This window comes from Marmota flaviventris, chromosome 11 (genome assembly GCF_047511675.1).
Source record: "Marmota flaviventris isolate mMarFla1 chromosome 11, mMarFla1.hap1, whole genome shotgun sequence".
Classification (NCBI taxonomy): Eukaryota; Metazoa; Chordata; class Mammalia; order Rodentia; family Sciuridae; genus Marmota; species Marmota flaviventris.
In genome coordinates, this window is record NC_092508.1 from 2,883,020 (window position 1) to 3,168,955 (window position 285,936).

General features: G+C 49.5%; 4 protein-coding genes across 34 annotated transcripts; 1 reads left to right on the forward strand and 3 right to left on the reverse strand.

The window, feature by feature from the left end:
- Positions 1–9,755: 9,755 nt before the first annotated feature.
- Positions 9,756–49,854, reverse strand: Ramp1 (receptor activity modifying protein 1). 2 transcript variants are annotated; one of them, XM_027951736.3, is made up of 4 exons: positions 49,727–49,854; positions 41,367–41,417; positions 36,832–36,970; positions 9,756–10,419 (listed from the first exon to the last, which is right to left on the reverse strand). In XM_027951736.3, exons 1-4 carry the CDS (start codon positions 49,776–49,778, stop codon positions 10,164–10,166), a joined length of 498 nt encoding a protein of 165 aa, XP_027807537.1. In that variant the 5' UTR covers positions 49,779–49,854; the 3' UTR covers positions 9,756–10,163. The 2 variants fall into 2 exon arrangements, with proteins under 2 accessions (XP_027807537.1, XP_027807538.1); XM_027951737.3 differs by lacking the exon at positions 41,367–41,417.
- A 7,845-nt stretch (positions 49,855–57,699) lies between these two features.
- Positions 57,700–89,000, reverse strand: Rbm44 (RNA binding motif protein 44). Of its 4 annotated transcripts, XM_071619328.1 has the most exons (15): positions 88,939–89,000; positions 77,208–78,802; positions 76,861–76,919; positions 75,579–75,755; positions 74,685–74,868; positions 74,568–74,590; positions 74,353–74,437; positions 73,022–73,136; positions 72,282–72,410; positions 69,589–69,668; positions 69,407–69,480; positions 68,202–68,487; positions 66,452–66,597; positions 66,180–66,325; positions 57,700–58,481 (listed from the first exon to the last, which is right to left on the reverse strand). In XM_071619328.1, exons 1-14 carry the CDS (start codon positions 88,991–88,993, stop codon positions 66,202–66,204), a joined length of 3,132 nt encoding a protein of 1,043 aa, XP_071475429.1. In that variant the 5' UTR covers positions 88,994–89,000; the 3' UTR covers positions 57,700–58,481; positions 66,180–66,201. The 4 variants fall into 4 exon arrangements, with proteins under 4 accessions (XP_071475429.1, XP_071475431.1, XP_071475430.1 ...); XM_071619330.1 differs by lacking the exon at positions 75,579–75,755; XM_071619329.1 differs by lacking the exon at positions 72,282–72,410.
- A 13,539-nt stretch (positions 89,001–102,539) lies between these two features.
- Lrrfip1 (LRR binding FLII interacting protein 1) lies at positions 102,540–230,257 on the reverse strand. Of its 27 annotated transcripts, none has more exons than XM_071619512.1 (20): positions 230,142–230,257; positions 159,828–159,914; positions 155,124–155,141; positions 151,883–151,930; positions 150,428–150,472; positions 149,826–149,876; positions 134,270–134,347; positions 126,938–126,973; positions 126,407–126,532; positions 124,755–124,826; positions 122,959–123,129; positions 121,109–121,201; positions 119,787–119,879; positions 118,660–118,752; positions 117,321–117,462; positions 108,323–108,372; positions 106,599–106,716; positions 105,906–105,985; positions 104,837–104,941; positions 102,540–103,367 (listed from the first exon to the last, which is right to left on the reverse strand). In XM_071619512.1, the coding sequence occupies exons 1-20, from the start codon at positions 230,235–230,237 to the stop codon at positions 103,257–103,259; spliced, it is 1,713 nt and encodes a 570-aa protein (XP_071475613.1). In that variant the 5' UTR covers positions 230,238–230,257; the 3' UTR covers positions 102,540–103,256. The 27 variants fall into 27 exon arrangements, 8 of the variants coding, with proteins under 8 accessions (XP_071475613.1, XP_071475610.1, XP_071475614.1 ...); XM_071619509.1 differs by lacking the exons at positions 119,787–119,879; positions 134,270–134,347 and adding exons at positions 144,551–144,610; positions 147,391–147,429; XR_011709204.1 differs by lacking the exons at positions 102,540–103,367; positions 104,837–104,941; positions 105,906–105,985; ... (1 more) ...; positions 119,787–119,879; positions 134,270–134,347 and adding exons at positions 108,496–115,209; positions 144,551–144,610; positions 147,391–147,429 and having other exon boundaries at positions 108,291–108,372.
- Positions 230,258–266,893: 36,636 nt separating this feature from the next.
- On the forward strand, positions 266,894–279,417 carry Rab17 (RAB17, member RAS oncogene family). The gene is made up of 5 exons (XM_027951701.3): positions 266,894–267,050; positions 274,053–274,204; positions 275,067–275,192; positions 278,962–279,055; positions 279,308–279,417. The coding sequence occupies exons 1-5, from the start codon at positions 266,894–266,896 to the stop codon at positions 279,415–279,417; spliced, it is 639 nt and encodes a 212-aa protein (XP_027807502.2).
- Positions 279,418–285,936: the final 6,519 nt, after the last annotated feature.

A 285,936-nucleotide genomic window follows, 5' to 3' on the forward strand; every position in this document is an offset into this window, starting at 1 on the left:
CCACATCCCTGCCAACACTTGCCATTTTCTGTTTTTATTTTTATTATAGCCAGTTTAAGGAATATGAAGTGGCATTTTTTTGTGATTTCTATTTGCATTTCCTTAATAACCAATGATGTTGAGCATCTTTCTTCTTTTATTGGCTGTTTATATACCTTTTTAAAAAAATTTTTTCATGGCTGGGGATGAAGTCCAGGGCTTTGCACCTGCTAGACAAGTTCTCCACCACTGAGATACAACTCCAGACCCCTAGATATCTTATTTATTTTATTTGTTATTTTCTTGTCTATTTATTTATTTACTGGTACCAGGGATTGAACCCAGGGGCACTTAACAACTGAGCCACATCCCCAGTCCTTTGTATTTTTTATTTTGAGACAGGGTCTTGCTAAGTTGCTTAGGTCCTTGCTTAGTTGCTAAGGCTGTTCGCAAATTTGTGATCCTCCTGCTTTGGCCTCCTTAGTCGCTGGATTTCAGGTGTGCCTCACGATGCCCAGCCTATGTATCTTTTTTAAAGATGTGCTTACTCAAATCCTTTGTTCGTTGGAGCATTGGGTTTTTGTTGTTGAGTTGTAAGAATTCTTTATATATTCTACATACAAATCCCTTATTAGATACATAATTTGCAAATATTTTCTCCTAAGCTATGCATTGCCTTTTGATGGCAAAGCTTTAAACCTTGATCAGGTCAAATTTATCTATTTTTTTCCCTTTCTTTTTTTGGGTGGAGGTACTGGGAATTAAGCCACTGGGTTACATCCCCAGCCTTTTTATTTTGAGACATGGACTGGCCAGGTTCCCAAGCTTGGGATCCTCCTGCTTCAGATTCTGAGTTACTGGGATTATAGGTAGTGCCACTGCACCTGGCTCCTTTTTATTTAATATATTTTTTTGTAGTTGGACACAATATCTTTATTTATTTTTATGTGGTGCTGAGGATCGAACCCAGGGCCTCACTCATAAGAGCAAGTGCTCTACCACTGAGCCACAACCCCAGCCCTCTTTTTCTTGCTTGTGAATTTGGTGTCATATTAAGAAACCATGGCCTGATCCAAGGTCATGACAATGTCAACCTATGTTTCCTTCCTGAAGTTTTGTTCAAGCCTCTGGTCCACCGTGAGTGACTTTTCCGGGTGGGGTGAGGTAGAGCCCCAGCTTCGTTCTCCGGCATGTGTAGCCAGTTGTCCAAGCAACATTGGTTGAAAGACTGTTATTTCCCCATGGAATGGTCTTGGCACCTTGGTTGAAATCAGCTGACTGTTGATCTTGGGGTCTATGTCTGGACTCTCAACTCTATTGATCCGTGTGTACCAGGGGCCCACATTATGCTTTGAAGGTAGCCCTTGCTGCTCTGTCACTGAACTGGTTTTTAAAATGGACGTGTTTCTTCCTCCTCTCTCCCCTTTCTTCCCTAATCTCTCTCCCTCCCAGATCTCAGGGGAAGCAGGATTACCCCATCCTAGGCACAGATTTATCTTGTCCTTGAGTACACGCCCCCCCTCCCCTATAGGAAGGAAGCATTCCAGACTTTGGGGGATGGCACCAAAGATCTCAGAAATGACATCTCCTAAGTTAACTCCAGAATCACAATGCAGAACATCACCTCTGTAAAAGCCCCCTCTTCCTGCTGATGCCCAGAGTCCCAGACTCTGGGGCAGGAGTCCCGTGTTTCTCCTCTGCCAGCAAAGCAATAAACCTTCTTTTTCCTTTTCCTCAAAACCATGTCCTCGTTATTGGATTGGCCCTGGGGATGAGGACCGAGCTTTCTGGCATTGGTGCACACACACCAGTTCCACACTGCCTTGGTCACTGTAGCTCTCTAGCTACATTTGAAATCAGGAAGTATGAGTCCTCCAGATTTGGTCTTCCTCTTTCAGGATCATTGTGGCTACTTGAGGTCCCTTCCATATACATTTTAGGGTCAATTTGACCATTTCTTTCTTTTTTGGCAGGGTCCTGGAGAGCAAACCCAGGGCCTCACCCATGCAAGGCAGGTTCTCCACTGAGCTCTGTTCCTAACCCTCAGCTTGTCCCGTTCTGGGGGAAAAAGGGGGCATTTGGAATTCTGATACTGATTACTTTGAATCAGAGTTCAATCTGGGAAGTATGGCCATCTTGACAATATTAAGTCTTCCCATCCATGGACATGAGCCGTCTTTCCATTTTTTCAGGTCTTTAATCTCTTTCAATAATTTTGTTTGTTTGTTTTTAGTGTACAAGTGTTAGAAATTTTGGTTACATGTTTCCTAAGTATTTAAAATATTTTTTTAGTTATAGGTGAACACAATATCTTTATTTTATTTTTATGTGGTGCTGAGGATCGAACCCAGTGCCTCACACACTCTAAGTGAGCGCTCTACCTCTGAGCCACAACCCCAGCCCCTATTCCTAAGTATTTTATTCTTTGGTAAGCTATTACAAATGGATTTTTAAAAATTTCATTTCTAAATTGTTCATAACTAATGTAGATAAAGTATAACTGATTTTATGTGTTGATCTTTGTCCTTCAACTTTTATGACCTCATTTATCCTAATAGCTTTGTGTCTATGTTCTTTAAAAGTTCCCATGTATGCAATCATGTCATCTCCAAATAGAGATGGTTTTACTTCTGCCTTTCCAGTGTGAACCCTTTATTTAATTGTTTTGTGTAACCACCCCAGCCAGGTCTTACAGTCCAAAGCGAGTGACAGTGGTGGGGAGAGATTCCACCTTCACCGCGGAGCGGGTGGAAGCCACGGGAGTTCTGCGCGTTCCCTTTATCAAGGGGAAGATGTTCCTCCCTCCCTGGCTTCCTTCTTGCAGTAGGGATGGAACCCAGGGCTCTGCACGTGCCAGGCAATGCTCTCTCACCAATCTACACCCACCCCCGAACTTTGTGTTTTGTGTTGACACAGGGTCTCACTAAATTGCTAGGCTGACCTCCAACGTATCATCCTCCTGACTCAGCCTTCTGAGTACTTGGGTTTACAGGTGTGGGGCAGGCATGTGCCACCACATCTGGCTTCCTTTCTATTTCTTTAGTGATAATTGATGTATAGATTTTTCTTCTCAAGTTTATTTCAGTAAATCACAATTTACACAAAACGAAATTAAGATGGAATGATTTTCCCTCAGAAAAAAGGTAGAGTATCAAAATAACCGAGGAAATGTAGAAAACTGAATATATCAATAAACATGAAGACTCAAAAAGGAATGCCATTTAAAACAGGTATTCTCCAACATGTTCATGAGTGTGACCCCCCAAGTTCCTAGAGTTACGTAATTTTATTCTATTACTTAAATTTTTGATGGAAAGAACACATTTTCACTATGAAGCCTCCATCAGTGAGGCCCCTGGTGCCGGCTGTGGACTGGGCGCTGCCTGTTTCTGCTCTCCGGTTTGACGTTGCTGTTTCTGTGTGTTCTTCTAGGCTGCTCCCATGTGCAAGCATGTCCGCGTGGACAGCCATCCCTGAGTAGCTAGGGGGACTAACATCCACAGAGGCTCAAGATCCTTATATAAAATGGTGTGTTTTGTTAAAACCTATGCCCATTCTTCTGTGTGCTTGAAATCAGCTCCACATTACTTACCTAACAGTGTAAATGCTATGTAAATGGGTGTTGGACTGAGCTTCCAGGGAATAACAACAAGAAAAATAATCTGAACATGTTCAGTACAGATGCAATTTTTCCCAGATATTTTGAATCGGAGTTGGTTGGATTCACAGGTACAGGGCCCGCAGAAATGCAGGACTGACTGCGTCCTTCTGCGTTGTCCTGCGGACACTGCCACTTCATGTGGACATCCTCCTACATGAGGGCGCACAGAAGGCCTCCTTATGTTTTCTTGGCAATATGCTCCCCTTATGCAGCTGTGAAGAACTGTTCTCTGTGAAGGTGGGTTATTTCCAGTTGTTCTCTATTCCGGTCCATGCTGCAATGAACATTACTAGAGTTTTTCCTCACAATGATTTATTTATGTAGGATAGAGTCCCAGAAGGGACAAGGCTGGGTGACAAGGAATGTGGATTGAAAGTCTCCCGGGTTCCACTCATTTGGCCTCCCATAGGCTGCTATTCTTTGCGTTTCCATTAATGTCAGTGGATTTCATCATCCCAAATTTTGCTAACATAATTTACAAGAATCAATATCTCATTATTGTTTTAATGTTCGATTTCCTGATCACCTGAGGCACAGCATCTTTTCAGGTATTGATCAAGAATTTCTATTTTCCTTCTCTGCATTTCTTATGTGCTATGAACCATTCCAGAGCATAAAATAAGACGGAAGCTTTTCAGTCCATTGTCTCAAAGGACACAAGCTTGAGAGCTCGCAAAATCCTTATAAAAAGAGAAATTTTGAAAAAACTACAGGCTCACTTATGACATCCATGGGAAAATACGAAAGAAAGCAGAAGCATTAGAGCGTGAATATGTGTGTGCAGTGGGTATGGCGTCAACTTGCAGGGCAGAACATTACTGTGTCCCTGCTTCTCTGCGGACACCTTCCCAGAGCTGAGAGCCGCATTATGTGATGGGCACAGCACTGAGGACTTCTTTTCCTTATGCAAATGTCAGCATTGTTTTCTCTTTTAAAGAGAAGAAATAACACTCAGTACCGGTTCTGGCAAAGGTGTGAATAAGAAGAAACTCTCCTTGATGCTGCTGGGTGGGGGGATGCAAATGTGTCATGGATCCTGGCAACTGATACAAAGCTTAAGGATCCCCTGACCCGGGTATTGTCTCTCTAAGCACTTAAGTAAGAAAAAAGGAACTGTACACCAGAGCCTTATTTATAAATAGAGATAGATAAAACAGACAACACCCTGCCATTAAAAACTTATAAAACCAGTGTAGTCATTAAAAAAAAAAAAAAGACTCACTGAGTTGCCCAGGCTGGCCTCAGACTGGCGTACTCTGGCCTCAGCCTCTCCAGTCACCGGGATCACAAGCATGTGCCATAGCACCTGACCTTCATTTTTTTTTTTTAAATAATATTTTTAGTGGAAAAATTCTTTAGAAGACAATATGAGGCCGTTTTTGTGTTTTAGGCCATCTCTATGTATGTATATATCTATTGATGTATCATTTATGTAGCTAAGTATAAAGTTTGGGAGATTTAAAAATTATCTGAGTGGTAGGAAGTAAAACCTTTTGTTTCATGTGCCTGTATTTTCTACAATTTATAGGATACTTCTATGATAAAAGAAATTGTTTTTATGCAGAATTTTGAAGGCAACAAGAAATTAAATGTCTGACAAGGGAGGATTCACTGACCAACTTGTGGGTCTCTGACTTATTAATTACAATTGATGAATCCAGTAAGTGCTTTTCTGAATCCATACGACGTGCTGAGCGCCGTTTTAAGCATGAGAAGTTCTTTGGCCATTCTGTGTTGTATCTAAATATGCCTTCAGTAAGGAAAAAGAAGAAGATCGAAGGGAAGAGAAAGGAAAGGGAGAAAGGAGGGCGGGGGTAAGCGAGCGCGGAGCGAGGGCGCCCTGGGGCAGCAGAGGGCAGGGCTGCAGCGCAGCTGATCCTCTGCTCCGCACGGTGGCGCCTCCGGCTCGCGTGCGCCCCTAGTGGAAGCCGAGTGCCCTGCGCGGCGTGTCTCCCCTGACCGCACCCACTGTCCTGCAGAGGGGGCTGCACCCCAGTTTTTGTTCTAGGCTCCTCTGAACTCCAGGCCGACGCCCCACCCAGGCCCAGGGAACTGTCTGGGCCAGCCTGGGTCTGATCTGCGTCCTGATCTGGAAAATCATGTCCAGCTGCATGTGACCGGAAAGGACTTGAGAGCTAGAAAGCAGGTCTCCCTAAAACCACGGCCCTTCCAACAGGAAGCCAAGCCCCGCGCCAGGAATTCGTGGTTCCATTTGTATCAGTTTTGAAAGTCTGCTTTAAATAAATAAATTGGAGGGTTGGGGAGATGGAAGGGGATGGAAGGGACGACTGGGTGGGCAGCCTTGGGTTAAGAGAGGGTCTGCAGGAGTGGAAGGCCAGGGGCCTGGGGGCTACTGCAGCCAGCATGGTGTTGGCCTGAGAGGATCCTAGCTGGGGACACCCACAGACCCCGCCCTAAGCTGCCTGTGCTTGTATTCCCCACGTTCAGTCACGAGTTGTCTTGTTGGCTGCAGGGTCATCAGCCCTCGGGGACTTCCAGCAAGGACAGGCAAGGCTTCTGCACAGGTGTGAGGCTGCACAGTGCTCCCTTCTCAGTGAGCTCTGCTGAGAGTGGGGGGAAAGCAGGAGACTGCCACATTCTTCAGCGCTTCCCCCAGGGGTGGGCACCCCTGGACACGGTGGCCCCTGGGCAGAGTGGGCACAGCTGCTGTACAGGCCAGCCTGCTTGGACTTACAGTTCCCAGAGTTGCAGACACTGAAGGCACACACAGCAGGAGGCGGCCGGCCTCCCTGCCCTTACTCCATGGTCCTATGCCAGGGAGGCAGCCAGGCTGGGAGAGAGAACTGGGACTCAGGGCTTCAGCTCTGTACTCGTGCCCAGGGACACCTGGAATGTGCTGGTGACTCTCTGTGCCTCAGTCTCCCTACCTGCAAAACAGACATGGCCTCCGCACCGAGGACAGCTAGGAGAGCAGCAGTGAAGAATGCCACCCTTGGTGGTGGCTCCCTGGTCCTGTGTAGCCTTCTCTTTGCCTAGCCTCTGCATGTGTCTGACCAAGGACAGCTCATGCCCTGGGAACAGGCCAGCTGCCGCCTGCCCTCCCGTTCTGCTGCCTGCAGCAGGCTGACCCCACGGGCCCCTCTCACATGCCTGAGCAGTCTTCCTCTCTCCCAGGGCTGCCCGGTTCACTCAAGAAAAATACTTTTCTTCCTCTTCCCTCAGCCCTCATCTCTTTGTTCCTTTCTAGGATGGAGGGGGGCACTATCCTGTCTGGAGCATGGCATCGGAGAGTTCTCCACTTCCTGGGATGAGCTGCAGAGCGCCTCTGGGCCCTCACCCCCACCCTGGCCCATCAGGCCTCCCACTTCCCAGCCAGAGCGCGGCTGGTGCACTTTGGGGAGAAGCAGGTTTTTACCCCACCGTGCGGTGTTTCTGGAGCACCTCTGGCCACAGTGCTGTTCTCCACGGCGAGTTGGGACACTCTAGTCCCACAACAGCTTCAGGTGGCTGCAGTTTCGAGCTGGACACCACCAAAGTAGCCTTGGTGGGTGGGGGAGGCGGGCTGTGTTATGGGCCAAGTCCTCTCTGAATTCATAGGTGAAATCCGAAGCTCTGGTACCGTAGAATTCTTTTTTTTGTTTTTTAAATAATTTTTTTTTTTTAGTTTTACGTGGGCACAATACCTTTATTTTATTTTTTTGAGGTGCTGAGGATTGAACCCAGGGCCTCGAAAGCTTGCAAGGCAAGCTCTCTACCAGTGAGCCCATGTCCCCAGCCCTTTTTAAATTTTTTTCTTAATTTTATTTATTTTTATGTGGTGCTAAGGATCAAATGCAGGTCTTCACATGTGCTAGGCGAGCACTCTACTGCTGAATCACAACCCCAGCCTCCTTTTTAAATTTTTTGAGACAGGGTCTCACTAAGTTGCTAAGGCTGGCCTCAAACTCTCAATCCTCCTGCCTCAGCCTTCCGAGTTGCTGGGATTACAGGTGTGTCCACTGTACCCAGTGGTTCATATTTCTTCTGCTCCTTTATGTTTCTGTCTGAAAGCCTTACCTTCCTATCCACCTCCTTGGGCTGCTGTTGGCTGTTTGGGGATCTTCTTGCCACCCTTGTGGCTGGACCTGGTACCTGCCGCTACTTCCTCAGACCATGTTTCTAATCCAGAAATGGAGTTCCTGGCCCTATCCCCTCCTCCTACCCCTTGAAGCGGCCCACGGATGACTCCTGCCAGTGTGTCTCTCAGGAGGGGCTCAGATGGGTGGGGGAGGGGCACCTGCCTGGCCGTCCCCAGGCCCAGCGAGAAGGATGACTTGCAGGCTGAACAGCAAACAGCTCCTTAGGCTGCTCCTTCCGCATTCCTCTGCCGGGCACATGTGTAACCAGAGCAAAGACCGGCCTCGCGGTGTCCCAGGAAGGAAAACCAAAGTCAGGTCCCAGGTCACCTCCCCGGACAGCCTTGGAAAATGCTGAATTGTACGTTTTCCTTACCTTTGTTCTAAGGGGAACCAAAGGGCAATTACGTCCCCCACACAGAGAACAGCACCTACAGCCTCACCTGCCGGGGCCCCCGGGCTCTGCTCCCCCACCCTCTCCCTACTCCCGCCCAAGCATGTGGCTCCTCTGGCGGTGGCCAGCTCTTGAAGGAGCTTAGACGCCGTCCCTGGGGTAGGGTGGACGACCTGGGTGAGGCCACCTCTCCCCATGCACAGGGAGCCAGAGTGATCAAGAGGTTGCTCAAAGTCACACAGCTGGGAAGGAGTCTTCAGTGTTCAGGGCCTGCTCTGCCACGGGCTTCCTGATGCCTCCAGGAGCCATCTGTCACCAGAAAGTGACATTCAGCAATCAGGATGGGGACTAGATCCAGACTCCCCCACCCACCAAGGCATGCTGTTACCATCTCTCGGGTCACGTCAGGCCATTCTCCCCCAGGGTGACGTGGCATGGGACTGTGTAACACACAACACGGAGACCATCTCACCTCCCTGTTTGGAAATGTCTTTTCCAGTGACCTCCGGACCACAGGAAAATTCCCCATGTGCTCCACTTCAGGAAACTGGTCATCTGGAGTTCATCTAAGCAGCTGTCCTCAGCGGGGGCCAAGGATGTCTCCCCACAGATCGGCCCCCCACCCCGTGTCCTTTGCACATCTCTGATTATGTCTTTGGGACACATTTCTAGAAGGGAAGTGACTGGGCAGAAGCACCGGGAGACTTTCGGGTCCGTATTTCTCTAACTTGTCCTTCAGGACAACGGTGCGGATTTTCTTTTTTCAAGACAAGAGGCAGATTTCACAGCTGGGCCCAGGGCTGCTCTGAGAGGAGGGAAGTGCTCTGGGTCCCAGCTCCTCTGCAGGCCCAGGCTGTTCCTGGCCCGCCTGGGGACATCTTTTCTTTGAAGATTATCTCAATCCAGAGCTGCTTCTGGCTTCCAGGAAAGCCTGAGCATTCCATCCCCGGAGCTTGTTAATGAGCAGCGCTGGGAGCCACAGCAGACGCCAGCTTCACGTCCCAGGCTGAGTCCCTGCTCCCGGGCTGGTCTGGGATCCTTAGACTTCCAGCCAACTTTCCCCCTAAGATTTCCATAATGAAGCTGGGGAGAAGGGGCCATTTATTCAGCTCAGGACACAGATAAAGCAAGTCAATCTTCTCCTTCAAATTAAAACTCTCATTGCACCGGGCACAGTGGCACACGCCTGTAATCCCAGTGGCTCGGGAGACCGAGGCAGGTGGATCACGTGTTCAAAGCCAGCCTCAGCAACAGTGAGGCACTAAGCAACTCAGTGAGACCCTGTCTCTAAATGAAATGCAAAATAGGGCTGGGGACAGGGCTTGGTGGTCGAGTGCCTCTGAGTTCCTGGGTACCAAAACCAACCAACCAACAAAAAAAAAAACCTCACAAAAACTCTCTTGCTCCTGGCTCACGCACACACTATTCTATTCCTGTTGTTGTGTTTATTATTTCCAATGCTAAAAGCAGGGGCTGTGGGGTGGTGTCCACATGGCACCGTCACCGCCACTGGAGCCTCAGACACCGTCTCCGTGACGAGCCCCTGAAGACCCCACCTGTCAGAGGAGACGCGTCTGCCCAGAGTGACTTCCTCATGCTCTCATCCCAGGGACAGGTCACTTCTGTCCAGAAATAAGGACACTCCTTCAGTTCAGAAGATCCTTTTAATCAGAAGCTACACATGTACACAAACACAGCTAAGGGGGGGACCTGGAATGCAGGCGGGGACATTGTGGGTTGCATGCATGCTAGAGACCCAAGCGTGGCACTTCCCAGGGACAAGTCAGCCCTGTCCCTTCTTCCCTCCCGGAGGCTCGAGGTCAATCACCAGCACGATTACTCTCAAGTCCTGTGGGCACCTCTTTTTTTATCTTTATTTTATTTATTTACTTTTATGAGGTGCTGAGGGTGGAACCCAGGACCTTGCACGTGCTAGGCGAGCGCTGTACCGCTGAGCCGCAGCCCAGCCCTGTGGGCTCCTCTTGTGCGAGGTGGTCACCTCGAGCTCCCCTCCCTCCCCAGCCTCCCACGCTTGGCAGGCAGCCCAGGCCGCCTACACGATGCCCTCGGTGCGCTTGCTCCTCCAGACCACCAGCGCCGTCATAAGCAGGGTCACCAAGATGGGGAGCACGATGAAGGGACAGAGGATGCCCCTGGCTGGGTCCTGCACGGACCTGCCGGAGATGGCGCAGAGCCTGAAGTAGTGGCGGTGGACCGCCACGAAGAACCTGTCCACCTCCGTGTTGGGCCAGAAGCAATCCAGGTTCGCAGCCACGGCCTTGGTGCACTCAGTGAGCTCCCCGTAGCTCCTGTGGAGGCAAAAGGAGGCCATCAGGGCACCCAGCTGGGCTCAGTCCCGAAGCCCAGGCTCTGAGGCAGTGGCCCTGGCTTTAGGAGGTGAGGGTCCTGCACCAGCAGACTGCTGGGCACACCACCAGAGGACACGAGCCGCCCGCCGCACCCGGGGCTGTGAGCTCTGTGCCGTGGTAGGACCCGTTCACACCCTGACGTGGCCGCCTGCCAGGTCCCTGCTGAGTCACTCACCCACCAGTGGCAGTGACGGTGGGTAACTGAGCCAGTTTCTTCCTGTCAGGATCTGGGTGCCCACAAGGATTTGAGGCCCGTGGTGCAGCGAAGTTAACCGCAGCAACAGAACCCCAAACCCAGCATGGCTCCAGGGGAGATGGACTCCAATCCCACACCACCAGCCCACCAGAAGGGGTGTGCCCATCTCCAGATGCCAGTGACATCTGCCTGTCCCCTCTGTTCCACAGGTGGCGCTCAGCATTCAAGTGGAAATTACTCAGGGTTTTGTTCAGGAGCAAAGAAAAACCAACGTGTTGCCAAGAGAAAAAATGATCAACAGAATCAGACTTGGAGATGACCCGGGGGGCAAGTGTCAGACAATGCTTGGTTTGGATATGATCTGTCCCCAGGGGCCACTGGCCTGGTCCCTAGTGCGGTGGTGTTGGAGACAGGCAGAGCCTGGCAGGAGGTCTTGAGGTCATGATGGGCTGTCCTCGGGAGTGAGTGATGTGGTCCTCGCCAGGTGGTGGCTACAGAAGCCCGCTCCGTTCTGGCCAGCCTCCAGCTTCCTGCCTGGGGATGGGATCTCTTGCACCTGGACATGCCCCTGTGGTTGCCATTTGTCATGAGGGCCTCATCAGAGGCCATGCCACGCTCTTTGGACTTTTAGCCTCCAAAATGTGGGCTAAATAAACCTGTTTTCTTCAGGAGTAGCTTGCTTCAGGTGTTTTGTTATAGTAACGACAACAGATTAATGTAGGCAGGAAATTTAAAATGATTAGTATGCTAAAGAGTCTAGCAGAAAGGTAGACAATTGCGTGAATGGGTGGGGAATTTCAGCAGAGATGGAAACTCTAAGACAAGTAAAAGAAAATCACTAGAAACAGAAAGCAGGATATCAGAGATGCTTCCTTCTTATGGGCTCATCAGCAGAAGGAGGCAGTGAAATTGAAGATAGATTGGTAGAAATTACCCAAACGGAAACACAGAGAAGAAGAAGGGCTGCAAACCAAAGCAGAGCATCCAAGAACCTTGGTAACGTCATACCACCACACATGATGCCAAGTCTGCTGCAGATCTGTCCCAGAGGGAGGAGCAATGGAGTACAAGAAATATCTGGTGAGACAACAGCTGAGACTATCCCCCAAATAAGGAAAAACATCACATCATACCCCCAAGAAGTTTAGGGAAGCACAAACAGGCCCGAAAAACAGCACAGCAACACCAGACATTATCAAAGTCACATGGCCTGTACCAGAGAAAGAAGTCTGGGAGTTGTTGGTGGGGGTCCTCCAAACGGGTCAGAGCCGACTTCTTCTCAGAGGCTGGGCAAGCCGGGAGACTTCCTTAAACAGAATCCTATACTCAGCAAAATACCTTCCAAATAGGAGGTTGAAATAAAGACTTTTTCAGAAGAAACTGAGTTTATTGATAGGAATGTTAAAGAAAACCCAGAACTCAGTCAAAAGAATGTACCAGAAAGTTTCAGATTCATTCAAAGAAGTGAAGGGCTCTGGAAGTGGCAAACATGGAAGGTAAGTCAAGTCACTTTTTTCTGATTTTTAACCTAGAAAAGTTTGTGACTGGAGCAAGGCCGTGCAGCAAATACGGGGAGGCCCCAGGGGAGCTTTAGGGGGCCATCTGAGGAAAGTGGGGGCCTCGCAGCATCCAAGCCCCTCTACCCCGCCCATCACGTAGCCTCTGAGCTGCGGGGCTTCTCTCTCACCCCAGTGGCCTCCTGGTGCAACTCCGGTGCACGGGCCTCCTGCAGCCCCTGAGTGGCCACGTGGAGGGAGGGACTAGCAGACAGTGGGGACTGGTCCCATCCCCTCTGCTCGCTGGCATTGGGGTGCCTGGTCTTTCCCAGAGAGCGAGGACTCATGCTTCAAGTAGAAAACAGAAGTGGAAGAAGCCACAGAAGTTGTGACAGGCTGGGTCTCGTGAGGAAGCAGTGACTCAGTGCGTGCCCAGTGCCTGGACACCACAAGCTCCAGAGTGTAGGTGCTGCTGCTGGAGTCCAGTCCACCCTGGGAGCTGGCCGTCAGACTGACGCACACACTGGTCTGAATGACTGTCCTCTGTCCCCACCTGGGATCCACAAACCCACAGGCAGTTTCTGGTGACATGACTGAGAACACTGAGCCCGTCCTCTGTGGCCTGAGGAGTGGAGCTGGGATACCTCCACAGGAGGGGGCGCCTCTGGGCTGGCCAACCTGAGCAGGAAGGAGCCCCGACTCTGGAAGCCACCTCACCATGCATGGCTCCACAGCTGAGCCTGTGGCAGGCTATTCCGGGACCAGGCGCTCTCTCCTGGATGGGTTGGTGTAGAGTGAAGCCATCTACCGCTAAAAATATCTCCAGTCTGCGGGTGGCTGCCCACTTCATCCTGTTTATTTATACTAAAGTGACAGCTGAGGCTTTCAATACTGTTGTGAGTTCTGTCAGTAAAGATGAGATGAAAGAATTCCACCCCCCCACCCCCAGGGCGGAAATTCTGCTCTAAAGCACACAGCCTGGACGAGACCCAAAATAGTCCTGAAAAGTCCTCTGGCTTTGACTCTGCATCTTCAGTTCTCGTGTCACTGAATAATTACCCTTTTTTGGCTAGGATTGTTATTCTGGGCCACAAAGCAAATTCAGCTTGGAATGTTCCTGAATTCTATGGTGGGAGTTTCCCAAGCCTCCAGGTCCCAGCGCAAGGCTCCAGAACCACGGTGCATGGCTGCGGACTTGTTGACAAGATGGTACCCACTCACGTCCACAGGTGCGCCACCTGCTCTGGGGAAACCCAAGGCTGCCGCTGTGCCCACAACCCCCCGCTGGCCCTCATATCGAGTGTGTGGGCCTGGGCCCTGCTGCCCACGGCCTAGGTTCAAGTCCCCGCTCCATCTCTCATCCTGAGGGACCCGGGGACCCATCTCACCTGTTCCCACCTTGGTCTGCTTACATTAAGAGACAGGCCTGGGACCCACTTCCAGGTGACCCACTTGAGGATGGCCGAGGAGCCTGTCAGAATGCCAACTAACAGGGGCATTTGGATGGGGAGGGCATGGAGGGAATTTGGGAAACAGAGTGAGGCCTGTGGGGTGTCTGGCTGGGTCTCTCTCTGGAAATAGAAATGGCTAATAATCATCTGAAAAAATATTTAGCTCCGTTAATAAGAAAAAAATTAAAAAGCAACCATTAGTATGATGCTTCTCTCAAAAACAAGAAGTAGGGCTCTTTCTGGGAATTATCCTAAGTGAAACATTTGAAATGTAGACAAAAGTAAAGAAAGAAGGTGCTCTCTGCAGGGGTATGTTATGCAAATCTGCAAACAAGGCAGTGGCCAAGCAGGCTGAGGCTCTCTTGGGTAGCTACCATAGGAGAAATTCCAGATGTGGGCAAATATTTATGTTATGATGCTGAACAAAGCAGCAACTGATTAGCCCAATTACACAAGCCCAGGTGGCCTTGTGGGAGGAGGGGACATGCCCTTCAGTATATCTCGAACCACCAGGATGACAGTGATATATAGGGCTGAGGTTCTCTTACGTACTTTTTTGGATTTTCCAAGTTCTCTATAGTAAGTGTACATCATTTTTTTCACATGTTTACTGGTGAATCATAGTTGTACATATTGAGGGGATTTGTGTCACCTACTCATATATGCATGCAATAAGACAGCATCATTTGGCCAATCTCACTCCCCCCACGTCCCCTCTCCTTCCCTCCTCCGGCCCTACTGATCTCCCTTTGATTCTTAGGAGATCCACCCCCACCTTTCTTTCCTTTTTTTCCTCTCTAGCTTTTGCCTAAGAGAGAAAACATATGACCCTTGACCTTCTGAGTTTGACTTATTTCACTGAACATGATGGTGTCTAGTTTCATCGGTTTTCCTGCAAACGCCATGATTTCATTTTTCTTACGGCTGAATAAAACTCTACGTGTATATATACCACATTTTCTTTATCCACTTATCTGCTGATGGACACTGGGGCTGAGTCCCCAGTTTGGCTCTTGGGAATCGAGCTGCTACAGACACGGTGTGCGTGTGTCGCTGCATTGTGATCACTGTAGTTCTTCAGGGTAAACACTGAGGAGTGGTCCAGCTGGGTCCCGGGTGGTTCCTTGCCTATTTTGAGGGATCTCCTTACTGATATCCATGGGGCTGTGTAAAGAGTATTCTTTTCCTCCACGCCCTCTCCAGCGTTTAGCATGATTCGTATCTTGATGGCTGCCATGCTGACTGGTGTGAGATGAAATCTCAGTGCAGTTTTGATTTGCATTTACTTAATTGCTAATGAGCACACATTATTTTTTAATATATAATTCTATAAAAGAGCTTATTTTAGGAAGAATGACTACAGAAAACTGAATGATGAGGTCACTGGTTTTGCAGCCACATGCTTCATTTCTGTGATAGCAGGAAGCAGTGGTGGCACACGGGCAGCCCCTCCCACTGGGAGGTGGCCGCCTCCTTTCCAGAGGTCCTTGAGGTCTCAGTTGCCTCCTGAAAGGAATGGGGTGCCCGCAGTGCCCTGGGCAGGATGCTGTGGGTGAGCTTACAACGGCAAGCCTGGTGCCCCCGCTGTGTCAGGGCCAGGCCACTAGGTGGCGTTACCTCCCTGGGGGCCTCCTCATTCTCCTCCCTGTCCCTCCCTCCTCCTGCTGCCCCAGCTCCCCTTCTCCCTAGGCTCTTGCTCCTGCAGATTCCTTCCCTCTTTGCCCTGGGCTGTGACACCCACCACCAGTGACCCTCACCCTCAGCTGGAGCCTTGGCCCAGCCACTGCAGACCCAGGGAAGCCCCACCCATCCCAACTGTCTCGGTGCCCTTTCCCCAGGGCCCCTCCCCTCCTGAGGGCCCCTCCCTGGGCCAGGTTGGGGGCTGTGCTGTGTTGGGGGTTAGTGTAACTCACTGCCACTTCATCTGCTCTGAGCGGGGAGCTGGCATCTCTGTGCCCTCTCCCCACAGCAGCAGCCGGTGGCCATGGAACATCAGCCTGTTTGCGGCCCACTCTGCTGTGCTCAGCCTGCTCACACTTTTCCACCTGCCTCTCACCGTCAGTGCTCCTGCTGCAGCCCACCTGCGAGGGACTGAAAACCTCCGTCGCAGGGGGCCTCCCTCTCTCTGGCCACATTCCACCACAGGGCCCTGGTCCTGTGCGGGGCCTCCGCACATGCCCTTAACCTTGTCTCCACCAGGCAGCCTCTGCTCATGCCTCCTACACGACACTCCTCAAAAAGGCTTTCCTGAAGTTCCATCATATTTGGCTTCCTCTGTAAGGTGGGGTTTTCCCTCCTAGCCGTGTCCTGCTCTGGGCCTGCACTTTATTCACATGCCTCCACTCACTGCTGGTCTCAGCAACCAGACAGTGTGTTCCTAGCAGCCACCTCAAAGGCATAGTGACACCAACGCCAGAGGGGCCCAGCTGACCGGCCTGACAGAGCCAGCGGGGGCAGGGACAGCTGTCCACCTCCCTAGTAGCTGCAAAAGGCAGTACAGGAAGCAGAACAGACACAGGGACACCACCTGAGAAGGTCTCACGACAGCTCTGACATGCAACAGCTGACAGCTGAGAGTCCCAGGACGGCGTAGAGTCCGGGCTCTGGGGGAGCTTGACATGCCCCCAACGCCAAGAGCAAGCGTCACATAAAATAAACACAGAATATAAAGTGAACAGACCTAGTTAATTCAATGGTGCAGTTCTATTCTGCCGAGAATAAACAATCACATATATATATAATTTTATTTATCAAATATACCTCCTTTAAAGCTGGGAGAAAAATAAAAAGTAAACGCATATACGTATAGAACACCTAAATCCCTTTTACTTAGAAATAAGTGGAAAAAAAATGGAGGAGAATCAACAATCTTTTCAAAAGTCTCCAGATCCATATTTGGCAGCAAAGAGAAAGCCACTATTCCCAAAGCAGAAGTCACAAGGCAATGTTCTTTATGATGATGTCAAAAAGTAAAAAATTAGTAAGAAAAGGATAAATTAAAAAAAAAAATAGAGCTGGGTGTGGAGATGCACACCTGTAATCCCAGTGGCTTGGGAGGCTGAGGCAGGAGGATCACAACCTTGCTCACCCGAGGCTCCCTCCTCCTGGCGGTGAGACTCTCTTGCACCTGGTGCAGGTATGCAAGGTGGTTCATAAAGAACAGGCACCCGGACAGACGTCCAGTCGCACCCGGAAAGTCCAAAGAGAGGCGTATTAGAAGCCTTCTGCATCTGTGCCAGCCAGGGGCACCTGGGCCTTCCCCCCACGTCTCCTTCCTGGGGAGCAGCCATGGTCCCCCCCCACCGCCTGGGCCTCCTGATCTGACAGCAGGATGGTGGGAGAGGCTGGAAGGAACATCCTTGCTCCTTTTCCTCTAGACCCTCCTGCCTGCTGCCCAGCAGGCTCCAGTGAGCAGAACCAGCCTGGGGCCTGGGGACACACTGCCTCCTTCACCTCAGTTCTTCAGGCCTGACTCTGCTCACTTTGGGGATATATCCACTGGCTCCGTCCTCTGGCCCTCTCAGTGACCCACCCTGTCCCTCTTCACATGAATGCAGCTGCTTTGGGCTGTCCATCTTACTCCGTGGGTGGTGCCCTTTGAGAAGTCAGGGCAGGTCAGGCTTCTGTGGTCCCTGCTAGACCACAGTCACCCCAATTCCTGCAAGCCTACAGTAAGGCTGGTGATGAGATTCACGTGCCTGAGACTCCAGTGCCCACTGAGGGCGCCTCTCGGGGCCTTGCTCCCCAAGCCTGGGGAGGGAGGGGTGGTGGTCTTGCACGAAGGAGCCCTGGGAACAGGTGGGGTTTCTGCCCGGACACAGGATGTGCAGTGAGGTAACCCAAGGCCCCCCACACATCTCTCAGAAGTACATCCCACGGCCTGTGCATTCGGGTCCCCCACCAGCCCCATCCAACTCTGTTCCTAGCATCCCAGAAGGAGGCACACTTTTGGGAAGAAGGAGGGGACACCAGAGGCAGAGCCCTCAACTTGGCAATGGGACCCACCGTGGCCAGCTGCCAGCCAGGCAAACTAGCCCCGTGGAGCGAGGAAGGGTACGTCTCCCCCCAGACGGGGTGTGTGGCCTGGCCAGCAGAGCAGAATCGGAATGCCAGCCTCTGCCTCAGCTGGGCCTGCACAGGACACTCCCTTCCTAGCCACTGTGTGCCCTGGGTCACAGCATATCCATCAGGGAAGATGGCAACGGGGCCAAGAGGAGACCAACCAGCCAACTGGCTGAGGTGATGGCTCCATCCACCCCCGTTACAGGAGGCACCCTCCCTAGGTGATTGCTACCAACTGAGGGGACACAAGTTTTTTCTTATCTTCTGGATATTGAAACATTGCTTGGTGGACAGTATAGGGCTCTGATACCACAAGGGCTGCTCCTGACCCAGCCTGGTTGCCCTAGGCTGAGCACCGGTTGGGCTCAGGGAGGGCCTGGCTCAAACACTGCTCCCCACCTGGGGGTGGTAAGTCCCCGACAGCACCCCAGACTTCCTCAGCTGGGCCAGCCAGCAGAGAAACCCCCTTGGTGTGGGAGATGTGAGAGGGGTTAAAAGAGTAGCCAGGGGCTTCAAGGTGGCAGAGATGTGGAATGAGGTAGGACCTCGGGCCGAGGAGGGAGGCTGAGGCCCAGACCGGCCAGTGAATGTATGCTGGGCTCTGGGGACAGGACAGGACTAGTCTTGGCCTCCTGACAGACTGACGGACACCCGATGATAACTAAGGGCATGTAAAATGGGGAGCTCATTCAGTCTGGGGTGGACGCTCCTCCTGCCCCTTTGCTGGCTTGTCCTCCGAGGACCACATTTGCCTCCCAAAGGGCAGGAGACACTGAGACCTGCTGACACTGGTCGGCCCTGTCGCCTACAGACAAGAGAGCCTGGAGAGGTGACCTGGGAGGACCCAGGGGTCAGTGCACAGCAGGACTGGCCCAGGTTTCAGTCCACCTCTAGGCAGGCCACACTTCCCTTGTTCCAGAGAACCCCCTCCCACTGAGGGCATCCTGGCACCTTGCTTTCCCTTCCCCCGACTCCAGGCCGGGCTTCTGTCACCTCCGTCCACCACTCCTGCTCGGACAGCTCCAAGCTGGGAAGGCGTCTGGGTGCCTCTGCCCAGGAGGGCGGAAGCAGGAGGTTTCTAAGTCCATCCCTGGCTCCACGTGCAGCTGGCTCTGGCACAGTCAGGCTCCAGAGCTGCCAAGGCAGGCTCCCTGCGGAGAGGCCCCTGGGAGGGCGGGCACGATGCCACCTCTGAGAACAGGCCCAGGCAGAACCTGGCTCCTGGGGCTACAAGATGAAGTGCAGTTTTAAAATTCAGGGGGCATCTGAGCAAAGTCACAGGCTGTCCAGTGCTGGCCCCGCATCCAGGCCCAGGCGGGGGGCTGCTCCGTACCCAGTGATCGTGGTCTGAGAACACAGGACTTGGTGGATGATCACTGAGCTGTCTATTGAAGGCCAGGTACATGTGACCCCTGTGCCCTCTGTAACCCCCAAGAGGTCTCCTGGGGCTCCAGTGGGGATTCCAGGTCTAGGGGTGCAGCCAACCCTGGGCCCAGCTGCAGGGCTGGGTGTGGGGCTGCGACTGTACTCAGGCCTGTCTGGGCCCGGCCTGGGCCCAGGGCTGCTACACTCCTGGGGGCTGACGTGTGCACAAGTCCCAGGATCAGGCCTGACAGCCGGGATGCTATATTTGGACACTATCACCCTGGCGACAATGTCCTTGTGAAGCAACACTGGCGGCTGGAAAGGGCTTTTCCCTCCTGTCTTCCCTCAGGCCCAGCATCCAGCTGGTCGTTCCAGAGCTTGGCTCTCTGCTCCCTGCCTCTCTGAAGCTGAGGGACTCACAGCGACCCTCTGCTGGGCTTCTGGAGGCCTTGAGTGACACACCCTGTTCTCTGCTAGTTGGGTCCTCTGCACTGGGCTGGCCCCACCACAGGTCTCATCAACTCGCTGCCCCATCTAGGTGGCCCCAGTGCCACCCCTGCCCCTCTGCTCCAATCCAACCTTGTTTGGAGCTGGGACAACACTGAGTGCTGGGGGAAGGGAAGGCCTTAGAACATTCTACACCACAGAACACCTGGTATCACGGGACTCTGAATCTCTGTGTTTTCATCTTAAATGGGCAGCTGTCTCTGGCTCACAGCCATGGTGTGAGGAGAACCCCGGGGCTACCTGCCTCCCCTCCTAGCATATCTTTGTTTTTTTTTTTAGTTGTAGATGAACACACAGTATCTTTATTTATTTCTATGTGGATCCAACCCAGTGCCTCACACATGCAAAGCAGGTGCTTTACCACTGAGCTACAGCCCCCGCCCCCTCTCCTAGCATATCTTGCTGTTGCTGGTCTTGCCACCGACTCTGGCGGCCTCTGCCTCTGGACGGAAGCCCACATGGCAGCCAATGCTCGGCCTCCCATTTCCCCCTCAGTGGACAGGCAGAGAGAGGCCATTAACATATGGGACTCAGCACAGGGCCTGGCCCCGAGTGAGCCGTCAAAGCGGCCCAGGATAGAAACGCTAGAAATGAGCAGGACGCCACACAGACGCGAGGGGCACACGAAGTGGCCTACCTGGCCCTGCTCCAAGGACAGAAACCCAGTCAGGGAGCTGGACTATCCCCCCAGGGACAGGGTGTGGGGCAGGAGCTGCCAAAGGCCTGAGGGGGCAACTGAAAAACTGAGGCCGGCACCCACGGGTGCCCACTGCCCTGCTTGCTGAGGACCCCCCCTGGGCTGAGGCCAGCTGAGGGATCAAGGGCAGAGGGAGAGCTGGGAGAGGCAGGAAGTGACTCAAGGTTAAAGCCACCAGAGGTGGGGGCAGTGGCTGTGGCTTCTTGGTGCCCTGATGGCTTCCTGTCCTGTCCTCACTCCAGGCAGGAGGCCACCCCAATAGGCAGGGCAGGCTGACACCAGTCACAGCTGGAGAGGCCGATCTCCACCTGCTGCTGGGGTGGGCCCCGAGGAGGTGAGGGGTTCTGCTACGGTATTCAGGAGAGCAGACAGTCCTGTTCTGCTGGGTCCTGGGGGGCCAGCACCACTGGCCATGTCTGCCAAGTTCCCAACAAGTAACTGCTGAGCTAGATCCTGGTTCTGAAGCCCCAGTGACCTCACTTAACTTGTCAAAGGAGAACCACAGTCATACAGGAGTGGGACAGGCCACCCCTGTTCCCAGGACTGGCAGCACTTTGTCTCACCTCCTGTGAACAAACGTCTATTGGTTCAGACTCTGAATGTGCTGACACAGCAAGGACCCCAACACCCTAGCAAGAGAGAAGCTTCTAGCCAACCTAGGGGCTTCTCCACCATTCAAAGGCCTCCTGGACACAGGCCTGGGCCACGGCAGCCCAGTGGACGAGGACACTTGGTCATAAATGTGGTGGCATCTACAGGGTTAGGGTTAGGAGGGTACAGGCACTGGTACTGCCCTCAACTATATTCCCCAGTGGCCCTGGGAGCTGCCTAAGGGCCTTGCACAGGTACTCCCCACCCCACGGGTGCTGGGCTCCATGCCCTGTCCTGCTATTGTCCCTTTTGGGTCCCTGTTTCTGGCCTGGATCTCCTGTGCCCTGGCTGAGGGCCTGCTTCTAGGCAGCAGCTCCCTGTCCTCTCTGGGTGGAGCCGGCTGCAGCGCTCCCTCCTCCCAGGCCTGCCAACCTGGCCCCCAGGCCACTCAGCCATCATACTCATGAAGATCCCTGCCCAAGCCCCCATCCCAACGCTGCCCCTGCCTCTCCCACCTTCTCCTGTGTAACCACCCTGGGTTTCAGGAGATTCGGCCTCTTGGGAAAGAGGTTAATATGTGCATTAGGCTTGGAGTAAAGGAAATGTAATTCACCATAGTATGATTAGTGCCAATGCCCATTGCAACACCCTAACCAGGAAGTGCTTTAGAAAGAGGAGAAGGTCAGGGGCAAAAATCCGATTATCCAGGGAGTTAAAATACAGACAATGTATCCAGGGAGAAGACGCTCCTTCCAGGTAACAGTGTGGGAAATGATAGCACTAAACAAGGTGTAGAGTCACCTCCCACACCTAGGTGGGGAGGGAGGAAGCTATGGAGGGACCAGAAGCAGTGTCCTGGGCTGGAGGCACGACGAGAATCTGTGGTCCCACTGAGGACCAAAGCTGGGAACTCCATGCATGCTAAGTCCCCCTGGGTTTACTGAAGCCACCGTGGAATGAGTCATGTGAACATTTTAAACAGAAAACCACACTGGCAAGCATGTCAGACAGAAAAGGAGGTCACATTTTTAAAAGATTTGTATTTCTATATAAAAACATATGCTCCTGGAATCATTGTGGCATGGTGGAGCACAGCTGTGGCCCCAGCTGTTTGGCCACTGAGGCAGGAAGATCACTTGAGCCCGAGTTTGAGATTAACCTGGGCAACAAAATGAGATATCTCCTCAAAAAGCAAAACCCAGAGACAAGGGAATGCAGGCGCTCCAGAGAACAGGGCTGCTCCCTGGAGGCCCATCACCCACCCAGCTGTCCCTCCATACCAAGGCAGCAGAGCTCATGAGAAATCTGAGCTCCGTGGAGGCGTTAATCATGCGGCTTATTTCTAGGACCTACTTCATATAATGGCCTGAATTTAAAAGATTCATGGAAAAGGGAGTGATGATGTTAAAAAGAAACGCGAACACACGGCTGAGCTCACGACCCATTTGTGAAGACGAGTGAACAAAAGCCCTTTCAGAGCCAGGTGGTCACTGTGAAAGTGTGCAAATAGTGTGACTTGGAGACACACACACAGCGTGAGACCAGACTGAAGCGAGGGCAGAGAGAAGGAGGCAGGCTCTAGAACATTACCCATAATTGTGAGGAGAGGGCAGTGGAGGGAGCCCAGACCCAGAGACTCCTTCTAGAGGGGCCAGTGCTTGTGGTTTGTCACGAGGGAGAGCCAGGCCTGAGAAACACCGCTTGTTCCCACTGCAGCTGGAGGGTGGAAACAGCTCGCCGATATTTCAATCTCGCTTAAAAGAAAAACCACCTCATCGTGTTTCAACAATGGGGAGGGAAAAAAATCAGCACAGAAAGAAAAATCAAGACAAAAAATGGAGTGGCTGAAGATAACAGAAAATGGACACGTATACTGGAATTTCACTGTGAAAAGGCTCGTCACTCTACAGACGGAAAAAAATCCAGCAAAAACTGCCCGCAAGAGAGATGATGAAAACAAATATCCAGGAACACGAAAAAGAGTCAGCCAACGCCAAGCATTGGAATGCCAGAATCTCAATGTTTGTTGACTCTAAATGCTATAAAAACAGGGCGAAATATGTATGTAAATACCTGCTAGGAAAATAAATGATTAAAAAATGGTTAGAATTGAAGACTATCAAATGCAGCCAAAACCTCAGACACATAAAGGAGTTAATACTGGTTGTTTTGGTGGGAATTAAATAGAACAGAGAATGGATTTCATTTTCAAGTATTCATTGTGTTCACAAAAGAGCATACTAGGTTATAAAGGATATGTCCACAAAAATACAAAAGCTGAAATGATCTGTTCTGCATTCTCTCCCTTGGTCAGGGGAATAGAATTCAGGCTGAACCTGTGAGAATAAAATATAGCTGCAAAGGGAGCAGATGATCCCCAGAAGAAAGACAAGAGCATGGAAAGAAGATTGTTCAGAGAAGTGTGAAAAAAGCTGACATATCAGAATCCACAGAAAATGATGAGGTCTTTAGAGAACGCATCACGGCTTTAAATGCTTTTATTACGTGTTCTAAAGAGCGAGGAAAAGCCAGGCGCAGTGGCACAAGCCTGTAATCCCAGTCTCTCGGGAGGCTGAGGCTGGAGGATCCAGAGTTCAAAGCCAGCCTCAGCGTTGGCAAGATGCTGAGCAACTCAGTGAGACCCTGTCTCTAATTAAAATACAAAATAGGGCTGGGGATGTGCTCAGTGGTTGAGTGCCCTGGAGTTTAATCCCTGGTACCAAAAAAAAAAAAAAAAAAAAAAAGTGAGGAAAAATAAACAAAGCATACCATTAAATCTTAGGAAAGAAGGGATTTTTTTTTTAAAGGGAAAAAGAGGGAAGTTCAAATGATAAAAGTAAAAATGAAACATTTTAAAAGACATGGCTATGGAAATCCTAGCCTATTCTCTAAAGTCTCTAAAAATGTGCATATTAGGTTAATGAAAGAGTCGGCCTCCTCATTTCCTTTTGATGAATGAGGTGGCATCTAAACAGAGAAAAAAAGGGAAAAAAGAAGAAAAACCTGGATAAGACAAAAACCGAAGCATAAACTTGCGTATACAGGATATTGAATATTTAAAGGAATACAATGTACCACTGTTTTAATAAACTAGAAATCTGAAGGCTACAGACCAAATAAACATAGATGAAGTACAAACATTAAAACAAGAAACAATCAAAACAAATAGCAGAGAAACAAATGGGAGAAGGAATCTTCAAACCACCTGGATCGGATGGTTGTAGTGATTAATTCATTCAAATGTCTAAGGAGTAAGTTCTGCCTACACCCCAAGTTGCTTCCCCTGCTGACTCGAGAGCCAAGGTCAGCTAGCATGCATGCTCCATCAGGCAGAAGTGATGCTCATCCTAGAACCTTGTTAAGGAATCACCCAGGAAGAAAATGCCGTGTACCTTTCCCTGGGAAGGGCAGAGGCCTCGAGAGCATAAGCAGTGACGGAGCCAGCAGGACTCACGCCCGGGGTCCCACGCGGAACTCCAGGCTTGGCCCACAGCAGTTTTCCTCTCAGTTGCTAAAGGCAGCATCTTAGGGTAATAATGGGTAACAGAAGAACTGTGAGATGCTTGAACTTTGATTACAAGGGTTAGAGAATGGAGGGCTGTAGAGATGGGGAGGTTCGTCAGCTCTGCCACCTGTGGGCTGAGAACAGACTTCACATTCTTGGTTTTCTTTTGGTACCGGGGATTGAACCCAGGGGCATTCAACCACTGACCCATATCCCCAGCCTTTTACAAATATATTTATTCAGAGACAGGGCCTTGCCCAGTTGCTTAGGACCTCGTTAAATTGCTGAGGCTGGCTTGGAACCTGTGATCCTCCTGCCTCAGCTTCCCAAGTGGCTGGGATTACAGGCGTGTGCTACTGCACCTGGCAAGACATCACACTCTTGAACCTTAATGCAAAGCCCACTAGCATCATTGGCTCCTCAGGTGGAGGCCACTGCACCCTGCCTGCAAGTCAAAAATCCAGAAGCAGCACTCACTCCTTAGGACCACCTTCCCATGCCCAAACTCTCTGCTTGCTCAACGCTGGCCCTCTTCCCTGCAGCTGACACAGGTTCCATGAGCAGCACTGCCTTCCTTCCCTGAAGGCTCCTTGGAACACGTGCTCGTTCTCAGCTGGTTTCCTGGTTGTCTTCAAGGCCACTCAGCCCTGCTACTGGTAGGTTCGGGAGCTCGTCCCAAGATAGTCTTTCCCTTCTGGTCAGCATCTGCACGGGCTCAATGAATTCCATCATTTAATTTTAATTTTTTTTTATTTTAGTTGTTGATGGATCTTTATTTTACTCATTTAGTTGTATGTGGTGCTGAGGATCGAACCCAGTGCCTCACACATGGCTAGGCGAGCGCTCTATTTTTCTGAGCCACAGCCCCAGACCAACTCCATCCTTTTAGAGATCTCAATCTCAAAAGTGTTGGGTGCACATAGCTGATCAATCAAACTAGGCCACGGCCAACTCTCAGGATAATTGGGGGCTCCCTCTGCTTGCAGGGAAAGTATTCTCAAAAATGTGGTGCTTCCCAAATCAACTGCCTGATGACTGGCCATCTCAATGACCTTTCGCAGAATTTGACAAAGCGGAGACATTTTTTAAAAAATCCTATTGTTGAACCAGTAACTTTTTAATTGTGCTGATGGGTCAGAGAAAGAAACGTTTTAAAAAACTTCACTCCAGTCACCCACAGTCAGCTCCGAAGCCTCTGCCATCCCGCCTCTCTGGCAAACTGGTTCTTAATTTCTTTTGGGAAAATAGGCAGAAACTATATCAAGGAAAGCAAAACACAATTCAAATATAATGAAAGTGGAACAGCTCAGAGAGGTCTTCTAATCTGTAGAAAATATTATAAAGTCATGGTGACTTAAGTGGTATGGTATGGCCCCAACCATAAGTAAAAATTAATTGAAATAGATTCTAATGTGCATAGGAAGGTAAAATGTGTTCAACGGAGCACAGCAGAACAATGGACGTGGGAAACACTGGGCATCAAATTACAAGACAATCAAGGGAGGAACAAAATAATATTGACTTCCTTCTCCAGGAACATGCAACAAGAAAACCAGTCAAAGAAATAAACAGAGTCAGGATCTGCAGTGGCATCTTCGTAACAGCAGCAGGAGCAGGCTAAGACAGCCAGGGGCATGTCAATTGGTCACCCTGCTGGGCTGTTGCCCAGTTCCCCAGTGCAGGCAAACTCCTTCCCTGACCACCCTAAAGGAGCACATTCTTAAGAATGTGGATGCTCCATTTTTTGCCAACACAAGAAGCTGGGAGAAGAGGGAGCTCAGAGAAAAGGCTGTCCCTGAGTGAGTCCCACCAGCACCGTACTGGAAAGACACTTGGGGAGAAAGGTGCCCCCAAACATGCACAGGAATCTAGCTGCTGTGTCGTGCTACCTGGTGACCCACTCAGGGTGGCCCTCTCACAGTGGACTTAGAACATCTCTGGCCCTGTGTGTGCCCGGACATGTCTACCAATTGAATGATGAGTGGATGGGTCCTGGGGATTCCCATAACCTGGTCGAGGAGAGCTGGGTGAAGGTCAGCATCAGGAAGGGACCCTGGCCACCCCCTACCCTGCCACACGACACTCACAGCACCCAGCTGATGCACTGAACAGCCTCTTTTCCTCATCTCTCCCACCATGCACCTGCCTCGTCCGCTGCCACGTGGATAGCCCCAGGAGGCTGCTTGGGGCAGGGCTATCTGGACTGGGCTTGGTGAAGCGCAGGGCGAACAAGTTTAGCCTGTCTCCAGGGACTGTCAAGTCCTGTCTGCACAGCCTGGATGGCTCTGGAACTTTCTGGGCCAAGAGGAGGGGGAGGGTGGTTGTCATAGCAGCACATCCAAGGGGGACGGAAGATGATCTTAAGCCCCCAGCACTGGACATGCTCCACCTGCTTGCCCTTCCGCTCCTGACCGGAATCTGCTTAGTGTCATCCCATGACTGACCTTTTATATCTGACACAGCCTAGTTTCATTCCCAACCTAAGAAAATTCCCAAACAGGGGATTCATCGCCTGATAGAAAAGACGTCATGGCGTGGGGGGCTCTGTGCCATCACTGGGGCTAAGGGCCGCTGTGGTCTGGAGTGCGTGGGATGAAGGGGAGCCGAGGGCGGTGCAGGGGCCCTGGGCATGGAGTAGAGGCCAGCAGTCCTCCTCCCAGTCTCTCCCACAAGGGCCCTCTGCTGATGGCCTCTACAGGTGCACTTCTCTGAGAGCTTTCTGAGAAAGAAGGTGGGATTCTTCTTCTCCTACCCCCAGAGCCCCCCAGTCCAGCAGTTGGGCATCCACAGAGCCTCTAGGGATCCCCATTAGAACCCATCTTGGAGCAGGCATCCAGTATTCAGTGAGGCAACTGTGACCGAAATGCCACTGTTGCCTGTGAGGGTCTCCCACTGCAAGACGTGCCGCCAGCTGGTGGCACACAGCAGGGGGAGGGGTGCCTGCTGGCGGGTGACAAGGCAGCTGGGGGGGGGACTGTGAGCCACACCCTGTCCGCCCAGTCTCCTACAGCCCCTCTTCTCCCCCACATGCCCCTGCAGGCCGCACCTGGCAAGTGGTGGGGAAGGTGGGTTCCAGGCCTTCCTCTGCAAGCCGGACCTGGGCACGGGAAGCTCCCACGGTACCTTCCTTCCTCCTCAGCACACCCTGCCCTCCAAGCTTGGTCCTGTGGCTCCAAGATCTGGATCTGGACCCTAGGTCAGCTGCAGTGGAGCTCGGAGGGGACGGTGTTTGGCAACCAGCTGTGCTGCCCTGGCTGAGGGACTGTCACTGTGGACAGGCTCAAGGCTGGTACAGGAGAGCTGTGGCAGTACCCATGGGCACTTTAGGGACACATTTTTGAGAGGGTGGGGAAAGGATCTTCTGCCCACCTTTCCACTGCCACAGAGTGGGATAAAGCCTGAAAGACAATGTGGCAGTGGGCCGGTGTGGTCTAGACCCAGGCGCTTGCCTTCAGATCCTGTGACACATGACCATGCTGGGCACCCTTCCATGGAATCTACACACGTGGATATCAGCCTCCCAACCCTTGCCATGAGGCTGAGCACAAATGCGACCCAAATGCCCATGGCACCTGGAAAGTTCCAGAGCAGATGCCTCCACGGACGGTCTCATTGGGGAAGTGAAGCAGCCCCAGCCCCTGCTTTGAAGACTCCAGGCAGGTGGAAGGGATGCAGGCCAATAGGCATCCTGTGCGAGACCTTTGGCAGATGGCTGCTTGCTAAGCACCCTGGGATAGGCACCCCGGGACACCTTGGGGAGGTAAGTGAGGCTGGGCAGGAGCACAGGGATTGTGGCATGCCCACCACCCCAGAGCTCTTGGTGATCTGCAAAGAAGCCTCCTCTCAGTTCCTGTTGGATTCAAAACAAAAGCAGCTGTTGCAACTTTGCTGCAGAGTTCTGAAGAATTTCCTGACTTGAATCTTTTAACTGGGACACACAAAGGAGGCTCTGTGTTCCAACATCAGAAAGGGGGATGTGGCAAGCCCAGGAGAAGCCCACAGTAGGTTAATGCACCCTGCCCAGGTTGGCAGTCATCTGGATGCTGGGCCTCCTACCTAAACTGACATCCCGAGAAACAGTCGCAGCAGGAACCTAAACCCTTGCCCTGCATCCTCCAGGGAACCTGCTGTGCAGCCAATTGCCTGCTGGGGCCCCGACACCCTTGCCCATAACTGGGCAGCTCTGGGGCCAGGCCAGAGGGCTCTTCATCACCCAGCGTGGGGTCAGTGCAGAGGGATCCTCCGGAGGCAGCCTCGAGTCCTCCACCTCTCAGACTCTGGCCAGGGCCACAGAGACCTGGGCCCCTGGATGTAATAAGACACAAACAGAGTGGTCAGTGTTCAGCCATGCAGAAGCTTTAGGGCAGAGGGAGCAGGTGCTTGGTCCTGCGAAGGTGAAGTTGGGCTCTCTGGGTCACAGCAGACAGTGGCCTGTCTCCCAGAGCTCCTGCCTTTGGCAGGACACCTTGAACCCTGAAGTTGTCCAGAAGGGGAGGAGCCGAGAGGCCCTTTCTGTCATGGCCAATCTAGCATTGCTTGTCTAGGTAGGAAACCTCAAGTGGGGTCATTTTAAAACCAACCACTTTTCTAGAAATTTGAAGACAGAAGTACCATATGGCCTAGAAATCCCATCTCTGATTTCACCAGAAATGCAATTGGTATGTCAAAGAGATGCCTGCACTCCAAGTTCACTGCAGCATAGTTCACAACAGCCAAGAACGGAAGCCACCGCAGCCCCCATCGACGCCTGAATGGGCAAAGGAAATGCGGTGCAGACGCATAACGGGGAGCAGTTCAGCCCTAAAGGGGGAGGAGATGCTGTCCTCTGCCCCAGCGTGGGTGGAAGAGCAGATCACATTAAGGGAGATGAGCCAGGCAGAGCCGACCACAGAAAGACAAGTAGAGTCTGCTCTCACTCACGTGTGGAATCTAAGGGTTGGTCTCCCAGAGCCTGGGAGAGTGGGAGGGGAAGATGGAGGGTGATGGGTGGGGACCAAGCTACAGAGAGGAGGAGCAAGAGGTGGCGGGTGTTGCACCGCAGCGTGGCTATAGATGAGGAGTCTGTTCTCACCGTGAATAAAATAGACGTCAGAGATGGAGGTCTGCCCTGATTGAAACACTGCATAATGTATACACACATCTCAAAACACCACATTGTGCCCCTCTGATATGTACGATTTTTATGTTGTTATGTACCAGTTGAAAATATCTTAAGTTAAAAAACAAAGAAGCCACCCACTTTCTAGTTGAGTCCTGGCATGTTCGAGATTCTTCTACATTGTTTTGCTTTCCCTTCCTTCCAACACTCACACCAAGGTCTCTGGAAATGAGAGTTCCTGATGACACATTTTCCCATGTTCTCCCCAATTAGATTATATTCCCAGCAAATACACTAAATGACATTACATTTCTCCTCGCAGACGAGGGGTGCGGTTTAATGAGATCCTCCTGCCATTCCCCGTCAAATGACAGCTGGCAAGGTGCACAGAGGGGGGCTTGGCCTGTGAGCTCACCAGCTTTGCAGAGACCTGTTTGGTACTGAACCATCTGTCCACGCTGGCATCAGTGGCCACAGGCCAAGCCTTAGTTGTTACATACCTGGAACAGGCAGAAGCAGAGCAGCCCACAGTTCCAGGAGGGCTGCCTGAGAAGGTCTGGTGCTGGAGGTGGCCCGAGTGTTCCTGTCAGTCCTGGGACTGCACTCAGGAGTTTCTCCCTCTGAGCAGTGGTGCACAGGGGGGATAAGGCCCCCTAGAACCCTCCAGTGCCTGTGAGGTGGGCCCATGAGGGTCCTCCTTTCTGTCTGCTTTGACACAGGAGGCGGCTGTTGGACTGGGCCTGGGCAGCTGGCTGGAGAGCTGTCCCCACGCTCCCTGTCTATTTGCATATATCCCACAGAAGGCCAGCTGCTCACACTCGGCCTCTCTGACGCACACCCAGAGTCTTCTCCCATCTCTGAGTCTGAAGTGTCCTTACATTTCCAGAGCCACCTGCAGGCCCAGCCCAGGCCCCCAGGACAACTAGGACCTCAGGCAGGTAGGGGTGCCTCTGTCCCCAGGGCTTTTGCCTTTAGAGTCCCCTGCCCTCAGTGTCAGCCCGGTCCCAGACACCCGAGCCCACAGCTGCCCTGCTCTGTTTGCCCCAGTGACAAGCCTCAGTTGCACTTGGCCCAGAAAGGCTCCTTTCCCTATGCCTAAGACCCCCACCCAATCACCTGCCTGGCTCAGCCACGGACCCTGCTCAGGACGGGAGAATCTGAGTGTCTGCTGATCGGGCCCTCATCTCAGAGCCCTACTTCCCCAGTGCCACTGCTGCCTGCCGACACCTGCTGACAGCCGGCCCTGGCTTCCTGCCTGCACGGTGTGGCTCCTCTCCTCTTCCTCTCTTCTGCTGCTGGATCCTTTAGACAAGCTTGTCTACCCTGGACCTCCTCTGCTAAGAAGACCCCAGAAAGGCTGCCTTTAGCCCAAGCACCATGCTTGGTCTCTCTCTCTCTTTTTAATACCTTTACTTTATTTATTTATTTTACGTGGTGCTGAGGGTCGAGCCCAGGGCCTCACACGTGCTAGGCGAGCGCTCTACTGCTGAGCCCCAGCCCCAGCCGCCAGCTTGGTCTCTTGATGCACATGGACTCCGCCAGGCCCGTTGGACGCTGGCAGGAGCTGAGATGGCTGCTGAAGCCCAGTCTTACTCCTCTGTGGTGGAAGGGCATCCCTGCACCTCCTCTGGGGACCAGGAGAGTGCCTTCTGTCACTGGCTGTGTGGCCCTGGGCATACAAAGTGGGGATACAAGGATCCTGTGTCTCGGCAGACCATTGCTTACTTGAATGAGGCCACATGTCGAGTGGCCAGCACAAAGCCTGACGCACAGAGGCGCTCACTGATGCTGGTTGCCATGGTAAGTTCCTGCTCACAACCCGCGAACAAAGGGATGATGGGGCACACTCAGCATGAGGCAGAGACGTTGGTTCTGGAGGACAGATTACCAGTATGGACTCAGGCAAATCCACATAAATACAGTTATTTCATACTAGATAAAGGTGCTGAAATCATACATTGGAGAAAAGATAGCCTTTTCAACAAATGGTGCTGGGAAAACTGGAAATTCATATGCAGCAAAATGAAATTAAACCCCTATCTCTCATCATGCACAAAACTCAACTCAAAGCGGATCAAGGACCTAGGAATTAGACCAGAGACCCTGTGCCTAACAGAAGAAAAAGTAGGCCCAAATCTTCATCATGTTGGATTAGGTCTTATGTTCTTAACAAGACTCCTAAAGCGCAGGAGATAAAATCGAGAATCAATAAATGGGATGGATTCAAACTAAAATGCTTCTTCTCAGCAAAAGGAACAATCAATTATGTGAAGAGAGAGCCTACAGAGCGGGAGAAGATCTTTTCCACATGCATACCAGATACAGCACTAATCTCCAGGATATATAAAGAACTCACAAATCTTAACACCAAGAAAACAAATTACCCAATCAATAAATGGGCTAAGGAACAGAACAGACACTTCTCAGAAGAAGATATACAATCGACCAATAAATATATGAAAAAATGTTCAACATCTTTAGTAATTAGAGAAATGCAAATCAAAACTGCTCTAAGATTTCATCTCACCCCAATCAGAATGGTAACCATCAAGAATATAAACAATAAATGTTGGTGAGGATGTGGGGGAAAAAGGCACACTCATACATTGCTGGTGGGTATGCAAATTGGTGCATCCACTCTGGAAAACAGTATGAAAATTCCTTAGAAAACTTGGAATGGAACCACCATTTCACCCAGCTATCCCACTCCTCAGTCTATACCCAAAGGACTAGAAATTTTAGCATACTACAGGGACACAGCCACCTCAATGTTTACAGGAGCTCAATTCACAATAGCTAAACTGTGGAACCAACCTAGATGCCCTTCAACAGATGAATGGATAAAGAGACTGTGGTATATATACACAATGGAATATTAGTCAGCTTTAAAAGAGAATAAAATTATGGCATTTGCAGGTAAATGGGCAGAGATGGAGAATATCATGCAAAGCAAAGTTAGCTAATCCTAAAAAACCAAAGGCCAAGTATTTTCTCTGATAGTGGATGCTGATCCAAATTGGGAAGTGAGGGTTATGGGAAGAATGGAGGAATTTTGGGTAGGGCAAAGGGGAGTATGGGGAGAGTAGGGGACAAGGGGGTAGGAAAGATGGTGGAATGAGATGCACATCATTACCCTAGGCACATGTACAATGGCACGAATGGTGTGATTCTACTTCATGTACAACCAGAGAAGAGAAAGCTATATCCATCTGTGTACAATGAATTGAAATTCATTCTACTGTCATGTATAACTAATTAGAACAAATTAAAAAAAAAAAAAAAAGAAGAGGGAGCTTATTTAAAGGGCTGGGCAAACTGTACTGGATACTCAAGTACATGACCAAAGTGGCATTTCAAGTCACTGGGCAAAGACGGACATTTTTCTTTTTTCTTTTTTTTAATGTGGTGCCAGGGATCAAACCCAGTGCCTCACACGTGCTAGGCAAGTGCTCTACCACTGAGCCACACCCTGACCCGTTTTGTGTGTGTGTGTGTGTGTGTGTGTGTGTGTGTGTGTGTGTGTGTGGTGCTGGGGATTGAACCCAGAGCCTTGTGCATGGGAGGCAAGCACTTTACCAACTGAGCTATGTCCCCAGCCCTGCAAAGATGGACTTTTTGATAAATGAGACAACTGGGTGGCCCATCCAGAAGACGAAATTTGGTTCATACTTCACACTGCATGCAAGAGTAAACTCCAGACAGACCACGGGTTTGGGAGTAGGCAGAGGAAAGCATGGTGAGCCCGGGAAGGCTCTCTGCCACACCCCCAGACATGTGAAGCAGACGCCTCTGACTATGGTGAACACCCTTCACAGCAATGAAAGCAAAGGAGAAAGGCCACAACCAGTTGGGAGACTCGGGGCTCTTTAAAAGGCCCAGAGGGCTGCGGTGCAGCTCAGCGATGGAGCTCTTGCCTGGCACGTGTAAGGCCTGAGCTCCACCCCCACATGGCAGAGAAATGAAACGAAATGAAATGAAAAGGACCAGAATATGATAAAAATGGGAAGAGACATGATCAAACCCATCACAAAAGGTACAAGGATGGGCCTCAAACATATGAGTGGTGTTGGACTCACTCATAATTAGAGAAGCGTAAAAGAACACACCTCTGAGACATCATTTCCCCCTTATCAGCCAGTGGCAGTCCTCACATGACAACGTGGTGTTGGCAGGCTGTGGGAAGCAGGCGGACCTGGGGCTGCTGGCGGGATGCAAACTGAGGGCAAACAGTAATCCCTAACAATGCTACAAATGCCCTCCCTTTGGACTCAGCAATTCTACTTCCAGGTGTCTGCCCTGAAGGTGCAGTTCCTACGATATGAAAACACACAGGCAGGGCCATCTGTGAGTCCTGTTTGAAGTTGGAAGACACTGAAACCAATTTCATAAGAAAATGGTAGAGAATCTGCTCTGTGGAGTACTATGCAACCGTGAAAATGAATAGTAAGCTCTCTGCCCTGATAAAGAGGAATTTCCAGGATAAAGTGAAAACAAAACAATTGCAAAGCAACCCAAGTACACCAAAGTACAAGGGGAGATGCTTAGTAGACGACCCTTGATGTAAGAAAGAGGATGTAAGAAAAAGTGCACACATTTGCTTAGATGTGCAAAAGAAATACAGGAAGGAAACACCAGGAACGAATGAGCTGCTTGCCCACAGGAAGTGGTAAGGATAGAGAAATGGGAGGGGTAGTAGTGGGGAGGAGGGACAGTTCTCTAAACACTCGCTTCAGTAGAGCTGACCTCAGCCACAATGTGAGGGTCAGTCTTATAAGTCAACTTGGCCAGGCTCTAGGACCCAGGCACTCAAACACTAGCCGAGGCACGGCAGTGGGGTCATTTTGAGATGTGGCGGACATCTGCAATCAGGGGACTCAGCCAAGGTTCATGCTCACCCGCCAGCTGAAGGGTCTAGGGCAGGTTTAGGGATTCTGCCTGGAGATGCGGTGTCGGCCTCCTCAGGAGTTCCCACCTGCGCATCTGCTCCATCTGTGGGCCTGCAGAGCCCGCGAACCGTGAGGGGGTCCGGGAGGCACCTTGTTCTGCCTAGCCACCTGCCACCCCAGGTGGAAGGGGGTCGCCCTGCTGCCTTCTGCACTTGTAAGTTCCACTGGTTCCACCCAAACTGGCCCCTAAATTCCATTCTCCAATAAAATCGCAGGCTCCTGGGAGGAGGGTGTGATTCCAGGGCTGAGGCAGGGAGAGGAAGAGGTCAGCCCAGGACATTTCCTGGTACCAGGAAGAGGAAGTGCTCAAAGGAGGCCTGGCTGAAAGGGCACAAAGTCAACATGAAGGTCCTGAAGTGGCCCAAGCTGGGACCCCTTAAGGGGCCTTTTGATTTCCATGGACCCACCTGGTAGTCCATGATCTGCCATGTCAGGGTCACCTGACCGACCAGCATCCTGGATTACACCCTGTGGTGTGTGACGCGACAGACTCACAGGTCCCAGCATCCGGAGGTGGACATCTCAGAGGAACATCATGATTTGCCACAGGCCCCGGGACTGACAGGGCAGAGCTGACTTGCTGAGGAGCAACTGTGGAGTGGATTTTTGCTGCTTGGTTCCTAAATTGTCTTTATTTTCTTTGCAAATAAAGTAAATTTTGCAATAGCTGTGCCCTCTTTTGTGCCCAGGTGTGCACTGCCAGGCTCCAGTGTGGGTGCGCTCTGCTGGCCTGAGTGCGGCTTTTCCCTCTGTGTCCAAGCACCGTCCGAGACCACCTGTGGCAGCCTCCGTGTGCAATGACCTAGCACTGCCACTTCTTACAGGATGATGCTGGCGTCCCCTGCCGTCTCCGCGAGGCTCCGGTTTGTAAGCCTGCACGGATCAATGACTGCTGCACAGAGCAGGCAGTGTGTGTCTCTCTGGGGCTCCTAGTGGGTCACCCCGGATAATGATAAATACCATCTTTAACTTAAATACAAAGTACTTGGCTGAGGCAGAAAGCCAACTGGCCAGGAGACAGGCTGTGCTGTCATTTTTAACCACCTCTCTCCTCTCAGCTTCCAACTCCTAATTCATTCCTCAGCTTAGAAAATGAAACCCAAAGTCTCCAAGGGGCCTGGAGAATGCAGTTTAAGGTGAGGTGAGGAGCCCGGCCGCTCTGGCCCCTCTGCGCTGGCGGCAGCACTCTCTACACCTGAGTTCCAGCAGAGGCCTGGAGCGTGCGTCTGCAGCTCTGAGGCCCACGCTGCTCTCCTGTGTCCACCTCGTGCATCCTGACTGCTTTCTTTCCTGCTTCTGAGGTCCAGACTCACTCCAACAGGTGAGAACTGAGTACAGACTCTGCTGGGCTCAGTGAAGGCCCCCAGGGGTGAAGGAGATGGCTCTGTCCTTGGACAGCTGGGAGAGGGAAAGACGGGGGCCATTCTGCCTGACTTCATAAGAGAAAGAGGCTGACGGGCTCCATGACAGGGAGAGGCCGGAATCTCAGCTCAGAGGAGCAACACAGCCCCCACCTCCTGGCCTCTGCGGACGGAAGACGCGCCCTGGGTGTTCACCCCCTGCTCACTCCAGCCTGTGCCCCCACCCCTGAGGAGTTGTCAGCTCGGGTGAAGGACTTCCAATCTCCTGGACTTGCCCAGTGCCCACCAGGAATCCCAGGGTGTCCTGGGTCCTTAGAAACCAACCACATGTGCTCCTTCTGGATGACACCGGCTCCACCTCCCTTCCACAAAGACTCTCCTAGGCCTCCGCTCTGAGCTTCTGGCCTCCATGGCGGGTCCCCAGCTTCCTGGTTTCTCTCATACCTCAGGGGCTGGCGGAAAGTGTCCATCATCTGAGAGGCCTTGGGAGGCAGCGAGCGAGCGTGTGAGGGCTGGACGAACAAGAGTCTTTTGGTAGGAGGGCCAGGCCACAAAGAGGAAGAGCTCAGCGAGAGCCGCCCTCTAGTGATGGTCTGACCCAGCCTTCAGGAAAGCTCTGAGCCTGAACAGGATGGTGTCCCAGGGGGCGGGCGGGAAGGACAGACTTGGGCTGATGACAGGGACCGAAGGAACCAGTGGAAGTCCCTGCAAGACTCGCTCCTACCACAAGACTCAGTCGCTCAGGGCCCAGGCCCTGAACTAGGCTCAGCTGTGCCTGGACCCCTGTACTCAGATGGCCACAAGCATCCCCAGCCTGATCTGAACACTGCATCTCCTACTGCCCCAGCACCCGCAGCCTCCCTAGCACCCACAGCCTCTTCCCACCCTCACTGTTCATGCCCACCCTCCCCCAGGGCCCTCCTTTGTCCTTAATGCCGTCATCCCATATGCTGGGGAGGAACCACTCACTTCTCCCCAGCCCCTGTGGCCTGTAGAGGAACCTCCCACCGGGTTCTGCAGCAAGAGGGTAGGTACCTGGCCCAGCCACAACTCCAGCACCCGCAGTGCAGGACTCACCGGACGGTCTTGTCCCAGTCGCACCACAGATCCTTCCCGAGGGCCTCCATGTCCTCCTGGAAGCGGGTCAGGCAGCGCTTCTGGATGAGGGCGCTAAAGTTGGCATCCTGGCAGGCGGAGACCAGGAGGACCTGGTGCACTGTAACACAGGGAGCCAGGATGTCACGGCCAGCCTCCCGCCTGCCCGCAACAGCCCCTCCCACCACATGCTCACCCCAGGCTACCCGAGCCCCGCCCACCAGTGTGCCCTTGGATGTGGAGTGATCATGCAGAGTGCTCCCTGGAGGGGGCTATGGCTTTCATTGGGTTCTCTCCTCAATTCCTTTGTGTCCCTGCAGAGGCCCTGCCTACTAACAGCATGGCCCCATGATGCCCTCAGTGGCACTTACTGCTGCTGGTGACAACTGCCACTTGTCCCAAGAAGGCCACAGTGCTGATGCCAGGCTATGGGTACTGATGTGTCACACTAGACAATTCCACCCTTAAACCCGTGGAAACTGAGGCAGTGAGAACTCACAGGGACTGGACCCAGGCCTGCTGGCTCATGTGCCACCGTGCGGATCTGCAATGCCACCAGGTAGCTCCCCAGGCAGAAGAGGAAGGAGCCAGTCCTGCTCCCTGGAGAGGCCATAGGAGAGCCGACCCTGTCCAGACTGGTGCCTGGGGTCGTGCTGAACTACCCAGCTGAGGCCCTGGGCATCCCGTGTCTGCTGTTTGCTGACCGCAGACCACGGGGGCAAGCTGAGTGAACTGTGCTTTACCCGCACCTTAGAACATGGCACCCATGCTCACCTGTCCAGAGATACACTGAATAAAATCAAAACTCACCCGCCTCCCAGAGCTCACCACTGGCTCTGGTGAGCAAGGGGTTTTTCTCTGTGGCCCCCATCTGCCCATCCACCGGGCTGGACATCCATTCTCTTGGCCTCTCTAAGGGGCAGCTGGGTGGGATCCCTGCATTCCCTGTCCGGCATCTGGCTGCTGGAAGGCCGCAGCTGCGAGCTAGAAGGGAGTGCTGATGGGATGGAGAAGCCTGGGCACAGCAGGGTTTGGGGCCAGCTCCCGAGGAGCAGGGCCGAGGGTCTGGAGAGGCCATGTGCCCCTGCCTGACAGAAGGGAAGGAGACAAGCTGGGGAGCTCAGGGCATCCATGTGGGCTGGAAGCCCGCTGGGCACAGTGGCCACGACAGGAAACTGGGAGTGCCATCCCTGAAGCCACCCTCACATGTGCTTTGCCTGGCTCCTCAGGGTCTCAGGAGAGGGGTCTGGCAGGGACCAGTGAGCCCGGCCAGTAACGTATCACAGTGGCTTTCATAGCAACAAAAAGGAAACCCTGTCTCTAATTAAAAATAAAAACCCAACACAAAATGCAAGCCCCACAAAACAGTATGTGGAGGTGGTGGGAAGCCTGGGGTGACCCCGGGTGTGGTCACGCCAGTCTCTGCTTCGCTGGGACGTCCTCATGGGCATCGATGTCCAACAGGCCTGGGTGGGGGCAGGACACCCTGGTTTCCCTTGGGGGCACTGTTTTAGGGAAGGATACACGGGAATATGCTTGGACAGTGGGCTGGACAGGTGGGGAGACTGGGTGCCTCAAGAGCAGAGGGCACCCTGGTCAGAAGGAGGGTTGGAGTCTGGAGACCAGGTTTCTAAGAGCCGGGAGACTCCAGGGACTTTGGAGAGCAGCTGTGGAGAACTGGTGGTAGGGACGTCCCAAGGAAAGGCTGGCTCGCACATCCGAGAAGCCCCTGGAGGAGCTCCAGGGGAAAGGCTCCAGTGTCCAGCCCTGGACACCAGGGAGACCTGCCTACTCTCAGCACAAGACCCCCCACTAGAAGGTGGGGTTATGGAAGAAGACTGCCGGGGGGGCCGCTAGCCCCTCACCCCAGGTGGCACCTGCCCTACAAAAGCTCAGAGGGCAGAGCAGCCTCTCCCCCAGCTTCTCTGAAAGCCTCTCTACCCACCTAAGCTCATGCCAGCAGGTATGTCCCCAGTGTCCGCACCAACACACTGAGCACACCTGGGGACTAGCTGGGCCAGCTGTGAACACACCTACTATCCTAGGGACTCATAATTATGCCCAGAGTCAGGGCAGACTTGGGGCAGGGGCCGCTTCCCACACCTGTCCCATCAGGACCCCCTGTGGGCTATAGAGAGGTGAGCACAGGGACATACAGAGGGCTCAAATAGGGCTCATTGAGGAATTCCATGTCTCCCATCCAATCTCATGCAAGGGTTGAGGCTCCTCCCCATTTGTCCCCACCCCTGCCTGTGCTGCCACCTGGAACACCTTTCCCTGGTAAACCTTGTGCCCCAATCTGACCTGTTCCTCCAGGGCTCCTCTAACTGCCCCCAGTTGCAGGAAGCCACCCTCCCTGTGCCCCAGCCACTTCCTGGGCACTCAGGTGGAACGTGCAGAGCAGTTTTTCCCTCTGAGAACCACTTTCACCGCCCTCGCCTCCCACTCCTTTCTGACTCACGCAGACGTCATCCTCCTGGCACCCAGCAGATTGTCAAATGAACCAACAAGTGCCCGAGACAGCCACACCCGGCTGTCAGCGGGGGTGCTTCGTGAGGCGAAGCCAGGGTGCCAAGTTCAAGGGACAGGCTGGGCATGGGAGGGTCACAGGTTGCTATGGTCTCCTCTCCTGTTCTGGAAGAGTGGCTGTTGGGACCAGGGAAGGTAAACGTGCATGGATGATGTGGCCCAGGCAGGGCTCTGGGTGACATGGCAGAAACCAGCATGGGCTGACACTAGCTGTGGAGGACCTGTTTTAGGAATCCCGGTGGTTGCACAAGTGTCCTGCAAAGCCAGTCCCCAGGGGGAGGCGGTGATGCCTCCTCTGTGGGGGAGGGGGGTCCCCAGCAGGTAAAGGGAAGGCACATGCTGGGGGACGGGACTGACACTGTCCTCTCAGCCTGGTTGGGATGCATTCTCAGGGGCGTGTCCTCCTTCTGCAATTCTCCCTGTCACAGTGTCCCTCTCTGTCATTTTCAGGTCGTCTCCACTGCTGTCCTCTGGGCTGCAGAGCATGGCCATCTGGCCCCACATCACCCTCTCCTGCAGCCTCCAGGGTGGCAGCTCCAGCTCCCACCATGTGTGCAAACCCCACCCTGGTCTGGCTGCAAGGTCAACCCTGCTTCTGCCCTGTCTCCAACCGGTTCTTTGCTTCTCAAGGGTGGGATCTGCAGGGCCCAGCTCCATCCATGCCCCTGCTCTTTGGGAATGGAGACCCCACCCCCACACACACTGCCCTTTCTTTCCTGTCCTGGGGGAGCCCAGAGCCTTCAACTGGAATGAGGCCTGGGCAGCTACGCAGGCAAATCTGGAAGCAGTTTCAGTTTTCAGGTACCAGGCAACAGCGCTTGGGTTTTTCTTAAAAGTTCCTTTCACTGGAGGGAGGGGCAACATTATGGTTTTAAAGGAGAACAATTTTAAATTAGCTGTTGGGGCTGAATGGGTTCTTTCCTCTTTCTGACTACAAATGTAACCTTCATGATTCACATCCAAAGTCCCTGGTGCTGAGGCTTCCCCAAAGGTGGCCTTCCTCCCCCACAGCACAAGACAGGAAAGTCCTTTAGGTGGTGCATGATTTAGGAAGTGGAGTCTGGCTCTGTCTCTCTGTAGCAGGAAAGGCTCCTTCAATGAGCACAAATAGCAGCCACACCAACAGGCTGGGGGGATCCCCAAGCCCAGCCCAGGAGTGGCAGAGCAGCTGCAATCCCCCACAACTGCCTCAGAACACACGGGAGACATGAGGTGGCAGCTTCAGCATCACAGATCCCCACAGTGGCTCTCAGTCTGTGGCGATCCATGTCTGTACAGGGCTGAGCCTGCAGGAGATGGGTGAAGCAAGGGTCACTGACACCCGGATACCTGGAAAGTCATCCTCAGGCTGAGTCATCCCAGGCTCAGAGCCACTGGACACCAGGGGAGTGGCCTGAGGGGGTGAGTAGGCGACTCCTGCCAAGGAGCCTTGCTTGAAGAACACAGGGCTGCACCCTCTCCGGCACCAGGCCCTCCAGGGAGCACCTTCTCTCCAGGTTGGTGCAGCCCCAGGTCCACATCTCCCACTGGAGGCCGCGGTACCCTAAGGCGTCCCTGCCCCTCTCCTAGAGGGCAGGTGTCTCTGCAGTGGGCTGGGCTGCCCGTCTTTTAGAGAAGCTTGTTTGTACACATTTTATAGGCCACAGTGCAGAGGACCAGGTGTGTAATTAATTTATAATAATCAACCTGCTGCCCCAGGAGGAGCAGGTCCAGAGATTTTGCTGGAGGTTGCAGGACCCACTGAGCCTGGGGATGACTCTTCCAGGATTAAAGTGCCTAGGGCCCAAAGGGGTTGGTGGAGGGCCCTAGAGCTCCCAGCCCATCTGAGCAGGAAAGTGCCCCCCCGCCAAGAGGCTCTTTGTGTGTGTGTATGTGTGCACATGCAATGTGGTGGGTGTGTCTGTGGCGTGTGCAGAGGGTTCCTTAGGCCCACGATCTTCCTCGGTGGCCTCAGGGTCTCTGCACCAGCCCACATCTTAATCACATACCCTGCTGTCCCTCCACCATGTGGCTGCTGGAGTACTCCGGGCCGACGAAACCTGGAATACGTGGGAAGTGCTCAGTCACCCTGGTGCTCCTTGCCAGGCTTCTGCTGTCATGCTTCTTCCACTTGGAATTTAACATCCTCTACAGCAACCCCCCCCAACCTCTGAGCTTCCCTCTCACTGTCTCAGTCTGGTCAAAGCCCTCCCTCTCCAAGAGCTCAGCTGGCCCCTGCCCCAGGTGTTCTCTTCCGGCAAGAATCTCCTGGGCTGAGACCCTCCACCCACCCACCCTCCAACACACTCTGAGCAGCCTGGGAGGGGCAATGCAGGGAGGAGGGAACAGGTCCTCCTGGGCCCAGGTCCTTTTCTTCCTGTTCTAGTAGCTGCTAGTCCTCAGGATGCCAAGCAGATTCATCTCCTGTCACTTTTTTTTTTTTTTTTAAATATTATTTTAGTTGTAGATGGACATAATACCTTTATTTTTAAAATTTTTTATTTGGTGTTGAGGATCAAACCCAGTGCTTCACACATGCGAGTCGAGCGTCTACTACTGAGCCCCAGCCCCAGCCCATCCTGTCACTGGTTTTGACCCTCTGGTTCCAGCCCATTGTCCCACTGCCACCCTTCCCCACTTAAGTGCCTGCTCTGTGCTGGATGTGGGGTTCCTGTGCACATTTGTTGGCTCTGTGTTATGTCCTTGACCCCCACCCGCTCCCGCTCCCGCTGGACTGCACTGGCCCTTCTAAATCCTGTTTGGATTAGTGTGGAGGCCTCTACTACTGGCAACCTGGTGACAGGCGCAGCCACACACACAAGCCCCGCCCCCCTCCTGCTGCCAGCCTTGGTCCTGCCCACAACCACCTCTCACTACATTCTACCCACTCAACAGCTGCTGTTCATCTCTGAATTTGACGAGACAAGAAATAGTCATGTTTAAGGCATAAAACACAAGTTTAAACAGACTGTCTACCACAAGGAACAAGAAAATATAGACCTCAGAAAAAAGATAGGAATCCCCCTGGAAGTATTTGAGAACAGAAAATAGAAAAGATGTCAGAATAAACTCCACCAATATTCCTCAAAGCCAGAAGGCCAGTGATCAACCACCAAGTGCCAGCTGTGTGCCAGACTCAGGAATCCCAGGACTAGGGGATGGCGACCTCAGGCCTCTTCATCCCACAGAGGAGCAGCAGCTGGGAGACAGGGAGTGGCCTGCCCAAGATCACCGGCCCTGAGGGCAGGCACAGGGATGCAGGCAAATGACTTTAAGTGTGCTCTGAATCCTCCAGAAAACCAGAGGTCAGACTAGGGCAAAGAGCCAGGTACTCAGCACAACATACAAAAGGCAGTCAGGGAGACGTCAGACAAACAGGAGACCAAGGACCCTAAGGCCCAATATTGTCCCTGACAAAGTTAAATCCCACTACAGAGCAGCTAATGGTACCTCACACTGGTCAGGATGGCTGCTGTGAAAAACAAAAACAAAAAGAAATCCAGAAAATAGCCACTGTTGGACAGGATATGGAGAAACTAGAAGCCTTGTGTGCTGCTGATGGGAATGTCAACAGCTGGCTGTGGTGGAAAACAATATGGTGGTCCCTCAAAAAATTAAACACAGAACTACCACAAGCCCAGCAGTCTCACTTCTGGATAAATACCAGGAAGAACTGAAAGCAGGACACTCCAGTGTTCACTGGCAGACAAACAGTTAAACAAAATGTGGTCTTCCCATACAACAGAATACCATTTGACCTTCAAAAAAGGAAATCCTGACACATGCTACAACATGGATGAATCAAGGACATTTTGCTAGTGTAATAAGCTAATCGCTGAAGGTCAAATACTATATGATTCTGCTTGATGAGGTACCAAGTAGCTGAAGGCACAGAGAAGAAAAGGAGAATGGTGGTTGCCAGGGATTGTGGGGGACAGGGAACTACTGTTTAATGGGAACAGTTCCACTTCTGCAAGATGAGAAGAGTTCTGGTGAAGGATGGGTGACTGTGCGACATCAGGAATGGATCTAATACCACTTCACTGTATACTCAAAAATGGCAAGTCTTTGGGATGTGTATACTGGTACAAGTAAATACAAAATGACATTTAAAAAACAATGAGTGGGACAGAGACAGCTACTTTGTAAGAAGTCCCATGCAGTTGTGACTGGCAGTGCTTAGTGCATGGGTTCCTCACGTGTCCCCTGCACACAGGGGCACAGCCAAAGGGAAACCAGATTCCAGAGGGAGGAGTCTCAGCATGACTCACAGATCTGGATGAGGAAAGTAAATAGGGTGCAGAGGACTGGAGTCCTCCAATTTAACACAAGGACTGGAACCAACATAGACAAATGCCATCTAGGCCAAAGGAACCCTCAGTACCTGCTGAGCAGTGGTCCTAATCCACGATCTGTTCCCTGACCACAGTACAATAAACCCAGCAATGATTGCTGGGGTATGGGGGGATCCCAAAAGCCTGAGCCAATGGGATTTCTAAAAACCCAATACCAAAAAGTCCAGAAACCGCAAACACAGAAATTCCAGAAAATATCCACAATTAGCACAAGACAGACAGACAGACTCAGGGGTTCAGCCAAAATGCCAAGCAAAGGACTGAGCACACTCCCTCCTAGACCAGAAAGCACAGGATGAGGGGAGCAGGGAAAAGCAGAGTAAGTAAACTTAAGAACTTGTTCCTTTGAGGGGAGGGATATTAATGATATTAACCACTGTTCATTCTGATCAAGAAATAACATCAAAATACCAATTTGCAGAATTGGATTGAAAAAACGCAGATAGCCACAAAGTAGAGGGAATTAGAAAATAAGGACGTCATCTTGAGAGGCTCCTCAACTTGCAATGGGGCCACATCCTGACGACCTCATCCAAGCTAAAATGACTCCAGGTGGAAAGACACACAACGCTCCTGCCCGTGGAATGGCCTGGCGAAGCCATAAGGCATACCTGATGGTGACAACTGTTCCCACTATTGATCATGAGCTGCCTGAGAGCTGTGCTTGCTGCTTCCGCCCAGCACTGCAGAAGCCGGGGCTGCTCATCTAGCCTGGGAAAGGCCCAAATGCAAAATTCGAAGTGTTGTCTAGGAAATGCAGATCACTTCTGCATCATTGTAAAATGGAAAAAGTTTAAACCATAAGTCAGGAACCGCTAGACAATGATATGTTCAATAAAATGGACAAGTTCATAGGCAAGCAAAACATAAAGCAACCTCAATGCATAAGAAGATACAGATATCCTAAGCAGACCTAAGGCCATGAAAGATGGCCATATTCTTTAAATCATCTCTAGATGACTCATTACCTAATGCAGAGTAGACGCTGTGTAAATAATTGTTACACCATACTGATTAGGGAATAATGATGAGAAAAAGCCTGCAAATGTTTGGTACAGATGCAATTAAAAACACCATGAGGTTAGTTGTGGCAGAGGCAGAGCGAGGATGCGGAGGGCTGTTTATGTGGCGCAGGTTTCACTGGGTGGGCACTGTGGACGTCTGATGCCAATCACCTTGTTGCAGAGTGCTGTCCTGTGCTCTGTAGGGCAGCCTCAATAGGTTGCTTAGCAGCACCCAGGGCTTCTAGCCTTCCCTGCCATGACACAGTGTAACTACCTGTGCAGTGTGACAGGTGGAAGGTACCAGAAGTTTGGCTCTTTTCCTGTCACTCCCTCCTCCAGCTGCCTAGCCGGCAGCCATTTTCATTCAGCAATGACTCATCATCTGGTACCAGTGAGACTCATGCCTCACACACCAACCTGGAGCCTTAGTCACCAAATTGCTGTTTAAGGGACTGTGCGTTCTGGGTCTCTTCCCCCACCACTGGGGGCTTTGCTCTGTGAAAACAAGAGCTGCTTTTAATCCTCACAGTACCACAGGCATGATTATGCAAATATGTATCTGGTTGGGTAAACTGCTGACCTCCCCTTCCCAGAATCTGGCTCAGGATAACCCTTCCAACAGTGTGTGTGTGTGTGTGCATGCGTGCGTGCGTGCGTGCGTGTGTAGGGGGGGGGTCTAGGTCAGCACTGCCCAGGTCAGCTGTACTCCAGTGTCTGAGGGAGGGAGGGAGGGAGGCAGGCAGCCCCAGGCCATGGCTAGTCTACTCTGCCTCCCTGCCCCAATGGTTTCACAAACTCTCCACTAACTTGCTGACCTGAGAGTCCAGGTGAAGGGGGTTCAAGCTGGCATACATTGGGGGGCAGTGCCCGTATGGCCTGATGAGGTCTTTGGCAGGTGTGCAGGGGTCAGAGAAGTGGGCTACCCTTTCTAGCAGTGGAGGGTAGGGAAGAGGGAGAGAGGTGCTGTTGGAGCAAAATGAGCAGCCCTGTGATTCCTAATGGGGACTGCACTGACAATGATGCTCAGGCTTGCAGGGTCCTGTGTGGTCCTTAATGTGTCTCCCTGGCTCCTGCTCTGGCAAAGTGGCTCAGAAGCTGTGACTTACATGATGGTAAAAGTGACATCTTTTGGATGTCTAAGAAACACTGAAATAAAATCACCGTTAAGAAAAAAACCCTAACCTCTGAAAAAGAAGTTCATTGTGTTAATAAGGTCTTGTTAGGGTCAGTAACCTGAATATGGTTGCTGTGTGGACATGACCTTCACCCAGGGGCAACAGTACCAGCCCCAGTGCATCCTGTCCTGGAGTAGGGAGGGCTGTGACCAGGGCGTCCCTCCAGAGGCTCTTTGTGTGTGTATGTGTGCACATGCAATGTGGCGTGTGTGCCTCTGGCATGTGCAGTGTGTGTTAGGACGAGGGCTGTATGTGTAGTGTGTGGTATATGAGATTGTGAGGTGTGTGATGTGTGCGGTATGTATGTGAGTGAGGTGGTGTGTGTGAGATGCATGTAGATGCGTGTATATGGTGTGGCTGTGTTGTGTGTATGGCATGAGGCATGTGTGTTTTGGCATGTGTGTGCTATGTGTGTTTGGAGGAGGTGGTGGAGAGAGTGAGCAGCCCGAAAGCTGCTCTGGATTATGTGCTGAAAACTAGGCAGAGCCCTGTCACCTTCATCCTCTTCACTTGCCACTAAGAGATTGAAGGGCAGGGCTGAGGCACAGCCGGAGTCAGTACAGTGGATGGTCTCCGACAGGTCTCCCCTCCCCCTCTTTCCCTTTGCTAGTCATCTTGGTTGGAATCTCCTTTTTTCAGGAGGTCAATCAGAGTCCCTGGTGGGGTAAGAAGCTCTGACAGGGTTCTTCCAGTTCCTCAGGAGTCCCCTGAGCCCTTCCATCCACAGGTGCCATCCCTACAAGGGGCAGACACCCAGTTCAAACATGATGGGTTCATGTGATTGCTAAGTATACCCCATGAGTTCCATTTAGGGGCTCAAAAGGTGTCAGGAGTGTGATGAAGGTGTTCTCCATGACCTGTAGGTTTGTCTCTGGAAGCCAAATATTTCCAGACAAGAGGAAAAGTTTCACTTTTCCTCATGTGCCAGCAGGAAAGTGACTGTCCATCCTGGGACAATTCTCGTGGCTAGGTCTAGGCCAGGGTTCACTGAGGGCACGGCTCAGAATGCTACATAGAGCCTCAAGAATAATTGTGCTCTGGGCTGGGTGTGGTGGCACATACCTGTAATCCCAGTAGCTTGGGAAGCTGAGGCAGGAGGATCTCTAGTTCAAAGCCAGCCTCAGCAACTTAGTAAGGCCTTAAGCAACTCAGTGAGGCCCTGTCTATAAACAAAATATAAAAAGGAGATGTGGTTCAGTGCTTAAAGCACCCCTGAGTTCAATCCCTGGCACCAAAAATAAATACTGTGCTTGGGGCCTCAGGGAGGAGGTGCTGGCACGCAAGCCCAGGGCTCCACTCCCAGACGCAGCATTTTCATTGAAATTGACATACATGTGGCACCCATGTCACACACTGCCAGATGCCAGTTTTAATTGATCAGAAGTTATGAAATTGGTTCATTATAGGGGGAGAAGGAATCAGAAGAGATTATCCAGTGAGCTCTTTGCCTGCAGTGAGGATTCCACTTGAAACATTTCCCTGTGACGCTGCGTCTTCACCATCCTGGCCTGGACTGACACTATGCATACTGAGTGGCATGCACCCATGGAAGGAAGACAAAACCCCAGGAATTTCTTCCTGCAGCTAACCACACAGTGCTGGTAAACAAACACTGAATTGATCAGCAAGTATGAACCCCGCAGATCTGGATTCTGGGATTAGAACCTTCCAGGTTTAAAGCAGCACCATACCTATTGCTATACATTTCCATGATGTCCCTGTATTTATGTGAAGTTCTATATTTCAACAAATATTCAGCTATTCAAAAGCTCCCCTGGAGTCCTTAGCATGACAGTGAGGAAGGCATGCTTGCTTCCCAGGATTGAGAACTGAGCAGCTTCACTGCGGCAGTGGTGGGCGGCAAACCTAAGTGAATTCTGCAAAAACAGAAGCTTGCAATGCAGTCATCAAAAGAATCATTTTAAAAAAAAAGTCATCAAAATAATGTCCTTTTTTTCTGATCAATGAATAGGTTTTTGGTGGTTATACAAGAAATTTAAAAAATGCATGCAGTGACATATCAGGTTCTTGTATAAAGACAATAGTAGATAGGATTCTCAGAGGAAAAACAACCTATAATGGGACTTCAGTAACTGCAAACAGCAAGTGATCAGGTTGAGTATCCTGCCTGATTGTACAGCTGTCACAGATAAATTCTTAAACCTGTGGACTAGCAGACTTAAAAAAAATTCCATATTGCCATTCTGCATAGCAGACTCAACATCAACATGGAGATCTGGCTGGCACTGAGGCTCAGGAAGAAAACATTGTGTGCTCGTCATTCTGCTCTTCACAGCTGGTCCCCAAGGACATCAATTTACTGATAACCTCATGAATTTGTGTTTGTTCTTCCAAAGATATAACATTAGCGAGACCACTCAGAAAATTGTTAGGATTACAGAACTTGGACTTCCCAGCAGAACATGAATCGTTTTCTTGGTAAACAAGGAAGGTCTTTATATGTGACCATGACATGGAGCTTTATTTACACAAGCTTTAGAGGGTGCAGGCTCTGGGCACCAGTAAAGAACATTTATTTATTTATTTATGTAAAATATATTACACAACCCAGCTCTCTGCCTTGCTAACAGAAAAATGTTAGTTTCTTAGGAAACTGAAACAGTAAATTCCATGTCAAATCAAATAGATTCTTAAAACAACAGGAGAGGAGATGATTATAAGATTTTGCTTTTCACATAAATTTGGTCAAGGCACGTTAAGTGGTAAGATTTATCTTCAGATTATATTACGTTGAAGCAGACTCAGATTTCTATACAGATCTGATGCTCCTTGGTAAGGTTTACAAATAGAAGCCAGGAATTACATAGCTCCTGGGAAGTCCTGGGTCCCCTCTCCTCATGGTGTCTGAGCAGTCTCCACAGACAGGCCCCATTTCCATAAGATGTTTTCCTGGCTATAAAAATGATGCCAATGATCACTCCTTCACCAGTACCAGAATGGAGTGAACCTCCTTGTAGCAGGCACTTCTGACCAACACCCAGTTTGAGGAGAGACCACAAGAATCAATAATAATAACTGCAGGAGGCTTCCCGGGGCACTTGATTCCTCAAACCAAATAATTTAATTTTCATTAAAAAAGGTGGGTACACCATATACATGAAACAAATCCAATAGCTATAATGGTTCATTTTATGGGAACATCACCAAGGAAGTTGAAATATATAATTTCTTACAGGATTTATTGCAAGTTGCTGTTGCCCCTGGGTTTCAGTTGTAATCTGAAAGACAAAAGCCCAGCAAGTTCTGCCATCACACCAATGGTCCCTGCCTCTCTTTGAATTTCTATTCGAGAGCCAAGATAACAAATGTCCTCAAGAAGGAAGAGAGTTGTCCTCATTTCTGCAAAAAAACATCATTTAGCAAAGAAGCACCAAGTGCTGTATGTGACAAGAATCAGATTTCCAGTTTCAGTTGATATCCGGATAAATGGGCTGTGGTTCCAATTCCCGAGTTCGGAACCGCAAGGTGCTTGCTTCTGGAGCTGGGCAACATATTTTGGCCTTGGGAAGCCTGCGCTGGCGCCAACCGGAGCTTGAAGCTCCAGATTGGAGGTGGGGGGCAGTGGACCCTGCATCCTAGGTAACCACCCATCCCCTAAAGGTAGGCAGACCCTTGGCATGTGGGGCAAAATTGCCGCGCCTCCGAATCCCTGGCTCCGCCACACCCAAAAGCCGCTCTTCCCCAGCGGACCTGTTTGCCGCATTGCGTCTGCAGCACTGGTACCCGGTGGGCGCGCCGCGTAGAACCCTGTGGCCACGGAGCCCATGCCGGAAAGACACGGCCCAGGTTGTGGGCCTCATCGTGCCCTACTCACCAAGGAACAGCCAGAGACAGCACCAAGGGAGGCCTCGCAAGCTGGGAGCCATGGTGCGCGGCAAACCAGCCGACCTGCGGATCCCGTTTGCTGCAGACTGCGCCAGCCTAAGAGGCGCGCCACCGCGGGCGGAGGCGGGGGGGCGGAGGCGGGGGCGGGAGGAGGCTGCGGCAGCGAAGCCCTGCCCACTGCAGCTCCTGGGCTGCTGGGCCAGCACCTGCCGCGCTGGGCCGCCAGGGGACCCTCAGGGTTAGCACGATCAGGCTCTCAGACGGACATCCCTAAATGCTAGCAGGACAAATGCAGTTCTTTCACTAGGGAGGGCCTCATAGACTCAAGCATCTTTCCCTCTTCCTTTGCCTGGCTCCTGGCCACTCCTGCTTCTGGGTCTGCGGTAAAAGGCCCGGATTTCATTTCCGCATCTACCTCTTCCCGAGATGCCCACACTGGGAAGCCCCTGGGAACAAAACCAGCCTGCCTTTGGGAGGACACAAGGATCATATAAAAAACTGAACAAATGCGGCTGTCTGCAGGATGTAAGAACGGCCCCAGGTCCTGGGACTGGACGGAACTGAGCTCTTTATATGGTCAGGTGGCCGCTCTGGTGGACTGGCTTCTAGGAGGCTAGGAGGGTATCCTGGCAGGAAGCTACAAGAGCCTCCAACAAAATTCTGACCCTGAACTTAGTGGGGAGGAGTTTCTAAACAGGTGATAGATCTGTATTGGGGCTGCTCACTTTGGCAACTGGAGAACTGGTTATGTTGGCACGTGTGTATATATGGGCATAAAGGGATGAGAGAAGGGCTCCTGGAGAGACAGAGCTGCTGTGAAACCCAGGGGATGAGCAGATTTCAGAAGGCACAGGCCTGTGCTGCAGGTAGAAACTGGAGTTATCAGCTCAGGGCAGCTGAGTTAGCCTGAGCTTGCAAGGTTTTCCTGGTGTCTGGATTTTACCTTGCAGTAACAGCCTGTTCCAAGAAGCCCTAGTAGTGGAGTAGATTTATGTTCATTTTGAGGAATGAACCACTGCCCTTGGAGGGGTACAAACCACTGGCCTGGTACAGTGCCACATCTGTTGTAGCAGAAGCTTCACTCATTGCTGTGCTCAGCATGAAATATCTCTGGATGGTTAATATTCCTCATATGAAGAGGGGATATAGGGGCTGGGGTTGTGGCTCAGCAGTACAGCACTTGCCTAGCATGTGCAAGGGGCTGGGTTCAGTCCTCACAGCAAAAAATAAATAAAATGAAGGTATTGTGTCCAACTACAACTAATATATATATGAAAATAAAAGGGAACACAGCCAGTGGCAAAGACACTGCTGCCACCTGCTGGCTATGAGCTCAGAAGTGTCAGTTGCCAGGAAGCTGTGGTCATCCATCTTTCTGAACACAGGCTGGTAGGACATGCAGAGCTTGCATGCCTTCAACATGGTAGCCTCAAGTGTTCTGTGAGGTGTATGGGTTAGATGATGGGGGAGGGCATTCATTCTCTTGACCTAGCACTTCTTTTTCAAACCCAGGAGGACACACCCTCAAGGGTGGCTTGGTTCCCCATTGATTCATTGAGTCTCCAATATGTGCAAGACAGTGTTAGGTAAACAGGTCCTGCCCTTCAGTTGGTGACTATAGTGGATGACTTAAAAAACCCTCAATGGTAACAGGAATTCTATGATGCAGGAACTACAAAAACAAGGGACAAATGCATCAGCTGCAGACTAAGTGCAAAGGAAGATCTTAGACAGCAGTGGGGTATACACATACTGGGGTGAGAGGAAGACACAGGCCTATCAACAATCCCCAAACAAAAGAATCATGAAGAAAAGCAAAGGAATATTACAACTTGCTTTTAAATCCAGTAATAAAGAGAAACCCTTAAAAGCAGCCAGAGGGGGAAACAAGACATTATATACTATATGAACACAGATCAGGGTGACAAGCATTCTCATGAAAAATGCAAACCAGAAAACAAGGGAACATCTTTAAGTGCAGAAAGGAACAAAGCTTCAACTGTTCGACAGTTTTCCATTAGTTGCTGATGCAGAGGAGAAGGCTGACCTGGTATCCTCACTCTCCATGGGCAACTAAGAGGCCAAACTCCAGCCACCATCAATTTGAATTAGTGATTCTCAAGATATCACATTTCTAAGCAGTAACACCTTATAGCCCTATAAGTTTACAATATAATATAGTTGTTAGAAAAGCATTAACAAACCAAGCATTATCTTGGAAACACTTAGCTTCATCAAGCATCAGATATTCAAATCTCCCAAGGGATTCTTCCTGTTAAAACCAGAATATTGGAGACTTGAAAGTAGCTGAGAAGATGTTATATGTCTTCCTATTTCCCCAAAAGATCTCCCCAAATGAGAAACAGTTTTCTAAGGAGTGAAAATAAGAAAATTGTGTGCTCAGCATCACATGGAGAATTTTGGCACTGCAAAATAGCTGAGTAAAAGAGGTTTAGTCACTACCACCAGAGTATAGTTGCACACTCATGCTCTACCCTCAGCCAGCCACACCTTAGTAGAGGGCAAGGGTGGACTGAGACAAAGTTTGGGAGACAGACAGGGACAAGGGTAGAGAGATTACATTATAACACACTAGAAATGAAAATAGTATTCTAGCACCATCAAGGTGAACAAGAGAAAGTCAACTTTATCTAAAATTACTGCTGAAAACCAGATGAAATTTTACACATATAAACCAGAAGACCCCTGCCCCCAGAGATGCTATCATAAATGTGTAACATAACCACACCAATGGGGACCAGGGATAAGAGACCCAACCTAAGTCAAGGTCAAAAATAACATTTGACTGCGTAATATAGGCTAAAACCAAAAAAGAACTGTTTACAAACGCTGTACTCCAGTTAGTAAATCAGTCTCTCATAGGGTTACGATTTAAAAGCTGTAATGTCCATATGTGTATACCAGGAATGCACAAATAAGTAAGTATATTGAGAATAACAGGATCCAGTTTAGTTTTGGTACTAGGGATTCAACCCAGGTCACTTTGCCACTGAGCTACATACCCAGTCCTTTTTATTGTATTTTTTTTTTTTTTTTTTTTGAGATGGGGGGTCTCACTAAATTGTTGCTGAGGCTGGACTTGAATCCTTCTGTCTCAGCCTCCCAAGTCACTTGGATTATAGGCATGTGCCACTGTACCTGGCAGTTTTCTCACTATTGGTGAAAGAAGGTAGAAATAAGGAAGGGAATAGAAATTTAAAGCATCAGTATGAACAAATATATATACCCAATGGACCAAATATAGAAACAAATATAGGTGTGTCTGTGCAAGGCTTAATTTTCTCTCTCTCTCTCTCTCACACACACACACACACACTTCTTACCTGTATCAATTGAGCCTGAGACCAACTCCGACAGCAATGAGCACACCTTACTGACAAGATCTTGGTTTCTAAATACCACTCTCCATAAAAGGACAGCTTGTTTAAGTCATTCATTCCCGTGCTGGAGCAGGGAATGTTCAAGATGGGACTAAAATAGTCTGCAGTGCCAGAAAATAAGTACTTGGAAAAGGACAGCATTTTCAAAAGAACACAGAACCCAACCTAAAAATAGCCCCTGTTAGAGCTGTAATGATCTGAGGAGCAAAGTAAGTAATGACAGTATTGTAACTCACAGTATTGTAATGTAACTCACAGAACAAAATAAACATCTATGAGTCCCAACTGCTATGAATAAATAAACAAACAAACAAATAAACAAACAAGGAGGAGGAGGAACAGCTTTTCCTTATAGGAACATTCCACATAATACATGTAGAATTAACAAGAAACCTGTGAAACCCCTTAACAAACATCACAAGGTAACTATTTCAGGCTAGATCTGTTGATGGATGCTGAAACCAGTGGGCAAAATTTTTTAGGAAATATATTTGTAAACCTTCAAAGAACTCCCTTAATTACAAAGGAAAGATGATAACTTTAAACACTGGAGAAACTGGCAGAAGCCTCTCTAACTTGTTGATCAAGGATAGTATATCCTGCAGAGGATATCCTTGAGTACTCCTATCAAAAATGCATAATCTCAATCTAATCAGGAGAAAACATCAGAAAGGCTCAAGCTAAAGAAGCATTCTGCAAAATAACCAATCAATACTCATCAAATGTCAAGGCCATGAAACTCAAGAAAATGCTGTGGAACTGTCATATGCTGGAGGGGATTAAAAAAAACCCACAATAATCAAATGAAATGTGGGCTACCGGATTGATCCTGGAATAGAAAGAGAAATTCAGAGAGAAAACAAGAAACTGAATATTGTCTGTGTTTAATAGTATTGTGTCAATGTTAATTTCCTGGTTTTTGATTATCTTATACTATATAAAATTGTGTTATTAAGTAAACATTAAAGTAAGCTGGGTGAAAGGCATACATAACCTATCTGCAGCATTTTGGCAACTGTTCTGTAAGCCTAAAATTATTGTCAAATTAAAAAACAGTTGTATACTCAACACTGAATTAACACTGCTCATGAGCCTATTTCTTAGCAGTTCTTTTAACCACTCCTAATTACTCAGGATGTTGCATGTGCATGTGTGTGAGGAAGAATCCTTTAACTCTGAAACTAATGATAGTTTGTTGAAAGCATTTTAGAGTCAAGCTAGTGACCTTACTGTGAATGTATTTCTAAGTTTTGGATATACATCATATGTTTATGAATACTAATGCAGTTACAGTCTGCAAAATCTTTGTATTATCAAATGAGGGGAAAATGTCCCCTAGTTATTTGTTTTTTTCCTAGGAAAATCACCTATCCTGTTTCCGGGCATCCTTTCATTTCAGACATTCACAGAGCATGTAATCTAAGTCTGCTTCATCATGTCTTTCCTGGGGCTTAAATAGTGAGAAAAGGACACTTTTCCCCTCAGGATTGTCATTTATTTAATTTTGGGTACTGAGGATTGTACTCAGGGGCACTTGACCACTGACCCACATCCCAGCCCTATTTTGTATTTTTTATTTAGAGACAGGGTCTCACTGAGTTGCTTAACACCTTGTTTTTGCTGAGGTTGGCTTTGAGCTTGTGATCCTTCTGATCTTCTCAATCTCCCAAACCTCTGAGATTACAGGCGTGTGCCACCGCGCCCGGCTTCAGGATTGTTATTTTTAAGAACAGAATGATTATACATATCTAGCTAGAACTGCTGCTGGTAATCTTTGCCCTCATGTATAGAGACTCTGATACCAATCCAGAAAAAAATCAAAATCCTCTAGACCCAGCTATACCTGAATTCATTTCTCAAGTTTTCAATTATGTAAGTTCATTTTCATTTTTTGTGCTTTGGCTAATGAGTTATGTTTCTACCATTTGTAATCAAGTTATCGCCTGACTTACACACTGATCTATGACCTTCCTTAATACTGAAGCAGGTTACAAACATTCCATAGAACAAAAGTAAAAATAAATTAAATAAAATGAAGTAATTTAAATCAAAGTGAAGGTATGACCCTAAAAGATGCATTACACACTGGCAGATGATAGCATTAGCAGCTACAGCACACCTTGACTGAATGCTTTTATGTTATAACAAACACTGTGGCTAATGCATTACTCTATCTCCCTAGGAAGACAGATACTTCTCTTATCTCTGTTTTACAGAGCAGGCAACTGAAGTACAGAGAGATTATGAACAAGGCAGGAGCAGAAATCTGAACTTAGAAAATGCTTCAGAGGCTGCATTCTTAAACAGTACACTATTAAAGATGAACCAGTTTGGCTCCCAGTTTTCTGGCAGTAAAAGCAAAAATAATTTATAACAGTCAATGTTCCTAATACATACGATAAAGATATTCTCTGATCTGTCAATCCCATCTGTCGTGTTATTAGGGCAGAAGTTCTACATCCATACTACTAGCTGGGAATTCATACAATATTCATAGATCAGGTATATCCCCCACCCTCAGACTAAAAATTCAGGCAAAGATACATAGAACCTGTAATATTCCTGATAGTTTTCTAGGAACAATTAAAACTATTAGCTTTATAAAGCTTATCTCACATATTACCATAAACTTGGTGGCATAGACAATGCAGATTTATTTTACTTCTGGAGGTCAGAAGTCTGACACTGGCCTCACTGGGCTAAACTCAAAGGCTACAATTCTTCTGGTGGCTGTAGGGGAACATCTGTTTCCTTGGTTTTTCCTGCTCCTGGCGGCCAACCACATTCCTTGGCTCCTGGACCCTTCAGTCTTCAAAGTCAGCAGGAATGGGTGAAGTTCTTGCAAATGCCATTTTCTCCAAGTCTCTTTTCTGCCTCTTCTACCACTTTTAAGGACTCATGTAATTAGATTAAGACTACCCAGATAATCTAGGGTAAGCTTCCCAACTCAAGGTGAACTACTGATTAGCAATATTAATTTTTGTCACATAAGACACATTCACAGGTTCTGGGAATGACAACAGGACACTTCAGAAGGCCATTCTTCTGCCCAAGTTAGTACTTAAAAGTTAATATAGATAGAATGCTGGCAAAAAACTATTTCTTTAATAAGAAATTACTTGTATACTAAGCTTTTTAATCACACATTATTTCCCTTGACCAGAATTCAGACTGGCATCAGACAGAGCCATTGTAGAATTTTTAGTCCCACTTTTTTGTATGATACTTATAACATTTCAGAGTTCTAGTTACCTCAAAACAATTATCTACCTATTCTAGTTGACACAGGTAAATGCTCTTTATTATTCTAATATTATAGTATATGTAAGAAACAATGAACAACAATATAAGTATACTAAAATTTGAAATTCTGCTTGTGAAGATACATGGAAACTTGGGACAATCTGACTGCCTTTTAAAATTCTAAATGAATTTATAAAATTATCTAATATCAAATTAGACTGTAGACCAAAAGATAAACACTGAGGCTCCAAAAGATTCATGAAGAATAATTTTGAGTTTCTGATTTAACTTGGGAAGTGTAGTAATAGTTATCAATTTACTGGTCATGCTGAAAGGCTACAGTTCTTCTGGTGGCTGTAGGGGAACATCTGTTTCCTTGATAATATAAATAACACTTAACAAAAGCTGTTTGATTCTTAACTTTGTTCTCAGAATTATAAATTTAAAAAACCTCAGAGTTATAATTAAAAATGACCTTTTCTATATCTTCCCCAAATCAAACATAGTCATTTTGTTTCTCTGTATTCTAAGAGAGAATTCCACTTCATCATTTCTTTCAGAAATAACTAACTAGAGGTATTTGTCTTATTCCTACTATGTTAAAAATAATGTCTATTCCATGTTGCAGAGTGGTCCTGTGCTAACTCTGAATGTAGCATTTTAATACAAACAACTATATCATTATTTAACATTTAGGAAAAAAATCCCTTAATTTTAGTGTTCTACTAATTTGATAAATGGAAAAAGCCTATTATCCTCAAGTTTCATTTAAGAGGGTCCTTTCAAAATCTTTTTTTTTTTTAAAAAAACATTTTGAAATTCAGTTCTTGGTAGACATATGGGGTAGATACAGTAATATCTGGAGATACAATGTAATTTATGAAATAAAACCTTATTCTTAAAACTCTCATAAAGGGCTGGGATTGTGGCTCAGTGGCACAACACTTGCCTTGCACGTGCGAGGCCCTGGGTTCGAGTCTCAGCACCACATAAAAATAAATAAATAAAATGAAGGTATTGTGTTCAACTACAACTGAAAAATAAATATTTAAAAAAAATCTCATAAAAGAGGAAAAATATGAAATCTAGCAGTTTAATATTTGGTCTTACCACCCTATGTAGTCCACATAACACTGGGAGGTTAATTCACACTTGGACAATCCCATTGCACTTCCAGAAAGTATTAGATTTACAGTGGAATTATAGATTAGCTGCCTTTATTAAATTTAAGTACATCAAATATAAATGTTAAGTGGGAAATTTGTAATCAAGTAACACCAACTATACACTGGATGCTCTAAACATTTAAACACTTATTATTATTAAACATGTAACTTTAAGAAGTACATATTTGGTACTTTAAAAAAGCAAGCAATTAAAGAAGTTTATATCCTATGTTCCTATCAGATAGGGAACCAAATTAGCCTTTGAAAAGTGTTCCACTTTATACACTAATACAAAAGAACTTATCACAGAACAGGTGCAAGCAATATGACAACCATTTAAATTTCAGTACTAGACCAAAACACACATGGGTCACCCTTCTCTGTGAAAACAGGAAAACTACAATTGAATGTTTCATACTGAAGTTGGAAATATGCATTAAGTATATCACAGCAGTGACTTACTTGTCTTTGAGCTTAAAAATAAATGTGACAATATTTTCTATTTCTATAAATTCAAACTATCTATTATCTTATGGTCCAATTTAAGGGTCTTTTAGACATTTAAAAACTGCAGCTAATATATGAACTTAAGGTAAATTACAGTTTTATGTATGGATATCAGTTAATGAACTATGAAATGATATCAATAAACCTTTTCTAGGTCAGTTTTTTTTTTTAAATTGACTTATCAAAGGTTTTTAAAAAATGGACATGACCTTTTTTCTGATCCAAAATATGCAGTTTTAAGTCTCTAAGTAACAAGTTTGAAATAAAGTTTAAAAAGATAAAATTATGGAGGGATATGAAGTAAAATATTTTAACAGCTAAGGCTAGTTACTGAGGTTATTTAATTGTATCTTGCTATTACCATAACTTTTTTCTAAGTGCTGCAGAACATTCTCTGAAGAAGGGCACTCTGATTTCCATGGAAATCCTATAGGGTTAAGAACAGAAGGGAAAAATCAACAATGAAATATATTGATTTTGCTAAACCTAATATTCTAGGAAAGCATATATTTAGTTATTAGTATACACTACTACTAAACTTATCAAGACTCACTTATACATGAATATCATATGTGTTAATTCACAATTAAATTCTATTACTTGATTTATTATATCAATAAGCTCTATTATTAGATTGAAGGATGCCAGATATTATACACAGAAAACTTTTCAGACATTGTTTACAGAAAAAAAGCAATTATTAACAGTGTTTTAACAGAAAATCCAATGCGGTCAGGTGTCATCTTCTATCACTGTAAAGCACCTAAGCTACCTTAGTAGACATACATCCTGTCCCTCATTATTTTGTAGCCCATGATTCTACTTTGTAGAATGTATCATTATTTGAAAATATATTTTTATTTCCTTTTCCTTTCTAGAATTCAGGTTCCTGGAAGGCAGGAAATTTTATTTCAGCTGACTTCTCAGCATCCAAAAGTCAAAAAAAGGTTAGTAGTAGTATACAGGGTAATAATTGAGAAGGGGCACATAGAAGCCTTCTGGGGTGCGGGAAACCTTATATATCGTGACCTGGTATATAGACTTTTGCACACATATGTGAAAATATGTACATTTTTGATTGCTTTAAATTTTACAATGATTTAATTAAGAGTGGAATGGGTCATAAAGAGTAACAAATGTAACAAAATGATTATCTGGGAATTTGGAAATGATCAAGACTAGACTTAACAGATTACTGGAGATAAAATAAAAGCAAGATGATAGTTAAGATAGAAAGTAAATATAAAGCACTATTTAAATGTGTGGCTGGAAAGATCAAAGACAAAAGTAGTAGGAAATGGTATTCAGAGAAACAATCTAGATGTTAGTTGTGCTCAATGTCGCTGGGTTCTCATTGGCTTCGGAGTGTTTTCAATAGATAAAACTACAATCAGGTAATTCTGAAATTCAGAATCATGACTTAATATTATTTTCAATTCAAGTTTAATAATACAGAAATTTAAATTTAGCTTTTGATTTTTATACCTTTCTTCTTGTATACCAAAGATATCAGTTTCTAACATAATTATGTTTTCTATATAAAGTTCCAAAGTGTTGGGGCTGGGGTGGTGGCTCAGCGGTAGAGTACTTGCCTAGCACACGCGAGGCCCTGGGTTCGATCCTCAGCACCACATAAAGATAAATAAATAAAGGTATTGTGTCCAACTACAACTAAAAAATAAATATATTTTTAAAAAGTTCCAAAGTGTTGTTACTATTATGATTTATGATTCTTTACAGCTCTAGTTGTACTTAGAATATGTGATATATCTAGAAGAATAGTTAAAATGTAATAAACATGTAAATGCAATAATTAGGGGCTGGGATTGTGGCTCAGCAGTAGAGCGCTCTCCTAACACGGGCGGGACCCGGGTTCGATCCTCAGCACCACATAAAAATAAAGGCATTGTGTTGTGTCCATCTACACCTAAAAAATAAATGCAATAATTATTTTCTTTTATATGGTTATACAAGTAGTTTCATTCATTTTAGTTTTGTTTTCATTTAAAATTATTTTCTCTTTCCTTTTATATTAGCAAATGGAAAACATTTAGGTTTCCAAAACCAAGAATGAATGTATATGAGACCTTTTGTTTCTATCACTATATCATCCTCTCCCTGCAATCATTTTATCAGGTTTTCCTTCCAGTTTCTTCTTACAAACAAAAGTAAATATGTGTACCTATACTCATATTTCTCCCTTTTAAAACGTAGATTGCATATATTTCTCTTGATTTAGTTACATAAACAACATTGACAGAAGTTTACTCCATTAGTGTTCAGACCTTTTCTTATTTTTGTCTAACAGTCAATATGTAGATGTTTCTAATCTTCTGCCAAAGAACCTTGTGCATGAGACATTATATCTGCCAATTTATTTCTGACAGAATGGTGAAGTGAGATTTTGAGGTCAAAAAGTAAATACATGTATGACTTTTAAAGGCACTAATGATTTTCCTTTCATTTGCACTGACTGTCCCAACAGCAGAATGTCTACCAATCTGATTGGTGAAAATTTCTTGTCAGATGGAGAAAATCATTTATTAAAAAGACTGTTCTATTCCCTATTATTCTGTGATGCCACCTTCATGCTAATCAAGTGATTACATATTTATGTCATTGTTTTAAAGTTCTCTTTTCTGTTCAGTTGATCTATTTGTCTTTCCTTGCACAAAAATAATATTATCATTTCATAACATCAACATATGATAAAACCAGTCCACTTTATTTTTCTCAAAAACCATTTGGCTATACTTGACCTTTTGTATTTTCATAATTTTGAGAATCTGCTTGCTACTTAGTTCCACAAAAATACATGATTAGGATTTTATCAGGATAGCACTAAATGCATTGGACAGGATGAAGAGAACAGGTATCTTTACACTATTGAGTCTTCTAATCCAGACAGAAGATACAACCCTCAATTTGTTTAGAATTTCTTTAATTTCTCTGTTTATAGTTTTCAAATAGAGGTCTTGAGTCTTTTGTTAAATACATTCCTGGTAGTTGATAGTTTTAATGGTACTATGATTATCTTTTTTAAAAATCCATTTTTCCGACATTATATGGTATGTGGAATTGCAACTGACTTTTTTGTGTACTGTCTTTGCATCCAGAAATCCTTTTTAATTCTGATAGTCTATGTGTAGAATTCATGGGATTTCCTATATATAGAATTAGCTGTACATACAGATGATGAGTTTAATTTCTTCCTTTCTTATACTTTTTCTTTTTTCTCCAAATTTTTGAATTGCACACTTTACTCATTAATTTTCAGTTATTTATTTTATGACATAGGCATTTAAAGCTATCCATTTCAGTTATAGCACAGCTCTGTGTCCCACAAACTTTGATATGGAGCATTTTCATCATCATTCACTAAAACATATAGTCCAGTTTTAATTATGAATTCCTTCATTTATTGGTTAGACATGTATTTCAAAACATGGGGTTTTCCTATTTTTATTCTCATTAATGATTTCTAGGTTATTTGTATTATGGTCAGAAATATACTTTTTTCATTCTTTTAGTATTTTTTGAGACTTATTTTATGGTCTAGTATATAGTCAAATTTTGTAAACATTTCAGGTGACTCGAAGACACTTTATTTATTTTTTCATTTTAGGGAATACTGTGTTCTAAATATGACCAGTTAAGTCCAGTGATTATTTTTTAGTAGTTCAGATGTTCTGTATCATCACTGATATATTTTTTGCTTGCTTTTTAAAAAATATTTCTTAGTTTTAGGTGGACACAATATCTTTTTTATTTTTATGTGGTGCTGAGGATTGAACCCAGTGCTTCATGCATGCTAGGCGAGCACTCCACCACTAAGCCACAATCCAGCCCATTTTGCTTGCTTCTATAAGAGAAATATGTTAAAAACTTCCTATTATTATCACAGACTTACAATCATTTTTCCTGGCAATTTTGGAAATATCTGTCTTATATATTTTGAAGGTATTTTAGATGTACACAAACTTAGAATTATTATTTATTCCTGGTAAATGGAACATCTCTCTTGATAATTTTATTGCTTTGTTTTTGTGTTAATATAGTTATTTCTTTTTCCAGACTCTTACCTTTTCATATCCTAATACTTCTAGGTGGTATCTAGAAATACTATGTATTTGTAGTTGACATTTTAAAATCTAACCTGTTGATCTATCAAGTCTTTTAGTTCATCTACAATTGTATTTACTGAAATAAATGCATTTTCATCATCTAAGTTCCTCCTATTTATCCTGACTGCTCTGTGTCTTTTTATTCTATTTTTTTAAAAAACTACTTTTGTACTATTTTTAATACTTCAAATTCCTCACCCGTATCATCATGGGAGTTATATATTTTTTCTTTTTGTAGAAAAATACACATAAAATTTACTACTTTCAAATGTACAGTTCAGCAGGTTCACACTCATGAAGTATGTTAACACTGCTGTATGGCCATTATCACCATCAATCTCCAGAGCTCTTTCCTCTTCCCGATCTGAAACTCTGTACTCATTTCTTCTATGAACAGTTTTAGTTTTTGATCCACTCTGAGTTAATATTTGGATATGGTATAGGTAAAAGACCCAACTCTATATTTGCATGTTTTTAAGATTTGTTCTTTTAAGTGTTACTCCAAAGATTACTGTTGCAGGGCCTAACCCTGGACCTACACGGAGGAATGCTTATCTTGCTCATTATACAGCAGGGAAGTCCTAACATAGAACGCTGTGTTTTGGGGCAAAGTGCTGTCAAAACACTGGCAAGTGCCATTTCTTTGCTCCCCTGACAAGAAGTTATTCCCGTGCTGTTGCAAGGCTGGCCTACATGGCCGTTTCTGGACTCTTGGTGTCTTGATTCCCTTAAGAGGTGTGTCACCTCTGGCCTATCATGACTGTTATATGTAAATTGAGACATACCCTCTGTAAAAGCTATTTCTGCTGTGCAATAAAGCAGACACTGTTCTCTGAAACTATCTCCAGAGGGGTTTCTCCACACCCTCAAGTTCCCCAGTCAATACTGGAAGGGCAGGCCCCTCAGCAGAATACAACATGCATTCGCTAGTTTATCAAAGTCTCATATCAAACAGCATGTGTAGAAAAGAGAGTTAACACAGCAAGAGAGACCCAAAAGTGCCGTCTTTAGAAAATTCTACTTACAAGGTAGGCCCTTGGCTAGTGTCTGGAAATCTGGATTTCAAGAGGTTCCTCCCCTTTCCAGAAGTTATGACTGCCTCACTGTGCTGAAACTGTTTATATAAACATCTGTTTATGCTAAACAGCTGCTTTCTTTCTGAGTGTAGACTATGGTATGTAGGCAGAGTACCTACATGACCAATCCCCAATAAAATCCTTGGGCCCTGAGTCATTAATGAGTTTCCCTAGTAGATGGAGAAATCAAACACACCCTGTGTGGCTCCCTAGAAGTTTGCATCTGGTTTCCTCCAGACTCACCACAGGTATCTTTTCCCTTTGTTGATTTTGCTCTGTATCATGTTATAATAAGTTACAGCTATGTGTACACCTATACACTGTTTCATGCTGAGTCCTTCTAGCCTGGGGGAATGGTTGGGAACCTAACATAGACATTTTATCCTCTCTTCCCCAACTGCAAGGTGCTTAAAACAGTAAGAATACTTATTTCCCTCTCAACTTGTATATACTAGTATTGTCATATATTTTAATCATATAGACTCTATAAAATACCACTATTCTTGTTTTATACAGTCAGTATGGACATAATTGTTCTTTTTTGACCTTCATTTCTCCTGCACTTCTGAACCTTCATTTAAAATCAAATTTCCTTCTTTCTTGAACACTCTTTAGTATTTTTATTTTTTAAGAGTGTCTCTCCTTCTAAAGCAACAAGTTATTTCAGATTTTTTTTTTTTTTTTTGCAGTACTGAGGATTAAACCCAGGATCTTGCACATGCTAGGCAAGTGCTCTGCCATTGAGCTACATCCCTACCCCTTTTTTATTTTTCTTTGAGACAGGGTCTCTATAAGTTCCCCAATCTGGCCTCCAACTTCTGCCTCAGCTTCCTGAGGAGCTGGGATTATAGGCATATGCCAACATGCCCACTATAGTTTTATTTTCATGAAAATATTTTACTGTTATTCTTGATGGTTCTTTTCCTGGATGTACAATCTTATGTTTGTAAAATTTTTTGATGGTGTCTCATGAGAATGAGCTGTTATTTATTTATTTATTTTGAGACAGGATGTTGCTAAGTTGCTGAGGCTGGCCTTGAGCATGAACCATCACTCTCAGCAAGCATGTGTTTTTGTTTTTGCAGTGCTGGGGATTGATCTCAGGGCCTCACACATGCTAGGCAAGTGATCTATCATACTAAGCTACATCCCTAGTCCCAGGCATTTTTTTTTTAAAGTGGTTCTGACAAATACCTAGAATCTCTCTGGTTTAGTTTCTATTATCTAGTACTTAAGGTAACTTTAAAAAAAAATTATTTGTTCTTTTTATAGTTATAAATGACGGTAGAAGGTATTGTGACAAACTATGCATACATAGTATGACTTCCCATTCTTGTGATTGTACATGATGTAGAGTGTTTCACTAGTCATGTATTCATATATGAACATAGGAAAGGTATCCATTCATTCTACTGTCTTTCCTATTCCCATCCCTTCTTCCTTCCCTTCATTCCCCTTTGTCTAATCCAATGAACTTTTATTCTTCCCTTCTCCCCCACCTTTATTGGGTGTTAGCATCTGCATATCAGAGAGAACATTCGGCCTTTGGTGTTTTGGGATTGGCTTATTTTACTTAGCATGATAGTCTCCAGATCCTTTCATTTACTGCAAATGCCATAATTTCATTCTTTTTTATGGCTGAATAATATTCTACTATGTATATATACCACATTTTAAAGTTATTTTTCATTCACATGAGCTTATTTCTTTATGATTATTTTTTATAGTACACTCTTATTCACAAAATAAACTATTACGTATCAAATTCTGGCAAAAATAATTTGAGAACTAAAATGGTATTACTTTATTACAAAGAATTCTTATTTTAATTTCTCTTAGTTATCTGGCAAAAGCAATAACTGTAGATCATTTCAATCCTACCTAGGGAATAAATTCTAAATCTGAGTTACAGCCCCTCTGAGAAACAAATTAGTTCTAGTTCAAATTTACTCCTAGAGCACAGCCCTTTGGAATCCCAACCCCCTACAAAGTCTACCAAGTCTCCATTCCTCTAGCTGTAACGTTACAAAAAGGGTCCCTTTAGCTGCTCCTTAGCAAATACCAGGGAGAAACTGGTTCCAAACATTGAGCATATTTCTCTGAGAATATCTTTTCTGTACATTAGCCACGTAATTGATCATTATATTGATAGCTCTTCAATGTCTTCAAACAAAAATTGTTTTAAAAAATATATATATTGAGCTTCTAGCTGTTCTCAGTAGAAAGTTGGCTTGAATTACCTGGATACCTTATGCTGGAAACAAAAGACCTGATCCACTAGTTTGCAAAAGAAATTCTACGTTAATCTGTAGAAATTCAGAAAATATACACAAACTCTTTGTTGCCTTTGTTCAAGAGGTGGAGCTTAATTCTCCTCCCCTTGAGTGTGGATTAGATTTAGTGATCCCCATTTAATAGTGTGGCAAAATGACAGACTGCAACTCCTAAGGGCAGTCCACAAAAGACAATGCTGCTTCCATTGTGCTCTCACTTTCCCAAGGGAAGCCAGCTGCCACATGTAAGGACATCCAACGAGTCTAATGGAAAGGCAGGTCCATGTGATGAGCAATTGAAGCCTCCCATGTGAATGGACCCTCTTAGAAGCTGAGCTTTCAATCTCAGCCAGCCTCCGGATTACCACAGTCAGATCAACATCTTGAATGCAACATGGTGAGACTCTGAGCTAAAACCACCCAGCTAAGAATCCCAATCTGCAAATTGTGAGATGATAAATGTTTAAGTTAATTAATTTTAAGGTAATTGGCTTTGAATTAATAGTTATTTAATGCAATACTGGTTTTTAAATTTAGTATTTTATGTTACTATTTTAATTTAAAATTATTCTTTTTATTTCTAAAGAAAATGAAATCAATAACTTAAAATGCTTTAGTAATACTTAAATATCAAAGAAAATGGTTACTTTACCTCTTTATTGCTTTGTTTATTCCTAACTGGAAGCAGAGTTTTTCAGAACAGATGAAGTCATTTCCACAATAGTACTAATAGATAAGCCATTCAGGAAACCTTTATGATTTACTCTTACTTCCTGAAGAGCATCTATAATATGGTCTCTATGCAAAAAGAAAACATTCATGGGCATTTTTTTCCCAAAGTAATGCATTCTGAATATGACTAAGTTATAGAACTTAACTATTTTTTACTTATATTGTCTGTTAAAATATAATTTTAGTTACTACCTGCTGACATCTGGATGCAGTTCAGCCAGTCTCTTCATGATCTTGGTAAAACTACGAAGGTTCAATGTATTTGGAGGTATAAATTGAATAGGTGTCTCAGGTAATAAATGAGCAGATTCAATCTGTTTACAATTCTTCTTAACACCCTAAATTAATGAATAGAATGAATAAATGTTGAAAATATGATAAAAAGCAAAAAGGGCCAAGAAACTGCTTAGAAAGATAAAGAAGAAAAAAAAACTTATTATAGTCTAACAAAGATGGTAAAAGGAACTTCACTATACACATACTCCTACCCACAGCCAACCCCATGGCCTAGCTCACTGGACCAAGACTGTAGTCTCTCCTGAACTAATGAACACCAAAATCACAGGCTGGGTCAGTGGAATTATCTGTCTAAAAAACATAAAACTGGAACATGAAACAAACAAATTAGTCAAATAATCACAGGTGCCTGAATGAAAATACTGCAGTTAAAATTAAGCAAAACAAAGCCAAGTGGGAAAAAAAAAGCAGTCATGAGCAGAGAAAACATCATGCACAGAGAAGGAGAAGGAGCCCAGATTCCCTGGAAAGATATGGACCAAAGGAGAGAGGAGGGCAAGAGTCACAGTCCCAATATAACCCAGGTTTACTTTCCTTCCTGCTATGGATTGAAACTATGTACCCCCAAATCCATCCTAACCAGGAGGTGTGAGATGAAAGGAAAGGTGTTTTAAAAAGTGATGACCAGAGGCCAAGTGCTCAAGAAGGCATATTAGGAAAGATCAGTAAAAAGGTTGTTGGTGACAATGGAAAGAACAGTTCAAGTAAAATTTCTGAGATTGAATTTAGAGTATTAGGATAAAGGAGATAGGCAATCAAATAAATGGAGGCAAAAAACTACTTCATTGAGAAGTCTAGCAATGAAAACTGCACAAATAAGGATGGTAAATTCAAAGAAATGCAAAGTCAAGTGAAAATCCTATCAGGATTAGGAATGGTTTTAGGTGACTACAAGTGGAAAGAAAAGGTTTCAGTGAAAATGAGAATCACTAATGGTATAGAGAAGGAATGGGAGAATTTTAAGAATCAGGAGAGGACAGAATAAAGGACACAGCTGAGCAAAGCAAACAAATCAGAAAATGAAAGAATTGTTTTTGAATGATGGGAATGTTTGTTATTTTTATTATGGTGGTGGATATTTATTGATATGCATTTGTCTAAAGTCATGGACAAGAAAAAGTAAATTTTACTGTAATTAGGGCACCAGGAATTTTGCTGGGCAGTGGAGAGATGAAAGCGAACAAGCAAACTTTGTCACTTTCCATGTGGTGTTTGAGACCTTGATGAAGTAAAAGTGAGGGCATATGATTATAAAATGACTACATTTTATGGTTTTAAGAATTGTGAGATAAGTCTAGCTGTGGAAAAAAAAGGATGATAAAAGTGTAATTAGTTACTTGTAAATTAGTACTATTTAGAAATAGGGAGATAAGATCTGCAAAGGACTGTCCAAGAGCCTAGTTAAAAAGAATGAGTTTTTTCTTTGGTTAGATCTATAAACCACTCCACTCCTGCTCCACCCCCACAGAGCAACTGGAGCTGTATAAAAACAGGTTAGGTGGAGTCAAGATTTAAAACAATTTAGTTTGATGATGCTCTCCTTCCAACAATTCCAGATTGTCAATACTGTAATTGTTTATTGTACAAAGGTATTTACAGCAATAAGGCATATATGAGACCATTTGTGGGCCAATTAATAACTAACCTTCTGGTCCGAAGGGGAAAACTCACTGTCTTGCTCAGATCCCAGCTGCCGTGGCCTAGTTCTGGGCAATTTAGAAATGCAGGAGGCATTCATTTCTTTGTTGGTGTTTTTCTCCAAATTATTCAAACCAACTTTATTCCCATTTTTGGAGGCAAGTGGTGATGTATATTCTCCAGGAGTTTTAACAAGCCTCACATTTACTGATTTTCCATTTATTTCCATTCCATTCATTTCTTTCACAGCCATCTTTGCATCACTGTTTTTTTTAAAAGCAAGAGACGCATATCTAAAATATAAAAGTAGAAGATGAAAAAGTTCTTTGTTAATGAATTTACCTCAAACTCAATTCTGTAACTACTGACTAAAATATCTGCTCTTAAAAGTAAAAAGGTCATATACTATACCTGGTACAAGAATATTTATTCAGAATAATTAAATATAAAACAAATTAAAAAGAAAAAATAAAAGTAAGGTTTTTATGACTTACCTATTTATTTTATATTAAAATTTAATGTTCTAAATATGCAAAGTTGACATATAAAAGAATTACAGATTCCTGGTTTAAAGGCAACTGAATAGCCACACTAAAAAAATTAAAATTAATTCTTACATATAGGCACAAACTCCAGATGGTTCAAAAGGTGCAAAGCACAATTTAAGGGGAGGAACTAGTGAATACAACTGATCAAATTATATTGTTGGATTTTGTGCACATACAAATAGACAACAACAAATCCCACTATTATGTATATTTATAATACACAGCAATGCTATGAAGGTACCATTATTCTCCCTTTACAAAGAGGCTAAAGTACAGCAAAGATAAGTAACTTGCCCAAATTCAAGCATGGAATTACTGATGGAGCTGGGAGATGAATCACAGTCATCTATTTCTAGAGCTCATTCTCTTCAATAATGCACTGTTTCCCCTGGTAAATGGTATGTTCAAGATAAACTACACAAAAATCAAGAACTATTCTGTATACCACAAATGACAAGTTGAAGAGTACACAGAAAGAGCTGATAAAGAATAGCACCATTTAATGACTGCAGCTATTTGTCTATGTATCTCCTTCCACTTCTCTGGGAATCTCCTGTGGGAGTAGCCCTTGATATTCTCAACAATGTGGTTCACATCTAGTTCAGAATCTCTGGTGCATAGTAGACAAATGGTAATGAAAACTCAGTGAATTTGGGAAACACACCTGTAATTAGTAGAAGAATCATAAATTGAAATTTCAAAAACTCGGTACTTCTGGAAATGAGACCTTAAATCAGCCTAAAATAAGAAAAATAAAAGTTGTTGAAAGGTAGAGAAACAAAATAATCATAATATGAGTAACCGATAAACTTAAAAATGAAGCCTCAAAGAGAAATCCTGGCATACCTCAGACACCGAAGGGCAGAGACCACCAACATGTATCAGAAAACATTTATCTCTTCGTAAGGGTTCAACATTCTTCATTTCTGCTTATATAAAGACATAATATGCAACAGAAATGACACTGACATTTTAAAATATTTCATGTTCCCCTCCCCAATCACAAAGCTTATTTTAAATTTAGGAGCAAATATCAGCACTCGCTTGAAGACAAGAGCCTTATGAAGTATAACTTTTAAGATTTCTGGGCCTTAATCACATCATCTTAGAGATTGGATTAACTGATTACGTCCTCTGGAACTCAAAAATATATCAGTTACATCACAACTAAGAAAAATATCATTTATCTCTTGGTTCACAAGTTACTTCTAGAATAGTCCTTTGCTGGAGGGATAGCACACCAAAAATACTTTTATATATCAGGTAAGTATCAACAGCAGATACTTGTGATAATGGCAAGGGCCCACAAGAAAAGAAAGAAAGAAATAACTTGAGCTACATAGCATGATTGTGGAAATAACAAAACTAGGGTTAAATTTCAGATGTTTTCTTGTTTGATAAAAATACTCCAAATTCTTAGACTATGGTCTCTTGTTAAGAGAATCTGGTTTGAAATAAAAAAGGCCTCCATGAATTCAGATTCAAGTGACTATCAACTCCCAAACCTGGCACACATCATTTCACGTAATTCTCACAATTACCTTGTGAGGTAGTTATTGCTATGTTAATTTTACAGATGAGGATACTGAGGTCTCAAGAGTACTGATCACAAATCTAATAAGTTGTGGTGTTGAATTCAGGCATAGTTCCTTCATCTCTGGGTAATAACCTTTTCTTTAACTTACTTCTTTTATTAATCTGAGTGTATAACAATGTATTCTAAAGAAAAACAGTGATAACATTTATTTTTATAATTTAGATTTTTGCAGTGGAGTGAGAAAAGTAAAAAGCTATGGCATAATAAAGAAAGTCTGAGCATGAGACTCAGAAGATGTACATTCTACCTACCACCTCACTTTCCACTAGTCCAATAAAAATATTTACTGAAGTTCCTGTGGGTTGAACACTGAATTTTACACTGGAGATAGGCAGTAAGCTAAACAAAAATTCCTGGTATTAGTGAGCTAATATATGAATACAGAAAGGCAGTTAATATGCCAAAGAACCAAAACATGCAGTATATGATAAATGATAATGGAGAAAAATAATGCAAAGACAAAAAATGGTTACAATAAAACTGAATAATATGATGCCCTTTATTTTAAGTTGTAGGTGTGTTAAATATATGTACAATAAGCACATTAAAAAATGGTCACTAAAATATTCAGAGTGGTTATTATAGATTTGAGAAACTCAAGTGAAAGTAATTATTTTGGTACTGGGGATTGAATCCAGAGGCATTCTACCACCAAGACTCTTTTTGAGATAGGTTCTCCCTAAGTTGTCAAAGCCAGCCTTGAACTTGAGATCCTATTGCCTTAGCCTCTCAATTGCTGGGATAAGAAGTGTGTGTACCACCATACCTGGTGAATTTTCTTACACTTTCATATTTTATTAAAAATCTTAGAGCTGGACTGTAGCTCAGTGGTGGAGCGCTTGCCTCCCAGGTGAGAGGCCCTGGGTTCGATACTCAGCACCACATAAAAATAAAGATTTTGTGTCCATCTACAACTAAAAAAAGAATATTAAAAAAATCTTAATAAGCATTATTTCTAAAAGTAGGGAAAAAAACCAATAAAACCATACTGTTATGGAAAAAAAAAAAACACCAAAGAAGTAGATAGGAAAAATAAAGGAAGGTAGCATAAACATCATCAGAATGACAGAAGGCAATAATCATGGATACTAAAGAAAAGCCAATTATAAGCAATTAAGGACTATATAAAGATGAAAACATCCCTTAAGTAGTTATTATTAAAGTAAGGAAAAGCAATGGTGTTCATCTCTAATTTGATAGACTGGTACTGGTTGACTGATGGAAACTGGGAAGCTGGTTTGATTCACCAGGTATCCTCCCCTGGAAGATACCTGCCAAAGGTTCAGAAGAAAAGGATGCCCTGAAGGAGTACTGATGGGTGGCCTTCAGTAGGAGGGAGAGAATGGCATAGTTCTACCTGCTAACTAAATTCTTGATTTAAACTTTAAGTAGTTCTCTGAAAAAGGAGTGCCCTTTTTTGTTTGGTACTGCAACTGAACCCTTGGGGGCTTCACCACTGAGCCACATTCCAAGCCCTTTCAAAAAAAATAGTTTTAGTTGTAGACAAACACAATACCTGTATTTTATTTATTTTTATGTGGTGCTGAGGATTAAACGCAGTGCCTCACACATGCTAGGCAAGCGCTCTACCACTGACCTACAGCCCCAGCCCTCCTAGCCCTTTTTATTTTGAGATAGAGTCTTGTGAAGTTGCTTAGGGCTTTACTAAGTTGCTGAGTCTGGCCTTGAAACAGATAACTCCTGCCTTACCTCCAGAATTGCAGGGATATAGGTGTAAACCATCATGCCTGGCAGAAAGGAACATTTAATACTGATTTAATCTTTTGAAAAAATGATCTCCAACTGGCTACTTTTCTTTTATATAAGAAAAGCCACCAAATGAAACAAAATATTATTTCAGTCTCCCAATAAAACAAAATAGGTAAGCACTATTTTCAAACAAACTAGTTTAGAATTTCTCAGTCAACTATTAAGAACAAACCTTGTGTAAACTTTGGATTCCATTTGTCGTGTTCAATTTGGTTTTCTTGTATTCCTGAGAAGTCAGCTCCTGTCAGGTTCTCTTTAGCATCAAACCAGTCTTCACTGATTTCACGGTAATTTCTGTACTCTTAAGATATTAAATATAATGAACTATGAATTATGAATAATGTTTAACCCTATGAAAAGTTATCTAAAAATATAAATCAGAATGTTGATGACTACCAGTTTTATGTATAAATCCAATGGTTAAAATTAGTAAAATAAGAGAACCAAGCACAAATATTTTGAGAAAGGCTTTCAGCAGTCCTGAATAACATTCTTCTTAATCTGATTTGCTTCCTAAATTTTCTTTAACACTGATACATAGCTTATTAAAAGCCTTACTTTTTTGAGTTGTCCTTTACTGAAGAAAAGATGATCTTATATAATAGAATGAAAGTAACATCAGGCTGGGGTTGTGGGTCAGTGTAGAGAGCTCACCTAGCACGTGTGAGGCCCTGGGTTCGATCCTCAGCACCACATACAATAAATAAAAGTATTGTGTCCAACTACAACTAAAAAATAAATATTTAAAAAAACATTTCTAAAGGAAGTAAGAATGCTGCAACTCTTTATTTCATTAAAATTAATGATCTTTTTGGAAGATCAAAATCTTTTAGAGGAAAAAAGTAATGAATAGTAAGAATATTTTAAACATTATTGTTTTCTGGCAACAAGACAATACATTATTATACTGACCTTTATCATCAAGTTTCAGTTGACTAAAGCCTACATTTATATCACCATTTTTAAAACTGTCTTTCTCAGGTGTTGGATCTTGTGTAGGATGACTACTTTCAGATAATAAAGACATCTGAGGATTAAGATAATAAAAATAATATGGATTAACAATTATTATTCTCTTAGTATACGATAGGCACTCTGCATAAGCATTATTTATCCCTCCCAATAATGAAGGTTACAAGAGAAAAAAATCATTATCAATCTGACTTACAGAAGAGAAAACTGAATCTAAGTTGTTGGTTTATGTCAGACATTTAACAAGAATTAGTATTTGAAGCCAGTCTATATACAGTGACTATGTGCCAATATGACTATTATTGGGCAATGATGGCATAGACACACAAGAAGCATTTGACATGATTTTTGAAAAAAATATATATAAATATTTATTATGTTAACTTTATATATTTAATTTAGAGTATGTGCTTATGTATACCTTCCATTTATGAGAAGTAAAATTTCTTTCCCATTATGTAATAGTGAAATTGTTTTTATACTTACTTAAAGAGAGAGTAATCAGAGTAACTAACATAGGTAAAATATGGCTATGGTAAATTGTGAAAATAGTACATTAGTAGTTAAAATTTGGAAACAATACACTACACCGGCTTTCACAAATAACCAGTTAAAATGGAATTCCAACTTAAAAGACATATTGCTTTAAAATCAAAACCACGATTATAAAAATAAGGTTACATTTTTTTTGCATATTGTACTTTTTTTGTGTGTGTGCCATGCTAGGGACTGCTGAATCCTAAAGGGATCATGTTTTTCCTGAGATAGTCTAGGTTTGTATCTATCATCACACTCAGTTATTAACATTATTTTCTTTTAACCCCAAAGGTTCCAGGTTTGAAGCCAGGTATAGTGGCATATGCCTGAAATTCAAGCTACTCAGGACGCAGTTAGATCAAAGTTCAAGACCAGCCCAGGCAATTATACTGTCTCAAAATAAAACAGAAAGGGCTAGGGATGTAGCTCAATGGTAGAGCACTTGTCTAGCAATTGCGAGGCCCTGGGTTCAATCCCCAGTATTGCCTTAAAAAATAAAACCCCAGGTTTGGTAATCACATGGTCACTCTACTCATCATGCTGACATCTTGATCAGGACTGGACCTAAATACAACATTATTTTCCTTCCAATTGGTTATATGACTCAAATGGTAATACACAAAGTAAGCCAGTTGAATAAAAAGTAGAATGTGAGGGTTTCTGAAAGTTACAATTTACTTAGGACATAAAATTAAAATATTTATCTTGATGAACTTTAAATAAAATAATCTCACTTGAGAGAGTGTCTTTTTTAGGGCTGGAGAAACATCAACATCAGGTGCACTTTGATTATCTAGTTCCGAATCTGCTCCTGAAAAGCTAAACAGATAGGCATCATTAAAGGATTTATCCATGTTCCAAAAGGGGACCAAAACAGAGAAGCCCAAGTTAACTGAATTAAGCAGTTGTAAGATCAAAGAAATTCTAAATTAGATGAATTATAACTTACTCATGTGATTCTTCTTTTACCAACTGGAAACAGAAAAAAGGAGAGAAAAAAACTTTTGTTTAAATGTATTCCGTCTAAATAAAGTATAATTTTTATTCTTAAAACATATATACATACCCTGGAAGCAAAAGTAGAGAAGGCAGACAATAATTTTGATTCTACTGACAGTGGGGGCAGCTCTTCCAGTAGTATGCCCTTGTGTATTTTTTCTTTCAAATTCATATATCTAACTTTTAAGTCTTCCAAAACAGATAGTAGTGCTGACCCTAATTCTTTCTTAGCAGAATTACTTGGCAAATTCCTGTTGAAAGGTAAGTTCACAAAAATAAATTGTTTAGGCCCAAATCATCCATTTAACACTAATATTATTCACTTAGTTCTAACTCTACTAGATTTTAAAATTTTAACTGTTGAGTAAAAAAAAAAAATGAACCACAATAGATGTGTTTTTTCTTTTTTCTACCAGGGATTAAACCCAGGGGCACTTAACCATGGAGCCACATCCCTAACCCTTTTTATTTTTTGAAAACAGGATGTTGTTAAGTTTCTTAGAGCCTTGCTAAGTTGCAGAGGCTGGCTCTGAACTTGTGATCCTCCTGCCTCAGCCTCCTGAGCTGCTGGGATTACAGGAGTGTACTACCATGCCTGGCTAGACCAGATGTGTTTTTTTTTCCCTAGGATCAGTACAAGCAACCCTTCCCTTAATAATCTAGAGAATGTGGTAGAATGTCACACAAAACCCTCTCAATGACTGCATCCTTACTTGGAGTTCATAAAGAAAAACTGAACCTATCTTTTCCCTGGATTCAGCATTCCAACAGTGCACTTGTTACCCATCCATAAAACTCATAAGTATTATTTTTAAATTCTTATTACCCCAAGATAGCTAATAAACCCAGTTACAATCTACCTCTTATTTTGCCCTTCAAAAATGAAAAATAAATTTTCTAAAATAAATTTAAAGCTAGTGATAAATTTCTAAGAAAATACAGACTTAAAATTAATAAACACCTATTTAATCCTTCTCTGTTTTCCATTATAAATTTGTAAATATCACAACAATGGTGATGACACATCTGATAGTGAACATTTAAAAGGTGCATCTCTGCTTTTATGGCTCTCTGCATTATATTCTGACAGCACTTTGATGGCAAATTCTTCTCCATCTCTTTAGAAAGTTGAAATTCCCTTTAAAATAAAAGACAGAATCAGATAAGATTCCATTTCTCTACAGTAATTATATGCCTCTAAAAAAAGATTTAAAATTTCTTACATTTCCTTGTCAAGTTTTAGATAATTCCTACTAAAGACAGAGAGGCTACAGGGACAAAAACAAGGACATCAAGAGTCAAAGCTAATCATATTCTAAGAGTCAAGGAAGTAAACAATTTGCAAATTTTTACTTTCTTTTACTAAAAAAAGATTCCAACCTAAGACCAGGACTTCACTTATCCAGAATCAATGGATTGCCTCCCCCCCCCCCAGCTTAAATCAAATTTTGGCCAAGATTTTTTAAAAGTTAATGAGCATTCTGGATTGAAATTGTTCTTAAATATATTACTTTAATAGAAAATAAACACAATGTATATTTTTCTTAGCAATTAAGGATCCTTAATATAAGCAAATTGTCTACTGTGATATCAAACCAAAAAGTTCCAAGTAACTAAACTACACTTTTTTTCAATGCTGACAGTTTTCAGACATTTTGTTACTAGTTGCCACTTCCAGCTGTCCTCGAAGCCAATTCTTGTATTTACTTTAGTTGAGATACCAAATTCAACTCATTAGAAGAATGAAAAATTAAATGACTTCAGAGCATAGTAATTAACTTGGCCTTTCTCTCTTTCCCATCCCACTTCCTGGTTCTCCACTGTGTTAAGTAGTAAGTGCAAAGTAATTATATGATGAATTAAGATTAAAATACTTTAGTGAGTGTAGCTATTAACTCCTTTAAATTTATGACATTTGATTCAAAAGGTGCTATTTTGTTTTGGTTTATAGGGGAATAATAAGAAAAACCAGAAAATTAAATCAATGTGGATTTAGTCTGAATAAGGAAACATAAATATGAGTTTTGGAAGGAACTATCAAGACTAAATTCTCATTAAGTAAAGAGTTTTAATATCTCATACTGTTTCAATATTATTCATTAGCAGACAAATGGCTAAGATAGGTAATTTATTAAAAGTTCCTTTTAGATATAATTCTATATGGCTAAGTATGATACACAGAAAGCAAATACTACTTTAGACTTTTTTCACGTTTAAGACTACAAGTTATACATCTGACCTACCTCTCAGGATGTTTCTTTAAGTCTATGATATCCAATGTTTTTCTTACTTCCATGGAATCCTAAAAACATAATTTAAAATTAAATTATAAAGATATGACAAACAAATCATGTTATATCTGGAGTTTCAAACTGATAAAATGTAAAACTAAACTTCAAAAGGTCTTTGTGGCAATAGCTACCCCCAAATAACAGGGCTGGAGGCAATTTACCTACTCATTCCCTTCACATTTTTTCACAAAGGCCTCAATATGACATAATGAATGAACCACCAACATTTATATTAGCATGTGCTTTATAAGGTAAAATTTATACAGTAAAATAAAATTTTATTATCATACTGATTTTACCTTATTTAGGAAATTTCCATCTGGCTTTAAACCATCAACTGAGAGAGATCTTCCTGATCCTTTTGTCAAAACCACCTGTGTGTCTACACAATCTTGACTGCATGACCAGTCTGTATTACAAGCCACACTTGTTTGTTTTCCACTCTGCCATCCGCCAGGCCATTGTTTATTCATCATTGTTATCTCTGTGTTGCTTGATGTAGATACTACAGGAGATCTTGCACTTGTTGCCCTGCTGGTTGTGAAACAAGCCCTAAAATCAGTGCTAACATCCACTGTCTGATTAACTGTGACTGTACAACTTGCTGCATCTGACACTGATTTAGGACATGTTCCTTTCCTATCAGGAGAGCATCTTTTATTTGTAGTACTGTTGCTAACAACTTTTAGGGAACTATCCTTTTCCACTGCCTGATTATCTTTGACTGCAATTCTTGGTAGTGTAACAGAGAAACCCAAGGCTGGGTCAAGGTTGCTTTGTAGGCTTTTATAATGTGAATACCCACAGGCAGAAATGACTGAGTCATCAAAAACAGAGGCCCAGGGAGTCTGGCAACCTTTACAGGATTGGAGTAAAGACTCCAAAGCTTTGTTCTGAGGTAACTTGGTAGGATTTTCAAGATGCTGTGATACTTTGTTTTCAACAATTGTATTTCCACAAAGATCTTTACTTTCAGGTATTTGAGATTTCATTTTCTCAGTATAAATCTTAGTTTTGAGTGTTTTTTGAGGATTCAAGAAACCACTCTTAGGTTGAGATTCTTGGTTTCCAAGAGAATTGTTTCTTTGTAAAAGATGATCAAATACCGTGTGGTACATTAAACTAGTCTCTTGTTCCTTCCACTTTTCATGCTTTGATTCATGATTTTCTTTTATCATGACAGAATTCTGAAATTGAGAGACATGAGGCGAATATTCTTGTGCAAAAACATTAAGTGAATCCAAAGAAATAATAGAACTACTTTCCAACTTAACATGATTATCTTCTATATTGCTAACACATTTAACTTCATAACCTGAATTTCTTAATTCAACAACTTCCAGATTAGATATACTTAATGTTTTGGCTCCATCAAAAGATAAATGGTTACTTATATATTCTTGTTCTTCTGCACTGTGATATTCCTGCTGTGAGTCTTCATCTATATCATACTTTTGCATATCTTCAGCGGTTTCTTTATAGTCATCATCTGAAATCTTGGAGATTTTTTCCAAGCCAACAGTCTTCTTACCTTGATGCTCCAAAATATCAAAAAATATCTCTTCTCTTTTTTGCTTTTCAGGATCTAATTCTGAATTTAAAAGAGCAAGATTTTCATTTAGCTTTGACTCTGAATAATGTATAGAGTATGTCTCATTCAAAAAAGCATAGTCAATACTGTCTTCAAACTCACTTGACTGGGAGTGAGTACTCCCTACATTGGTATCTTGACTCGCTGAAAAATATGACTCAAATAAATCTGTTTTTTCAATACTGTTGATTTCTTTGTTGGCTCCTTGCTTTAGCGTATTCCACTCATCAACAGGAAGAATAGATTTGACTTTATTACAACCGTTGGAATAAAATAATAAATTTTCTTTCTTAGAAGATATACCTGTCAAAAAAAGAACAAAATGTAAAAATTTTGAATTCAACATTACTGAATCTAAACACTAGAAAAAACCTTAGACATGATTTGGTCCAAGCTCTTCCCAAAGTAGGAATGTTTTATATTATCCATGACAAATAACCCTGTGGTAGTTGATACAAACTGAACTCCAATCCCCAATGTGGTGGTATTTTGAAGATGAGACCTTTGGAGGTAACGAGATTTAATCAGTACCCTCATGATAGGATTAATGCCCCTTTAAGAGACAGAGAGTCTACTTCCTCTTTCTTTCATGTGAGAAGACACATCATGTGAGGACACCATAGAATACTGTCTTCAAGCCAGGAAGAGATGCCTCATCAGACCCTGACCATGGTGATACCTTCATTTCAGATTTCTAGCACTCAGAACTATGAGAAAATACATTTCGGTCACACTTCTCAGATTAAAAATTTTTATGATGTTAGGACAATTCAAGCCAACAGAGAAACCACAATTCTCCTTGAATTCTTTAAGGGGCAAGGAGTTTTCTATTTATAGGGCAGCCACTGTTTGTTAAAAACTTTTTTCTCATAAATTTATTTAATACATTTTTGGGTACCTCCTGGTGCCAGTCCCGAGCACCTTATTGCTGCAGTCTGGCTGGGCGCAAATCACGAGCCATTCAAGCAGGAACAAACTTTATTTCCGAACTCCCGCAAATGCCATGCATGCAACCTTCTCCTGGGACACACCACACACCAACCGGAAAATCCCTCCTCCGGCACTTCCCCAACCAACACGAACTCCCCAGGAATCCCTGAGAGAACTCCAAAGTAGAGCGAGTCCAAAGTAGCCAGCACCTGAGGGGGACAGCAGGGGTCTAATATACAATTGAATACACAGCTTAACATAACCATCATCATCTCAATGGCTTGCTGGCGTCACCTCTCAACCATTCCATTCGGCTATGGCTCTCAGCATCTCCCCCCTTCTGTTTAATTAAACACCAAGCATGTGGTTAAGGGACCGTGCCTGTTTTAGGTTGTCCAATTCTACATATGGTCCTTACCCGTCATCGGATGAGCTGACCTCAAGGCATCAGCCTCCTGTCTTAGGTTGGTACCATTGCAATTGGATCATACCCGTCATTGACTATTGGTTCAGCATACAGCCATACTTGTGGATAGGCCTTTGCACCAGTGTGGGGGGGTGAGGTTCTTTGCCTCACCTCTGTTGGCCCCCAAATTTGGCCTTGGTGCCAGTGGTGGGGGGGTGAAGTTCTTTGTCTCGACTCTGTTGGCCCCCAAATTTTAGCTGAAACGACCATCACAAGCAGAAGGGAGGAGGATACAGAAATGCCACAACACCAAGCCAATTGACGGCTCCTCTGGAAAAATTGTACCACCGGTGACACCATCAGCAAAGATACTCCAGCACTACCACAATTTGCTGCACCAACAGATAGTTCACAATGCATACAAGTGATAGTCCAGGCAAGTTCTGCAAGCAGTTCAAAGCAGAGGAATCTATTAATATGTTCATTTCCTCCCAAAGTAAATCGACTCCTTGATTGAGCATCACTTGTTGAGTTACATTATTCATTGATGCATCAGTTTATACTGTTTGTTGTGATAGCTATCACAGAAGCTGTAGTTTGGTTTTATCTTTGTCTTCACCGGCACTGGGATGAAGATAGGAATTCTGGCAATGATGGCTAAAAAAAAAAATTATATAACATTCCAGAAGGCACTAAAAGAAAGCAATTTTCTAAACAATTTAGTATCCTGAATAGAATTAGATATAATGAAAAGGAAAGGTGAAAGTAAACAAACAGATCTGTTAACCTCCTTATTTGTTCACATATTAAAACAATCCTCAACAGCTGTTTACCCAATTTAAATTAAACCATTTAAATCACGTGAATAAAAAAAATATTTGGATCCATTTTTTCATGAGCGCTCCTCATATATGATATATGGACATACGCACATACAGACATACAACACAAAACACAAGTGTGCACACATAACATAAGCACATAAGGCAATAGTAAAGGCCTTGTAGCTTTTCACAGGTGAAATCTCCATTGCAATGTTTAAAAACTCCACAGTCAAAAAATAAAACTGATCAGAAGAACATTAACCTAGGTCTGTATGAGCTCAAAAAATAAAATAGAACTTTATGATGTGGGAAAGGGCAATAATAAAATAGATATTGAAAAAGACATCCTGGTTACCACCTGGGTTTGACTTTTTTTTGGATATCCCAAAACTTGCATAATGGGTCTGAAGGTATTCCCACAAGCAAGCCCCAAGGTTTTTTACATTTGAAATAGGCTTTAATGGTGTTCATTATCCATTAGCCTCCAGGTGTGGGAGAACCACTGTTGCAGATGTAAGAATAGACAAGCTGGAGCTCTGGATATCAGCTGTTATGGATTTGAGTCAAATTATCTTCTTTTTGGTCTGTAGAAATCACTTTGGTTAGTCTCTCTGGAATCCAAATCGGCTGCTGTTCTCCCTGTGGAAACAACACACAAACAGAACCCCGATTCCAGACAATCACTGGGTCAGGACCTTTCCATTGTCCTGTTAAAATATCCTTCCAAAGTACCTTAGGTTTATGTACATTTTTTGGATACATATGCCTTTCTGCAGCACTAAGCCCTGATGAATCCAAATTTAAAAAGTTTAGAGTAAAAAGGGTTATTTTAAGTTTATCTTTGGGGGATATATACCCCTTTCCAATTCCCTCTTTTTGCTTTAATAAGTACATGTTAAAAGTTTGATGAGTTCTTTCAATTATGCCTTGTCCTTGTGGATTGTATGGGATTCCTGTTATATGAGTAATGCTAAATGATGAGCAAAATTGTTTAAAAGAGGTAGAAGTATAACCAGGACCATTATCTGTTTTTAACTGTTTTGGAACGCCCACAGTGGCAAAATTTTGTAAGCAATGAGCTATAATATCTTTGGTTTTTTTATTTATTAGATATTTTTATAATATCTTTTAGTTTTTTCTCCGGCATGAAGGGAGCCCATCAAAAATCCGGAAGAAGTATCAACTGTAACATGCAAATATTTTAATTTTCCAAATTCTGGCAAGTGTGTGACATCCATCTGCCAAATATGGTTAGGTATCAGTCCTCTAGGATTGACTCCAAGATTAACTTGTGGTAAAAAGGTCACACAATTTTGACATTGTTTTTGTCTAGCTTGTTCCTTAGTTATTTTAAAATGCTTTTGTAAATTATTAGCATTGACAAGGAACCTTTTAGGAAAATTTGTAGCTTCTTCTAGTGTAGAGAAAATATGTATGTCATGTGTAGTTTTATCTGCTAAATCATTGTCCAAACTAAGGGCTCCAGGCAATCCTGTATGTGCCCTGATATGTCCTATAAAGAATGGATCTTTTCTGTCCCAGATTAGACTTTGTATAGTGGAAAACAAAGAGAAAACAGTAGAGGAAGGAGAAATCCTACCAGCATCTTCAAGGGATACTATAGCATTAACTATATACTGACTATCAGAAAATAAATTAAATACAGAATCTTTAAACATCACAAAGCTTGTAATACTGCATTAAGCTCTACCTTTTGAGCTGATTGTTTGGGTACTAAAAATGTAAAAGTTTGATCAGGGGTAACTACTGCTGCTGTACCATTATTTGACCCATCAGTGAATATATTTGGAGCATTCATGATAGGTGTTTTTCTTGTCATTTTTGGAAAAACTACAGGATGCGAAGACCAAAAAGACAACAAAGGGTTAGATGGTAAGTGGTTATCAAAGGAAACATTAGATTTACACATGATTATTGCCCAAGTATTTAACTCATTAGCTAACTCATCAATTTGATCCATAGTATATGGAGTAATAATTTTATTGGGAGAAATTCCAAACACTCCCTTTGCTGCTTTTATTCCTTTGAGTATTAATTGTCCTACAGCCTCAGGATACCTAGTAAGAATAGTGTTAGGAGAATAAGATAAATGTATCCACAATAATGGACCTTCTTGCCAAAATACTCCTGTAGGAATATTTTTTGTTGGTAGTACAATAAATAATAAAGGCAAACATATCAATTCTATCCAAATGCATATTTTCCATATATGGTTCAATAATTTTTAATGCCTTTCTTGCTTCAGGCGTTAACATTCGGGGTGAATTTGGATCTGATGGACCTTTTAGGATATCAAATAAAGGTCCCAACTCTCCTGTTGGTATGCCTAGATAAGGCCTTATCCAATTTATGTCTCCTAATAACTTTTGAAAGTCGTTAAGTGATTTGAGTTGATCTACTCGTATTTGAATTTTTGGTGGACGGACCATGGTTGAGGATAACAGAACTCCTAAATAATTAATTGGAAAATTTAATTGTACTTTATCTATTGCTATCTCTAGATTATAATTTTTTAATAAATTTGTAAGTGTGGCATAACATTCTAGCAATGTGTTTTTATCTTTATGTGCTAATAATACATCATCCATATAGTGAAATATTTGTATTTCAGGATTTTGATTTCTAAGTGGCTGGATTGCTTTGTTAACATAAATTTGACACATAGTTGGGATGTTAGCCATCCCTTGAGGGAGTACTTTCCATTCATAGCTCTGATCAGGAGCTTCATGATTCAGTGCAGGGATAGTAAATGCAAAATGTGGACTATCCTCAGGATGAATTGGAATTGAAAAAAAAAAACAATCTTTAATATCTATAGCTAAAACATACCAGGTTTTTGGCAAAGCAGACAATTGGGGAATCCCCGATTGAGCAGGTTCCATAATAACCATCTCATTATTAATGGCTCTTAAATCTTGCAATAATCTCCATTTACCAGATTTCTTTTTGATGACAAAAATGGGAGTATTATGGGGAGATATGGAAGGTTGTATATGTCCCTCTGCTAATTGTTGTTTGACCAGGTCATGGGCTACTTGTATCTTTTCTTTAGTCAGGGGCCACTGAGGAACCCATACTGGTCTTTCTGATTTCCAAGTTTTTTTTTATTGTCTCAGTGACCCCTTCTGAAAACCCAAATCCCTGTCTATTTATTCTTTGATCTATTTGAATTGGTGCTGCTATACCTTGTTCTTGTTCTCCTAATCTTTGTTCTTTCCTAAAACCTTGTCTAGCCCTAATAGTGGGTGCATTTGGATTGATGTTATTTGTTAACATCAAACCTAATTGATCTAGGACATCTCGTCCCCATAAATTTACAGGAAGATGATCCAATACATATGGCTGTATAGTTCCTTCACATCCTTCAGGATCCTTCCAATCTAATATCATAGAACTTCTATGTGGATTAGTCGCCACTCCTAGGCCTCGAAGCGTTTGAGTGGCTTGTTGTAATGGCCAATGTTTTGGCCATTCTTGATGAGATATGATGCTAAGGTCTGCACCTGTGTCCAGTAGCCCATTAAATTCATGTCCTTGAATATTTAATTTTAGCATTGGGTTAGAATCTAAATTTAAAGACAGCATAGCCCAATCTACACCTGTGGAGCCTAATCCCCTGGAACCTCTTTCTACAGTACGACTGGAAAATTTATCATGCAGGCTGGGTATTATTAACAACTGTGCTATTCTATCTCCTGGTGAAATTACTGATATACCTCTTGGAGAACTAGCGATAATTTTTATTTCATCTTCATAATCAGGATCAATTACCCCAGGACTTATCATAAGTACTTTTAGTGTAGAAGAACTGTGTCCCAACAATAAGCCTACTGTTCCTTGGGGAAGAGATCCTTTTACTCCTGTGGGAATGATTTGAACTCCCATCTCTGGAGTTAGTACTGCTCTGGCAGAGGCACAGATGTCCAACCTTGCGCTCCCTCTGGTTTGTCTGATGAGGGATCTAATGGATAATGTGTCCTGGGCACAACCCTGATGGTGTTGCTGGGTTCCTCCATTGCCCCGTATATTTGTGGTTGTGGGCCTTGGAGCATTGGGCCCCCCTGTCCGTTTTTTGGCAATAGAGCCCGATGCTTTTCTCCATGATATCATGGGTAAATACCTGGTCCTTGTCCATTTTTTGATAACGGAGTACCCTCTATGGTGGTTTGAGAATGGCATTCATTAGCCCAATGTCTACCTCTACGGCATCGTGGGCAAATACCCGGTATTCTACTCCTTTGATGCCTAGCTTTGTTAAACCCTCCTCCTAAGGGGCAACTCCTTTTAAAATATCCTGTTTGTTCACAATTGTAGCATGTTTTCGGCCTGGCATCTAAAGCCTGTTGTACTGCAGCTGCCAAGACTTGCCCTTGTTCATTAATGTCTCTACATAATTTAATATATGTGTTTAAATCTCCATGTTTCCATGGTCTAATGGCCTCCTTGCAACATCTGTTTGCTTGCTCAAAGGCTAGCTGTTTAATTAATGGCATTGCTTCCTCTGTATCCCCCAAAACTCTGGTAGCTGTTTGAATAAGCCTATCTACAAATTCAGCGTAAGTTTCATTAGCTCCTTGTATTACTTTAAATAATTGACCTTGTAAATCTCCATGTCCTTGTAAAGTCTTCCATGCCCTAACTACTTCTGTAGCAATTTGTGAGTATATAGCAGGATCATATGCAATTTTTTGCAGCGGACCCTCATAAGGTCCTTTTCCTAACAACATATCTAGATTTCTCTGAGGATAACCAGCTGCTACATTTCGCCTAGCCATCTCCATGCAAAATTCCTCATTGGCAACCTTCCATAACAGGTATTGTCCTCCATTTAGCACAGCCTTACACATACTAGTCCAATCTGCTGGCGTCATGTTCAAGTTGGTAATGGATTCGACCAAGCTTATAGTGAAGGGTGCTTGAGGACCATAGGTTGTTACAGCCTCTTTTAGCTGCTTCACTGTTTTGAAATCTAAAACATGGTGAATTCGCTGCCCTCCTGCCTGTTCAAATACAGGGTATGCTAATCTTTGAGGTCCTGTCTCAGGATCCCATCTATCAACTACGGGGGTTGAGGGCCCCATAGGCGGAACTGTTGGTTGGACACTTACACCCTCTGGTGATAGAAAGGTTTTAGTAGCAGCCTCCTGTTGTAACTCTTCCCCTGATGGCTTTTTCTGCTCTAAACTTTCTTCCCCTTTCTGACTATCTTGAGAGGCCTTCTCTTTTTCCTGATCTAATATGTCTTCTACCATAATCTGAACTGAAAGCTTTGGACTAGGCATACAAAATCGTATCACCACCCACAATGGCAATGTGCCAACTGGCAGAGTTCCTGGGTTTTTCTTTTCCCTGTCCCTTAAATCTTCACCATGATGGTCCCATTGTGATATATTCAACAACTCCTCCTTAAAAAGCCATGGGCTACTTTTGTATTGTATCAACGTATGCCCTGACTGTTTTTGGTTTTACTGGGGTTCCTCCTTCCCCTAACAATTTACTTAACATTCTTTTGGTTTGTTTTTTGCTAATTTCTGACCCCATATTTCTGCTACAAGGATAACGCAACTCAAACAGATAACTCAAAACAAAACCAAAGCAAAATGAAACAAAAACTGAACAAAAAATCATATCAATTTTCCTATTTTTTTGAAATGTATATTTGTGGTCTATCTCTATCTCTTCCTCAGGGCGAACAACTTCAACCCTTGAGCCAACCATTTTTCCCAGTTTGCCTGAGAAAGTTCTAGGGATAGGCAGCTTGAAACAAAAACAAAACAAATCAAAACAAGAACACATTGTTTTTTGAAATGGTCACCCATTCTCTTGCCTTCCCTCAGGGGCGAGCAATTTCACTTACCTCCGAGCTTCAGGCGTTCCCCGCACGGGCCACCAAAAGCCGCAGTCTGGTTGGGCACAAATCACGAGCCACTCAAGCAGGAACAAACTTTATTTCCAATCTCCCGTGAATGCCATGCACGCGGCCTTCTCCCGGGACACACCACACACCAACCGGAAAATCCCTCCTCCGGCACTTCCCCAACCAGCAAACTCCCCAGGAACCCCCGCGAGAACTCCAAAGTAGAGTGAGAACTCCAAAGTAGCTGGCACTTGAGGCGGACAGCAGGGGTCTAATATACAATTGAATACACAGCTTAACATAACCATCATCATCTTAATGGCTTACTGGCATCACCTCTCAACCACTCCATTCTGGCAAAAATGCCATGCTTCATTCCGACTAGGCTATGGCTCCCAGCACCTTATAAAAGGAAAAGCAGATAGAGGTGCTGCCCCCATATTAATGGCTTTCATAAGGGTCACAGATAAGCATATAAAAATACAAAAGTTAAAAGTACTGATAAGAGTTAACAGAGCAGGTACATTTGAGAAGAAAGGATTAGACTTAGGAGGAATCTTTACATTATAAAATTGTTTTGTGTAGGCTGTGGTGGGACATGGCTGTAATCCCAGTGACTCAGGAAGTTGAGAAAAGAAGATCCCAAGTTCAATACCAGCCTCAGCAATTTGGCAAGGCCTTAAATAACTTAATGAAACCCTGTCTCAAAATAAAAAATAAAAAGGCCAGGGATGTGGCTTGGTTCAATCCCTTGTACCAAAAACAAACAAACAAAAAGTTTTAAAATGATATAGACAAAATAATTTTAGGCATATCCAACAGTGAGTACAGTTTGCTGTGTAAAACAACACGGAATTTTCAAGAAATTGTAAGCCAACTGGCCTGGATAAAGGAACTCCATGAGAGTTATAGGAACTGTGAACTGAGAATCCTTTTATGCTGTGCTAAATGAATTTTTGGCTTTCGTTCTAAGGCAAAGGAAGACCACTGAAAGTATCTTAAAAGGGTAGTTATGTGACCAGAACAGAGTTGAAGACATCTGCAGCAACAGTCGGAATGAAGCTTAAGGGAGAAGAGGAAAGGCAGGTAGACCAAGGTGTAAAAGTCACTGGTGTAAAAGTCTCACAAGCAACTTGACTTGGTAGCTGATTAGAAGTGGTGGCAAGATGAAGAGAAAGATTAGTGATTTTCTATTTCTTTCTTTTTCACTAAGACAACTGGAAGCACATTTTATATCATGACCTAACACACACACACGCGCGTGCGCGCATGCACGCGTCACACAACAACAACTTTACAAAAAAAATAATTACTCTGTGTTTAATGCATTCTGGTATTTTCTATTTCCTTTCATTGAAAGGCTAATCACAATCAGATAAACTGATTTCATGATCACCAATCAATCCACAATGTGCTTCAACATTACTCTAAGATTTATTGCTATTTTTTTGGTACAACAGTTACAAACTGTTCTGTCTATTAAGAGTATCATAGATATATTTTTATATCTGTTAGATTGGATTTTCTTAACTTTTATTTTACAACAGTATCATACGATTTTAATTATTCTAGAATCTAGTAGGTTAAGTTTCTTGCTTTATTTATAATATTTCTTTTACATTCTCTTCTCAGATTAAAAATTTTTATGTTCATATTTTTGAAGAATATTTTAAACTGCATGAAATATCCTATTGTATTTATAAGGAAAGAAAGAGAACTGTTATCACATCTAATGACTAGCAGCCTTTCCCTAAGTTTCCAGCATTTAACATATGAATATAAAGGGTATGGTTTGTTCCACTAGCATTCTTGACAAATACTTTCATTTTATAATGTAACTATCACTTTAAAATGATTCCTTATTTGTTTCTTGTTCTTTTGTGTTTTAAATCTTTCTTTTCTAAGTGTGTATTATAAACAATGTAGGATGAGATTTTTGCTTTAATTTAGAGTATCACTTCTTGATTTATGTTATATATATTCACAATCACATAAAATTTGGTTATTTCACTTTTTATGCTCTTTCTATTTCTTATTTTCTTTTCTACCATTATATCAGAAAAAGAAATTGCAGGTTTGGTGGGAAGACAAAACATACACAACTTTTTGGGGAGCAGAAGTCAACTTACCCACTTTCTTTATATTACTCTCAACGACTTGCAATTTTGAAAGCCTGGATGGACAAAAACCTCTTCCCAGTCACTTTCTCTTCCATAAACCCTTCCATAAAAGGTGCTGCCTAGACTACCCATACCCACCAAAAATCGCATGAGAGAATTTTCCAAGTTAGAGACAGCTTATTGGAGGAAGGCTTAGAAAGCAGCCACACTGGAGGGGGCTATCTGGTACAATCACACTTAACACCCTTCCCACCCAAAAGACAACTGGCTTAGACCCTCACCTTTTTGAAGGCTTCCTCCACTAGTATGGTAGACTTTGCCAGAAGCTGTCTCCATCAGTGCAGTGGCCTGCATCATTCAATGATGTATATTCTAGAAGAAGTATAAATATTAAATTATTATAATACTCATTATAATTTTAAAAACTATTAGATATACTGGAAAAATTTAACAAAGTAGCAGATATAATCAAAGATTCTAATTCAGAGGGTTAACAATGAAACAGATTGACTAACTTCTTTTAAATGTGAATTAATAACCACATAAAAAATAGACAAGACAGTCTCATAAAATTTCCAAGAAACATAAAAAATAAAGTTATCCAAAATTCCTAATCAAAAAGTCTTAAAGACTATAATAACCATAATTTATGTTGAACCTAGATTAAAAATGCTTCCAAAATAAATTGTAAAAAGTTAATGACATGGTTTAGATATTAGGTAACCGCCCCCCCCCCCCAAACTCACATGTACAATGCAAGAAAGCTTAGAGGTGAAATGATTGGGTTATTAGTTTTAACCTAATTAGTGTCATTAATCCCGGGACAGGGATAAACTGGGTGTTAACTACAGGCAGGTGGGGTATGGCTAGAGGAACTGGGTTGATGGGAACATGCTTTTGGGGTTTATATTTTGTCCCTGGTAAGGGAGGTTCTCTCTGCTTCCTGGTCCCTTGTCCCCAGCTACTTTCTTCTGCCACATACTTCTGCTATGATGTTCTGCCTCACCTCAGGACCCAAGAAATGGAGTCGGACATATATGGACTGAGACATCTAAAACTGTGAGCTACCAGATAAACTTTCCTTCTCCAAAATTGTTCTTGTCAGGTCTTTTGGTCACAGCAGCAGAAAAGCTAACTAAAACAGTGGTACCTTCACACAACATAACATCTTCCGTCAATAAAAATGATCAAACTACCAATACATGCTACTTCATGTATTAATCTAAAAAATTAAGCTAAATGAGAGAAGCAGGCACAAGAGACCACATATTATATGATTTCATTTAAATAAATGTCCAGAAAAAGCAAATTTAGAGAGATAAAGATTAATGGCTTCCTTGAGTTGGAGGTGAGGTGGGGACTAACTATAAAAAGGCATAAATGATCTTACTGAAGCAATGAAAATATTCTAAAACTGATTTATGTTATGATTATACTACTCTGTTAAAGATACTAAAAATCACTGAAATGAGTGAGATATACCTCAATAAAGTTGTTTTTAAAAAAAGTTAATGACAATGACTCTATGAAGTCAGCTACAAATGAGGAAGCACAAACTGGTCTCTAGTAGAAAAACCAAGATACCCAAATGCACACAAATGATCCCAGAGGAGACCAGCAGAATAAATGGCTAGCCAAACCACAAAATCATTTTGAGCTCTGGCTCCCACTTACCTTCACTGTCCATACCCTGTGAAGTTTTTCAACAGAATCCAATAGATCTGGCAGGAAGAACTGATTTTGTTCTAATTAGGAACTATTTTTATGAACTATTTCAATCAATGATCCTGAAAAAAAATCATCTAAGTTCACTCTCTGTGTTCTGCAATAAGAATATAAAGCAGAAGATCTCATTCCATAGACAGCTGTCTAACTATGAACCTATGGCAGTTAATAAGCAGTATAGACTTTTATAGTTGAAGAAAACTGACAATAAGAGTATAGACACCAAAACCCAGAGGACATAATCAAGGTTATAAGCAAAAAAAGTCACAGCTTTAGATATTTATCATTAAATAAAACTGGAAATAAATGAATTAAGAAAAGAGGGGCTGGGGTTGTGGCTCAGTGGTAGGGTACAAACCTAGCACATGTGAGGCACTGGGTTTGATCTTCAGCACCACATTAAAATAAATAAATAAATAGATAAGGTATTGTGTTCATCTACAACTAAAAAATGTATTTTAAAAAAGAATTCAGAAAAGAACTAAAGATAAACCAAAAAAGTTGATAATAAAATTATTTAGGAGAAAAACAGAAGCAATCAATTAAACAATAGTCAAAATAAATCAAGCCCTATTCTCTGAAAAGATGAACAAAAATAGATAAATATCAGAAATCTAAGAACTGAAACAAAAATTATCAACTAAAAAAGGAGCACCTTGCCAGGAATGGTGGAACACACCTGTACTCCCAGTAATTAGGGAATCTGAGGCAGGAGGATCACTTGAGCCCAGGAAGTTGGGTCCACCCCGGCAACACAGTGACAATCCATTTATTTCTTTAAAAACAAACAAAAAAAAAATTTAAACCAAGAAAAGGAGTACCTTAACAAGAGATAAAGAGGTACTTTTTTAAAAAAATTGAGATTGCTGTATACACCTTTGATGGATCATTTTACAACAATAAAAACAGACACATTACTAAGAAAAGATTTTAAAAAGACTCATAGGTGAACAGAGACCCAACCACAGGAAAATTTTCAAAGGCTGAAGATATAGCCTGTATCAATTTTTTTCCAAACCATCTTGGACCACAGAGAAATGGTGACAGGCAAACTTCAAACCTAATAGAAGAAATAACAGCAGGGCATGGTGGTGCACACTGGTAATCCCAGAGGCCAGATAGGCTGAGATAGGAGGATTTTGAGTTGAAAGTCAGCCTCAGCAAGGGTGAGGTGCTAAGTAACTCAGTGAGACCCTGTCTCTAAATAAAATACAAAATAGGGTTGGGGATGTGGCTCAGTGGTTGAGAGCCCCTGAGTTCAATCCCCGGTACCCACCCCCACCCCCACCCCCAAGAAAAAAAAAAAGGAAAGAACATCATCACAGCAGGAACAACAATTTCTCTCAGCATCTCTGAATGCCTACCATGTACCAGGCTGAACTAGTAAATAGTGAAATAAATGTTGCCCTATGGCACTCATTCTTCAGGCAGGACACAAGAAATAAAGTAGTAAGTAAAATACACAGTAGGTTAGATGATGAAAATGCAATGGACAAAAGCAAAGTATACAAGGAATGAGGGAATACTGATTTACCTGGGTATACATTTCAAGTGAATGGAGGAGGGGTATGACTTGAAGTACGGTAGCCAAGGAACATTTTTCTGATAAGGTGAGACTTGCAAAAAAACAACTAAAGAAACAGAAGGAAGGAGCCATGCAGACACCTAGCAAGTCAGGAGGCTTCTCTAATAATCTAGGCAAGAGATGATGATGTCTGGGAGCACACTGACTGCAGCAGAGAAGGTTGATTAGATCCTGGATCTATTAGTTAGGACTGAGAAGATTTGTCTTACTGGAATGGATAGGAATGTGAGAAAACAGAATCAAGAATACCTCCTAAGAGTTTTACACATGCTAATTCTGAGATATTTATTAGACATTCAAATAGAGATAGAGGTCTGGAGATCAGTGAGATCATCTAGAGCTGTACTGACCAGTAGCCTTATATGGTTAATGAGTACTTGAAATGGGCAAATCTAAATTGAAATGTGCTATAAGTATAAAACATATACTAGATTTTGAAGACTTAATATGAAAAGAACAAAATCTCATTAACATATTTTACCTAAATACACGTTAAAACAATAATAATTTCATATACTTGGTTAAATGAAACACTAAAACTAATTCTACCTATATATTTTTTGTTTGTTAATGTGTACTAAAAAATTAAAAATCACACACATTGTTTGCATTATGTTTCTTCTGGATTAACACTGATTTAGTGATCAAAATAAATCTATGAGCCTGAATGTAATCATTATCTAATTGAAAAAGAAACAAAGAAGAGACCCAAGAATTAGGTGCCAAGGCATTCCAAAGTTAAAAAAAGCTGAAAAGAAGAACAAAGGACACTGAGAAAGACCAGTAAGTATAGTTATGGTATACTGGAAGACAAGTGAAAAGGCTATTTGAAGAAGGTGGAGATAATTAAAACAATGAGTTGAGGGCTCACTCTGAACTGAACCTGGCAACCTAGAAGTCATTTACAACCTACAAAACTGATTCGGTTAAATGATGGTGATGAATGCGTGTTTGGAGTAAGTAGATTCACAAGAAAAGAACTGGAGAAAATGATTATACATAATTGATCCAATTTTTTTTTTCTGTGAAGGAAAAGAAATAATTAAGAAGATGGGGGAGATAAGTAAAGAATTTAAAAATAATTAAAACCATGAACAAAATGAACTGATAAACCAAGGAAAGATAATTTTAAATATACTGCATAAAGTACTCATGCAAATTAAAATATATCCAGAGAAAAACATTCACAAACGGGGACTGAGCAATTATATGACTGTAAGAATCATAGTCATGTGCTGTAAAACAATATCTTGGTCAACAACAGACAACATAACATCATGGTAATTCCATAATATATCACCTACTTATGTGCAGATAGTACATACACACACATACACACTCAATGATGTTCGAATGATGAAGTTGTCTAATGACACATTTCTTAGGACATAGTCCTGTCACCAAGAAATGCGTGATGCAGTGGCACAGGCCTGTAATCTGAGATGCTCTAGAAACTGAGGCAGGAGGATTACAAGTCTGAGGTCACCCCAAGGAATTCAGTGAAATGTTGTCTCAAAAAATGTAAAGGGCTGGGGATGTAACTTGGTAGAATAGCGCTTATCTAGCATGTGCATGGGCCTGAGTTCAATCTCCAGTATAAAAATAAACTGAGGGGCTGGGGTTGTGGCTCAGCAGTAGAGTGCTCATCTAGCATGTGTGAGGGGCTGGGTGCAATCCTCAGCACCACATAAGAATTAATTAATTAATGGCATTGTGTCCAACTACAACTTAAAAAATATATAAAAAAAAAAACTGAAATGAATTTTTAAAAAATGGCTGGGGATGATGCTTAGCCATAGAGTACTTGTCCAGCATGCTCCTGGTCTTGGCTTGATCCCCATTACAGCACAAAACAAAAACAAAAAATGCACAACTACATATTAAAAGATGGATAAGCCGGGCGTGCCAGTGCACGCCTGTAATCCCAGCAGCTCAGGAGGCTTAGGCAAGAGGACTGCAAGTTCAAAGCCAGCCTCAGCAACTCTGCAAGACCCTATGTCTAAAAGGCTGGGGAGGTGGCTCAATGGTCCTGAGTTCAGTCTGGGGTACCAAGAAACAAACAAACAAAAACAACCACCTTAGCATTATCACAATGCAAATTGGAATGGGTGCACTTTTGTCTATCAGACTTGCAAAGGCTGATCAAGACCACTGAAATGGGCATTCTCACGCCGGGAGAATTCAGACTGCCCTGCCCTTCTGAAGGGTGCCTTTGCAGTGTCAAGATTTAAGCGCGCGTGTCCTCCGGCCTGGACGAAGCACATTCTAGCCATGTTCTGGTGGGAGAAGAGCGGGGCAGCCCAGACAGAAATTCCGCTCCCGGGCGCGCCCACCTCCGCGCCCCTGGGGCAACTCGCCCGGGAACCCCTGTGGCACCACCGGCCCGGGCTCCTCCGGTTCTGCCCGCGGGCGCCCAAGTCCTCCCACCCGGCACCCTTTCCACCTGGCGGTTTCCCCCCGGGCGGGCCGGCGTCCGCCTCTATCCTCTAAGGCGCCACCGGCTGAGCCCGGCCCGCCGCCCCGCACGGCGCGCACTCCCGAGGTCCCCCGGCTCGTCCCGCGCCCAGGCCTGTCGCACCTCCGGCGCGGCCGTCGCCGCCACCACGCGTGGGGACCCAGCTCTCGGCTGCTGCCTCAGAGCGATTGACTTCTGGGCGCCGCGGTGCCCGTTGGGTAACGGCCGCCTGCGGCCCGCCCACCGCTTGGCAAAGCGCCCTGCTATTGGTCGGCGCGAACAGGGCAGCGCCGTGATTGGCCCGGCATGCGGGCGCGAAAGAGCGGGAAGGAAACTGCCGACTTGGCTTCCAGCCTCGTGGGGGACCAGGAAGGTCTGGGCCTCCAGCTTTCCTGCCTCGCCGCTCAACACCCTCGTGGGACTGCACGCTCTGTGGGCAGAAGTCAAACTGCCCGGCGACCTCTCTCGCGGTGGCTACACGGCCACGCCTCCCGACCTGGGAGTCCCAGAGCTGGCTTCTAGAAGCCCCATGGGCAGGGTGCAGTCGAGGGCCAGGTGCGGGCCCTTGCCCTGGGTGCATAATTGAAGGGGGACACCCCAAACTCAGCCGTCAAAACAGATGACACTTCCCTGCAATCGTTTAAAAAAGTCAGAGGCAACGAAACTAAATCCGAGATGAGTAAAACCTCCAAATTGGTGATCACAATTCTTTCCTGGTCTCTACAATAGCTCCACAGAGCAGTTGCTGATGTTGTCTCTAAACTGGGGTGTTTTGTTCATCGTGGGGGAATATATTTTATTTTTTTGGTACAGGGTATTAAACCCAGGGGCACCCAACCACTGAATCACACCCCCAGCCCTATTTTGCATTTTATTTAGAGACAGGGTCTCACTGAGTTGCTTAGCACCTCCTGGTTGCTGAGGCTGGCTTTGAACTCACAACCTCCTGCCTCAGCCTCCCAAGCCGCTGGGATTACAGGCGGGCGCCACTGTGCTTTGACCCGTGGGTGGATTTCTTTGTGCATTACTTTGTTCATTGTGGATTCCCTTTTGCATTCCCGTATCCCTGATTTGGCTTTAGCATTTTTAATTTTTTAAATAAACAGTTGTATTAAACTATTCTTTGATAGTGAGTTAGAATTTTTAGAAATTTCTTTCCTGTGCTGGCAGAAATATGTCACATGCTCATTCCATTGTTGGTCTACCCTAAGAATATAGGGGAAAGAGGCATGTCCTTCTTTCATAAGCCAACGTTTCAGACTACCGGAGGACGACTAGAATTGGTGGTGTGCGGGGACAGGATGTCCTGGTCACCTGGGACAGGACCCTGGACAGCTGGGCACAGCCCTCATGTTGTATCCTGGGCTGTGGGCAGGCGAGCTGAACTGGCGCAGGCGGGAGAGGGGCTGCGGGATCACAGGCAGGAAGACTGAGGCAGGTGGGTGCATGTGAGGTTCCCTGTTGCTGCAGGCAGAAGAAACATTCCTACCAGCGACTTCAGCAGCCTTTGTGAAACCCTGGGTTCCAGCACCTTCCTCACCCGTAGAGCTGTTCCTTGGTCTCCTCCCACCCAGGGCTCACTTAAGTCGGGCTGAGTCCTGGTGTCTGCGTGTGCCGCCTGCCATCCACCTTTCCTGCTGGGCTGCTCTGCCCTATTGGACTTTTCTCATTGATATGGGGGTTTGTGTTTTTTGTTTTGTTTTGTTTTTTTCAGTCCTGGGGATTGAACCCAAGGGTGCTCTACCATTTAGCTAAATCCCCAGCCCTTTTAATTAATTAGTTAATTTTGGTTTTGAGGAGAGTCTAGCTAAATTGTCCAGGCTGGCCCTGAATTTGCGATCCTCCTGCCCCAGCCTATTGAGTTGCTGAGATTACAGGTGTGTGCCACCTTACCAAGCAGAGTTCATTTTATCTTGATGTGAAGCTTTACACTTTGATGAAGTGTATTTATCTGTGGCCTTTTTTTCCAATGACTTTACGCCATCCTGAGTTCAGAATAATTATTAGCAGTTATTTTAACTTGCCTTTGCAATTTGATTTTTTACACATTTATTTATTTGCGGGGTGCAGCTTGGTGATAGGGTGCATGCTTTACACACACATTCTGGTTCAATCCCTAGCATTTCCTCACAATTTTTCTTTTTTTCTTATAACTTTTCAATATTTTAACATTATTGTTTCATGTAGAAATGCAGAAAAATGCGGAAGCCACATCCTGGGAGTCCTCAGGGAACGCAGCAGGAAAATATGGTGAAGCAATACCTCTCTGTGAGTAAGGATGGGCATCCCATTGTCTGTCACTTTGCACCTTTGTAACATGCAGAATAGATGGCGAAGGCTGCTCACTGCCACCACACCAACTTTAATCAGAATTATCTAAGCTAGTTACCATGTTAACTTCCAGATGACAATTAGAATAATTTTGTGTGATTACTCCCAACAATATCTCAAAGTTATTTTCATAAGTGCATTAAATCTATAAACTTGGGAGAAAGCTACATCTTCATAGTACTTATTTTTTTAAAACATCAAATTGTATACTGCTGTGCCCCTCCCCTGACTCAGGCAATGGCAAGGCCCTACTGAGGTGGATGGCGCAAGACGTCCATCCTCTGGAGGAGCGCAGTATGTTTCTGGGAATGGGCTGGTTTGTTTCTAGAATTGGTGGTGTGCGGGGACAGGATGTCCTGGTCACCTGGGACATCCTGTATAGTTGTAGTTGTGACTTCTCATATGACCATTAAGTTTGAAGGAAAAAACATGACTTTCCCAATTAATGCAACTACTTCTAAAGAATGGATCTGTTTGCTTTAAATGCAATGATTCAGCTGTGGAACGTAAATTGTTAATGTTTAATGAAAAACCCCCTGTAGGAAAAACAGTCAAGGAAGTTTTTGAGAAATTAAATTAAAATCTAGAGAAGAAGAATTAATGTTAAGAAGACAGATTAGTGCTTGGTACTGGGCAACTTGTTCTTGTTCCTGTGCACAATGGTTTGTGCTCTTACTCTTGTTTGATTAAAATTAATAGCCTCTCTTTTCAAGTTAACCTCTTGCCATAAGCGTGGCGCCAGTTCTAGTCAGTAAGTCAAGAAAGAATAGTCAAGGTGTAGACCAATAGTCTGGGACATTTCTAACTATTTTTAAAAGTTAACTAAGCAGAAACAGCTCAAAGCAAAACGCGAACTAAAAGTAAAAATGCTTGCTTATGCATAAACCAAGATACATTCTTCTATTCTAATTGTAGCTACGTAATATTTTGTTTCTTTGAATAATGATTCCTGTTTTGTAACCACAAAGTACTGTGAGCCTGCCAAAATGAAAAGTATATATGATTAACTTCACAAGTAAAGATTGGGATTCAGCACCTTCACTTTGGTGTCTGTGTTGTTTCTCCACCCCCTTTCAGCGATTCCTCACCATCCGTTTGTCTCCTGAGACCCCCTGTTGGAGCTGGTCTCCAACAGTATACTTTATTTGTTGATTTTTAGGTGGTGCAGAAAATTGAATCCAGTGCCTCACATGTGCCAGGCAAGCACTCTGCCACTGAGCCCCAGCCCCAACCCATTGTACTCATTTTTACCATATACATTTCAGTAGTCTTTCATGTAATCTCTCTCAGCCAAACGAAAAATTCTGAAGACTGAAGTCAGTAACTTGCCAAGTATAATCTTCTCATTTTATGAATGACTGAGGATTAGTCTTTCTGCTACTGTCTTCATTTACCTGGATAATTGGCTCCTGAAAGAGGAGCATGTCCGGCTCTGAAGGAGAGGACGATGGTGGAACATGGAAATCTTGGTGAAGAAGAGGGTGAGGCATTTGTGGTTTAGTGAATTAAGCCAAGGTGGCCACACTTGAAGACCCTCCTGGGCCAGTCCCTCTTAAGCAGAGATGAATCTCATAGTCCAAATCTGCCACCCCAGGCCCTCTGCAGTGGGATAAGCATGGAATCTTACTCTCTGGACTGTGAGGGGTGGTGATATAGAGGGGCTGGGTGCACTTGGAGGCTGTTTGGGAAGCTCTTACCTCCTGAGTGCCATGTACCGGTACCGCCATCTATCCTCGCTGGTGACCCAATGCTGGGCTCATAAAATCTGACTTTTCCTATAACTCAAAGCATGCACCCACATAGAAGTAGCTTTTCAGTGATCCAGGGATGGCTCTTCGACCTTAAGGATCTGTAGAAACAGAGTGAGCCACTGGAATTCTTTATTCTTAAATAGGGGACACAAAGGGGAGGTTCCTTGGAACATTCCACCCCCAAAAGGGCAAAGGGGTAGGATTACAAAGGAAGAGGTGAGTGTAACTCGCCCCCTGTGGGTAACACCTGCACCTGGAGCCACCCCTTGCTATCTGAGCTGGGCCAATGCCCAAGTCACTACAAAAAGCAGTAATTGGCCAGAGCCTCCTGCGTCAGGACTTAAAGGTGTGTTCATGCAGGGCAGCTCCTGCCATGCCAGAACTCTTCTAAGTGCTGGGCCCCTGGTGGCCTCTCTGGTGGCCTCTCAGTGGAGTGGAATGGTTACCAGCAGTAGCCAGAATTGTAATACTCTAGGACCCTCCATTTAGCAGTATGTTTTCTGTTCTTCTGGGTTTTGTTTTTTTATTTGTTTGTTTATTTTTTTGAGACAGTGTCCCACTGTGTTTCCAGGCTGGCCTTGAACTCTTGTCCTCAAGCATTCTTCACCTCAGTCACAAGTGGTGTACACCTCAGTTTCCTTTTTAAATGGAGGCAGTAAGAGGACCCACAATGGATTATTGCAAAAATCAAACATAACTACAAATGTAGAGGAGGCAGTGACATAATCAGACTTGTAAAGAGGTTCAGTAAAGTGGGTTGGGAGTGGGAAGAAGATGCCAGGCCTGGGCCAGAGGAGGGGGTGGTATGGAAGGAGAAACGGTTGGCTTGTGAGGTCTGTCCAAAATGGAACTGGTAGTGCTAAGGGGCAGGAAGGGCAGGAAAGGGTCCAAGTAACACCAAGGCTCAGATGAGGGGGTGGCGTGGCTGATGGTGTTTGTATTAAGGGGGGTTTGGGAAGAAGGAGTTGGTGGGGGCCCTGGTGGGAGGGAAGCAAGGAGTTCTTGGCTTTGTAAGTTGATGGGTTTCCTATGCTTATATTCTGTTGCCTTTTTCTTAGTGAGAAATTTTGCTGATCCTCCTTGACACCCTTTGCTGGCCCCTTGTCCTCTCCATAACCCTGCTGAAATATTCTAGTCTCCTCCTGTGCCTCTAGTCAGTTACCACCCGCCTCAGGCAAGACCAGGTTCAAGATTTGAAAATGGCATCTCTGTTGGGGGCAGTGGCACAGGCCTGTAATACCAGCAACTCAAGAGACTGAGGCAGGAGGATCAGTTCAAGGCCAGCCCCTGTAATTTAAAAGACTCTGTCTCAAAATCAAAAAATAAAAAGGGCTGGGGTGTAGCTCAGTGTTAAAACACCCTGGGTTCAATCTTCAGTACCAATAAAAAAAAAAAATCCCCAATTCTTTGATACTCTTCCTTCCAAGAAACAGAGATAATTTCCTTCCTTTCCACCTTGAAACATTGCTTCCAGCTTGTCTCTGTCTCTTCCAGATCCCTCCCCTGGAGGGACCACTCTGCCAGGTCCTGAGCAACACTGGAGAGGTCCGTGTGCTGATTAACCAAGGCTTCCAGTCAGTGGTCAACAGGGAAGTGAGGCTCAGTAACCACCACATGAATGAGCTCGGAACAGAGTCTTCAGACCCAGGTGGACCTCCTGATGAATCTGCCTGGTTGACTGTTTTGCTGAGAGACCCTGAGCTAGACTACTCAACTACATCACTCCCAGATTTCTGACCCACAGAAATCTCCTGAGATAATAAATACATGTTGTTTTAAGCTGCAAAGTTTGAGGTTGGTTTGTCACAGAGCAAATAAATAAATAAATAACACACAGTGAATCCACGAGAAGATCGCTCGTGTGAATTTGCAGGGACACCAAATAAAACACAGACACACTTTACCTTTACAGAAGTTCAGGATGACTTCTCCGCTCTCGGCCTCAGGCTCCCCAAAAGGGAGAGCAAGAGAAAGTTACGAGAGGCTGGAGAGAGAGAGAGAGAGAGAGAGAGAGAGAGAGATACAAGGGACAAGTGAGTGAAACTCAACTCCAGGGGTGACACCTACACCTGAAGACCTGCCTTACTGTCTGAGCTGGACAACGCCCAAGTCACCATGAAATGTAGCGATTGGTCAGAGACCTCAGCTTCACGACTGGAAGGCGTGGTCATTCAGAGCGGCTCTCCACAGCTGAGGCTGGCTTTGAACTCAAGATCCTCCTGCCTCAGCCTTCCAGACCACTGGGATTACAGGTGTGGGCCACTGTGTGCAATCATTCTTAGTAAAATCATGGAAATACACCCCCATACAACTAGATGATGTTAGTGTAAAATGATCACACACACACACACACACACACACACATAAATACATGTAACTATGCTGGCAATTGCATTTTCCTGACTCAATGGTCCTGTCCTTGCTGCTGGGAGTCTCTCTTTGAGATAAGACTAGCTGATCTGAATCAGATACTCCCACCTCTCTTTTTTCAAACGTGCCCTTACTGCTGCAATATCAGTGAATTCACTGTTTATTCTCCCACGTTTTACTTTCCTAAATCTCAGCTGTGCTAGCTCTTGGTATTCAGGGCAATTTTTCTGCCTTATTATTTTTAATATTTGGTATAATAAAAACCAGAGAGCTTCTCTTTTATATTACTTCAAGGTTGCCCAAATTGTTCATGAGAGGAGGGAGTAATATTTTTTTAAATGGTATCTGAAAAAAATTAGATCTAGATTTTTAAGAGAGTGCATTTGATATTCTTGATATGGAAACATTAAATCACATCACCTAAAAGCTACACTTGGCAAAATGATGGTGGAAAAGAACTTCCACTCTTAGTCCCTGTAAAACTCCATCCTGGCTGAGACTGGCTAAGACTGGCTAGTGTGGCAAAGTAGAGCTGGGTTTTCCCTGGGGCCACCAAGCTGGTGGCTGGGGAGAGGAGAGGAGCTCATGTGGGGAGAACTCAGTCCCCGGGCCCAGGGATGTGATTTATTCAGAGCCTGTTAGACAGGGTGCTGTCTTCAGAAGGTAGAGCTTGGTGGGTGCCCACAGGCCCCTGGTGGTGGTGGTGGTGCCCAGAAGCCTGGGTGGCATGAACACAGACCTAAAGAAACTCCCCACTGCTGTTGCCTCCAACCCCATGTGCAGGGTAGGAACCTCTGGGATGTGGTCACCATGGCTGCAAGGCTTCACATGCTTCTAGCTACACCCTCTCTCCAGGTCTGTGGTGCTCTTGTTGCTATGCCACCTGGGGCGGGGGTGCAGTTTTGAAAGGAGCCAGACCCAGCCACCTTGGTGTAACTTCACTCAGGACCATGGCTCCTGCTGAGCACTCACATAGGAGCCATCCAGAAAGGGTGGTCAGGACTGCTCTGGCTGAGCAAGAAGCCAGTAAGGGGAAGGCAGGGAGCTGGACGTACACAGTCATGCCCCAGGGAGTGGACAGGCAGTGGCATCAGGGAAGTGTGGCTGCAAGTACAGGGCTGGGACAGCTGTGTAGCTCATGAGTGATTAGGAGCTGGCGTCCAGTGAAATGCAGCCTGTGTATCCTCATCCATCAGTCCTGGAGGACAGGCCCAGGTGAGGTCCGGCACTGCCCTGGCTGTGTCCCTCACACACCCCCAACTCACACCCTCACTCCAGCTTCCTTCAAGTGTTGATGCTAGGCGTGGTTTGGAACGATACTGCCTTGGTTTGCACTTGCTAATATCGTAAAAAGCTGGCCTCTTTAACCAGTCACATGGGAAATACAACGTGTACAAAGAGTAATTAAAAATCAGCAAGCAGCCGAGTCTGCTCTGCTTTTGCCCTTGACGATACTGCAGCTGTCTTTACTTTGGCTTCCGACTGCTCCCATTTCATTTTTATCCCAGGTGCACTGATTGTATGAATATATCTATTTTTTTTTAAATAAGAAAAAGAGTTGATTTGCTATGCTTATAAAGATTAAAAAAATGACCATAAATACACAGAATAACAAATATCAGTTAAGGAACTTCTTTCCCAGTGGGAAAAATAAAAACCACATAGTTCAAGTATTTTAACATTTAAATTTTTATTTTTCCAACAGGACATTCTTAAAAAGAAGTTAACAACTTCAATTTCAAATATAAGGATTAAATAATGCAAATGAAAAGCTGTCATTTTCAGTGAAGCTATTGCCTAATTACCCTGGAAAAAAGTATTCTCATGACTGAACTGAAGCAAAAATCCATTAGCAAAGCTTCACCTGATGCTGTGAAGAGTCTTCTTAAGGTCACTTATGTCTAGACCATGCCCTTGTCTCCAGCCAGAGTTATGCTTGGTAATGGCTTGTGGTTCCACAGTGTTTTGTGTATGAAAAGCGTAGACTAAGAGACACTACTGAAGTCGCTCCAATTGTAGGTTCTGCTGCGGAAGGAAGTCCCGACACCGTAACGTTCCCTTAACCTTCATTCAGAAAGACACATGAAAAGAAAACTCAAGTCCCACCTCCAGCCTGACTTTGATCACCACTGGAGTGGCACTGAGGCTGCTGTGCATCAGAACCGGAGCTCCCGAGAGGCCCAGTGTGCTTAGAAGAGACCTGAAGGTTCCACCTGGTGGCCCAGCTTGGGGCAGGTGCCTGTAGACCGAGGCATCTGGTGGCCACTGGGGCTCCTTCTGTCAGAGGCAGGGGAAGAAGCAGCACTTCCAGGCGGCACAGAGAAAAGCCCACGTCGCCACGCTCTTGGTTGCCAGCCAGCGGCTGGCACTCAGAGCTGGTGCTCACTGCTGGGACAAGAGTGCGCTCCTGTTTGCTTTCATCTTTTCCAGGCGCTTCACCAAGTGGCCGTTGCTCACCTCAAGCTCTTCCGTTTTATCTAAGGCAGAGCGAAGCTGAAAGTAGGGGAGAGGCAGTGAGCTCCGAGGAACTGTTTCCTCCCAACAAGGCGGGTCCCCTGTGGCCAGAATTCCAGTCCCATGGAGAACTACAAGTACTGACTGAAATCCTAAAACGCCCACGTGTCTGTGTGCTTCTTAATTTAGAAGGTGGTTCCAGGCCATGGTTCTGGCGTCACGAGTAACCAGGAAACCTCCTCCTCTGAGACTAGACCCCAGACAGGGCACCACTGGGGGCCCTGACACTCTCTCACCGGGAAGCAAGGCAAAAAAATACGAACCAGAGCGAGCCCGGGCCTCAGGGGAGGAGGCCCCCGTGGCTTGGGGCAGTCAGGAGCAAGGTGTCCGTGGCCAGAGACCAAAGCAGGAAGGCAAGAGGCTGTTGTGGCTCCGAACCTCGGCTGAGCAGAAAGCCCAGCAGATGCCCCAGGGAGAGAGCTGCACGGTCACCGGGGCATGGAGATGTGGGAGCATCTGCGGCTCTGCTTCTACCCAGAACCCATGAGCAGGGTGGTGGGGCCCTGGGACAGACGAACCTCCCCCCACCCATGCCACCAGCAGGGGCAGAAGGGAACGCTGCTGGCGGGAAGTTTCCCCTAGTCAGGCCTGGGGCCTTCCTGCCAATTAAAATCAAGCACAGCTTCATGAACCACCACACGGGAAGGGCAAGGCCACCTGAGGTGAGTGTAGAAGCAACGAATGGCAGCAGAGACGCCCAGACACTGAGCAGTGTCAGATCAAAGTGGAAAACAGCAAGTTGTGCTTGGGACGTTTAAAGGGATGAGATACAACTTACAGCAGTGCTGTGCCCCAATGTACAGACCCACGCTCACCAGGTGCTGTGAACATGGGCTGGGTGAACAGCTTTGCAAAGTGTCTTCAGGAAGGTAAGATACGAGTAGTTCTTTTTTAATATTTATTTTTTAGCTTTAGGTGGACACAGTATTTTATTTTATTTCTATGTGGTGCTGAGGATCGAACCCAGTGCTTCACGCGTGCCGGGCGAGTGCTCCACCACTGAGCCCTAGCCCCAGCCTAAATACACGTAGTTTTTAAAGAAAGCCTGGCAGCACAGCAGATGGCCTGTGCACAATTCAGCCTCTTGGGGCGCTTCAGATAGTGTTGGCCGCTGCCCACGTCCAAGCTTGCTCCATGTGACTAAGTATGTAGGCATAAGTGGCCTGGCTGCTCCTTGATCTCACTAACCAACTCGACATTTATGGATGGTCCTGTGGTAGATGCTCATTGGCTGGTTGGACAGTCAGGGCCATCCAGGGTCCTGGTCCTAGGCTCCTGACTGGCTGCCCTGCCATCGCCTTTGTTAGGACGATAGCACTTGGTATGGCTGGGGACCGCTGGCCATGCACAGCCTCATGGCAGATTTAACCCAAGTAAATCCTCCCTTGATGGCCCAACCAGAGGGACGGCCACACCACTCTTTCCCTAAGACAGTCTAGAAAATTTACCTCTCTTTGGAGTTTCCGTTTTTCTGCCTTAAGTTCATCTTCTATTTTTTCTGCATTTTCAGCAGCTGATTTATAACGTGACACTTGGCTCTCTAACCTTATTACCTGAAAGGCAGGGAAAAGCCATCTGTATAAGTCAACAGGTCCGTTTTCTTCTTCTAATTGCTTTATTCTTCTCAAGAACCTAGGGACTGACTGACTTAACGAAACAGAGAATACACCCTGCGAGTCACAGTGACACAGCCCGTGGGAGAGGACTCAGCGTCTGGCCAAGCAAGGCGTCTGTGCAAACAGTGGCACGGTTCTGAGCCAGCAAGGGCTCCTCTGCCTCAGCGGTCACAGGCAATCAATCCTCAGGCCTGGTGCCGCTGCCCTGGCGTCTGTCCTGCTGGAGAGCCGTAGGCTGAGGAAGAGCAAAGGTCCTGCCAGCACCTGGCTCCAGGCTGACCTCTCCCAGGGGTGGCAGGTGGGAGGTTGGAAAGGACAGAGCAGGAGTGCAGACGCCTTTGGGTGGCAAAGGCGGTGAATGCCTGCCAGCATGCTTCATTAAGTGGCACACAAAAAACAAAAACCCACCCTGGGGTGTGCTCACGACCGAGGGGGAAAGTGCCTGTTTTGACCTCTTCCTTGGATAGGACACAGATTGTCCTTGGGATCAGCATCTGGAGGTGGGAATACCCCAAGTTAGAAACCAGGGAGAACTGCCCTGGCTAGCAGAGAAAGGCAGGGTGACAGCATGAAGTGTGTTCAATTAGCTAAATTACTTTTAAAGAAGCAAAGTTTTAAAAAATTCCCAAGCCACATTGGCTATCTTCTACAACTGACCAGTATTTCTAAAGGATTGGTAGAACAGCCTAACCCTAATAGTCATCTCTCCTTGCACTTGCTCTTTCTCCAAGAAACACCTTGAGAGACTTGCTGCCTTCATTTGCCCATATCAGGACCATTTTTGGTTCTAAAAAATCTCTGCTATTTTGTCCCCAGCCCTTCAGGTGCTATTTTTAGCCAACAAAACTTCAGTTAATCATCCGTTTGACTGCCCATGACTGCTTAAGAGGTGCTCACATACATTTTGTTCTAATGCAGTTATCTCTTGCTCAGATTTTGCAAGTTTAAATTTGAGGTCGCTGATCTGTCTGTTGGCATCCCCTAAAGGTTGAAAGAAAAGGAAAAATTGTTAAGCTCTTGGGCTTTGAAGATGTTAAAACAGGAGTTCCTGGGAACCAAGTCTTTATAATCATCTTGCAGATTTCTAAGTGCTGGTCTGTGGCTCCACAATGTATTGGAGCCAAGGATCGGAGAAGGCGTGGTGTGAACCCAGGCTGGGAAAGTGCCTCTGTGCCCCCTGCTTGGGAAGGGCAGGAGAGCCCAGGCGAGCGCCACCCCTGAGCCAAGACGACAGACCAAGGATGGAGTTGGGACGGGGAGGAGGGATGGGCGTGTTTGGTCTCCTTTAAACCTGTTTCTAGTTATTGACGTAAAAAGTGCCTCCCGGTCTTTCCTGCAATCAGCAGATTAAGACTGCAGTGCCCAGCAGAGCACCCGTGGCTCCCCTCAGTGCACACTTGCACCTCTGGGGACACCTGCTCTACGCCACAGGCCTGGAAAGCAATGTCCTTGCTCTGCCCACAAAGAAGTGCCTTTGTGCCTCTGTATCCAGGGCCTCTGGGTGGGGGATGTGAGGGCTCCTGGGCTTTCTGTGCCGTGACGGCTTAAGGACAGCGCGTGTTAGAGTGTATTCTGCACAAGAATTGACATTTACTCTGTAGATCCACGACGTGCATGTCTGTCCCGTTTTCCAAGGCAGCATCTTCAGGGCGCAGACTGTCTAGCTTGCCATTCTTCTGTCTCCCCTCCAGCTGCCCTTTGAGTTTCTTAATCTGAAACACCCACCAGTAAAATGTTAATTTCTCTGTTCCAAAGGAAACCGAAAAGCTGAGTTTGTGCCCTATGGGAAGGGAAGCAAACATAAAGTGAAAACCAGCCCCCCAGAAGCACAGCAGGCCACGGCCTGAAGCTGAGTGCCCCGTGCCCAGGAGACAGGGATGACATGACTGAGCAGGAGAGGACAAGGGCAAAAGTTGACAATCCACCCTGCCAGAGGGACTCTCCCTTTAATCAAGACCAACTCCAGTAAGTAAATAAAAACCTTTTCCAATAGGTGCTCTTCTCAGAAAATACTAGACATACAACGGATGGCAAAGGAGCTTTCTTTACAATACCAGGCACGAATTGTTTTGTAATTTGGACGAAAAGTCGTTCTGAAGGTGAAATTCTTTGGGAACTCAGGAGGAGGCTGTACATAAAGCCACCCAAAGAACCAGCCAACGGATGGCGCGTCAGTGTGCCAGTGACCTTTGTTTTATTCACAAGAAGCCAGACAGGGCCACTTGGTGTCTCCAGGCCTAGCAGTGCAGGAACTAAGTCCCCCCAGGCTGTGCCAAGGACCCAGTCACGCTGCAGGTTGTACAGAGGTGTTTGCCAGTCTGCAGGGAGTGGGTGTGTGCACAGCCCTGCTCTCCTGGGCAGGGAGAAACAGGAGGTGGGATCGGCAGCTGGAGAGGAGTGCCGGACGCGCAGGTGCCCAGTGGCGAGCCTTGCCCTGCTTTCTGGCTCGCTTCTGACCTCTGAGGCATCCTCTGGGTAGCCATCTCCCTGCACCTCTGACCAAACACGGACCACGGTGCCTGCTGGTTCAAGGACACGGTGCAGAATGACAGTGGATACGTGTTAAAAGTTCACATTGTTTTATTTATTTGTGGTGCTAGGGATGGATCCCAGGACCTCGAACATGACAGGCCATGGCCTGCCACTGAGCCACACCCCAGACCGGATGGTGTTTCTAAAAGAACACAGGATCCCCGAGACTCCTGCCACCACAGATGCTTTATCCAGTCTTGAAAGAGTATTCAACAGAATTGTAAAAAGTCAGGCAAATGCATTTGGTTAGTAGCTTCTGAAGGAAAATTAGAGGAACTGAGTTTCCTTAGAAGGTGTTGTGGAGTAATTTAGTAACCGTCCTGAACACGGCAAGGACAGTATCCAGGATTTCTTGAGGTCAGAGAGAGAATGAAGATAAATCACAGTTAACAATGCTGATCAACCATTCAAAGAAACGCCTGCCGGAAGGGACTGATCACTGGGCACAAGGCTGATGGGTGGTGACAAGCACCAGTGAGAGGAGAGGTGCTGGCAGCGACCAAGGCCTGGTCTCAGCACTTAGCCTGGGCCTTCCACACTAACGTGCAATTCAAGCAGCAATCCACTAGAACGTACCCAGCTCAGTACAGTGGCCTCAGGTCTCTGAGACCTCCTCCCTAACACTCGCGTGACGTATGATGTTCTGTTTGGACAAAATCAAGCTAAGGTTTGGCTTATGGTTCTCTTCAGGCATGATGTATTGGGGGTTTTCTGAGTGCACTAGATGTCAGGACGGGAAGGCTTGTGGTTTCACGTGCCCTGCTAAAGTAATCAAAAGATCGTTACCTGTTCCAGCAGGCATTCCCGTTCATCAATGAGCTTTTTCAACCTAATATCTGAAGAGAGGAGAGAGACACAGGTTCGGGTGAATGGCACGCGGCGCCCTCCAGCGGTGGCTCGCCAGGGGATGCTGGTTGGGGTTAGTGAGATGAATGATGAAGGCAGAGTTACACACGTACCATGGTGGATGAGGCCAGGCAGGACAGGGAGGTACTCAGCCAGGGGAGGCGCCACCTCCCGACTCACTTCTGGGAGCAGCATCCGGCTCATGCAAACAGGCTAGTCTTCTACTTAGGTTAGCATGCAAGAACGCCAGGCAAACCACACTGCAACACAAGAGCTCACAGGCTTCACGCTTCAGGTTGCCGGGGGGGCAACACGCATCCCGAATCAGGACACAGGAGCACCACTGCAGCCTTCCTCCCTGAGCTGACAGCTCGGGTGTACCTATCTTGTTTCTCTTGTAGACTCACCAGTGACAGTTTTGACTCTGTTTACAAATCCAAGCACGCTGACAACATGCCCTAACCCAGTTACTCTTTGAAGGCAAGCGTAGGGATGGCTGGTGTTTTTACACACCCCCGCCAGGCACATAAGGATGTGTACAAAATGTGTCTGTAGCCCCAACACCTCTGTGCAGGAGGGTACTACAGCGTTCAGGTTCAGCGGGACCAAGACCTGGGAGTGTTCACATCTGCTTAAAGGCAAAATCTGGAGAACCGATGCTGACAGGGATGCACCCGCACACACTCTGCAACATAGGCAGGCCCTGTTCTAGCAGCTTCCGGGCGTCGGCCTGTATCAGCCCAAGAGCCCGGTGGGTGGGCCATCACTCCCCTCTTTAGAGAAGGGGGAGGCCCAGGGCGGTGGTCCCTGTCCAGGGCCTAGCAGCCCGGCCTCGGGGTGCTCCAGCACTTCCAGGCTAGTCCCGCATCTCTGGGAGGGATGCGGACCCCTGCCTGAGCTTGGATTCCAAGGGGACCCTGCCCCACATTGCTTAGCTCTAAATTCTCCATCGAGTAAGACACTGATTTTCATTTGCCGTGTGAGAAGAAAATAACCCACATAAAATGTGTCTTTGTTTTCATTTAAAAAACTATCTGGCCACATTCTAATCCAATTTACAGGTTTTCTCTAATTTGTTTTCTAAAAACCCTATTTTGAAAGGCACTATGTAACAAAAGAGGAGAAATTTTTAAGCAGAAGATAAATTCAGGATCCTTTCTGGAAATGCATTTTAAAGGCTAATGGTGTCTTACAGTTACTTCATTTCTTCCCTTTCATAAATGCATCCAACACAGAAATTAATTTTTTCGTGGTCATAAACTTGGTTCTTTTACCCAATATCACTTTTCATCTTATCCTACATATTTTTTACTCCTATATACAAAACACTGAATACATCTGAAAATGATCCTGAAGCTCATATATCCATTGTATAATTTTACTATCTTTTATTATTTGAGTCTAAGAAGTCTCCAAGAAGACTTTAAAATTTTAGAAAGGTAGTAGGAAATAAATTTTAAAATGTAATCTTAGTGAAAGAAAAAAATACAGGTGATCTGACTTTTAGTCTTATAGTGAGACTATTAAAAAATAGGCAGAACTTTAGGAAGAGAAATTTTAAAGCAGAATAGGAGAACAAAATGAAAACTAAACAGCTTTCAGAAAATGGAAAAAAGCAAAATAACTTGATATAGAGAAAATAAAAGTACCACTTTTCAAAGCTTTAAAAATCAACAAGTGTAACTTGCTTGGTGAAATGACACATCAGTGGTAAACTTACCGTTAACACCTAACCAGAATGCTAAAAACCCAGGATTATCCTGTATTTATGCAGCAAGTAGCCTTGCTGGTCAGAAATACTCCTGCACAGGCAGGTGGAGACTACTCAGCCAGCCCCTGCAGTGTTTAGAAATGAAGCACAGAAAAAGGTCAAGTCCTGATTTTAGGGCTTCCTTCTATACTGGGAAGCTAAAATCAGAAGACTAGTAAAGGTATTTTAATGATATTGCTAAAGAATTGGATTTTTAAGAAATCTGTTTTAAAAAAAGAAATGTTTTTTACACATTAATAATATATTAATGACTCCAGCAAACTTTATGGTAGACATTTTAGAGATCCATGAATGGGGAACAAAGAGGGAAAGACTTCTAGAAACTTCCTGGGTAGGCAAACAAGTACTGGGATCCTCAGTCATTCCTTTGGCCTGTGTGTTGTTAGTTAGTTCTCCATCCAGGGGCAGCACGATTCAACTAACAGCACGTGACAGCCGGCACAGATCTGATCATGGCAGGACAAGCACGTATTCTGAACCTGACACACACGTGTGCTTCCCTCCCCTTCGTTTAGGGGTCTGGGCATTTGGAAGGAATCTTCCTATTGGTTCCCTTGGCTCAGTGGCCATGGTGGCATGCTGCACCATGGGGTCTCCTTGGAAGGGACCAGACCAGAGGGACCCCAAGCTCTCTGAACCCCAGGAGTAGCCTTCCAGGGTTCTGGTGATAGTGGAATTTTAGTTTCATTGGGTGTTCATTGAATCAGAAGTACTAAACATCATAGAAAGTAGTCAGTGCAGTACAGTTCATTCTTAAAAATGATTTAAAAAAAATGCTACTGCTTTCTAACCTTTGCATAACAAAATTAAAGCCCCAAATCTGTTCTTTCTTATTTTCTATACAGACTCACAACTATAATTTTGAAGGAACACTTACATTTTAATATAATAGGTATTTTCTGATTTGGGGCTGACACACAACCAAGGTTTTTAAGATCTTGTTGAATGAACACTTTTCTCTCTTCTGTTCCAGCCTAAATTCCTCTGGCTGAGAGATAACTTTGCAATTCTCTTGAGTTTGAACCTTTTATTGCTGGAATCTTTCTAAATTGCCTTGACACTGAATATGCCTAAGTTAATCACTTCTTGGGGGCTGAAGGTCCCTCCCTAGGACAAGCAGGGGCTGGGCTGGGCTGTGGTGCTGTCACATGCACAGGGCACAGAAGCTGATGTCTGCCATAAAGGCACTGGAAGGACCAAGACATGACTCTGCTGCGGCACGCTCCTCCCTTGATTGTCTGCTGCTGATTCTCAGCTTGGGCACCCCACTAGACAGCTGAGCCTGTGCCTGTCCACTGGCCAGTGCCTTCAGCTATTCAGTGACCAGTGTGCTTGTCAATGAACAAATGAGCAGGTGAATGACAGAGGCTGGACAGTGAGCTCAAGGACCTGTGGTGTGCCTGATGTAACGTGCTGCTGGAGAACTTGGGAGAAAAGGATGGAGCTCAAGAAGACCAGAGGGTGTTACTCTAGTGTCTGGTTGTGGGGGGCCTCTGAAAGTCGAAACGAGAGCTGCCTTCCCACACACCCTCCAGCTCCAGCACACAAGCGGCTTGGCTGCAGTGACATGGACCAGGGCCCCTTGCATCCTGCAGAGCCCTTGGCTGGAGCCTCCAGCGAGTCCCCCACTTTCCTGCGTTCATGGCACAAGAGGAGAGGATTCATCATACCCTCTGTCCTCTTCCTCCGGGCACTTGAGCGGCACCGATCAAGGTTTACTGGCCACTTTGATCATTCTCCCCAACTACTCTATGTTGGCATGCTCAAATGGAGACCCTCCAGCTGGGGCCCACCTGGGGGGTCCAGAGAGCACAGGAAACAACACGAGGGACCATCTTCTCACTTCTCCAAGCATGGCCCTCTACCAGTGCCAGGATGGCCCCAGGGAAGGCACATACCTACTACTGCCAGGCGGTGAGGAATAGAGGCTCAGAGCCCTGCGGGGTCAGCAGCCAGGAGCAGGGCCACTGTGTGAAACAGCAGCCAGGGTCAGAGGTCAAGCAGCCCACAGACTAAACCACAGCCTTGTTAAATTATAAAATGCTTTTATTTTAGTTATGTAACACTTAGGTTCGCCTCCAAATTTACTGAGGTTTTGGTCTTTCTGTACTCAATTATATCTTGTAACAGTTAATACAAATTCCAATAATCTTATAAAGTGTCAATAGCATTCATAATATACATTCCCTTGTGATTTTATACTTTACCATTACTTTTTACTTAATTTATGATTATTTAAAATTTTTTTATATAGAAAAAATATAATTTTCCAGGCAGATCAAAACAAAAAATTCCAGTAAAAATATACTGAGAATAACAAATAAAAATATTTATACCAAAATACCAAAAGTGATTCAACTTTTTAAAATATCCTAGTTTAATCTAATGAGTAGTTTGCACTAGAACAAGTAATGTTTTGTGTTGCTCTTTTGAATAATGACTAAGACATTCAAACAAAAAGAGAAGTAATTTTAAGTTAAAAAATTTTAAAAGACTGCCCTTGTCTAAATACCACAGTAGGAAATGCAATTTCAACATATTTCTTGATAAAGATATTTAAAAAATAATCTTCATATACAATGAATCTGATGCTTCATAAGCATGAAGTGAAGTCAAAATCTACAAAATAAACTTGGTCATCTGGACAATGAGATCCAAGGGTATTGGCATGAAATTAAATACATGAGGTAAAGAACAAAAAGACCTCCCTAGTGCTTTCAGATATTTACTTGTTATCCCTAAAATGATCAATTATTGGCCTAAGGTGCATATCTTATCACTCAGTGACCTACATGCCATTTGGACATTTATTTCAGTTAAATAAAATACTATGCAGGTTATAATGTACATGTTAAAATCAAATATGGAAGTACACATATTAGTTTAAATATGCACAATATTCATGATGCAGAAATCTAAGAGTGCTATTTGGTCATTTCATTGGATGTTGACATATTTGGTCAACATCTACATGCATAATGGCCTGGGGTCTAGCGAAGTAGTTTTACTTCAGGCTAGAATATAAAAAGAGTACAGGTATACCTTACTGTTTGCTGCTACTGGAAAGCTCTCCATCGGAACTTACTCTGAAAACAAATGTCTTTCTTCCTAATATGGGTGACAACCTCAATGATTAAACACGAACCTGTAGGTAACAATGTAGCTAATGTAGTAAGTGAGTCACTGTCATACAGTACATCTAGATCAAGTAGGACGTTCTGCACTGTTGCCAGTGAGATCGAGGAAAGCGTCTCTGACGCCTGGACTTGCTGTGCGGAGTGGGTAGGGCCTTCTCTGCAACCTTGTCTGGCGCCCGCCGTCTGCCCGTCTGCGGCCTGCCTGCCCTAGGACATGGTGCAGTCTTCTTTGCTCTTGCCCCTCTCGCTTCCTTCTCCTGCTTCTCTTCCACCCTCTGAACTGGAGTCCCCCGTCTCCCCTGCTGCTGCTGACAACTCACTGCTTTTTTGACCCAGGCTGTCCTGGGCTTTGTCAGCCACCTGACCTGGGTGTTGGGACGGATCCTGCCTCTTGGCACTTTCTGCCCGAGAGGCATCATCAGTGTCCACTGAGGGGCTGTTTTCCAGCAGGGAGCTGCTGTCCCCTTCTTCCTTCTCTGGTTCTCGAGGACTGCTCTGGGCGCTGCTGGCTGCTTTGTCACCACCATCTTCATCTAATGCTTTATCACTAGCACTAGCACCTGACGACTCAACTGTCCCACCTTCGGGATTCAGCGTGCCTCCGTGAGACATTCCCTCTGCCCTGGTCTTCACATCACCGCCCTCTTGCTGAAGCTTTCCATTCAACTCCGTTTCACGATTCCCTGGACAATCCACAGGCTCCCTGCTTCCTGCCACAATTTTCTGCTCTGGATTTTGGGTCACCTCATTTTGTGATTCCACTACTCGTTTCTTGTCAGAAAACTGCACCTGCTCTTCTTCCTTAATCTCGCCTACCTCTGCGTTCTGATAGCTCAGTTCTTTCTTAACACCCTCAAGGGATTCTGCAGCTGCTGGTGATCTTTTCTTCTTGTTTTTCTTCTTCTTGTTCTTATTCTTCTTCTGGGGTGACTCTGATGCCTCCGCCTGCTGGTCACTCTTCTCCTCCTCTGGTTCCTTTGCATCAAGCAGCTCACCTTCAGCATCGGCCCTACCTGAGCCTGTTGCTTCCTGATGGCTGCCCTTGGCTGCTGGAGCACCAGGGACGGGCTGGGGTTCTGCGTGGCCTGGCTCCTCATCCCTCACCTCCGTAGCTCCACCCTTTTCTGCACTGTTCTTCCCACGGGCTTCTGTGCTATGAACTGGGGCCTCTCTCAGCTCAGTTGCCTCCTGGTTGGTGAGCTCCTTCTCTAAGCTCTGCCCTGCACTGGTGCTAAACACACACTGTCCACCTTGAGACACTGGGTCATCACCATGCTTCAGAGGACTTGCAGGCGCTGTGCCCACTTGCTCCCCAGCTGGCACTCCCCCTGCCTCTACTATACTCCCCAGGGGACCCCCACTTGGCCCTCCAGCATCTGTCCTGCTCATTCTTTCAACTTCGGGTATTGGCACAGGAGCAGATTCCTGGCATGTTTGTGGGCTAACCTCTTCCAAGTCGCTTTTCCAATCCTCCTGCTTTTCTTTTTCCTGCCTTCCTACAGATGGCTCACTTTGGCTTTTGATATCCAAGGCAGTGCAACTGTCCTGCCCACTCGTGGGTACTGGGGCTTCCTTGTCTAAATCCCTCCAATAACCAGGCTGCTCCAGGGAAGCCCCAGTTTCACCATCTGGCACGTCTATGACCCCTCTTGACTCAACCTGCCCTGGACTTTCAAGGAAAGCAGTATTCTCTAGAACTTGGTTGTGAACCTGCTCCTCACAGTTAGCATTTGCTCTGGGTCCTGGGGACGGGGCACTGTCTCCAGAGGTTTTCTGCTCCTCCACATTTTCACCAGGATGTGATACATAATCCTTTACTGTGTCCTCTTTGTGCTGTCCTTGCTCAGTATTCTGCAAGATTGCTCTTTTCCCCATATTCTCCACAATTTCATTTTTCACCTTCACTTCTGTGGCTCTTCCTAAAAGACCATTGAGAGAATTGAAGGGACCCCATGATGCGGTGACCACTCAACATATATTAAAAAGTAAACACAGGCTCTAATTCCCACCCAGCCCTGTTCCTAGAGAGAGTGAGTCATCAAAGAATCACATGAAATGGAGGCTTCTGCCATTTAAGTGTGGCAAAGCAGCAACTGCATTAGCAAGAATCTGATCAGTGAGGCCTGGCCACCATCTCCAAGGCAACAGTGTGCTGGTGCCGCCGTGCATGAGCTTCTCAAGGTGAATTCACGTTTTAACACAAAGAAACAGCTCTGGATCAGACAGCCAAACAACCCAAAATGATGGGTTTAAGAATGGACTGCAAGTCCGTTCCCATTTCCAAATGTACATCCTGACACCTCGTGCTTTTCCGGTTATCAAGTGGCTTTGCTGATCAGAGCCCCTAAGTGGCTCTCAAATTGTTGTTTTTAAAGAATGTTCAGTTCAGTTTCAGAAGCTTAGACTCAAGATCCATCTTAATGAGGATACCTTTAAAATAGCTCCTATAAGGCAAAGAGAATGCTATGCTCCACTGCCCAGCATTCTCTTCCTGAAAGAGTGTCCACATCTGTCCTGAGTCCTCAGCTCAGCCCAGGAGCCTATGCACCCCAGCAGGGGGCAAGGCTGGATGCCAGGGGACCACTTAATTAAGACACTGTTTACAAGTAGGAAGCTTGACACTGCTTTGGAACAAACAGTTATACTTGAGATTCTCTAAACCAAGCCTGAGCCTATTAGATACCATGTTACTGGAAGCCAAAGCCTGACAATCTTGTAGCCAGTGGTCTCCACACTGGGACCATGACCCCAGGAAAATAGGGGAAATACTAGCACTACGATTTAGTTTTATTTTACCTTTTAAAAATTTCTATTATTCTATGTCTTATGAGGTACTTTCTATATCAATGAAATAGTACACATAAGTACATTAAAAGATAACATGTGTATTGATAAATTCCCACAATCCTTTACTGACGGGATATGTGAGCTAAAACATTAAAGACCATCACAAAGCTGGTATTTAAGCAGCTCATGGTGGTTATAAAAGGTATGCAAAACAGCTATTGGACAAGAGCAGCATGGTCAATTCCTACCTGCTCAGCACCCCTTCTAAAGGCATGATGGCAATTCATTAATTCACCTTTCCTTCCCAACAACTTTTACACAGTTCCAAGTGCTGTGTCTTTAGGAGTGGTAAAGATAAAAAGGGACTTCCCTGGGAGGTGAGTCCTGAGAAGCTAAAGCCTACAGGTTTCCACATTTGCATAAAGAAAACTAAATAAGTTGAAAACTTCTAATTTGCAATTAAAAATCATGGGCTCTCTCTTATTCCAGCCTCACTGATAAAAACTTGAAGGCAACTGGTACCAGGGACAGACCAGGCCTTTTTTAGGGGGTGCAGCTTCAGGCTGAGGGGTTATTCCAAAGCCAGACTGTATGATGAATATTAGTGAGTTGCTGCAGGTCGCTGAAAAATCACATAAAATCTCCCATGATCCACTGGACTCCACCACCTGATCCTCGTGCGGAAGCAAGGGCATGGCATTTGAAGGAGCATGCTCGACCAAGGCCTCCTACACCCTGGCCACACCCACCACCCAGGACTGCCTGCCCCCCACCCAGCTGGGTGGAGACCCACAACCCGTGTGTGCTCCGTGTGCCCCTCGTGCCTGCGGGACGCTGAGCGGGGCACAGGCTGTGACAGCGTGGCAGGCCCCTGCGGCCACCTAACCTGCTTCGCAGCCTCCGCTGCTCTGATCTGATAGCTCCATAACGAAGCAGGTTGAAGCCACACTTGGCACAGATTTGAGGAGAGCACGGTCACCCAGTGCTGGTCCCTCCTTACACTCACAGCTTTGAGACGCAGAGGTACGTGGATTGAGCCACTGTGGTAAGCTGGAGGAGGTGCATGCCAGACAACGCGTGTGGGCCCTCACACTGATTGGCAGGAAATTACCATGACGTGACAGAACAAATGGCATGCTGTGTGACTGTTAATTGATCAGTTACGATTGCTTCAATTCTAAAAATGCATGGAATGTGAGCCAATGCTGATTGAAAGATGAAGGGATCAGGAACGCATACTTACCCAGTGTCCCATCCCCGGCCGACTTGAGGGCATTTAACTCCTCTTTAGTGATCTTGGTGGAGCCGTGGTACCCAACATTGTTTAGTGTATCTGAAGTCTCTCCATTGTTGGCTATTTCTGAATTTAGGATTATTCCATGTTTCTGGGAACAAAAACAGGCTCACTGTAATACTCAGAAATATCAAGTTAAAACTTTTTTTTATTAATGATCTTAAACAAGGAAAGTATTTTTCCTGGAGAGGGAAACTCCAGAGGGACGCAGAGGTGCCTGGGCACCACGCTTGTAAGTGCTCCACCAACACACAAGTCTGTGGTGGCTTCCTCCACATGCTGCCTCCTTTGGGCTCCTATCTGGGACCTAATTTTCTGGTGACAAGATACTTTCAACAGGGATCCTTTAAACCAGGCATAAGAGCCCCTGAGCTGCCACAAGTGGCACACCAAGCCGTCCCTGGGAAGTGCCCCTCAGCCACACAGCCCTGAGAGAAAGGCCTGCTCGGGTGTTCTGGAAGGAATGAGACTCATGCTGGGGGGATTAAAAGGGGTCCAGAATGCTGCATGCATTCAAAAGAATGAGCATGTCCACGACACGGAGAGACGCTTGGCAGCCCTGGGGTCCTGACTTGCCGGCCCCCCTGCCTCACAGCTCTTCTCCGATGCTGCGCGCACAGCCTCTGAGGAGCATCATTGGCCACCTGACTCAGGCCTGTGCCCTGCGGGTTCATCGCTCTGGCTTTGACCAGGGAATTTAAGAGCAGACACTGACATGTCCCCGACACTGAAGGTGTCACCAGGGCCATGCCTTGTTCAACACTCCCTCCTGCAGCACTCCAGAGCCCCCCCCAGTTGCTGCCCACTGGGCTTCTACTCTGTCTCAAGCCAGCAGCTGCAGGTCCCTTGACATGGTGTCCAGGATGTGGGCTGTCCTTCTCCCAGGACCAGGAAGGTCTCAGGGTCTCAAGCATGGGCCTAACCCCACCACTTAGCCCAGACACTGCTCATCAGGAGAAGTCTATGAGGGGAGGCTTTATTCCAAGGACACAAATACATTTTCCAACCTGGAGGAATATTCTAGAAGGCTTACTAATGAGTATGAGGAAAACTCAGGTAACAAAAACAACAAAAAAAACCACCCAGAGCTGAAAACCTGAGCTCCTCCCAAGATCACTTGTGCTTGTGAGCACCAAATGACCCCGATCTGCACATGTGAATCCTCAGGGCAGTGAAACTACGCCTTGCGCGCACCAATGTCACAGTATAGACACAGCTGACACAGTCACAGAAGCCCAGAATTGGCTGTTGCCACCGGGGTATTTTTAAACAGACTTTGACTTCATACCTTCAATTCCTCTTTCAGCTTGACTATTTCTTCTCTAAGATCATCTCGTTCGCTTCTTATGGAATCAAAGAACTCTTTCTGCCTCTCTAAGGCCTGAGTGTGCAGCAGAGCAGAGAGAAAGAAGACAGGCAAGAAGAGCAGTTACTTCAGGAGCAGCAGCGAGAAGGCGGCTCTACCGTCCACACACTAACCAGCCCAGACATGGAAAGATGCCTAAGGAGCAGACAGAACAGGCAGCAAGCATCTGTGCGATGGCCGGGCGCAGGGTGCTAGCTTCTGGAACCTCACGAGCATGCTCGTGGAAACCAGAGGCGGCTTCATGGCCTCGAGTGCTAGCTCGGCCTGCACTCGCACGGTGTTGAAGTCCCCACGAGCAATGTGTTCACTTCACTGAGGGACAAACAAAGAACCAAGAGGAGTGCTGAAGAGCCCCCAAATGGGAACTCTTCCGTCATTTTTACACATAGATTATGGGTGTTTGTTGTCCCTGATAAAAGTAAAGCAGTCTGAACACATGCATCTGTGCACAGGCACTCCTAGCTAAGTGCTGCTGGGTGTGTAAAGTGCAGCCAGGGTGCAGTTCACACAGTGGACCTGCAGACACATGGTCACACACCGCTAGGCCTTTATCAGGGCTGGGTCATGTGAGTTGCTATGTTTTAGAAGCCCTTTGCGACTATGGCTCTGTGGGGTCCCTGTCTTCCTATCTGTCACTGCTGAACGTGGGTGGGCTGCCTCTTTGCAGAGGGAGTGGGTCTCAGGAGGCCACCCTGGGGAGACTTCGATGTAGAACTATGTGGGGTGCAGCTCCTGCTACCCATAGTTTCCTTAAACCCTTCTGAGAAAAAACCCAGGCAAGGCCAAGCAGGGACCTCTGAGAGGTGTGACCTCCAGGCAGTGCCCAGAGGCCTCCCTCACCGTGTCCTGGGCCCCTCACCATGCAGCCAGGGAAAGCAGTCAACTCCAAATCTTAGTTACTATCAATTTGCTAAGTTAGTGCATGAACTCTGTTCCTAATTTTGTGTCACACGGGGGTTGCATGCACCCACACAAAAGCTTTTGCAAACCAAACATTCTGCAATAACTGTTTGCTAAGCCGCTTGCCCAATTCAACTTGAGAATCCTACCCCTATCTTTTTGTCTTTCCACTCTATCGTTTCCTGAAGATCAGAAATCTCCCTGATATAACTCTCCTGCTTCTGCTGTAGCTGTCGGATTTCCTGAGGAAAGGAACAGATGGAAAGAAAGCAGGTAAAGCGTCAAGCAGGAAGAAGGGCCTGGTGCTGGATACCCGGAGAGCTCGGACAGTGAGTCCACAAGGGGCCGTTTCCACCTCATCAGCCCTGAGCTCACCGGTGTCCGAGGGCTTTCCCTTGCTTTACTCTCAGCTCTAAGAAGTACAGGGAGAAAACCTACCATGGTGAATCCTCACCCCAAAGTCACCAGTTAAAGTACTGATTAACTTAAAAATTAAAACCCAACCCCATATAGTTGTGCTTTGCCGGACATCGTGGGTTCAGTGTGAGAAAGGTATTGTGAGATGACATCTTCACTGTGCAAATGCCACAGAGTGGGCTGCCACAGAGCAAGATGGCTACAGTGACACTAGCTGAGACACTGTGGGACCAGGGTTGTACCTGTGGTGCACTGCTGACTGAAATGTCATGTGGTACATGCCTGTATTAGTTTCCTCTTGTTGCTGTAACAGATCACCACAAACTAAATGGCTTAAAACGATATCAATTTATTCTCTTACAGTTCTGGAGACTGGAAGTTCAAAGTGAGACTTATGGGCTAAAATCAAGGTAGGGGCAGGCCTGTGTTCCTTCCTGGGGGCTCCAGGGGAGATGGTCTTTCTTTTTTCCCCTTCTAGAACCCTTCTAGACATTCCTTGGCCTTGGCTATTCCTCCCATCACTCCACTCCCTGCTTGGGTCTGACGTCCCCTACTTTGGCCTCTCCTTGCAAGGACCCTTGTGATCGTATCAGACCCAGCAGTGGCCCTGGTTAACACCCCAAGGCCTTTACCTTAGTCATTTCTGCTGTGTCAGGCAACACACCTACAACCTCCAGGGATCAGGATGTGGGCGTCTTTGACGGGGGGTGGGGGGCGCCGGGGGGCACTGTTCTGTCTACCACATGTCCCCAAACAAGCACACCACCACCAAGAGAATAAGAATCTTCACCCATGAGAGGCACTTCCCTTTAGCATCACCCTGGTACTCAATGAGGTCAGGCAGGTGAGACCCTGATCTGACAGGATGAGTGTCCTCTGCCATGTGAGAACACAGCAAGAAGGCCGCAGTGGGAGGCCTCCAGAACTGTGAGAGACTGAGGCGCAGCTCTGGCCTGAGGGAAGCCCGTCTGAGCCAGTCTGAGTCGGTCTGAACCAGTCTGAGCTAAAACCAACAAATGCTCCAACTCCAAAAGGAAAGGAAACTGCCACCTACCTCCAGCATTTCTTCCCTCTGCCTCAGCGCCTCCTTGACCTCAGCAAACTGGAACTGCAGCACGCTGTGGGCATGCTTTTCCCGCTCAAACTCCTGCAGGGAGGAAAGGCCTGTTCTGTCACCCTAGCACATCCCACGCATTTCCCTCAGAAGACTGTAAAGTCAACCTGAGGAGTTTCGCAGCTTCCCGGTTCCTCTCTGGGTCCCCAGGGCCATGTGGAGCTGGGATGAGGAGCCCTGCACAGGGCCAGGAGAAAATGATGCCCGATTTGAAAAGCAAACCACCGTGGAAATAGGGGATCCGAGCAGCCTCCTTGCCGACTCCACACCAGAGCTGCCACTCCTAAGACAAGGCAGGAGAGGGCGGTGGGGGCAAGCACAGCGCCTGCAGGGCACCCTGCCCCGCGTCCAGCCCCTGCACGAGGCCCAGTCCAGGGACCGGGTCACATGGCTTTTCTGTTCTGCAGCCCACAACAGTAGTGGCACAACCACTACTAATGTCCCTGGATCCGCGTAGGCAGGCTGTTTGGGAAGGGTCAACCTTGGCTTCTGCTAGCCCTGCCAGCATCTGCTTACCCTCTTTCTTTAGCCTGGGGTGGCTGGTTCCTTGCTACGTGACAAGGGCCTTCCTGTAAACCCTGTCCCCATCTTGGGAGCACATTTTAGCACCACCCAGCTTCTCTGGAGTTAGGCTTGAGGGTTTGTGTTCCGTTTCATGGGGCCTGAAGGATGGTGGTCTAGGGTTTGAATGCTCTACCGTGCCTGCCAGCACTGGGGCCCACAGCACGCCTCTGTTCACCCCCACCATGTCCTCGGGCCTCATGAGACACTCTCAGAGCTCGGCTGTCAGGAACTGTGTGCAAAATTCCTTTTAGCTTCTAACATGATCCTGTGGCAAAGAAGTAGGCCTTTGAGTTGGTGATGGGACCTTGGTTTTAATACTTGGGATTCTGACCATACAATCAGTTTAAAAGATGACGATGACATTCACATATTAAATTCTCTGTTCATCTCAGAATACTCTCCAAAGAACTGGATGACATTCTAGGGTTTGATAAACCACCTAATTCCTACAAATAGGAAAACCAAGTATTCCTAGCTGGGTGTGGTATTGCACACTTATAATCCCAGCTACTCAGGAGGATTCCAAGTTCAAGGTCAGCCTGGGCAACTTAGCTAGACCCTGTCTCAAAAATTAAAAATAAAAATGTCTGGGGATGTAGCTCAGTGATAGAGCATCACTGGGTTCAACCCTGGTACCACTGAAACAAACAGAACCCAAGTATTCCTTCTTCCTGAAGAACGGCTGGGCTCCGCTACCCCAGTAGGTCAACTGTCATTAACTTTAACAGGCTGATGCCAATAACATAAGTTAACAGCAAACCAATCCCAGTGGTTCTTAGTGCAAGTGCAAATAAGACTCTTCTCTGAGCTTAAATAAAGGTATTTAATTCTTAAATGGATAAACCATGTCTCCCCATCAGCCAAAAATAAATACGATTTTCTTAACACCTTTGATACCTTTAACTATTTCTCTATGTTATTGAGAAGCAACAGAAAATGTATGCCAATAGGAAAATGGAATCATCTAACTGTGCCTTTTCCAAGCATGTTGGTTCTTTTGCAAGCATGCTTATCCATGGTTAGGATAGCACCTTCCATGCAAAACAACGACCTTCCCTAGTAAAACTGCCTCTGCTTTACGTGTTGAAATGACAGCCAACCTTTCAAGGGCACTTGGCAAAGAGCACGGGATGTCTTCAGCTGTTGGAGTTTCCAGGGCCCCTGGCAGCCCGTTCACAGCCCCCGAGCCCCGGCCAGCGCTGCGCCCTGTACACACCACAGCTTACTTTGCTTTTCTCTTCGTACTGCCGCTGAGACTCAGCCAGCTGCTCCTCGAGCTCCAGCAGCGTGTCCTTCAGGTTGTCAACCTGATACATGAAGTTGGTCTTCTCGTTGTCTAGCTGGGCATTGGAAACCATAGCCTTCTTGTATTTCTCTTCCACTTCTGCTAGTGAGTCCTGCAGAAACCGGAGCATAGTTTTGAAATTGTGATAAGAAAGTCAAAACAAAGATTAATTTGGTATTCTTTAAAAAAAAAAAAAAAAGCAACACCCAAACTCAGCCTTTAGTGTAGACGTCATTTCTTAGGGAAAATGTGTCACAGTGAGAAGCACATGGCAATTCCACACACGGAAATCCCCCTTTTCAAGGTGACCAAGTTCTCATTGTGCAGACGATTTGTTTTTGACTCTCTTCTCATTTGGGCAGGAGGAACACAGGGTGCAAGCCAGGGGCCGCTCAGGGGAGCAGCCAGTCTTCCCACCAAGGTGTCAGGGCTGCTCAACAGGTTCCTAAAGTCATCCCTGGAGACATGTGGCTGGAATTTGGGAAAGAGCCAGTGGCTGGGGGAGACTAAACCCCACCACAAGCAATGCAGTCACCCCAGTTCTGCCTCACGCACCAGGAAACGATTAACAGTGACTCAGATTTTGACCCATCAGGAAACGAAACAAGGCAGACAAGTCTCACTGGGAAAGTCCTGGAAGGACACAGTTCATCCCAGCCCAGGGAAAGAGGCCAGCAAGAGGAGCTCCCCGCACCTGCAGGTCCCAACACATGACTGTGGGAAGGTGCTGCCAGAGAGAGGGTGGAGTCTCCAGGTGCAAACTGCGCAGGGCTAAAGACAGAGGTGGGGGACACGTGGCCCGGAGCAGAGGGTGCCGGGCGGAGCTGCGTGAGGGCCGCGCTGGTGGAGCCCTGCAGGTCAAACAGGGCAACTCTGTGGGCAGAACAGTGGTTCCCCTTGCTCCCGTTTTACTTGAGTCAAAAGCCAGAGTCTTGATTTCCTCCCTTTGGAGGAAATAGAGGTGGCAATAAAGAGAATGAGGAATGGTCATGTGACATGTGTTGCTTCCTTTGTTTGGTGTCCTTTGACACTGAATTTAGACAATTTTCGGTACTTTCTGAGAGCCAAAAAGGAAGTAACAGATTTACCAGCCCTGGCTTCATCCTGACTGCCCTGAGCTGCCCGGAGGGTCTGCCTGTCACACTCCTGGATGACGCCTCTATGGAACCTCTCACCTACTGTCAAGGGACAGGGCAACCAAGTCTCCTGGGGCACAGTGAAGTAACTCCCCGTTCTGAAAGGAGCGTGCACACACTCAGACACAGATTTGGCTGCTGCTTCACTTGTGACCACACGGCATGCAAACAGTCTGGATGCTTCAAAGGCATGCGTGTTAGGATGGCCCTGCTGGTGGACACCAGATGTTCTGAGAAGCAAATCAAGGGAAGCACATTTGTGTGTAAGGACTTCAGAAAGCAAAGGGAACCAAGGACATTCCCCACACTCTGCTGTTCCAGAGGGAAATGAGAGACGGGGTGCAAGTCTGGGGTAGGGTGGTGAGCGCAAGGCCATTGGGCTGTGTGGGTGGCCTTCCCACTGGGGCGCTGCACCTTTGACACTGGGTTCAGACGCTGCATTTGGGAGAAGGGGACACATCACGCGGGCACGCCCGCCACTCCAAGCTCATCCACAGCCTGGGCCTCTTCAGACTGGGCGTGCACCTGGAACTACTTCTGTGGGATTTTCTGAAGTTAGGGTGGGTTAGTACCGTGAGCCCACCCTTCTGTAAACTGGTACCTTCATCTCTTTCAGTCCTTGCATGTATTTGCCTTCTACATCCTGAATCTGGTCCTTTAACTCATTGAGTTCCTGGGGGAAATGGCACAGTAGGCAAATGACGTCAAAGAGAAAAATCAGCAGAGATCACACACACCTCAAGCTCAGGTGCCTGAGCAGCGTCTGCTATTCGGGTGGCCTGAGTGTACATTTTCTCTTTGAAATGTTAAGGGAAAATAAGATAAACATCAATCTTATAAAGATTAAGATTTAGGTATGTCTCATATTTCTACACTATTTTATAAAATTTGGGTGTACCTTTTCTGATGTTATAGTTTTAAAAACTGGAACTTCTGGAAATAGCACCAGCACTCTGCCGCCTACTCAGCAATCCATCCAGGCACTGAGAGACCTGGTTCTGTGCAGGACACAGTGAGGTGCTAGGCGCAGGAGTCGGCAACACTTGCTCTTATGGAGCTCCATGCCTGCCTGCCTGTCTCGTTCACCCCCCAAATCCTGGGGCTTGGGACAGCGTCCGGCATGAGCCAGACTCTCAGCAAGTCTAGTTTGCTGGACGGATGAACGGTGCTCACAGACTAAGAGCTGAGACAAAACAGGACTGCGCAGAGCTTTACCTCCAGGAGAGAGAGACGGGCACCATGTGCTGAGAGGCTACAGTCACCTGTGATCCCAGAGACTTGGGAGGCTGAGGCAGAAGGATTACAAGTTCAAGGCTAGCCTCAGCAACTTGGCAAGAAACTGTCTCAAAAAAAAAGGCAGGGGGGTTGGAGATATACCTTAATGGTAAAGTGCCCCTGGGTTTAATCCCAGGACCCCTACCCTCCAGAGAAAATCTGTTCTGGTTTCAGATACTCATAATACATAGACTTTGGAAGGTAATTTCAAGGTAACCCAGTCCAGCCTCCAGTGGATGCTTAAATCCTTCTCTGTCCTCTTGGGCAAACGACATCCAGCTGCTCAGACATCACCAGGGGAGCAGGCCTCCTTTTAACCAGCTTTGACTATTATAAAGTTCTTCCACAGGAGAAGCCAAGCCCAGCTGCCTCAGCTCCGGTGTCTTGGTTCTGTCCTCTGAAGGACACCAAGCTTGCTTACCTGGCCTGCACAATGGCCCTAGGTACTTGAACAAATACCACTAGGTTGTTTCTCTTTTGCTCACAGAGAATGCTACCAAGTGCCTGGCACCGTCCTCGATGCCAGGGATATGTCATATCCACCTTCTAGTGGAAAAAAGTCGCTAAGATACACTGAGGCCTGCGAGGGCACATTATAAATAGAACCTAAGGGCGCGTTCCAGAGAGAGGGAGGGGACATTCAGAGGCAAGGCTGTGTGCCAGGCTTGGTGTGGTCTGTGAGCAGCAAGCAAGTGTCCAAATACTCCAAAAAACGTAGCAGAACCCAGAGATGAACAACCCCACCAACAGCACGTGGCTGGTAACGAGGGCGTGAGGGTGGGCACACAGTCTGCCCTGGTGGGTGAGATGGGGTCAGGAGACGCCTTCTGCACTGCCTTTCGCTGTTATGAGATACTGTTTAGGGGAGGCAGTGGAGACAGGACTTCGAAGAAAGATCCAGAGCTTTACAAACACATCTTTTAGTTGAAGACGGATTTTCACAAAGGCCCCTTCCTGTCATGGCAGAGCGCCCCTTACCTTGATCTCCCTGATGGATGCCTCGGTGTCAATGGAGATGGAGGTGTCTCCGCTTCCCCTCCGGGAAGATGTTCCACCCAGGGAGGCCAGCGTGGCTGCAGACAAGCCCGGCATGTTGCGAGACCCCTGCAAAGTGTGAGGTAAACGTGATGCAGACACAACCCACCTTCCCGATGAGCCCAAGGGCGCACAGCCCCACTCTAACTCCACTTCCCGATGGGGGGTCATCTGTGGGCATGTGGGGAGCAACAGTGAATGGCCGGTTTGCTCTGAGTGCTCACGGGCACCACGGGCTCTGTCTAGCCTAGCTGTGTTGGGCCTCCATTGTCCAACACACATGGCGTGTGAACAGGGACCCCATGGGGATGTGACGCCATGGGGGTGGCCCTCTCTCCTGGCCTTGTCATGCACTGTCCAACGTCTTTACTATACACCAAGCAACACGCTTTCTTCTCAGTTCCAAAGGGGAGCTCTGGGACCCTCCAGGTTGATGAACAGCGTATGGCAGAGGCTGACTGAGAAATTCCATACCTTCTCAGCAAAATCTTTCTCTGGTCTCTCTTCAACCTATAAAAGAAAATGGGCAAATATTAAATACTTCAAAGCATTAAATGGATATGAACTTAGGGGATAAGATGATAAAACAAAACATTAACTTCCTCTGTAAACTAACAACAGCCAAGAATTTGGCTTTTGCCCTCTTTCCTGTTCGGAGGTGGTCTCCTTGAGGCCCCTCTCCTATTTCCCCATGGGAATCTGGGCGGCAGTGGGGCAGGGCGCATCCTCTGGTGCTACCAGAAGGTGTGCATGGTGTCAAGCCCAGGGCGATGCAGGTCTGCCAGGGCCTTTTGAACAGAGGCTGAGGATGGCATTGGGGCTGCTGCTTTCTTTGCTCTCATGCAACAAGAGACCAAGTCCTCTCTGGCCTGGTGAAGCTCCCCTCCCCACCTGCTGGGCCCGCACAGGCTGCACTTATCTTCAGGTGTCCACATTCTTGCTTTTCCCTCTGAGGTCCCTGGTGCTACCTCTGGTAGCCAGAGCATCAGCCAAAGATGCAAACAGCAAACGCAGGTCACCCCCCTGACTCGGCCCATCTGGATGGTGGCTAGAGACACTGCAGTCACCTCTGCATTTTACACCATGGACAGTTTGGACTGCAGTTCCAGGAATCTTAACTGAACTCTGTCCAAGGCTGGGCTTACAAACACAGACAGCTCAGAATGATGCTGGTGCAGGGACACCAATGTCCCTCTCTGCACAGGTTCTCACAAATGGCACAAGATGGCCTCCTCCAAACGACCACTTCCTATCTGCCCACCATGCATCCTCGCTGGGCCAGAAGACCAGGCCTTCATCATCAGTGCCCAAGAAGAAGGCCCAATGACTGCCACCTCTGTGGCAACTCCTCTCCAAGGGTGAGACACCTGAGACTAAAATAATATGGCAAAGAGTTTTGGTGCATCAGCCAACCTGGGGATCAAGTGGAATCACCTGGAACCCTCCTTTAATGCAAGGGAGAGAAGCTCCGAGGTTGGCTGGTGCAGGTTGGTGATGCCCAGGGTCTGCTGCTCCACAGACCCAGGCTCACCCGGGGCTGTCCTGAGGCCTCCTGTGGTCTCACCTGCCTTTCCACACTCCTGGATTCAGCGTGAGCTTTGTGCTCATCTGTCTCCTTAGCACCCTAAGAGCAGAGAGGCCACCGAGTCTCACTCCCCAGCTTGTTGAATAAGCCCCTGGGCTGGGGCAGGGGCTTTGTTCCTGGTGGTCCCTCTGCCCAGAGCATCTCTTCCCACTTAGCCATGGCCGCTGTCCTCCAGGGACCAGGCAGAGGCCCGTGTCTCCTGATGCTTCCTATGCAGCTCTCCTCTGATGTCCTTTCAACCCAAGGCTGCGCCCGCAGGCCTGGTAAAGACGGTGGCTCTGTGATGACAGGCACCACATGCCCCGTGTGTCCGAAAGCACACTGGAGTCATTACTTTTCAGATGTGCATGCCACATTGGCCTGACCACTTTTGGGGGTGCTGAGGCAGACCCCACCAGATGGTTGTACCTCATCATCTCTGGAAGAGCCCAGAGCCTTGAGCTTTGAGGACGATTTCAAGTGTGGTTTTCTCTCCACGTGGGAATGAGAATACTCCTGAAACTTCATCCAAACTAGAACGTCAGCAAACTGTCTAGCACCTACTCTGCGGGGACCTATTTCCTGAGTCTGTGGAACAGAGGACCAAGACAAGGGTGGCCTAGCTCTGGACGGGGCACAAAGGACCATCTCCACGGGCAGCCGTTGCTCTCTGCGCCACACCCATTCCTTTTCTACTGCTCCCGGCAATAGAGGGGGACTGTGCACCAAGAACTGCCTCCCGACCCGCGGGTTCCCCTACAGAGGCACCCGTGCCTACAAGGCCCACCCCAGGTGGTTGCTTTTTGCCCTTTTTTTTTTTTTTTCAAGAATTTCTTGCAAAAAAAGATGAAGAGGAATGGGTGGCAGACCAATGAAGCTGGCTTTTTTTTTGGGGGGGGGCGAGGGGAGGGCCCTTTGTTCTGCACTTTCTCTCTCTGGTATTTGTAAAAATACCAAACAAGGAATTAAAAAGCCCTAAAACCATAGTGGCTCATTCTATAAACAAACAAAAAAGTCTTTGCTCTGAGGTGTGCAATGGACTCAGAATATGAAAATGGGGGGTATTTTTTAAGTGGAGACCATGTAGGAAAAATATTTTAAATTAAGCTCTCAATGAAAGATAGAAAACGCATACTTAACTAATCTTTGTTCAGCATATCACAGCAAATTCCACTTTGTTTTCCAAATTAGAAGGGACACACGGACGTCCCAGTGTTCCTCAACACCAGAAATTAACATAGAGCCCAGGGGGACCCAGTTCAGGCCCAGGGAGCCGTCACACCACCAGCTCCCACTAGGTGGCAGCCTGGGCCAGGTCTGGGGTCAGGTCAGAGAGAAGCTGTCATGTGGCTGTGCCCTTCCCATAAAGCCCCTGGCACAAAAGGGTGAGTCAAACAGATGGAGCTCTTTTTGTATAAAACACAACTTTTATCTCTGAAAATTAGAGAATTTTAAAAGCATTCATGGTTGCTGCAGGACCCGGGCTGAGGATGGACCCAGGACCCCTGCAGAACCTTTGCTCTCCCATGGTGTCCGACACTGGAGGTCAGTGTGGAAAGGCACACCAATCAACAGGGGTGTGTGCACCTTCCATGTCACCACTGACAGGCAGGGTTCAGAACTACTGGACAGAGCCCCTCCTAAAGAGATTTCAGTGGAAGTTCAGTTCACAGCTGAACTTCCTTTCAAAAACAAGTGCTCTAGAGCAGCACACGGAGTGATCTAGGAATCCCCTCTGCTCAGCGACCAGATGAGGCCCCTTCACAGGCTTGCCTGGGCATGGCGAGGGCCACAGCGCACCGGCTCGCCCACTCACCAGAGTCAGAATGGTTGTGGGCGCCTGTCCTCACACACAGAGACCCCAGCAGAAGGACCAGGCATAGAGGGGACCTTTTCTCACGGTGTCCCACTCTCAGCCAGGCCACACCAACCCCAGGAGGGAAACAGGATCACTGAAGCAACGTCCCTCAAAACAAAGTGACAGCAGCAGACACCACTCAAGAAACATTCATTTCAGGGCAATTTGAATGGTGAGGTCTCCCATGGGGCGGGGAGAGTCTGGGTTTTATATCCAATAGAGTTCACAATATCCTGGGCACTCACCCTGGAACTCCAGGTCCAGTGCCACCTGTCCCCGCCTGAGTCTTCACACAGTGACCTTTGTTTTTCTAGTTCAAATGGGCAGAGACCCGAGTTCACCACACGGTTTTCTCTGAATAAATGAGGTGACACATGGGTCCAGGCTCCACTGGGGACATTCCTGATGGATGTTTCAGAAGCGAGGAGCTTTGTGGTGCGGATGTGCTGGCCTCACCAGAGTCCCTCGGCTCCGTGTGGTCCAACCTGGGTCCTGAACACCCAGAGTCCCGCCTCTCCATGGTCCTGCCTCTCCCCTGGCAGCCTGTGCTTTTCATTTGATAGCGTCTGTCTGCCCCAGTCTGTGTGTCCCATGAGGGCAGGGGCGGGTCTTCACTGGCTGACACTCTGGCCCTATGCCCGGAACATTCCAGGTGCTCAATCAATACCCAAATCACAGCTTCCTCAAGGGCATGCTGGAGAGGCAGAAAACCTGGCACCTGTGCAGAGTGGGAAATCGTGGGAGTGAGGAGCGGCAGTCCCTCTGGGATGGGGTGGCACCTCCCTGCTTCCTCAGGGACCGCAGCCCCGGGGTACCAGCTTCAGGTCTTGACCCTGGTGGTAGACTCTGGGCACCGAGGCACTTTCATTTCCTTGAGGTGGGACAAGCATCATTTGCTTCATTCTGTACCTTCTCTTGTGGTCTGCACTGCCCCCTGGACTCCCACCCGCCTTCCCGTCTGATGGGTGAGGTAAGCTCACCGGTGCATGTGCATCTTCCAAACCTGAGTGGGGTCCCTGCCGAGCTTCAGGGCTGCCCTGCCCCGACTTCCCAAGAAGCACCCTGGGCCCACCCTGAGGAGACCAGGCCAGGGATCATTTCCACAGCATGATGGTGTTGCCTGGACACCTCCAGCTAGCAGAAGCAAATCAACCAGGCCTTTCTGGGGTGGCTATTCCTAAGGGTGTCACTATTCTTTCCATGTGCGGCTCAAGAAAGTTGATGTGAGGGCTGGAGATGTGGCTCAGTGGTTAAGTGCCCTGGGTTCAATCTCCAGCACCAAAACAAAACAGAAAATAGAAAAGAGAGAGAGAGAGAGAGAGAGAGAGAGAGAGAGAGAGAGAGAGAGAGAGAGAGAAAGAGAAGAGAAAAGGAGAGAAGAGAGAGAGAGAGAAGAAAAGGAAGGAAGGAAGGAAGGAAGGGAGGAAGAAAGAAAGAAAGAAAGAGCAGAAAAAGAAAGCTTATGTGCCTGGCCAGAGTTCCAAGTCAGAAATGAGACTGTGACATCTGAACTGCCCCAGTGCACTTCCGGCTCAGCGTCCCTCCTACAGACCAGGCTGGAGGGCCACTGGCCTTTGCCATGCAGCCTCCCAGGCACCACCCCTGACCTAGAAGGGCCAGGGAGCCTGGGTACAGCCTTCCCGTCTTCTTCTCACTAACAAGGCTGAACACACCCACCAACACTTTCTGTTGGTCTAGTAGGCCCAAATATACACCTGCCCCCTTACAATGGTGTAGCCTCCTCAGGACGCAGAAAACAGAAATGGTGCCATTCAATGTGAGGGGAGCGGTCTTGGAAACGATGCAAGAGTGGCTAGCTTAGTTCTGTCTTCAGATACCAAGGAGATGCTAGTCTCTTGGCCCCACATCCTTAAGATAGACACAGGATACTGTAACTGTGTCCCCTGGGAACTGTCTTCACCATACAGAGGCACCTGTAAGGCTCTGAAAACCACTCACAGGCAGTCCCCTACCAGTAGAGGTGCCAGGATGAGGCCAAGGACAGCCCCTCCCATGCATGCCTTGGGATTCTAATCTTTGCTCACTAAATGTACCAACAGGAGGACTACTGGTCAACCTTTGTGCAATGAGCAATTGACTCACTAAGAAAGAATTGCCCTATCTCTATAATGACCTGAAAACCCAGCACTGGAGAGGCTGGAGCTCCCACACCATGTTTTTTTCCAACAACAGCACAGCCCCAGCCCCAAGAGAAGGCTGGGGCTCCAGGTCCGGACTCAACTGGGCCCAGTCCTCCTCTGCCCAAGTCACAGAGACTACCCCACCCCACCCTCTGTTTAGGGCCATCTACTACACCCATTTTTAAAAAATTTTTTTAGTTGCTGATGGACCTTTATTTTTATTTATCTGTTGGTGCTGAGAATTGAACCCAGTGCCTCACACATGCTAGGCAAGTGCTCTGCCACTGAGCCCCAGCCCCAGCCCAACTATTACACCCATTTTATGGAGTTAATTTTCCACAAATTTAGAAAGCATGCAACAAAGAAATTTGCGTCTGGTTTGTCTTTCTAGTAAAGTGACTATACGGTGCCATCATTTTGAAACTTCATCATGATGCTGGAATAAATCCAAACAAAATTTCTAATGATGTCAAATAATCAGGACTTATGATTCCACGTGTCACCTGATTACACCAGGTAGGGGGCACGGAAGGTGTTTGGGATTCTTTGAAAGTGAAGCTACTTCCCCCATCAATTGAAAATCTCCTATTTTTTTCCTCCCAAAACTGAGTGTTTAAGAGAGTACTCTACATCAGGAGAGTGATGCTACATGAAATTTATCATGGAAAACCTTTGCTCTCTCTGAGATAAGTTCAGGTATGTTTTGCTGCCACAGAGCACGAGACACCCAGTGCGACAACCCAAGCTCGCAGGTGGACACCTGCAGGCCGTGGAGAGCAGGGCCCCCCAGCCCCCCAGCAGGCCCTGGTGAGCAGGGCCCCCCAGCATGGCAGCGACCTGCCTGCAGTGTAACAAGAGGCTGTCAGGTTTTAACAAGGAAGTTGCGCGAGGCTGAAGAGGGGACATCTTGTTGATGGCTCTGGGAGAGACTCAGCCAGGAGCGGGGCCTCGAGTTTCTGTGGCACCTGCAGCCACGTGCTCAGTGCACAGGTCTGACTCCTTCGAGCACGTGGCTTCTAGGCCGGCAGTGGGTCGGACTCCCCTATGATACCAGGTGGCAGGGTATGTGTGTGTGCGACACACGGGGCAGTCCCCGTGTCCACCAGGCACAGGCCTCCACTCTAACACCTGCTCCTTCTGAGCTCTCGTCCTTTCTAGGCCACAAGATGTGGCTGCCTACCAGGGATGAAGGGCATTCGGCCTTGCACCATGGGAACTGGGCTGTGCAGGGAATTGGGGCTGCTCGACTAGGCCGTGGGGCTCAGAGCTGCCAGGGACCCCACAGGCTCCTCTGACCGAGGGAGCCATCCTGGTGTGGACCCCACAGCTGTGAAGGTCTGGGCTGCTTCAAAACAAGCCACCCGGCAGCACCACACTGGGAAACATGGACCACAGCGAGGGACACTATGCCCTCGGGCCCTCCGCTCCACAGCTACTTTACTACCAGGAGCACGGCCTGGGTTTCAGACACCAACACAGGGCAGTACGGTGCTAAGTGACTAAGCTTCTCTGAGGCTGGTGGTCTGGATACAAGTGAGAGGAAGAGAGCAGCCTGGCCGTCTGCCCGTCTCCACAGGGCTCGCCAGCCCCCGAGGGCCCCTGGCCCTGGGAAGAGGATGATCAAGTAGCCTCAAATGAAGCCTCAGATCTGGTGAGACCGAGTCTGCAGCTGTGAAGACCCCGGGCAACCCACACTAAGGACACTTAACAAGGAGAAGGCCAGCCACAGGCCCTTGCTTCCTGAAGCCAGGCCAGCTGCGCTGAACCACAGACAGTGTGCCGTGGAGGGCCGACAGGCGGTGAACACCAGGCAGGGGCACCGCAGGTCTGCACTGGCTTCTGAAAACCACTGGTTCCAACAACTGGTAACATTTCAAAGGAAACATGAAGGCAGTCCTTCAAAATTTTACAGGAAAAAACCAGCACACCCCGCACATGGCTATGTTCTGCCTTCTACCGTCCAGGGTTCCCCTCCGGGACTCCCACGTCTAGGCACGGTCAGCAGTTTCTTACATTTATGGTCCATGAGAAATTCAGCAACACAACCTGATGCCCCTAACAGTAGCCAAATGTGGACCGGTTTCCCTCAATCCTGTTTTTATTTAAGCCTGAAATGAAACGTGGAGAGGTCTTCGGCCTTCCTCCCATGCTGGCTCTGAAGACAGGGGTCACTTGTAAAGGACAGAGAAGGGCAGGGCGAGGGCAGGAGGAGACAGGAGGCAAGGGCAGCAGGGGCAACTTACCACAGGGCTGGCCCGCGCCGAGCTGGCCCTGGAGGAGGCCCGGGAGCCGGAGTTGAGGTGGCCACTGTACTCTGAGGGCTAGCCGTCGCCGCAGGACACACAGATAGAGACAAGGAACAGGGTCAGCCATGAAGCAATGAGCATGGAGGCCGCTGGAAGCACACTTGTTAGTCGCAGAGCTGGCCCACGCAGGGCAGAGGAAGAGAGGCTGGTTAGGGAGCAACCGCACTGGGAAGGGAACCGGGCCTGGCACGGCCAACAGCACCCACTATAGATGGCAACATCCCGAGATCACAGAGCCCTCAGGAAGGAGCAGTGGCACCGAGTGTCCGCCACGCCTCGCCTGTGCACAGAGCACGGGTGGTGGGAGGGACTGAGGGCCTAAGCTGCCTCCCGCAGGAGCTGAGGACGAGGACAGGGCGCTCAGCGCCGACCTAGGGAGGAGTCTGCTTCTCTATTTTCCACATGGAAACAAAGTAAGACTCAGGTTAGTTCAGAGCTGTCCGTGGCGTTCTCAGAGTGCCAGGCTGCCGCCCAGGGCCTGCGTGGGTCTCTGCCTGCCTACCCCTCATCTCCAACCCTCTCCCACTCCCGGGAAGGACCGTGCCAGCGACAGCGCAGTCTGTAGCTGTGGCCTCTCAGCTCTGCCTTGGAGCCAGTCTTAGACACATTCCATGTTTTTCAAAAAAGTGCTTCCCCTCTCTGCAGAAGGCAGGGCTGGGGAAGGCCGGGCATGGACACCACTTAGGGCTTCAAGCACCGAGCAGAGCCTGACGTGTCATGAAGTAGACCTTCAGGACAGCCCACGGCCCCTCCACTACAGCTCTGGCCACCTCCCCTGCGCCAGGTACTTGACCCTCCTCTCTGCTGGGAGGTCCGCAGGGATCGTGCTCATCACAGGCCCAAGGAACCCTAGATCTTCAGTCTCATCTCAAACAGCACCTCTCAGTTTGCCTGTCTCCCCAGCAGGACACACCGGCCCTCCACCCCCCGCAGAGTCCGTGTCCAGTCTGTTCACAAATGAACCTCCAGGGAGCAGGTGAGGACTGTCACGACCAGTACTTGGTGAATGAATGATTCCAACTGTTGACCATCACACATTAATTGGAAGAATCAAATCTCTCCCAGGGCTGGGGCCAGCAGGGCCAGGTTCCCCAGACCCGTTCACCCATGCTGACTTCTTTATGGGAAAAACGAGCAACACTGGGCAACACCGCTGTGTGGGCACCGTGTGGGACACGCCCTGCACAGCTGGCACAGGGAAGGCTCCCCATGGTGAGGACAGGAGGCTCCCTGGCACGGCCGGCTGAGAGCTCAACATAACGGAAACCCTGAAGTCAGCCCATTAAGGCAGAATTATTTTGCCTCCCAGTTTACAGACACAGACAAACCCTACTGCGTTCCATGCTCTCTGCACCTGGCTTATGGCGCCACAGGTCAGGCGACTGCTCCAGGGCTTACTGCAGGCCCAGTTCCCCCAGGCAGAAGGGTTCCTGGGGCAGACGGCCCAACCTGAGCAAGCTACCAGCCAGTCTCCAGGACCTGTGCCCCCTCATGTGTGGGAGTCGTGTGACCGGGGGTGGGGCACTCATGTAAGTCAGAAAGCCCAGTGTGAATCACGCCTCTGCCTCTTGTTGCCCATGTGGCTCTCATCTGTGACCGGACCAGACAGAGGGCCAAGGATGAAAAAGAGGTTGTGTCTGAGCTTGTCTCTGCAGGCTTCCCAGCTCCAGGATCAGACAAGGCCACTGATGGTGACGTCCCAGGGCTCAAAATGCCTGAGGGAACCCCTCCACACAGAGCCCTCAGCCCAGCTCAGGGGCTGCGAGGGGCAATTCCTGAGCTATCAGGGGCGGTGGCAAGTCCTCCAAGGTGGGCCCGGGACTGTCCTGGGCAGGCCTAGGATCCCTGAAGTCATAGCCACTCGGCTGGGGCTGGGTCCTTGCTGGACTCTCCTTGGCTGAGAGACGAGAAGCCTCAGTACCACACTCCCAAGGCTCATCTGCAGCCACGGGCCAGAGATCTCTGTCAAGAATCCCTTCCCCAGGCCCAGCCTGTGGAACCTGGTTAACAAAGCGTGCTGAGCTCCCTCCGTGTGAGTGCAGCACCTGGCTGGCACCAGGGTCCCGGGCACCAGTGCAGGGGTCTGCGTTGCTGAAACAAGATGGACTTTTAACTCAGGCTCCTCCACCTCACTGCCACGCAACCTGCACAGGAGGCTGAAATCCCTGCCATGAAAAAGCACTCCGGGGCCATGCTCCCACAGTGTCCCCAAGGCGCTGCTTAATGAGCCTCTGGGGGCCTCCAGCTGTGGGGCTTCACAAGCTCTGCCATGGCCGCCAGAAGACAGCCAGGGCTTGGAAAGGCTTGTCCTCCTGAGAATCAGTCCATGCCCTCTTTTCTGATCAAGACAAGCACTTAGCAGCTCTTCATCCTCACAGGACAGGACAGGGCTCTCCTGCCTTAAGCATGGCCTGTCGGCTCTCTAGTGGCCTGCCAAAGGGTTTAAGAACTAGAAAAAACATTTAATGTGTAGGGAGTTACATTAAATGATTTATGCCACACAGAACTCCATCCCTGTTTACATATCAACCAGGACTGGTGCTGTGCCAGCTAACAGCTGAACTTGATAGTCATAAAAATTAAACTATAAGGAAAACTGTAGGTCACACTGACTTGCTTCAAAAGAACTGACGAACATCTACGGTGGTTGGAGAAACAGCTTGATTAATCATAAAACTGGATTCAGCCAATTAAGTAGCTGATTACTTTCAAAAGCAAAATTATAAAGGTGGTTCAGGTATTTCTTAGCAGGCCATTACCCTCCACGGAGGGTCTGAGGAGGAGTGGCCAGTGTAGTGCGTCCTCGCGGGCAGCACAGGTCAGAACAGAGTGTGTGGCCCCGGCGGGGGGCAGCCCTTCCAGTTGGGTCACCCGCTTCCACATTCCCGTTTTGTCACTATTTCCACTCATTCACCAGCAAATATTCACTCTACAGCTACTACCCCCTTACTGTGACCGCAATGGTCATTTCAGATCCTTTGAAGATAAGGCAGAAGGACCACGGGTAGAGAAAGGAGGTGACACTCATGCCTGTTCAAGTCCTCAGACTCGCTCGCCTTCCTCGGCCACTGAGAGGGGAAATAATCTGTGACTCTCCAATCCCCTTGCCTTCTCCTGCGTTTGTGAGGTCACTTTGCTTCTTGTCAGGGTTAGCAAGGGAAGAGAGCGGATGAAACGCAACTCAGGCTGGTCTCCCTGTGACCTCAGTATGGACCTACTGGGGACACTGGGCCAACAGCCAGAGATTCCACAATTCAATTACCCCTGACCCTCATTACAGTGGGAAAATGAGAGGAGACAGCGCTTCCTCCCTGTGACGGTCTGTGCCTCCCATGACTGGAACTGCTCCCGGCAAGTGCTCCCAAGGGACATGCAGCAGGCAGGACAGGGTGGCAAACAGACAGCGCCTTACAGCACGGGAACCGCAGGCGCCGCCCCGCCGAGCCCCACTGAGGCTGCTCTCATCGAACAGAGACACCTGCAAGCAGAACAGACTGTCAGCACGGTGCCCTCCCGTCCCCAGGTACCCAGAAAACACGGAAAACGTGAGCCAAGGAGGAGTGACACGTGCCAGGGCTCTCCTGGGAAGCCCTGTGCAGGGCAGGCTCGACGCCACCTCGCCAGCCCAGAGCCAGGGAGCAGGGTGAAGAACATGCAGGAATCAGGAGGGACGAGTTCCACTGCCGTCAATGAGCATGCAGCTAAACGCCACAGGTCACTTAGATCGGCTAGCTGAAGAGCATTCCATGCTGAGGAGAAACACGTGACTTCAGAGTTAAAACATCAGATAATTCAGACATCCGGAATTTGGTCAAACATCCTGGATTGTCAATTTTTTTTTAATTAGAAAAAGTATCCTATGTGAGGTGACTTTGGAATAAAAAATTAAATTACGTTAATTATAGGTTTAATGTTGAATAGTTTGTAACTCTTTAAATGTTGCTAAGTAGAAAACAGAGTATTCGATTACCTGGAAAATCTTACGTATTAGTCACAAAAACAGGAGCTTACGATACCACAAGTGGCGACGTCAAAGTGGCCCAGTTTAAAGGAGCCCTGACCTTCCCTCTTCCCTTAGAACACACTGGCTTGGTATTATATTTTTAAATGATATGTGTGCAATCTGATGGGAATTCAGGAAGTTACTAACATAGTTACTTTGAATACTGTTTTCCTGCATAGCATAAGTACCTGTATTTAAAACTGGAAAATTTCACAGTAATAGAGGAACAAAGATCAGCATCAGTTAAGGTTGCCAAGGCACTAAAGACCCATTTTCCTCTCTGCCAGCAGGAAACCTACATGTTGCCATTGCTCTATTCCTGACCAACGATCCTACCCAACACCAGTCTGACGGCCACTGTCAGCAGTCGGGGAGAGAAAACTCTGATCTGGCCACGGAGCACTGATGGACACCACGGGGGACTGACGGACACCACGGCACACGTAAGCTCCTGTAAAGGCACAATCCCCCGTGGGGCGGAAAATACCCCATGCACGTGTGTGGGTGGAGGGGCACACGCATTGGGGGGCGAGCAGGTGGGGCGAGGAGGTGCCGCCCAGGGAGCACACGCACCCGGTACCTCCCCGCAGGCCGGGCAGCGCTGGACAGATAGCAGGGCTGGAGGACGAAAGCAAATGGCAGGTGTTTAAAGCCTTGAAAAAGACAGCAAGAGAGGAGTGACAAGGCCACCTAAGGGTTCAGTAAAATCGTGACAGAAAGCAATGGTCAGAGGGAAGAAGGCCAGGCCGGCATCGGTCTCAGCAGGTTCAGAGCTCAGATCTGGGATTCACAGGGAGGGAAAACCCGGGATGCCTCTCAGGCCTTGGCCCCCGGAGTCTGCAGCAGGCATTTCCTACTCACTTCTCTTCGGGGAGTTCTGGAAAAAAGGACGGGAATGAGAAGGAACTGCGGCAGGGCGGACAGCCCCACCAGGGCGCCACACCACCCTGGGGTCCTGCTGCGGTCGGCCCTGGCACTGAGGGTCACACCTGCCACAGTTCAACCTGCCGAGGACTGAAAACACCTGGAAAAACAACTGTACCTGTCTTGGACACGTACAGAGAGTTTCCTGTCCCTGTTCCCTAAACAGCACAGTGTGACAACATTCACACGGTATTGGGCACCCTAAGGAACCACAGGCACTGTGCACAGGTCCTATGCAAGTCACACGGCAGTTTACACCAGGGGCCTGAGCATCTGTGAGGGTTGCTATTGGGGGTTCTGGGACCCCCCCCCCCCCAGGTACTGAGGGGTGCCTCTAAGTGAGTGCAGGGAGGAGAGCAGCAGAACAGAATGGGTGCTTCTATCAGAGGACAGCAGTGACAGTCCTCGGCACACTAAAGGGAGTTCTAGGCCAGCTTTGATGGTCAGGACTGACATGTCCTGTCAAAGGTGACTCCACACCTGGAACACACATGAGGGGACACTCTGGAGCACAAAGGGGACTCCACACCTGGAACACACATGAGGGGACACTCTGGAGCACAAAGGCAGCTCACCAGGGCACAAAGACTTAGCTTCAGGGGGTCAGGACTCATTCAGAGGCTCACAGCAGCGGGCATGCTGGACCAGCAGGGGAAAGCCAGTCGTGACCGGCCACAGGTCACTGAGCAGCTCATGTCTGCAGACCCGAGGACAATTCAACCTCTGAAACACGATGCGCACTTGGACTTCCGACACTGACCTCTGCTTTGGAACAGGACTTGTAAACCTACAGCCAGGAAGGCCAGGGCCCTCCGCTGGCCCTGCCCATGGCCGTGTGAAAACAGGAAACAGGGAGAGAAAGCCAAACAAATGACTCTGCTCTGCCCACCTCTCCAAGAAGGAGCCAAATGGTGCACAGAAATCTTCCAAATTGCTTCCTGGACACATTTACAAAAGAAAAATATTTTTTAAAAAACAAATTGAAACTCCAAATGGGGGAACAATTGCTGGAAATGGAGGGACCCGAGAGACTAACTTTCTGGACTTGAGTTTTTAAAAATATACATTTCATAGAACTCTGCTTTTCCTGAAGTCCACTTTTCCGTATTAGGTCCTAAATTATTTTAGATGTTTTTTTGTTTAAGACTGAGAAAAGTCTTAGCAAAATATTGGAGCCAATCAAAACACCCACTGAGATCTGCTCCACAGACCTCGTCTATCAGAGGTTGAAGTATCCACTGAAACAACACTTCAGCAATTTAAGTGCCACACAGAGGAGAGGAGGGAGAAAGGGATGGGAAAGGAGAACAGACCCGGTTTCCATTCTGGGCAGACAGGGGCTTGTGAGCAAGGCCACCAACAGGAAGCCCAAGGTCGGAGCAGGAGAGTCCCTGTAATCAGAGAAAGTGGTGGGTACAGGGGGACAGCCTGCACCTTCACTGCATCTCAAAGGTGCGTCGGTGCCAGCGACTCAGACAAAATCACCCCCACAGCCAACCCGTGCAGGGCAGGTGCCAATGAGGCAGAGCAGGAAGACGGTCAGGAGGAAGTGGGCGGCTGGGCCAGTGAAAGGAGTCGGCCGCTATGGAGACCAACCTTGGAGTCTACACGCAGGAGGAAAAAAAGATGTGATTTTAATTGCTAACAAGACCCAAGAGGTTTTAGTCTTTGTAACTTGACTTCTAATTTTTAGAGTTTGGTAGGAAAAATTCCAAGCCAGGAATCTGCAGGGCTGGTCTCCCAGCCGACTCCTTTGGTTGGCACTTACATGATGGCATGCACCCAGGACTCACAGAAGAGGTGATAAACCAAGTGGCACAATTCAGAGACCACAGGACAGGGGGATGCTACTGCATGAACTAACAGACTCCCCCGCAAAATGATTCACCCAAATCAAAGGGTCGGGGCAGGGGGGACTTAAAAAGTTAGTCCGGGAGTTGTAAATCCTTTGTCCCATGTTGAGACCTATCCATAGTTGAGACATGTCCATTTAAGTAAGATTAACCAAGCTGATGTGTTGGGCAGGAATCGATAGGCTTGCTTCAGAACAGAATAGCTACCAGGCAGATGGTGGAAGGGTAAAAGCCAGGCGCATCAGGATGGGGACACATGGCCTCCGGAGAGTCCTGATGCACTCTGCATCTGAATGGGTCAACTCTCATTTTGACCGTTAACCTTCTGGACTTGGATTGCTTGTGTTAAATGAATGTGAGTTGGACACAGGCTGGACTTGGGTGGGTAATTTCACATCTAACTGTTAACTGACGAGTACTATCTTCCATTTTATTTTATTTTTGCTTTTAGTTGGAAAAAAATCTTAATAATTGGTTCTTCCTAGTTATACATGATCATCTTCTATTTTAGAACAAGTACCCCGGCTCATCAAAAAGAAGAAGGAAATAAAAAGTTTTCTGAATGAATGTAATACTACTTCGGTGTTTACATCTCATCTACTATTCAGTAAAAAAAAAATCATAGGAGGCTCAGCAGCTCAGCTCATAGGCTGATCAGCAACCAGGAGCTGTGTCTGTCAGGATCAGGGTCAACTTGAGCTCTCGGTGTGCAGCAGGAACTGTTGTGATGATGCCTGGATTGGATCGGATTTTCATTCCAAGTCTAGTCCAGCCCTGAGAAACTGCCACGGAGTGTGTAGGACCCTATAAAATAACATTGCTCAGGAACTGTCAAGGAAAGAAGGCCAAGATATTCCTCTCAAGGAGTTCTAATTAAAAAGTCTACAAAAAAAAAAAAAAAATGCACGTTCTTTCATGGTAGTCCATGGAGAACCACAATTCACACTCCAAGGCAAGACAGTTGAGGTGGTCTGAATGAAGTATCTCAGGATAATCCCTCCGCAAAAGTTTAACAAAACATCAATCCAAATGAGAATCCATGGCATGTTAGAGAGGAGAGCCAAGTGCACACACACACACAGCGCATGCTATGAAACCTGCAGTCTCTGAAGAAAGGGTGTGAAAGATTTGAATGGAAACCAACCAACTTCTCCTCCCTGCATGATGACAACGTGGAGAATCTGCCGTCACCGCCAGAGCTGGAATTCTGAGCACCAAAGAAGGAGACATTTTTAAGTGATGAGTACCTGCTTCAAGTCCCGAAGCACAGCCTGGCCCATCCGCCAGGCAGAGATAAAACAGAGCTGGCCCCAGCAGCCCAGGAAGGCTGGCGTGGCTGGTGCAGCAGCGGGAGAGTTCATGTTTCAGGAACCTCTCGCGGAGCCCGGTAGCTGACCTATTACTATGTCGTCACCTGCTAAATCTCATGCCAGACTGCCTACAACCTCCCAGTCCGAACTTTCCTCATCACATCTTCTAAGGTAGCTGGAATCCTGCTTATCATAGAATTTTTACTTTCTTCAGCCCAGCACACCCGAGGACAGGTGGAACCTCAGGGGGTGGCTCGTCCCCCTCCAGCTGAGACCTCTGTCCACAGAAGGAAACTGCCCTTATGATGTCTTGAGTGTACATTTAATTATTATAAATTTTTGCAGTGCTGGGAGGGAACTCAGGGCCTCACACATGCTAGGCAAGTGTTCTACCACTGAGTCACACTCCAGCCCTTGAGCACATTTAAAAAATATCAGATCCCTCCAGAATGCAGAGAGGGAGGTGACGTGTGTGCAGTTTTGAATGTGGCTAGGAAGGTGTCAAGGTCAAGCAGTTCTGCTAGGGAGACTGCGGTCCCCTGCAGGGGGAAGCGGGTATCATTCCCTCCTGCAGGCGGGAGTGGACGTTGCATTCCTGTCCACTCTTCTCCAAGCTCATGCTTGCGCAGCTCTGCTCTGGGAGCTTCCTAAAGAGGGGCTCAGGGAGGTTATTTTGTTCTTCGAACACTCTACTTTCAGATTGTTTTTAAAATCAGTTTTACATCCAATTTCGTCCTGTGAGCAGTTTTGTAAACAGATCCTTTTGTATTTGATTTCTACAGGCTTTATCTAAATCTTAATCATGATGCATATTTTTACTTTCTCAAAGGTTAAACTAAGTCATTATCTGCATAATGTGGAGCTTGATGTCACCCTGTATTGTCATGGGCATGCTGGCTACATTAGGGATGACCCACAGGTCCACCTAACATTGGGAAAAGCTACACTAAAGAACTTCGGAAGTAACTTCTAAGCCCACACTGCGCCGCTCGGTGACCACTTACAGTAAAACAACCTATCAGGAGGCAAAGCTACAAACTAGTCTATAAAACTCCACCGAGTAGTGGTCTGGTGGCCACCAGGAAGTACAGTCTGCAAGTCTGCGACACTGCAGCCAGTCAGCAAGCTGTCAACGTGGCCGCTGTGCAGAGCAGGCAGCTCCTGTCCTGAGCTCTGCACTCCTTTAGAGAAGCGCAAGGCAAGGCCACAAGAGGAGCTGTAGGCTGGGAGGGATGCAAAGTCTGCAAGGAGCAGAGCTTAGAGGAAATACAATAAAGACACTTGTAATCCTAAGCAGGCAGGAGAAGGCTTAAGCAACCTGTTCAGCCAGTTTTGGAAAGCTGAGACTATGTTGGTTTAGTAGGGCGGGGTGGGGGTGGGGGTGGGGGTGCTCTGTGTTACCCACTTGAAGTCTAGAAATATAATTTAAGTGTTTGTAATATCTCAACATAATTTAAAAAATTGACAATAAGAACAGAACATTTTAGATCACTTAACACAAAAAGAGACCTGTGGCAGCTCACGAGGCTTCGTTAGCTGTACCCAGCTTACCTTCCGAAATCCCCAGGGACTAAATGTCCCCCACGCCCCTGCGGCAGCCTGTACTTCTCTCCCCTGAGCAGCCCTCTGCTTCTGCCTCCCACCCTCACCCCTGAGCAGCCAAACACTGCAATTTAGTTCTCTTCCTTTTCCTTTCCAGGGAAACACAGGCCCCCCAAAAGAAAAACATTAAAACTACAAACAAGAAATGCGAACTGGGAAGACGCTGGACTTAAGTGTTGGTGAAAGCCAAATACACCACCACACACACTATACACACGAACCGAGGGCCTCAAGATAATGAAAGAGGGAGACTTTAATTCTAGGTAGTGTTAAACTTAAGAGAGTCCTATCAATATCAGCTTCTTACCTACCTCCTACCACATCAGTCATCCTGAGAATGTTGAATAATAACATTCAGGGAATGTTTACTAGTTGGAAAACATTATCTTTCTTTCTATCATGTGTTAGAAAAAGAAGAGTCCTGCTATAATATAAAAAGAGGAAAAAAGCTGAATTTAGCAATAAGTCTTAGAAGCTTTGAAGCAACCTGCTTGAATTTCATGCCATGCAAGTTGACTGTACTGACCCTGCCAGATCTTCTACTCAGGGACTGCGATCCATATAATTCTCCATCATAACCATTGGTCTGTGTCAATGAAGAAAAGAGAAAAATTAACATCAGTATATAAATGAGGATGTGGCTACTGACAGCAAGGAAAAATCAGCCAGGTTTAGATGGAGTTTCCTTAGTGCAGGGGATGGTTGGCAAGCTTGGGGCAGCACAAATCCTGGTGGCCCCCAAATGGCCTCCTTGCAACCCCAGAGGAAACAGAGCTCTGAGCTGATCAAGTCATGGGCTTCGTGTCACATGTCACTCTGGGTCCTACAGTGTGCAGTGGAGGGAAGCACACATGCTGGGGTCCAGTTCTATGCGGGAGCTGTGCAAATCCTAGCTATTGAGAGGGCTGGCTGCCAAGCGGGGGTGGGGGGGGGCACAGACTCAGTCAGAGATTTCAGGTCTTGGTTCAGGGTAAGTTCTGGAACATTACAGCTTAGTATGAAATACCTTCATGCGATCCAGAAATTGTTTCTAATCAATCTGCAATTAAATGCAAAAGTTCACCAAAGAAAAACTGTTGCTGGTGGACGACATTTTCTCTACTACTTCTCCATTCCCAGTCCTCCCACTTCATGTCTCATCTTGAGACCTGAGCACATCCCTAATGATCTCATAATCCGTGCTCCAGGAGTAAAAGAGGACGAGCATGTTAAACGCCTGCCTTCTCCCCCTCCTTCTTGTCTCCCTGCCCAAGTCCGGAGCAAAAGCAGGGCTATAAGGAAAGGCTCTAATCAGTCTAGAAGGAAACTTCTGCTGATTCAAGGTAACAGCTCAAGCGTCAGAGACTTAACCAGCTCCAGAGGGAGAAAGAGGGGGAGCCATCCACACACCTGATGAAGATGAAGGAGGTGCCACTGGGTCATGGACCTGAGTCCCAAACTCCAAACGGAAACCCTTAAGCAAATGATTTAATCCGCTGTACCTCCACATCCCCAAATCTACAGGGTCTCGCTGACCCTGTAGTGAGAAGCAGTCTGACCTTCTTACGGACCGCCACCACCCTCTCCTCTTGAATGGTGCATTTGGGTGGGTGGGGCTACTTCATAGGGCATGATGGTAAGAGAGGTCGACCAGAAGACCATAAAGTGCCCACAGGCAGCGTATCAATGCCACCTGACATCAGGTCTCTAGTTCTGCTCGACAAAGTCTCTCTCTCTCCTTCCTGTGTGGTGTCCCCTTCTGCATGCTATTCACTGGTCAAGGCTACGAGAGGGCAGTCTGAAGGCGCCCTGTGTCACGGCCACTGGCATACTTCTCAGGGACACAGGCCCTGACCTAGGAAACTGGATGCTGCCAGGATCCAGGAGCAAGGTTTTATAGGGAGCTTCCAGGTGCAGCAACACAGAGGAACACTGCTGGAGGGAATACGAGAGGACGTTCACAGACCAGCACTGTCCAGCAGAGGATGGACAAGGTTAAAAAGAGAGGCACTGGGAAGTGAAAGCCAAAGCACGCTCCTGACCCAGCTCACCTACACACCCACCCATCAAGGACTGGCTGGAAGCAAAATGCACTGTGAGTTTAAAACACAAAGGGTGGCCAGGAGCCACCTAAAAACAGGTTGTCAAGGGGCTGGGGACGTGGCTCAGTGGTAGAGCACTCGACTAGCATGCGCGAGGCCCTGGGTTTGATCCTTAGCACCACATAAAAATAAATAAATAAAGGTATTGTGTCCACCTACAACTAAAAAAATATTAAAAAAAGAAAAACAGGGTTGCCAGTACTTTCAATTCCTTAGAGAACAGAAGGACTGCCACACAGGGGCACTACGGAAGGGCTCTGTAGGTAAGTGACAGATGCTCTGTGAGGGATGCTTCCTGAATCTCATCGTGCCTTGTGCTTCCTGCAGGAGTTAGCTGGCCTCAACCTCACCAGGCCAGGACGGCTGCAGTGGCCAGAGGAGATGGCCCTCCTCAGCCATCCCTTCCACCCAGAACTGGGGACCCCCGGAGGACCAAACACGCAGGGCAGGTGCACAGCTCTTGTTCCTAACCATTACCTTAAATACAAAAATACGTTCTAAAACAGGCATGTGTCAAATAATTTTTAAATGAAGTAGTAATAGATAAGCACAAAAGGCTTTGAAATGATGTCTTTAATGCGATTTCCTGTCTAATATGCTGACTTCAGTACCAAATCACCTTTGGCTGAGCTGTGCTTTCTAGTCAGACTGAATTTTTCTTCTTCTAAGAATAAAGTTTACAGGTTTTCAGAAAGCATAAGGCACAGAAACTCTCGGATTTATAAAAACAGCAATTCCAAGTTTAAATCAAAAGCCTCCGTTTTTGTGACTGGAACTGGGGTCTTTCTCAAGGAGTATTTTTTTGCAGAAGAGCCAAATGGTTGCCAATTAATTTGAATGGCTGTAGATTAGAAACAAATGCTTTTTAAAAATCAGGCAAAATGACGTTACATTCAATCTTTTAAAGGAAATTTGAGGCCTTGGGAATCTTTGATCTGATGTGAGTTTCCCGAAGGCCCCCACTGACCCCCTTGTCTGGCATGCACAGAGCTGCTCACAGGGCCTGCGCCAGACAGTGGCACTCGAAGACACCTGGTGAGTGAGTGTCTGCGCACGGACATCCAGGTTCCTGGGCCACGTGCGAGGATCAGGAGGCCCCGGGAGATGGATCACAGACCCTGGAGGGGGACCCACCTTCCTAACCTCATCCTCTGAATTGTAGATGCACAAGACACACACACAGTGTTTCACAAAGTCACCCATGAGATTCCAGGAACATCGCGGGTTATTGTCTGTCACAGCACACGGTTAGGATCACACGGCAAAGTCCACACGAGTGTCTTACCCAGGCGTAGGGACCCCCGTACTCCACGTCAGGCTGCGACTGTCCGAACAAGGAAGGAAGAAAAACAACGGCAAGGAGAGGGGAGGTGAGTCAAAAGAGGAGAGAAACATGAAAAATGCATCGCTGAGACCTAGACTAGGTTGGCTCACCACCTCTAGGACCTCTCTACACCTCTGAAAGAGTTCTGTGAGGAATAGGGCCACACAGAACCCCCATTCCCCCAGGACCTAAAGCCCTGGAGGAGGCTGAATGAAGGCAGCCACCCACAATTCACAGACAGCCTGAGCAGCCCTTTCCCCTCGGGCACCGCACACTCGAGGTGAGCGGGGGAGAGATGCAAAGCTCATGATATCCAAAGTCTCGCTGTTCCGTGAGGCCATCCACACAGACCCAGGACAGCAAGGCCCCTGGTCCCTCTCAGGGTCAACAGCATTATTGGCTGAATGTGGAAAGCCTGTGTTGGGGGGGGGTTGAGAAATAAAAGATATAATCTTACACAAGAAATTACCAAGAAAAGATTTCAGAGTATTAAAATGCATGAAGCCAGCCTAAGTAGGTCTCATGTAGACATGCGGGAGGTGCGATTCCTCCCAGTCGGGCTGCCCTGCTCAGGGGCACCAACCAGCACCTCCCACCAGGCCCCAGGGGAGGGGAGCTGGGGCTATCACTGAGGGCTGAGACCCTGAGCAGGCCTCTTACACGCACTGTGACCATCGGGGGGGGGGGGGGTGGGCTCTCATCTCCAGGTCCACAGCCTCAGGTTCTGTGGGACTGAAGTTCTGAGGCACTCAGGCGGAGTCCATGAGGGGAAGAGTAGTGCAGCCACCTGGCTGGGATGACAACCTTCCACTCCCCCTCTCCCCCAGACAGCCCTCTAACTGTGGACTCCTCGTGAGGCTTCCTACCCAGAGACAAATACACCCCATACCTTGGCCAGGAACAGCGTCCGCAAAGAGACTTAGTTCATTCCTGGCAAAGGTGGCTGGAAGCAAAATGAAGGCCGCGTGACGCCGCAATGCTCACCAGCACTGCCATCGGTCAGACCCTCTGGGGTCAGAGAACCCTCTGAGAGTCTCAGGAAAGTGGAAATTCTTTTCCCCGAAAAACTAAGTGCACACAGTGCTCATGCACTCTCTCAGGATCACGGATCTGACGACACTGCACTCCAACAGAGGTCTGGATCCGCTACCCCCCCCCCCCCAATCTCTCTTATCCCTGTCAGTTCAGCTTTGCTCTCACCACTCCTTTCTCAAGGGTTCTCTTGGCAGAATCAGGATGCTACACCCAACGTCTCTGCTCCGCCCTCAGCAAGCCGCTCCCCTGGCCCTGCAGCTGTGCCTCCCCACCTGGTGTCTGGCCCTGGCCTGCTGGGTCTGCTCAGCAGCTGCCACGTCTGTGTCCTGGCCACAGGCTCGGCTCACAAGCTTTGCATCTACGGCATTTTGGTCACACAGATCTTCCTTGTCTACAGTGGACTGTGTCAGAGGGACTTACAACTGTTAGCTAGTTCCAAATAGCAAAGGGGCACTTGCTTCAGAGGGATGCTGTCCAGCAAGATCATAGGGGACCCGCGTTTGCCACTGAAGAGTCAGTGACAGCAATGGTGGTTCAACAGCACAATGCACTGCCTCAAGAGGCTGCTCGGCAAGCACAGACCTGGCCAAGGGGTGGCTTGGTGACATCACTGTCACAGCTTTGAAAAGCAAGGTTCCCACTCAGGCAGCTCATCGGCAAAACGGACCTGCTGTCCTGGGACCAGCCCTCCTCACTAGCAGGAGACGCGCCGTCAACCCTGCAGTCCTCCTTGCTAGTGGGAGACGCGCCTTCAACCCACGTGAACGGGAGCAAGATGCTCAGGCTGATGTACTAAGCAGGACCGTGGCCCTGCGTGTGTCCCACAGCGTGCACCGTGTCAGGTGCACCCATGAGGCCTTTGGAAAGTCAAGGAGAAACCACTGTTTTCAGCATCCTAGCTGATGAGAGGAGGGGTCCCGAGGGCAAACCTGGGTCTAGCCCTTCCGCCAGGCACCCCCTGCTGCCACGGGAACAGCACAGAATCAGACGAACTCACACCACTGTGACCAAGGCGGCCACTTCCAGGTGTGTGTGAGTGGGCTCACAGACCTGTCCAAGGACTGCAGGTGCCTTCACACTCCTGCTGGTCACCCTGGCAGTGCCCAGACAACGCTGAGAGAGGGAAACAACTGAAACCTGGCAGCTGCGCTCCGGGAGCAGCCACCACACCAGCACTCCCCCAGGACAAGCGCGAGACACCCAGCGGAGACACCCCCACAGCCACCAGTCTTGAGCCAGCATCCCCCCGTCAGACACCGACTGGCGGGCCACCGTGCAGGAGCAGGAGGCGAGGCAGGATGTCAAAGCCCAGGCTTCAGCCACACACACTGCATGCGGACCCCATTGCTCCGGTTACTGACCCTCAGGCTGCCGCGGCTACCCACGGACATGCGCTCATCTTCATCAGAAGCCTGTTGGAAGAAAGGATGGAAAACCACCGTGAAGTGATAAGACAACACCCAAAGACAGACGCCCCAGGCTCCGAGGGACAAGGCTGAGCCGAGGCCACAGCGGTGGGGTGGGCTGGCCGCCTCCGAAGGGGCCGGGGACTTGAGTCAGGGCTTTGGTGACATGGGCTGTGTGCACCTCTGCTTGTCTAGGATTGTTATGGATAATATGAATTTAAGTAAATTCCATTAATGTGGTGCTATTTACCCCACAGGTCACTAACAGGTAAGTTATAAATACACCTCAGGGTATTATTACTACGAAAATTATTCATGGATATTTGATAGCAGAAAAAGCACTTCAGATGCCGAGCACACGAACACTCAGAGCTCTCCTCCTCACTGCGGTATGTCAACATGCTGCAGGCAGAGTTCCCAGTCTGTGCTCGGGAACCCTTCCAGCATTATGTCAGGACTAGTAAAGTCTTTTCATAAGCAGCGTGGGTACTTCAGTCACTTAAAAGAGCAAAGCAGACTGATCAAAACGCACAGGTAGCGAACAAACTGGTACTAACCGACGTGCTTCTCCGGGATCTGCGAGAGTGGCGCTCACTGTCCTCCTACCGCAGCAACGGGGACAGCAGGGAAAGGTTAGAGACAGGCCCGGGGAAGCAGAAAGCTCAGACAGTCCCTCTGCAACACGGTACAGACTTTCTGATCTAACTGGCAAATAAACATTTTGTTGCTTTCACTGAAGGGCTTCAGCTAAGCCCTGGGAAGGCTTCCTCCTAGGAGCCAGGCTCTCAAGCCACAAAGGGCACACTTCACTCTGGCTCCAAAGGCAGTGAGCACGGGGCAGAGGTCAAGGCTGAGTTTCTCTAACCACATGCTCGGGTCCTAGGTTTTCCCTTACTTCAGAACCTCACTCTTCTGCAGGAATCATTTCCTCAAGAAACCAACCAGTCAACCCAAAACCCCAAGGAGGACGTCACCTCGTCTCTTCTACTCTGTGGAATCTCAGACACGCAGTTTCCATCTTGGACATCTCTGAAGCTGGGGTATGTCTAATAATCAAAGCTGCTCACAGGTACTACGAGCACCTTTTCTTTCTCAGTGGTATACAAAACACTAACACATCTTTTGGCTGTCTTAAGATTTGATGAAAATACATCCACCTGTGTGAAATTAGATAACGTGATGGGTGACACAGGGGGAAGTCAGTCACTTTTTAAAAACAGGAAGGTGTGCTCTTTACTCAGTTCTCTTTCCTGCCATATGCAGGTGACTAAGGGAGAATGTTGTGCTTCCCTCCGACTGTCTTCATCCATGAGGAACACAGAAGAGGACATTTCCACCCTGGCCAGGTTCTCAAACTCTGGAGCATGTGGAGCATGAGGCCGCCAGCCCAGCAGGCAGGACAGGAGCTAATGATAGGGGCAGAGCCTGGCTCTGGGGACCACTGAAAGCACCGGGGTGCGGGGTCCTCTCTCCTGCAGAGAGGGCCAGAGGACAGAGCTCACTTTCAACTGACCCAGGAAGGCAGAAGGGCTGTCCTAGGAAATAGACAGAAAAGGTAAAGGACCTCTCTCACCAATGTGAGCGGTGTGGGTGGCCACCTGACCCTGAAGGGCAGCAGCTGGCCACAGTCAAAAAGTCTTAAGCCTCTTCTGGTTCCAACAAGAACATGGCAAAACTTGATGATAACAGGAAGTTCTCGTGTCAAGGACACGTGCCCATCCTGAGTCTCTGGCCCTAGGACATGTGGGGACTGTGGTGAAGGACCCTGCACATGGGTAGCCTGAAGACGGTAGCAGTCAGCTGTACAGACGGATGGGCCCGGCTGGGTGGCCAGGGTGGTGTCTGAGCAAGATGTACATGGAGGTAAACAATCCTAGACCAGATGCAGAAATGCCTGAATGGAAATCTCTCAGTATCAGATTATGGTGCAGCAGGAATCTATCTGCATAACTTAACTGCATGAGGATTAAATTATAAACCATTTAAGTCTTGAAATTGTATTTGAGGCCTACCATCCACCGCTCGATGTCACCCCATTTTGTATCCAGTCCATAATATTTCTACAGACAGAAGAGAAGGAAAATTAGGCCAGAAGTGAAACAAACTGCCCAGGAGACCGCCCAGACATGCAGGGTGGAGGGAGCATGCCAAGGTGAGGAGGTCAGAGAGGAAGCCGTGGCCACCTGGTGCAGGTGGAGCGTGAAGAGACCCCACCCACTCCATCCCTCAGGCCAGGGAGCAAGGACAAAGCACTGCTGGGCGAGGGGCGGCCTTGAGACCGGGAAGCACTGCCAGCCCCCCCTGGAAAGCTGTGCATGCCTTCAGAGCAAACACGCAGGAGGAAGAAACACCGTGGAGGAGAAGCGCAGCTGGGAGCCATTCCGTGTTGTGCAGGAGGAAGGAGGTCCCAGAGGAAAGGGGGAGGCCCTGTGCTGGCCCCGGGGCCTAGCCCCTGTGTGCCAGCTGACATTTGTGCTGACGGCAGGCCCAGAGGATCACACACTTTATAGCCTGCTCATGGGGAGGCGCCCAGTGCCTCAGAGGAAGTCCTGGTGCAGGAAGAGAAACACTCAGACCTCCAGGTGTGTCTGGGGCTTGCTGGAGCTGATGGCGCATGTCTCTACCTTGCTGTCTGAACAACATGGTCCATGTCAGACTTAGAAGAGAAGGTTCAGAAGGGGTGTCAATGTCACTGAATACAGTGACCCCAAACTCAGGTGGGAACTCAGGTGTTCAAATTTCCACCTCAGATTATGGGATTTTGCTTTTTTCTATACTTTCCCCTCAATTTTCAGTAAGGAAATCAAGGAATAATCTACTGAACCTCTAAGATATATAACAAAAGTGATTTTTCTTTTTACATTCTTAAAATCTTATAATCTGAAAAAAAGAATTGGATGGTAGAGGTACAAGGTAACTTGTAATGGTTTTCCAATTGCCCAACACACTGCTGCCGTGTCTGGCGCAGCTGCATCTTGAAGGGTGGCCAGACTGACCTGTGGCTCTCCGACGGTCTTGCTCCTTTCTTAGAGAAGGCACCATGGAGAAAACTGGAAGAGGAGGAACTAGGAGTGGGCACTGAACCATGCCTTTAAAAAGCCACCAGACCGAGCTCTATGCCATCAGCCACACGGCTGCCTCTCTCCGTAAACTCTCTCCTTAGGCATGAATTCGGAAAAGGAAAAAAGCAAACACTTTCCAAAGTCACGTTTCAACTTCAATTTCAGTGAACGCACCATCTTAAAGCTGCTTTGCAGCCAGTTCATGTGCGCTCTGCCCTTGCTGTGGACCTGCAGGATGAACAGGTGCCTCCACACCTCTTTTACCTTAATCTCCTCTTCCAATTGTGAAGACAGCAGGAAAATGCATGTTTTTAAAACAGAGGGAAGTTCACATTAAACTTCACAGGAAGTCTATACTGCCAGTTTTTCTATATCCTTATTTTTCTTTTGTCCCACTCTACACTTACATCAAACATTACACTACATCTAATTCCTTTTTAATGATAAGAGTGAGAACCAGAATTCAAAGTCTTTCACCTAGCCCACAGGTGGCCTTATCGACAGCTGCCTCACTGCAGGTCAGCCTAGACACCCCAGAGCACCCAGTGCCACTGGACGGTAGCCCTGGTGAGGGCAGCAAGCGGCTCACAGCACACCCCAGGGAGTGCAGAGTACTTCAAATGCAAACCTCACCATCAGCCAGTGAGCCATGCAGAGGGAGGCAAGAGACCTTCAGAAAGGGCTCCGGGTCAGGGAGCCATCATGCCCATCAGCCACTGGGCCAGGAGAGACTGTTGACTGTCTCCTTTTCCTCTTCATAACTCTGAGTGACAAGGAATGCCTTCCCTTCCCTTCCTGGGGACACACTCACTACAGAACTGTGCATGCTCCTCCACGGGGCCTGCGGGCTCTGAGCTCCTGCCGCACACAGTGTCACCTCTGACAGCGTCCTCACCAGCAGTCCTGGTACCCCAGTGATGCAGAGCAGGGAAGGAACAGACTCAGCGGAGCGACCAGCCAAGCCTCTGGCTGGGTTTGGGGCAGCAATGTCCTGCTCCTACAGTGACAGTGAGGGCTCCCAGCTTCCCTCAAACCAGTGAATTCTGATTCAAATGCTGACTTGGAACCCGGGCTTCAATGTCCACTTCAATACTTGGACACTAGAGAACCTAACAGTGCAAGCAGATTCTGGTGTTTACAAAGCAGACAGGCAGAGCGAGGGCCCGGAAGGCACCCAGAACCTGGGCGAGCAGAGGAATCCTGCACGGCAGGCCAGGAAATCACGGCAGTGCCTTTATCAGGCCTGATGCTCTAACCTCTGAAACTCAGCGACCTTATTCTGATTTTTTAAAAAATGTTTTAGGTGTAGATGAACACAATGGCTTTATTTTATTTATTTGTAGTTGTAGATGGACACAGTACCTTTATTTATTTATCTTTATGTGGTGCTGAGGATCGAACCCAGGGCCTCACATGGGCTAAGCGAGTGCTCTACCACTGAGCCACAACCCCAGCCCTTTATTGTGATTTTCTTATCTGCTCTAAGAGAAAGATACAGTTATTCTTCTTTAACTAGAGTCAGAAACTATTGTAGATGATGTTCTAAGTAACAGACTCGACTCTTTTATGGGAAGGACTTGCTGTACGCGGATTCCCTGAGCAGGTCGCTCCTCATTCCGCTACTTCTGAACCCTAATCACTGACAGGGCCTGTCCTGCCTTTATTTCCTGTCTGGTACCTACTTTAAGACTCAGCTGCTTCCACACAACACCAGGAACAGGGAGGCGAGTCCTCTGGGACCCTGACCCCGGGACGTGGAGGACAGGTCTCTGTTAAGCTGGGCGAGGTGGTGTCCTCTTCACTTTCTTTTTTACTCAGATTTTAAAGTCAGTATCTAGTAATCCCTCCACGTGTGGTAATTTGTATGGATATTTAAAGGTTTTCTAATAAAGTTGTCTGGAAAGATAATCTAGGTGATTTCAGAGGTTTCCTCAGATTTTGAGTTAGGATTCAGTTTTTTCTCTATGATACAGTTTTCTGATTTCTTGAAGAAAAATGGAGAAGAGAGAAGGGCTCAGTACCCAGAAAAGTGCAAGCATAGCTGTCCACGGTGGACGGGGACCCAAAGCACTCTCACTCCAACGCCAACACACAGCGAGGGCCACGCGGAGACTCAGTGCAAAGCGTGACCGCTGGCAGGGGAGCAGGCGGGCGGGACACAGCGCATGCCATCAGCCAGGGGACGGCCTACCTTTTGAACCTGATAGATCTACAGAGAGGGACAAAAGAGAGGGAAAGAGACGTAAGTCCCATTAAAGCAGCAGGAGCATCAGAAAGGTGCTGTAAGGAACCAGAAATGTGAATAAAAGCCATCCTGGGAAGAACGAAGGCTGGTAAAATATGAATCAAAAAAGGTTGAAATCTCATTGAAAGAATTAGTCACTTTATCACTCACTCTACATTGTTTTAGACACACTGGTGAAACCCAGGCTTACCCACGCCGGTCTACTAGACTCCCACTGTTGTTCTTACACGGAAGTGTGTGCAATCTGTTACCATTAATGGGAAAAGTACTTTTTTACCTGTATTGAAATTCTCTTTTGTAGTCATGAAAGTTTAACCAGAAATTGTAAACACTTAATAATAAAATCAACTGGTAAAATTCACAAATAATGAAGAAAGAGGCTTCAATGATTCATGCTAACACAGAGAGAACTCCAGAAAAATTCCAGCAAAACACAGTGACCTTTAGAATGGAATTAGAATATTTAAAAAGAGGTCGCGATCACCCTCTGGGCTGTCAGTTTGCTCCGGGGCTCCTCATCTTCAGTGACACCAGTGCAGTGTCCTCCACACTCACTCCACAAGGCACCTGGCGTCTGCCATGGTTCCAGGCATGGCCCAAATTCTGAGGGCACACAGGAGAGCACAGGCAAGCACACCCATCGCTGCCCCGAAACAGTCCTCCAACCCAGGTGTGAAGGCAGGACCGCGAAGGACACGCCCTGGGCCACCCTTCCACCAGTGCAGGCTCTCCCGTGAAGTTCAAGGTTCACTGCCATCTCCAAGACGATGTCTTCCTGCTATTCTCCTCTTACACGCCCATTAAAAAAGGAGTTCCTACCTCTGTAAACAGCCCCAAAGCCCTGCTCAGGTAGTGGCACTGTGAGAAGAGCCGGCGGGCATCCAGAGGAGGGCGCATGCCACCCTGTGCTTTGCTCCTTGCTGCACACTCTGCAAGTCCTCCTGGGTCAGGGCAAGGGCCCCGCCCTCCTAGTCTTCCTGCTCCTCCTCTGGGCCTCCTGTGTCCAGCCCCCTTCTCAGAGAGAGCTAACAGCTCAGCAGCAGCAGGGGGCACAAGCAGACAAGGATCATGTTTCTCAAATTTTACACCAAATATCAACCCTCCTGGTTAAACACTGGTCTTCCAAAGCATATTCATTTCCCCTTAATCAACAACTTAAAATGCCAGTGCCCCGGGCTATCAGATGGTATAAGCTCAAATTGTGTTGCTAGTTCTAATAATAGCCAGGCCCCTGGACAGGCCAGGCACAGCAGTCTGCGGAGGTATCTTCAGTGTCCAGGCCACATGTTCAGGCCTGTTAGCTGCTCCCGTTGTCCTCTCCAGATGTGTACACAGCTGGGCACATAAAGACATGTGCACCCTAGAGAGGGGTCAATGAGAAGCAGGTGGATGGATAGTGCTGCTTCTCTCTCTGGGCCACTCTAGCTGACACAGGTGTCCACCACATTGTTGGACTGTGCTTGAACCTGGCACCAAGGAGACACCTTTCACTCAGAGCACAAGAGGAGGATGTGGCTCACTCTGCCCTGCTTTGCAGCGGACACGGGCATGCTGACAGGCAACTTGTACCAAGAACTTTGTAATGTCATCATGCATATATTCAAAACAATTCTGTCCAGCATTAAAGACAGAATATATCCTATCTAGATGTGTGCTTAATTTGGAAGATAGACATGTATACACCACTCTGTAGTTCACTTTCACCTTGACTCTGATAGTTTGCATATGAGCTGTCCCCCAAAAGCTCCTGTGTGAGACAAAGCAAGAGGGCTTAGAGGTGGAATGGCTGGGTTATGAGAGCCTTAACCCAATCAGTGAATTAATCCAGAGTGGGACTACCTGAGTGGCAAGTGCAGGCAGGTGGGGTGTGGCTGCAGGAGGGTTTCTGGGGGCATGCCTTTGGGGTTTATATTTTGTATCTGACCAGCGGGGTCTGCTTCTCGATTATCATGTCCTGAGCCTCCTCCTTCCACCCCAATCTTCTGCCCTGATGGAGTTGGCCATCTATGAACTAAGACTTTTGAACCCACAGTCCCCAAATAAACTTTTCCTCCTCTAAAACGGCTCTTGTCAAGTGTTTTGGTCATAGCAGCAAAAAAATAAAAAACATTGGCTTTGTAGAGTTTCATATTTACACTCTTGGTGGGAGTCACTCATGAGGACATGATCACAAACACTGTGGGGAGCCCACGGGGTCCCACCTGCAGCACTGGCTTCTACTTGTGCAGAATCCTTGGTTTGGCTCTAACAATGCAGCTCAGATGACGGCCACAGGCTACAAGCAGTGACAGGTAGGGGACGTAAGTATGGTCAACTGTCAGAGCAACAGAACATTTTTGGAAATTCTTCTTATAGCTCTTAGATGACCTTAATACAAAACAGACCAGGGGACTGTGGGAGACCAGGGGAAGTGGTCTAAAACTGGGTGAGCCTTGGAGCGGGGGGGGGGGGGGGGGTGCTGGCCACAGTGACAGGGGCTGGCTTCCACAGGGCTCCTGGAGAAGGAAGCTGAAAACTGACTCGGCCCAAGAAAGGGAGGCTCCGCTGGGTACGGTGGCCCCGCTGGGTACGGTGGCCCAGGCACCTGTGATCCCAGGAACTGGGGAGGCTGAGGAGGAGCACCGTGAGATCCAGGCCAGCCTCAGCAAGACCCCATCTCAAAAGAAAAATAAGGAGGCCTGGGGATCCAGCTCCCTGGTGGAGCACCCTGGTCCAATTCCCAGCACCCACCCCCCACACAGAAAAGCAGAGCAAGGGAACCTGTAGCCCACTGAGACGCCTGCCTCACAGCCAGCTGCCATGAGCTTCCGAACACCACGGGAGGGACTAGCGGTGTCCCCCCCACACGGTGGGCTTGCGACCATCTACTGAGCAAGCAAAAATGTTCTGTAGAGACACCAACATGAAGCAGTTTAAAAAATACATTTTTAAAAACCAGTTCAGAACATGAGAACTACTTTGGAATGGGCCCAGGGCCTGGGGATCCCGTCTCAGAAGCCTTGTGACAGTGGCTCACAGAGCGGCACGGCCTCTTCCTCTCCTCCCCTTCCCTCTCTCCCCTTCCCACTCCGAATGCTTCTTCTCTACAGTTTCGTGAGGGCCCTTGGGGAATCCCTCTTGGTCAGGCCCCACCCAGGAGTGCAGGCACCAATCCCCAGGAGACCCAGCGTGGACCTAAGCCTGGCGGGGCTGTCTGTGAGGTCGTAGTTCAATTGTGAAGTTCAAATGATTGAAAATTGGGGAGTACCCGTTTTTGATTGTAAAGTGATGACTGATCTGAGGGGAGAGAGGTGCTGCGGCGAGTACTCTGCCCTGTGCTGCTGGGAGTGAACCAGGGCAAGAGCCCGAGGAGCTGCGGTGCTGAACCCTGACCCCAGCTCAGGACCACAGTTCTCACGCCCACGCAGGAAGACTCGGGCCACCCTTGGCCACTGGTCACTCAGGGCCATGTCAACATAGGGCCAGCACCCCTTGGAATGTGGGTGAGGCGTGGCTACTGCTCCCTGTCCCTGCACAGGACTCGTGGCCTGTCTCTGAGGAGCCCCATTCTCAGTGCCCCGGCCGTGCCGGACTCCCCTGGGGCCTGCCCTCCCTTCCCGTCTGGGAAGAAACCCCTTGGGCTTGGGCTTCCAGTACTCTGCAACCATTCTCACACTTCCTGGAAGAATTTTCTTCCCCAAACGTGCATCTGGCCACATCCCGCCTCTGCTCACACATGTCCACGGGGAGCGGCAAACTCCGCGGGTGATGCGGGGGGCGGTGGGCATCCCTCCTCAGGCTGGAGGCCAGGCCAAGAGGAATGTGACCAGCTTGGCCCCTGTTGGGAGGGGCCAAATCTGCAACAGTCTAAAGAGAACCAGAAATCCAGGCTTTCACTGGAAATCTCGGAGGCCTTGAACACTGGCTCAACCGCTAGTGCGGCCATGTGAGCCAAACCAGAACCTGAGCACGGAAACCAGCCCAGGGCAGGCAGTGGTCACCTGCGTCCAGCACCACACTTTTGGATCTCAAAAGGAATAGCCCTTTGGGGTGGGGCCAGAGTGCCTCATCCCCTAGCGTGAGTGATGACCCCACATACGTCAGGAATGACTTCTGGCCCTGGCTTGGGAGAGTGCAAACCAGCAGCAAGCGGCAAGACCTGGTGTGTAAACACACCACCGTCCCTGTTCCCAGAGGGCAGTTCTTGCATGGCCACTTGGTCCACGATGTTCACTCTGTGCTCTGGACCACTAGGTAACACTGAGAGACCCCAGGGGAAAGGGCTGCATGGGAACCAAGCTGCCCAGTTAAGCAAAACTGACCTTTGTCATTCTCCATTTTAACTCAGAGGATCTAGAGCCTAGTTCAATAGTTAGACCTTAAAGTTCAGAGCCATCTCCTTTTGGCTCCTCTCAGCCAGAAAGCAGGGCTGGGAAGACTCTGCAGGCAAGTGACTGGTAAGCTGGTCTCAGGATGCACCAGGCCCTGTGCTGGCAGCAGGCATGCCAGGCATCCGCGCTATGCACACTCCTTCCTGGACTTGCATAACTGCCTTCTAACCAAGAGCAATGGGAAGGGACAGGTGGTCAGCAGCGACAGGTGCCCTGCATTTACACATTGTGCCTACATTAAAACTACTGTGAAGGAGTCAACCAAGAACCCCCACTTCACCTCCTTCTGCTGCCGCTCCAGCTCCTTCATCCGGATCTCTCGAGCCTCAGCGCGGGCCGCACGCTTTGCTGCAAGCCTGGCCTCCGCCTGAAAGAAACCCAGAAACCTTATTAGAGAATAAATCAGTTGCACCTTCCAAGTACCTGGTTAACGATGAGAGTCTTGTTCATACAGCAATGAACCACCAACTTACAGGAGGTAAAGAGTCACTGAGAGTGGTAACAACGGTAGGTACAGTAGAGTGTACCCCTTTCCTACAGATTCATATTCTGTGTTTTTAGTTTCCTGTGGTTCAGTGAGGTCCAAAAATTCCAGATATAAACAGTTTATAAGTTTTAAATTGAGCCCCATTCAGAGCAGTGTGTGATGAAACCTCACACTGTCCTGTTTCATCCTCTCAGTATGTGAGTCATCCCTTTGCCCAGAGTATCCACACTTTATATACTACCTGCCAGTTAGTCACTTGGTAGCCATCAGGTTGGGTAATATCACAACGATTGTGTTCAAGTAACCCTTATTTTACTTAGTAAGAGCCCCAAGTCACCAGAGTAGTGATGCTGGCAATTTAAACATGTCAAAGAGCAGCTGTAAAGTGCTCACTCTACAAAAAGGTAAAAATTCCTGACTTAAAAAAGAAAAAGAATCATAGGCTGAGGTTGCTGAGATCTATAGTGAGTTTCTGTTTTTACAAACTTACTAGTTTAGAAATTAAGTTTTAGCATAGATACAGAGGAAAAAAACATCCATAGGAGTTGGCACCACCTGTAGTTCCAGGCATCCACTAGGGGGCTTGGCACATACTTCCCCAGAACAAGTAGGGGGTGACTATGACGAACCCAGCCTCCCTCCACTGACCCTGACTGAGTGCCAGCAGGCACCACTCGGAGCTCCTGCAGGTCCCCTGGCAACTCCCCCTTTACAGAGCAGGAATGGGATCTGGAGAGGCTGCCAGACCCCCAGCTAGGGTCCCCCACCTCCAGTGCTGAGAAGTGACCCCACTCGTCACCCGCCTCAGCAGTGTGATGGGCTCATCTTCCCTCACAGCGGCCACGGAGCAGGGTGGAAGGGCTCCAGCTGTTAGTCAGCCCTTCCCCCTAAAAAAATCCACCCTGTGTCACAATCTTTCAAGCTGTGGTGGTTCTGCCATGTTCCACCTGAGAGCATAAAACGTGCCTGACCAGTCAGCTGTAGGAGTGGCCGTGAACGTGGCCTCCTGTTGCACAAGTCTCGCGCTTATGCCTACTTCCTGCGACAGAGCCACCAGGGAGGGAAGGACAGAGTTTCTGGGCTCAAACAAACCCACCTTCCTTCCTCTTGTCCTCCTTCTTTTCTTACGCACCTGTATTTCTTCCACCGACATTCTATGGAAGTGTTCAATTGTCCCTTGTTCCCTAGACGACCCTGTCTCTAGACAATCCCAACTGTTCCTAGACAATCTAAAAATCATTCCCTAATGACTCTAAAACTGTTCCCTAGATAATCCTAAATGGCCTTCAGAGATAGCTAGAAGCCCAGCAGTGTGGCCCCCTACAGCCACCACACAGCCTAGCATCCACACTGGCACAAACCTGTGCTTTGAGGAACATGACCTTGTGTTGATAAGATGAATAAGGCACGTTGCAGAATAAACTCCTACGATGACACGAGCCAGCCAAGCTCCACAGCAGGTCAATTACGCCGACTGTCCCCTGACTTCAGAATTTAGGAAGACGATCGATTTGTAACTCAATATGATTTCGGGTCGCTGCAGACCCCACCGCAAGCATCTCTCCCCACCCCACGACGCCCGCGGAGCCGAGGCACTTGAAGCACAGGGACGGGGAATCTGCCTGACTACAGCCACCACACAGCCTAGCATCCACTGGCACAAACCTGTGCGTGACCCAGGCTTGCCTTCAGGAGCACAAAGCTCAAGCTTGAGAGGCCAGAAAGAAAAACCACCCAGAGCTCCAGCCACGCGTCCATCCTGCTCAGACCCTGTCGACAGCAACGAGACAGCAGGCAGAGCGCGAGGGACACTGATAACGGGTGCGATCACTCTGAATGACCAGGGAGACGTCCGATGAGGCCAAGTCACCCTGTGAACAATGAATCACATCAGGCCCACGGAGGCGACACCCGCGGAGTTTGGGGGAAGATGGGGCCTCCTGGGTACGGACTGTCAGGTAGGCATTCTCAGGGCTCGTGTGCCCCCTGGACAAAGCCCTCCTGGACTGACTCTTGTATTAAAAAAAAAAAAAAAAATGCGCGCTTGAGGTCCCAGTCGTGTCCCATTGCCCCGTCAGCTCATGTGTGAGCAATGCAGGGAAGATTGGAGCTGAAGTGATTGGGTTATGAGAGCCTTAATCTAATCAGTGCATTAATCCCCTGTTATGGATTAACTGGGGGGACTGCAGGCAGGTGGGGTGTGGCTGGAGGAGGGGGGTTGCTGGGGTTGAGTCTTTGGGGTAGATGTTTTTTTCCTAGGTGAGTCCAGATTAGTCTCCGTAGGTCTCTCCTCTGCCACACCCTCTGCCTTTGATGCTCTGCCTCACCTCTGGGCACAGAGCAATGGAGTCTGCCGTCTATGGACTGAGACCTCGGAAATTGTGAGCCCCAGATAAACTCTTCCTCCTAAAATTGTTCGTCAGGCCTTTTGACTGTAGCAATGCAAAAGCTGACTACAGCAGCGCCCAGCACGCCTTCCCACCGTCTGTGCTTAGCTTGTAGGGCCCGGGACAGCTTCCTGACCATCACCAGGAGCACAGCCGGGCTGCCACGGAAGGACTCTCGAGGTGTGACTTGGGTGCCCGTCTCAGACACAGGCAGAGTGATGACAGTCACTGCATAACTGACAGGCATCATGACAGTGTGGCGGGGACTGCTCTGGGGCACAACCTGATGCCCTCCTGGGGCTGAGCAAGGTGTCCCACTGGATAGGAGCCTAAGCAAAGCCCAGAGAGAAAAGGGCCAGAGCCAGGGCTGGGACTAGGGTGACAAGCAGCAAGTGGCAAGGCCCAGAACGCTAGAGGGCCCAGGCGTCATGTCCTGGCCCTCGGCTTCTGCATCTGGATCCTGTCCTAAAGTCTCCTGGCAAAATCGCAGCAGATCCCACCATGTTTTAGAAACACTGCCCGTGGGAACCCGGGAGCTGGCACCGGGACAGAGAGGGTCGCACAACACCCCCGGGTCAGAAAGCGCCTGCTTCTGTGTCAGCTGGAGTCGCACACAAAGGATCCGGCTGGAGTCAGCCTAAGGCTGTGAGGTGCAGCAGTGAGGAAAGAGGACCTTGGAGGTACAAGGAGACCCAGGGGACCCCGTGTGGTGCCAGAAGTCAGAGGAGAGTGGGGAAGACCCTCCCGGCCACCCACCCAGAGGCTGTGGCACCTGGGATCACACCCAGCCTGAATGCTCCCTGTTCCTCCCATGGGTGTCTGCAGACCTCCCCTGCCCTGGAGGGTCTCAGAGTCGGCAGATGCCCCCAGGCCGCCACTCCACGGAGGAGGACAAAGCCATCGAAGCCGGAAGGCCTGAAGGGATGGAGAGAAGGGGGAGAAGTGGGTGGGATTCTGGGATTACAATATGAAGCGTAGCCCACACTGGGCTTTAAAAAAGTAAATAAAACATAGGTTGGGAGACAAGACTAGTGCACCCTGCCGGTCAGTGGGTTTTCAGCTCCCAGCTGAGAGGGCTGGTGGACCCTCCAGCGCTGAGGTCGAACGGCTTCACTCTCTGCGGACTTGGGGCCCTGGGTGAGCAACAGCTCAGCCAGCACCTTCCCACGGGGCAGACCCTTCCTCATGGGGCAGCACCTTCTTCATGGGGCAGACCCTGGTCCATCGACTCCCTTCCCCAGGAGAGGTGGTCCAGTTAGCCCTTTGCTCTTCCCAAGGCCAGTGGCCCCATTCAAGGGGTCCTGGCACCCCCAGCTCACACAGTACTGGTACCGTCTCTGCTGAGATACTATCCTGAAATACTGAAGGGGGAAATGGAGGGTGGGGGGCAAGGCTGGGGTGATGGGTGCTGAGGCCAGGTGGTGGGGACAGGGTGCTCCCTAAACCACGGGCTCTCAAATGTGACCCCAGCAGAGACCAGTCTCCCCGGGGGATCTGTCGGAAGGCAGACTCAGCCGGCCGCAGTCCTGCCGAGCTGAGCCTCAGGGGTCCAGGTCTCTGGCATCCTAGCCTGAGGGTGCCAGTGCTCGTCCACGGGCGGGGACCTCTGCAGTGTATTTAGTCACCACCTCTCGGGTGTTTGGCATCTTTCATAAAAAACAGCAGAACATTCAAAAGAAAGGAAGGAAGGAAACGAAGGCGCCCAAACCAAAACCAAGCTGGAGTGCAGCTGCCCCGAGAAGCTGGCTCTGCTGGGCTGCCCCACCCGGCTCCCTGCTCCTGTCATGGGGGGAGGCAGGAACCCCACCCACCGGCAGCCCAGGAACACCCCCAACCATGGTCCAGACGTGAGCTCACCTCCCCGACAGGGGTGCAGCCTGGTCCTTCCCCAGCCTCCTGCAGCCCCCGCCTGGGATCCCAGACGCAGTTTCACAGACTCAGGGTCAAGTGCGGTGCCCTTGGAGGACAAGAGTCCTTGGCTGGGCGGCTCTCCTGTGCGAGCTCCATTCCACGTCCTACTTCACCACACCCCCAACAGCATGCCGACCCTGAGGTGAGGGGACAGCAACCACAGGTCAAGTCTGCCCCCAGGGCCGCAGGGTCCCCCAGCCACCGGATCCCCAAGCCACCATCCTCAGTGCCAGCCGCCCTTCAGTCAGGGGGGTCTGAGGCTGTGAGGCACCTCTCAGGGGTCTGGCTGATGGGCAGCTCACAGGCCAGGGAAAACGCCTGCTCTGGGCTGCAGAGCCCCCGGTGTGACGTCCCCAGGCCGGGCTGGAGAAGACTTCAGAGCGGGGCAAACAAGTCCCAGCCTAGCCACCCTGGCCACGGGGCAGAAGTGGCAGCGAGACAAATGGCCCGACCCTTGCCTGCCCCCAGTGTCCATGATGCTGTGGAAAAGGTGTCCCAAGGTAAGAGCTGCACCTCAGCTGGGAAGGGGACGGAGTCAGGGAGACCCAGAGGTGAAGCTGCAGGACGTGAGGAAGCCCTGGGGGGGTGACGCAGGCCACAGCCTTCCCGCAGCCTGCCCTGCCTGCCCCCCACTCAGCTTCCTCCCTCCTGGTCCTCACCTGGCCCTGTGACAGGGGTTTTGTGAGTGGCAGGCGATCCAGGAGAGGGTGGGAGCCCCAATTGCAGTGACATCTGGGACCTTAACAGCTGAAGTGGTATCTGCACCCTTCTGGGGACGCCTGGGTACTACAGGAGGCCTGCTCTGCAGCTTGCTCAAACACCCCAGGCTGCCTCCGGCTCTGCTCATGCAAGTGCTGGGCTCTGAAGCTTTCCAGGGTAGGAGTCCATCTCCCGGGCCCTCTTGCCCTGCGAGCACGCTCTAGTGACGCTGGGCCCAGCACTCTACAGAGAAGCTGGAGGCCCCGGTGCTCAGGCAGCTCTTGAGAAACAGGAGGGAGACCTCCTCACATCACTTCCTTCATGCTAGCAGAGGAAGCCCTGGGCCTGGAAAGCCAGCCGCCTGCGCCTCCAGTGGGGACTTCCTGCAGGCGCCTGACTGCAAACCGCTGCTGCAGTGACCCCTGGGCTGGAGGCTACTGCTCTGGAACAGCTGCCTTGGGAAGCTGTCACCACACGACCAGGGGCACTTCAGGGGCCTGTGGAGGGAGAGAGGAGTGTGGACACACAGAGAGGGGCCCCTGGGATTCTGCCATCTCCCTGGTCTCTTTGCTCAGATGCCAGGTGAAAATGATGCTCTATGGAGCTGCTCAAGGAGAGAAGCAATTTATCCGATGAAAAGCATTCCACAAACAGAAGGAAGTCTACATATTAATTATGCATTCATTTGAGCTTCCAAAGAAACTGGCACCATGGATGGTAGCTGGGCTCCACGCTGAACCTGGAGTGGTCATTTAACTCCAGGGTATTAGAACCAAGCAAGATTGAAAAACGGCTGCTTTCTTCCCCAGGCCCCAGGGCACATCAGGTCCATGATTCATACGCCTGAGGAGAAGCCTGAAGGGCCTGTTTAAAGTTCACTCCTGCGAATGTAGCGGGAACATTGTGCAGCTGGACCCTGAAGTGGTGAAAGAACCAGTTTTGTTTAGAGTCAGGCAGGGGCCTTGGCCCTGCAGGATTCACTCCAGAATAAAAAAGGAGTGGAGCTCCTGCCGCCCGTCACAGGACGGCCACGCAGCAGTCGGGCCTGGGGAGGAGGCTGCAGAGGCACACAGGATCCCCTTCCAGACCTGCCTCTGCTGCAGGAAGTGGCAACTTTTGTTTCTGCGGAAAACCCCACCCTCACGAGCAGCAGACTCTAAAAACAGCTCGCCATTCAATACAGCCATGTGGGATGGGTGACAGGCAGGAGAGCACAGGCACAGGCTGGCACCTCCATTAGGGTGGCCGGCTGCAGCCCACTGCTCCACAGACCCACCACCTGTGTGTCCCTCGGCTGCCACCGGCATTTCATTTTTCAGTATCAAAAAGAAAAGCTGGTCTTCCCAAAAACCTCCAGTGAGTTCCCCAGTAACAAGGGGCCTAGTCTTTATGGCCATGGCTGTGAGTAGGGGACACACTGGGGTGCCCACTCGCAGGGCACTGGAAATGTTGGGGGAGTCACGCACTGGGGTGGGGGCAGGATCACCAATTATCTGCTTTCAGACAGACCTGCGCTGGGAAGAGCTCTCTGGCTGGCTACTCAGGCAGACAGAAAAACCACTGGGTAATTTTTGGATCTACACACTGATTCCATAAAAACTCAAAATAGTCATACAGTTTGAATGTACATGACTACTCTGCAGATGCAAGCAGCTTGGAAAGTGAGAGAAGACGCCATCTGGCTTTCTCAGAGCTCTCCCAGGAGGCGGTGGCCAGTTCAGGATGCCAGAGCACCAGCAGCCACGGGAAGTATGGTGCTCCACACCAGCCAGCCACCAGGATGTAAGGCACGGTTGCTGCGAGCCTCTGACTACTGCGTTCCTGTGTCTGGGTACCTGCATTTTTATGTCAGATTCATATGGCAGCAAACTAGTTTCCTTAATTTCTTTTTGATAGCATAACTAAGATCTCCTATTGACTTGAAATTGCATGTGTTGGTTGATTTGATCATTTCAATTCAGATCAGAAATGAGGATATATCAAGATACTCATCATGAAAAATGGGTGCTGGGTGGACAGGCCTGAGAACTGCAGCTTTAACACGTGGGCCTCCCTCACACTGCCGGCTGACCTGGGGCCACACCTGTTGGATCACCTCCAGGACTCAGAGCTCAGGTCTGGTGTGGGAGCTACAGGATAAACAAGATCAAGAGCACTTGAACATAAAATTAAAGGCTAAAGTTTAACTTCATTATTTATGGAACTTATTTTAAAAAAAACTGTTCCTATCAACACTAGCTTTTATGTATTAAAACTATCAAGACATTTTGTAATAAATCAGTGGTCTCCAGTGAAGCTACTGCCTTGTCAGGATGCTCAGGGCTGAGCCCACAGGACTGGGGGGCTGCACGCTATCTTCTGTGCTTGGGGGACCCAGAAGAGGAGTCCAAGAAGCGCCTGGGGCCAAGTGCCTCCCTGGGCAGGGGCTGCACATTCTCAGGAGCCTCCACAAATGGAGTCTTTCCAGAGGGAGGCTGGAGACTCAGCTGACAGCTTGGGGTCTACACAGGCCAGTTGTGGGAACTTGGGTGAGTTATTTTCTGAACATTGGCCCCCATTACAGAAGGGGCAGGGGGAATCAGCTCTGCAATCTCCCAGGGCTCCCTTCCCCGACACTGCACCTTTAGACTAGAGGTGAACTGTGGGTACACTGAGATTGTCACAGACTTCTCCCTGTTCTGCTACTGGAAATTCTATGATTTTGCTTTTCAAAATAATAAACTTTGAAGCTCTTCACATATTAAAATAACAAACACATGAATCAGGACAAAATGATGATGTCACTTTATTGGGTGTGAATGTACTAATTCAAACTGCCCAACACAAACGGACTTAACAGCCCGCCCCCTGCTGAGGAATGCAGGCTGTTCCAGTACCTTCCATGCAAAGAGTCCCGGCTCCTCTAGGGTCAACATCCTCATCTCCTTCAACAGCCTCCACGTGATGGAAACACAAACAAGGGCAGCCATGACTGACAGGTGAGGGCAGCCTGGCCTCCCCAGGTACTTCCTCTCCAGGATGCAGGTTCCCTCCAGCCAGCACGCCCTCACCTGTCTGCTTCAGGGTCACAAACCCCAGCCTATAACTGGGCTGACGACTCCAGCAGCCCCAGGGGTTCTTCCCTTGGGCACTGAACAACTAACTACTGACCACCTTTCCTATCACAATCCTGGGAAAGCTCTGAAAGAAACAGAAGCCATCGTCTCTGCCCTCTAAGAACCTGTCTCCTGGGGCAGGGTGGGAGCGAGCTACCCAATCCACAGAAGAGGCTGAGACGGCAGCGGTTCCTAGGGGCGTGCTGACTTACCATTATGACGTCAGTATAACGCGGAAAAGAAAATAGAAGTTTCGGCCGCCCTTTCATTTCTACTGTTCTTTTCCTTATTTAGAAAAATAAAAGTTCACTGAACGTTCCCTTGTCTGCAAACCACCAGGTACACCAGAGTCTGGCTCCATGGAGATTTCTTAAATGCATTCAGGAGCAGGACTTGCGTTCAAGACACCGCCTTGGCAAAAGGAAATCCTACTGCCTAATACTGGGGTGATGAGACCCCAGAGCCAACGAGAGAAGCTGCACATTTGCCCCTGCAGATGTGGCCGGAAGCATGTACACAGCGGTGGCAGCCGTCAGCACTGTCCCAAGCCAGCAGCCTGGGTCTGAACTAGCTCCACCGCCTACCAGCTGTGGGGACTTGGAAAGTCCCCTGACCTTCCTGAGCCTCAGTTTCCTCTTTCTCTGTAAAAGGGAGATAACAAAACCATCAATTCCCAGGAGGTCTGGGCTCCTAGCTTCTTCCTAAGCCCCATGGTCTGACTCAGCAGGGGCTCCTGAGGGAGTGGGGAGTGGGTAAGTGCCCAGGGGCAGGCATGGGCAGCTGGGGGAAGCCGTGGGGAACTGGAGGAGGAAGGTGGGTCTTCCCGCTCCACACGCGGCACCCACCCCTGATTCTCCCCTCCTGGGAAAACTACCCCTGCACTGGCCGCGGACAGCAGAGGAGCCCGGGGATCAGAGATGAGGTGCTTAAGTAATCTTCACCATACAAACATGCATGAAAAGTGGGTAACGCTAAAAGCAGCTCCTCATTCAGGATAAATTACTTCTCTACTAGGAAGTAGTTAGATTTAGGTACCAGGGAAAACCAACCTGGTTGTCAAGTTGTCGAGTTATAGTGTCAAGGAGAAACCACATGAAACCCCCGCCTCTCCACAGGGGCCTCAAAGACCTGTGTATGTGTGTGTGTGTGTGTGTGTCTGGGGGGGCTGGGGGGTCTGTGCTGGGGGGGGGGTTTGTTTTTGGTTTGGGTTTATTGTTTTGGAATTTGGCTTAGGGTGGGGAACTGAAATAGTGGTATACAATCATATAGTAATTCTGAATTATTAAATCTTAAATACATTAAAAATAATGCTTTGTTTAACTTGGGAGAAAGAAGCTAATTTATTTCATTTTCTCTAAATATTCTGAATAATGAAAGTTCTAGGTAGTAAACCCATTCCATGAAAATGAGCTTATTTAAAAAATAAGCTGAAATTTGGGTGGCCTCCAATAAAAACGGTAAGGTAGTGAAAACCCTTCTTCTCTGACCCCACATCTAGCATGCAGTGAGCCGAAGCAGGCCTCTGGACTGGATGCAGCTCCGCGATCTGAACGTGATGGCCCCCAGGGCCAGCTCCACGATTAATCTTTTAAATTTGAACAGATAGAAACATTGGCATATGAGTAACCAGGCATAAACAATTCCTTTGCTGAGTCACAGAGCCTGATTTTTCAGGGATAAGAAATTCCTCTTGACCGTGGCCTTTGGAGGAGGACACATGTCACACCGATGTCTCACAACTCTGATGGGAATCAGCAGGAACCTTGCTCTCATCAGGTAACACTCCAATCAGCTTCTCTGAAGAAGTTTTGCAACTATAAATAACCCAATTTCCTGTGCTCAGCCTAAGTGGCGGTTGAGACTGCAGGGTTTTTAAAATTCTGCTAAGGCTTCCGCTATGTGATATTAGTTCAGGCTGAACAGAAACTAGCTCTTAAAGAAAAAGGGAAATTTAGTCTCCATCTTTGCCCCAGGAAGACACTCCTACTACTACTAGAAAATATCCACCTCGCTGTTTATGTAGTTTAACTGCTTGGGGAAATAACAGTTAAAACAAACCGTGGGGTCTCAGTGCTGAGTGACAGCAGGCCAGTAGCCTTTAAGGGTGCCACACCCTATATCCATCAGTCCCCCCCCCACACACACACATACAGACTGTCCAAGACCTGGGGGTCTGGCCCAGGTCCTGTAGTGAGAGGGACTGGGTAGACTAGGTGTCTACACTCTATCCAGATGGTCCCTCCTCAGTACTGGACTGTCCTGGCAAATGCCAAGAGCTCACAACATGTGGAAAGAGACCAGAGGTGACACAACCTTACAAACAAGCAGAAGTTACGAAAATGAAGCCAGTTTCCACACAGTCTCAGCGGGTCCTCTCCTGCAGCCCCAGGGCAGCAAGGACTTCTGCGGAAGCCCAGACTGCCTGCCTCTGCCGGTGAGGTGGGGCGTGCTACACCTACCCAGCGGTCCCTGTCACACCTATGTGGCCCTAGCTCCTCCTTCCACTGGAGAACTGTTTCTAGTTCCCAGGAGCCAGAGACACTGAATGCAAAAAACAAATGGCACAAGGCAGTCTGACAGGCTCACTGCTAGTCTCCAACTGCACACCGGACCTGTGGCCTAGGGCAGCCCTGGGTGACGCCCCTTATGCCATCTCCTTTGGCCACTTCCTTCCTAACCAGACTACTGACCTCATAAACAGGGACCATGTTTTATTTTGTCCTCTGTGTCCCTTTTTAATAGTATTTTTTTTTTTTGCCATTATTTACTTAACAAACAAAACCAAAAGAAAAACAAAACAAAACAAAAAACACCTTCCATAGGAGGTTCACAGTTTCTTACTGGAAATCACCAGGGCCACTACGTCCCAGAATCTGGCAGTCTGGGTTTTTAAAGGATACAGGGACACCTACAGCATACATTCTGTAACAGTCCAGACAAGCAGCCCTTAATCAATACACGAACAGGGCTGCAGAGAAATGTATGGACATTCACACTAGAGAGATTTAAAAACAAAAAAGACTAAAAATAGCTTCCCCTGGGTCAGGGCAGGCCTCACTGCCAAATGAATTCTACCATAGACTTTCTCTCTCTCTCTCTCTCTTTCTCTCTCTCTCTCTCTCTCTCACACACACACACACACACACACACACACTTCTTTCCATTTTCTGAGGTTACTCAATTCCGGGTTGGGGGTGAGGGATGGTGGGCCTGGTACCGATGAGCACCCACAGAAGGGGACCCAGCTCCAGGCTTCCCTGCAGGTCCAGCAGCGTCTGACCCAGGCCCCCTGGGGCTCCCTGTGTTCAGCAGACTCACACCCAGTGTCTAGGAGTGCGGCAGGTGGGTTCACTGGACACTTCCTCCAGCACTCCCTGCTTTCCTCACACCCTGTTCCCAACGTTCACTCTTCCTTCTCCAAGACGGGAACAGTTGGCTCTTGGTGCAAGGATCGTGCCCAGGGTTAACGTCCACCCAGTCTTGCCTTCTATGGTCTGCCTGGGTTGTTTCTCCGAACACCAGCAGCTCAGGGCATTGCTGTCCCTCCTTCTTTCAAGTCTCTTCCCTGATGGGGATTCCAGGGTCTCCCTGCAGGTTCCCAGGGCCCTAGAAACTCATTAGGAACCTGGTTCCTGGGTTGAAGTGGAAGAACCAGATCCAATAGTCTGGCCTACTGCCTAAACTTTAAATGAGCTCATAGAAGCACTTTAAATGGACACTTAAAAATCCAAAACACAAAAACCATAAGCACACGTAACAGTCCTCAGCAAGAACTTAATTTTTGAGTGTGCCTTCATCAGAATTTGTGCCTATACCTCTCCAGCACTTCCTAGTAAGTAGTGGTCTTCCAAGGAGAGCAGCAGTCTACTTCATCCTGAATCTCCATGAACACCTACTGGATGATTAATTCCTACCTGGGAAAGAGCGGCTGTGGTGGGCTCACATTTTTATCAAGGTTCCACAAAAACCCGATAAAGTGGAAATCTAGGGTCTCTCTGTAGTAATAACTCCATGGAGTATTTCTTTTCCAAAGTATTTTTCCACTCCTTTACTTTTAAATATTTCTATTCATAATTAACCATAAGCTGCACAAAAATGGGCAATCACAAACTTTCCCCACCTTGCCCCTTGCCCAATTTTAAGGCCCAATTACTCTGACATCCTCTTGGGAGTGTGGTGTTGGGTAACGGATTGCCACGTGGAGGATCCTGCCCAGACCTGGAAGACCCCAGGAGACCAGCTTAGATGGGCTTGGGGTCTGGGAACCTCTAAGGAGGTGTCCTAGGTCAGGAGCCCGGGAAATGCTCCACACCATTCCAATCACTAGTGGTGTCCGCCCATGGTTGAGCGCGGCAGCCTGGAATACCAGCTCCCAGGTGCGGCATTTTGTAAAATACCAAGCTAGCAGCTTCGGTGGAACTTTGACCCCGCGCGGTCCTCAGACCTCGGCTGGGTCCTAGCCAGAGCCAACCCGAGCGGGAAGAACCTGTCAACAGACATCACCACCCGCAGAGACCACGTTTCTTTTCGTCCTTGGAAGGGGCGCCAGGCAGTCAGTGGTGCTTTCCAGCGCGTAACAAGCGGCACGGGACACTCGGCCAACTTACTGGTGGTCAGGGAGCAAAGCCTGCTCTTTCCGGGCATCCGTGCCGGGACATGCGAGGAGGGTCCCGGCCTGGCGGAGCCCACTCCGCCCCTCCTTGGGCACCGACGGCTGCGGCGGAGAGCGCGGGCTGCCCTTGACCTTCGAGCAGTCAAGCGCCAACCCGACGGGACCGCTCGCAGTCCGGAAACAAAGCCTGGGAAACGCGCCTTCCTCTTACCAGTCTTTGAGCTTCTGGACTCAGACAGTCTATTTCCTTGTTCTGCGACCCCGCAGGGCTGGCCATGATGCCGGAGTGCGGAGCGGACCCAACTTCCCACCCCAGGAGGACTCTCCGCGACCGCTCCGGTGTCCGCTGGAGGCGAGCTCTCAACGCTGCCGCATCCCCAGAGCTGCGGTCCGCCCCGGCCGGGAACTCGCCGCAGAAACGCGGGCGCCTGGCCAGCCGGACGAGCCCCGGAGCCCACACGCGCGGCTCAGCGGATCCCCGGCTCGGGCGCGGCCCGCGGGGCGGGGCGCAGGTGGCCGCAGGCCCCCGGGGGCGGGGAGAGCGCGCAGAGAGGGGCCCCGGGCCGCCTGCACCCCGCCCCCGGGGTCCCGCCCGGCCTCTCGCCCCGCCCCCGGGACCCGTCCCGCCCCGCGCGCCCCGCCCGCCCCGCCCGAGGGCCCTGCTCTCGCCGGCCTCCCGCCCAGTGCGCGCCCCGCCCGCGCTCCAGCTGCGCCGCCATCAATCACCACCCAGTCCCTCCGGCTCACACCGGAAAGGCGGTGGGGAGAGAGGCCCAGCGGGCCTCGCCCGACGCCCCGCCCTGGCCGCCCGCAAGTCCTGGCTGAGTCAGCGGGGCCAGCCCAGGGAAACGGGTGTCTGGGGGAAGACGGGCGCGGGGCGGGGCGGCTCGGTGAGGGGCCGGCCGGGGGCGGGGCCGGCCGGGGGCGGGGCCGCAGGGGCGGGGCCACAGGGGGCGGGGCGAAGCTGAACTCCCGGACGCGCGAGCTCTGCCCGAGTTCCGCCGCACCTGCCCGCGCGGTACCCTGCTAGAGCGTCGCCGCCGGGGGGGGGGGGGTTGGTTTCAGGGGTCGGCCCAGGGGCGAGAACGAGCAACGGGAGTGTGAGACGTCCGGCGGATTCGGTGGCCCAGGGCCCGGGCTTTGCGCGGTCCAGGCTTCGGTGGGGAAGACCGTGCCAGGCTCCGCCCGGCGTCGTGCGTAGAAGGGCTGCCCCTCGTACCGTGCGACCCGACTTCCAGAATGTGCCCCCCTGAGCCGGCGGCCCTCCTACTATAAAAAGGTTCTGCAGGCAAAGCGAGGTGATGGTCCGGAACTGGACAGAAACCGCGACGGGAAGGAAGAGGCGCGGATTTCAATTAGGAAGTCAGCCGTCCCGGCCACGCTCGAGGCCTGCTGCGCCTGAAATGTCCCCGCGCCCTCTACGCCTGTTCTGCGAGGCCCTCCCCAGATCAAGTCCTGGGGACACGTTTTCTCAGACCCTTCTCAGGAAGGTCGCGTCGCGGCTCGGAGCGGGAGACGCAGCAGAATCACCTGGCCTGCTTCTCTGCCCAGGCGGCTCCAGAAAGAGGGAGGAGAGACCAGATTCACTTTTAAGCTTTTAAAAGCCCCAGTTTTCTCCCCCAGACCCAACTCTTGTTAACAAGTTAGCGCACACCTGTGTGCACTCGCCTTCGGATGTGGACCCGCGAACCTGCTTGAGGGAAGGGGCTCAGAAGGAGTGGGCAGCAGGGCCGGTGGGTTTTCTGGGGTACAGCAGAAGGAAACGGAAGCCTGAGTAAAGGCTAGAAGTCGCTGTGGGAGAAACTCCACAGGTTTAAAGTCAAAGGTGAACAGAATGCCAAGCTTGGTGGATAACATCTCAGGCTCATAGAAACGACTCTCTAAGGGGATGAAATGCCTGGCTTTTAGTAGCTGGGTTCTCAGTGTAACATTGTTTTGAAAAGCTGACATGGTCAGGTGCAGTGGCACATGCCTGAAATCCAAGCTACTCAGGAGGCTTAGGCAGGAGGATGGCAAACCTGGGCAACTTAGTAAGGGCTGGGGATGTATCTCCATGGTAGACTGCTCCTGTGTTTAATGCCCAGTTCCCCAACAAAATTCTGGATTCCCCAACAATTCTGGATTCTACAACCCTCACTGAATTGGAGAAGATAATTTTAAGCTACATAAGCAACAGTGGGATTTATGGAATTTATCATAGGGAATGATTATAATTTTCCTAGTAACAACTTCACAGATGAGAATGGCAGCCAATTAGTAGTGTTCCGAGACTAAAGTTTGAATATTTTAATATAGATGGATTTTACATGCCACCTGGAACCCTGTGACCTATCTCCCAGAACAGGACATTGGGACAGTCTTCGTTTGCTCTGTTTCCCCAAAGGAATGCCTGAAGACGCCTGTATCTGGCCCGGGGAGCATTCTCCCAATCTCAAGGCAGACAGTCACTTGCTAGCCATCAGCTTCTGAAAACCACAGGACTGGGTGGGCAGGGGGGCTTTAAAGCTGAACCACCTGGCCTGTGTCTCAGCTCTGCTGGTCACTGTGGGATCTTGAACAGGTTACTTAGCTAGGCTCTCAAGGAGTCGCAGTAAAATACACCATCGATAATGACATGCCCCATAAAGCAGAGGACCCGAGGGTGAGCCCGGTGTCCAGGAAGTCCCATAAAAATCACACCAACACCCACCTTACTGCTTTATCAGTCCCCTAGCAGGCACCCCCACTCAAGACACCCAGCCTCCTCCACAGCAAGAAGAAGGCGGGTTAAAAGGCTGAGAACTGGGGTGAGCCAGCCAGAGAGACTGGGGACAACTGAAGGAAGAGAATAAAGTATCCTCCACAAAAACTGGAGAGGGTCAAGGAGGTGGACGATGCTGGGACACTGCCAGGAAATAAGAAGCACATCACTACAGCAGAACAGGGACAAGTGCACAGAGATGCCAGAGCCACTGGGCAGCAGCACAGTAACACACTTCTGGATGGAGGATGCCCTTTTGTGCTGGGGGTCAGCCCAGGCTACGGCACGGTGGCTGACCTCTGTGCCATGCCTAGTTCTAGGGGAAATGTGAGAGTCTCTGCCGAGGCTTGCTACATCCCCTGGTGATGGTATTTAGGTCCCAGGGGCCCAGGAATAAAGTGTAGTGGATCCACACTTGCCTCCACTAATCTTGATACAAATTAATGACCTCTCCTTCAACCCCGCTCTTAGGCAAATTGGATGGGGGTGGTTGGGTCACTGGAACCTGCAAACCTGGAGCGGGGAAAGCCTGCTAGGAAGCCAGGGTGGGGGTATGGACTGGAAATGTGGAGGTCTACAGAGTTTTCACCCCAATACTCACAGCTCGAAAGGTGGCTTGGCAGAGTAATGTAACATTCTTCACCCTGGGGAAGACACAACTAAACCCACCTAAGGGTATGAAAAAGTCAGACAAGAAGCCCAGGTTTCTACCCTCCGGCCAGTTGGCAGAAGAAACCCCAGGGCACCTTTGACAATCTGAGGGGCACAAGGGGCCCCTGTCCATCTGGACTATGGCTCCAGAAAAAGTGTTTATATAAAGAGTTGTGAGGTCCATGGTGCAGAGGCCGGCTTTCTCCTTCCTGGGTAAGGGCAGTCAGTGGACAGCCACTTCTAACAAGCCGACTGGATTTCTGGCCCCTTCCTAACCGCCAGCTACTCACTGACCTGTAAAAAAAACACAGATTTGACCTACTGCACTAATTAAGTCCAGGGTCTCTGTCGAGAAGGCACATTAGGTTTGGGAGAGTCTAACTGTCTACCGTGCTTGTGACTCTTCCTTGCCATATGCTCTCAGTGGACGTTATGCATCTGAATTTTCAAAAGCGGTTCTCAGATGCACAAGATCATATGCAGGAACTTCATTGTACAGGGAGGATTCCTGAGAAAAGGACCAAAGGTAATAGCATGGTCTGAATTTGGGGAACATCAGAATCACAGCTCACTGGCGGAAACCAGAGGACGGAGCCAACTTGGGGCCATGCATGAACTTGGTTTACTTGGTCTCCTTGGTAACCGCCTGTCGCTAGGAGCAATAGCTTTGCCTTCCGCTGTGGTTTGGTGCTAGGCGCAGGGCTGGAGACAGATCTTTACAGGAAGACAGCACAAAGCAGAAGGCGGACAGCCAGGGAGAGTGGCTCTCAGCCTCCCCACTAGGTCAGGAAGCCAACCAAGATCACTTTTCTAGATCACAGCCCTAACATCTGCTTTCCACAAACATGAATCACCGGCCACATTGATGACTACAGAATAAACATCTCTAAGTGACTTGTACACACAATGGATTGACATTTATGTTACTTTGTTTGGATTCTTTTCATGACAATTATCTAAAAATGCTTCACATTATAAATGTGGTTCACGAAATAGTCGCTCAGGATTTGCACAACACCTGTCAGCTTACCAAGTACTGTGTACCCATGCGGAGGCTCACAAGAGTATCAACTTGTCCATGGGCCTTTTGGAAGAGTGAAACCAGGTTTTTGACCCAGGTTGCACTGAAAGCCCTTGAGCAGGCAGTCATGGAAGGCACCTGCATGCTGCCTGACACAGGTGCTCCCAGACACCCAGGGTCCTCAGGGGGAGCAGGCATCATCAGGTGGGCTCAGGAAATGCCCTTGGCTCTCCCTGGGCCTAGCCCAGCAATCCCACCTCCTACCCAGGGCCATTGGCAAGACAGTGCACACACCCAGGTCGGGGCCAGGAGCCAGATCTCCCAGGGATACTGGTGGGAGGGGGTAGTGGCATTGGTAGGGGAATCAAATGGGGGAGCCAGCCCCTACATGCTATCTGTAAAGAAAGTGGCATCCCACAGTCAGCTCAGGCCCAGAGCGAGCCTGACATGCAGGCCAGGATCCTGACTGCCTGATCCTGTGGATAGGAACACAGGAAGCCAGAGAGCTGGAGGCAATGGTGAGCGGCCCTCCAGCAGCCACTGGGTTGGGCTTTACACAGTGGTGTCTCCTCACAGCTGCCCTGACCCAGGGGCTAACAACCTCCTTCCCTATCCCCACTGGCCTCCAGCCTGTGATGGGATCTTCTGGAATGGGGACTCTTCAGGAATGTTTGGAACACAAATGGGTGGCCACTGCATAAATGCTGGGTAGTAGGTAGGAAGACAGAGGGGAGTTCTGTTAGTAAAACACAGGACTTTGATAGGTTACCATGAACTCTCATTGATTTGTAGCAATTAGGAATAGACCCACTCTTTTAATAATACGTCTTTAGGGTTTTTTCCCATAACTACCTAACACCCAGAATTTGCTCCTTTTTTTTTTTTTTTCAAATTCTTTTTGACTTTCTGAGTTGGATTTTTGGCTGAACTGAATTTGAAGCTCAGTGGAGGTGTCTACTAGGCATCTTGGCACAAAAGCACTAACCATTTGAAGGAGATGATAAAAACTGCCCGCAGGCATAAAGAGGAAAAGAGGCTGGAGTGAGGAGTCCGGGGACTCCCACATTCAATGGATGATTCAATGGATAAGGAACAAGCCACGGCAGAGAAGGGTAGTTAGAGAGACAGAAATAGAGGCGTCTCTTGGAAGCCACGGAGCAACGAGAACAAGGTTGAGAAGGCCTTTAATTGGCAAGTAGCAGAGCAGTGATTACTGCTTTCTTTCTGTTGCTGAGATTCTGGGAGAAAGGCTGGACCACCGGGAGGTCTGAGAGGGAGAGATCGTCATTTGACTCTTCGGGGGCTATTAAGGAGGGAAGGCACTTAAGCCTGTCTGGGGGCTGAAAGGAGAATGAGAAAAGATGGGGTGGGGGTGCCAGGATGTGGCCCCAGAGCAGCCAGTTCAGGGATGGAAGGGGCCAGGGGGACCACCAGGCACTGCACCAAGTACTGACTCAGGGACTGGCCTGCCTCGGTGGGCGTGAGAGGACCCGAGTGGCCAGGAGTGGCAGGCCAGAAGCAGGATCAGGGACGGTGCAGGGTGGGGTTGGGGGAGGAGGAGAAGCAGGGCCACAGTCAGCAGGGTCCATCACAGAGCTGGACCTGGCCAGCCAGGATCATGCTCTCGTCGGTACCTGGACACAGAGGCCTTCCAGGAGTTCCTCCAAGCCCGACTGTGTTACCTCAGGTGCAGTCACCTCCCAAAGTGTCCAGGAGCAAGTCCATAGCAATCCCCAATGTGTCTGCTTTCCCGATCCACCTTCAGAATTGGTGGTCTTTAGGACCAGGCCAGAGTGGTCGCAGAAACATCCCCTGTACACAGCAACTGAGGAAGAGGCCGCCAGCCCCTCCAACAAGCATCCCCCAGGAGATCAATGCTGCTTGTCATGAACAAGGTGCTTTGTAAACACCTTCTGATTGTTTTCTAAAAATGTTGAAAACAAGACCAACAAAATCCATCAGGTATGGCTCTGTCAAATAGGAGCAAACTGAAAAGCCTGCCAAAATCACCTCAGATGTAAAAAAAAAAAACAAAAAAACATCTATCTATGTACACGCACAGAGTAATCCACTTAAGGTGCTTTTGATCAGAATAGATAGCAGTATGGGAAAGCAGGCTTTACTCCCAACCATGATATTCACTAGTGAGCAGAAGACCCCCACGACAAACAATAGATCAAATACTTCAATATACACTAGAATGGAAATGGGAATTTCAAAATAAATGAGAGGAATATAGATAGATAGATAGATAGATAGATAGATAGATAGATAGATAGATACCAATCTATTTGGCATTGTCTCAGTAATCCTGCTTATGAGTTTAACATTCTAGAAAAGACAGGATGTTCCTAACAATCAGAGCCATGGAATAAATGTTCTAATAGCTGAAAAATCCAAAAGCTGACTAGGCTTCAAATGTGATTGACAAACGTCATCCTCAGAAAGGAAGTTTGGGGGTCATAAACAACACCCCATCGCAAGCAGGGAGGTTCGAGGGTGCTTAGGATGGATTCAAAGGTTCACAGTCCAGGTACTGCTGCCTAAGACCGTGGCTTGCAGATTACCTAAATTAGGAACTGTCCAAACTGACAGAAATAGTGAGAACCTTACAGGCTAAGGCATAGAAACTCCCTAAGCAGCATCCCTCAAATAAACTTGCCAAGAAAAGGAATTTCCCTAAAGAAAAACAACGACTGAACACACTTCAGCAGGCTGCTAAAGTCCATGCCCAGGCTTGAACTCCTGTGGCTCCCGTCTGCACTCCAGCCCCTGATGATGGTGCAAACTCAAGTCTCAACCGCTAGACTATAGAAAAGTGCCAGCCCAGGAGCAGCTCCGATCTTGCCTATTCACCTGCACCATCGTCTTTAGAGAAGATCATACGGATAGCACAAGAGCCTCACCTCTGGGAAAGGAGGATTGTAGATGAACTTCACGGGGAGTCTAAGGACCAGCAGCTCACAGCAGTCTGGAGAGATATGTTTGGCACAAGAGTGGAAATTCTGGAATAACTGGAGATCAAATAGCTACTCTTGGCGCGTCACCTTTACACCCCGTTCCTCGTGGGGCAGCGCCTGTGCGTAATGGAAGGGTGTGGCCTAAACGGCCACAGGATTTCCAAATGGAGGTTTTCTTCTGACCATTGGTTTAATTTTAGTTACTCGGATTATACGGAAATCCCCCCACCCCCACCTCCAGGGGCAGCGCCCTGTTGAACGTGGTATTAGGCTTCGGGGGAGCTCCAGTAAAGAGAGAGCAGGGTCCCTCACCCTGGCCCTGCTGGCATTGGGGGTCAGATGTTTCTTGGCTGTGGGAGGCTGTGGGGCGTGTCATGGGCTGTCCAGCAGTGTTCTGGCCTCCACCCACTAAGCAGCAGCCTGTGTTCCACCCCAGCAACAGCCCAGACATTGCCCAATGGCTTCCTGATGTAGGGGACATGGCCCGCACCCAGATGAGCCATGCCCCAGTAGACTGCTGAAAACATGTACGATAATGGTTGGGATGGAGATGTGTAAAGGCATCCCCTGGTAGGGCTGGAGGTCAGGAACAAGAAGGTTGGCTTCAGGAACACTGAGAGTGGGAGGGGCAGTGGTCAGAGATGTCATCCAGTCCTCCTTGTGGGCCGGAAGAACAGAGGGGTGAGGAGATCAGAGGATTTGGTATTGCTTTGCAGCACCTCTGAGAAGGCCTGATGGGAGAGCAGAGGTTGCCGGGGAGCATGCACCCCTGCACCCCATGACCCTTGCACCCCACGACCCCTGCACAGAACACCAGGGATTTGTGGGGAAGATGTCAAACTCCAACGCAGACAGTCAGGTTTGAATTCCTGCTTTGCCACTTACTAGTTTACAGTTTCTAGCGAATCCCACCACCCTTCCAGCTTCCTGCCTAAATCTGGGAGAGAGGTACTGCCACCAGGCTTGACTGGCCCGAGGACAGCGCAGTAGTGGGAGTGGGGCCTGGTCCACACCAGGGCCACAAGGGAGAAGTGGCAGCTCATTTCATCTGGGACTTTACAGTGCATAGATGATTTCCTACAAGGCAAGGGATGCCAGATTATAATGTACATATAGGTCCCAGGCGTCGTGGGTGGAGGCCGGGGTCCCCTGGTCAGCGTGGACTAGGTTTAAGGCCTCCATCTGCATGGCCGAGCACTTAGGGAGCTTCTGCCCTTCCAGGCAGCTGCCACCCTCGAGCCCACAGTGTCGCAGTTGCTCGTCCTTGTTCCCAAAGCCAAGCTCTGGTGCTCTGGGTTTTGAACAAGTCCTTAGGAATGCGACCATGTAAAACATGTTTACATAGAGACCAGGGAAGGAAGTCAGAGTAACAAAGGGCTGCTCTCGTCCTCTGGAACCCGGATTGTGCAGCCTTATGGAATTCCTTTAGATATTATTAGCATGTGTGCTTTCTTCTTAATCCTCGGTTTAAGGAGTTTGAACTTTGTCTGGGAAGCAGTCAGTAAAGGACCTACCAAAGGTGTCTGTATAGGGGAGAGAAGAACCTGGAACCCGCGGCTGCAAAACAGTTGGAAATCACCCTCATTATTCTTTTTCAAAAAGTTCTTGGCTGGGTTCACAACTTACTCTTCTTCTTTTCTTTTCGTTTTTGATGGTGCTGGGGATCGAACCCAAGGCCTTGCCCACACGGGCACGCACTCTGCCACTGAGCTACACATACCCCGGCCCTCACCATTTATTCTTCTGCATTAACTTCTGAATCTATTTGTTAACCTTTAAAATCAACCCAAACCATCCCCCTAAACTGGATTTTATTTCATGACATTATCTTTACAAATCATCTGGGGACAGATTAACATCTTTTCAACACTGAGTCTTCTCACTCGGGAACAAGGTGTTTCTTGTCCACTTCTCAGTTCCGTGTGTCCCATGGCAAACTACAGTGGTTTTTCTCATTGCTCCTGCATATTCCTTTATTTCTGTATGCTACTTTGGATGGGATCTTATCTTCTCCCCATTATTAAAAAAAGTTATGGTAGGACATTGGAGTGTTGGGGAGCTTGTTTATTTTATGACAAACTCTCTTACTGAACTCTCAGCTCTAGGCTGACATTTGTGATTCTGTGCGTCCATGATCTGTGAACAGTTACAAATGCCATTTGCCCCCTTGGTCAGACCTGCTTTCTTTACTGGGTCTGAACATCGGAACTCCCACCATCATTACAGCTTTACAGTCACCCTGATCACAGCCTTTCTTCTTAAAGTGGATACTCTGCAATTAGGGAAATAATGAGGACGCGGCTGCTTTGTGAACTAGTGCTCACACCATAACAATACAGGACAGGGGTGGAGTTTTGTTAGAATTTAAATAGCATTTACAATGGCCTGCCAGGTAAACAGAACAGTGCAGTGAGGCACTGAAAAGAAACAAATTACAGGTCTCCCAACGACACACCTCGCCTGAAGGCTAGAATCTAATTTTGACCAGTAAAAGATAATCAGGCAACCATGGGGAGAAGACTATACTTAGGTCAGTGGAAAGTTTTTATTGTTGTCAATGTTAGAATTCAGCTGTGTCCTGCAGAGACGGCTCCACGGGAGCACAGACCCGCTGCCCTCGGGGGAGCTCTCGCCTTTGGGCAAGTTGTGTGGCCTGCCTCTGTCCCTCGGTTTCCTCACCTGCAAGATGGGAGTGATAATGGCACCTGGTTCACAGGGCTTGTAAGGACTAAATGAGGTGTTGATCATAATCATGATTTTGATAAACATAATGCTAACTGGAAGTGAGGTGAGTGCCTGGTCTATACAGGACAAGCTACGAATCAGTTCAAGCAGCAGTCATCTGAAGGGGATGTGGGAGTTGACACTTGTCACAAACCTGCCTCTCTCTTCCTGCCACACCCCAGCGCGCTGCCATCTAGGCCTTCCCTCTGGGGCTCCGAACCCCTAGCCTGCCACGTGCCCCCGTGTCGGGAATTCCACAAGCTGGTGAAACATACGGATCCTCTTAACTGGAATTCCAACTCTTGAGGTTCCAGTGGGGACAATCATATTACTTTTCTAGAATAAGAGGCCTGAACTTTGTTATGGTTATTTTCAATAAGACCCGGAGTACTTCCTTGTTGAGACTTGTACTTTAGGTCACTGGTCTTGAACTTCACAACCCAGATAAGGAGGGATGACTGTGTCTCCAAAGAATGGGGTTAGGCAAGAGGAGCTGTGAACTTCTCCCTGAGGGCCCAGAGACCTTCCTACTGTATAGGTTTTAGGAAAGGGAGGACTCATAGGCTCAAGATGACACAACCATCTGAGTCAAGATGTTGCAGGATTCTGCTCTTCTGAGGTCCCTGTGCTGGGGCTGGAACCCAGCGCCTCGCGTGCTAAGCACAGGCTGCACCACTGCTGCCATGCCCCACCCAGGTCTCTGGAGCAGACCAAGTCACCAAGACAGAAGTCAGAATGGTGGCTGCCAGGGCCTGGAGAGGAGCGGTGGGAGCCAGTATTTGTGGGGACAGAGTTTCAGTTGTGCAAGATGAAGACATTGTGGAGGTGGGTGGTGGTGATGTGTGCTCAGTCAGGAGGCTAAATATCGTGTTATTATGGGAGTTCCAGCAGGCTCCAGATGAGCCCGGACCCAGACCAGGTTAGGAAATCTGTGTGGAGAGAAACCTCTGAGCGTGCAAAAGATTTTAAAACCAGCTTCCTGCCACAAGCCATGGCCATATGAAATTCACAGAAAGCCATCACGACCCTGTAGTGTTTTCAGGCATCACCAGGAAAATAATAATTAGGTCTGGCAAGATGGCAGCTTGTTGACAGTTGCTCATTTAATTTAAAAAGGAGGAAAGGCGGGCAGGCACCATAGTAGGCATATACACTTAAAACATTTACCATGGTCTTTTATTGGAAAAGCAAAGCATGGCTGGAAAAATTTATGACAATCAAGTTTATACAGACAGAAATAGAACTGGCTTCCAGGGGCCAGGGGCAGGGGAGGGTGGGAAGTTAGTGTTCATGAGGACAGAGTTTCTGTTTGGGAAGACAGAAGTTCTGGAGATGGAGGTGGTATGGTAGCATAGCAATGTACTTAATGCCACTGAGTAAAAATATCAGGACGGTCAATTTTATGTTAAGTATATTTTACCACAATAAAAACTTCCGGTAGGAAGCCTCACATTATAGGAACGGGGCCAACTCAGCTTGCTACTTTGTGACATCCTATCCCACTACACCAACGGTGCTCACCAGGAGCAAGAGACTGCAAAAGGGCGACGGGGAGTCGCAGTGACATCTGTGCAGAATAAACACCATCATAAAACTGAGGCGGTGGTCCACGTCGTTATGAGGATTGGACATTCTTTCCCTTCCATCTTCTGATGTTTCCAAGAGTGTGTACTACTTTTAATTTTAAAAGAGAGAGACCACAAAGTTCATTTCCCTCTTTATACTAAGAGAAAGGAGGGAAGAGTGGAAAGCAAGGTGTCCTGGAGGCTTTGGACACTGCAGCGGCCAGGCTGGACGCCACGCTCCCTTCTCCCCTGGTGGGTGGGTGCGTGCGGGACCCCGCGGGCCGGCTGGGGAGCCCACGCCTGTGATCCCAGCAGCTGGGAGGCTGAGGCTGGAGGATCGCGAGTTCAGAGCCAGCCTCAGCAATGGTGAGGCCCTGAACAACTCGGCGAGACCCTGTCTCTACATAAAATGCAAGACCGGGCTGGGGTGTGGCTCAGTGGTCGGGTCCCCCTGAGCTCAATCCCTGGTACCCCCCCCCAAAAAAAAAAAAAAAAACCCTCCCAACAAGAAACAAACCCCCGGGCTACAAAGGAGCCGCTGCCCCGCACACGCCATCAGAGGACACGCGCGAAGGCGCAGGGCGCGTCCTCCCCGCCCGTGGGGAGCCCAGCTCAGCCTCCACAGCGCGGGCGCTGCAGGGGCAGCGGGACTGGGCGCCGAGGCCTGGACGGAGGGCCGCGGGGCGAGGACCGGCCGCGACGCCGGGAGGACGGAGGCGGAACCCGCCGCAGCAGCCGGGCGAGACCGTCGTCGGGGCGACGCGCGCAGAAACAGGAAGCCGGCGGCGGAGCCCTCGTCCCGCCTCGCACGCGCCCTCTGCCGGGCGCCCCTGGCAGCGCACGGCGGCCGCGCGGAGCTCCGCGCTCGGTAACCTGCGCCTCCTTAGTAAGGCACCAAGCAGCGGCCGCAGTGACGAGGCCGTCACGTTCCCAGCCACCTGCAACAGCTGGCGGGACGCGGGAACGTCGTGGCTCCTGGTGCGGACAGGCCGCGCACACTCCTGTTCCTGCCGCAGCTTCCAGCCCGCGTTCCTAACGCACCGAGATGCTACGCTCCAGTTTCAGCATCTCGGGAATCTACCCCAGGCCCTTGGGTGATTCTGGGACGCCACCTCAAGTACAGTTCTGGGTCTGTCAAGGTATCAAATGCAGTTCTTTGGTCTTCCTTAATTTTTTTAAAAAAATCACATATTGGTTATTAATATGATTTTTTTTACATTTTTATTTTTTATTTATTGGTTGCTCAGAACATTACAATGATCTTGACATATCATATTTCATACATTTGATTCAAGTGGGGTGTGATGTTTTTTTTTTTTTTTTTACATTTTGAAAGCCAAAATAATAATGCAAATTAATGTCTTTGTGCACAGGTCCTATTTTACTCACACTGATCACCAAACCTGCAGACAGTAAGCAGTGACTTTTGCATTTTATCCATCATAGTGTACCTACTTCTGAATGCCACAAAGGAGGCCAGAACTGAACTGCACCATGTCCTTGCCCACCCATCTAAGGGCACTTCAGGGTCCCTGGGGTCTGCAGAGCCCTTTCCTGAAATGTCTTGCTCCCTGGGGCTCTAGCGGCCCTATCGCTTTGCCATGACTTAGATGTCAATCTGTATTCCTAATCCTGACTTCTCTCCGCTTTAGCCCCTGCCCTGAAAGTCTCAAAGGCATCTCAGGTGCTACATCTCACCCTGCTGCCCCGGGGCCTTCCTCCTGCGCTTCATTTCCTGTGGCGGTGCTACCGACTGGCATGGCCCCAGAAGGCTTTACTGAAGTCTGTGTCTCCCTCCTGGCTATCAAGGGAGGGACAGGAAGAGTAGCAGCTTACAGGACTGTTTGTGGGGAGAGGCGACACTTGCAGGTGATGTCTGTGAACAGTGTTCTACAGAGCCCAGACACCCACAGGTGCCAGCTGTTGGGCTTCTCCCCAGACAACTTCCTCCACCTCCTCACTTCCCACTCTGCTTATCATCCAATCAGCTTCCTCCCTTAATATCACTGCAACACATTCCCGAGGCTACTGTCACACATCAGGCCTCTGCTTGTCTTCGTGGAATGAGTAAAACTGTCCCGAACACCACCCCCTACTGCTGCTAAGGTAAACTCATTCATTCATTCAATCAACAAATATGGATGAGGGCCAAGCACGAGTCACCCTGTCTGCCAAGTGTGGTTAAAAGCATAAAAACTTCAGAGGGAAACCTGATGGCGAACAGTCCCACACGTAAGCCACTGATGATAACTGAGATAAGCCGTGACTGGGACTGGGTATATCCCGGTGCAGGCAGGAAGCATGGTGCAAGCCTTCTGGGGAGGGGAAGACAGAGCTGGGCAGGGTGAAGCCTGGAGCCCCGCGCCCCCTTCCTACAGCCTCTGAAGGGCATCACCTGCAGAACGGGCACAGCCCATGTGCACCTAGGCACTGCAGCGCTCCCCTGGCTGTGCCAGGCCCTGCCCACCGCCCCCCACTGCTGTCCTGAGTCTACAGACCAGGGACAGAAAGGTCTGCTAAGCCTCCCGGTGACTTCTTGCCTTAGGGAGTGAATCCTCACGTTTACTTTTTTACTAAAACAATTTATGAAATCCAGTTGTATTTGTAATATAAGAAGGCCCAACTCTTAGCTGAAGAACTTAGTTAACAATCCCGACGACCACGTCTGAGATTTACTTACTAGAGAGGTGGGATAGCTCCTTCACTGTTTCATGTGGCAAACGAACAGCAGAATGTGCTAAGTACCTGTGGACAAGTCTACCCTTAGTCCAAAAGGTGTGAGTGCATCCCCTGTATTGTGCAAGAATTGCATCGTGTTCTAGAGAGAACCGGAAAACTGCCACTTCTTAAAGACAGTATTTTGTGGCTTACCTATAGCAATACTCAAAAATCCAAGATGGCTCAAATGGAGACATTATGTTTGGAGCTCAATTTACAAGGGAATATTTTAAAATAGGCTGGGTGTGGTGACACATGCCTATCATCTCCAGTACTCAGGAGCTGAGGCAGGAGGACTGCAACTTCAAGGCCAGCCTCCACAACTGAGTGAGAACCTGCCTGCTGGAGAAAGCCAGGAACACACACACACACACACACACACACACACACACGGTATACCATCTACTTTTAGATATCCCTAAGGTCTGATTTCAGAATATGATAAATAGAGTCTCTTAGAACAATCAGAAGAAAACCAAATTTAAAACACTGATCGATATTTTGGGGGGACAAGACAAATTTTGTATTACAGGAGTAGAGAAAATTCCCTACTATCCATTTTGAATGAATGGTCTAATCAAAATGGAAGCCTAATATTTTTCTTTTATTTACAGTCATTTTTAAAATTTTTCAAATATTAAATTCTCATTGAACACAAAGCTCTTAACTCTCCTGCACATGAACTACACCCTCACCCCTACTTTAAGAGCCCTCTATTGCTACTGCAGAGCTGTGTGATGCTACTGAGTGGGTTACGGAGGAGCCACCCTGAACATGCCAGATGCTGTGCCAACCAGCTCCCTGAAATCATCTGAGGACAGTGCCTTCAGAAGGGAGGTGGCTGGCCTGGCCCTGTGTGCAGCAAGCCAGAGAGGTTCTGGGAGGGGCATCTTCCATACCCCTGGCTGGGAAGCCTCCTAGACCACCAGGACTGGTCATGGGCTGCAGTGAGCCTGAACAAGCAACCTGAAGTCACCTGCCCTCCAGGAGCTCCTACAGCCCCACACGCCCCTGAGTAACAGTCAGAATTCACTACCCAGGTTGGGAGCCATTTGTCCCATCACCCCTCTACAGATTCACTGTTCTTTGTCTACAAAGTATGAAAGCAGCAAGATTTGGTCATTTCTTGGACTTCACTCTCTTGTGAATACTGCTTTTCTCTGGTCAGGCAGCTCATGTGTTAAAAGAGCCCACGTAAGAACTAAAGGGAAGAGGGACTCTCTTTCCACCATGCATCTGCTCGTTTCCACTAGCAGAGCAAGAAATCGGTCCAGAGGCTGAGCAGCTTCCTGTTCAGAGCATTCTGGAAACCATGAGAAGAGCTGGGGCGGCGGAGGGGCAGGCAGCAGAAAGGCTCTGCATGGTACACACGTCAAGAGGAAGGGCCCGGCGAGGGCAGGGCAGAGAGGAGAGCACGGGAAGGCTCCTCCCAGGCGGAGCACAGAAGTGTGGCCGTGCACAGAGTGGAGGGGCCAGCCCAGAGTAAGCCAGGACTGGATAGACGGGAGGCTAGTGGTGGGCCCCCGTCCAAGGCCAGCTCCTTCTGGAGGGACACAGCCACCCTGAGCCTCGCCACAGCCCTGGCGCCGCCTGCCCTGCACCCTTCCCCTTCCCAAGGGACCCATCCTCCTCATTCTGGGCCTTGACTCTGCCCGGCACTGTTTGCTTTTGCTGTTGCTTCAATGCAAAAGGCTCAGATGACATGACCCGGGTCCTTCTCATGGGTCTGCCTCTGACTCACAAGTGGCCGAGACCTGGGAGCCAGCATGAGGGCATCTGGCTGGGCTTCTGGGCTTCCCACATGTGACGGGCGGACAAGCTGCGCCTGATCTCCGCACAAACGCACGAAGTGTCTCAGAGCCTCGACGAACAGAGGCCTCCGGCTCTCCGATCTGCTCTTAAGGGGCAGCTCAGAACCATCTGCGACCACCTGTGGGATATGTGTATTTGTCACACGGTCCCTCAGTCCACCTTTGAATGAGGCCATCAGCAGTAACCGCCACGTGCACCTGGAGGGTTGCTACGGGGTCAACAGACTAGCTCTCCCAGGAGGGCTGGCTCTCCTCAGAGATCGCGAGAGTGGAACAGACCCTGCAAAGGGGAGGCCGGGGCTGCTCCACCCAGCTGTTGGCACCATCCTGCCCTTCCAAGCTGGCTGGACTCAGCGGAGACACTCCTTGGGAGGAGGAGGGGGACAAGCCTCTGCTGAGGCTGGCGCCAGCATCATGAACACACCTGACAGCCTGCACGTGCGTGTTCCCCACAACAGCCCTATGGACCGGACAACCCTGCTCTCCAACCCACCCAAGGAAGCCAAGGCCCAAGAGCTCTGTGGGAGGTCCTCCCAGAGGCGCAGCGGGGCCACCACACACGGACCACGTGGCTGCAGGAGTCCGTCAGACCTTCTCTGGGCACACGCCACACAGCGCTCTGGTGGGCACTCCCCGCCCCATAGTTCACGCCAGCCCCGACAGCACTGGAAAGCCAGGTCTCGTCTCCCTGGTGCCACAACGGAAACAGGCTCTGGTCGAGAAGGACAGCACAGCCGCTCAGCTCTGTCGCAATCTGTGCCGCCCTGGCCGTTTTCTACACCATCCCTGGTTTCCACAGGACAAACACTGTCCCCTCTTTCTTAAGAACACAGATGCAAAGGGCCTCTAAACATGACCTGCTGGGGCCACTCCTCCCTGGAGGCCAGTGTCATTATCCCAGCCTTGACAGGTGACTCATGACCAGCAGACACACTGAGGCTTCCTGATGCACAACGACCTCTATTTCGACAGCACTGCCTTATGCCCCGCCCCTGGCGTTACAGAGACAGAAACAGCCTCACTCTGTACATTCAGACGTTTTCCTCCCTGACAAATCCGGCTGACAAGCCATCCTAAGAGTATGCATTACTTTTTCCTTTTTAAAATTATAACCATCTGCCACCATCTGTCAATTGTCCAAGGACGCAGGAAACCTCCTTTTCCCAGCTGGTTTCCATTATAGGACTCGGTATCTAATATCAGAATTTGTCCAGAGACTGTCCCGATCTTCTGGGCCTCTGCGAGGTGAGGAACACATCTCCACACGTGTGGAACCTGCGAGGCCCTGCCCGCCAGCAGCTGTCTCCTAGGGAACGGCGTAACGGATCGGATGGGCAGGATGTGTCTCACAACCCTGAGCTGTTTGTGTGGGGAGGGGTGACTGAGCAAGGCGGGGCTGCCACTGCTCTGACGTCAGCTTCCAGCTCCTGTTCACTGGCCCAACACATATCTCACAAGATAAAGCCTGGCAGAAAAAATCTATTTTAGGCTATCTAGCACATGGGTAGCCATATTTCTCCAAGGGAACGAGGAAGATAATCAACTCCTAAACTGAGAAATAATATTTGCAACAGCTCTGAAAAGGGTTAATCAGTAATCTATAAATCAACAAGAAAATAGATACTAACACTCCAAGACATGTTTTGACAATTTGGAAAAGAACTTCAGATGACCATAATGAAGAAGCTACCAATTTTTAGCTATCAAATTTGCAAAGGCTTAGAATGACCACAGTACATAATTCTGACCATGTTGCTGCAAGGTAAGTGGATGGACACCTCCCTTCTACACCGAGGTAGAGACGCATCTGCCATGAGGCCAGTCCGGGAAACAGACAGACTTGAGGCTCCTGAGGAAACGTGAGGCCAGGGCTGTGCCCAGATGCGTCCAGGCATCGGCAGGGGTCTGGGTGCAGATGCTCAGAGCCTGGGGAGAAGAGGTGTGGTGTTGTCGCTGGGAGTTTCACGGGGGCCAGGGCAGGACACGGAGGACCCCAGGTGGCAGTGGAGGCCACAGGTGTGGCTGACACTGCACAGAGTACAGTGCTGCACCGTGACCAGGGCAAAGCAGTCAGAGCAAAGCTGCAGCACCAGCCTAAGGCGCCCGGAAAGCCGACTGGGGAAACCGCTCAGGCCCTGGGTCAGGCGGGCTGGGTGTCCTGAGGGAGCCATGGCAACCGTAGTGCGCCAGGTGCAGCAAGCCCACGCTCCTGGGATGACAGCCCCACACCCGCATGGCCGCAGGTGGCCAGGGTGTGCCTCGTGCTCTCCTCTGCCCCTAAGCCGCTCAAGGCCTCCCCTGCCTCCAGGGAGGGACGGAAACACCTGTGCCCAAGAAGAGGGGCTCCAGGAATAAGACGCCTGTCCGCAGGGGCGGCTGTCAGTGTAAAGCAGACCTGAGCGCGACCAGCCGCGCAGGCTGCGGGCCTCCTGAGGACTGTCAGTGTGTTCATTTCCAAAGGACGGATGTGCCCACTCGGGGAAAGGGGCCATTCCAGAGCTTTCCATGTGCCAGGCACACAGCCGAGGGCTGCACGCAGATCTGCTGTTTTCATTCTTCACAATCCACGAATCAGAGCCGTCTTCCCAGTCAGCACACTGCGGCACGGCAGGAGGAATACCTGCTCGAGGCCAGTGGCTGTTGGGTGGTGGGCAGCGTGGGGCAGTCCCCCAGCACCCCTGCCCTGGGATGCCTCCTGGATGGTTTGAACATCCCCTCCAACTCAGGCAGAGGGATCACTGGAGCAGAACCGAGTTGTCATGGAAACTCCCAAGCATTACTATTGTGAGAGTCCCAGGCTTCCTGAGAAGCCCGGTGTCAAGGTCGCACCTGCAGGACCCCAGCACTGACAGCGTGAGGCTCTTCAGAACAGGAGCAGCTGTGCTGGTGGAGGGGCCTCTGTGTTCTGCCCAGCGACTCAGCGCCCAAGAACCAGACACCCGCCCACAGCCCAGGCCACTGGGCCCCCACGCGGGTATGCATATTGATAGAGTTTATAAGGGCATACATTGGTTTTGTTTTTGTAGTACTTTTTGGCAGTTCCATAGCATGAGGTAAGACACTCAGAATAGAACCCCAAATTTAAATATTGTGCTGATAATAAATAAGCCACCAAATTAAGAAATTTTGACTTATTCGTACCTCTGAGAACCAACTCATTCTTAGGTAGAGTGGACTCCAACCTGGCTGTCTAATTAAAACCTGGGATCCCTATGTTTGTAAATTATGTTGATCATATATGTTTTGTCCAAAATCACAGGCTCATAAATTAAAAATTATTTTGATATATGATACAGAAACATCAGAACAATTCATTCCAGTAAGAAAATTAGCATTTCTTTATTTTTTGGAACTAAATTACCACTGTATTTTGTCTTAACATTTGTATGAAATTCTTAGACTTTAATTAACTTTAAAAAGCAAAAATGAATGGTACATTCCACAATAAGAAATGTTGCTTACTTCACAGTAAAGAGCTTATTTAAATGTTTCATGAATAAATAGACTTGTAAGTATTTTTTAAGAGATGTGAAAAACTCAAAAATTCTTTTGTGTCAGCACAGTGCAGTGGTCTAATGACAAACCTGAAGTCATTTATTAGCTTCCAAAGAAAATTCTGCACTAGAGTTTTTTTTTTTTTTTTTTTTTTAACTAAGGCATAATATGGATGGAAATTCTTGGCTGCCATTAAATTCTGCAAAGTAATGGAAAATTAAATTAAGGTGGCACGGAAGTCACTGTGCTTCAGGGTCTAACAAACAGTCACCTCCTTTGAACCCAGCGACTCCACTTCTAGCAACGGGGATGCGCACAGAGAAGACTGCGAGTGGATGCTTCTCCCAACATATTTAAAAAATTTTTTTTAGTTGTAGATGGACACAATATCTTAGGTTTATGTGGTGCTGAGGCTCAAACCCAGTCCTCACATGTGCTGCGCAAGTGCTGCACCACTGAGCCCCAGCCCCAGCCCCAGCCCTCCTCCCAACATTATTACAGGAGAAGCCCAGGGCTCACGGAAAGCCATGGCTCATATTGATGAACACTAAGCAGCCACTGGGTAGAAAGAGTTCATTTAGAATAATAATAAATAGAGATTTGCTCAATATTTAAAATTTAAACAGAAAAGTTCAAAGAAGGCAGCAAAAATGTGCTTCTAGACCAGACCCTTGCTCCTTCAGAAGGAAGTGCCCTCCCTCTCTGGGCAGCATTCCTTTCTGGAAAGTTCCCTGCCTCCCTGGAGCGATCCCCTCGATCCCCTCGTACACAGCACCACTGGTTTCTTCCCAAAGCGACATTCCAGCATTTGAACACCGGGCCCCACATGCAGCGGCCCCCCCCACCCCCCGCCATGGACGCTGACAGTCCAACAGTCCAACAGTCCAATCAGTGGTGCACACAAGAATGGAGAGCAGCAGCCAGCAAAGGCTGCAGGGAGCCCTGCAGCAGGGAGCCCTGTGAACAGACCACACGACGGGGAAAGTGACCAGCCATGGACCCAACCCCTGTGACAGGGACCCTGCTCCATTCCCAGCCCAGCTGTGATTCTTCCGCAGCCGCTCTGGCCAAGGCAGAGACCCTCCCCTCCATACCCACCTGGCCTCTGTGGACTCCCCCTGCCTCCCTACCCCTGTGCCTCTGCTCCCCACCCCCCAGCCCTTCTGCTCCTCCCCTGCTATCCCTCTGCCCACCCCTTCTTTGTCTGAGGTCCTAAGACTCCAATCTCAGCACTCTGCTCTCCTGGTCTCCTTAGGAGATCCCATGGAACCATGTGGCTCTGACCACTCCTGACCCCCTGGCTCCCCTGGACCTATTAGTCCAGGCCAACGGGTCTGACCATTTATGGACCTTCCATTGGGGCAGTCCTCTGCTACTTCAACCATGACATTTCTAGAGCTTAAATTCCCCTGTTCCCCACCCACCACCCAATATGTCCCCCAGTCTCTGCAAGCCACATGCTGCACTATCCTCCCCCAGGCACCCCCCCCCCCCGCAGCCTGAAGTCGCTCTCTATACCCCTCGGTCTGTTCAGGCTGCTGTAACACAGCACCCCAGAACCCCAGCTTACAAATAGTCCCGGAGGCTGGAAGTCCAAGGTCATGGTGTGGCAGATTCACTGTCCCGTGAGGCCCCTTCTGGTTCACGCCTCTTACTGTGTCCGCACGTGGTGCAGGGAGGCGAGGGACTTCCCTGAGCCTATTTCACAGGGCACTAATCCACTCTGAGAGCCCTGCCCACACACCTAAGGAGAAGGGTCCACCTCCTCTTGCTGCCATCTTTTGGGTGAGGGTTCCAACATTTGACTCTGGGAGGACATAGCATTCAGACTGGAGTGATTCCCTCCTCACCCCACAGGACGCTCACACTCCTTATCAATCATTTTAAAACCAAAAATTCTAATCATTTTAGTTAAACCAGTTCCAGTTTTTAACGTTAACCAATGCACTGTGATTCAGAGAAAATAGGTTTCACTATAAATAGCCAGGTCAAGAATGGGAGCAGAAAACCGCCCCAGTTCTAGGTATTTTTAACGGGTTCCATGGCAGAACCAACAAGATTTTCAGGTCAGTTTATGACACATTGTTATACGTCTTCAAAGCCCAAGAGAAAGGGAAAAAATACTTTTGAATAGATGGAGTCCCAAATGTCTTCCTGATCTCGTCAAAGGGGTTGAGAGCAGAGACGCATTGCCACCCCTGTGGGGTGTGTGTTCAAATGTGGGGCCAGGTGTTCAAATGCGGGAATGTCGCTTTGGGAAGAAACCAGTGGTGCTGTGTACGAGGGGATCGAGGGGATCACTCCAGGGAGACAGGGAACTTTCCAGAAAGGAATGCTGCCCAGAGAGGGAGGAATGCCACCCCCGAAGGGCAATGCCACACATGTCACGCAAGTCAAGTCCTCCAGAAACCCATGCCCACCTAGAACCGTGAATGTGTCCCTGGTGTGTGCCCGCTGGAAGCTGGCCCCAGGGTGGTGGGACCCACAGGGGTAGGACCCATGAAAGGTGTCCAGTCATGGGGGTGCCACTCTTGGAAGGGACAAACGTAGTTCTCTTGGGACCCAGTTAGTTTCCAGGAGATAGAGTTGTTATGAAAAGAGCTGACTGGCCCCTGAATCTCTGGCTTCTCGTCTACCATGCCATCCTTCTCTCTCACAAGCTCCCACCGTGATGATGCACACCATGTCGTGAGGTAGCCCAAGACCCTCACCAGAGCTGAGCAGAAGTCAGCACCATGCTTTTGGACCTCCAGAACCGTGATAAACAAACCTTTTTTTCTTTACAAATGACTCAGCTTTGGGTATTTTGTTACAGCAGCATGAAACCAACAGATACAATGACCTAAATTGGACATAGTCTCCTTACAGATGAGATCAAGTTCAGATGAGGCCATACTGGATTAGGGTGGGCCCTCATTCAATGGCTTCCTCATAGAAAAAGAGGGATGTGGGCACAGAGATGCAGACACATAGGAGAAGGCCAGGTAAAGATGGAAGCAGAGATTGTAGTGTTGCACCTACCAGCTGAGGACACCAAGGGGTGATGGCAGCCACCAGAATCTGGAGAGGAGCCAGAACAGAGTCTCCTAGAGGCTCAGTAGGAACCAACCCTGATGACACGTGCCTTAGGTCTGGCGGCCTCCAGAACTGTGAGGGGATAAATTTCTTAAGTTTCCAAGTTTTTTTGCAATCTGTTACGGTGTCCCTATAAAATACCTGTTATGGCTGCTGTGAGGTGTCCTCCAGAACTCCCCTGTTATCAGGAATGTTTGGAAGTGGAATCATTCAGCTGTGAGAGCTGCGACCTAACCAGCCCATCCTAGTTGGAAGGACTGACTGGGTGGTAACTGTGGGCGGTGGATGTGGCTAGAGGAGGGTCAGTGGGGCTGCCCTGGAAGGGGGGCATCTTCACTGCAGGCCCGTCCCACTTCCTCTCCCCGTCTTGGCTTCCTGACCCCGCCGTGAGCTGCGCGGCTTCCCCACTGGGCCCTGCTGCCACCAGGGGCTGCCCCACTTGGGCCCAGAGCGGTGGAGTCGCTGTCTGTGGGCTGAGACCTCTGAACCCGTGAGCCTCATGTTAACTGTCCTCGGCTCAGCTGCTTGTGTGGGGTGTCTGAGTCACCGTGACACCAAGCTAACTCACAGCCTGCGGACTGCCAGGTCACCCTAGGCACACGCGGCTCCTGGGTCAGGAGGGCCTCTGTTGTGGCGGGCCCCCAGAATGGAAATGCAAGAGCGCTGCCACCCTTCTGAGGCTGTTCTGGGCACCGTGACGTGGGCGTGGCCTGGGCCCGCTGCACCTGTGGCGCAGGCTGCATCCTGGAACACACTTTCTCAGTTTGCCCGGCTCCATAGCAGATGCTCTCATTTTAAGATTCCACCCACAGGGCTGGGGCGGGGGTTCAGTGGGAGAGTGCTTGCCCCACACGTGTGAAGCACTGAGTTCGATCCCCAGCACCACATAATAAAATAAAATAAAAGTATTTGTATCCATCTACAACTAAAAAAAATAATAAAAAAAATCCACCCACAGTGAGGATGAGGATGGTCCCAGGGTAAGGGCAGAGCTGTTTGCCCTAGGTAGGGGCAGCGGGCGGGCCAGCGGATGGGAGCGAGGTGTGTGTGGGGTGAGGTAAGAGCGGCAGTCGAGTCCTGGACTGGCTCGGGTGGGCAGGGAGGAGGAACTCTGGGGGAAGGCAGTGCTGTCTCCCGGAGGGCCTGGGGAGCCCCAGAGAGCTGTGCTCTTCGGGGGAGGAGCTGGGGAGGCCTGGTGACATCTGGCAGGCTGGACACACACAGTCCAGGTGCCACTGTGTAGCCTGGCCTATCCAGTTCCCCAGAATTAGTGACAGCTGGGGAGAGCTGGGCTCCTGAGGCAGACGGGAGAATCACTGCTGTCCCCTTTAGAGATTTCTGTCCAGTGTCCTGTGAGGCCCCTCAGTTGGCCCAGACATCTTTTCTTTTGGTTTGCCGCCCCGCAAGGCACTGGCTACGCAAGGCCTCTCCTGGGAGCCCACGCCCAGGGAGCCCATGGGAGAGAGGTCAGCCCGGTTCTCGGGCACAGGGGCTGCCGCCTCTGGAGCTAGGCTGGGGTCCAATTTCACATTTGTCACAAGAGACAATTGAGGGGGTGAGGGCCCCCCTCCTTTCAGACTGCTCTTCCCTACAGAATCGGGATGGCCAGGGCCTCTTCTTGGGAAACGTTTGCACCAATGAGGCCAGACTCCCCAGGAGGCTTGTACAAATGTCACCCTGAGCAGCATCCAATGCAAGGGGCTCATCACTCGTGGAGAGGCCATAAGCCACAGCTCCACCATGGTAGAGTGCCACACCAGGGACACATGGAGCAGCCCCCGGACCTCAGAAGGGACCATGGTGGGGGGCTCTGGAGCCCAGATCCAGCCCCTCTCCTTGGATCCCACCCCATTTCCACCTTCTGCTTGTCAGCAGAGGAAGCCCGGCACCCACTCCACAGTGTCCTTCAACAGGAAGGTCCTGAGCACCCTGTGCTGCCCTGGCACTGCCCTTGGGCCCTACAGGCAGAGGCTGGCCTGGCCTGGCAGGGTCCCCTTCCAGGTACGATCTGCCCACCACAGCGGCATGCCTCCCCCTCCCCACCAGGCTCCCCCTCCCCCTCAGCAGTTGCTGCCTGTGCTGCAGAGCTGGGAGCCTCACTGCCCAGCACCCACAACTCCGCAGAGTATCTCCCTCCCTGCCTGTCCCGTCCAGCCTCCCAGCGGAGTCCCTACTCTAGTCAGTGCCAGTGTCCTGTGCGTCCTTACGGCCTCCAGGTCTGCTTTGATCTGCTGGTTCATCTGGGGGACATCTGTGGTTTGCTAGTAAGGTACCGAGTCTGCCCAGAGCTGCTCCTCAGGGCTCCCAGATCCCACAGGGACCCTGCCCTGGAGGCACGTCTGGACCTGTGTTCATAAGAGGCAGACTCTCCTTACATCAGGGCCTGGGCAACGCCTGGGGTGCACCAAGGGCTTGAGGAAAAGGGCCAGTCTGACAGTCAGAAGTGGGAGCCCGGCTCTGAGGAACGCTGCAGATGGGCTTCTCCCCTGGGAGGGGCTTCACTTGGTTCTCCCTTGCACTGAACATCAGAACCAATGACCCAAGGGTTAAGAATGGCCCAAATTAGGGCTCATGAACAATCCACTGAGCAAGGCTATCTACTAATGGGCCCTTAGTTCAACTCCTGATCAACTGTCATTGAATTGGACCCAGGGCCGATTCCTGCATCCATGACATTTGAACAACGTTTGACATTTACCTCAGAGGTCAATGGATCGGCTGTCCTCATGTAAAGCTAGTGGTCTTCTGCTGTTATCGACCGGCATGAAAGGCTGCAACCTGCTCTGACAACCCCTTTCTATGGATACAGCATAGGACACGGGCTGCTTCTGGGTCCCCAGCAGCCAAGAGTAGAGTGGGTGCACAAGTAAGCAGGGAATACCAATGACACCAACGATGTCCTTGCTAGACACCACCCTTCTCCATGACACTTGTGCAAACCACGAGTGAGCAAAATAAACCCATGGGGAGTGCTTCCGGGGGAGGGAAGAGCCGCAGCTGCTCCAGGATCCAGCTGGGAGGGCGCTGCCCGGAGGGGTGATGCGCAAGCCCCCGCAGCCTGAGCACTCTTCCCAATAAAGGACAATCACCAGGAACAGAAATAGGAACTAGCCGTGGGCACGTGTCAGTCCTCATTCCTGGAAGATGCCTTAAAGTGCACTTGAGGCTCCCATCTGCTTCCTCTTTCGCTTCGCTCCGGGCAGAGAAGCTGAGTGTGTAATCAGCAGTGGATCACGCTGAAAGCGAGAAGATCCTGGAACAACGTATTTCAAACACTGAAAGACAATGGATGCCAACCAAGAATTCTGTATCCAGCAAAATTAAGCTTCAGGTACGACAACGAAATAAAAATCTTTCATGATAAACAAAAGCTAAAAGAATTTGCAGCCAGAAAACCAGCATTGCAAAGCATCTTGAGCAAAACACTACACGAGGAAGAAATGAAAAACAACAACCAAAACCATCAGTGGGAAGTGCCTCTGTAAAGACAGAGGGCGGGGGGAAAGCTAATCATGGAGAAACAAACTAAATTAAAAAAAAAAAAGAAGATAAATAATCAAACATGGCTGGAAGTACAAACCATATATCAATAGTAACTCTAAACGTTAATGGCTTAAACTCTCCAATAAAGCGACATAGGCTGGTAACATGGATTAAAAAAACAAATCCAACAATATGCTGCCTCCAGGAGACACATCTGATTGGAAAAGACATACACAGGCTGAAGGTGAAAGGTTGGGAAAAAGTATACCACGCACACGGTCCTCGTAAGCAAGCAGGGGTGGCCATCCTCATATCGAATAAAATTGACTTCAAGACTAAATTAATCAAAAGGGATAAGGAAGGACATTATATACTGTTAAAAGGAACCATTCACCAACAAGACATAACAATTATCAATATTTATGCACCAAATAATGGTGCTGCGACGTTCATAAAACAAATTCTCCTCAAGTTCAAGAATCAAATAGACCACAACACAATAATTATGGGTGACTTCAACACACCTCTCTCACAATTGGACAGACCCTCCAAACAAAAGCTGAATAAAGAAACTATAGAACTCAATATCACAATCAACAATCTAGACTTAACTGACATATATAGAATATATCAACCATCATCAAGTGGATATACTTTTTTCTCAGCAGCACATGGATCCTTCTCAAAAATAGACCATATATTATGCCATAGGGCAACCCTCAGTAAATATACAGGGGTGGAGATAATACCATGCATTTTATCTGATCATAATGGAATGAAACTGGAAATCAATGATAAAAGAAGGAAGGAAAAATCCTACATCACATGGAAAATGAACAATATGTTACTGAATGATCAATGGGTTACAGAAGACATAAAGGAGGAAATCAAAAAATTCTTAGAGATAAATGAAAATACAGACACAACATATCGGAATCTATGGGACACAATGAAAGCAGTTTTAAGAGGGAAATTCATCGCTTGGAGGTCATTCCTCAAAAAAAGGAAAAACCAACAAATAAATGAGCTCACACTTCATCTCAAAGCCCTAGAAAAGGAAGAGCAAAACAACAGCAAATGTAGCAGAAGGCAAGAAATAATTAAAATCAGAGCGGAAATCAACGAAATTGAAACAAAAGAAACCATTGAAAAAATTAACAAAACTAAAAGTTGGTTCTTTGAAAAAATAAATAAGATCGACAGACCCTTAGCCATGCTAACGAAGAGAAGAAGAGAGAGAACTCAAATTACTAACATACGGGATGAAAAAGGCAATATCACAACAGACGCTACAGAAATACAGAAGACAATTAGAAATTATTTTGAAAACCTATATTCCAATAAAATAGAAGATAGTGAAGACATCGATAAATTCCTTAAGTCATATGATTTGCCCAGACTGAGTCAGGAGGATACTCACAAATTAAACAGACCAATAACAATAGATGAAATAGAAGAAGCAATCAAAAGACTTCCAACCAAGAAAAGCCCAGGACCGGATGGGTAGACAGCGGAGTTTTACAAAACCTTTAAGGAAGAATTAATACCAATACTTTTCAAGTTATTTCAGGAAATAGAAAAAGAAGGAGCTCTGCCAAATTCATTCTATGAGGCCAACATCACCCTGATTCCGAAACCAGACAAAGACACCTCAAAGAAAGAAAACTACAGACCAATATCTCTAATAAACCTAGATGCAAAAATCCTCAATAAAATTCTGGCGAATCGGATACAAAGGCACATCAAAAAAATTGTGCACCATGATCAAGTAGGATTCATTGTGCAGCACAATTCACAATTGCTAGACTGTGGAACCAACCCAGATGCCCTTCAATAGATGAATGGATAAAAAAAATGTGGCATTTATACACCATGGAGTATTACGCAGCACTAAAAAATGACAAAATCATAGAATTTGCAGGGAAATGGATGGCACTAGAGCAGATTATGCTTAGTGAAGCTAGCCAATCCCTAAAAAACAAATACCAAATGTCTTCTTTGATATAATGAGAGCAACTAAGAACAGAGCAGGGAGGAAGAGCAGGAAGAAAAGATTAACATTAAACAGATACATGAGGTGGGATGGAAAGGGAGAGAAAGGGAAATTGCATGGTAATGGAGGGAGACCCTCATTGTTATACAAAATTACATATAAGAGGTTGTGAGGGGAATGGGAAAATAAACAAGGAGAGAAATGAATTACAGTGGATGGGGTAGTGAGAGAAGATGGGAGGGGAGGGAGGGGGGATAGTAGAGGATAGCAAAGGTAGCAGAATACAACAGTTACTAATAGGGCATTATGTAAAAATGTGGATGTGTAACCGATGTGATTCTGCAATCTGTATTTGGGGTAAAATTGGGAGTTCATAACCAACTTGAATCTATTGTATGAAATATGATATGTCAAGAGCTTTGTAATGTTTTGAACAACCAATAAAAAAATAAATTAAAAAAAAAAGAAATAAAAAAAAAATAAAGTGCACTTGAGCCACTTAACCCCACTGGACCAAGAGTTCTGTCTGCACAGGAGCAGGTAAGGAGGTGGTGGCCAGAGCCTGAGGAGGTCTGCCAGGCAAGAGGCCGGCACGGCCCGAGGGACGGCTCCTGAGCTCCCTCCTCACTCTCCCAGGGTGGCAGCGCGTCCTGGAGGTGGACAGGTAGGTGTCCTGACACTGCCCCGGGGAAGGCTGTGCCATGAAACGCCACTCTCTCCCTCTCTTTCCTTCACAGACAGGCTCTGCCTTGCTTTCCCACTGATCTTCCAGGTGGAGCTTTTCTTATTAAACCATCCAGCTCAGGGATCATCTTGCTCCATCCATAGGAGCTCCTGGCACCCAGTGCACGCACAGGGCACTTGACAGTATGGCTGTCCATGAGTTGCTTGACTAGCCTCCTGGACGGGCAAGCTGGTCATTTCCAAACCTGTGCTGTGACAAGCAGAACCTGGAGCTTCGTGCCATGGAGAGCAGGCGCAGGGTTCCCGGGGTGGGACCTCTGTGCTGCAGGGCAGGTGCTTTTTAATGGGACAGACGCCGGGCCAGCTGCACTCCACAGTGGTGCTGCGGTGCAGTCTCACGCCTGCATGGTGGGGATTCCTGAGCCACACACCTTGGCTAAGCAATAAGTCGCCAAATCATCTCCCAAACTGCTGGTCTACTGGGGGTAAGGGTGCAGACAAAATACCTGAGAAAACCAGCTTAAAGCAGAAAAGATTTATTTTGGCTCAGTTTCAGAGGCCCATTGTTCTGGCCTGCCGTGAGGCAGAACATCATGGCAAAGGGTGTGGGAAAGGAAAGCCTCTCACCTCATGGCACCCAGGAAGCAGGTAAGACAATGAAAGGAACTGGGGACAGATACAGTCCCCAAGACAAGACCCCAAGGGCTCATTTTTTTCAAGTGGGTCCCTTCTCATATAGTTCCCACCATCTGAGCTATGAATCCATCAATGGATCAGTCCATCAATGAGATAAGTGACCTCATGATCCAATCACTTCCCCAAAGCTTCTCTTGAACATTCTGCATTGGAGACCAAGCTTTCTACATGTCTTTGGGGGACATTTCATATCCAAACCATAACATTACATGCCTGGCCCCCACAGGCTCATGTCCACCTCATAATGCAAAATGCACTCAGTGCATCTCCAATAGGCCCCAAAGTTCCAACAGTTCCAGCAATGCTCAAAAGTCCAAGTCCAAAGTCCCCTCTGAGACTCAAGACAACTCTCAGCTGTGAATTCCTGTTAAAACAAAAGAGCAAGCTATATACTCCCAATATACAATTGTGGGGCAGACACAGCATCAACATTCCTATTCCAAAAGGGAGGAATGGGGTCACAGAAAGGAGGGATGGGACCCAGGAAAGACTGAAGCCCAGCGGATATAGCTCAGTAAGGCTCTGGGTTCAATGCCCAGCACCACCACCACCAAAAAAAAAAAAAAGAAAGAAAAATAAAAGAAGAAGACTGAAACCCAGTAGCATGAGACGTTAAGTCCTGTAGCTCTGTGTCAGGCATCCAGGGCACGTGCTGGTGGGATATGAGTTCCAAAGGGGCACCTAAGGAGTTCCTTAGGTGAGTTCCATCGTGCCCCTAAGGCCTTGCTAGCCATAGACCACAGGACCACTCTCTTGGGTTGACTCTGCCTGCTGCCTGCAGTGTTCCTTAGCAGGGACACATTCCTGGCATCTCCTACTCCTGGGGTCTCCATTGCAGCCTCAGCTTTATTCTCACAGCTTTAAACATCACCCTTTCAGGATTACCTACAGGGATTTCAACCCTGGGACACACTGCCTGGCCTTGGGACACTCTGCCTGGCCTTGGGACACACTGCCTGGCCTTGGGACACACTGCCTGGCCCTGCAGACTCCCCTTTCGAATCTGGTTGGAAGCCTCGGTGATCACATAACTCTTGCATTCTGTATGCTTGCAAAATCTCATCATGTGAGTGATGCTCAGATGTGCCATCAGCAGTAGCTGGGTCCCCAAGGGCCTCTAAGTGCCTAGACGTCTGAACCTAGTGATTTGAATCCTGGATAAACAACTTCTTAGGCCCTGTGAGAGCAGGATGTCCAGGTGTTGTCTTCTCAAAGCACTGCCTTTCAGATTAGTTCATATCTCTACACCTGTGAGCCTGTGATGGGTGGAGTCTAACCAATTCCAGAGATGCCCTCGCCTTTGGATCAGGTATAGAGCACTCGGCATCTTTTCAATGGTGTTAATCTCTTTAGCAACCACACCTTTCTTGACTCTGATTTTACATGCTTTTTTCTGGCCAAATTGAAAGTTTAAAAAATCTTTATGCTGTGCTTCCTGCTCCCAATTCTCACTGTAAATTTGACTAAAAGCATCTAGCTATGCCCATGCCATTGCCTGAATGCTATGTTCTCTTGAAATTTCCTCCACCAGATTAATTAATCTGTCACCTTTAAATTCAGCCTCACATAAAGTTTCAGAGCATGGGGAAAATGTAGATAAACTCTGTGCCAGAATGTAACAGGGATGGCCTCTGTTTCTTTTCCCAATAGAATCCTCATTTTCATCTGAAACCTCATGAGCCCTGTCTTTACTGTCTGCATTCTCATCAGCACTGGGGTGTTCTGCACGCCCACTAAAACTGCCCATTAAGCTCTGATTACAACATCCTAGGGCTTCTCTAGCTCGCCATCTCCAAACCTTTCCAAGCTCTTCCCACAAATCAGTTCCAAAATCCTCTGAATCACATAATCAGGTATAGTCACAGCAACAATCCCCCATTTTAGTACCAATTTTTCTGTGTTAGTCAGTTTTACTTCACTGAGACAAAATACCTGAGAAAAATAACTTAAAGAAGGAAAGATGTATTTTGGTTCATGGTTTTGAAGGTTTCAGTCTAAGGTCAGCTGTTTCCATTGCTATGGACCTGTGCGAGGCAGAGCAGAGCTCTGCCCTCCTTTCTTGTAGTATAAAACATTAACTAACTTTGTCTTCTTACATATAATTTGCCACCTGTCCCCAAATATTATTTATTAACTAATTTTTTCTCACTGACTTGCTAGTCCCTTTTGTCATATATAAAATTTTGTTACTTATTTGGATCTACTTTTGTATTTTGTTTTATGTCACTGACTGGCTGGTTTATGAGATGCCTGGCACCATACAGTTATTAATCATAGATTTATAATATGTCTTAATACCTTCAGGGTAATCCCCCTCTAGTCTTTTTTTTTCAATTCCTGGTCATTATTGCTTGTCAATTTTTCTATATAAATTTTACAATCAGGTTGTCTGATACCAAAACGAATCCCATCGCTGTGTTTACAGGGACTTGCGTTTGTAGATTGACCTGGTGGGGTCTTACACTTTTAGTATTAAGTCACCCATCCAAGAACACGGCAGGCTGCTCTGCTGTTGAGACCTCTGGCATTGCTCCGCAGCACTTTAGAGACCCCTCTGCATATGTTGTACTCATGTTAGCCTTACTCATTGGAATCTCATGCCTCTCATAGTTACCCATCTCATAGTTACTTCTGGGTTTTTCTGAGCACACGGAGGCCACTGGTCTTGTGCAGTAGCTCATGCTGGAACCCTTGTATTGGGACATTTCCCAGGCTGTCCTCTTGGGTTTCAGCACCTGCCATAGTTGTCCCTGTCTTCATTTTACAGTTAAATAAATGCACTGCTCATGATCATTTCTTTGGTGTAGTTCTTTCACTCATCTCTTGGTTACCTTGGTTCTCAAACTGGAGACTTCAAGAAACAGGCAGGACTTCATGTCACCACTGGAGCTTTTGATCTAGTCGGTGTGGCTGTGGGCAGGGCCTGGGGTGACTCCACTCAGCAAGGTTAGATGGAAAACATTGTCTTCAGGGCTCATGGCGGGGCAGGGGCTGGGGCTCAGTGGTACAGTGCTTGCCTAGCATGTGTGAGGCACTGGGTTCGAATCTCAGCATGGCTTATAAATAAATGAAAATAAAGGTCCATTGACAACCAAGAATTTTTTTTAAAGAAGTGCTTATGGGAATGATAGTCTGGAATTCTTGCATTTTGATAAGATAAATGGAATTAATTTCTTATGTATCCTTCCAGAGAGGTTCTCTGCATGTATAAACAAATACATTTCTTCCTTTTGCAGGTTTGAACTGCAGTTGGAAAGGCATACAATTCTCATCCCACTCCTTCTCCTTGAGGCTCTGCAGCTTTGCCCCAGCCATCTTCCAGTGGGCACAGCACGAAGTCCCAGGCCAGTGTGGACACTGCCCCTCGATCTTGGCCTCCTCTGCCCACCTCCCCAAGGAACTTCCCCGTGGCCACGTGGAAACTGCACTAGGCTGTGTTCACCAGTGCACTGTCTCCGGTTTCGGGGACACAGAGACTTGGCTTCTTCATGAATTTTATTTTTTTCATGTGCATTTGAAATCTTGACCCTGCCCCATTCATTTTGGCTCCTTCTTTGAGACTCCACTTTTGCCTGTGCAGGACCCCCTTTGCCCGCCTTCCTGACCGTCTGCTCTTGCCTCCCCTCTTTCTCTCTTTCCTGTGTCCTCTCTCCTGCTCGGTCGGTGGTCGCTGCCTCCCACAGCTGCCTGGCCTCTGGGATTCTTCCCTCAGCCCAGCTCCACTGTAACTGGAACCATGTGAGGAGGGGACTTCCTAGGGGGACCCCGGCCACCCGTTCTTCCTCACCCTTTCTTGCCCCTTCACGGACAAGTTTTGGTAAAAATGAAAGCGCTGGAATAGCGTTTTACTTACAAATGTTCAAAGAGTAAAAGGATGACCTGGTGTGGGCATGTTTAACTTATTCTATAGGTCTAGGTCTCAGGGTAAAATGCGTGATCTTCCAGCTATATTTTAGCTTTCTCTTTTAAAATTTCTGATCTTTTTTTTTTTAATCTTTATCTTTATTTTTATGTGGTGCTGAGGATCGAATCCAGTGTCTCACACAGGCTAGGCAAGTGCTCTACCCAGCCTCAATTTCTGTTCTTTTCTTTTTTCTTTTGGTACTGGGGATTGAACTCAGGGGCATTTGACCACTGGGCCCCATCCCCAGCCCTATTTTGTATTTATTTACAGACAGGGTCTCACTGAGTTGCTCAGTGCCTCACCATTGCTGAGGCTGGCTTTGAACTCGCGATCCTCCTGCCCCAGCCTCCCTCGCCACTGTGCCTGGCAAAATTTCTGTTCTTATTTGTATTGTGCAGTGAACATTTGTTGTGGTAGTTAGTATGTACACATTATAAACAGGTAGTCAGAGTGAATCGATGGCTGTCCACCAAACCCTCTGCTCTGACCTAGATAAGCTTGGTGCTTGGTGTGGACAAAGGAATCTCAGGCACCATGTCCTTGAGAGATATCAGGTCCAGAGCCCGGATCACTGCTTTAGGACCTGAGTCAATATCTTGTCTAAATAGATGCCTGGAAAATGGCAGTCAATTTATGAACCTCGGGAGGTATTTTAACAGATAAATACACAATACATTACACAATTTGGCAGAAACAAAGGCATACATATGATCTGAGTAAATCTAAAACAAATATCTTAAAATCTATGCCCAACCCCTGCCCAGTATAATTGCTCTTGACTTTCAAATTTTTAATTTTCACTCTAATTCAAATACCAATTCTTTAAAAACAAACATTTCAGGCAACATATGTAATGCCTACTGGCTGTCCCTACCTCCCATTCCCAAATCTTTCATGTACAAATTAGAGGCTCAGGGTGTTAAGGCCAAAATCTACACAACACAGAACAACACCTAAACAACCAAACTGACCACCTACTGCACAAGTGAATTTCACATGGTATTTCCATTTCAGAATAGAAGAGACCAAAAAGACAGGTCCACCCAATTTTCCTTTTGTGGAATCAGGAGTCTTGTCCATTAGTAAACCCAAGAAGAAGAAAAACAGCGGTATTTCTTTTGCTTCGCCTTTTATTATTTCAACAGAGGGTTAATACCACTGGATGTTTTTCCTTTTGTTTGTAGGACTGGGCTTCAAACAACACTGACCTGTTGCATTGTTTTCTACAGCAAATACGTAGGACTGTTTTTGGTTATATGATATATATGAGACCGGGCTGGTCTGCAGCCGGTCTCAATCCTCCTGCCTCAGCCTCACGGGAAGCTGGGACTACAGACACACACCACCACACCTGGCAGGGTTATCATTTCAGAGATTCAAAGGACGTCCTACATGCATCCAGTCACAAAGCAAGCAAGAAAATCAGCTTCAGCGGATTTACAAGACTGCCAGTCTGTGCGGTGTGCTTCCTCACTCATTTCAAAATGTCGTATCTCAGCTAACTTGGGATTCAACAGGAATATCGTTCAACATCCAATGGTGTGATATTTTAGTCAATCTGCGTTGCCATCATGAACTCAGTTTCTTAGAAAAACTGCAGATGCCAATCATTCATTTAAATACAAACCCTCCCAGTTGGGAGTCTGAGGCAAGAGGATCATAAGTTCAAGGCCAGCCTCAGCAAGTTGGCCAGACAGTCTCAAAATAAAAACAGGCTGGGGTACAGCTCAGTGGTGGTGCACCCTGGGCTAAATGTCCAGTATTGCAAACCAACAGACAAACATAAGCCCTCTCCCTTGGGAGGTGGGTGTCTGCGGAGGGGCAAGGCTTACCTTGAGTCTGTTAAGGGAAAAGCACACTGAAATGGCTGTCCGTTCTTGCTGCACAGGGATTTTGAAACACTCTTTTTGATTGCCATGCCCTGGGGTAGTCATCATTAAGGTCTGCACAGAACACACTGTTCAGGGACCAGGCCCAAGCCCCACTCAGAGCAGGAAGTCCAGCGGGGGAGTGGAGGCCCTGGGCGTCCCTGCTGAGTCCTCCAGAGGGTGGGCCTCACAGACAGGGCTTTCTAAATTAGTGACTCACATCTTAGAACAGTGACTAACACTTAAAATGCGCTTCATGTGTCAGACACCCTGAACAGTTTTTGAAAAGTTCCTTATAAACAATGAAAACCAATGGAATGCCTTGGACATGAGACCTGTAGGGGGGACACAGCAGCCCACTATCGAGGCCAGTACAGCCCAATCCCAGCCCGTGGCCTTCCAGATTAAGGTGCACTTGCGCTGAGTCAAAGTCACCCTAAAATGGTCGGGTTGCTTCTAGGCGGAATGCGCGCTCTCCCCTCAACAGCAGAGCCTTGCTGAAGGTCAAAAGCAGCAGAAGTGCAAGACCCCCGCGGGCGCTGCCCGGTGGAGCAGAGTGGCCGCCCTCAGGGCAGGCCGGGAGGCTGGGCAAGCCCTGGCACCTGCGAATCGCCTTTTTCAAGTAAAGGAGACCCGGAGAGCCGCGATGGCCGAGATGCCATCCTGCGGTGGGGTCCTGCAGTGGGGTGACAGCTGCCCTCCATCCAGCCCGGCGCCCGGGCCCTGCAGTCCGCACCGCGGGACGGCCACTGCCATGTCTGCCCTGGCCAGGGACCACCCCGCCCGCCCGCCCCGCCCGCGGCCCCCAGGCCCAGGGACAAAGTCCAGAGCCTGGCCTGGGCCAGGCCCCTGGGCTGCCACACGCCACCACGGCCACCTCCGGGCCCAGGCCCAGTGCAGGGTGGGAGCAGGGAGGACAGGGGGAGAGGGCGGCAGGAGCCGAGGTGCGGGTGGGCCGGCGCCTGAGGACAGCGGCTGAGGGACAGTTCCTACACCAGAAAGTTCATCCACTTCAAGCGTGCGATTCAAGACTTGTAGTGAATTCTCAGAGACGCCACACAAGCCCATGCAGGGCACTTTCATCACCCCACAGAATCTGTTTTCATCAGCCAAATCCTAGGGTTACTCGGAGTGCATGTGGGACTGTGTGACACCAGGTGCCCCCACTGCGGACGGCTCTACTACCAAGAAAAACGTGGAGAAGGAGGCTGTGTGCCGTCATCTGTTCCGCATGGCCTGCCGCACGGCCCCCGGGAAGTCTTCAGCCCTGCCTGGAAGCTGTGTGGCGCCCCCTGGCTCCTCTTACTGGTACTGAGGGTCTGTGCAATACTGATGCTGCTTCTTCTCGGTGTTGGGGATGGAACCCCAGGACTTGGGCGTGCTAAGTACATCCCCTACCATGGAGCCAGACCCCAGCCTCCAGTCCATAACATTTGAGAAGTCACCGGTGAGGTCATTCGGGCATGGTGATTTCTTTGTGTTTTTAAATAAAACACCATTTCCTTAATAGAAAACAACAAACAAAATCCCCAGAGGCCACTGGCCGGCTGGAGGTGCAGCTCAGTGGTGGGGGCACCTGCCCAGTGATGGCCAGCGCCTGGACTCTACCCCCAGCGCTGAAAAGAAGATCAAGTCTAGGTAGAAAAGTAGCCCAGACAGGTGTTTTCCTTCCTTAACTTCATGACTTTCAGGGAGCAAGGATGGCCCTTGCTCTCCTGTGCAGCTGCACCCCACGCTGGGTGTCTCTGATCACTTAAGGGTTAGCCCAGGACCCACGTTCTCACGTCCATGCCCAGGGGCACTCATGCTCCCTCTCTGCACACTGTCCCTACAGGACAGCCCCACCTCAGCTCCCCACTCCTCTCTCACCTTTTTAAAAAAATTGTGGCAAAGTACACATGATGTGTAATATTAACCACTTTATTTTCTTCCTTTCTTTCCTTTTTCTTTTCTTCAGTGTTGGGAATTGAATCCGGGGCCTTGCATATGTAATGCCAGCACTCTTGCCACTGAGTCCCTCTTTAATTTTATTTGAAGACAAGGTCTTGCTAACTTGTGCAGGCTAGGCTTGGACTGGCCACTCTCCTTCCTCAGCATATTCCAGGTGTGCGCTGTGGTGCCTGGCTCATCCACTCTGGTGGCCTCCTCTGCTGTAAGAAGCTTTCTTGTTTGATCTAATCCCCCCTGTCCATTTCTGCCTTTGTTGCCTGTGCTTTTTAGGCCACATCCAAGAAAGCACAGTCCAGACCACTGCTGTAGCACCGTCCCCAACTTCTTCTAGTGGCTTCACAGTCCAGATCTTAAGTGGAAACCTCCAGTCCACTTAAAGCAGATGCTGGCGTGGGCCCTGGGGTCTCGTTTCATTCTCCCGCCTGAGTGTACCCAGCTCTCCTTCTCCCCATACTGTCTTCTTGGCATCTGTGTCAAAGCCAATTGACTGTAAATGAGTGGATCTGTTTCTGGACTCTCCCTTCCATTCCACTAGCCTGTGTGCCTGAGTTTAGGCCAGTATCATGCTGTTTTGATGAACATGTAGCCAATTTTGAAATAAGGTGATGAATGTCTCCAGCTTTTTTCTTTTTATTCGGGATTGCTTTGGCTATTCAGGGTCTTCTGTGGTTTGGTGCAAATTCAAGGATTTTTTTTCCTATTTCTGTGAAGAATGTCATAGGAATTTTGATAGGGATTGCACTAAGTCTGTTGGGTGCTTTGTGCAGCGTGGACATTTCGACACCATTAGTTCTTTTAACCTGTGAACATGGGATATCTTTCCATTTCTTTATGTCTTCCTCAAATTCTTGTATTTTTTTTTTTTTTTGGTGGGGGGTGGCGGGTACTGGGAATTGAACTCAGAGGCACTCCACCACTGAACCACACCTTCAGCCCTATTATTTTGTATTTTACTTGGAGACGGAGTCTCACTGAGTTGAGTTCATCATATGTACCTTGGACACTGACCCTTGTCAGGTGTGTGCTTCTCAGGTGTCTCTCCTCTGCTCTCGCTCCACTCTGCTGCTGGTTTCCTCTGCGGTACAGAAGCTTTCTAGTTTGATTTAATCCCACCTGTCTATTTCTGCTTTTGCTGCCTGTGATTTTTAGGCCACATCCAAGTGCCTTGCTTTTGCTGAGGCTGGCTTTGAACTTGGGATCCTCCTGCCTCAGCCTCCTGAACCACTGGGATTACAGGCGTGCACCACCGTGCCTGGCTCTCCCTCAAATTCTTTCACCCACCTTTTATAGTTTCAGCACATAGATCTTCTGGTCATGGTCAACTTATTCCTAAGTATTTTATGATTTTCTGTACCTCCTGTAAGTGGATTGTTTTGTTGATTTCTTTCTCAGTAGCTTGTTGGTGTCTGTGCTGCTGTGAACACTGGGGTTCACACAGCCCTTTGAGTCCCTGCTTTCCATCTTTTGGATAAAAACCCGGACATGGAGTTGCTGGGTCACAAGGTGACTCCACTTTCAGCCTTTGAGGAGCCCATTCTCTCAAACCTGCTGCACACGGGTGCTCTCCCTTGTCACCCCACAGAGCCAGCCCTTGCCTAGGTGCTCCACATCCCGCGGGCACTTGTCACCCTGACCTTCCCTGACCCCTGGGTGTTAGATGACACAGCTGACCCCTCCCTGCTTCAAACACATCCCTCACCTGGCCTCGGGGACAGCGCTCAGTGCCTCTGCTGGCTCTTTAGGTCACTGTCGGCCCTGTTCTCTCAGTGACCTTATCCAGCCCCTAGCATCAGTACGTTGGTGACTCCCCAAATTCTCTCTCTGGCCCAATCTCACTCCTGAGATCCAGGCGCAGATCCTACTGCCCGTCGACTCTCCCCTCGGATGTCAAGAAGGATTTCAAGCCCCACTTGTGCCGAGTGGAACCCCAGGTCCCTCATCTTCTGCTTTCCCACCTCAGAAAGTAGGGGCTCCGCGGCTCCCCTGGAGGGGTCTGCTGTCCCCATGTGCACAGAAATGATTCCACTAGAGGTGGGCTACTGAGCCTCCCAGGGGACATGACAGGATGCAGCCTGTGCCCCTACCAGGGAGAGGCGCACCACAGCCTGGCAGGGTGGCTCAGCGGCACTGCCCCTGCAGCTGAGGCTCCCGAGCATGGGGGCAGCCACAGAGACAGGCAGCACGGGGCAGCCACAGAGACACGCGCCTGTGTACAAACTCCCAATTCCTAGAGCTTAGTACCAGGGAAACAATGTAAAATGTCTCATTAATAGTTCTCATGTTGTTTACATGTAAAACGATGCTGTTTTGATACATTGTGCTACATAAAATTTGACCTATTTTTACCTTTTAAAAATGTGGCTAATATATAATAATACAATAAAAAATTGCATCTGGGGCTCACATTCCATTTCCGATGGACAGCACAGTTTAAGAGCTAACTTGCACTTTCAGGAAATGCAGTGAGGAGGAGGACAGTGAAATGGCCCCAAGAGAGAGCTGACGGCTACCTCTAGGCAGCGGCAGATGCAGAGGCAGAATCCCCGCTGGGACGTGTGGACTGCGTGCAGACCCCGATTCAAGAAGACTAACGGAGAAGCATTTTTGAGGTAATCAGGAACTTTTTAGTGTGTTTTAGGTATCAGATGATACCAAGGAATTCAACCCGTTTAGTTAGGGGTGAAAGCACTGTGCTTATGTAAGAAAATGCTCTGTTTTTGACAAGCAGATGGAAGGGTAAAGCGACGTGACCCCTGGAATTTGCTCTAGAATATTATGGGCAAATAAAAAAAGGAAACGTGAGCTAGATGAAGAAATATGGCAAGCCCCTGCGGAGTCTGGGCGAGGGCTCTGTGGGCACTCTTGGCACAGCCTCCTTACTGGACAAGTTTCACAGGAAAAGGCCTTCCAACCTAGAGCGTGAAATGTGTCAGATGATCTTTTTATTTTGTTTTAGCTGTACTTGGACACAGTACCTTTGTTTTATTTTTATGTGATGCTGAGGATGGAACCCAGCGCCGTGCTCGTGCTAGGCGAGTGCTCTGCGGCTGAGCCCCAGCCCCATCATATAATCATCTTAGGAACAGGAAGCTAGTCTCTGGAGCTCACCAATCACAAGTCCACGCCTGGGAGCAGATCCAGGTGAGCACTTCAAGGGGGACGTGGGGACAGAGAGCAGATCTGTAGGCAGGGGCAGCGGGGCTCCCCAAACCCAGCTTTACTCCGTCACCCAGACTGGCGAGGCCAAACCTCAACATCTCTTCCTTGGTCCTTCAGGCAAAGCCCTGGCTCATCTGGGACGTCTCTCTGTGTCCCACCCCCGGTCCGTCGGCAAGCCCTGTGGCTCTGCCAGCAGAAGACGTGTTGGGAGTGACTTCCCAGCCGCCCCACCCTGGTGTGTGGGGTGCTCCTTCCCAGGGGCACTGGCCTCCTGTTGTCGACCTGCTCTGGCAGGTGACAGCCATTCACACAGGGGTCAGTTTGGAAGGTAGACCTGGGCTCCTGTGGTGTACCACCTTGCTGGTGGCCCGTGGTGGCCCCTGGTGGCCAAGTGGTTCCACAGCCTCCCAAGGCGATGGAGGAGGACATGCTCAGGCCTTAGAGCTGCCTAGAGCGCCCCAGGGGCTCTGGACCCACAACCTCTCCACCCTCATTTCTCCCTCTCCCCGGGGTCACTCCCCTCAGTCACAGGGCCTCCCTGCTGGGACTCGGGGAGAGTGGCCCCCTGTGGCCTTTGCACCTGCTGTTTCCCTGTCCAGGGGCCACCTTCTCTGGGAGTCCTCCCCAGCACCTGACAGGCAGCAGCAACCTCCCTGGCGCCCTCCGACCCCACCTGCCCTCGCGGCCCTGGACGTCTGTGCGGTGGCTTGTCTTTAGGGTTACAGAGGTTGGTCTGCTTGTGCACTGCAGAGCCCCCATGCCTGGGGAAGTCCCAGAGCGGGGCAGCTCAGCGGGGGTGTGCATGGTGGATGGACGGACACGGGCAGCGAGGTGCTGGGGCGAGGGCCTCTCACCTCCAGCACCATCGATCCGGGCCGGGCAGGGGAGGACCAGTGAATGCGGGAACCACCTAAACACTGCTGGGCCCGAGTGGTGCACGGAGGGCTAGGGCGGCCAGGGCAGCATCACCTGTGATGTCCCAACCGTGGCAGGGAGAGAGGACAACACAAAACGCAAAACAGGCCCGACTTGCATGGCCTGCCGAGGCGGCAGCCTGAAGAGAGTCGCCTTCTTTTTGGAAAAACAAAACCAAAATGGAAACCTATGCGTGTGACCCAGGGTCGACCTCTGCTCGCCCACGGGCAGGGCTTGCCGCTGGGTGTTGCCACCCACCCCACTCACTCTGGGCGAGGGGAGAGGCCTGGCCTGGCTGGGCCCTAGCCGGGCCAGCTCTGAGCTAAGCAGGGTCTGATGCTGGGACCAGGTGCTTCCAAACCATGCCCCAGCCTTCCTCCTGCTCCAGAGGCCCACAGAGACCCGGGCAGCTGCTGCGCTGACCACAGATGTGAGGCAACCCGCAGTCAGGCCAGCCCCAACACCTGCCCTCCCACGGCAGAACAACTGAACTGACCAGTCCTGCTGCTCACACCAGAAAGAAGAAGGGCAAATCCTGAACAGGTGAGGGACTTTCAGGGACCCCAGGAGCTGTGAGAGGTCGCGGACCACAGCGTGCTTCTCCTGCCTCCCTGCGCGTCCTGCTTCCAGGGGACCTTCTGCCCAAGGACACAGGCTCCGCTTTCCTCCCAGGTAGGAAGGCTCCTGCTGGGATGGAGGTGGGGAGGATTCCCAGGAATGACCCAGTGGCTGGTCACGGGAAGGGAAGAGAGACAAAGAAAAGTCGAGGCTGCCCGACCTGCCCAGCGCAGGGGGCGGATATCCCGACGGGCGGCGTCCATCACACCGGGGGACGGCAGACACTTGTAAAACAACGTGCCTTTGATGTGTTGCCACATGATTCTTAAAAATCCCTAGAATCAAGAGAGAGCAGCCTTAGGGTGTAGAGAAAGAACGTGGCCGTTGCCAGGAAAACACGGGCAGCCGGCGGGCGGCTATTTCCAGTCCCCAGCATTCCTGAACCACGCGGGCGCACTGGGCATCCAGGACGGGTGGGGCTCCGGCTGGCCTCCATCTGCTGCCAGCGGAGAAGACTTAGGTCACTCAAATACAGCTTGAACATGGGAATAAAACAAATGTCGCATTAGGACCCAAATAAAGAAAGCCAAACACAGAGACCAGAGCTCTTACAGCCTGACATGGGTTCAGGGTCAGAGGCGGCCACAGTTAGAAGCTGTCCTTGGCACTTCTGATTTCAGAACGGCAAAGAAAAGGCGGCTCTTCCCAGAGACCTGGAGAGATCAGCAGGCAGATGTGGCTCCCCCTGCAGGAGCTCAGTCCCACCAGCCCCAGCTGCACAAAGACACATGTGAAGGCACCGGGAAGGGACAGCCGGCACCTCTGTCCACTGCCAGACCTGGGAGAACACCAGGCTAAGGCAGAGCCACTGCGGGGACCTCGGGACCATGAGACCGCTGTGGCTTCCCCTGTGGCTGGCCCTGGTGCTGCTAGGTGAACTGGAGTGTGCTCAGAACCAGGGCCGCCATGGTGGGTGTGCAGCATCCTGCATGGGTCATGGACAGAACCAGCGCCGCTCCCAGCCCAGCCATGCGCCCACCAGAGGGAGGGCAGCCTCTCCTTCCCGGGCCTGTGATGGCGGGCGGGTCCCGCTTTCTGCTTTGCAAAAGCTCACACGGGCTAGAGGAGCCCCCTCTCTCCCTGCTCTCTGCACTGGGACAGGACGTGCCAGGTCTGGGCAGAAGTGCCAAGGGCCAGGCATGGGCAGCAGGGGCTGTGGGAGTGAATCCCAGGGAGCGGGACCCAGGGAGTGTGGAGAGCACAGCCCCATGGCGGACAGCTGGTGTGGGCAGCGCTAGGCTTCTGAGGCTTGGGAGTCTGTTACTGCACTCTAACCTAAAAGACTGTGGAAGATGGACACCGGAGAAAGGAAATTCAGAGGAGAAATAGCAGCGAGGGAAAGGAGGCCAGGAGAGACCAGCACGGGGCAGGTGCACAATGAAATCACCACTGTCAGGGAGCTGCGCGGACTCCATACATCAGACGGGTGGCCAAAGCTCGAGCAGCAAAGGGAAATCAGCATGGCCGCCCACTGCCTTTCTACGACTGTTTCCTCGCTTACGTGGGGATGATAGTAGCCACCCGTCTTAGCCCAAGCTGCTACAATAAAATGCCGCAGACTGGCAGCTCATACAGAGACATTTATTTTCTTCAGTTTTGGGAAGTTCACGATCAAGGGGCCAGCAGACCCGTCCTGCAGACGGCTGCCTTCTTCCTGTGTGTCCGTGAGCTCTTCTTCACACACAAGCAGAGCCCGGGAGAGCTTGCAGGTGCCAGTCTTACTGCAGGTTCCTACAGCGAGTGACAGAGTGAAGTTAGAGCAGAAGGGGCAATGGTTCCCTCAGGAGGGAGGACGAGGGCAGGGCGAGGGGGCGAGACCCCCAGGGCTCCCGGGACCCAGAGGACATGCCTGGCTGCGATTCTCCTCGACGGGGGCTGTACCTGAGCAGTCGCTGCAGCTGCTTTCCCTTCCTCACACCTTTGGCTCAAGGTCCCTTAGGATGTCACTAAAAGATGCTGTATTTCCTTTCCTTCCACCAAACACCCTGTCTTTGCTCATCTTGGTAGCAGAAATCAGAAAAGACCTAGCAAACAATGGGTCCCCCCCCCAAGAAGTGGTTTTCTGGGGGTAATGGGCCAAACGTGCTCTGGCAAAGGCGCCTGCTGGATGCTGTTGGATTTCTTATCAATGCCACCCTCCAAAAGCACCCCAGGCCTGGGGAACAGGCTCAGGGGAGCACACAGCCCATCGGCAGGAGGCCCTGGGCTTGATTCCGGGCGTGGCGGTACCTAATAAATAAAATAATGGAAAGTGAAGCTTCATCTCAGGTTGAGGGAATGCATGAGCTAAGGTGAAGAGGCCATCGTCCTTGGCCCGTCGTGTAAGTGCTTGATTAAAATAATAACATCTCCAGCATTCAGCCATCACCACCCTCACCCCAAACAAAGATGACATGAGCAGGGTGCCCTCCCAAGTCCTTCTGGTTTCCACGGCAGCAGGAGCCAGAGCGCCCCTCTCCAGGCTGCAGAAAGGGGAGCCTGAGCTCGGAGCCGCTGGGGACAGCACCATCCTTCTCGTCACTGACCTGGTGTGGAGGGGAGAAGTGGGGACAGTGTGGGGCGGGAAGGGGAGGGGAGCAGAGCACTTAAAGCACTTAGCAAAAGGGGCTGGGGCTGGGGCTCAGTGGCAGAGCACTTGCCTTGCAGGTGTGAGGCACTGGGTTCCATCCTCAGCACCACATAAAAATAAATAAATAAAGATATTGTGTCCATCTACAATTAAAAAAAATATTAAAAAAAAACAAAAGGTGTCGGTGAGGCCCAGAGAACCAGTGGGTCCCAGCAGAGAGGAGAAACAGCCCAGGCCAGCGGTCGGGGCCAGGAAGTGGCCATATCAGGGGCCACAGTGGCACGAGGGCCTCCCAAGGCCTGCTCCCACGGTCAGAGGTTACTCTGAACACCCTGCTTTTGACACTCACACTAGAAGGGAGTACAGTCCCACCCAAAGGCTTTAGGTGGTGCAGGGTGTGGGCACAGGTCCCAGCAGCTCTCCCCAAGTTCACTGAGCCCATAGATGGCTTAGCCCTGGGACAGAATTCTGTGATGCTCCTTCCTCCAGGTCATGGCTGCCCGGAAACTAGCCTGACAGTGGGGAGACCCGCAGCCATGTCCTCAGCCACGTGGCCAAGGTCAGCATCCCTAAGAAGGCACGCTATCAGGTGCCCCCGGTACTTCACTCAGTTCAGTCGGAAAAAATCTCAATCGAGGAACATTCCACAAAATACCCGACTGCTATTCTTCAAAAGTTCCAGGTCGAGAAAGGCAAGAAAGGCCCAGACATTCTCTTGGATTGAGGAGCCGAAGGCCACGTGAAAATGAAACGCAGGGTGGGCTCCTGAGATGGACCCTAGCACAGAAGTGAGGCTTCTGTGGAGCAAGGGCAGTGTGTGCGAAGCCCACAGGCAGAACAGTGGTGTGGGTCTTCAGTCAGTCGAGGGCTGGGTGTGGCTCAGGGGGACAGTCCTGCCCGGTACGCAGAGGCTGGGCTCCATCTCCAGCGCTGAGGGGAGAAAGGCCAGCGTGGCCGAGCTTTCTGGTTTTCCAGAACATCTCTGACCTTTCCTGGTTGTTACTAGAGACCTGTTTCTGGCCCCTGAGCACCAGCACCCTCCTCCAATGGTTCCAGTTGCTCCGGGGGCGCGCAGGGCTCTTTAGAAGCCGGGCATCGTGTGAGGTTAAGGTCAGGCAAAGGCAGCTATTTATTGCACCTGGCAGGGTCTATTAATACACCTGAATTCCTCCAGTTCAAACGCTTTGCCCCAACAGGGAAGCCACACCGGAGAATGTTCTGCAAACTGTCCAAGTGACTTCAGCCCCTTGGGTGAGTGCCACCAACCCTAGCAGAGCTTTCCTGGACACAGCGAATGCCTTTTTAGGGAGTGCCAGCTCACGGCACTGGTGATGTGCATGGCAACCGATCGCATTGCCACAGGACGCCCAGTGAGGTCACGTCCCACCACGAGGATCACTGGAAAGTTTGTCTCCATACATTACTAAGAAGCCCCTGGAGGGAGGCCCGGAGCAGCAGGAGGCACAGTGCTGGGCGGGGAGGAGCAGGAAGAGGGCTGAGTTTCTGGCTTCAGCTCTCCTCTGTATCCAGTTACAGGGATGAGGCCGCACACCATCCTCCCAAAGTGAGGCGGCATCAAATGGCCTGCTCCAGAGAATCAGCACCTTCCCACTGGAGCCCGCCAGCCACAGGGGCTTCTAGTCAGTCTTCATCTGCACCAGTGACCGGGAACAACCCTTGACAGCTCTCTCTAGTTCTAGAGAATCAGAACTTTCAGATGTTACTGTGCAGGGGGCTGAGCCCACGCACCCACTCACCCGTGACTCTGGAGCCCAGTGACCTCTAACTCACCCACAGGGCTGCGCCCTGGCCAGGCTGGACCCCGGGGGTCGGGGGCCTGCAGCCCTGGTAACAGTGAAGGCCTGGTGAGACGCAGGAAGCAGCTGTGCTCTTCACAGTGAGGTCACCAGACTCTGTGACCTGGCTCTGCCTCTGCCAGCAGACCCTGTGGAGCAGCAGGGCTTCCCAAGGCGGCTTGGCCCTGGAGGGTCTCAGCGCATGTTGGACTGGAACTGAGGAGCCTGGAATCCATTCTGCTCAGCGTTCACAAAGTGTAGCCTTCAGGTAGCAGATGGGCACATCTGGAACCTGTTGGACACTCTGGCATCATGGTGATGGTGACTCTAGTCCACTTCTCCAGCCCCCACGGGGACCTGAATGGAACTGGGCAAAGGCTCCCTTGCCCTCCACTCCCACCCACCTGAGGGCCACAGGAGCCTGCACCTGGCTCCTCCTCCTGCTGCAGAAGAAAGCAACAGTACCACCCAAAGGGACCGGCATGTGCCTGAGCACTGGGCCCACAAGCACACCACTCCCCGTTCAGAAGCAGCCACAGAGGAGCCCTAAACATCTGGGCCTCCAGCACTGATCTCAGACTCTTCCGACGGAACATTGCCACCATCTTACATTGCCGTGCCCCCGAGGGATGGTGGACACCACTCAAGAGCACCCAGGAGGGAGCCCGGCAGTGTTGTCCACCTTGCAGATCAAACGGTGACTGATGTCCAGGAGGACTTGCCCCACCACCTCCGGGACTGTATTTGAGGTCATTCAAAATTTTAAAATGCAGCATAAAAACCACACGCACATAACATAACCATATGCCGTGATTTTACCCTGCTATAATTTTTAACCTACTATGCTATTAAAAGATCATATTTTAAATGAGGTACCGCGGCACACAGCTGAATCCCAGCTATTCAGAAGTCTGAGGCAGGAGGCTCACAAGTTTCAGACCAGCCCGTGTAACATACTAAGACCCTATCTCAAAAAAGAAAAAAAATAAATAAAAGGGCTGGGGATACAGCTCAGTATCCCCAGTGGTAGAGCACCCCTGGGTTCAATCCCCAGTACTGCAAAACAAAAGAAAAAACAAAACAAATAAACACCTAAACCAAACCAAAAGGTTCCTGTTTTGAAAGCAAGCGCCTGACAGGATGGAGCTGAGGGCAGCCCTCCCACGCGCACTCTACCAGTATAACTGATCGACTATGGCATCCTAAGTAAGGAAAGTTGGAAATGATAGTCAAGAAGTAAAAATAGATTAAACCAGCAGCAATATTCACAAAAACAAATATCCAAGTAAAAAAGAGTGATTAAACCTTAAACCAGGGACTGGGTTGTGGCTCAGCGGTAGAGCGCCCGCCTAGTGCATGTGAGGCACTGGGTTCCATCCTCAGCACCACATATGAATAGATAAAAAATAAAGGTATTGTGTCCATCTGCAACTAAAAAAAAATTTTTTAAAAAGCCTTGAACCAAAAGGAACATTAATGCCAAATTTTCATTTAGAGAGAAGAATATCACGTGTGCATTTTCCCTGGTAAACCACACAGAAAACCAGAAGCAAGCAGAAGCCGCAGAGGTAGGGTCCCTGAGCCTTTCGTGGCCATCCTCCTTCCTGCCCCACAGAGGGCGGGGAGCCAGGATGAGGCTCTGGACTCCTGGGCTGGCTGGGTCACTCTGGGTGGGCGAGACATGTGTCCCAGGCTACTGCACGCAGTGATCTGGCCTCTGATTAAGGAGCTCAGCGACTGCCTTTAGTAGGAGATGTGGGGACAGTTTTAACCTGTGGAAACAGGCTATCTGTGCCCTTCTCATCTGGGGGGACCCCGGGGTTGATCTACAGTCCACCCTCACAGGTGGGACTGAAGTGGGGCGTGTTTCCTGCAGCCACACCTGGACCTCCAGTGAGCAGATGATGCAGACCAAGGGTGCACCCTGAATCCTCCCTGACCCCGGACTTCAGCCCTGGAACTGAGCAGGAAGAGTCTGTTGCAACCACCCAGTCTGTAGCATCTTGTTATGGCAGCCCCACCCTGCCGGCACCCAGCACCCTTCTCAAATGCAGCCAAGTGTAGTCAGGCTTGCACTTATTGCCACTGGTTTCCACAACTGCTCCGCCAGCGATGTGCAGTGAGGGTCCCTGTGTGCCCATTTCCAGGAGGGGTGAGTGGGGAAGCCCACTGACTGGCTGGTCAGTGCTTCCTGCCCCTCCTGGAAGAGTCGCAGCCACCCCAAGAGTGGAAGCAGAGCGTCTGGGCTCCTGCGGGTACAAACCTGGCAGGGTGGGAGGAAAACCCAGGGGCAGTGGACGATGTCTAGAAACATCTGATATTGTCACAGTGGGGGGGGGGGTAGTTACTGGCATCACCAGGGCAGAAACAAGGAGGATGAGAATTTCCCACAAAGCACAGGGCAGGCCCCCCACCCCAACAGAAAACTATCTGGCCACAAATATCAATAGTGCCCAGGCTGGGAAACCTGACCTACAGCCAAAGTAAGAGAAAAAACCCTCAGAAACCAAAGAGTTGGAAGACCACGGCTCATCACCCCATCTCGACTCCTGCAGCAAGCACTCTGGCTGGCTCTGGGCACAGGTTAAAAATAGGCAGGTGATTGAGTAGCTTCTAAGAGGTCAGATAAGCCCAAAGATAAACCGTGCAGGACAAGCTGGGACCACAGTGGCCCATTCTCTCCAGGAGGCCGACCTAACAGTGGGCACCCACGGGCGCCTGGAAACCAAGCACCTGGAAGCAGAAATCATGCTGAATGCAGAGGGTCCTTCCTGTCTCGTTGTCAAGAATGACCCCTGTTCTAAACTCCTCCAAGACAACCGGGATGCCAAGCTCATTCAGCCAGCCCCAGGCCCTCTGCACGTTCCTCTCACAGAGGGGGGAGCCTTCCTGGTATCCCTCACTCTTTCCCCCTCACGTCTCTCACCCCTGCCCCAGCCCTTCCCTTAAAAAGGAAGAGTTTCACCCTGGCCCTGGCCCTGGCACCTGGGGTACACCCTGACCAGCCACAAAGCACTGCCACCTGCTGCTAGCATGAGCACCTGAGCCACATGCAGTGCCACATGGCGTGTCCTACCTCATGGCCTTACCACCCTGGAAACCATTCCTCCTTCACAGGCAAGGAGGAGACTTGCAGGGTACCCGCCCGTGGCCACAGCGCTGAGATAGAAGGGCTGACCATGCTCCTTCCACCTGATGAACATGTTTCCCATACTGGTCTCAGGCCACAGCTCCAGCCTGGGTCCAGCCTGCACAGGTCAGCCCTGACCACGGTGTCACCACGTCACTCTTCTACACTCAGTCATGAGAGAGATGGCCCCATGGGACTCAATGAAGATTCCAAATGATAGAACATACCTCTGTTACAACACATTTCCACAGAGAAAAGCCATTGCTCCAGAGCTTCACCATGCAACCTGGTGGCCTCTGCCATAAGCAGCGACTCAAGTTTAAATTGGTTCAAAGGAGAGATCATTGAAAATGCAGTCCTGCCACTGGACTTAACCACTTTTGAGTACCCCTGGTGATGCAGGGATGGTGGCCCCTACAGTTCCCTGCAGAGAGCAGAGGTGAGCCCCGTGGAGTTCCCTAGACGGCACTGCTCTGGGTGGGCGAGACACGGGCCCCAGGCAACTGAGGGCAGGATCTTGGGGCACCCAGAGTGGGGTCATGCTAGCTCTTCAGTCTGCGGAGTGCCACCTAGGAGAGCCGGCCTGAGACCCCAGGCTTTCCCAGACGCCTGAGAGATGCCATTAAAGAAGGTGAATCATGAAAATGAAAGATGTCAAGGACAAAGGAGCGAGTGGGCAGCAGCGGAGGTTAGAGCACGAGGAGCGGCCACGTCTGCAGGAGCTGTCAAACAGGATCACGGCTGCCAAGGAGTGGGTGGGGACAGTGTGAGGTAATACACCAGAGGGACAACGGACACCGCTGGCTCCCACACTCCTGCTGATCCCAGAGTGCACTCGGCCAGGCCCTATCACATTCTGCCTACCCAACCCGCCAGGCATTTGTTCTAGGAAGAGTCTGTCTCAGGTCTCGGAGCCCTGGCCAAGCAAAAAAGTGGACTGATTCCTCTCAATGCCTGAAGCTCTGAAATCCTTGTATTCCACAGCTTTCTCTGCGGCTCAACTGACGTGGCACTTTATTCACCCTCCATAAAGGACCCAGTCAGTGGCCCCTGACTTGGGCCCTGTGGGCACCAGCAGCTAGCAGGTGCTTCCCCAGCATGCACCTCGTAACTTCCAACTTTCTCCCCACTCCCCGGCACCCCTTAGTAGGAACAGAGCTCTGTCTACAGGCATCAGGCTGGGGAAAGTGTGATAAGCGGAAGCAACGTTTCCTCCGATGCTGCCGTGGTGTGGTCAAGGCACTGGCCTTGAAGGCAGGAGGCTTGGGCTCAGAGCCAGCTGTGTGCTGCCCTGAGGAACCACCCAGGGTCAGGTGCCGCTGTGCCCTGTGTGGTGTCCTCTCTCACAGCGACATCCCCTCCTGGCCTTTGCTTACATCGCTGTGTCTTACTGGTAGCTGTGAGGGGACAGGCAAGGGTCACCATGCAGTGGGCCAGGCTCCAGGATGAAAGACAGAGTCCAAAACAGAAAGGAAAAGAAGAAATGGGAAGCAGCAGACTAAATGTAGAAACAGAAGAAAACCCAGAACACCAACTGAATGTCCCCCCAGTGATGAGGAGGGTCCTGAGAGGGAATAGAGAAAGATTAAGAAAGGGTGCTACAGAAAAGGGACAAAAATGACTGCCACTGAGCAAGGGAGGGGGAGGGGGAGGGGAGGAGAGGAGGGGAGGAGAGGAGGGGGAGGGGAGGAGGAGGGGAGGAGAGGAGGGGGAGGGGAGGAGGAGGGGAGGGGGAAGGGGAGAGGGAGGGGGAGGAGAGAGGGAGGGGAGGGGGAGAGGGAGGGGAGGGGGAGGGGGAGAGGGAGAGGGAGGGGAGGGGGAGAGGGAGGGGAGGGGAGAGGAAGGGGGAGGGGGAGAGGAAGGGGAGGGGGAGGGGAGAGGGAGAGGGAGTGGCAGGGGAGGGGGAAGGTAAGGAGATGGGGGAGGGGAGTGGGAGAGGGAGTGGAAGGGGAGGGGGAAGGTAAGGAGATGGGGGAGGGGAGTGGGAGGGGAGGCAGGGAGGATATTCTGGAAAGTAAATGTACACCAGGTAAACTTAGTAGAAGGGGTGAAAAAAATAGTTGAATGATCTCCCATAAAGTCTGATTAGAAAATAAGAGTTGGAAGGCAGTTCAACTCCACAGGAGCTCCTGTAAGACAGAACAGAGAAAATGGTGGGACGGGAAAAATCAACAAAATCCCCCAGAGTCTGAGGACACAAGTTTCCCGATTGAATGAACTCAGGAAATGGGGCAGGGGAAAATCCAGAACATGAGAAAAGGGATCCTAACAGCTTCTGGAGACCCAAAGTAGACCCTGTCTCAAAATAAAATAAAAATGTTAAAACAAGACTAAACCCTCAGTAGACTTGGGCTGGATGGTGCCACCCAGTGTCTCCATTAACTATGGCCCCTGGGGAGCGAGGTGGAAAGTCTCAAGGGGCACTGAGTGTCCAGCATGAAGGGCTGTCCTGCCCTCAGGTTCTCACAGCTGCCACAGGGTAATGAGGACCCTTGCTTGGCAGATCCTTATGACAGGCACCTTGAATCACCTGTGAGTCACTGGGATGTGACCAGACACTGTCCCTGTGCCTGTGACCTTGGGCTGTTTATGTGATTTCTGGAAGATGCTTCCAATTGGAGACAGTCAGAATCTCAGCTGTAGACAGCCTGCTGGGCTCTGGAGCCGTGGGCCCCACCCCACAGCTATTTCTATCACTCCAGCTGTCTCCCCCTCCCACTCTGGCTCAGTGCTTAGGCTTGGGATTCGAATATGGAGGACTGAGGGGTCTGTGTGGTGTGATGGAAATCGGGAGACCTGGATTCTAGGTTCCTGTGAACCATGTCAAGGTGTGGGGCAAGAAAGGAGAGAAGCAGGGGCAGAGGCTGCTCCTAAGGTCCACAGGGTGCTGGGTGCTGGGTGCTCTCAGAAGTGCCTTCCCTTAGACATACTGAGTCCTGTCGGAAGAGTCTGGACTCTGTTGACAAAGGGGAAGAGGCTTGGAGACACCAAGGGCTTGCCCTGTCATCTAGTCACTGAGAAGTGCTGGTGAATCACCCAGGTTTCCTGTATCAGTTCCCTGGCTCTGCCGAGACCTAGCTCCAGGTGAGGTTCTGCAGTCAGGCCGACTTGTCCCCGTCCCCGGGACTGTTGTCCCCAGCTGACCCGTGAGCCATCGGGCATATCATTTCATGAGAGTCTCATATTCTTCGCCTTACTATGTCTCTCATCTTCCTTTCCCTTCTTTCTTCTTTAAAAATCTAATTTTGTTTCATCAAAATAATGTTTTTACCTTTGCCCCATGTTCTCAGGTCACTCTCCGGACCACACCCGGGTGGTCCTTTTCAAATGTGTGCAATCGCGTCAGCTCACGTCACTTCTCTGCTTAAACTCTCCAGCGGCTTCTCATTTCACCTAGTGAAAGCCAAATCCCTCAGGAGCCACAGACCCTGAAGGACCTGCTCATCTTCTGCACTTGTATAAATAACATGCATGTGTGGCACCTGCAGGTGTATCCGTTTTGGATGCTGTGTGTTGGCTTCCCGCTGGAGGAAGGACGAGCCCGTTTGCACAGGCCTGGGCCAGCCCTCTCCCGCTTTCCTTTGCCTTCACCGCCACATTACAGCCTCACGGTCATTTAGGGTAAGATAACATGTCCCCTGGCAGCACGGCAGGCTGGTTGAGCAGTTCCAGCCCTAAGTCTGTCCCTTATTTCATGACCTAAGAGACTGTCTAACCACTTGTGCCTCGGTTTCCCCATAAGGATGGTGGGGAGATTTGTGAGTACACTCCTTACAAATGAGATGTTTCCTGAAAAGACCTCAAAACAATGACGGGCACACGGCAGGTTGGGGAGGTGCCAGCGGCGAGGTGTTGCAGACCAGGTAAAGGTGCTGTCTGCAGAGCTGGGGGGTCCTCCCTCCCTCACACAACCCGCTTTTCCTAGAGTTTCTTCTTCCTTGTTTTTCAATCGCTGTCACGTCTAATTCTTTGTGCGCTTTTCAGCAGAACCCTTCACAGTACTATTTCTACAAGAGCAAACAAATCAGGTCATGTGTTGAGTCCACCTAGTTTCTTCTAGAAGTCTCCTCACAGACCTCAGTCCTGCAGACCAAGGCTGGGGCTCGGGGTTACTAGCCCTGCCGTCTTGTTGCCACCATTCTGAGAATTCCCGGTGCCCCCTATTTTGGTTGGAGTCCTATTTTGTGAACTGGATATGGTCTTCTTTCTTGGATTGCTATCTTATCTTGCGGGAATCTGTCCTTCGCAGCTTTCTGAGGGAGAATGCCTTTTCTAAGTATTTGCATGTCTACAAATGTTTTATTCTACCCTCCTGCTTGATTGACAGCATGGCTGTGTATAGAGTTATAGATTAAAAGTAATTTGCCAAAGAATGACAGATTTCTATGTATTCTTTCAACTGGTTTCCAGTATGTGCTGTTAATTGAAAAGAGCAATGTGCAAAAAATAAAAATAGCCAGCTGTCCTTTGTGTGAGAAAGGTTGTAATTTGTTGGCATTTGCTTAAAGAACAGCAGAACCCACAGTGAAAGTGGTGTGGGTAGTAGGTGGTGGCAGGCTTGCCAAGTGTGACTTTCACACTCTTTTGATATTTGACCCACACGAATTACCTATTTAGGAAGTAAGCTAATAAATATCAAATTGTAAATTTCATTTTTCTTGGTACTGGACACTGAATCCAGGGCTCTCACTAAGTTTCTCAGGCTGGCCTTGAACTCGCGATCCTCCTGCCTCAGCACACACCCTGACCCCCAGTTTCCGGGATATAGGTGTGCACCACCATGTTGGCACCAGTTGGTTGTTCTCAGCTGCCCAGGCCCACAACAAACTCAGCCAGGTTTCTCCCCACGGGTGCTCAGACTGCTCTAGGGGCGCCGGGGGCTGCTTCCTCCACAAAGCAGCGTCCATGTGGTCACAGCACTTCTCCACCAAAGGGAGGGTGGGCCATAGCCCTGATCATCCCAAACTCCCAGGCCAGGGAGTCCAGAGAGGCCAGTACAGTACAGGGGACCCAAGCAGGGCACCAGTGCACCCACCAAGGCAACCTGTGCCCGAAGGACACAGTTATAGACAAGAGGCTCCAAGCACAGTTATGGGCCAGAGGCCCGCCTGCTAAGCATGAAAGGGGCTGCTCACGCGGGCCACAGAGGGAATCATGGACTACACACGTGGATGAGGTGTCCACAGCCAGTCACCAGCGCAGCCTGCACAAGGCACTGCTTTGGTGTGGAGGAGGGCATGCTTCATCTGAGAGGACACTCAGAGTTGCCTTGGTGTCATAGGGCAAAGTCATTTTATTCAGTGGCAGAATGTTAAAAGAGAAATTGGGGCTACTTCCCAAGTCCCTAGCAGAACATCAGCTGTGGCAGGAGAGGCCATTCTGCGTGCTGTGGAAGCATCTCCCCCCAGGCCTTAGAAGCAGCACTTGGTCTCTCCAAGAGCTGACCCGCCCCTCCCCACCCCCATCTTGTTAGAATCCGCCCTGACCAGAGGCTGGAGACTCTCAGAGGCTAGTGCATCCTTAGCTTTCAAAAATAACTCAGTTTGCTGTAAAATCACTGAGCGTTTGAACCACACCTAACTGTGGAGGCTCTGCTCCACCCTGAGACGTGTGGACCCCTAGATGAGCTCCCCAGCCCCAATCCCACTGGGGCTGGGGAGCTCACCTAGGAGTCCCTGACCTCTGTCATGCAACCCCCAAGAACGGGTCCTTCCAGGGTCCTCCCTGACCTCCTGGCTCCCCAGGACAGGGATCTGGACACCAAGACACATGTCTATTGAATCAATGTGTGAATCAGAGAGTAAGTACTGAACTTCAGGCAATTGTGTTAACTTCCATAAGAACTCTTTAAGAACTCAGTGCCCTGTGAATGGGGATTTTAATTTTCACAGTTGAAACAGAATTCAGTTGTAGGAAAGTAGGAAAACACACAATGTTGCACCTGCTCCCTCCAATCTCAGTGAGTGCCACTCAGTCTGGCAACGGCGGGTCTGCGTCTGCTATTATAGAGAGGAGTGCCGGTGGGGGTTGCTCAGCCTTCCCCCACGGACACTTTGCCTGCAACCACTGCTGTAGCCCTGAAGTGGGAGGGAGTTCTTTGGGAGATGAGAACAGGCTTGGAGGCGGCTGGGGAAGTCCGTTCCCGGGCACCGCAGCAGTGTGGCCTGGAAGCCCAGTCTGACTCCCAAGTCTATCTTTGTACTGCCAGCCGCATCTGTCTGGATGGAAGGCAGGACCTCAGGGCTGTCAACCAGGAGCATTCTTCTGCCTTGCCTTTCAATCTATTTTTATAAAAACCAGTAGATAAGCAGCAGACGTTGGGGACTCTCATTCTTCTCATTCCTTTGTCCCATTACCACTGTAGCCACCAGTAGCAAGACAAGGCCCACGATTCACGGGTCACCTCTGTCATGGCCAAATACACACAACATCTTCACAGGGGAATCGTATTCAAGTTACATTTAGCAAATGTCTAAAGTTAGCCCAAGGTCCTGCAAGTGCCTGGTTCTTCCTTTGTTTATTAATTAATGCATCAGACACAGATGGGCACTGACCACATGCCTGGCTCTGTGTTGAGCTCTTGGGATAAAAAGCAAGACCTTGACTGCCCGGGTGTCACCTTCTACAGGTGAGCAAATAATGAGGCAGCCTACCAGGTGTGAGAGTGAGGGGCACCAAGTGGAGGCAGGGAGACAGTCCTGGGAAGCTAGGTGGGAGGTCTTCCAGAGGACAGACATCCACACCAGGCTGCAAGCAATGGAGAGGAGTTTTCTGGAAAGCCTTTTTCCATCAGGAACAGAGAACACGTCTTTATTCATTCAAAGTTTAACAAACATTGATTGACATGCATGTCCCTAAATGTAAAATAAGGTATTTATAACTGTAAACACCTTAAGAAACTGTTATAATCCCCATTAAGTATCTGGCTGGTGCAACTGGACACCACAGTCTAAATCGCCAAAAGCTCCTCCCTGTGGGAATGATGCTAAGTAGGATAACTCTCCACACCACACCAGAGGAAAGGGAACCTGTGAGGAAGGCTGTGTATGTGTAGACGACGCATCTGCATCTGCAAAGACTTGTTTAGTCAACACACAGTGAAAAATTAAGCCTAACCAACGGACCCCCCCTTCTCTAAAGCCAGCGCTACCATCCGATGTCAGGTACATGTATTATCCCGCCTCAAGGCTGAATCCTGGGGGAGAAAACAAGGCAACTCCCACTTTTCCTGATAGGATGCCAGGCACTTGGTAGGTGCCCATCGGTCGGTATCTGTTACATTAATTAATAAGCAAAAGAAGTACAAGGCACTTACAGGACGTCTGTGCCTTTGCCTCGCTGAGGTTCATTCCCAAACGCCACCTGGGTTGTAATAAACTGCCCAGGAAACTTTGATGAGACCTTTCAGCGCGCCTAGACCCACTCAGGCTCCGTCCACAAACAGGACTCATCATCACCCTCAAGTTCATCGGCAAGCTGCACCTTGTGTGGCAACTAATGACACACGGCCACTGACCGTTTCAGCAGGTCCACGTGGCCTCTGGAACCTGCCACTGGCCTCCAGGGTCGCCTAACCCCCTCCTCCCCAAGGTGGCACAGCACAGCGGGGTGCTCGCCCGCCACCGCGGCACTCGGGCCGCCCCAGCCTCTGGCGGCGCCGGCGCTGTGCTCTGTGGTCCGCCAGGTCAGCGGCCGACGAGGGCCAGGCGCTGGGGCGGGCCTGCCACCCGCCGGTCGCGGGCCGGGGACGGGCGCTGAGTCCCAGCAGCGCAGCCCGCAGCCCCGTCCTGCCGCCGCGCTGCGCGTCCCGGGCGGCTGGCCATCGCGGGAGCCCACCGCCCGCGGCCCCGCGGCCGCCTAACGGGCCTCGGCGCTCACCTCGCGCGCGATCTGGTTCAGCGCGTCGTCCTCCGCCGTCAGCCGCTCCCGGGTGGGGAGCCGCCTGCGCCCCGAGCCCTGCGTGCCCATGTCCATCGGCCGCGTCGCCAGCTGCTGCCGACCGGTCGCTCGCGCCCCTCGCCGGCTGCGGCCGCTCGCCCCTCCTTCCGCCGCGGCGTCATGGCGTCAGCGGGCGCGGGCCGGCACGCGGGGACGCGGGGCCGGGGTCGGGGACAGCGGGGACGCCGGGAGGCCTGGGGCCGCGACCGCGGGGAGGCCCGGGGACGGGACGGTGGAGACCAGGGGCGCTGGGAGGACGGGGCCGAGGACAGCGGGAGGACAGGGGCTGAAGGTGGCTGGGACCCGCGAAGAACTCCCGGGTAGGGGACGGGGCGCAGGACCTCGCAGGGCAGAACTGGGGAGCAGGGATCCAGGCCAGAGCAGAGGAGCACAGTCCCCTTGGGAACTGTTTGGCTGCAGGTGCTGGTGGAATGACCCCCGGGGTCTCCAGGTACAGATGAGCGGGCACCTCAGGGGAGGCAGTGGCAGGCTTGGCGGGCTCTGGGGGGCTGAGAGGGGTTTGCACAGACGGATGGGCATAGGACGTGGTTCAGACTGAGTCTCACCACCATGATGAGGCGAGATTGGAGTCCACGCCAGAGAGGGCAAGAGCGAGGCTCTGGGGTCAGTATGTCAGATGGCCAGCCCTCCTGGGCGCGTTCCTCGCGCTGCTCTGGGAATCAGTGTAGACGTCTGTGTTTCTGCACCCTCGCCGACCGACCTGTGTGCTCGCATCTACCGTGTCTGCCCGCTGTGAGCCGGGACTTGACTCTTCACCTGAGTGTTCCCAGCTGGCAGGATGGGAAGCATCCTCTGCTCTCAGTGCAGTTGATGGAAACTTGAGTGAATTGAGCTCTTGAAACTCACGGTCCACACCCTCCACAGAAGTGGATTTAAGAATATACTGCAGGATTAGGTGAGGTTTACAGAGCCCTCACTTTCTTACCCAGTGTGTTAGCTGTCTTCTTGGGTTGATGAGTAGCCACCCGCAGAGGCTTGAGGTGGAAAGCCACTGGGGTGTTTGAGGTTTGGGAGAACTTCAAGGTGGCTGGGCCTGGTTGCTCCCCTCAGTTCCCTTCTTCACCCACACCTGGTACATGCTAGGTGCTGGGCTGGAGGCTGAGGCATGACCTTAAAGGAGATAAACCTGGCAGCTGTCCCCTTGGGGATAACTGGAGGTGCCAGAGACTCCTATCCAAAGCCATGTCCAAGATCCAATTGTTCCCTTGGGAAGGAGCCTCCCTGACTCCCCAAGACCTACCCCTTCTTTCCCTGGTAGTCAGCTTTTCGTGGCTGTGGCCAAAATGCCCAAGAAGAACAATTTAGAGGGTGAAAAGTTTCTTGTGGGCTCACAGTTTCCGAGTGTCAGTGGCTGGTGGCTGACTCCCTGGCTCTGTCCGGGAGGTGAGACAGCACATCATAGCTGAGGCATATGGTGGAGGAAGGCTGCCCAGCTCAGTGTATAGCAGCCAGGAAGGTGCGAGAGAAGGAGAATCCGATGAAAGAAGCTTCCTGGGACAAGGTATATAACCCCGCAAGAGCATGCCCCCGTAGCCTACTTCATACGTCCACACCCCTCCTGCCTACAGTACCACCCAGGAGTCCATTCAAGTTATGAATCCATCAAATGGACTGATCCACTGAGGTTACAACGTCCACAATCCAGTCTTTTCACCTCTGAACATTCAGGAAATACCCCATATCCAAACTGTCACATGCCCCTTCACCGCCCCCCCCCCCCCCCCCCCGTCTCCTCATCTGAGCTTCGTGTCACTTTTTATTCTAACTTTAATTCTCTCATCACTTTTGGAGAGCGTGCCTGGGTCATACTCATTCTCCATCCTCACTGGGCACCTGCTGCCTGAGAACGTTAGTGCTGAACAAGGGCAGGGAGTCCAGTCCCTCCCCTTCTTACTCTCCCCAGAGTGCTGTTGTCCAGAGACAGGGGCCTGAGCACCTCAGCCTTTGGAGGTGTGTCTGGCAGTCCCGACTCCACAGAGTTCTCAGACCCCAACCGTTGCCCAGCCAGAGAGCCCTTCTGGGGATCCACACACAATGCTGCAGACCCTCAGGGGTCCTAGGGCATCACGACCTCTCCTCTGGCCACCCTTTCCCAGTCCAGATGGCTCTCAAGTTAGAATTGGTTCTCAGCTCCATTTATTTACGTTATGGTGCTGGGGATGGAACCCAGGGCCTCTCAGATGCTAGGCAAGTGCTCCACCACTTAGCTACAGCCCCAGCCCCCTCAATTCTCACCTTTAAAAAAAATTATTTATTTATCCTTATTATGTATATATGACAGAAGAATGCATTTTGATTCATTTTACAAAAATTCAGCATGAGTTTTCATTTCTCTGGTTGTACACGATGTAGCATCGCACCATATGTACAATCATACATGTGCCTAAGTAGTGATGTCCATCTCATTCTACCATCTTTCCTGCCCCCATGTCCCCTCCCCTCCCCTCCCTTCCCTTTGCCCAAAGTTCCTTCATTCTTCCCATGCCTGCCCCCTATTATGGATCAGCATCCACTAATCAGAGAGAACATTTGGTCTTTGGTTTTTTTGGGATTAGCTTACTTTGATTAGCATGATATTCTCTAACTCCATCCATTTACCTGCAAATGCCATGATTTTATTCTCTTTTATTGCTGAGTAATATTCCATTGTGTATATGTACCACAGTTTCTTTATCCATTCATCTATTGAAGGGCATCTAGGTTGGTTCCACAGTTTAGCTATTGTGAATTGAGCTGCTATAAACATTGATGTGGCGGTGTCACTATCGTATGCTGATTTTAAGTCCTTTGGGTATAGACCAAAGAGTGGGATAGCTGGGTCAAATGGTAGTTCCATTCCAAGTATTCTAAGGAATCTCCATACTGCTTTCCAGATTGGTTGCACCAATTTGCAGTCCCACCAGCAATGTATGAGTGTGCCTTTTCACCACATCCTCGTCAACACTTATTATTGCTTGTATTCTTGATAATTGCCATTCTGACTGGAAGGAGATGAAATCTTAGAGTAGTTTTGATTTGCATTTACTTGTCAGCAAAGGAAACAATCAATGACGTGAAGAGAGAGCCCACAGAGTGGGAGAACATCTTTACTACATGCACATCAGATAGAGCACTACTTTCCAGGATATATAAAGAACTCAAAAAATGTATCATTTCTCACCTCTAAATGGCACTATTAATACATACTATTAGTCATATTGGGATGCTGCAACAAAATATCTTAGGTTGAGTAATTTGTAAACAATGGAAATTGCCAGGCATAGAGGGGTGCATGCCTATAATCCTTACTCAGAAGGCTGAAGCAGGAGAATCATTAATTCAAGGCCAGCCCAGGCAACATCAAGAGATCCTGTCTCACAATTAAAATTAAAGGGCTAAGTTTAATCCCTAGTGCTACAAAGACTACCCAATCCCACACACTCCACTAAAACTCCAGAAACTTATTTTTCATAGTTCTGGGTCTGGGAGGTTCGAGATCAAGGTGCTAGCAGACTCTGTGGTGGAGGCTCATTCCTCATCAATAGGATCTTCTCTGGGTTCTCACATGGAGAAGGGACACAACATGACAAAGACACGAGAAATGTGTTTCCCGCTCCAGGTAGCAGTGCAAATGCTCCTCACCGGTCCCAGCAGAAGGTTGTCAAACGTGATGTGAGTTGATTAGTCATTAACAAACTATTGGAAACATAAATTTGTACTTCCTAATATTTATTAACCCATCTCCAAGTGGATATTGTACCTTGATACATTAATTAATGATGATAGATTATGAGCACAATTTGCACATGAATAAAGAGGCAAATACTTGTGGGGTTTTTAAACACATATTCACTCCTTGTGTCCACGATCAAAAATGCTTTTGTTCTAAACCAGGGATTCTCAGATTTGGGGGGACTGTGCATTCCTTTAAGACTCTTATAAGAGAGGGGAAAGGGCATCTGATTGTGAAATTTGAGTCCTATTTTAGAGGGACACACTTTGAAGTCCAACGTCCATGGCCATCTGAACTCCCATCTGGGTGTCTGCACTGGATCCACTCTGAAGCCAGAAGAATCTCCTAAAATGCCCTTCCACGTGGGGTCCACTCAGAACCCCCGAACGCCCCTCTGTGGCTGAGGCAGCAGTTCTGGAGGGTCCTGACAGGTGTGAACTTGTCACTACTAATGTTGAGTGGGGATCATTACGTGCTGAAGTCTGTGACGTTATTTGCTTTGAATTTCCCTCTCACTGAGTGCTACCTAGTGGCCGGAATTTTGCACAAACAAGGTGCCTGGGTAGGAGGATATCGTCCCTGAGTGATTATGTCCAGGAGAATAGCTGAGGGTGGCAGGTGTCCCTCACATAGAACCAGTTCCCCGGCAGCCCCTTAGGATACCATGGTTTCCTTTTGGGAGCTGGGGATTGAACCCATGCGCTCCCCACCCTTCAAACACCCTGGAGCTGCTTTCTATGGCCTTCTTGATACTGAGACCAAGATTGCCCTTTTGTCCCCCAGAGAGCCTTGTCCAGGGTTATGGACCCATGAATGCTTAGGAAACTTTATTTGTTTTTGGAATGTGGGATTTATCCCAAGGTACTGTACTGTGGAACTACACTCCCAACATCCCCCCCCCTTTTTTTTTTATTCTGAGTCGGGGTCTCACTAGTTGCCCAGGCTGGCCTTGAACTTGCTGTCTTCCTGCCTTGGCCTCCCCAGGCACTGTGCTTAGAAGTGTGCGCCACCACTCCTGGCTAGGACATGTTTATGGTTGGATTGAATAAAGATCTCTTTTATAAGGTGCTCTCTAAAATAGAATGTGAAAACCAATTTTCTGTGTACTTGTGGAAGAGAAATGCTACAAATAGTTATTGACTAGCAATAGAATCAATTTTCTCCAGCATGGGACTTATTAACTATTAAATCAACTGGTTTTAAAGAAGCAGTTGCCAGAGGACTTTCAGTTCCTAACAAGGGAGGTGAGACTATTTCAAAATAATCTTTGCCAACCACAATGCTAAACCTCCAAGTGTAGAAAACAGACATGGGGAGGCCCAGGGTCATCCAGTATGGATGGAGGCTGACATGGCACAACCTTTGAAGTTGTTTCCTTCCCCATCTTCCAGGCGTCCTGGGACTGGGGCTCAGGCTCCCTGGGCCAAGGAGTTAGATGTCAGGGTCTGGAACAACAAATGCAGCTGCCAGTTCAGCAGGGAATCCTGGAACAGGTGGGCCCACGGAGGACTGAGGTCCAAGCCACCAACTTGTCCAGATCCATGGCTGAGCACTGAACTCTGCACGTGTGGGCCGAGGCTGCTAGAAAGCCACAGCTGGAGGCCTCACAGAGCTGACCAGAGACCAGTCATGCCTAGTGCTGGGGAGACAATGCTAGAAATTCAGGCCCTAGCAAGCTGGAGGAGCCTGGCACTATGGTTTGGAAAAGTCCCCCACAGGGCCAAGGTACTGAAGGCTTGGTCACTAGCCTGTGGCACTGTGGGGAGCTGGTGGAGCCTTTTGGAAGTGGAGCCTAAGGGAAGGAAGTTAAGTCTCTGGGGATACTGGAACCCCACCCCTTTCAGTCTCTTTCTTTGCTTCCTGGCCATCACCACATAAGCAGCTTTGCTCCACCATGTGGCCCTGCCTTGCCACAGAGCCCAAAGCAGTGATGCCAAGAGACATGAGCCAAAATAAATCTTTCCTCCTTATGAGTTGATTATGTTAGGTATGTTGTCACAGTGACAGAAAGCTGACTAACACATGTAAACACACGGAGCCTTTCAATGAAACTCCAGAAGGACTGCCTCTGAATTAAGACCACATTCCAGGACTGAGCACCATGATAGGAAAACTCAGACAGAAACACGGTAACTTAGCCTAGAACCAATTCCAAGGTCAAGGTGATGTGCAGAACTGAGGTATATTAATTACCTGCTAGAACTAAATTCGAGACTCTTAAGAAGAGTTAACAGAATCCAGAGTCTCTTGCAAAGTCTTGCCTATCATGCCCAGCCTAGATAAAGAATGAGTAGACAGAAGAACCCAGAAAATGAGACCCACGGTCAAGAGGGAAAACGGCCTATTGCGAAGCTTCATGGATTCATGGGTAACACAGATGTTAGGATTGGCAAGCAAGTTGTGCAAAATAGCTATGAGGGACATGCAGACAGAGGGGATTTCAGCAGAGATTCGGGAATCCCATCACCTAACCTGGCTGCTCTGGCACACACCTGGAGTCCTAGCTATTCAGGAGCTGAGGCAGGAGGATGAAGTTCCAGGCCAGCCCGAGCAACTAGCAAGACCCTGTCTCAAAATAAAAATAAAAAGGGCTGGTAGAGCACCCCTGGGTTCAACACCCAGTGCATAGAAGTAGAAAAGAAAGGAAATCAGGCTCCACAGTGCCAAACTGATTTTCAACAGGAACCAAAATAATTCACTGAAGAAAATAATGTTGCCAGGCATGAGGTGTACACCTGTAACCCCAGCAGACCAGGAGGCTGAGGCAGGGGGATCATGAGTTCAAAGCCAGCCACAGCAACTTAGTGAGGCCCTAAGCAATTCAGTGAGACCCTGTCTCTAAAATACAGAAAAGAGCTGGGGATGTGGCTCAGTGTTTTAAGTGCCCCTAAGTGCAATCCTTAGTATCTCCCCCCCGCCCGAGAGAGAGAGAGAGAGAGAGAGAGAGAGAGAGAATATAACGTCTTTTTCTACTGAGGGAAAACCTAAACAAACCTTCCTGCCTCACCTGCTCAGTGACTTAAAACCCCCTGGTTTTGGAGGTCACGCAGCTGGGCATGGCTGACCTCCCCCCAGCTCTGCTGTAGATGGCACCTCTGACTCGTGGCTTCTGTGATAGCATGGCCCAGGTCACTCTTCAGGGACCTGAGGCAGCTTTTTCTGAAAACATTGACCCTTCACTTGGGCCTGAGGATGCCTCATGGGGGACTGGACCTGGATGAAAGTCTTGGCCTCTGTCCAAACTGTGGCATATATACACAATGGAATATTACTCAGGAATAGCAGAGAATAAAATCATGGCATTTGCAGGAAATGGATAGAGTTGGGGAATATTATGCTAAGTGAAGTTAGCCAATCGTAAAACACAAAATGCCAAATGTTTTCTCTGATATAATGAGGCTGATTCATAGTGGGGTAGGGACGGGGAGCATGGGAGGATTAGATGAACTCTAGATAGGGCAGAGGGGTTGGAGGGGAAGGGAGGGGCAGGGGGGTAGGAAAGGGGGTGGAATGAGATGGACACCATCACCCTAAGTACATGTTTGAAGACACAAATAGTGTGAATATACTTTGTGTACAACCAGAGATATGAAGAAGTGTGCTCTATATGTGTAATGTGAATTGTAATGCATTTTACTGTCATATATAACAAATTAGAATTAAAAAAAAAAGAAAGAAAGCGCTCTGTACCTATTAGACTGTCTACAATTTAAAAGACCAATGAGTATGGTGAGGATGTTAAGCGACCAAAGTCCCACACATTGCTGGCAGGAGTGTGAAATTGTACAGCCACCTCGGATGCCATTTAGGAGTTTCTTGGAAATATAACCCACTGTATGACCCAGTTGTTCTAGTCCTGGGTATTTACCCTACAGAAACAAAAACATCCACAAAAAGACCTGCACAGAATGGTCACGGGTGTTGGATTGGTAAGCATCAGAAGGTGAAAACAACCCAGTGACTATTAATAGGTGAATTGTTAACATATTTTATTAGAGAAGAAATGCTTCTCAGTAATGAAGATGACCCTGACACAGGTGACAATGTGAATGAATCCAAGCACATGGTCAGAGAAAGAAGCCAGACCCCCCAAATGTGCATACTGCACGATCCCACCTGCAGGGAATTCCACAGGAAAAACTAACCTCTGATTGTAGAAACCAGAGGTTGCTTGTCTTTGAAGGCTGAGGGGTCGCCTGCAAGGAATGTGAGGTGATGCAAGTGGTTTCATATCTGCGTGAGGAGGTGGCTCTCGGGTGACCACCCACTGCCAAGTGGACCTGGGAACAAGGGGCTTCTCCAGCTGTGGGCTTTCCGTTTTAGAAGTGGGATGAGTTGTTTGCCTTGTGTTATGGGCATGTGTACGTTTGCCAAAGCTTGTAGAATGTTTTTATTTATTTATTAGTTCTAATCAGTTACACATGACAGTGACAGTGGAAAGCTCTGCATTTATTATACACAAAGAGAGCACAACTTTTTTGCATCTCTGGTTGTACACGAAGTAGGGTCACTCCATTTGTGCAATCCTACATGTACCTAGGGTAGTGATGTCCATCTCATCCCACCATCTTTCCCATCCCCGTTCCCCCTCCCCGCCCTCCCTTTTGCCCAATCAAAGCTCCTCCACTCATCCCATGTGCCCCTCCCCCATTATGGATTAGCATTCACTTATCAGAGAAAATATTCTGCCTTTGTGTTTTGGGGATTGGCTTACTTTGCTTAGCATGATATTCTGCCATAATTTTATTCTCTTTTAATCCTGAGTAATATTCCATTGTGTGTATATATACCACAGTTTCTTTATCCATTCATCTACTGAAGGGCATCTAGGTTGGTTCCACAGTTTAGCTATTGTGAACTGTGCTGCTATAAACATGGATGTGACTGTGTCACTATAGCATGTTGATTTTAAGTCCTTTGGGTGTAGACCAGGGAGTGGGATAGCTGGGTCAAATGTGGTTTCATTCCAAGCTTTCTGAAGAATCTCCATACTGCTTTCCAGATTGGTTGCACCAATTTGCAGTGCCACCAGCAGTGTATGAGTGTGCCTTTTCCCCTTGTCCTGGCCAGCACTTACTGTTGTTTGCATTTTGGATAACTGCCATTCTGACTGGAGTGAGATGAAATCTTAGAGCTGTTTTGATTTGCATTTCTCTAATTACTAAAGATGTTGAACATTTTTTTATATATTTATTGGTCAATTGTGTATCTTCTTCTGAGAAGTGTCTGTTGAGTTCCTTAGCCCATTCATTGATTGGGTTGTTTGGTTTTTTTTGGTGTTAAGTTTTTTGAGTTATTTATATATCCTGGAGATTAGTGTTCTACCTGACATGTGTGTGGCAAAAATTTGCTCCCAAAATGTAGGCTTTCTCTTTACCTCATTGATTGTTTCTTTTGCTGAGAAGAAGCTTTTTAATTTGAATCCATCCCATTTATCATTGATTCTGGCTTTTATTTCTTGTGCTTTAGAGTCTTGCTAAGGAAATGTGAGTTTAATCCAGCGTGATGGAGACTAGGGCCTACTTTTTCTTCTATCAGGGCTCAGGGTCTGTGGTCTAATTCCTAGGTCCTTGATCCACTTTGAGTTGAGTTTTGAGCATGGTGAGAGACAGGGATTTAGTTTCATTTTGCTGCATATGGATTTCCAGTTTTCCCAGCACCATTTATTGAAGAGGCTATCTTTTCTCCAACAGGTGTTTTGGTGCCTTTGTCTGGTATGAGATAACTGTATTTATGTGGGTTTGTCTCTGTGTCCTCTTTTCTGTACCATTGGACTACACGTCTATTTTGGTCCGATACCATGATGCTTTTGTTACTATAAGCTTGTAGAACTTTTACACATATGTGTACTTACATGTGTAAGTTCATGAGCACTTAAAATCTGTGCAACTTATTATATGTAAACCTACTTCAATTTTTTTTTAAAGAGTATTTTTTAAAATGATGATGTGAAGGCAAATTAATGAGAACAATCAGTAGGGGGAACATTTGCCTTTCAAGGGTGGATTTAAACCTGTGATTTTATTGCAACAGGTTTTGGAAGGACTGTGACCCAGGAGCTGCAGAACACCACTTACTCCAGGTGTGGGGACACCAGGTGAGCAGACACTGGATTGGTTGATGCTGGGAAGGGGCGTTTGGTGTTCTGGGTATTGACGCCCACTTTCCTGGGAGAGCCTAGGAGGTAGCTGCCTCTCCTTGGCCCCTTCCCTTGCTGTGGCACTCTGTACCATTAGGATGTCTACAATTAAAAAGACGGACAAGCTGGGGTGGTGGCTCAGTGGTAGAGCGCTTGGCCAGCACGTGTGAGGCCCTGGGTTCGATTCTCAGCACCACATAATAAATAAATAAAGTCATTAAAAAAATCTGATGGAGAATTAGATTAAAAAAAAAAAAAAAAGACGGACAGACCCCGTGTTGGAGAGGATGCTGAGTTCAGGCTGGAAGCCTCCTGCTTGCTGGCGGGAGTGAGAAACTGTACAGCCACTCTGGAATGTGGCTCAAGGGCACCAAGTTTTTTATTTTGCTGAATAATTCTCAGATGCCCAGAGCACATGGTTTTCCTCCAGAAGAACCACAGGTAACATTGGCACCTGAAGGTTGGATGCCTCACCCTGACCCCTGGCTGGCTTGTTGTTCATTTGTAAAAGGAACCTTGAAGCTCACTGCCCACCCCCTCCCCACTATTAACTGTGATCAGTAAATCCAGTGTCTTTGCTCCCTGAGGTTTTGATGCCCTTGATGGTTGGTGGAGGGTCTGCACCTTCAGGACAGAGCCTGGTGTTGCAGACTGCTCACATTTTGTTGCTGTTTCCCATGAGATATTGCACAGGGGATTCTGGTTGAGGGCTGGTTCCTCTGCAGCCTTTGAGAGTTCACGCACAGCTGCTCTTCTGAGAATGAAATAACTTGTTCTCTCTGATTTCCAGGTACTGGTTAGCTGACCAAGTTTTCCTTGGAGGAATCACTGTAATTATGGGCAAAGCTCAATCCTTATCAATCCCCCAACCACCTCCTCCAAAGTGGAAATTGAACACAGATGTTTCAGATCCCTTTCCTAGTTCTGGAAGATGCTTGCCATATTTTTGGCAGTGGCTTTTAAATCCACGCTGTGTCCTTGATTTAGCTATTTTAAAATAGCACAAACATTTCATCAAATTTTTTGTTCTGCTGAATAATGCTCTGAGGACTTTTTCGTGAGAAAAATCACCAGAAATTTCTCCACATTAAGATAGTACTGAACCACCGCAAACATCCTCAGGGGCCCTGGCTTTGCCTGGTTTTGGTCTTAGGGTAGCCCTGCTCCAGAGGAGGGGCCAGGGAGGCATTGTCTGCCAACAGCCAATCTATTTTAGGAACATAATAGAAACATAGTTGGCCCTTCTCATTTGCATGGTGTGTTGAGCTGAGTTCTGTATATCAGCAAAGTGAGCTCTTCATATCCAGACAAAGCACAGTTTATGAAATTTGCTACGGTTTATAGAATTCAAATTGGCCTCAGGCAGAACCAAGGGTGCGCTGAGCTTTCCTGCCGCCGAGTCTCCTTGCTTTAAAGTAGGACAGGACACCCTGCAAGATGGGGTCACTGGAGGGTCAGAGGAGAACACCCCCTGCAAAGTCCACCACACAGAGTCCAGTGCACTGAAATGCACGGTAGAGCACCTACTGTGTGCAGGTGTGGAAGGGAGAGTCCGGGAAGAGCTGGACACCATCCTGCTTTCAGTGGGTCTCCAGGCGGGGAAGGAGTGGCGTGAGAGTGGGAGACCAGGCCGCCCTCCTGGCCCATCTTGGTGGGAAAGGCAGGAAGGAGCATGCCGCAGTAGGGTGGTGCAGCTGCTTCCCCTGGGGGTGCAGGGGAGGAAGAGCTCAGGAAGAGCCCGGGAGCTGGGGCCGCAGGCTCCTGCCTCTGGGTGCCCTTCTAGCCCCTGTGTTCTCTGGGAGGACTCCCTCTGGTCACTCTAAGGGACTCCGAAGCCTTGCTCAGAATAAGACCTCAGCCACTGACCAAAGCAGCTGGCTGCCCTGACAGCCCAGAGATCAGACGCCCCTTCGGGGAAGGAGAGCGGCTGGCCTGGGGGTGTTGGGAGGAGGACAGCCCTCCAGAACAGGCCCGTCCACGCCTGGCTCCACGGGGAGGACAGAGGCGGTGGGGCTGCGGGAGAGCGAGCGCTTGTGTGAGGGAGGGGCGTGTGCGGCACCACTGTGCACCCCGAGCTGTGCGTCCGCCTCTCGGCAAGAGCAAGTCCATTTGATATCTAGCTCCTTGATCCACTTTGAGTTAACTTTTGTGCATGGCGAGAGGAGGGGATTCAGTTTCATTTTGTTGCATATGGATTTCCAGTTTTCCCAGCACCATTTGTTGAAGATGCTATCCTCCCTCCATTGCATGCTTTTAGCTCCTTTATCAAATATAAGATAGTTGTAGCTTTGTGGATTAGTCTCTGTGTCCTCTATTCTGTACCATTGGTCCACCCTCCTGTTTTGGTACCAGTACCATGCTGTTTTTGTTACTATTGCTCTGTAATATAGTTTTAAGTCTGGTATCGCTATACCGCCTGATTCGCACTTCCTGCTTAAAATTGCTTTTGCTATTCTGGGTCTTTTATTTTTCCATATGAATTTCATGATTGCTTTATCCATTTCTACAAGAGACTCTGCGTCTGATAGAAGAAAAAGTTGGCTCCGATCTACATATTGTAGGGTCGGGCTCCAAATTCCTTAATAGGACACCCATAGCACAAAAGTTGATAAGAAAAATCAACAAATGGGACTTACTTAAACTGAAAAGTTTTCTCTCAGCAAGAGAAACAATAAAAGAGGTAAATAGGGAGCCTACATCATAGGAACAAATTTTTACTCCTCACACTTCAGATAGAGCCCTAATATCCAGAGTATACAAAGAACTCAAAAAATTAAACAATAAGAAAACAAATAACCCAATCAACAAATGGGCCAAAGACCTGAACAGACACTTCTCAGAGGAGGACATACAATCAACCAACAAGTACATGAAAAAATGCTCACCATCTCTAGCAGTCAGAGAAATGCAAATCAAAACCACCCTAAGATACCATCTCACTCCAGTAAGATTGGCAGCCATTATGAAGTCAAACAACAACAAGTGCTGGTGAGGATGTGGGGAAAAGGGTACTCTTGTACATTGCTGGTGGGACTGCAAACTGGTGCGGCCAATCTGGAAAGCAGTATGGAGATTCCTGGGAAAGCTGGGAATGGAACCACCATTTGACCCAGCTATTGCCCTCCTTGGACTTTTCCCTGAAGACCTTAAAAGAGCGTACTACAGGGATACTGCTACATCGATGTTCATAGCAGCACAATTCACAATTGCTAGACTGTGGAACCAACCCAGATGCCCTTCAATAGATGAATGGATAAAAAAAATGTGGCATTTATACACCATGGAGTATTACGCAGCACTAAAAAATGACAAAATCATAGAATTTGCAGGGAAATGGATGGCACTAGAGCAGATTATGCTTAGTGAAGCTAGCCAATCCCTAAAAAACAAATACCAAATGTCTTCTTTGATATAATGAGAGCAACTAAGAACAGAGCAGGGAGGAAGAGCAGGAAGAAAAGATTAACATTAAACAGATACATGAGGTGGGATGGAAAGGGAGAGAAAAGGGAAATTGCATGGTAATGGAGGGAGACCCTCATTGTTATACAAAAGTACATATAAGAGGTTGTGAGGGGAATGGGAAAATAAACAAGGAGAGAAATGAATTACAGTGGATGGGGTAGAGAGAGAAGATGGGAGGGGAGGGAGGGGGGATGGTAGAGGATAGGAAAGGTAGCAGAATACAACAGTTACTAATAGGGCATTATGTAAAAATGTGGATGTGTAACCGATGTGATTCTGCAATCTGTATTTGGGGTAAAATTGGGAGTTCATAACCAACTTGAATCTAATGTATGAAATATGATATGTCAAGAGCTATATAATGTTTTGAACAACCAATAAAAAAAAAAAAAAAGAGCAAGTCCATTCATTCACTCCCGCTGCGGTCAGTGCCGGGCGGCCACAGCCGGGGTCTTCATGTGCCCGTCGGTTCTCGCATTCACCCAGCAAGTCAGCGGCATTTACTGAGTGTCCCTGGGAACAAGACCAGCGGCTCCGCTTCCCTTGGCCGGGGTCAGGGTGAAGCAGGGCCTTCCCCACATTCTGGAGGGATCCCCCTCTTCTTCCCTGCTCTGTTTCTCGGGGGTGACCCCAGCTTCTGCTCCCAGTTCCGCCTCCGGGGAGGCAGCATCCGCTGACCTGCTGTGTCTGGAGGTTAACCTGGGGGAGAAGGAGCCTTCCACACACCTGGCGGGAAGCAAGGTCAGTGGAGCAGGCCAGGGCTGTCCTTCCCGGCCGCCTGCGCTCGGTGAGGGTGGGGTGCCCGTGCTTCTGAGGCTCTGACTGCCCCTCACCCTTGGGGCCCCCCTACGCTTCATCACATTTATCCTTTTACTGAGGAATAATTTGAGTTTTTGTATTTTAACTTGACTCGTGAGGTTTTGTAAGCCCCCGAGGGCAGGGACTTGAGCTTCCGTTTCTTTAGTTTTAATCTCCCCTTTCTGTGTGGCCCCTGGTCTCTGCTCAGTCCTAGGGTTTGGGAAGGGTTTGGTGAATCGGGCAGGTGAGCTTTGAGATCTACCAGCCAGAGGCTCGCGGCGCCTGTTCTGTACGCGTCAGACCCCTCGTGAGTGTTGGTTTTGTTTGAATAAATTTAAGGGGGACAGACACGGAGACGGTGCATCAAGAGGAACTGGGGGAAGCGGGAGCTTGCCGGGGCTGGGCAGAGCCGCTGTCCTCTAAGAAGCTGCCTCTGCACGAAGCCCGGCAGGGGGTGGACCTTGCTGAGAGCAGCAGGGTGATGGTGGAGACAGGAAATGCTGCAGGTCAGGGTCGGGGCTGTCTCAGGCCCTTCAGAGACAGCCTTTCCCTGTGGTTTTGTACCTGACCTAAGATCCTCGGGACTGTCCGTCCATGAGGCTTAGCAGACCTCTGGCCTTCACCGGCCCGAGGCTGAGAATGCGGGGCCACCTGATGCCTGTGGGAAGATCACCTTCCCGCCTGGCTGTGGCCCCTCTAGCCACTGCCCCCACCAAGGTATGGTTGAATTATTGATTTATAATGTTCTTTGTTCTTTGCTGTAGAAGTTCTCATCGCCTCTTTCATGGCAGAATGCCTCATTCAGGGAACTCGATGTTCACCCCACGCTCGGCCACCTGTGTTTGGCTCGAAGTAACGAATTTCATTACTCCCTCCCCCTCCTCCTCCTCCCCTCTTATCCTTATGTGGCCCTGGGGATTGGACCAGGGGAGCTTCACCACTGAACACCTCCGGCCCTTTTTATTTGTTATGTTGAGACAGGGTCTCACGGGAAGCGCCCAGGCGGGCCTCAAGCTTGCGGTCCTGCCCAGCCCCCAGCAGCTGGGATTCCAGGTTGCACCCCTGTCCCTGGCTAGGAGGAAGCAGGCTGTCATTGTACGTCAGCACCCACTAGGACTGGAGCAGAGCAGCAGGCAGGTGCCAGCCCGCTGTGCAAAGCACACTGCTCTCAGACTGGCCCCCGGGGGGCACGGGGTGGCCTGGGTGGCCTGGGGTGCTCTGGCAGGCATGGGCCTCTCAGGACACGCTGGCCGTGGTGCCTGTCTGGGCTTGATAACAGGCAGGAGCCTATGAAATACACTCCTCAGGCCCCAGTAAACTCGGGAAATGCTGCCTTTAATAGGGGCGAACAGGTGTACCCCAGCGAGTCGGCTGAAGGCCTTCTGTGCACAGATGTTCAAGAGGGCAGTGCAGGGACTGGAAGCACATCACACACTCTGTTCCCTCCACAGAGCCCACCTTGGAGGGAACCGAGGAAAAGGTCTGTGTGACAGGTGACAGGACATCAGCCAGGGCTCTTCCTGTTGGGAGACTGCAGCAGGAGGACTGAGCCGGGTGCCCTCCCGGAGCCGTCTGACCTGGCACCTTTTCACCCTGACAACGCCTTCTGGACATATGCAACCCAGTGACTTCAACAACACAAGCCCAGGTTGGTGGTCACTCGTGGGATCTGTAGGCAGCACGTGGCAGTTAGGACTAAAGCAGTGACCATGACTGTGCCGTCTCTGCCTGGTTCCTGAGGAGCTCTCTGCTCAGAGCTTCCTGCTTCCACCGGGTCTGTTCACGCACCTTCCTGCCCTGGCCACCCACCTTCTCTGTGCTTCACCCACAGGTGATGGATGGGCCCTGGTGGCCGAATGTGAATTTGGGATGGGGCCGGGGTGACCAACAGCAAGGTAGGGCAGCAAGGTGTGGACATCTGAGCCATTGGCTGCTGTGAGCACAGAGAAGCAGAGAAGCCGGACCGGAGACAAAGCAGTGCCAGGAGAGCCCCCAGGGGGACAGCTCTCCACGACCTGGTTCCAGGCCTGGCTGCCCTCCACGTCTACCTCCAGGGGTGTCCAGTGAAATCTCCTGACTCCAGTTGGCTCGAGTTGCCTTGGTCAAAACTCATTGGCTCGGGCCACCGTGGGGCTCCGGCTGGATTTCCTGCAAGTCTCCGCACTTATTCTCCTACAGCTTTACAGACAGAGGAGCTGAGACTCAGAGGGATGGAGTGACCTTCCCCGGGTCACACAACCAGGGCTAGAGCTGGAGCCGGTCAGAGGTCAAGACCAAGCTCTGAGCCTCTGTGCTCCTCAGGGTGGGCAGGGCCAGGCGGAGGCCAGCTGGGCCCCGAACTGGCCTCTGCGGGAAGCAGAAGCTGGGGTTCCCGCTGCAGGTTAGCAGTGAGGCTGGGTGTTGCTCTGAGGGCTGCCCCGACCCTGTCCTTCAGCACAGCTGGGAGGCCAGATGGTGGGCAGCTGATCTCTAGGTGGGGCCCCTGGCTGGAGCCAGGTGCTGGTTGTCCTGCCCCGCTGCCGCCCTGCCCGTCTCTGCCCAGCCTGCAGGGGCCAGGTGGCCAGTTGTGGCTGTTTCAGCTGTGAGAAGTGGGGGGTTTGTGCCGGGGCATTCTGTCCATGCAGTGGGTCTCCTGGGCTGGGCTGAGGTGATTCAGTTCTAGCTGCCACATTATGACATTCCACCCTTCCAGATGTCACCCCACTGCCACACTGCCTGGTTCCTTCAGAGCCCGAGTGGTTGTTGTTCTTGGGGCCAAGGGCTTAGTCAGAGAACACGTTGGTCCCGTTAGTCACAGGGAGTGAGCATGCGCGGTGACTATTCTCTGTTGGGTAAAGTTGGAGGCCAGCACACATATCCTGGGTTCTAACGCAGGGCAGAGTCCGAGCATGTCACCTGTGCAGTAACAGGTGCTCAGAAGGACCCTGGGCTTCGTCTCATGTTCGGTGTTGGGGGGGGTGACCTCCCAAAAGTCACAGTGTAAGTTAAGTTCTGTATGAACCTGGGGCTGCCACAAGAATTTAACACAGAGTGGCTTAAAATATCAGAAACGTGTCGTCTCACAGTCCTAGAGGCCAGGTGTCTGAAACCAAGGTGTCATGGGTTACTTCCTCCTGGAGGCTCAAGGGACCACCCGTCCATCCCTCTCTCCAGCGTCCGCAGCCCCAGCAAGCCTCGGGGCAAAGCCACAGGCTCCCGTCTCTGCCTCTGCCTCCCCCAGCCTCTCCACCCTCTGTGTGCTTCTCTGTCTCACAAGGAAAGGTGCCCTTGGACGTAGAGCTCACTCTGACCAGTACGCCCTCTTCTGAACTCCGCAAAAATCCTATTTCCAAGAATAAGGGCATATTTTGAGGTTCCAAGTGGACACATTCTTCAACCCAGTACAAATTCCTAGAGTCTAACAGCTTCCTCTGTGACACAGCAATCCCCAAAAGACAGGACGTGGGGCAAATGTACACAAAAGCCTCACCTTTCTTGAGTATGTATGACACCCGCCATGAACACTGACTGTGTCCCCACAGACGTCACATGTTGAATCCTAAGCCCTGTGCCTCAGGGTGGGGCCTTGCCTGGAGATGGGGGCTTCTTAAGAGGTAATCAAGTTGAGAGGTCACTGGGGTGGGCCCTAATCCAACAGGACGTGTGTCATTATAAAGTGAAATTCAGAGACAGACGGGGAGAAGCCCCGTGAAGATGAAGTCGGAGACCGGGGGGAGTCTCCCGCAAGCCCAGGAACGCCCAGGGCCGTTGACAGGGCACCAGAAGCTGAAGGGAGCCCGGAGCGATGCTCCTTGGAGCTCCTGGGAACCCACCTGCTGACACCTTGATCTGGGCTCCTGGCCTCCTGGATTGGGAGATGGTACATTTCACTGTTGGAGGCCCTGGGGTGGCACTGTGCCCCAGCAGCCCTGGTGAACTCACTCACAGTGCTTGGGTAGACACTGCATTGCTGCTCTGCTTTTCTGGGCGATGGCGTCTATTGGTGCAGAGCTCCCCAGCCCTGCCTGGCTCCCCGCAAGCATTTGGCTTGAGAACCACCTCAGAGTCACGTCCATCCTAACACTGGGCCTCCATAAGTGCGAGTGCAGCAGCCGTGGCCTCTGCTGTTGGCCACGCCATGCTGGGCTACTCAGGAGTGGTCGGGCTGCCTCCACTGAGCCTCTTCTCTCCAGGGTCTGCTTCTGAGGTCACCCAGGAGATCTCAGGGAAAGGTGGTGGCCGTGAAAAAGCGGGAGGAAGGAAACCCGACCACTGGGGCTCAGGGAGCCCTCGGGTCTGCACACCTGGGGCCGCAGGTGTTCATCTAAACCGGACTGGACACCAGTGGCTCCCAGCCTCCTGCTGCTCCCAGCTTTGCCTGGGGAGGGGTTCTCATTGTGTGTGGTTTGGCTGGGCAGGAGGGTGAGGAATGCCACCGTCAGCATGAAGCGTAGCTAAAAGCGACAGATGAACCAAAGGACTGAGTCATTTCCTGTACTCCGCCCCCTGGGTCCCAGATGCCATGGGCATGTGACCACTGTTCTGAGTTTCCTCTCTCCATGTGGATGTGGGATTGCTGTGGAGCCCACTGGGGGCTTCCCAGCACCTGCTCGGAAAACCACAGCCCTCTCAGCGTTAGTAGGGGAGCACCAGCTCTGGCTCTCCTGCCAGCCCCTGCCCTGCCCATGATGGACCCAGCCACAAAGTCATGAAAAGTTCATTTCTGTTTAACTGTGAAATACTAAGATTTCTATTTGGCCTGACCGTACTTGGATGTTTAAAAAAAAAAAAAAAAACTTGCTTGGGATTCTTGCCTGTGCTTTGAGCTGTGCCCAGCTCTCCTTGACCAGATAACAACCCTCCCTGAAACCCCAGCTGCTCCTCATTAACTTTGATGTTGGGATCTGTTTGCTCCCTACCTGGAGGTGTTAAACAATGCAGACCATAAACCTGCTATCTGCCTCGTATTACGTTTGCCAGAACCCTGTGTTAGCTCCCTGTTAGTTCCCAAGACATCGGCCTTTGTAACTTTTTGTGCTATAAAAACCTTTGTCCCCAGAGAGCTGTGGCTGTCCTCTGGCCCTGATTTTCCGGGTGAGGCAGCCACTGGCCAGCTCTCTTTTGTGTATACAATATAAGCTTTAATCTAACTTAAGTCAGAGTCGTGTTTCAACACACAGCCTGCCAGGCACCTCTTCCTGGAGTTGCGGAGAGGGTGGACGGTTTTGCTCGGGCTTTCTGCACGCCTGTGATTAAGTTAAAGGAATCGTCTGGTTGTGCCTTTGTCTGGCTTTCACTGGTTTACAAATGAGAGGTTTTTAGATGATGTACATGTTGCTGTTATTGCCTGAGTTTGGGGCATGTATTTGTATTCCTGTGCTTACTCTTGATTGGCATATGTCATTATTTCCCCTTAGGGTTTTTTTTTGTTTGTTTTTTTTGTTGTTGTTTTTGTACCAAGGATTGAACCCAGGGGTGCTTAACCACTGACCCACATCCCCAGCCTTTTAAAAATATTTTATTTAGAGACAGGGTCTCACTGAGTTGCTCAGGGTCTCACTAGGTTGCTGAGGCTGGCTTTGAACTCACGATCCCCTGCCTCATCCTCCAGAGCTGCTGGGATTACAGGTATCTGCCACCATGCCCAGCGCCCCTTAGATTTCAGCCCTTGACTTTGTTAACCACTAGTGGTTAACAAAGTTGTGGGTTCAAATCCCGGTTCAACGTCTGCATCGCAGGAGGGAGGCTCTGGGGGGATGACAGTGGCTGCCTCCCCGGGTGGTGATGAGGCTCACCTCATGATTGCACAGTACTGAGCTGGGCGCCTGAGTCAGCTGGTTGACGCCTTTCCCTCATGATGCTAAGTCAGCAAACACAACTGCCACTCGTCAGGCACTATTTAGGTATCCTGAGAAACTCAAGATTTCAAAGCACAGGTCCTGCTCGTGAAGGAAATTTAAGAAGAAAGTTAACTTGTCTGGGGAGCTCCAACGACACCAAGTGACCAGCAACACTGGACAGAAGCTTTACTGTGGAACTGGGGGGAACTGTGGCCCATGACCAAGAAAAAGCAAAAGCAAACAAACTAACTGAAACCGAAACAAAACAACCCAATCAAATAAATAGTCCCACAAACTACCCAGAGGCTGGAATGAATAGATGAGAAGCTGGAAGTGCGATGAGTAATAGGACCAAGGGTCTGTGAGAGAAATGCAGAGAAAGGCAAGGAGGTAGTGAATTGCAGGAGAAATTGAGAAACTTTTAAACAGAACCAAATAATAGAATTGAGATATGTAACATTGTATACCAAAGATAACCGCCAGCTGGGTGGGATGGCGAATGCCTGTAATCCCAGCTGCTCAGGAGTTTGAGGCAGGAGGATTCCAAGTTCAGGTCCAGTCTGGGCAACTTAGTGAGATGCTGTCTTAAAACAAAATTTAAAAAAGTGTTGGGGTAGAGTGCTCAGTGGTAAAGTGCTTGCCTGCTTGTGTGGGGCCCAGGTCGATCCCCAGCACTGAAGAAAGGACAAAAATGTCAGTTAAGGAGACAGAATGGATAATGAGAATATTTAATTAAGTTGAAAGGGGAAGGAGGGGAGGAACAAAGAACAGGGGGAACACAGAGTAGACAGGGAGGAAGACAGACTTAAGCAGAGTCACATCAACAATTACATTAAAGGCAAATAAAATGGATTCTCCAAATCAAAAGGCTAATGAAATAAAAATTAATATTAACTGTGATTATTTACAAACAGTGCACACTTAGTGTGAATATAAGCAGAAGCAATGAGGTGTGGACAATGGCCCAAGCTGGTAATAACATAGAGTGGCTGAAGGTGGTGATGACAAAATGGGAAAATACACCAACACTGAACTCTGACAACTCAAAATTGGCCCAAGGTATAAACAATGAAGAATGGACCATGACTGGTAGCACCAGAAAAGGAGAGAGCAGACTAAGTTGGTGATAAAGGAGAAGAGAGACTGAGCCCCGGTGGTGACAGCGTGTAATGGAGAATGGACCAGTGGAGAGCAATGGAAAATCTGAGAAGGGACCATGTGGTAGCAATGAGAAAGGAAATGGGCCAGGTGGTGACATGAGAGGGACAGTGCTCAAGGTGACGAAGAGGGAAGAATGGACAAGTGAGTAGCAATGAGAGGTGGAGGGCAGCACGACAGGGTAACAATGGAAAGTAGGTGACAAGCCACAGTGGCAACAGTGAGAAGGGAAAAGTGGCCCAGGTGGCAGCCACGACACAAATAGACCAAGGTCGTAAGAGCAAAGTGGAGAACGGCGCAAGGTAGTGCCAAGTCTCACTGTGGAGGGAGGCTCCTGTGACAACAAGTGGAGAATGGCCCTCAGTGGGAAAAGAAGAGGAGAAGGAACCAAGAAAGTGACAATGAGATGCCGAGTGGCCCGAGTTTACTGCTGAGCAGGGCAGAGGACCAGGTGGTGATACATGAGAGGTGATTGGTGGACTCAGGTGGAGACAGTGAGGTGTGGGGAACAGACAAAGGTGGTATCAGCGAAGAAGTGGAGAGAGGCCAAAGTGGTAATAATCAGAAAGGGAAGAAGAATCATATGGCACAGTGAGAACTGGAGAGTGATCCGGGGAGTAATGACGAGAGTGGGAACGAGGCCCACGGCGATGATAATGAGGGGGGAGAGTGGGTCAGCTATGGTAACATGAGAAGTGGCCAGTGGCCAGGGTGGTGACAGTGTGAAATGTAGGACAATCCAGGGAGGGAACCATGAGAAGGGAAAAGTGGCCAAGGTGGGAACCATGAGTCGTGGAGAGTGGCCAGGGTGGAAATCAGGAGACGTGGAGAGTGGCCAGAGTGGACACCAGGAAACGTGGAGAGTGACCAGGGTGAAAACCAGGAGATGTGGAGAGTGGCCAGGGTGGGAACCAGGAGACGTGGAGAGTGGCCAATGTGGAAATCATGAAATGTGGAGAGTGGCCAGGGTGGACACAATGAGACGGGGACAGTGGCCAGGGTGGAAACATTGAGACATGGAGAGTGTCTGGGGTGGAAACAATGAGACGTGGAGAGTGGCCAGGGTGGAAACAATGAGATGGGAAAAGTGGCCAAGGTGGTAACCAAAAGAAGTATAGAATGTACTAAGGTGGAAACATTGAGTGTGAAAGTGGCCAAGGTGGACACCATGAGACATGGAGAATGGCCAGGGTGGGAACCATGAGAAGTGCAGAGTGACCAGGGTGGAAACCATGAGACATGGAGGGTGGCCAAGGTGGGAACCATGAGACACAAAAGTGGCCAAGGTGGGAACCATGATACGTGGAGAGTGACCAGGGTGGAAATCATGAGAAGTGCAGAGTGGCCAGGGTGGGAACCATGAGAAGTGCAGAGTGGCCAGGGTGGGGACCATGAGAAGTGGAGATTGGTCAAGGTTCACATGGGATTGAGATGAAAACCTGAGACGTGGAGAATGGACCAAGAGAATAACAATTAGAAGTGGAGAACACAAAGTGGACTTGGTGGGGATGTAGGCAGGTTCAGGGTGGTGGTGATGAGAAGAAGGAATGGACTATGGAGGTGATAATGATACATGGAGCATGGCCAAGGCAGTAGGATGAGAACCGAAAATGGAGCAAGGCAGCTCAGTGTTGAGAATGCAGACTGGATCCAGCTGGGAACAAGGACAAGTGAGGAGTGACTCAGGTGGGCACAAGGAGCAGTGGAGAGTATGTCAAGGTGGTTTAGTGAGACGTGGATAATGGGCCAAGGTAGCAATAACAGTGAAGTTGACCAACATGGTAGCAGTGACAAATGGTTAGGTTTGGGCTGTGTTTGGAAGGTATTGCTGAAGACTTCACTGAAGGACTAGATGTGGGATGTAAGAGAAAGAGGAGGCACTGACGACTCTGGTATATTTGGCCTGAGCAAGTGGAAAGATTGAGTTGCCATCAACCCAAGTTGGAACAGCAGTGGGTGGAGCAGGTTTGGAAGCACTTAGGAGTTCCTGTTTGGACTCGTTAGGCTGAGGTGCTACTAGGCATCCAAAGATGGAGTGGGCAGGACGTGTGAGCCAGGATCTGGAGTTGGAGGGGTCCCAAGCTGGGGATACACCTCTGAGAACATCTGCATTCACATGGTACTGTGAGTCATGTCTAGGAAGGTGGACACGGATACGGGAAGGGATTGGCCTGAGACTATAGTCCTCCAGTGTTTGGGGTTCTTGGGATGAGAAGAACTGCAAAGGAGTCAAGGAGAAGGAGGAGGAGGAATGGAAGAAGGAGGAAAAGAGGAGGAGGAGGAGGAGGAGGGGAGGAGGAGGAGGAGGAGGAGGAGGAAGAGGAGGAGGAGGAAGAGGAGGAGGAGGAGGAGGAAGAGGAGGAGGAGGAGGAGAGCAGGAGGAGGAGGAGGAAGAGGAGGAAGAGGAGGAAGAGGAGGAGGAGGAAGGAGGAAGAAGGAGGAGGAGGAAGAGGAGGAGGATGAGGAGGAGGAACAGGAGGAAGAGGAGGAGGAGGAGGAAGAGGAGGAAGAGGAGGAGGAAGAGGAGGAGGATGAGGAGGAGGAACAGGAGGAAGAGGAGGATGAGGAGGAAGAGGAGGAAGAGGAGGAGGAGGAAGGAGGAGGAGGAGGAAGGAGGAGGAGGAGGAGGAAGAGGAGGAATGGAAGGAGGAGGAGAAGAGGAGGAGGAGGAGGAGAAGAGGAGGAGGAGGAGGAGGAGGGGAGGAGGAGGAAAGAGGAGGAGGAGGAGGAGGAAGAGGAGGAAGAGGAGGAGGAGAGGAGGAGGAACAGGAGGAAGAGGAGGAGGAGGAGGAAGAGGAGGAGGAAGAGGAGGAGGAGGAGGAATAGAAGGAGGAGGAGAAGAGGAGGAGGAGGAGGAGGAGGGCAGGAGGAGGAAGAGGAGGAGGAGGAATAGGAGGAAGAGGAGGAGGAAGAGGAGGAGGAAGGAGGAGGAGGAGGAAGAGGAGGAATGGAAGGAGGAGGAGAAGAGGAGGAGGAGGAGGAGAAGAGGAGGAGGAGGAGGAGGAGGGAGGAGGAGGAAGAGGAGGAGGAGGAGGAGGAAGAGGAGGAAGAGGAGGAGGAGAGGAGGAGGAACAGGAGGAAGAGGAGGAGGAGGAGGAAGAGGAGGAGGAAGAGGAGGAGGAGGAGGAATAGAAGGAGGAGGAGAAGAGGAGGAGGAGGAGGAGGAGGGCAGGAGGAGGAAGAGGAGGAGGAGGAATAGGAGGAAGAGGAGGAGGAAGAGGAGGAGGAAGAGGAGGAGGAGGAAGAGGGAGGATGAGGAGGAGGAAGGAGGAGGAGGAGGAAGGAGGAGGAGGAGGAGGAAGAGGAGGAATGGAAGGAGGAGGAGAAGAGGAGGAGGAGGAGGAGGAGGAAGAGGAGGAAGAGGAGGAGGAGGAGGAGGAGGAGAGCAGGAGGAGGAGGAGGAAGAGGAGGAAGAGGAGGAAGAGGAGGAGGAGGAAGGAGGAGGAGGGGAGGAGGAGGAAGAGGAGGAGGAGGAGGAAGAGGAGGAAGAGGAGGAGGAGAGGAGGAGGAACAGGAGGAAGATGAGGAGGAGGAGGGCAGGAGGAGGAAGAGGAGGAGGAGGAGGAGGAGGAGGAATAGAAGGAGGAGGAGAAGAGGAGGAGGAGGAGGAGGAGGGCAGGAGGAGGAAGAGGAGGAGGAGGAATAGGAGGAAGAGGAGGAGGAAGAGGAGGAGGAGGAGGAGGAGGAGGAGGAGGAGGAGGAATGGAAGGAGGAGGAGAGGAGCCAGTAGGTGAAAGAAAAACAGAAAATGGTGTCCTGGAAGCCCTGGGGGCTGGGTTTCGAGAATGGTGGCCAGCTCGGCCACATGGTGCTCACGGTCCATGTACGACTAGGGTTGAGGGTTTTGCCAACACAGAGGCCACGGGTGACCTGCTCGGAGCGTCTTCCGTGAAGGGAAGGTGGCACAGGCCAGGTGGGTAGGTCCAGAGAGCATGGGAAGAGAGGCACTGAGGGCTGAGGGCAGGGACGGCTTGAGGGGACTCTGCTGGGAAGGTGGGGCGGCGAGCTGAGCTCTCTGGTCTAGGTGTGGGGAGGCCCATGCTGATGCCACAGGAGAGCGGGGAGTAGAACCAGGACCTCCCCTGGGGCTGGGATGGCGTGGCCAGTGCACATGTGCAGGGGTCCCGTGCTTCCTCTCTGAGGACAGCCTGCCCTTCGTCAGAAAAGCCAAGTGTTCCCCCGGAAGGCACAGCACCAGGACGGCAGCCACTCACACTGAGCCCTCCCCTGGCTATGGCGCAGGCTGCTCAGCTCCTGGCTCTCATTCCGCCCCCCAGGACTCTACACCCGCCTGCCCTCCTGTGATCTGGGGTCAGTCTGGGCTTCATTTTCCTCATTGTACAATGGAACAAAAGGATCAGCCCGTCCTCTGATGTTTGCAGGGTCTTGGGTACAATGGTGCGTACACCGTCCATCTGTCTAAACAAATGCGTGTTGTGGAATAAAGGGTGTCCTGCCTTACCCTTTTCCATCCACATGTCTTCCTAACAACCTGGGAGCCCAGGTTGGGGTTTGCCTCCTAGGCTTCCTTGGAAATCCGGCCAGGGTGCCACAGCCCAGCCCCATCACCTCCTTTCCTTCCCAGTGGGGTCCATCTCACATCAGGAGAGCTCCAGATGACATGGGGATTCCCTGCCGTGCTCCCTCCCAGTAGCTGCCCCAGCCACATGGGGCTGGGAGCACATGCACGGTCTGTGGTCTGCTGGTGGAAGGGTGGACCTGGGGCAGAAGGCCACAGGGATTCTTTGGTGCCAAAGCCTTGGAGCATGATCTAGTGTGATGTAGCATGATTTAGTAGTGTTCCTTGGTCCTAAGGATTCTGTACTCATGAGCTGGGGACGAGGGTGGAAGGCCCTCTAGGTGTGGTTCACAGGTCGCTGTGAGGAGTAAATCGATACTCTAAGCCAAGTGCCTGGCACGTTGCAGGTGCTCAATAAAAGGTAGCTGCTTTATTATTGTCATGTTTCTAGTCTCGTCATGGAATTAGACGAGGCTCCCACAGCCCAGCTCTGCCTGCTCGTCACCCTCACCTCTTGGAGCCACCAGACTCTGCCTGCTGGTAGCGTCCGCTGACCTGACCCACTGTCCTTCGGCTTTGCGCTGTGCTCCTTCTGCTTCTGGGCTCAGCGTGTCCTGCCCTCTCTTGGTCATCCCGCAGCTTCTTTGCCTGTTCCAGCATTTCCTGCTGGTGTAGCAGGGGCTCACGGGCTGCCTGGACTCTATCTCCTGTGGCATGGAAACTCCCACTTTTTTTCTTTTTCCTAATCTTCTTTTCCCTAAAGTTCTTCTCCCCATCTTCTTTTCCCCGATCATCTCCTTCCTGATCTCTCCTCCCTAATCTCATTTTCTCTGAATCACCTCTATAAACCCCCCCTGTTCCTGAGGATGGGCGGAACCACAGCCTTTGGGACGGGAGTCCCCTGTTTTTCTCCCTTGCTAGCAAGGCAATAAACCTTCCTTTTTCCTTTCTCGTTATTGGATCGACATTGGGGAAAAGGACCGAGCTTTCTTTAACACTGGGAGAGGTTTTCTGGGATCCTTCCCCTTTCCTTCTGGCCAGGAGTGTCCCTTGCTCTTGCTGTACCCTCTGCCCTTTGTAGGAACCCTTTGGCAGCTGCCCCTTACTCTGGGAGCACTTCTCTGGCCCCCCGGACTCTGGGCACCTGGGGTCGGTTGCCTTATTTGCTCTGCTCCCTCTGCTCCGCCCTTGCTGGCCAGCAGCCACGCGACCAACGGACTGTTGAGCTGAGGAATTTGACGTGGCATTCAGGAATCCCTGCTGGAATTCTCCATGAGATAAGCCAGGGTGAAGTTTTCAGGAAAAGGCAGCCTCCACCTCCCTGCTTATCTCATAGGCCTTCGGTGATAAGGACATTCTGGAGAGCTGGACATCAGATAACTATCACGCTGAGTTTTAGCCTTAGCCGTAGCTCTGCCAGGAAACCCAAGGAGGAGAGGGAGGCAGCCCTTCCCCACAGACCCCTGCCCCAGAGGACCTCTGGCTCTCTTCACTGGCCAGAGTCTGGTCATCCTGCTATTTCTACCTGAAAGATGACGTGAGCCATCGTCACAAGAACAAGGGGGCAGGGGCCCGGGGTGCGCCGTGAGCTGTGCCTGCTGCAAGCCCTGAGGACTGATCCAGACACGGAGCAGGGGTCTGGCTCTCTGTGACCCAGGACAGCAAAGGGTGGGAAGTTAAAGAAAGTAGATCTGGATGGGAAGGAGGTTAAAGAAATAATCCCATAAACTGGCCCACCGTGCAGACCCCAACACGCTTTCTTTTCCAAGAAGCAATTCACCTGCAGCCCTGCCTGGCCTTAGTGGACAGGACATGTCAAATTCCTCAGCAAATTACCTGTTATCTGCAGGAGACGTGCAGGCCCAAAATCATGTTGATAAGAGGAATCCAAGTTACCCTGAAGGGGGAGAATTTTGAAACCAGATCTGGAAACTGTGGAGATAAGGGTAGTTCCTAATAACCATAAAATCTGAAAGAATGTACAGTTAAGAATCCAGTTAGAACAAGTTAGCAGGGGCCAAGGTGACCTAGAGTTGCCAAGGCAGTGTGGACTTGAAAGCATGATGTCATCTACTGTCAGTCAGAAGTCAAGAGGTGACCTGGGTGGGACTCTCTGGAAACTTCTCTGGGACCCCAGTAAAACTGGAGAGCAGGAGAGGCACGTGGTCCCTCTCCTCTCTGAGAGCACCTACTCTCTCCCTCTAGAGTGTCCCCTTTCCCTTTTCCTATCTCTTCAATAAACTCATTCTGTCACTGTGAGCCATGTCTGAAGTCTTTCTGACTGGATTGCAAGAATCAGGGTTTGAAGAGGGGGTCTTTGTGCTGCTTCAGTTTCTCTGCAGGCCCCAGCCCTGTGACACTGTCCCCGGGGACAGAAGTTCCCCACTCACTGAAGATACTTGAGTAGAGACTGAAGACTCAGCCAACAGGATTTGCAGGGGTTTGTCAACTGCTGTGTGGACACTCAGGCCAGATAGTCCCCAGCAGCCCCACTGACTCCGGGGTTCTGCTCAATTCTGTGATTTTGAATTTCTTTCCAGGGAACAAGGTGTGCACCAAGGATGGGGTCTGCTTAAATGGCATGGGAAAAATTGTGACAGCAGAATTGGTGACATGCTTACAGAGAAAATTAAAAATTGGCATAACCATATAAAAATAGTATTAATTATGGCCATGCATATAAACTGTTTCTGTGCTATTTATACTTAACTTCTAGCACAAGCCATGATGGTCATGGTGTGCACAATGCAAGTCTATGTTCTGCTGTGGGTCTTGCTCAGCCTGGCCATGGGGTTGGTAGTGTCTGAGCCTGACCCCGGGCCCGTGGAAGCACCTTCTGAATCACAGGAGAGCTGCAGGCTTCTTATAGTGGGTGCCTCCAAGCAAGGTTAGAATGAAGCAATCACAGGACCAAGGTTGGGGTTTGCACAGCTGCCACATCAGGTGGTCTTGAGTGGCTGCCTTCCATCTATCACAGCTCAGGATGGCTCAGACCAGGCTTATCAGACTGTTGCTATTGCCTTGGGGGCAGGGGTAGCTCCAACTCACCACGAGATGCTTATCCTTTAGACCTGATGTTCCTAGAATCCACTCCACTTTGGCCTGCAAGTGTCGGATGGGTGGCTCAACCTCCATTTTGCATCCATCTCCTTTGATCTGTGTCACCTTGGATTCTAGGAACATCAGGTCTAAAAGATAAGCATCTCGTGGTGAGTTGGAGCTACTGCTGCCCCCAAGGCAATAGCAACAGTCTGATAAGCCCAGTCTGAGCCATCCTGAGCTGTGGTGGACGGAACTAGCCACTCAAAACCACCTGATGTGGCAGCTGTGCAAACCCCAACCCTGCTCCTCATTACATTTTCTTTTCTTTTTTTTCCAGTGGGGCGGGTGCTGGGGATTGAACACAGGGGTTCTAGACCACTGAGCCACATCCCAGCACTATTTTTTATTTTATTTACAGACAGGGTCTCACTGAGTTGCTTTGGTGCCTCACCATTGCTGAGGCTGACTTTGAACACGCCATCCTCCTGCCTCAGGCTCCCGATCCCTAGAATTACAGGCATGGCCACCGCACCTGGCCCCTCATTCCCTTTTCTTTTTTTTTTTTATTGTTTGAAAATTTATTGATATTTCCAAAAGTAAAGTGAGATTGTTGATTTTAAAAAAGGACAGATACTATAAAAACAAGAATTCAATTTAAAAGGAACATTAAAAATGAGAAAATGTGACCACATTTTCTTTTGCAAAATTCTTTGTCTCAACCTCATTCCCTTTTCTATAGGACCTTGAAGTCATTGTTAGCGCCTCAAAGACAGGGCTGAGGATGTAGGTCCCATTATCTTCTGGGGTAGCCAACGCTGTTCCTTTCCAACTCTTCCCCATGACCTTTCCTGTCTGGTTTTTGGGGCAAGTGGCAGGACCTGATTTTGGGATCCCCAGGGTCACTAGGGCCCTGGTGACAGCTCAGGGATGGCCCAAGGGGGCCTTCCAGGGACTTCCAGCTACTCACTGGCATGTCTTGGGGATCTGTACCAACCTCAGTGCTCCTCAGATCTTCCTGAAATCCTTGGAGCCCCCTCCCCTGCCCCTCCCCAGAGCCATGGCATGAAGTGCCTGGTAGCTCTGGGAACGCAGCCTCCTGCCCTTGTTCCTCATCCCAGCTGAAGCCTGGCAGCCCCTCCCTGCGGCCCACCACCTCCTTGGTCTGGACTTTCCTTACCAAGGTGGGTGGACTGCTTCATAGCCAAGACCGAGCATGGCAGGTTCCAAAGCTGTGCTCTTAGCAAGGCCTGGCTTTCAACCCTTGTCTGGCTGCAGGCACACAGCTCCCATTTGGGGTCTGAGAAGCTGGCTGTCAACAACTTTGTCTCTTTGCATTTCTGTACAAAACTAGTGCTCAGGTCTTCCTCTCAGCCTGTGCCCAAACTGCCTCAAGACGATGGGAGAAGACCATCCATGTTGCTAAATAAAAATTCCAAGAAGGCCATGTGCTGGACTAAGACCCTGCACAGGCCAGGCTAAAAGTCCAAATGGATCATTCATGCCCAAGTCCTATAAGCAGTCTGAAGACCTTGCTGACCTTCCAGAATCAGGGTCAAAGAGGCAAGTCACATCTCCCAAAAGGCCAGTTTCAATTGGCATAATAACCATGTTACCCTGCCTTGAGGCAGACACGTGAGCTCAGTGGGAAGCCCCAGCTCAACCTCAACGCCCCCAAATAATATAAATAAATGGTCAAGATCTTTAACTCGTCCTGCTGATAACGCTCCCGCAAACATAATGAACGTTCCTAAGATGTGCCGGGTGTTCTGTAAGAAGTGTGGTAAACACCAACCCCCAAAGTGACCCAGAACAAGAAGAGCAAGGGTTTGCTGTGTGCACGGGAAGGCGGCGTCATGACAGGAAACAGTGGCTGTGGTGGGCAGACTAAGCCCGACTAAGAAAAATTCTAAATCTACAAAGAAGATGGTGCTGAGGCCTGAGCTGAGCCTCACTGCAGATGGAAGAGAACCCTGGCTATTTTAAGAGATGCAAGCGTTTCCAACTGGGAGGAGATAGAAGAGAAAGGGCCAAGTGATCCTGTTCTAAGCTTCATTGTTTTGTTACGAAGATAATAAAATGTTGAGGTTATCTTAAAAAAAAAAAAAAAAGAAAAAAGATCTTTAACTCGTAAGTTTGTCCTCAAAGTTAAAAAAGAAAAGTGCATCCTTACGTTCCAGCTCTATCCTGAGTGACACAAGAGAATCCTGGCTCCCAGACCTTTAGTTACCAGTCTGGGGCAGGAGATCAGGATGGATGACAAGAGGCAGGGGCTTCTCAATGTCCAAGGCAGCCAGGCCGGCTGGGGAGGTGGCCACACCGCAAGGGGCATTGTGTCCTGGAGAAGAACCACCCCGCAGGGCCCAGAAGAGAAACTGGTTCCTGCCAGGATGCTGCAGAGAGCCACCAGAGGTGCCTCCAGCTGCAGCTCCACCCGCAGGGCCTGGGACCCTGGAGCCGCTGTGCCTGCTTCCCGGTGCCCGGTGTCGGGGAACCCCAGTGAGGTTCAGGTGAGTGCATCAAGAAAGGGAGCTTCTCAGGCTGATTTTATGGCTCGCCATTCTCAGCTGACCAATGTTTATCTTCCTTGGCCTCTGGCCAAACTCACCACCCCAGCCACACCTGGAGGCTGAAAATCTCTGGAAGAGACTGTTCTGTTACCCCAGAGTCTCTCCAGTGCCCTGCCCTCTGCCTCCTTGGAGGCCACCTCCTGGGGGCCTCAAGCCCAGATCTGAACCTTTGAACCGCCTACCTGGGCCGCCTCCAACTGGCTGCCAGCGGTTTGTAGGAGGAAAAAGTTCATTTGACCAAAAAGCTCTCTTTTCTCCTGGGCTGTTGGTGTTCAAGGCAACAGGATCAGGAGAGCTCTGAGGAGGGGTCAGGAAAGACCTTCAAACCAGGGAGAACAGAGCTCAGACACTGGAAAGGCAGGCCTGGAGCGTGACTTCCGGCCTGCCCCTGCCCCAGGTGACCACATGACCGTGAGTGGACTTTGCCCTGGAGCCTTGGGAAGGGAAGGGAAGGGAAGGGAAGGGAAGGGAAGGGAAGGGAAGGGACCTGACCTCCAGCTACCCCTTGCCCAAGGCTGCCTACAGCAGAGCCTCCTGTCCTGCCACCGCCACCGCCTAGCCCACCAGGAAAGGGAAGCAGAGCTCTCCCCAGGCCAGGAGGAAGAAGGAAGGGAGACAGGTGGGGCCCTCCGGACCTGCTGGGGACGACCTTGGGCTTTCGGGAGTGAACAACCGTGGGAAACAGGTGAGCCCGTGTGGGGGCTGCTGCGTGCTTTGCAGAGTGTCTGTGTGTCTGTGTGTGCACGCGTCCTGGTGTCATCACCAAAGGGACCAGCAGAGGCCTTGGTTCCTCGGGACCCGAGCTGTCCTTGTTTGGATGCTGGCTGGCTCTCTGGAATGGACGCCCTGAAGGTGTCCAGTGAAAGACCTTGAGTGTGAACTGCTGTAAGAGGCTGTCCCCTCCAAGGGATCCGTTTTGGTAACGTCAAGATGCTCAGCAGTACAGACAGTCACGTCTCGTGAGCTCGCCAGATTTTCTCATTAGGACTCTCTTTTTAACGGTGTCTTGCTTTTACTTTTCTGTATTAAGTGGCCACATTGTTCTGATCATGAGGGAATCGAGGCGTAGACAGCTATGCAGGGTTCTTCTCCAGCCTGGGGAGGAGGACACAGGAGGAGCAGCCCCTGCAGCCTTAAACCAGACCTGCCCCCAGTGAAGACCAGTTTGGGGTTGGCCTCCTGCTTTCTCCTTTGGTGGAAGGCAGGTGTGCTCGTGAGAAGCAGCATCCCAGTCAGGACTAGAAGAGGAACCCCGACTCCTGGCCTCAGAGAGACTTTGGACAGCCTCCGGTAAATTCCAGAGCCAGGTCAGAGGTCAGACTCCCAGTTTACTCTTTGAATTGAGAGCTCCAACCTCCCATTGTTGAAAGCTTACCACACACCATCAACTTGAAAACGCTTACTGCAGTCTTACTTATTACAGAGAAAAGAGATTAAGTCAAGTGAAAATCCAGTAAGAGGCTGTAGGGAGCTGTGTAGACATCACACATACGGCCTTGAAGCACAGGTAGCTCGTGGACCCCTGCCTTTGATGTTATGTTAAGGTTCTGGGTTTTTTTTTTTTTTAAGGCAAGATGTATGCTTTATGTTAAAACTGTGGGATTCAGTTTGCTTTGAAGGTGCATGGGAAATCGAATGGGCAAAATTTCCTTGGTGGTTGTACTGAGGGTGTGGGACTATAGGTAGTTTCCTTTTTTACATATTGACAATATGTTTATATTTAAACACACACATACACCCACACTGGGTTCAATCCCCAGCACCAAATATATATAGAGAGAAGGAGGTGCTCTACCACTGAGCCATAATACCAACTGTTTTATTTTATTTCTTATTCTGTTTTTGAGAGAGGGTCTTGTTAATTTTCCCAGGATGGGCTTGAACTTGTGATCCTCCTGCCTCAGCCTCCTGAGTCACCGGGATTATAGGTGTGTGCCACTGTGCCTGGTGAAGAGTATTTTTTTTAAGCACAGACATGGATTTTATCCAAGAAATACAAACCTGGTGTCCCAGTAGCGGGGCATTCATTCATATTCCACCTATCCAGGATAATCCACACATGTTTGGGCCAAAGATTTTCTTGAATTTTAAGAGGAATTTTATTACTCTGTGGGAATAATAGCAAAGAAACCTGGAGGAGCACCTTTGGGAACTTGGGAATGTGCTCCCGTGGATGTTAGGACTCCCGATATAGATCCCAGTGCAGATCACAATGAGGTGTTTTCTCCTCAGAGAGTGGCCTATGTACCTCTATCAAGAAACAAGCATTAAACCAGGTGCAGTGGTGCACACCTGTAATCTCGGTGGCTCAAGATGCTGAGGCAGGAGGATCACAAGTTCAAAGTCAGCCTCAGCAACTTAAAGAGACCGTGTCTCACAATAAAAAATAAAAAGATTGGGGATGTGGCTCAGTGGTTAAGTGCCTCTGGGTTCAATCCCTGGTATAAAAAAAAAACAAAAGAAATAAGTATTGATGGGGTGAGGGTGCTCCCATGATCCCAGTTATCTAGGAGACTGAGGCAGGAGCTGAAGTTCAAGGCCAGCCTGGGCATCTTAGTGAGACCTTGCCTCAAAATTAAAAAAAAAAAAATGAGGATGTAGCTCAGTGGTAGAGAGCCCCTGAGTTCATCCCAGTTAATACACACAGAAGAAAAAACAAACAAACAAGGGTGAGCTGGAAAGTTAAAAGATTTCATTCTTCAAAGTGGTATCTCGCTCAATCCCCAATACAGGAAGAAAGAAGAAGCAGTTTCTCAGTAGGACTGGCTGCTGAACCTCTCTTGGCCGGGAGTCTGGCGGTCCCCCCGGGAGGCTGACCACTACTGCACTTACTGCTGCTCTCTGCCAGTGGCTGGAGGACGCTGGTGCCCAGCGAGGGGGCAGAGCTGGAACAGTGTGCCGGGCTTTGCTGTCTGCGTCCTTGTCCCGGGAGAGCTGCTGGGCTCTAGGATGGGGTCATGTGGGTCCCACAGGTTTCTTGCTCAGCCTCGTGGGCTCTGTGCAGATGGCCAGGTGGGGCTAGAGGGCATGGCTGCCCTGCTCCTCTTGGTGGAGGGTCTGTCGGCTGCACCCTGCAGCCCTATCTGAGCTCTGTGGGCAGGGTGGCCTGCGTGTGGCCCCTGGGACGCTCCTGCAGTGCCTGCTGGTGGCCTTTGGTGTCCCTCTGCAGTTGCCCCAGCCACTCCTTGACAAGTGCCAGGTGTGACTGTCATAAAAGCCACAGGGCAGAAACAGCTCCTCTGTCCAGTTATGGCTCCTTGCCAGTCCCTCATTTATGAGCTACATGCTGAACACCTGCTGTATGTTCAATGGGCACAGTCCTTGCCCTTATTAGCAGTTATAGCCAGTGAGAGAGGAGTCACGTATAATTACACAAATCAACGCAGATCAAACCAGGTCTTTTCAACCAAGAACAGAACGGGGAAGTGCAGGCTCCACCTGGCAGGCACTTTTGTCTGTTCCGGTGACCAGTATGTGTGGGGGCTGGACACAGTGGATAGCAGCTGTGAGACCAGAGGAGACTGTTGCAGAAAGAGGTTTGCACCTGCTTGAGGGAAGGCAAGGAGACCCAGAGCAAACTCCCAGGTTTGTTTGACAGTGGACTTGATGAGCTTTGAGGCCTTCTTATCTTTCCTGGGGCTTGCTCAGGACCCTGGACTCTGGTCTGCACTTTGGCTGGCCGGGTTGACTTGTATTCCTGAGGCCAGCTGATTTCTGAGAGGCTTTCCACTTGCTCATCGTGTGTGTTTGACTTTGACCTTGGAGTTGAATCTAGAGTGGGTCAGACATATGCAGAAGGAGCTGCTTAGAGCCTCATTGGTGGGCGCTGGTGAGCAGAGTGGGCCTTTCCAGGACCCTCACTGGGCTGTTGTGGGTCTGAAAAATGAGGAAATTCCAGGGTGGCCAGGCAGGTCTGGGCCGCTGTCTCAATCAGGTGGCTCCCACAGCTGTCTTCCTCAGGCAGAGCTGGTCCTGCCCTCCCTCAGCCACTCTGACCTCCTGTAGGCCCTGAGCAATGGCCTCAGTTCAGGCAAACATTTCAAAACACAGGTGCTGGGTAACACATTCTTCCTCTGCGCTCCACCTTGTCTCTCCCTCCACCCAGCCCTTAGGTATTTATTGAGCACCTATTATGCTATTACCAGACCTGAAGAAAACAAAGTTCTGTGTTTCTCAGCCATGGCTGCATGCTGGGATATCTACGTAGCTTTTTTTTTTTTTTAAAGAATGAATGAAAAATCTAAACAATTAGTTTATATTTCTGATTTTTCTCTGAAACTTTGAAACATTGCAGTGCATGGTGAATCCCACAAGGATCCCCCTGAGATGGGCCTCGGGACTTCTCCCCGGGCCCTTTCCCTGTCCAGGCATTTTCTGCCTGGGACAGGCCTGTGGGCATGGGGATTCGGGCCTGTCTGGGTTGAGCCTTTGCTCCCCAGCCTGTCACACCCGGCCCTTCCCGGTCATGGAGGGAGAGGAGGTCACAGACTGGCCCAGCTGCCCCATGATGGTGTGGACATTAATTAGGGGGTGTCTCTTTCTAGAAGTGGCCCAGATCAGAAACAGACATTAGAATGTCACCATGTAGCCAGCCCCTGGAGACACCGCAGTGGTCTTCAACGACTGAACAGTGCAGAAATGAACAGACACAGTGCGTCTTTCAGGGGTGTGCTGGCCACACTCACCAGGCATTTTTACTAATGGACAGTGTGTGCCTGACCCTGTCTCACTGTGCAGGGTCCAGGGAAGGTGTTCAGTGGCCACACGGTGCGTCAGGAAACCTGGGGGGAAGGCTGCCAGACACCTGGTTCCCCTTGCAAGGAAGGCAAAGGGCAAGAGAACTCCCATCCTACGGAGACTGCTTCAGCCTGACGGGGAGGGTGGCGGTGTGGGTGGCCCACCATGGGCCAGACCTGGTCACTGCAGGAGTGGGTGTGGGTACACGCTGGGACCCTTCTCTGCTGGGGTGTGTGGGCAGAAGTTTCTACAGATGACAAATGTGCAGGTTCACATGCATCTATTTGGACTGTGGAGCTGGCTTTCTGCAGGGCCTGGTGCTGGGTTCCGAGGTCCTAGAGAACCAGAAAGACTGAAATGTACGAGGCCCGGGGACAGCACTTTTTAGGGAGAGGTTTTGGTGACTAGGAAGTGTGCCAGCAAATAGCTGCGCAGGGTCCTTGCTGGTCAGGTCAGGTCTGTGCCCTTCGTCTGCAGGGGCACTCTCCAGGCACGGCTCCTTTCGCTCCTCACAATGGATACAAAGTAGATCCTGCTGGCCCAGCTTACGTGGGGGAGGTGGGTCTGGGTGCAGAGTGGGCAGGTGCCCGCCCAGGGCGCTGCTGACCGGCTCTGTTCAAGGCGTCTGTGCTCCCCAGGAGCAGCCGGGCGAGCCTGCTGACAGGATCTGGCCTCAGACACCCAGCCTGCCTCAGTCTGTGGCTCTTTGCAGGGGATGGCGCAGGCAGATGGACTCACCCCGCCCAGGGATGCCCCTGGCCAGCCCCGAGTGTCCAAGCTGGTCCTCCTGGGAAGTGGCTCCGTGGGCAAGTCCAGCCTGGTGCTCCGGTACGTGAAGGACGACTTCAAGAGTGTCCTGCCGACTGTGGGATGTGAGTGCAGGGCAGAGCGGGAAGCCCACAGGGGCAGGCTGGGTGGGCACCCTGGAGCCCCCGCGGTTCTGGGTGCCAGCTGAGTGTGCTCAGCATGCGCACCAGGCGTGGGGTGGGGACAGCTGAGGTGCCATCAAGGTCAGGCATGCGGAACAGAATCCAGCAGGGCAGGTACACGCCCTGCCTCTGAGACAGGCGCCAGCCCAGCTGGAGTCTGCATGGGGTGGGGGGTTCAGGGTCAGCTCTGGGGAAATATGGTCTGGTGAAGGGCGACCCAGAGGAAGGACTTGCCTGGATCTGCCCACTGAGCCACCCGACTGGCCTGCAAACCCCACTCCCTAGTTAATTTATCCCCAAAGAGGCTCCCTTTCTGCCTGGATTTGGTTTCCTAGCCGGGCCTGGACTGGGGAGGGACTGTGGGCCACGAGGGTGGGGGCCTGGAGGGAAGACCTTCTCCTGGGCGTCTTAAGGAGGCTGGCACCTCACAGTCTCAGAGGTGAGTGTCTCAGGGCATCTGCAGGCTGCTGGCCCCTTTACCTCCTCTGGGTGCATCCTGCCTGGCTGCCATGCCCAGTTCCCAACTGAAATAGGGAATCCAGTGTGCTCTTTATGCCTGTCCTCTCCAAAGGCAGCTTAGGGGGGGACAGTGTGTTCAGCAGCAGGGCTTTGGTTCAGATGGGCACTCGGCCACAAGGAAGCACTCTCACTCGTGTGTTCAGTCACTTGATGAGTGTCTGAGCGTGGACGCCGTCCCTGGCCTGCATTAGGCACGGAGAGTTCCACAGCAGGATGAAGACGTAGCAAACACGAACGGCTACGAAACGCAGCACAGGGCACTGGCAGAGTGGGCGCCCTTCCCTGTCCCTAGGGCGTGGCTCCTGAAGGCCGCAGGGCCATGAGTGGGGTGAAGGGTGGGAGGTGACCAGCAAGGGACTGCTCCAGAGGGAGCTGAGGAGAGCCTCAGGGGTCCACTCAGGCCAGCTGTGCAGGCTGCACCCCTCTCTGTTAGCAAGAACATCCACGCCCCCACGCATTCGCCCAAGATTTTGGACTCGGGCTTCCTTTCAGAATACAGCAGCGTGGCCTGAGTTGAGATGGGAGACCACAGGACTAAACCCAGACGGTGAGGGCCATGTCCCTGGGTGGTCAGGGACATGATGTGGGAGGGAGGAAGTAGGTGCTAGCCCCTGCCAGCTTGATTGGTTCTGGGGCTGGAGCTCGCTCTGATTTCGAGGTCTGCGGTGATGGCTCATGGCCAGACGGGCCCAGCCTGCCCGTGGGAACCTGTGGGAACAGCTGTGCCTGCTGGTTACTGTGCTCTGTGAACGACGGGCTTCCTTCTTTGTTCATCCTGACGTAGCAGCAGCACTAAGTAGTTGCAGCAGTGACCTTGTGGCCCACAAAGCCTGAAATACCTGCTTCAGCGCCGTTGACAGGCTTGTGACCTGGCCTAGCTGTCTGCAGGGCCAGCACCCTGGAGGTAGCAGGCCCCATGGAGGATGCACGCAGACAGGGCAGCGACGTGCAGGGAGTGGAGGGTGGGGCTCCATGCACGGGGCCATCTCCCTGCGTCGGGAGGGTCCTGCACGCACTGCTCACTGAGCCTCAAGGTGACCGAGAGGGAGCAGAGCCTCCGACAGTGGGGTGAGGCCTTGCTGTCAGGGAAACAGACGGTCGAGAAGCAGCAAGCAGCACTCTGAGAGAACAACGAACTTTATTTTCCCCCCACCGGCCCGGAGAAACAAAACTCCAGACTGAGCTCTGACCCACAGCTTCTCACAACATTATAGGTTATTTGGTGTCCTCTTGGGGACTTTTTCCTCTTTTAAGGAAAAACTCCTAATCTGAAGGCCTTGTGTGTGGGGGTCACACCCAGGCCTGGTTCAGCCATCACCTTGCCGCCCTGCTCCCGGGCAGCCCGGGGCCAGGAGTCTGCCTCCGCTGGTCCTCCCTGTCCCTGGTTCACCTTCTCTTTGGGGGGACACCCAGTGTCATCAGGGTGGACGCGGGCTGGGCCCTTTGAGAGGTCCTGGCTCACCGTCCAGGCCTGTGCTGCAGGGGCAGGCCTGGATGGCCCCTATTTCTAGTACCCTCCCCAGCCCTTGGGGCCATCCTCTAGTGGGCTGTCCCCTCTCCCAGGCCTGGGTTTGTCTCTGTGGAGGGAAGAACCTCTTATCTGGGCAGGACTGTGCCTGTGGTGCTGTGGCCTTTGTCACACTGTTGTCCCTGTGGGATATCGTCTAGAAGGGAGGCAGAGGACATCCAGATTAGGTCAACCTGCGACCACCCAGCTCCCTGGGCAGGGCAGTTCCCTGTTCACCTTTATACACCAGGTGGAGCCCTGTCTCTAGGACGCAAGAACAGTGTTCCTGTGGGGACAGTGGCCTGGATTCTGTCCTAGTGTCTGAGTCATGCAAGTCTCCACAGGCTTCAGACTCGGGATAGATACGGCACATGCTCCGGCTGTCCTTGGAAATTGCTACATTATTATAATTGTCACATTATAATGTAAACAAATATTGTATCCTTTGTATGTTATGTTTGTCTTATTCTGTGAAGTTTGATATTGTTCCTGTTGTTTTATTATTGCTAAGAGTGTTTTCCCGCTTCTCAGGTGAGGAGATGGAGGGACGTGACCCCCTGTAGCCTCTGGTTTGGGGAGGGGTCCTGTGCTGGGCAGAGCCTTCCGCACTGATCCGTTCTTTGTTCACGTGTGGCTTTTATCAGTGAGGGTGAGGACTGCAGAGCCAGGCGGTGTGTCTCTATGGTGACCGTGGGTGCTGTCCTCGTCCCCAGAGCAAGCATGGGGCCAGGGCCTATGGTGTCCCAGGTGGGGCCACTTCAGGGCAGGGCCAGCTCCAGGGTCCTTTGGGAGATTGACCGGTCCCTGGGTCCCTCACTGAGTGGTTCTGCAGAGCTTCAGGACGGGGCTCCCTGGCCGTCCCTGGGAAAGACGTGGCCCACCCCAAGGAAAAGGAGGAGAGGTGACAGACAAACTGAGTCCCCAAAGCTGAGAAGCCAAAGGGCTGTCCAGAGGAGCAGCGCCAGAGCGGGGTCTCCCAGGGGCCACCAGCCCATCTTCCCTTTATCTCCTGCTACCCCAGCCACAGAGGATCAGTCCCGCCATAGGAGAGGGCATGATGGAGGGGGAAGGCTGCCCTGGGCAGGAGTAGCCACTGGCCAGGATGGGCTGGGACCACCTAGCGCTCCCCGGCGATCACCCCATCCCGAGTTCCATTGGCCCAGATGGGGGGCATTCTGGCCTACTTCCCTGGGCTGCAGGGGCTGTCCTGGAGGTGCCTCAAGCTTCCCCCAGGCCCACTGGGCTTTATACACCAAGGGGACGGTGACAAACTGGTGAAGAACACATCTGATGTGACCAGCTCACTTCCCTGTGGAACTCAGCACTCTGCTGATGTGCTTGGACCCTGAAGAGATGTGCATTTCATGCTTCACCTTCTACGCAGGTTATAATTTCTACTAACTGGCGAGCAATACAGAGAGCATTCAAATGAGCAGATTCTGTAACAAAGCCAAAACACTTTAATGATATTAAAATTGAGTTCAGGCACAGTCTGGTTTGGGGCGATGGAACACAAGTTAGAGCGCATCCCCTCTCTGCACTCTGAATTCCTGTCCTGTTGTTCAGTGTCCACGGGGGCTTATAGAAGCAGGCAGAGGAGGAGGAAACTGGCTTGTGCCTCTATGGGCCATGGTGAGACATGGCCCCAGGTGGCCCCAGGTCACGTTACAACTCATTAATACCATGCCACTGTGTTATTTGGACGAGCAGATTCTAGAGACTCTTAAAAAAAAAGATTCCCGGCTCTTGGCTCCTTCTGGCCCCACATGACCTGCCTTACACCTAATATCATTTCAGGTAAAACCTCCAAGTATATCTGGGTTTCCTAGAAATTTACTCATTTATTTTTGTGGTGCTGGGGATTGAACCCAGGGCCCCTCACAGGCTAGGCCAGTGTTCTGCCACTGAGCCACACCCACAGTCCTTTTTATTTTATTTTGAAACAGCATCTGGCTAAGTTGCCCAGGCTGGCCTTGAACTTGTGATCCTCCTGCCTCAGCCTCCCCAGTGGCTGGGATTACAGGTGTGTGCCACCACACCTGTGCAGGAATGTATTTTTCAATCACGTTTGGCTTTAGCTGTGCAGATATAGAAAACGGAGTCAATGGCGATTTGAAAGCAGAAGGTGGTACCTCTGTGCTCTCTCCTGGGCTGCAGCAAGCCCCCAAGGCCCAGGTGGCCTCAGAAACCTGCACTGGGACCTGCCTGAAGGGAGGGAGAACCTAACTAAGCCCTATAGCTTCACCTGCTTTTGGTGGCTTCCCTTCTTCAGTTGACTTTAAAAATCACAGATTTTGGAGGCCACACAACATCTTGAGTCTCCCACTAGCTTTGCTGTGGAGCACCCTTAGGGCCTGGGGGTCATGACAGTAATGGCTGCCTAGGTTACTTTTCAGGGAGTCCAAGGTGACTTTTGTCAAAAACACCAACTCTTCACTTGGGCCAGCACCGGTGTCTGACAGGGACTTCTTGATGTCAGGAGGCCCCAGGCTCTACCTTCAGGTCACGCGGACACTGCCATGTTTAGAAAACACGTTCTCCAAGAGCCATGGAGCTGGCTCACACACGGGAGACCACTGCTTCCCCCCATCGCCTTCCCCACACCTTCATCACCCCTCAATCCCAGGGACGTGCCCGAACACTAGGCTTAGGAGGCAGGTTTGAGATCGGTGTCCCCTCCACACTCGGCCACCTTGCACGTGCCTTGGCTGGTGCCTGCCTGGGGTGTGAGGGCAAAGCAGGGCTGGAGTGACAGCGCTTTCCTCCCATCTCCAGGGAAGACGTCATTCTGGGCTCAGTGAGCATCCAAACACTCACCTGGTGCCATCACTGCTTAGACTGCACTCCTTGGAAATTTGTCCGGGTTTTGCACCCATCTAAACACAACTCTTGGGCACCATTTTTAAAGTGGAAAAGAAGAAGCTGAGCAGCTAAGGCTGGTAAATGGAAGACGTGAACCTGAGCTTTATGTCCGCCTGTGCCTGGCTGTGACAACTTCTAAATACAGCAAGTTCAAAATCAGATATGTGGTCTGAAAAGGTGGTGCACAGACAGACAGGGTGTGGGTGAAAGGTGAGGATGCTGGGTGATGACTCCAGGGAGAGCCAAGAAGACAGGAAGAGGAAGTAGAAATCGATGCACCAGAACTGGTGCCCCCTGTCTTCTCATGCAGTTCTATAGCCACCTGGGTAGCGGGTACCATTTGCTTGCCTTTGAGAAGAGCAAACTGAGACGTGGGGAGTTGGAGCAAGTTGCCTAGGTCCTCACAGCTGTGGACCACACCCAGGGCCCACGAATGGGAGCCTGTTGTGCTGGTGGTTCATGTTCAGGCATGACAGTGGCCTGTGTGAGCTGCAGCTGTCCAGACGAGGGCCGCTGCTTGACTGAACTCGTTAGTCTAATCTCAAGTCCATGGCCCTGCAGGAAAATGTGGACGAGTGGGCGGAAGAGCTTAGAGCTGCTTCTCTGGAGGACCTACCCCAACTCCATTCTCCAGGAGAGAATCAGGATCTTCCTGCTCCACGCTGGAAGTCTGTTCAGCCCTGGGCTCTGTCTGTGGTGGAACTGCGTCCCCTAGAGATATCACCAAGTCCTAACCCCACAGCCTGGGAGTGTGACCTTACTGGAGTTAGGGTCTTTGAGACGTTATGAGTTGAGATGAGCTCTTCCCGGACTTAGGATGGTCCCTGAGTCCAGTGCCTGGTGTCCTTGTAGAAAGAGGAGAGAACCCAGGGACACAGAGGGAAGGCCATGTGTACTGGAGACAGGTTGGGGTGATGTGTCTAGAAGTCAGGGAGCACCGAGGAAGGCTGGCCAGCCCCACAGCTGAAGTCAGGCAGGGAATGGCTTCAGCCTCAATTCCCCAGAAGAAGCAGACCCTGCCCCCCAGAACTGGAAGAATAAATCTGCTTTGTTTAAAGCCACGCAGTTTGTGGCCATTTGTTACTGCAGCCCCAGGACACTCACATGCTATCCTTGGAGTGGAAGTTTTAATTTTGAACATGTGGCTGCCAGAATCTCTCCAATGGGCTCCACTCCCACCCTGGATCTGGGTGGGTGGCCAGGGTGCTGGCAGGAGCCTGTTGGTCTCTGCTGACCCCTTCATGCCCTGACATCTCCCCCTCCTCACTCTTCCCCTCTAGATCCCCCCACAAGCCACACACCATGGCACAAAACATTTTGCTGCTATTAAGTGACTATTTTAAAATCACATCACCTTGGAAAGCTTGGGAAAAAAGTCTTCAACTGAAACACGGAGTGCCCAGTATGCGCAAGTAGATCTTCATGCCATGATTAAGTAGGTGCGGGAATAGGATCGTCCTGCCTCCACGGCCTCCCTGTTCCCTTGGGAGCAGAGAACACCAGGCTCCGTGGGCCTCTGGGTGTGTGCAGGGTTCCTAGAGGCTGCAGCAGGACGTCCCTAGCTCCCCTGAGGACTGGCGACCTCTGCAGACTTGGAGAGTGTTCTAGGTGAAGTGAAGGGACACCAAGTAGGGGCAGCAGAGGGGGCGGCTGGTACCCAGTGGCGATGGGAAGGCTGGTGAGGCCAGCTGATGGTGGGATCTGAGGGCCTCCCCGCAGGACAGGCAGGGGAGCAGGGTGGCCCTAGGTGCAGGGGCTCCAGGGTCCCCAGAGCTCCGCTGCAATGCTGGGAGCAGAGCTGTGTGGGGTTCTTGGTCATGGGACACCTCTTTCAAGTTGCGCCGTTCAGAGCTTTGAGTTGGGTCCCTGAGTGGCACCCTCGGCCCAGAGCTTCTGGGACTCTACCAAGCACCGGGTGCACTGACAGATGACTCTGGGCTCGGTCAGGAGCTCCTGCACAGCACGTGGCCAGCCTTGCTGACTGGTCACTGACAGAGCTGTCCGGATCCCAGTGAGAGCCTCCTCCTCTCAGGGAGCGCCCGCCTGCCCTGTTCCAGGTGCGTTCTTCACAAAGGTGGTGGATTTGGGAGCCTCGTCTCTGAAGCTTGAGATCTGGGACACGGCTGGCCAGGAGAAGTACCACAGCGTCTGCCACCTCTACTTCAGGGGCGCCAATGCCGCGCTGCTGGTGTACGACATTACCAGGAAGGTAGGGCTGCCCGAGGCATGCCCCGGGCTCTCCGGGTCCACCCTGGTCCACCCTGGTCTCCCAGGCAGTGCAGCGTCTTCTGAGGGACTCGTGCTGGGCTGGCCCCACAGTCTATGGTACAATCATGACTACAGAGACCACGTCCACGCGCCCTCGCCACCTGACTCCCCTGACCCTGCACTTGCCTCTGCTCTTCCATGATTGGCCCAGCAGGCCCCGCGCAGGGCAGTGTCTTCCACACTCACTAGTGCACTGAGATGGGGGGGCTGTTACGGACACAGCCCCCCACAGAGACCGTGGAGATGGGAGGGAGGGGCTGGCTTCATGGGGGCTGCAGGCCCAGCCTGGGAGGTAGGAACTAGCCATACTGGGGGGGGGGGCAGTGGGCCTGGGGGAAGGTGAGAGGGGCCTGGGTGAGAGAGTAGGGTGGGATCCAGAGAGGGTGGGCAATGCAGTGGCCGCACAGTGAGGAGAGCAGGGCCTCCTTCCTCCTTGTTGGGGGGCAGGAGGGGCTACAGGGGCCAGATGGAGACTCCTTACCTGGTCTTTGGTCTAATGCAGTTAGGAGCAGGGTTTGGAGTGGTGGACGCCCCCTACTTTCCTGCACAAAATGTTCCAGGGGTGGAGGCCCCTGGCCCAAACACCCTGTGTTCCTGTCCCTGGGCCCCTGCAGCTGGCTGCCTGGCTGCAGACACCAGCCAGGGTGGGAGCAGGCCGGCCACCCACCTTGGAGGAACTGAGAAGCCCTGCAGGGCTGGGACTGCCCACGGCATCCTGGGACATCCGTAGCCTGTGCCAGGCCTGCTCTGCCGCCCTGGACCGGAGGCCACCACAGGCCCACCGACAGCCCTCTCTCCTCCAGGACTCTTTCCACAAGGCCCGGCAGTGGCTGGCAGACCTGGAGAAGGAGCTGCACCCAGGGGAGGGCGTGGTGATGCTGGTCGGCAACAAGACGGACCTCGGCGAGCAGCGGGAGGTGACTTTCCAGGTGCCACTCGGGCCAGCGGGAGGAAGCCCCCACCCCGCAGCCCTGGGTTGTCACATAGGCTCACACACACACACACGCCCACACCACACCCTGAGGCACACTAATGCACACACCCACATGCCCGCACCTCGCACACATAGGTACACACACCTGCAGGGACATTGCCCACTCACACCCCCACACTCACACACACCCACACCTATGCATGCTTGTGCCCCCCCACATACTTTCCACCTTAGTTTCCCTTTTGGCCAAAGAAGTCTGGAATCTCTGGAGGGTGCAGGGGACCCACCCATGCCCCTCTGGGGAGCTGGCTGCAGGGTCCCTGCCTGCTGGGAGTGGGGCCTCCCCGCCAGCCTCAAGGCCTGTCCTGGTCACCTGGCGCCCTTCCCACCCCTCCGCCCCTCCTTGAGACTTGTGGGTTCTCACATATTTTCTTTGTATTCAATATATTGTTGAAGAAGGGTCAAGAGAGTAAATCCAAACTTCTTTGGTAGGAACTGCACAAGGGACAGAAAATTTAAAAAGCCGTAGTTTTTCTATGAAATGATTCACAGCAGCATAAATGCTGCAGAGACGTGTGTGAGGCACTGTGGGGCTAAGAGGAGGGCCAGGCTGCCCGTGGCCTCGTGCCTGCCTGCGGGGTGGACGGCCTGGGAGCATCTGTGTGCGTGTGTAGGACGTGTGCACCCCTGTGTGTGTGGGTGTGTGCATCTGGGTGGTCTGTGGTGTGCAGCTGTTGTGTGTATAGGTATGTGTGGGCACCCACATGTGTGTTGTGGGAGCTGTGTGTGTATACAGTTGGCCCTCTGCATCTCTGAGTTCTGCATCCACAGCTTCAACCTACCATGGATTAAAAAAAAATAATAATTGTGTGTGCATTAAATGTGTACAGACGGTTCTCTCCTCATTAGTCCCTAAATAACACAACATGATAACTATTTAGACAGCACGTGCGCTGTGTCAGGCGTCACTGTGATCTAGAGACGGACCACAGTGCGGAGCCGGCGTGCAGGGTTTATGCACTAATGCACCATTTTGCAGAAGGGCCTAGAGCACCAGGGCTTGTGTGTCTTCAGGGGTCCTGGAGCCCGTCTGCCTGGACACTGGGCACCATTGCGCAGGTGTGTGTGGGAGGACACGTGTGGATACGGGTGGTGCATGGGTTCTCCTGTGCATACAGAAGTGCGTGTGTGAAGGTGTGTGTGCAGCTGGGTTCCAGGACAGGCTTTCTGCGTGGCAGGCAGAGGAGGAGCAGATGTGTGAGAGGCAGGGGTGGGGGCACGGGCTGCGGGAGAGGGGCAGGGTCCTGCCGAGAAGGCCCTCTGGGCTCGGGAAGCAGAGCCCCTCGCGTGGGAGCTTTGGTCTGGAGGCAGCAGTAGGTCCCTAGAGGGTGTGAGAAGGCTCAGGACCTGGTGGTGCCTGGGAGAGCAGTCAGGGAGGGAGACCGGAGGCTCTCAGCTCTGCTGGGCCCGGCTGGTGGCACCATTGACTCCGCTTTCCCAGCCTCTCTGCTGTGGGCAGTGCCAAACGCCTGTGGCCCAGACATGCTGCGGCATGGAGCCCACGGGAGCGTCCACCAGGGATGGGCCATACACCATCTCTGGGGGTCCCCTGGGCCACAGGCCTAGAGACCCAGGCCACTGCTTGCCTCCTCCCCCTGCTCCGAGGGAGGAAGGGAGGTAGGACAGAGCTGAAGATGCTCTGGCAGCCATAGAGGGCCAGGCAGGACAGGCAGAGCCCAGGGAGGTGCACCCCAGGCCAGAGCTGCATTGTTAAAATGAGTTTTTTTTTTTTAAATCTATCATTTTCTTTTTAAATTTTTAATCACTGTTGTGATCAAACCCAAGACCTCCCACACTCTAGGCAAGCTCTCTACCACTGAGCTGCACCCCAGCCCTGAACTGTCATTTCCAAATAACTCTCTCATTGCAAAGAGAGCACAGCAATCCCAGTGCTGTCCTCCAGCCTCTGCAGTGTCACCGTCTTACGTGACCTTGGAGGACCATCGCCTGGCTGACCTTGCACAGCTCTGGCTCAGACCCCCGTTTTCCCGCTGATGTCCTTTTGTGGCAGGAACAGCAGCTCCCAGTTCTGGCCAATGGGGGTCCTTAGAGTTCCCCTTGTCCCTTCCACCTGCTCTGTCACTGTGAGCACTTCCGAATTTTTGGACTCATGGTGTTCTTTCCAGCCCTGGAATCGGCCGTTTGAAGAGAAGCCCGGTTTTTAGTTTGGGGGAATTCATTTAGAAACAACATCCAGGTGTGGGGTGTGCTCTTTGCCAGGGGTGGGGAGTGACGGGGAGAAGACTGCCGCAGTCTGGCTGGGCACCCAATCACGAGCCACCACACAGTTTGTAGATTCAAACAGCAACTCTTTATTCCCGAACTCACACCAGCCGTCTACAATCACGTTCTGGGGAAATCCACGTTCTCTGCCCAAATCCACCTCCACTGGGCTTCTGTCTCCCAAAAAATACTGTCTGAATCCCGTGAGAACTCAAGGGGAACTCAGGCAGCAGGATACGCCCTATTCCCAGCAGGAATAATCTTAAACCTTAAACCTGGAACCTAAACCGGGAACGCCCTAAACCCGGATTACAAACCAGGAACACCCTAAACCGGATCCGCCCTGGTCCTTGAGCAAGGTCACCTACATGCAATGTCACTGCAAAATGTCCTATTTCCACGAATCCTTCCACTAAGCAACATGGGGTACGCTGGCAAGGAAATTGTCATACCTACTTGGCTAATGGCTCCCAGCAGAAGACCATGGGCTTCACCTGGAGACCTCAGGAGATGAACTGGCAGGGGTGGGCTGACTCAGGGCACAGGTGGGGTACACCTCTCATGAGAGGGACCTGGCTCCTTGGAGGTGACAGGGGAAAGGGAAGCAGGTTGGAGATTCCAGGGAGTCCAGGAGAAGGCAGACAGCAAGAGCAGGTGGCATCCGTTGGAGCCTTGGAGGGGCACCCAAGCTGGATCGGCTGTGGAGGAGGTGGGCCTGGCAGGCAGCTGGCCTGCAGGGCTGCCCCTCTCGGAGTGGCTGCCAGGGGGGCTGGAGAGCTCGGGCGGCCATGAGAACCGGGAGCAGAACGGGCAGTGAGAGGAGAGGGAAGTTTTGGAGACTCTGAGGACCTGGCTGAGAAGCCAAGGGGAGGGGAACGCCGAGCTGACCCACAGGCTGTGGGCGGGTCAAGCCCAGAGGGCAGAGACCTGGCTGCCAGCTCTGTGTGAGGTGGCATGGGGAGGGGTCCCCAGGTGAGTGGTCTGGGGCCACCAGGAGCTCCTCCTTGTTGGGAGAGGGCGGGGGGGGGGGGGCTTGGGGAGAGTGGGCTTGGGGGAGCCCATCCTGGGCAACCCTGACTCCTAGGCCTGGCCCTGGCCTCTCCTTCCTGGTCACGGTTTTCCCGCTATCTCTGCTCTGGTTTCCTACACTTAGCCTGACCCTGTGGGGAGCAGGGCCCCTGCCATGCCTCCCCCGCTTCCTCTGTCCCCTCGGTTTGGGCATCTTGCCTCTGTCTGCTGGACAGTCACAGCAGGAGGGACCTTCCCTGTCCAGCTCCAGGAGCCTCTTCCAGGGTGACCCGTCCCCTCCCTGCGTCCCTCCCTCTTGGTCCTGGGCCTGCTGCTCCAGGTGGCCAAGGGCTGGGGCTTGGGACTAGAAGAACATGGGGTGGGGTTTTCCAAGGGCCTGCGGCTGCCCTTGGGCATGGGTTGGAGGTGGTTAGTGTCCTCGGGGAACTCATAAACCCATCGTTTTCCCTCAGGAAGGGAAGGAGTTTGCCGAGAGCAACAAGTTGCTGTTCATGGAAACCTCCGCCAAGCTGAACCTCCAGGTGTCCGAGGTCTTCAGCACCGTGGGTGAGCGAGGGCAGCCCACCCGCCGGACGAGGGCCGGGGCTCCCACGGGACCTGCTCCACTGGGTCTTCTTTTCTGGTGTCTTGGGACCAAGAGTCTGTCTGTTGGGGACAGGGGGTGAGCAGGAGGGACATGGAGTCCTCGGTTCCGGGCTCTGAGCGGCTGTCAGGAGGGCGGGTCTGGGCTGTTCTGCCCGCAGGCTGTGCGGTCCCGGGGGACTCTCCCCAGTCAACTCTCTCTTCTGTCCTTCGCAGCGCAAGAGCTACTGCAGAGGGAGGCCAGGCAGAGCCACAGCGCACAGGGGGACGCAGCCGTGGTTCTGAATGCGGGTCCTGCCCCGCAGGCCAAATGCTGTGCCCGTTAGAAGTGCCACTCCAGGGGGCCATGGAAGGACGTCCAAGGCCAGGCCTGGGGGTCTCCAGGGTGAGCCACTCTCGGCTTGGCTCTTCATCAGTTGTACTTCGTGGCTGGTGCTGGACTGTGCCTGAGAGCTGGCGGCTTCCAGAAGTTGGCATCCTTTGTAATACCCAGTTCCCAAAGCTGGGGGTGATTGTCAGGGGAGGATATGGTGTCAGATAGCTCCCAGAAGACTGTTGCCCACCGTGACAGATCCTGTCTGGTTCCTGGACACCCCAGTCTCCTAATTGATTGCTTTGTCACCAAACGTGGAGGGTTTATATGAGGCAGAGAGGAAGCAGAGATCAGGACTCTGATGATAGCAATGTGGACAGACACCTCCATCTGGCTTGGTGGGAATGCTGGGCTAGGGCTGGGCCCACCTGGTTCTGGGAGGTGGGAGAGAAGGAAGAGGCCCCCCGGGAGGTGGAGTAATGGACCTGGGTGGCTAATCTCAGGCGGTGGCCCTGGGGAAGGTGCCAGTGGCAGGCTGCTGAGGTGGACGTAGGCAGCCACGGTCCTCCTGGGAGCACAGAGGCTCCGACTTGTACCCTGACGTGGAAGTTGTGCTGTCGAAGCATCTTTTTCTCTGAAGATTAAACTGCTTTGAACCATCTGGCTCTGGGCGAGTTTGGAAGGGTGAGCTGGCACAGCCTGGTGGGCTGCAGTGTGGGGGGCATTCCAGGGGCTCCTGAGCCACGCGGGAGGAGGCTGGGATGTGCAGGTGTGACTGGGGCGGGCGCGGATCCTCATTCTGATGCCACGTGACACATGGCCCCCACTGAGGCTGCCTGGCTGAATGGAGGAGCCTGGTCCCCGTTCGAGGAGGTTAGCTTGGTGACTTTTCTGTTGGGTCTCTCCTGACACCTGATGCAGCAAGGGGAAGGTATTCCAAAGGGGGACGCGTTGGGGAGATTTTGTCCTCATCTCTGGCTCCTTGGTAAGCAGATACGAAGTCTAAGTAGGACCACGTTGCTGCCAACTGAGGAAGACGCCTTGCTGTGCGGCTCTAAGGCTCTGAGGAGGGGCGACGCACAGTGCCCTCCCACGTGACCCTGGACTTCTCATCCCTGTTGGGCTTCACCTGTTGAGGGTGCTCTCTGCTCTGCCCACTTTGCATGGACAGCACCTCCCAGTCCAGGGACTTGGCCTTGGGGTGGGGCAGCCCAGATGGAAACCAGCGGTGGGGGTGATGGGAGACTGGGGAGGGACACGGGCACCAGGTATTGGCTAGGACCCGCCTAGGGAGGTCACTCAGAAGGGCTGTGTCCTGGTAGGAGACCCGCCCAGCCTGGGCCTCTCAGCGCTCCAGCCACACTTGGTACCACTAGTCCCAGGGAGGGCCCTGCGGGCGTGGTTGCCCTGATGGGAGGGAGACACGTGAGTCCACAGGACCCTGGGGGATCCCACTTCTGTTCTGGGGAGGTGGGAAAGGTCAGAGGTCCTGGTGCTGATGTGATCCCGATGGGCCCCAAAGAAACTTCTTGAGGAAGGGCTCTTACTGGACAAGGGCAGACCAGAGTGCACGAGGCTCTTTCCTCTCATGATCATGAGAAAAGGGTAAAGAAAGAGAACCAAGGGGGCCTTAATTTTTTACCAATACTCTTAGACAACTTCATAGGGGGAACCTAAAGACAGTGCTGTGTAATTGCTGTCATCTGACTGCTAATGACATTGGGCGATGTGTCCTCGCGTCCCTGCCATCACAGGGGGCCTGTACAGCACTGGGGACCACCCTGGAGGTGGCAGGAGGCCGAGGTTGCCCATGGCCACCAGGGGGCGTTCCAGCACCACTGAAGGAGTTCCCTGCTGTTGGCTGTCCTGCAGACTGAACGGTCAGGGCTCTGCTAAAGAGCAGACCAAGCCCACTGATAGAAGAGACCCTGGGAAATGAGTGGGAAGATTCTAGGGTGCCCTCTGTCTGCTTGCCTGCTTCCCTGTGGTTGGCCTCGCAGTGTTAGGATTTATTCAGTGCATCTTTGACTCATTCCCATCCAGAATCCTTCCATGGTCTCTCCAGGCCGGGATGGATCTGGTGCAATCCAGCCCCCTTTTCTCCTCCCCCACTGGGCAGGTGAGGCTCAGCGCTGCCCTAAAATCACCTGGGGAGCAACAGGAGGAACACTTGCACCTGCATCTCGTCCAATCTTCTAAAGAGATGAGTCTGTGCTGGGATTTTTAAACCGTCCCAGGTGAGCTTAGAATTTAGCAAAGGTTGAGAAGCCATGTGAGGACAGGGGCTGCCTCTGTAGGGTCCCCTACAGGCATGTGCCAACCAAGGGACAGAAGCTGTTGTTTTCCCCACAGTCCTAAAGGAACTTGTTATGGTTTGGATGTGATGTGTCCCCAAAAGCTCACATGTGAGACAATGCAAGAGGTCTGCAGGAGGAATCCCTGGGGTATAGCCTTAATCTAATCAGTGGATCAGTCCCTGGTGGGGGACTGAGTGGTAACTGGAGGCAGGTGGGTGTGGCTGGAGGGAGTGGTTCATTGGGGACGTGGCTTTGGGTATATATTTTCTATCTGGAGAGTGCAGTCTCTCTCTCTCTGCTTTCTGATCACCATGTGAGCTACTTTCCTGTGCCACCCTCTTCCTCTGTGTTCAACCTCACCTTGAGCCCCGAGGAATGGAGCTGGCCTCTGTGGACTGAGACCTCTGAAACCATGAGCCCTAAAATAAACCTTTCCTCCTCTGCAGTCACTCTGGTTGGGTCTTTCAGTCGCAGCAGGGAAAAGCCTGACTCAAACAGAACAGCTGGCTTTCCCGAGAACAGCCCCCTAGAGCCGGCAGGCGCGATGGCAGCCTTGCCCAGGACCCTGCCAGCGCCCCACCCTCCTGCCCCGCCCACCCAGAATCTGGGGTGCTGGGGATGGACCCAGAGGGGTGGGGGATGTTCCCGGCAGAGGTGCATGCACTAGGGAGGCCAGCTCTAGGGTCCCTGCAGTCCTGGCCACAGCCTGGGCAGGTGCCATGGTTGTCCTAGGCTGGACTGGGACCTCGGACTTTCCCCAGCGGCTGTGTGTCGAGGTATGGAGGCAGGAGGCAGAGAGGGCTGCAAGTGGCCCTCCACAGCTCCTCGCCATCCTGCCCACTCCCGGGGCCTGTTCCTCTGTTCTCGTCCCCTCCCATCTTACCTGCCATTCTTACCTAACTGATGGACGGACCCTGCTATGGTTCAGGCATGAGGTGTCCGCCCAAAGCTCCTGCTGATGCAGAAGTGTCGGATGTGAGATGATTAGATTCTGAGACCTGGAACCTGATCAGTTCGTCCTCATTGGAGCCGACTGACTGGGTGGTGACTGTGGGCAGGTGGGGCGTGGCGGCCCTGGAAGGGGCATCTTCCCCTTCTGTTTCCTGGTCCGGCCATGCCCTTCTGCCTCACCTGGGCCCAGGGCAGCGGAGCGGCCCGCCCTGGACTAACCTGAACCTGTGAGCCAAAGTGAACTTTCCTCCTCTACGTTGTTGTTGTTGGGTATTTTGGTCACAGCCAAGAGAAGTTGACTAAGGCAGACCATTGCCCCCAAAGTCGATGACTCACACACCTGTTCCTTGTCTTTTAACATTGGTTCCCTTCTTGGGGCTCCCAAGGGTCCAATGTAAGATGATTCAAGTGTCCATCAAAAACTATTTGTAAGATACTAAACAACAGAAAGAGAAGTGTCTTCTGGGGAAGCATCCAGCGTGTCTAGGTGGGTGGTGGTAAGAGAGTCCCCCACGGACCCAGGACGTCACAGCTGGCCTGGGAAGGATATCAGGGTGCTTCCTCTTGGGCTAACTGGGAAGCAGGACACTGCCATGGGGCCAGGACAGCCACGCGTGGCTCGTGGACCACATGGGGAAGAATTCTCTGTGACACACAGGTTGTCCTTAACCACCCAGTCAAGTTCAGTGGGGGGTGGGTGGGCACTACCAGCCGACACAAGAGGAAGGGCCAGGGCACCTGGGCCCCCTGAGTAACCTGCATCCGTTAAGGCCTGAAGCCTCCTCTCTGATGACAGGAATACAGGGACAGAAGGATGGGAGCCACACCAGGGAGGAGAGGGAGAGGCAACTGTCACCAGACCACACATGTGCATTGTTCCGCAAGACGACCCACTGGGTGCTTCCAGACATCAGTGCCCCGCTGGGCGCAGTGGCTCCCGCCTGTAATCCCGGAGGCTTGGGAGGCTGCGGCAGGAGGATCATGAATTCAAAGCCAGCTTTAGAAAAAAGCAAGGTGCTAAGCAACTCAGTGAGACCCTCTCTAAATAAAACACAAAATAGGGCTGGAAATAGGGCTGGGATGTGGCTCAGTGGTCATGTGCTCCTGAGTTCAATCCCTGGTACCAAAAAAAAAAAAAAAAAAAAAAAAAATCAATGTCCCGACAAAACACAAAAACAAGGAGCCAAGGGTAAGAGAAATAACTGTGACATTAGATTGGAACCTGATAAGAAAAAAAAGTTCTAAGACTTTTGTGATATATACTTAGGGATTTTTGCATATGGAGTAGATAAAAATACTATGATCTATCACATTTTTTTCAGGTATGTTTTTGTGATTATGAAGGGAATTGTCTTATTTTGGGGAGGAGCATGCTGGGATACTTAGGGGCAACGTCCTGGTGTCGACAGCTACTTACAAATGGTAGAGACAGAGGAGGGCAGGAGGAAGCCAGAGACGAGAGCGATGATAGCTGAGTCCAGGTCAGGAGGTTCTGGGGGCCTCACAATAATTTCTGAACTTCCCTGTGCGTTTGAAGCTGTCGTCACACGAGTTGTAGGGAGCATAAACCCTGCCCTCTTTGTGTCTGGGCAGAGAAGGTGGATCTGTGTCCTGGGATGCCCTGGCTGGGTGGCATGAGCAGCAGGCAGGGCGTTGCCGCCCACTCTGGAGGCTGCGAGTCTGGGCTGGGGTGGCGTCTGGTCCTGCCTGCCCCAGGGCTCTCCTGCTACGAGGCTGGTGCTCCCCGGCGGAGCTGCATCTCCTGATCTCTACCTTGGGTTCCCGTGGCTTCTCCCTTTGGTCCTGCTGTCCTGATTCCCCCTTTCTCTCAGGACACTGGTGGTGTTGGATTGGCATCACCCTGCTCCTGCCTGATCTCAGCCATGTCCAGATAAGGCCACATCTAAGGTAGGGGCATTAGGCTTCGGCTTATGAGTTTGGGGGATGGGTGAGGCAGCCCTGAGGAGCAGGTGAGTGCCCGGCACCTTGGAGATGCCTGGTCTCCAGCCTTTGCTTCCCTGACCCCAGAGGGAGTGGGCACCCAGTCCAGGCTGGTCAGAGGACGAGGGGGGCTTGGCCTTCTCCTGACCATACGGGGCAAGGGTTCCCTCCTAAGTCCTCATCTGGGTGGCAGGTCCCTGAATCCCTGATGTGCAAGGGAAGCGTTAGGTCTTTGCCCCACCTGACAAGGTGTTGCCTGTGAATGGTGGTCACTAACCCTCTGTCCCTTGGTTTGCCAATCCCACGGCCCAGGCCTGGTGTCCCCCTGCCTGGGGTATTGCCAGAGGCTCCCAGTCAGTCCCAGCTGTCTACAGATGAGCTGGCCTCCCTTGAGCCAAATAGGACCAGGTGATTTTCTCCTAGTGACCTTCGCAGCCACAGGTCGTCCTGTTGTTATAGTTAAAGCTTCGTCCCAGGGTTTCATAAACTGACTTCCAGACCACTCACGTATAATCGAATCAAGCCTTCATTGAAGCACACCGGTGGCGGCTGACCAGAACATAAAGCTGTTCCCCTGATCAGCCCCGAACAGTTGCAAGGGCGCTCCTTATAAGCCTGAAAACCGCAAAGGGGATGTTCGGGGGTCTAGCCAATGCAAGAAGCGGGAGAGTGCAGTCAAGCGGAGGGAAGCCTAACCAATCCCAGTTAGCCCAGTCACCCCAGTTACAGAAACAGAGCCCCGTTACCCTAGTTACCCTAGTTTCAGAAACAATACCCCATTGGGTACTTTTGTGTTCTTAAAGGTTTCTATAGCAAAAGGAAAAGAACATCTTGCCCCAGTCATGACTCTTCTACTTGGCCTGGTTGTTATGATGAAGTCATAAAACGAAATGGAGTCACGTTTGCTCCTACTATCACACTGTCCTCCCCACTCCTGGGCACAGCTCCATGGGCCCAGGCTGCCCTCCTAAGCAGAGCCCCTGTTCTCTTTGCCTCAGAGGCCCCGGCTCCTGTGGAATCCAGAGCCCTGTCACCAGGGGGTCATTTGCGCTGAGTTCCGGGTCTGTGCCCACCCTGGGCTGTGGCCTCCTTGTGGGAGTCCAGCGCAGGGTCTTCAGTGCGCTGGTCCTTTTGTTCCACCCCCATCCAGCTCCAAGTCATTTCATCACCTGGGAAGGAGCCCCCCTGGCCACCAGGAACCTGCTTCTCCTCTCTGTGAATCTGCGCCTTCTGGGACTTCACTCTGGGAAGCGTGCGGTGGCTGTGGGCAGTGCTGGCTTCTTTCCCGCAGCATCTAATTTTCAAGCCTGTCCTATTGCAGCATGCGCCAGTGGGGTATTTAG

Bases quoted from the DNA above. Each gene is read 5' to 3' on its own strand.
- Ramp1 (XM_027951736.3), bottom strand. From the start codon at position 49,778: ATGGCTCCCAGCTTGCGAGGCCTCCCTTGGTGCTGTCTCTGGCTGTTC. The intron at 36,971-41,366 runs GTATGTGATTAA...CCTGTGTTACAG, and splicing joins CATGGTGGAGGGACAGCAGG to TGCACCAGGTCCTCCTGGTC. The intron at 10,420-36,831 runs GTGAGTCCTGCA...TTGCCTCCACAG, and splicing joins GACTGGGACAAGACCGTCCG to GAGCTACGGGGAGCTCACTG.
- Rbm44 (XM_071619328.1), bottom strand. From the start codon at position 88,993: ATGGAGACAGCTTCTGGCAAAGTCTACCATACTAGTGGAGGAAGCCTT. The intron at 74,869-75,578 runs GTGTTTATTAAT...ACCTTTCAACAG, and splicing joins AACAGAGAAGGATTAAATAG to GAATTTGCCAAGTAATTCTG. The intron at 74,438-74,567 runs GTAAGTTATAAT...CTATCTGTTTAG, and splicing joins GTAAAAGAAGAATCACATGA to CTTTTCAGGAGCAGATTCGG.
- Lrrfip1 (XM_071619508.1), bottom strand. From the start codon at position 230,237: ATGGACATGGGCACGCAGGGCTCGGGGCGCAGGCGGCTCCCCACCCGG. The intron at 149,877-150,427 runs GTTAGTACCAGT...TTCTTCCAACAG, and splicing joins GATCCCGGAGAAGCACGTCG to GCTTCTGATGAAGATGAGCG. The intron at 123,130-124,754 runs GTACCAGTTTAC...CGGTTTCTGCAG, and splicing joins AAGGACTGAAAGAGATGAAG to GACTCACTAGCAGAAGTGGA.
- Rab17 (XM_027951701.3), top strand. From the start codon at position 266,894: ATGGCGCAGGCAGATGGACTCACCCCGCCCAGGGATGCCCCTGGCCAG. The intron at 267,051-274,052 runs GTGAGTGCAGGG...GCCCTGTTCCAG, and splicing joins TGTCCTGCCGACTGTGGGAT to GTGCGTTCTTCACAAAGGTG. The intron at 275,193-278,961 runs GTGCCACTCGGG...GTTTTCCCTCAG, and splicing joins AGCGGGAGGTGACTTTCCAG to GAAGGGAAGGAGTTTGCCGA.